The 272483-nt window shown below is 29.6% G+C and overlaps 12 protein-coding genes and 1 long non-coding RNA gene across 18 annotated transcripts; 7 read left to right on the top strand and 6 right to left on the bottom strand.

The window, feature by feature from the left end:
- Positions 1–16500: 16500 nt before the first annotated feature.
- LOC147814118 (uncharacterized) lies at positions 16501–30224 on the top strand. Its single transcript, XM_087159855.1, has 9 exons — positions 16501–16603; positions 17919–18033; positions 18476–18615; positions 19085–19217; positions 22412–22626; positions 23931–24057; positions 25289–25422; positions 27288–27456; positions 29788–30224. The coding sequence occupies exons 1-9, from the start codon at positions 16567–16569 to the stop codon at positions 30020–30022; spliced, it is 1305 nt and encodes a 434-aa protein (XP_087015981.1). The 5' UTR covers positions 16501–16566; the 3' UTR covers positions 30023–30224.
- A 7140-nt stretch (positions 30225–37364) lies between these two features.
- On the bottom strand, positions 37365–59314 carry LOC139426121 (uncharacterized). Its single transcript, XR_011637368.1, has 4 exons — positions 59110–59314; positions 57979–58084; positions 56924–57007; positions 37365–37569 (listed from the first exon to the last, which is right to left on the bottom strand). It is a non-coding gene; the product is annotated as an uncharacterized LOC139426121 (long non-coding RNA).
- On the top strand, positions 43786–53631 carry LOC147814117 (uncharacterized). The gene is made up of 5 exons (XM_087159856.1): positions 43786–43938; positions 46721–46835; positions 47286–47425; positions 51939–52071; positions 53498–53631. The coding sequence occupies exons 1-5, from the start codon at positions 43902–43904 to the stop codon at positions 53520–53522; spliced, it is 450 nt and encodes a 149-aa protein (XP_087015982.1). The 5' UTR covers positions 43786–43901; the 3' UTR covers positions 53523–53631.
- On the top strand, positions 53521–59824 carry LOC107454628 (uncharacterized). Its single transcript, XM_016071874.4, has 5 exons — positions 53521–53708; positions 55908–56034; positions 57293–57426; positions 58401–58563; positions 59442–59824. Exons 1-5 carry the CDS (start codon positions 53531–53533, stop codon positions 59611–59613), a joined length of 774 nt encoding a protein of 257 aa, XP_015927360.1. The 5' UTR covers positions 53521–53530; the 3' UTR covers positions 59614–59824.
- A 4972-nt stretch (positions 59825–64796) lies between these two features.
- Positions 64797–76774, top strand: LOC139426119 (uncharacterized). The gene is made up of 9 exons (XM_087159854.1): positions 64797–64926; positions 66158–66272; positions 66721–66860; positions 68879–69011; positions 70793–71007; positions 71921–72047; positions 73135–73268; positions 74263–74431; positions 76438–76774. The coding sequence occupies exons 1-9, from the start codon at positions 64890–64892 to the stop codon at positions 76670–76672; spliced, it is 1305 nt and encodes a 434-aa protein (XP_087015980.1). The 5' UTR covers positions 64797–64889; the 3' UTR covers positions 76673–76774.
- A 10480-nt stretch (positions 76775–87254) lies between these two features.
- Positions 87255–101417, top strand: LOC139426625 (uncharacterized). The gene is made up of 9 exons (XM_071186019.2): positions 87255–87326; positions 88653–88767; positions 89179–89318; positions 92276–92417; positions 94088–94302; positions 95438–95564; positions 97882–98015; positions 98974–99142; positions 101157–101417. The coding sequence occupies exons 1-9, from the start codon at positions 87290–87292 to the stop codon at positions 101389–101391; spliced, it is 1314 nt and encodes a 437-aa protein (XP_071042120.2). The 5' UTR covers positions 87255–87289; the 3' UTR covers positions 101392–101417.
- A 2340-nt stretch (positions 101418–103757) lies between these two features.
- LOC122269120 (uncharacterized) lies at positions 103758–119414 on the top strand. 3 transcript variants are annotated; one of them, XM_087159852.1, is made up of 9 exons: positions 103758–103895; positions 105078–105192; positions 107113–107273; positions 109185–109314; positions 112596–112810; positions 114335–114452; positions 115363–115496; positions 117080–117251; positions 119114–119414. In XM_087159852.1, the coding sequence occupies exons 1-9, from the start codon at positions 103859–103861 to the stop codon at positions 119340–119342; spliced, it is 1311 nt and encodes a 436-aa protein (XP_087015978.1). In that variant the 5' UTR covers positions 103758–103858; the 3' UTR covers positions 119343–119414. The 3 variants fall into 3 exon arrangements, with proteins under 3 accessions (XP_087015978.1, XP_042896705.2, XP_087015979.1); XM_043040771.3 differs by having other exon boundaries at positions 114326–114452; XM_087159853.1 differs by lacking the exon at positions 117080–117251 and having other exon boundaries at positions 114326–114452.
- Positions 119415–125187: 5773 nt separating this feature from the next.
- LOC107454634 (uncharacterized) lies at positions 125188–132688 on the top strand. 2 transcript variants are annotated; one of them, XM_043040770.2, is made up of 5 exons: positions 125188–125516; positions 127513–127642; positions 129178–129314; positions 129918–130077; positions 132329–132688. In XM_043040770.2, the coding sequence occupies exons 1-5, from the start codon at positions 125477–125479 to the stop codon at positions 132567–132569; spliced, it is 708 nt and encodes a 235-aa protein (XP_042896704.1). In that variant the 5' UTR covers positions 125188–125476; the 3' UTR covers positions 132570–132688. The 2 variants fall into 2 exon arrangements, with proteins under 2 accessions (XP_042896704.1, XP_071039914.1); XM_071183813.1 differs by lacking the exon at positions 125188–125516 and adding an exon at positions 127069–127387.
- Positions 132689–139019: 6331 nt separating this feature from the next.
- On the bottom strand, positions 139020–155938 carry LOC107454633 (uncharacterized). Its single transcript, XM_016071880.3, has 5 exons — positions 155779–155938; positions 150830–150956; positions 147861–148000; positions 142710–142866; positions 139020–139354 (listed from the first exon to the last, which is right to left on the bottom strand). The coding sequence occupies exons 1-5, from the start codon at positions 155882–155884 to the stop codon at positions 139171–139173; spliced, it is 714 nt and encodes a 237-aa protein (XP_015927366.1). The 5' UTR covers positions 155885–155938; the 3' UTR covers positions 139020–139170.
- A 2968-nt stretch (positions 155939–158906) lies between these two features.
- Positions 158907–166745, bottom strand: LOC107454635 (uncharacterized). The gene is made up of 5 exons (XM_016071883.4): positions 166566–166745; positions 163085–163205; positions 162443–162582; positions 160144–160315; positions 158907–159243 (listed from the first exon to the last, which is right to left on the bottom strand). The coding sequence occupies exons 1-5, from the start codon at positions 166603–166605 to the stop codon at positions 159060–159062; spliced, it is 657 nt and encodes a 218-aa protein (XP_015927369.1). The 5' UTR covers positions 166606–166745; the 3' UTR covers positions 158907–159059.
- Positions 166746–182404: 15659 nt separating this feature from the next.
- LOC107454620 (uncharacterized) lies at positions 182405–192616 on the bottom strand. The gene is made up of 5 exons (XM_016071866.4): positions 192482–192616; positions 189854–189977; positions 186494–186633; positions 183933–184107; positions 182405–182673 (listed from the first exon to the last, which is right to left on the bottom strand). Exons 1-5 carry the CDS (start codon positions 192519–192521, stop codon positions 182487–182489), a joined length of 666 nt encoding a protein of 221 aa, XP_015927352.1. The 5' UTR covers positions 192522–192616; the 3' UTR covers positions 182405–182486.
- A 6706-nt stretch (positions 192617–199322) lies between these two features.
- LOC107454661 (uncharacterized) lies at positions 199323–218747 on the bottom strand. Of its 3 annotated transcripts, none has more exons than XM_016071931.5 (5): positions 218592–218694; positions 206276–206402; positions 204264–204406; positions 202055–202229; positions 199323–199607 (listed from the first exon to the last, which is right to left on the bottom strand). In XM_016071931.5, the coding sequence occupies exons 1-5, from the start codon at positions 218629–218631 to the stop codon at positions 199424–199426; spliced, it is 669 nt and encodes a 222-aa protein (XP_015927417.1). In that variant the 5' UTR covers positions 218632–218694; the 3' UTR covers positions 199323–199423. The 3 variants fall into 3 exon arrangements, with proteins under 3 accessions (XP_015927417.1, XP_015927416.1, XP_015927415.1); XM_016071930.3 differs by lacking the exon at positions 218592–218694 and adding an exon at positions 208250–208406; XM_016071929.4 differs by lacking the exons at positions 199323–199607; positions 202055–202229; positions 204264–204406; positions 206276–206402 and adding exons at positions 209415–209749; positions 211934–212108; positions 213061–213203; positions 216135–216261 and having other exon boundaries at positions 218592–218747.
- A 1998-nt stretch (positions 218748–220745) lies between these two features.
- LOC107454636 (uncharacterized) lies at positions 220746–236722 on the bottom strand. The gene is made up of 5 exons (XM_087159850.1): positions 236579–236722; positions 233923–234049; positions 229081–229223; positions 227526–227694; positions 220746–221079 (listed from the first exon to the last, which is right to left on the bottom strand). Exons 1-5 carry the CDS (start codon positions 236616–236618, stop codon positions 220896–220898), a joined length of 663 nt encoding a protein of 220 aa, XP_087015976.1. The 5' UTR covers positions 236619–236722; the 3' UTR covers positions 220746–220895.
- Between the last annotated feature and the right edge of the window lie 35761 nt (positions 236723–272483).

The following is a 272483-nucleotide window of genomic DNA, read 5'->3' as shown; positions in this document are numbered from 1 at the left end:
TATATTTTTTCACAAACATTTCAATTCTCTCACCTTATATTTTTTACTTAACGTAAAGACAGGTAGAGCATGAACAAACTTATTATGCATCGAAGTAGCCAAGCGCACAAAACAAAAGTATAGCTAAACTGCAATAAAATACGTAAACAAATAATGAATATAAGTTTAAAAAAAAAGGCGCAGACGGGAAAAAAAATTATATTTAAGCAAATTCCACGTGTGATACGGAGCTCTATTCAACTACACGTTAATTATCATTCTAACTTAAGTGGAGATACTTAGCTCAACTTCAATCAGCCATTTTGTTTATAAACAATCAGCTGGCCCTGAGGTCATAGGACACGTGTATGGGTACTGTGGTCTTCTTCTTCTTGGTGCAAGTACCAAATTGCGAATATACAGCGTACGAAAATAAAGCAGCACTATAAAAGTTGCCAATTTTGCTATAAAAGTGTGATTTTCTCTCAGAAAATATAATAAAATGGCATGGTATATGTGATTCCACAATAGGCATTACATATATTTCCAAGCTCTTAAAATTTCTTTAACTTTTTAAATTTATTTTTTAATTATTCTTAATCGAATTTTAATTAAATTAAACCAATTATTAAATTCTTATTACATTTTATAAGAAGCTAATATAAATATTTTGCTCTCTATTTCACAATCAGTGTAATGGCGGACAGTTTTTATTTCCGTACAAATGTAAAGCTCACTAATTTACTGTGGCTACTAAATCGAAAGCAAAATCTATTTATAACTCTTCTTCTTTATTTCTTACCACTTACCTTTGTTTCAGTTACATGGTTAAACTAATTCTCATAGTATTTTTGGCAATTAGTTTTCGCCAAATTATTTTCCAATTTAATATTGATTACTGATAAATTGAAGGTATACTATTTTTGTTGGGTAATATATCTTTCGATAAATCTCGCCAACCATGGATCTATTCTCATCCTCCTAACTGTCCGTTGAGAACAATTTACTTTAATTTTAATTTCGAATTTTTGGTGATAGGTCGGACATAGTCGAAACCGTTGAATTTTTATATTGAATGATTTTTTCTTAAATTACAAAGAAACTACATCCTTTATACTGCAATTGCTATGGAAGAACTAAATTGCTATGAAAGTGGGCGTGATTTCAAGGGTATGACATTCCAATCTTTCATCGGGTTATTATTTTTCATATTTTAATTTGTTTTACATTTCCACTTAATTTTTCTGGTCGTCGTGTTAGTTAATAGCTTCCTCTGAACAGGCTTTCAGTCTAACTAGAACGGTCCACAATTGACATGCGTTAGAGAATACCCGTCTTTAAAGGAGGGGTGATAATATGGGTTGTAGGTTATTTTTCTTATAAGGGTTCTAATATGGGTTAATTTCTTTTTAATAAATGTGGAAAAGATCATTCCAATCTCCTTCCATTCGTCAGAAGATTCTCCTTTATTTTTGAGACATAATTATCCTTTTTTTCGTGGTCAGAACATTGTCAGAAAGCGCCGACATAAATTGTTTGTTAAATAAATGAAAAAAAAAACATGATATGTAGATGAAAGACAAAATATTTCGTTGCTGCTTAATAATTTTGATTTTCTTAATTTCATTTAATTAGCATTTTTTTTATAACCGCATTTTTTATAGGGATATCTGTTCAGCTTACCCATTTTACGTTATTTGATGCGCAGTGGAAAATGTCGAAGGTTGCAGAAAAGGTACATTAATGCATTAATATTTTTGATATGTATTTTGCCTAACAACAATTTCACCAATTCATAAAAAATTCAAAGTTTTCTAATTTCTACCTTTATTATGATGCTGAGAACTTTAACCCTTAAAATTTAATTTCCGGATGAAAACAATAATGATAATAACAACAATTTTTACTTGTAAAGTTAATTTCACAAGTTTTATTCCTAAATTACGTGACGTAGTTCCGTTTAGGTGTAAATTAAATTTGAGAGCTACTCTAGTTTATGACGATTATTTATAATTAAGTGAATACAAACGAGAATACCTTGCTCTATTAATGCTTTTCTTTCATAATATATTTTTCAATAAATGCTTGATGATACAATTTAATACAATAACAAAAGTTATATTTTTATTGATGACCTTGAGCGATATTTTACATACACAGCTATAATCTGAAAATTCAGATCAGTAATGTTAATAATCTTTTTTTTTTCAAAAAAAAGGGCAACAAATTCATGCAGATTCTATTCACAAGAATAATATTAATTATGAATTTTATAAACGTATATCATAAATTCATGTCATAAATTTAGATTAAAAAAAACCTATAGACTCCGCGTTGGTGAAAATAAAAATAAAAACCAGATTGACCCTCTTATTAGCATGCCTTAATTACGAACATATTTGTTGTAACCCTTTTCAGCAATCTTTTTCTCTTGCCCTCTTCAATATTCTCCTTTTTTTTTTCACTTGCCCTCTTCGATTTTCTATCTTTCAATTCATTCTAGATTCAGTAAAATGTTTCACTTATTTGAAAACTACGGAAAATTTCACCATCAATTTCATTTTACTGAAAATTTTGCATTTAAAACTTTTTTTCTTCCACAAATGGCTCGTTTCAGACTGTAAAGGAATGATTTTCATTAATATTATTTTTGGTTCGGTAAGTGATTGTCGGTATACGTTCCTATAAGTAAAACTTTCACTCGTGCTGTTTAAAACGATATGAGTTTTCTTTTTGACAATTTCAGTCTTAGCTTCATATTGATACAATTTTATTTTTTCTGTTATGGATGGTTATGGTACGGATTGTGATGGTAGTTTCATGTTTTTATTTCTAAATTTATTCTTCGTCCACCTGAAAAACCAATGAAAAGCAAAACTTTTTGTGAATCAAAATAAATATAAGCTGTAAGTATTGATTTATATTTTACTATTCCATTGTTAATGGGTCTTATTCTAATTCCAAAAGGAAATATTTTTATGGTAATAAGTCGCTAAATTAGGCGATAAAAAGCGTTATTCGGTAAAACCATTAAAGAATAAAATAAACAGATGACCACAGCTTTGGTAATGCTCAGAACTTAGCTTTTCCTCTATATAAATGATACATAGTTCATCCTACATTACAAACAAGCTGGATAAATAAAAAAATGGACGTGATGATTGAAAATAAAAATAATCTCCCCACAAGGAAAAAGAAAAAAAAACAAGTTTGGTTAATTTTATTGATGAAGGATTGAATTACACTAATCCTACTGTGTCATTAATAACCTTGTCCAACGCAATTTCCACTATCTTGTCAAATAACTCGCCACTCACAACCTAACAGCATGATACAGTATACACAACACACCTAAAAGTATGATAGTTGTAAAAATGATATTTCTTTTTTCTTTATATAGATATGTGGATTTAGAGTCTTATCCCATTGCTAAGCATTAATGAGCAATATATATTTTCTTACATGAATAAGAAAAATATATTTTATATGAATAAGTAAAAGCATATTATATTGCATGTTTAAATGTTCCTCGAAAGATATTTGACACCTTTTTTAGAAACTTAAGGCTATAAAATGAAAGAAATAATCTTGATCATAGGATAAAAATATTATAGTAGCTTGTAGAGGCTGTTGGTTGCGACAGCTGAGATAGTATGAAAAGCCGAGGTAGAAGGATCGAGTATTGGATCGAAGGTAGGAGAACGAACCGGAATAGTTCCTGCGCGGATGAATACCGGCGGAGGAGCATCAACCGGCGGCCAAGGCAGGGAGTGAAAAGACTGATGTCCAGTACTTAAGGAGATGGCAGTTTGCCTAACAACTTTTTAAATATTTTTTTACGAATAACCTGTTGATTGGAGTTTGTGAGTTTCTTGATGGTTTGTTACCTTATACTATTAAAGAAGATATTTCATTGCCAGATTTTTTCATTTGACGTCTTACATTCCCATCATCGAAACTTATACAATTGGTGACCTGTGAACGAATACGTATATTTCTGTTTCTGCAAACTGCGTATGGGAAATTCTACTAGTTGATGGATTACGGAGAAATGCTGGTATGTTTCAAGTTTTAAAATTTTTGGCAAGCCGTGAGTACAAATTGCTTATATTGCTGAACTTATACATTTCGGATTAATGCAAAAAATGCCCGAATCTACGGAAACTACTGATCAACAAATTGCTCGTGTCGCTGTAAAGCCACCACCTTTTTGGAGCGCTAATCCAGAATTGTGGTTCAGACAAATTGAAAGTCAGTTCACTCTTGCTGGAGTAACTACAAAGTCAACGAAATTTCACCACGTAGTTTCTGCTCTACAACAGGAGGAACTGGCGATTATCAGCGATATTGTTATCAGTCCACCTGTGGATGAGCCTTTCACTGCACTTAAAAAATATCGTGCGCTCAATATGCTGAATCTGAAGCTCAACGCTTAAGGGATTTGATTTCGGGGATGCAACTTGGTGACCGCCGTCCTTCAAGACTGCTTCTGGAAATGCGGAATAAAGCCGGCGCGAGAATTAACGAATTTTTGCAGAGGTTGCCTACTAATGTTCAACAGATTTTGGCGATTTCCAACGATAACCTGGACAAGCTGGCGGAGATGGCGGATGGTATTATGGCTACGACAACTAACGCACAGACAGTCAGCGTAGTTGCTGGTTTGACGGATCAGACGGATTTATGGTCGTTATTGACAGAGATCACAGCTCGTCTCTCACGGTTGGAAGCCCGTACAAGTGACCGGTCAAGAAGTACTAGTCAGAAACGCTCTACTAGCCGAAGCCGATAGTCTACAAATTCACAGTATTGCTGGTATCATAAAATATTCAAACAACGAGCGACAAAATGCCGACCTCCATGTTCGTTCCAACCGGAAAACAGCTGAGGCCGTCATCCAGTCAAAAGGGTGACGGCGAAACGATGATTCAGCGACTTTATCTGACGGACTAGTCTACATCCTTACGTTATCTCATCAATACGGGAGCTGACGTCTCTGTGATACCTCGTGTTGCTTATGCATCTAGTGACCATTCTTCACAGATGAAATTGTTCGCCGCAAACGGTACGACCATTCCAACGTTTGGCCAACGCCTGTTGAAATTAGACCTCGGACTCAGAAGAGAGTTCAGCTGACCTAGTATCATCGCTGCCGTGCCTCATCCAATTATCGTAGCTGACTTCTTACGCAATTTTGGTTTATTAGTAGACGTCAAAAATGCTGCAGTAATTGATCCTTTGACCAAGTTGCAAACAAGAGGCACCCGGTATGCTGGGAATGCTTCAACAGTAAAGGTAATTTCAGAGAACTCTGAATTCCTCAATTTGTTCTCAGAATTTCCTGATCTGATTAGGTCAGGTGTCACGCCAAGAAATGTTAAGCATGGAGTAGAACAATGGACAAAAGGACCTCCTGTTTTTTCGAAACCTCGACGTTTATCTACAGAGAAGTTGAAAGCTGCAAAACAAGAGTTTGAATTTCTGGTAGCATCAGGGGCTTGTCAGCCTTCCAAAAGTTGTTGGGCAAGTTCGTTACACATGGTTCTAAAAAACAATGGCGACTGACGACCGTGTGGTGATTTTCGTCGTCTTAATGGTGTGATCGTGCCAGATAGGTACCCTGTTCCCCACATGCAAGACTGTTTTCAGGTTTTGGAAGGTAAAAGAATATTTTCTACCTTGGACCTAGAAAAGAGTATTATCAGATTCCGGTACGCAGTGAAGACATGCCAAAGACTGCTGTAACAACCCCGTTTGGATTGTTCGAGTTTTTGTATATGCCGTTTGGATTATCAAATGCTGCCGCAACTTTCCAGCGCTTCATTCATCAAATTTTAGGTGAGTTCAAATTTTGCGTACCTTATTTTGATGATGTATTAGTAGCTTCAAAGAACGAAGAAGAACATTTAAGGCATTTAAAAAGAGTTTTTCGACGTTTTGCTCAGTATGGTGTAACGCTCAACGTAAGCAAATGTGTCCTGGGACAGTCTTCAGTAGAATTCCTAGGGTATTGTGTAACGGAAAAGGGTATTACTCCGCTTCCTGATAAAGTTTCTGCAATTGCTAATTTTCCTCAGTCAGTTACAATTAGAGAGCTGCGTCAATTTCTTGCGGTCTTGAATTTTTATAGAAGATTCATACCGAGAGCTGCCCACACTCAAGCAATTTTAAACGAATATTTAAAAGGCGCTAAGAAAAATGATAAAAGCGCGATCAAGTGGTCGGAGGAAGCAGTTGCTGCGTTTGAGGAGAGCAAGAAAGAATTGGCGAATTCAACCAATCCATTCTATCCTGTCATGAATGCACAGTTGGTGATGGTAGACGCTTCAGATACTGCGATGGGAGCTGCTTTTCATAAGCGTATAGAGAAAGAGTGGCAACCACTTGGTTTTTATTCAAAGAAGCTTGCACCATCTCAAAAAAAGTACAGTGCTTACGACAGAGAGCTCTTGGCTGCGTACATGGCAGTCAAATACTTTCGGGATATGGTAGAGGGTTAGCCGTTTACTATCTACACTGGCCACAAGCCACTTATATATGCCTTTAAACAGAGGAAAGATAAGTGTTCGCCAAGACAATCGCGTCATTTGGATTTTATTGGCCAATTCACTACGGATATTCAGCACGTGAAGGGAATAGATAACGTGTTGCAGATGCGCTGTCCAGAGTAAACATTGCTATCATAGAAACACCTTCCCACATCAATTTTCAAGAAATGGCTAACAGCCAAAAGGGTGACCAGGAACTATCCGAAATTTTAGCTCAAACCGGTAACTCATCTTTGGTACTTCAACCATTCGTAATAGGTGATCCTGGTGTGGAGCTGTTTTGTGATATATCTACCAAACGGATTCGACCATTCGCACCCGAAGTGGACAGAAAAAACGTTTTTTCCAAACTGTATTCTATTTCACATCCAGGTATTAAAGCTACTATAAGGTTGGTGGACGAGCGATATGTTTGGCCTGGTACAAAGAAAGATGTTAGGACATGGGCTCAGCAATGCCCGGCTGCGACTTTACACATTGTCGACTCCCGGGCACTTCTTTGGCACCGTATTTTGAAATTCGCCAAGTCGGCTTTCAAATTTTCTCGCGAAAATCTTCGAATATTAATTCACGCATGTTTCACTTGCGACATACGATTTAAAAAACGCATGAGTGAACATGAGGTGTGAATAAATTTAGCTGCTTTAAAAGTTTTTGTGTATTATCATTCTCTTTTTATTCGGACTTCCTGAAACACATATTTATTTCTTACTTTTTTATTTCCTTTTTAGGATAAAGTTTTGTTGTGGGTGTAGGATATATGAGTAGGGTATAGCTTTTTAATTATTTTCATAAATTTATTGCAAATAATTTATGGTGTCTTTGCCAAGTATGTGGACACAATATTCAATAATGCAGCAGGGTTTTGTACCTTATTGTTTAGTTTTTAAAACCTTTAATTTAAGTAACTACACAATTTATGAGTTTTAAGCATTTTCTTTTTATATACGTGTAATGAAGAGGAGATTGTTGCTGTCAGCTTTATGCATGAATTTATTCTTTTTTACTTTTCTGACATTGATATCTATGATTAAATTTGATGTCATGATTCCCATTTGCAGTGCCAATAATATTTGCGCCCAAACAATTGTACTTAGATTTGACACTTTTTTGTAAATGTTATGTCCCAAACGATAAATTCTTTCATATTCCACGTATTCCTTCATACGTCCACAGCTTTGGTAGCCAAGACTTAAAAATTTGTGGCAGTTAATGTATATTTATGAGGTGAACACAATTTTGATTAAAGAAAACTTTTTATGATTTGTAAAATAAGAATATAATGTAAACAGTAAGCATCAACTTTGACATTCTCATATCATAACTGTATAACAATTTAAGGACAATCTGTTTATTTATTTCTGATTCATTAAAGACAAGATATTGAGTCAAATAAGAGAATCTTAACAATTTTTAAATTTAATAATTTATTTTAAATAAAGAAAGTAGTTTTAAAGCAATTGGGTTGAAAGGCTGAAGACTTACACTTTTCTCAAAAAAAAAAATTAATCGATGTTATGATAATAAAACAAAACTCTTGCGATCAGTTATCTCAGCAAAAGTAAGATTTTTATTATCAAATAAGAAACAATTATTACCATTCTGCAAGGAACAAATAAAATAAAATATGCCATAAAGTTTTCAGACACACAGACTGCATGACAATCTGAGAATAAATATTTGAACTTTTAAAGCAAATTACATACAATAAAAGATATTGTGTAAAAAAAAATTAAAAAAACAAGTTGTTACAAATGAGACTATTATATGATTCCAGCAACTAAAAAATTCTTTTGGAATTTTAAAGACTAATGAATACTATTAAATAATAACAGAAAAGTTTTCTGTGTCTCTTTTGTCTCATTTTTGAAGCAGAATATAAATTAAAATACACATCTCACTTTTTCTGATCCTGCTTTTCTCTGAATCGTTCTTATTAAAATAGATGAATGGTGTTAAATTACGTTACCTTAAGTTAGTAAATGTGTTTTCGTATTTAGGAGGAAAAAAAGGCCTAATTTTAGATTGACAATAAATGTAATAATTTTAATAGTATTTTTTCAATATCTTATTTAGAAGCTAAAAAATTGAATAAAAAAATTATAAAATATATAGACCAATTGTTGAGTTATAGAATCTAATAAGCTAAAGTTGTTATAAAATTATGAATAAAAAGTTACAAGATGGATAAGTTATGAAATTAATGAAGCATAGAATGAAAGGATAAATATATATAGCAAAATATATGATAAAATTAATAAGGAAACAATTAAAACGAAGGTGAGTAATTTCAGATATATACAAATAGTGATAGAAGCAAGAAAAATGGAAAATATCGTAATTTTCCCTGACAAATTTAAGAAACATTAAAAAAAGTTAAGCAGCCACAACTTTAAGTTTTAATAAATATGATTTGATGTTATAAAAAATAAATTAACTATACGAAAATAGTAGTGAGTATGTCAGAGATTTGTTTCTTTATGTCATGGCTTTACTAAAAATATTTTTTCTCCTTGTTTTCATAGTAGCACGCATTTTACAGAAAATATTTGAACAAATTTGATGAAAATATTTTCAAATTTTTTTAAAGACTCTCTTATGAAGGAAATATTGTCAATCAAAAGTTGTTCAGTATAAAATATATGCAATTTTTTTAAGATATTGTAAGCATTTTGAAGAATACATATTTTTTCCAAAATAGAAACAATTGAAAAAACCTGGTAAAAATGAAGGAAAAGAAAATAATTATGTTTCAAACTGCGTAAAATATTTTTTAATAGTTTTATCTTTAAAAATATGTACACTTAATAATGTGATGATTCATATAGGGGATTATTTTTTTAAACTTTGTTTATTAATTAAGATATTTAAAAGAAATTGATTATTCTGAAGATATAAATATTTTATTACTCCAGATTTTTATTTAATTTACAAGAATAGTTTCTATTTGAAATTTTTTTTAACCGAAATATGTATGCAATTAACTGAAATAATTGTGTGTATGTAAATTTTTCTTCCTCTTTCTTTATAGAAGGACGAAGTATTTTGTTCTCGATATTTGAATTTTTCTAGTCTTAAACGAGGATAAAATTGTAACTTAATTCAGCAAGCAACTTTTAAAAATATCCATGAGCGCGAAGATTCGTTTATGACTTTTGCGAGTGCTGTATTGAGGTGAGCGTAGGGTTGCCTCTGAGTGAGGGTTACTAGATAAGGCGGTGAAACAGTTGACAAATAAAACCGCGGCGAGTGGAGGTGCCCGGGAGTCGACAATGTGTAAAGTCGCTGCCCGGCTTGCCAACGTTATAAGGTGACGCGTCACGCGCAGAGCAAGCTTGATACATTTGTTCCACAAAATGCCAGGTTCGAGCACGTGCACATCGACATTGCCGCCGTCGACATTGCCAGGTCCATTGCCGCCATCAGAAGGCTTTCGCTACTGTCTTACTTGTGTCGACCGTTTTCCCAAGTGACCGGAAGCTTACCCGCTTACAGATATAACAGCCAAATCTGTTGCTGAGATTTTCTATGCTGGATGGATTGCTACGTTTGGAATACCACTACGAATCACAACAGACCAGGGAATACAGTTCAAAGCCTCACTGTTTGATGCCCTGACTGAGTTCCTGGGTTCGTTCCTTATCATCCCGCAGGAAATGGTCAAGTGGAAAGATTTTACAGACAGATGAAGAGAGCGATTAGAGCCTACAGTACAAGTCAGTGGACCAGAGTTTTACCTACCATTCTTTTAGGTTTTAGAGCTGCATGGGAGGAGGACTTTCAAGCAACGGCAGCGGAAATGGTTTATGAAACTCCGATACGACTGCCTGAATAATTTTTATGTCCATTACTGGTGCAGCGCATCTCGCAAACTTTGTTGGAAAGCTAAAAGTGATCATGCAGGAGTTGCTGCCAGTAATGTCCAGACATCAGGGTTATAGAGCAGTTTTTGTAAGTAAAGACCTTTCGTCGAGCAGTCATGTTTTCCTGAGGTCCGATGTCCTGAAAAAAGGCCTGCAGCCACCATACGAGGGTCCATTCCTGGTGCTGAGTCGAGGGGAGAAGGTTTTTAGGATTCTTATTCATGGTCGAGAGAGTACGGTAAACGTGGATCATCTAAAACCTGCATATGTATCCCGAGATGAGCAGGACATATTTCCTAAAAGCGAATCAACAGCTATGAGCGAATCTACAGAGAAGGAATCTACTATCCCAGAGCCTGGTGACATGCCAAAAGAGGTTAAGAAACGACCAGGCCGTCGAGTTAAGTTTGAGGGAAAGTATCAGCAATGAGCTGGAAAAGCCTCGCTAGCGCTGGTAGGGGGCTACTGTAGAGGCTGTTGGTTGCGACAGCTGAGTTAGCATGAAAAGTCGAGGTTGAAGGATTTAGGAAGTTTAACGGCAACAAATCGTCTTGATTATTTAAATAAATATTTTGACAGTCACGTATTTAATTCATTTTCGTAACATTAATATATTTCATAAACATGCTTGAATTGTTTTTCCAAAAATGTTTTAATCATTTTTGGAAATATAATATTTTTGAAATGACAAAAATTGACATGATTATCTAATAAAAAATTTACAAATATGTTTTAATCAAGTAAGATCAGTAATTTTTAACCAGCATTTTTTTATAAAATAATGAAAGTAATTTTAACTAGCCCAATAATTGTAAAAAGTACTTAAAACATTGCTAAATTTTAATATAAAATTTGTAGTTCAACTAAGCTTTTTAGTCAGTAGCATCACACTTTGTCTAAAACTCCATTGGTGCATCTTTTCTTTAAAGTGAGATTTTTCTGATGTGCTATCTTTTTGTGGTTTCACTGATCTACTTGAGAGCTGTTGTTTTCCTGCTCGAATTATTACTGAAAAGAAATATATAAACTTTAAATTTATGACTTTAAATTATGCTATAAACATTATATGACACAGAAGCAAAATATTTAAGTTAAAAGTTGATGTTGTGAACGCTTTAAGAATTCATTCTTATTCACTTTTCATTTCATATAGATTCAAGTGCCATTTTCCTTCTTGTTTACCAGGATTCGGAAATAAGCAGAATTGCAAAACTAAATGCACTGGAACCATGTTTGTTTTACATTTCAAAGATCAGTTTACTAGCTGTTAGGCCATGCAACCAGAAATTCAATTAAACCTTTACCTGGCACGTCTCTAGCCCCAAATTTTGCAATGTCTTGTATCTCCTTGAGTTTTCAGGTTGCTTAAACTGAGGTTATTGCTTTCTAGCATTGACGTAAGGCGATGTCAAAATTTTCATTTTACTTCATGGAAAAAGATATTACGTTTTCAATTAAAAGTTTAAACTTTAACATAAATTTTTATTAATAAAATTATATTATTTGCACACTTAAAATTCAACATTATACTTTCCATTTTCTAGAAACTATCAGTGTAATGTTAAATTGGAACTGGAGATAACCAGAATCTTGAAACTAGAAGAACTAGATCCATATTGTCTTTTACAAATCAAAGCTCTTAGGCCATGCAACCCGAACTCCGGTGAAACCTTTACCTGACACGTCTCTAGTACAAATTTTTCGATGTCTGGTATCTCCGTGTGATTTTAATCTGTTTAAACTAAAGGAATTGCTTCTTTTGCCAACAACAACAGAATAGCTGTCTTTTATTTTAAAATATTAAAAAATTGAACTTCATTTACAGAAAATAACTAAAATTTGAATGAGCGCAATAATTAAGCAAGCATAGGATTGAAACAAATGAAAGGACGAATCTGAGAACTGCGCTAATTAAGTAAGCAAATGACTTTTAAGACACTGAAACTCTTTGATAAATATATTCCTGCACTATTTTAAGAGATTATTATACTGTTAACTTGATCATTATTTAAAAAAAAATTAAATTTTTTTTTTTAAAATTTAAATATAAATATTTAGTTCAACTTAGCTATTTAATCATTGTTGCGACACTTCGTCTTACACCTCCTACTACATTTGCTCGATCCTTGTCTACATTTGCTATTTTATAAACTTAACTATTCAGTTATTTTATAAACATTAATTGAGGCAAAACAAAAGTTTAAATTTTAAAGAAAATGCAAAGAAAATACAGAAAATTTACTATGAAACACAAAATTTTGTTTTACCATATGCAGTTCGCATACAATTTACTTCACCATTAATCGAGATGCAGAGATACTTGGAGCTTAAAAATTGATTTAAATAAAATAATAAAAATAAAATATGCACTAGAACCATTCTGTTTTTATAAATAGAAATTTAGATTGCTAGCTGTTAAACCAAGTTACTTATTGTTAGATCAAACCTTTGCCTGGCACGCATACCAATTATTACATACTTATTATGAATTTTGTTTTGCCCAATTATGTTTCGTAAGCCTACCCATGCTTAGCTTCAACTTTGCAGAGGGATTTAAAAAAAATATATTAAATAAAAATCGATAACCTTAAAATCCCTAGCTTTCTTTGAAATGCTTTAAAAACTTTCCAACTTGTTAGATTTCCCTTCTAATTATGTTGTATACTCTAGTGACGTGGTAAAAATTGAAGTTAACTGCTTGTAACCTTTCGCCTAATAAATAAAATAAAATAAATCAAATGTCTTTATCTACGGTTTTTTTCAACTCTTCATACAGAAAATATATTGCTTTCACGCAACGAAATGTTTTTGTTACCCGAACAATAAAGAATAGAGATACTAGTTAATGCATACATTTTAAATAAAAAAGAATTATTCCTTAATTAGAGTTAAAGCTATCAGAATAGGGTAAAATTTTGGTACTATGAGAGACCAACATGAGAACATCAAAAAGTTCAGTAAGTTTTATCGCAGTACTAGGTTCATGATTTCAGTGTGATTAGCAACAAAATATGGTTTTATAATATGCTTTAAAATTTGAAAAATGTGTTGCTTTGAATGCCTAGACAAAACACGCATAAAACTTCTCTATTAGTTTGAATTATCAAGGAATAAAAATATTTTCATAGTTTTTTTTTGTTTTGTCTTTCAATAAATGTTGTGGTGATTTTTCGGTACTCATCCGTTTGGGAGGGACAAAAAAAACTCGCCAAACTTTTGTTGACTTTGGTCACCTGCAAATAATAAGTATTAGTAGTATTGGGATAATCGCTAATAGATACTGTGGTAATAGGTAATACTGCTATCCAATATAGTAATACATGTACCAAAGATATATATTGTTGTAAAAGGTCTCACGTCTCTCCTAAACATGAAAGTAGCGATTTTTCGCATGTTTAAAGATTTTGTAACTTTACGATTAAAATATTTAAATTGTCCTCTATGTAGTTCAAATTTAATTTAAATATATTTTTATTTAATGTTTATTTTATATTTGGTGATAATATGCTTAGTTTTTATTTATTTATTATTATTATTTTAGTGTGAAACTTGCTTTAATCCAAGCAATAAATAGCTTTAATTAAGATATGGCACAATTAGTGTTGCATATTTAAAATGAGAAAATAAATTTTATTCATTTCGGGTCACTTATTGTATTGTAAGATGCGACTTATATAAAAGGACAATTATCGGTACTAAACATTTAATTACTAAACGTTTCATTTGCTGTGGTTGTTAATTTACGTCGCACTAGAGCTGCACAATGGCTATTGGCGACGGTCTGGGAAACATCCCGGAGGATGATCCGAAGACATGCCATCACAATTTTGATCCTCTGCGGAGGGGATGGCACCCCTGCTTCGGTAGCCCGACGACCTGCGCGCGAAGTCGAGCACTTTACGGTAGCACAGTTTAACGAGGACCAATACCGCACACCCTCGGTCCCTACGCAAACTGATCCAAGTGGTCACCCACCCGCACACTGACCGTAGCCAGTGATGCTTGACTTCGGTGATCTGCTGAGAACCGTGTCTTAACGATCAGTCCACTGCGGGACACGTTTCTTTTGCAAAAAATACATTATTTTAAAAGGCTTATTTTTTCTTTAAATTACGTCTTTTTAAAGAATTATAATATAGTGATTTTATAGGAAGAAAAGTAGGTCAAAGGGTATAAAAAATGCGCCAAATAAGAAATTTTTATCAAAGGCTGCAAGAAGATGTTACACGATATTTAGGGATTTTAAAGCAATTTCAACAAATGATGCTTCCTTTCAGATATTTTTAAAACTGCATCGCATTCAAACTTACAGTTTAGTTTTCGGAATATGATGAAAGAATGTCAAATTTGATCAGAAGCTTCAAGTATTGTTCTGTTGAAATGTCCATTTCTTGAAATACTTATTTAGAGAAATAAAGCTGTTTGAATAAATCCAGGCTTTCATCAAAAAATTTGGATAAAAAAAAACAAACAATTTTGTGTTTTTCTGAAGTAGAATAATAAGGTTTCTGTTAAAATTTTCTCAGTACGCTATGAATAATAATCTTTTTAATCCGAAAAGTTATTAAAAATTTAAAAATTAATTATAATATAGCTACTTACATTTTTCGTTCAAAATTCATTGTCAACCTACATCCAGAATTCTAAAGAATGACCAAAAAATCTTTTACACAATCGGAAGAAAAATTGTGTATTTAATTGTTGAGATAATCAATACCATTGTTTAAATAAGAAAACAATGCTACAGTTTGATTCTAATATTTATACAGAATTCTCGTTTGATGAAGAAACACTGACAGCAAGTCTCAAATATTTTTATCGCGTTCGAGTAACAGTTAATCTAATCTTCAAATTAGCTAGATGTTATCATAAAATAAATTAATCTGGAGGGAATTAAATTAGTATAAGCATCATTTTTAAACTTTAAATATTTGCTTTATAATAGTTAAATACTAGTAGGAAAATTTAATTTAAAAGAGTTCAATTTCATTCGAATAAATGTTTATCTAATTACATATCTATTTTCACCACCCTGAGGTATTCATACTATATGTTTTTCATGTTTGTTACTCTTCCCCTTTGGGTTCCACTTTTTTCCTAATAAACTTGTTTGTCTTGAGCTTTCTTCCGTCATTCTGTGTTTAGACACTGATGAAGGTTATTGGTAAAGTCAATCTATATTTAATTCTAGAGACAAAAAGTTTATAATTTTGTTTGGAATACATTCACTTTGAACTGCTATATTCATGCGAAGCGCAAAATATACCATACCTTCATTTCTGTATACATATATATATATATATATATATATATATATATATATATATATATATATATATATATATATATATATATATATATATATATATATATATATATATATATATATATATATATATATATATGAGATCTTTGCTCCTGATTTTCAAATTTCTGATTTCTAGAGCAAACTGTTTTAAAGTTATGAAAGAGGTAAATAGCGCGAAAAGAAATATTTTGTATTATTAGAATAGATATTACATTAAAGTCAATTTATATTTATTTCTAAGGATTAAAAATTCGGAATAACTTGTGGTTGTTAATCACGGTAGATAACTTACTCCATAAAAGTATGATTTTAAAATATTTGTCGAAAATTAAGTTTAAAAAATTATAAACAATAGAATTCTGAGTGAAATAAACTAAGGGGAATTAAAAACGTTTTCAAAATTCATCACTTCCTGGATCACGGTGAAGACCTCTATATAATAAAAAAAGTGAAATCAAAACCTTTTGATATTTCTCGAAAACGGAAATTCAAAATGTATTTGTTGCATTTTTATAATTGTAATACAACAACACGCAGTTTTTTGAACAAACGATTCTGGAAACCACATTGTCATCAGTTGGAAAGATTCAGCTTACTATACAAACAAGGAAAATAAATAAAAAATGTTGAAATGTTTTAATGTTTTTTGAAAATTCAAATAATCTTTTATTTTTTGATATGCAAAACGAAACAAATGGAAGCGTGTTTATTTAATATGTTTGGAGAAATAGTGCACCAGACTTTCCTTATTATGTCATCGTTGCCCTTTATTTACTATCATTACAAAAAGCTCTCCTTTTCATTATGAAATCAGTTTTGACAGGAAATAATTGTGATAGAGAAGGTTATTTCTTTTTGAGAACTAAATATGCGGTTGCAGCATCTTATTGTACTGTTAAGTTCTAGTGAGTAATAAATTTTTTTTCAGTCGTAAGTTGAACTATTTTTTGAAAGAAATATCATACTTTGTTTTAGAAAATTAACGTTTATAAATATCTAATCACACATAAATATATTCATGTGTGATATCAGTATTTGGTATATTTTTGTACCAATATATTTTTGTACAAATATGTACGGTATAAAATTTGTTCTACGCGAGTAAATGATTTCGTGTTTTTTACATTCTTTTATATTCATTCATAAATATGGACAGAATTTGTGGAGAAAGAAAGACGACGATTTGAAAGTATGCATAAAGATTTGCATTTATTATATTATAGATAATTAAATTATTTATAATTTTCGTTTGAAGTGCATTAAGTTTTTTAATATTTATGTAATAAAAATTTTAATATTTATATGATGAGCCGCGATGAGGTGAACGATAGATAGTGAAGATAGAACGTTCGCCTTTCAATGAGGTGAATCTGGTTCGAATCCCAAAGATGGGTGGTCGATACAAATCCGCATCTGGCTTGCACCGACCACAGTGCTGACGTGAAATATCCTCTGTGGCAGATAGATCATGGCTAAGAGTCCCTTTGCTTTCAGGCTCTCAGTGGGAAGTTCTCGTGGCCTTTCCCTCCACTTAACACAAGAACGGGTTAATTCCATCAAAAAGTCCTCCTCGAAATCAAATTTCTCACTATGTTTGATCCAGAAATTCTCTTGACTTCTGGATTGGATTCAAAATTGCAAGGTTACGGAGTTGAACATTAGCAGTCGTAGACCCAAAAATTGGGTCGGCTGTTCAACTACAGTTATATAAAATAATTATGTAATGACCACCGCCTTAATCATTGGACTCAAATTACAAATAACGCACGAGGGAAACTTCACGGCCTCTTCTGAAGTCCCTGATTCTCTTATCAGGGGGAAAAGTGCGTACTTATTACCCTTTCGAACCATTTTTTTTAAAAGATGACGATTTTCAATCTTCATAAAGTTTTTTAAATGTCCAAAAAATAGCGTCTGCAATTGCAGCATGTAGTCAAAAATCCTGATAGCACTGTTTCCCTTATCTTCAGACGAAGAGAAAATGAAAAAAATGCCCAAAAAGTCTAGCGAATCCTCACTGAAGAAACTGGTTCTAAAAACAAAGTTTCTATGTTTTTCTAACAATTGTTTTTTTCTTTTCTTCTTTGACAATCAAGTTGAATTTTAATACTCTTTATGGTACATTTTTAACTTAAATTTCGAATCTTTTTTAAGGTTGTTAAGAAATAACACGTGTATCTTCTTTCCTGTTTAGTTTATTTACTTTACATTATCTTACAGTTTTTCTGGTTGATGGACAAGACGAGTGTCCAGAAAATGTGGTAGAAGTTTGCGGAATCCCCATCCAAGAATTGAAATTCCCAACGAGTGACAGTGAACTGGAAGAACTATGCACGTAAGAAGCCTATAAAAAGAGAAAAAAAATTGTTCTCAATTTTTTTATTTAATTTCATTTTATTCCTAGTTTTATAAGGTGTTTTCTACAAACGGCGTAGTTTATACTGGAAGAATAATTATTAAAATAACATGCATATAAAGAATTGTAAATTAATAGTTAAGCAAGTTTAAAAAATAAAACTCTCTAAATTTATCATATCACTGATAAAAATAGCGAAATTAACATTATCAGGGATGTTCTTCCAAGCTAGTCTAGTTTAATTAGCAAACTCTTTCTTTTTTCTTCCTTTATTTGACAATTTCTAAAGATATACACTGAAGTAATCATAGAACATCCCGTATATTTAAAATTTTTTGTCAGTAAATATTTTTGATTGCTAGCGCAAGAAGTCCAAAAATTTCTTATTAATAAAAAGTAAATACTTTTTAATTTCCTATAGAAACTTGAAAACTTTTGCTGAATGTGTAATTAATAACAAAGAAATATGCCCAGACACCTATGGTCCGAGTTTAGAATTTGCGCAATCTCTTCTAAAAACAAGCAATACATTTTGCATGAGTGACTCTGTTTGGTTTAAAGGTAAGTTAATTTTTTAATAAAAATATTTGTCAAATTTAATATATATATATATATATATTGGTATAAAGGTATTTTGTGCAATTTTAGTCGATACCAAATATACCATTGAATACAAAATGTAAACGTGGAACCTATTAGAGCTGCATTAATACTGTGCAGCTTTAATATAGATAATGCAGAAATAGAGGTTCACTGGTCTTCGAAAATGATAAGTAACACTGAAAAGTAACGCTATTTTGAAAAGAGGAGCTATTAAAAACATGTTCTTCTTAATTTTTTAAAGTAAATTCTCCGACAAAGACTGAAAATAATGATAAATAATTTAAATCTAATTAATTTTGCTTTACTACTTGTTTTTCAATAATATGTGCTTTGCTTTATTAATATGTGTTTTAGTTTAATGCATGATATAAAAAAGCATGCATTTAGTGCATGATATATAAAAAACAATTTTTTATTTTATTTTAAGGAGCTGTAAAATATGGCAGTTGCTACGACAATTTCGCTCGTTTTTCCACATGGGAATGCTCACCTGATATGATTAGTAAGACTAATCTCATTTTATCAGATGTGCCTGAGGAACCGGGACTCTTTCAGTGCTAGTAAGTATTTCATGATTTCTGAATAAGGACTTGAGAGAGTTAAGTAAAAAACTGCATTCTCTCTAAAATCTAGATTTTAACATTGAATAGTGTTTTTGTGCTATTGTCTTGAAGCTTCCACCAGGCAACTGCACATTAGTTGGAAACATATCTTATCGCTTGTCTGATAACTTTTTATTTTTAGCTGAAGTCACTCTCTTTAACAAACTGAAAATGTGCCCTATTACTATGTTATCTCATATACTATAAATAAAATAGCTACATTCTTATATTTAATTCTTATATTAAAATTATGATTGATTGAAATATTAATTTTTGAGTTTTCTACACAGATATATATATATATATATATATATATATATATATATATATATATATATATATATATATATATATATATATATATATATATATATATATATATATATATATATATATATATATATATATATATATATATATATATATATATATATATATATATATATATATATATATATATATATATATATATATATATATATATATATATATATAAATATATATATATATATATATATATATATATATATATATAATTTCGAAACAATTAAGATAATATATTGTGCAATATTCATATTTAAGGAAAGTATAAAAATTAGAAAAAAAATAAGAACTAATTAAGCGGAGAGCAAATGAGATATAATGTTTTCAGACTTAATCTTTAAAAAAGGTCACAGTTCAATATGTGCATTTAAAAGGATGGCTGCGCACAAAATACACATTAACGAAGTGTGACAATTCACTAATCACTAATCTCTCATTTTCAATGTTAAGCAAGAAACCCGAATTTTTAATTGTTATTCTAAAAATAGCAACTATCCTTATCAGTATGAAAATTTGGTTAGTTGTTTTAATCTTGCTTCTTTCAAATATTACTAGTTAATTCAGTTCACATATTAAATACAGGCATTACAGTAGTTTTAAAACGGATTTAAATGATCATGTATTTTAAATTGCGCAATTTAAGCTATGACAGTTTTCTTAAACACCCATTCAGATCTACGTTTATTTTTTCAAACAGGCATTTCAAACTATGAATATTTCTTTTAATTTGCAGTTAGAGCAATGTTTAAAATAAAATAAATGCACTGTATTTTTTGAACTATAACAGAAAACATGTCAAAAAGTTGCAATCTTAATTTTTGAAAACATTTATAGTAATTAAGACTACAGTATGAAGCGAAATTATTAACATAATATTTTAACACACAGTATCAAAATATGTGCTAAATTCTAGCATATATTCTTCGTGTGACTTCGTTAATGCATTTTGTTAACGTATAAAACATGATTAGCAGGAAATAAATAGTCAGGTCAGTTTTTGAAATGAAATAAAGGCCGTTATTAATTCAGGATGATTCAAGTTTTACGTGTTTTTACAAGAGCTATGAAACATTATGTTTTTTCAAGACTTATGAAATTTAATTTCTTATACACAACCTGACGAATTCAAGAATTATGACTTCTTTATTAATAACCTGAAATGTTTTTTGAGTAATTGCAATGTAACCTCATCCCTATATTTCACATGGTTCTAATCACCTATTATTTTGTACTTGAATATTGGAGAATATAGTATTTAAGAAAAAAAATCAAATAATTCTAATTTTTCTTAAAATTTAAAAGCAATAAGGATGCTTTTGGTAGTGCAAGAACCAAGTATAAATGTAAAATTGAGATTATAGCACGACCCACCCTATTTGTTTAGGGTATACGTAATATTTCTGACCCGTCGCCGCGGCAGGCCCACCCAGAAGAGGGGGCGCAGGCTCAATCTGTGCAGGCCGGGGAACCCGGCGAAGCCCCAACATGGCATTCATTATGATCAATCAAAATTTACTTTTTACATGGCAACATCCCGACAATTTGATGACAACAGGACTAGAATTAATACACTTTAATATTGTAACACCAGATGCCACATTGGACAATGATTAGAAATCCAAAGCATTAAACAAACAAAAATCCTCTAATTTAAAATAGGTCAAAGGACCCACATGAAATTAGTATTAAAGGTCAACAGACCCTTATATCGCTATACAAACCCTTATACAAATAACACCAATTGGGTGGCTGCACGCAGCAGTGCAGTACAGGGTTGATTACAAACAGGTCTAAAAAGGAAACACAACATAGAACAGTACACAAACAGTTAAAAGTAAACCCAAAAGGTTGATAAAAATAGTAAAAAACATGAATGTTAAAAGTTGGCAGAACATTGCCTGAACTATAATGAAAATGACAGAATACAGTTGGGTCGCAGAACAGATTTACAAAATTTTAACCCAAGAGAAGGCCAACAAGCAGGACCATATACATTACCATATAAAATTACCATAAAAGTTAAAAGATGATGATAAAAACAGTGATAAGTGGTTCAAAAGAGCCACGGAAAAATAAAACTAAGAAAATACAATTTCTTAAAGTACAGCAAATGTGCAGTAACAAACATGCTAAAAAGATTTGTAAATAGAGAGGTACAGTATAAATAGTAAGTAGTAAAATGCAGTAGAATACAATAAAACAGTACTAGATAAAGCCAATAATTAAAACTAGAATATACAAAGGTGGATTTAAAAGGTTGAGACATCCAGGTTGGGGTGGGTAGGTTCCGGGACCTTATGGGCTATCCCCTAAGACATCCTCAAGTGTTTGTTTAATGATAGTCTTGGTAATTTTTAACATTGATGATGATTAAGGTTATTGAAGTGATCGTCACCATAATAGTTACATTAGCTTGTTTTATTAAACAATTTGTTTTGATGTTCTCCGAACACTCCATGACCCGTTAAGATAAAAGCTTGCCGGCAGTCTATTGAGTTTCGGGCCTTTAGAGAAATAGTACGTCTGTCTCCCCTTCCATTCCTGTCTCCAACGTATCATGCTATGAGTCTTGACCAAGGTTTTAATTTGCGCAGTAGAACTAATGTAAAATGATATATAAATGTAAAATGATGCCTCTTCAGTGTGGTATTTAAGTTGCAAGAGAAATTACATATAACTGTTCAGGTCTTATTGGGCTCACACAAACTATTTGAAAATCGTTCTTACAAAAAATACTTACACCCATCAATATTTATTTTAATTTGAGTTAATAAAACCAGTTTTTATTAACCAGTTTAATTTCAAACTACTTTTTTAATGCATTTTAGTATTGATATCACAACTACAGTCTGTGTAATTGATAGAATGTCGAGAATATGTGGAAAAATGGAGACAGAATTAGGTCTGCATTTTCTGAATGGAATTGGATTCTGGAAAGTCTTTTGTTTGAATAACAAAGAAACAGCTTTAAAGATGATGGAAGAACATGGATTCAATTTCACTTCAGAAACTTCAGAGGATGAATTTGAGACTCTCTTTCAAGGTATACGAAAAAAAAACATTGCTTTATTGATTTGTTTCTGAATATAATTTTTTTTTTAAAACTGCATTTAAATTAAAAGTATTTTCTTCTGTCAAAGCAACATTTTTGAAAACATCACCTTTTATCTGAGATGGAAGAATACCGAAACGTTTACCTGCAGCGATGATGAATTGTTTTTGTTGATTAGTAGTATTGCTCGAATAATTATAGGAATAAAGAAGAATAAGTCTTAATTTCAGTAGTATTAAACGTTATCGGTAATTGCATGCCATTTAATGTGCCTAGTTCCTTTCGTGCGAAATGACCAATTTTCAATTACGGCTGACGGATTTAAGCTTAAAAATTGCAACTCAAATGTGGCACTAAACGTGGCCAGAGGAATAAAAAAAAACTAGCTACTATTGTTGTATAAATCTTATTTAGTAACGGATTTCAGTATTATTTGAGGCTTATAAATCTTTTTCACTCTACTTTTCCGCCCTAAACGGCATCTCAGATATTTACGAAAATACTTCAGATGGTGATTAATTATAATTTTGTAATATTCCTGGTTATAAAATAGCATAAGCAGTTCACCATGTAAGAAAAAAAGACCATTCTGACATTTTACGTGTCCCGACATGTCGGCAATACCATTTTCATACTTTACATTTATTAGTAACATTTACATTTAAAAAAAAACTTGTCTAGAATGACGCTAAAAATAAAAACTTTAGGGATAAATTGTCGAGAATTAAATTAAAAAATAAAATCAATACTATTTAAGCTCAAAAAAATACTTTCAAATCATCACTAAAGAGAGTACACAACAAAAAGCATTAGAATATATATATATATATATATATATATATATATATATATATCCAGATTTTCTCGGTTGTGACTCGTTTTGATTTTGTGTTAACAACTTTATTTCTTACTTTATTATTCGACCATTTATGTGTAACTTTACCTTCGGTATAAATTATTTTTTAGTGTTCCCATTGAGCTATTTTTCCACAATCTGGTAGTTTTGACTATGCTTTTATTCTCTGTCTATAAATAAAATTTTAATACTGAATCCAAATTTAAAAAAATATAAATTACTTCTTCCCTGTCATAATTTTCTATAAAATCTCATATTTTACCCTTACTCGCATTAAATTATAAAAAATATATTAATATTGTCATATTGTTTAATATTGTCATACTCGGTAATAAATGAAGGATAATTTTAATTATTTCTCACAATATTAAAATTCGTAGATGACTTCCTTTGTTTTAGCAATATTCATATCCTTAATATTTTTATATTTATATTTTAGATAAATCGGCCAGTTACGGAACAAACAAAGATATGTGCTTAAGTAACTATAAAAATTTCTGTCAAAATCCAGGGGATTTCATAGAGGATTTTCCAGAAAATTCTGATGATCTGTCTGCAAGATGCGCGTAAGATAAAAGAGATCATTAGTAATTTATTGAACAGCAAAAGTAATCTAAGGGAGACATATGATATCGATCCCATTGTGCAAGTTTCAGGAAAAGTGCTATTTTAGATCCTTTAGTATCTTATTAAACTGCAGACTTTCTAAGAAATTCTGCACTTTTTATCTTATTTTTCCATGAACTGCAATAAAAAAACCAATGTATTTTTCCAACTGCTGCAGTAGAAAAAAATACTTACTCTGGTGAAAAATCTCTTATTTTGAACTATATATACCATCTTATCGCTCGTATTTATCTGGGCTTAAAACAGACGGATAGCTTAAAATTAATGATATAAAAGCACTTTTGTGGAAATCGCCATCGACTTGAATCAAAATTATCTAAATCGATGACTGATTCAAAATTTTTCCAAATTTTAATGAGCCTAGAGCATGTGATGGAGTGATTCATAAAAAAATAAGTCACACACATTTTTCTTCACAAAACCGCGGCGCTTCTTCTTCTTGACGTTTTGCAACATTTTCATATCTAACATAGCATGCGTTGGTAAAAACTAGCTAAATCTTAACATAATATAAATGAATTAATGTTACTAACTCAGACCAGTTTTGAAAATAGCATACATTCGAAGTAAAAAACAATTAATTTCTCAAATCTCGACAGGGTTTTTGATAGGCAATCTTAATAATCGACCCAGTATCTGAAAAGAAATCTATAAAATATGAACATTTGTGCTGTTGCGCCTCTAAGACGTATAGGGTCTAGTAACATTGTCCAACGTTCTCCCTTCGAGAAATTTCTATGTAATAGCGATATTATATATGATTTGTGCACGGATTCGGTTTGTAATATAGTCACCTTTTAAACTTTCCAAATTGGACGTTTGTTTATTTATAATTTCTCTTATAAATAAGACAAGATGTTTATTTATAATTCTTTCAACATTTGCCCTTCAATAGATTAGCTTGATCTCTAGGAAATAGGAAACAGCACAATGCGTAAGAGGCTTTAAGACAATAGGAAATATATCAGCATTGTTTATATTACATTTAATCAAAATTTTAAGAAATGGTTAAATAAAAGTGATTGCTCCTCGATTGGAGTGGTTAAACATGGATCTGCGATTTACTAAACTACTTTTGTAAAATGCTTAAAATCTACATTAATATGTGGTGGTTCCGTAAGCATCTGATCAAAAGGATATATACAGTTACAGAGTAGAATTTTTTTTCAGAGCTCATATAAAGTACAAAGAGTGTTTAATTGATTACGAGCAAAAATGTGGGGAGAAAATACATGGAATGTCACTCCATGAAGATTTAGAAACTCTGAATACCTTTTGTGACGAAAAGTCCGTTTTGTTCCATGGTAAGAATATTAATTTTCTCTTCTAATCACGATGTTTGACATATTGTCTTTTTATTTCTAAATTTTATATAATATATTTGGTATCGGAAAATGGTCCTATTTGTTTTTGTTCTTCACTTAGAACCCATAATATCAGCTATTACTTTTTAATTCAATCATTCTTCAATGTTAAATATACTCTGTCTTAATTTGATTTTGATTTCAGAATTTTATATGATATATTAGGTTTTGTAAATTGGTCTTCTTTTTTGTTCTTAACTTATAGCGCATAGTAAACGGATAAAAAGAGAAATTTTTTCTTAAAATTTACTTCCAAATAATAAGGGATTGAAATTATCTTACTAAATTCTAATACACAAAAGACTCCAAAGCTCCATATTGAATTTCTTAAAATTAAATTACAACTTACAAAGGACTCAAATGATCTGGAATGAGGTTTTTTAAATCAATAAATTCAATTCACTAGATTCATGAGACCTAAAATGGAATGTAAGGAGGCCCTTAAATTTATGAATAACTTTTTAAGTAAGCAAAAAATAAATAAACATTATTTTTTTAAGTTTACTTGAGAGTTCGCCTTCAAGCAAGGCAACCCAGGTTTGAATTCCAGTGACGGTTTGTTCTGCTCATATTTTACTGCATGTGAAGGGTTATAAGTTTAAGTATTATCAAATTCAAGATATTTATAAACATATTATGCCAGCGAATATAGATATAACGCCTAAATATTATATATTTAAATAAACATAAAGCAGCCTTGGCCTGTGAAAGGCTGTTGCGCTTATGAAGAAGAGGAAGAAGTAACGTAAATATTATATATTTAAATAAACACAAAGCAGGCTTTAACAATAATTATCTATTATTAGGTACCAGAATTTCATATTGTTGCACCTGTATGGGGTACTAGAAAAAATTACAACCATTTTATATAATTAACATATAAGAAATATAATCCATCCATATAAAAATGTTTGCATGCATTTGAAAACAAATTTTGTATTTGTTTTTGTTCTTCACTTAGAACCCATAATATTAGCTGTTACTTTTTAATTCAATCATTCTTCAATGTTAAATATACTCCGTCTTAATTTGATTTTGATTTCAGAATTTTATATGATATATTAAGTTTCGGAAAATGGTCTTCTTTTTCGTTCTTATAACCCATATTATATGTATGAAAAAAATTTTTTTTTTAAAATATTGATTAAAGAAATAAAGGATTGAAGTTATCTTTCTAAATTGTAACTCACAAACGACTCCAAAGTTCAAGAATGAATTTTTTAAAATTAAATTCCAACTTATAAAAGATTCAAATGATTGAGACTGAAATTTTCCAAATCAAAAAATTCAATTCACTAGATTCAAGAGACCTATAATAAAATGTAACGGGGCCCTAAAATTTATAAAAAAATTTTTAGTAAGCAAAACAGAAATAATCTTGATATTTTTAAATTTACTCAAGAGCTTGAGCGTTCGCTTTCCAGAGAGGAGATCCAGGTTCAAATTCTAGTGACGGCTTGCTCTGCTTAGATTTTACTCCTTGTTCGGGGTTACAAGCTTAGGCATTATCTAACTGAAGATATTTATAAACATATTATGCAAGCAAATATAGATATAACGCCTCCTAGAGATAAAAAATATATTTATGAATAAACAGAAAGCAGGCTTTAAGAATAATTATCTATTATTAAGTACTAGAATTTTATATTGTTGCACCTGCATATGGTCATAAGTTCAATTATCATGCTGGATAAAAATTGAAACTGTTTTAAATTTTCATGGATATAAAAAATATAATTTATCCAAATAAATGTTTTGCATGTACATGAAAACAAATTTTGTAACTTGATATTTTAATGTTGCAGCATTGTCAGATAAGGGCAAATGTTTCAATAAATGTTATCAAAATTATGAAAAAGATGCCGAAGATAGAGTTTACAGTTGCATTGATGAAATAAAAAACAAATACCCTGAGAAATATGAACTGGAACGCAATCAACGATATCGGAAATCTTATAATATTAGATCCTGTTTGTAAGTACCTTCCTTAAAAAATCATCTAAATCTTCCTAAAAATCCTAAGTACTCATCCTTAAAAAATCATAATATATCAAGGTAATAACATTAATTTTATGCTAATATAGTTAAAGTATACTTTGAGCTACGAGCGAATAAAGCAATTATAACACAAGCACACGCATGTAGTAGTTGCGACATTATAATAATCCTTACTCAGGGTCGGAACACAGAATGAGTCAACGACTCATGCTATGGAAAACACAGACTACTCCTTTTGGCTCTCTCTGTGACATTCTGGTTAAACACTAATTCATACGAATGAAATTAAGGTATACTCTGTGCGACGTGGGAATAAAGCTAAACAGCTTGAATAAAGCTTAATTAAAGACACAAAACGCGCATACTATAGTTTTGTCCCTGTTGTAGTTTTTGTTACTTATGCTACTTGTCTACCAGGAACCCTGCTTGAAATCAATCGAAATTTTTAAGACAGGGAGTGCATTTTTTTTTTTCAGTGGCACCATCTATGTTTAAGAATACGACTTAAGACAAACATGCCACAATCTGTTTTACTTAACCTATCATACTACATTCATTCATCCGCAGATCGTAAATGTGACCTGAATAAGAGAACGACCAATCTCTAATTCAGTACTCCCAGAGGCATTGATTTGGTATGGGAATTCAGAGGATTTGAGTCCCCAACAGATTTAACGTACACCAGTCACCATTTGAAAAGTGGGGCTTCCACGGCTGGTGGGATTGAAACTCCTATTCTCACGAACACGAGCCCATCGTCCTACCAACTAGGCTATCTCGACCAACATAGTCTCTAAAATCAAAAGCCTTTTTGAAATTGAGCCAACGCCTGTTAAATTATGAGTTAGCGTTCATTATTTTATGAAATAATACAGAATAATCATTTACTGTCTCTTTAATTTGATAAAATGAAATTGGGGCATAATTCGTGCTACGCTAGAAAGAAGCTTTTGTGGCACGAAAGGAGAGATACTTTAGTTTTTTTTTCTCCAAAAACAAAATTCTACCTCATCTTCGGAATACAAAATGAATTAATGTTTGTGATTTTATGAACCCATATATATTATTACCAAAACAGAATAGTAATTCAGGAAAGCATCAATTTTTCAAGTACAATTCCGGTTTACTTTCAAAAACTTGTGAATATGTCTAAACAGCTTGAATAAACCTGAAATGGAGGCACAAAAGCAGATATACTATAGTTTCGATTCTATTAACAAGAACCTTCCTTAGAGTCAGAACGAAGAATGAGCCAACGTCTATTATTATACGATACAAAGAGCAGTTATTATCGCATACTTTGATGAACTTTCGCATATGAAGTTAGGATGATTATGTTATATATTGAATTAGAATACAACGAATTAGGATATTGCTACACATGAATAAACCTTAGTAACACGAATAAAGCTCAAATAGGAGCACAAAATCAGAAATACTATAATTTCTTTTCTATAAGAAGGATCCTTTCTCAAAGTCAGAACAAATAATGAGCCAACATCTCCTACTATACGAAGCACAGAATAGACATTCTCGCATATTCTGGCACAACATTTATTTTTGCATATGAGATTAGGATAATTAGGACATATAGAGATCGAATTAGAGTATTAGAGTGAATTAGGATATTACTATACATGGATATATTTAAACTACGAATAAAGCTCAAATAGACGACAAAATCAGACGCACTATAGTTTTGTATCTATAAACAAGAACCTTCCTTCGTGTCGTATCATAGAATAAGCCAACGTCTATTATCTTATGAATCAATGTCTATTATGCTACGAGCCAACTTCTGTTTTTTTCTTCTTTTTTTTGCCGTATGCCTGCTTTAGGCAGTGGGGGTTCGATTGTTCCTGTTTTTCAGTGGCGCCATCTATGACCAGGAATTCGACTTCCGCCACGCTATTCACACAACCACTACCCATTTATAGGGCGGGTCACATTCACACACAAATGAGAAAGGACATAGAACACACACAGAGAGAAAGAAACCTCCATGCCTTGTCCGGGATTCGAACCCAGGACCTTTCTGATGCAAGGACAGTTCCCCGCCCCCTACACAGGCCGGTCGGCCCAACTTCTGTTATTGTACGAAATAGAAATTTATAATTTTGTGTTCGACACTGAGAAAAGTTCGTGTTCATAGAACCGGAACTTTAAAATGTATGTTTTCCATTACATAGTATGTCTGTTATTTTGTCATCATGATTTTTTATTTTCGTTATTTTTTTTTTATTTATTTACTTATGATGAAATTTTACAACTATTTCATTATTTTGTACTTTTTTTTTAATTTTTTAGTGATGATCTCTTAATGGCGAAGTGCCTAACTGAAGTAATATCAGAAGATTGTGGAGAGACAGCAAAAGAATTAATGTTGCAAGCCTTAAAAATCAACAAATTGAAGTACACCATGTGTAGAGATTTTCCAAAGGAAGCTGAGCTTTTTATGAATGAATTAGATTTCAGTTTGGAACCACAATGTCCACTTGAGGATTTAACTAATCGTCTTGAGAACGAATCTGAAATAGTTTAAGATGGAGAAAATTCCCTAAAAATTAATAAAAAAAAGTACTTTTTTTCTAAATCTTATAACTGCACTTTAGAAACAGTACAGTAAAAATCATTATACTGAAACAATAGTTTTTGTTTTATTGTATCGATAGAAATTTCTTTTTCATTATTCTAATGTTTGTCTAAGTGTCTTTAATTAAGCTTTATTAAATTTTTCTGTGTAACTTTTTAGTTTTATTCCTAAGATACTAATAAGGAAACGAAGTTGCCAGGTGCACAAAACAAAAGTATAGCTCTGTTGTAGAAGCGTGGATTTTGTTCACGTTAGCAACTACTCTTTTCATTTAATTTCGAATAAACCAAGCGTTTCAAGTATTAATTCTCTTAGGTGACACATTTTATATTCTTTCACAAAGATTTCAATTCTTTTAATATATATTTCTTACTTAACACAAAGAGAGGTAGAGCATAAACAAACTAATTATGCATCGAAGTTGTCAGGGACACGAAACAAAAGTATAGCACGGCTACACTAAAATACATAAACAAATCATAAATATAAGTTAAATAAAAGACGCAGACGAGAAAAAATTATATTTCAACAATTTCCATGTGTGATACGGAGCTGTATTAAACCTACTTCACGTTAATGAACATTCCAACTTCACGTTAATTAACATTAATAATTTATGGGGATTTACTTAGCTCAACTTTATTACGCCATTTTGCAAGCGATCAGCTGTCTCTGATGTCATAGGTCACATGTGTGGAGATTGGTGATCTTCTTTTTATTGAAATGCAAGTACCCAATTGCAAATATACAGCGTACGAAAATAAAGCAACTCTGTAAAATTTGCCAATAGAATAAAAAGCTAATATAAATATTTTGTTCTCTTTTTAGCAATCAGTGTAGTGGCGAACTGTTTTTATTTCTAATGTAAAACTCATTAATTCACTGTCGCGACTACATCGAAAACAAAATCTATTTATAACTCTTTATTCTTTATTTCTTAACACAGAATTGTTTCAGTTACATGGTTATACTAATTCTCACTTTATTTTTAGCTTTCACCAGTTTATTTTCCAATTTAATATTAATTACTGACATATTGAAGATATACGTATTATTGTTTTTGGCTATTTTATCTTTCGATTAATCGCCAACCATTGATCTATTCCCATCCTCTTAACAGTCCATTGGGAACAATGTATTTTACTTTTAATTTCGATCTCGCTAGTCCCTAGCTCAAATTTTACAATGTCTGGTATCTCCTTGTGATTTTAATGTGCTTAAACTAAAGGATTTGCTTCTTTATGCCAACAACAGGAGACTGGTTGTCTTTTAATGTAAAATATTGAAAAATCGAACTGTATTAAAAGCTAATACTAAAATTTGAGTGAAGCAATAATTATGCAAGGCAAAAAAAATTCTTTTCTAAAAGACATTGTTAAATTTTAACAAGCATTTTTTTTATAAAATAATTATAGTAATCTGAACTTGCTCATTAATTAAAAAAAGTATTAAAATGATTGCTTAATTTTAATATTAGATTTCAAGTTCAACTTAGCTTTTTATTCAGTTGTATCACAACTTTGTCTATAACTTCACTTGTTGCATATTTTCTTGAAAATAGGATTTTTCTTATGCACTATCTTTTTGTGGTTTCACTGATCTATGTGAGAGATGTTGTTTTCATGCGCATATTATTACTGAAAAGAAATATATAAACTTTAAATTATGCTATAAGCGCTTATTTTGCTTTCTAGCATAGACGGTGGCTAAATTTTTATTTTACATATTAGAAAATGATATTATGTTTTTCAGTGAGAGTTCAAACTTTAACACAAATTTGAATGAATGAAAATATATCATTTACCAACTTAAAATGCAATATTATTCTTATTATTTTCAATAAACTATCTGTGCAACGTAAAACAAGAAACGGCAGTCACCAGAATCCTGAAAATTAGAAGTAGTAGAACCATATTGCTTTTTACAGATAAAAGATGAGAATGTTATCTGTTAGTATGCGGACAACTTTTAATTACCACTTTTCATCAAGTGCTATTCATACATCTTAATTTACTTGCAAATATTTTACGTGACCAGATTTCACGTTAGCCTGTTTGAGAAAAACTCATAAATTATTGATAATAAAAATGGAAATTTATTACAAAATAGTGAAAAGTTTTTAATTTATTTGAAACAGTTAAAACGAATTTTGATTTTAGCTGTTCTTTTGCTTTTTTAGGACAAACATTTCTTGGCTTTTATCAAAAACCGTTTGCAAAAAATTTGTATAATTTTATGTAAAATGAACTGAATTCAGGGTTTTAAAGAGAATATAAATAAAGTAATCTTTGCATTTTAATTAATATTAAAGAACTTAATTTGGAAATGGATTCTAAACATTGGTTAATTATTGGAAATTGAGTGAGATGTATGTGTTTTAGCATTGTCTCAATATAAATTCTTTTTCATTACTCTAATGTTTGTCTTAGTGTCCTTCATTCAGTTTTATTTAAATTTTTAGTGTAACTTTTTAGTTTTATTCATCAGGCAATAAAAGTTGACGCACCGATATTTCAAACCATGAAAAAGACTTAAGAAATAAAAACTTTTTAGAGGAATAGAGAAAAAAACTGTAAAAAACGTGTACAGAATTGTAAAATTAGCATTGATTTCTGAGATGACTTTCACAGAATTTTTGTTTTTAACATTTGATAATATATAAAAAGATAAACTGGTTACTTTTTTTATTGGAATAAGTGCATTTAATTGTATACCTGCAAGTGACGTAGTGTGGGTATCTTGATCCTGATTGGTTGCTGAAATGCTGCTTTTGTTTACGTTAACAACTGTTCTTTCCATTCTATTTCGAGTAAATCCAGCGTTTAAAGTATCAATTCTCTAAGGTGACGCATTTTATATTCTTTCACAAAGATTTCAATTCATTCAATGTATATTTTTTACTTAACACAAAGACGGGTTGAACATAAACAAACTAATTATGCATCAAAGTTGCCAGGTACACAAAAGAAAAGTATAACAGGGTTACATTAAAATACACAAACAAATAAATCTAAGTTATATATGGACGTAGACGAGAAAAAATGATATTTCAGCAAATTTAATGTGTTATACGGAGCTGTACTTAATCAACTTCACGTTAATTAACATTCTCACTTTTGTGGAGATACTTAGCTCAATTTTAATCCGCCATTTTGCTTATAAACGCTCTGCTAGCACTGATGTCATAGGACACATGTGTGGGTATTGTGATCTTCTTCTTCTTGGGGCAAGTATCCAATTGCGAATATACAGCAAACGAAAATAAAGCAACACTATAAAATTTGCTAATTTGATAAAATTGTGAATTTCTCTCAGAAAATATAATGAGATGTCATGGTATATGTGATGCCCCAATAGGCATTACATATTTCCAGCCTTTAAAATTCCTTTGATGCTTTAAATTAATTTTTAATTATTCTTAATCGAATTTTAATTAAATTAAACCAGTTAGTCGATTCTTATTACATTTTATGAAAAGCTAATATAAATATTTTACTCTCTTTTTAGCAATCAGTGTAATGGCTAACTGTTTTTATTTCAAATATAAAACTCATTAATTCCCTGTCACGACTAAATTAAAAACAAATTCCATTTATAACTCTTAATTATTTATTTCTTACCACAAAAATATTTTGGTTACATAGTTATACTAATTCTCACAGTTTTTTGGCGCATAGCTTTCGCCAAATTATTTTTAAATTTAATATTGATAACTGATATATTGAAGATATACTATTGTTTTTGGCTAGTTTATCTTTCGATAAATCGCCAACCATGGATCTATTACCATCCTCCTAACTGTCCAATCAGAACAATTTACTTCACTTTTAATTTCGAATTATTGGTGATAGGATTGGGGGCTTCGACCATACAGTCGAAACCATTGAATTCTTATCTTTACAGAAATTTTTGATGAGAGAACAGGAATGATTCGTTTGATTGCCTTAAGAAACTTTCTTTTCATTATTTTAAAATTTTGGAATGTGGTCATGTTCATTATAATAAGACTTATATAATAAATAAATTTTTCTTTAACGATTTTTTTTTATTTTCCTGGGATCCCTTCTTCATAACCAAAACTAGGATGTATTTCACGCGGCTTAAAATTATTCTTGAATTACAGAGAAATTACACCCACTGTAGAGTAAAGAATTTGAACTAAATTGCTATGAAAGTGGGCGTGATTTAAAGACATGAAGTTCTAATTTTTCCTCGGAGAATTATTTTTTATATATTTATTTGTTTTACATTTCCACTTATTTTTTCTGTTCTTCGTGGTAGAGTCAGTTAATAGCTTCCTCTGAACAGATTTTCTGTTTAAGTAGAACGGTCCACAATTTGCATGTGTTAGAGAATATCATTCTTAAAAGGAGTGGTGATAATATGGGTAATAGGTTAATTTCTTCTTATAATGGTTTTAATATGGGCTAATTTCCTTTTAATAAATGTGGAAAGGATCATTCCAGTCTCCTTCAATTTGTCAGAAGATTTTCCTTTATTTTTGAGTCATAATTATCCTTTTTTTCTTGGAAATAACATTGTCTGAAAGCGCCGATATAAATTGCATGTTAAATAAGTGAAAGAAAACACGATATGCAAATGAGAGATAAAATATTTCGTTGCTGACCAATAATTTGGATTTTCTTAATTTCACTCAATTAGCATTTTTTTGGTAACCGGATTTTTTATAGGAATATCTGTTCAGCTTACCCATTTTACTTTATTTGACGCGTAGTAGAAAATGTCAAAGGTTGCGGAAAAGGTACCAATTTCAAATAATTTATATCATGCAATTGAAAAAATTGACAATGTACGAACATCAATGTTTTTGAAATGTATTTGGCTGACCAATAATTTCACTAATTCATAAAAAATTAAAATTTTCTAATTTCAATCTTTATCATGATGTTGAAAACTCCAGCCCTTAAAATTTATTTTCTGGATGAAAACCATATTGATAATATGAACAATGCTTACTTGTAAAGTTAATTTCACAAGTTTGATTCCTAAATTACGTGACGTAGTTCCATTTAGGTGTAAATTAAATTTGAGAACTACTTTAGTTTATGTCTATTATTCATAATTAAGTGAAAATAAACAAAAATACCTTGCTCTTTTAATGCTTTTTTTCATAATATATTTTTCAATAAATGCTTGATGATACAATTCAATACAATAACAAAAGCTATATTTTTATTGATGACCTTGGCTGATATTTTAAATACACAGCTATAATCTGAATAGTTCAGTTCAATCATGTTCATAAACTTTTTTTTTAAAATGGGGCAAAATCATGCAGACTCTATTCATAAGAATAATATTAATTATGATTTATATAAACTTACATCATAAATTCATGTCATAAATTTAGATTAAAAAAAAAACTCTTATGAACTCCACGTTGATGAAAATAAAAATAAAAACCAGTTTGATTCGCTTATTAGCATGCCTTAATTACGAACATTTTTGTTGTAACTCTTTTAAGTAATCTTTTTCACTTGCCCTCTTCAGTTTTCTCTTTTTTTTCACTTGCCCTCTTCAATTTTCTATCTTTCAATTCATTCTAGATTAAGTGAAATGCTTTGCTAATTTAAAAACTGCGGAAAATTTCACCATCAATTTCATTTTACAGAAAATACTTCATTTAAAGCTATTTTTCTTCCACAAATGGCTCGTTTTAGACTGTAAAGGAATGATTTTCTTTAATATTGTTTTTGGTACGATAAGTGTATGGTCGGTATACGAGCTTATAAGTAAAATTTTTATTCTTGCCGTTTAAAACTATGTAATTTTTTATTTTTTTAACAATTTCTGTATTAGCTTCATATTGACACTTTTTTATTTTTTCTATTATGGAAGGTTATGCTACGGATTGTGATGGTAGTTTCATGTTTTTATTTCTAAATTTATTCTTCGTCCATCTGAAAAACCGATGAAAAGCGAGGCCTTCGTGAATCGAAATAAATATAAGCTGTGAGTATTGATTTATATTTCAATAACTATAGTTAATGTGTCTTATTCTAATTCCATCAGGAATTATTTTTATTTCAATAAGTTGCTAAGTTGAGCAATAAAACGCGTTATTTGAAAATAATGTAATTTAAAAATAATGTAAGCAGACGACCACAGCTTTGGTAATGCTCCGAAATTAGCTTTTACGCGATATAAACATTACGTAATTCATCCTATATTACAAATAAGCTAGATAAAAAAAATGGACTCGATGATTGAAAATAAAAATTATATCTTCAAATTTATTTTGAAAAGAAGAAAAGAACCCGCTTTCGATTATGTTTATTGGTGAATGATTGAATTGCATTTAGCCTATTGTGTCATTAGGCTAAGTTGTCACCTTGACCAACGCAATTTCCCCTATCTTGTCTAATGACTCGCCACTCGAAACACCAGTTCACCTAAAAGTTTGATAGTTGCAAAAGAGATATTTTTTTCTTTTTATCTAAACATGTGGATTCAAAGTGTTGTTCTATTGCTAAGCATTAGTGAGTAATATATATTTCATTAAATGAATAAGTAAAAGTATATTTTATTACATGAATTAAAAAAGTATGTTTTTTTTACATGAATCAGAAAAAGTATATTTTATTACATGAATAAGTAAAAAATATGTTACTGCATGAATAAAGGAAAGTATGTTTCATTAAATGAATAAGTAAAATTATATTTTATTACATGAATAAGTAAAAGTGTATTTTATTACACGAATAAGTAAAAGTATATTTCCTTACATGAATAAGTAAAATATATTTTATAATAAGAATAAAAAAAAGCATATTTTATTACATATTTAAATGTTCCCCTAATGACATTTGACACCTTTTTTTAGAAACTTAATGAAAGAAATAATCTTGATCATATGATAAAAATGTTGAAGCTGCCATTCTTTTAAAATATCTTTTTTGCTAAGTATTAGTAAGTGGAACATTTATTTCATGACTAAGCATGTGTTGCTCCTCTAAAAATATTTGTCACTTTTTTTAAGAAGTTTAAAGAAATCAAATCGTCGTGATTATTTAATTAAATATTTTGGCAGTCAAATATTTAGTAGTTCATTTTCGTAACATTAATATGTTTCACATATATGCTTGAATTGCTTTTTTAAAAATGTTTTAATCATTTGTAGAAATTAATATTTTTAAAATGACAAAAATTGACATGATTATCTAATAAAAAATTTACAAATATGTTTTAATCAAGTAAGGTCAGTAATTTTCAACAAGAAATATTTTAATTATTTTATTAAAATAATCTTAATAATAATCTTAACTTGCCTATTAATTGTAAAAAGTACTTAAAACATTGTTAAATTTTAATATAAGATTTGAAGTTCGAATAAGCTTTTTATTCTGTAGTATCACACTTTGTCTAAAACTCCACTTGGTGCATTTTTTCTTTAAAATGAGATTTTTCTGATGTACTATCTTTTTGTGGTTTCTCTGGTCTACTTGAGAGCTGTTGTTTTCCTGCTCGAATTATTACTGATCGAATTATTACTATATATAAACTTTAAACTTGCGACTTTAAATTATGCTATAAACATTATATGACACAGAAGCAAAACATTTCAGTCAAACGATGATGCCATGAACACTTTGAGAATTCATTCTAATTCACTTTTTATTTCATATAGATTCAAGTACCATTTTTCTTCTTGTTAATCAAGATTCAGATATAACCAAAATTGCAAAACTAAATGCACGGGAACCATGTTTGTTTAACAAATCAAAGATCAGTTTACTAGCCGTAGGCCATGTAACCCACAATTCAATTGAACCTTTACCTTGCACGTCTCTAGCCCAAAATTTTGCAATATCTTGTATCTCCTTGAGTTTTCAGATTGCTTAAACTGAGGTTATTGCTTTATAGCATGGAAGGTAGACGATGGCAAAATTGTTATTTTACTTAATAGAAAATGATATTACGTTTTCAATTAATAGTTTAAACTTTGTCAAAAAAATTTGTTAATAAAATTATATCATTTACAAGTTTAAAATTCAACATTATGCTTTTTATTTTCCAGAAACTATCAGTGTAACGTTAAATAGGAAATGGGAATAGCAAGAATCCAAAAATTAGAAGAACTAGATCCATGTTGTCTTTTACAAATCAAAGATCAGTTTACTAGCCGTAGGCCATGTAACCCACAATTCAATTAAACCTTTACCTTGCACGTCTCTAGCCCAAAATTTTGCAATATCTTGTATCTCCTTGAGTTTTCAGATTGCTTAAACTGAGGTTATTGCTTTATAGCATGGAAGGTAGACGATGGCAAAATTGTTATTTTACTTAATAGAAAATGATATTACGTTTTCAATTAAGAGTTTAAACTTTATCATAAATTTTTATCAATAAAATTATATTATTTACAAGCTTGAAATTCAACATTATACTTTTTATTTTCCAGAAACTATCAGTGTAACATTAAATAGGAAATGTAGATAACCAGAATCCTAAAATTAGAAGAGCTAGATCCACGTTGTCTTTTACAAATCAAAGACTAGCATTTAGGCCATGCAACACGAACTCCGATTTAACCCTTACCCGGTACGTCTCTAGCACAAATCTTACGATGCCTGGTATCTCCGTGTGATTTGAATCTGTTTAAACTAAAGGAATTGCCTTTTTTCCCAACAACAACAGAATGACTGTCTTTTAATTTAAAATAATAATAAAAAAATTAGACTTAATTTACAGAAAATACTAAAATTTGAATGCACGCAATAATTAAGCAAGCATAGGATTGAAACAAATGAAAGGACGAATCAGAGCTCTAATTAAGCAAGGAAAAGACTTTTAAGACACTGAAACTCTTTGATAAATATATTCATGCACTATTTTAAGAAATCATTATACTGATATTTTGATCATCAATTAAAAAAATAGTTTAATTTAAATATAAATATTCAGTTCAACTTAGCTGTTTAATCATTGATGTGACACTTTGTCTACATCTCCTACAACATTTGCTTGATCCTTGTCTACGTTTGCTTGAACTATGGTGGAAATTTAAATAGAAAATTTAAATTATACCTTAAGATACCTTAGATTAAAGATACATTAGAAAATTTAAATTTGAAACTTTAAGTTATTTTATAAACATTAATATAGTTGACGATAATGCAAAGAAAATACAGAAAATTTACTATTAACCACTAAATTTTGTTTTTCCATATGCAGTTCGCGTACATTTTACTTCACCGCTGATCAAGAAGCAGAGATACTTGGAATTTAAAAATTGATCGAAATAAAATAATAAAATTACAATAAATTATAATAAAATATGCACTAGAAGCATTCTGTTTTTAAAAATCAAAGATAACCAGAATATATATATATATATATATATATATATATATATATATATATATATATATATATATATATATATATATATATATATATATATATATATATATATATATATATATATATATATATATATATATATATATATATATATATATATATATATAAATTTTTAGTTGACTTGGAAGGGATTTACAATATTCGAGTGATGAAGTGCTTAGAAATCAAATAGTCCTTCTATCCAATTAGCCACAAAGGGATTTAAATAATTAAATAATTGCTTCATGCACGTAAGGTGAATTTTGGGTTCTTATCTGTAAAAGTAGTATGGTAAACGTAAACGTAGTATGGTATGAGACGTAAAAGTAGTATGGTAAGAGCAGAATGTTTAATTGGCAACCGTAATAACTAATAGTTTTATTCTAGCAATGGACAATATATTTTGTAGTAATAAGCATATACAAATACAGCTATAGGTACCAAGGTACTAGATTTTTTAAGACCTCATATTAGCACCGAACGACGAATGGGTAGAATCATAATAATTTTTATCTCAAGAGTTTAATGGCCATATTGATAAAAATATAAAAAAATATTGGGGAAAATATCTATTTTGAACAAATTTCACTTTTTTAATAAGACTATTTGGTGATTGTGTGTTCTATTTTTATTTGAATGCTATTAATAATTATGTATGCAATGTCTTCTTACGGATTCAATAAGTTACTTTGCTTAAGGTATGGACTAAATATTGCTTCCTATTTGAATCGAGAATAAAATTTTTTAATTTATTTAGATAATTTATAACAGGCAAGTGATATAAAGAAGTCCCTTACTGGTACTTAATATTTGAATTCTACAAGCCTCGATTGTGTAAAGTGATTAATTTTAGAGCTTTTTCTATTCTACAATGTAACGAATTAATGTAATGAATAATCAGATATTTTGTTTTTCAAGGCAAAAATGAAGTTTGCTAAAAAAAATGTGTGAAATAAGAACTTTCAAACGATGACATAGAAGAATCAATAACATTTTAGGAGCCTTTCAAAATTATTCAAACAATTACAATTCTTGTTTTTCTGTCAGTTTTCGTACCTAAAAGACAACCGTTATGAACAGTTTTTAAAAGACAAAGAAACAATAAGAAACAGAATTTATAATTGAAAAAAATATCAATAGCTTAAAATTAGAGGTCCTTCTCATATTTGATGATTTAAGATTAAGGTCTATTTGAAAATAAACCCAGATCCCGTAAAATAAGTATAAACCAAAGTTGTGGCAATCTGAAGGAGACATCAAGAAAAGAAAAGACAGCAAAGATTATCATGGTTACCAGAAACGGAGTTTTAGCAAATCTGAACGAAAATTATCGTCGAAATTTGGTGGCATGATTCTTTGCCTTAACAAAAAAATTTGAATTTTTCTTAAATATAATACTTTTCCAATTAATATGTAAACTAAACTATGAGAAATACAGAAATTTGCGAAACAGTATCTCTTTTGTTTTATTCTTAGGACCTGTGTTTCTACTTATTCTAAAATTGCTAGCTTTGGGAAAAGTGAAAAATTTGTGGCAAGTCTTTAATTTATGAATTTTCTTTAAAGGCATTAGTCAAATTAGCTGGATGCTGTCATTAAATATATTAATCTGAAAGGAATTAAAATGGTGTAAGCATAATTTTTAAACTTTAAATATTTGCTTTGTAATACTTAAATAATACTAGTAAAATTTCTTTTAATGAGTTCAATTTTATTGGAGTATATGTTTAATTAATTACATATTTATTTTTACCACTCTGAGGTATTTTTTACTAAGCCCTTTTTTATATCACCGTAGCTTAGCAGATGCTGGAACTACTACATGAGTTATAGATCGTTAAATTTAAAACTACAACATTTTTTAATAAAACTGGAAATTTATTAAATAGTATTGACATTTTTCTAATGTATTTAAAACAGTTAAAACTAATTTTGATTTTAGCTGTGATTTTATTTTTGGCATTTATCAAAAACAATTTAGAAAATTTTTATGATTTTATGCAAAATGAACTGAACTCAATTTTTAAGAGAGAATATAAATGAACTAATATTGGCACTTGAAATAATATTAGAGAACTCATTCATTTCTAAACCTTGGTTAATTATTGAAAATTGAGTGACAAGTATGTTTATATTATTAAAATCAGCTCTAAAGGCAAATGGCTTTATCTGCTTTTGTTTCTTTTCCTATTCAAATTAGAACATTTCTAATCAATAAGTTTCACCTACTTTATTTACCATATATTCGACAGACTTCTAATTAGCTAGAGTCCTCTTCATTTTGTGTTGTACACATTTGAGGTTTGGTAATAAAAACATCATTTACTCGAAAAATTAAATAATAAAAGGGTAAAAAATTAAATTGGAAAAATCTTTAAAAAAATATCAGAAAATATGTATTGCAGTTTTTATAAATGTAAAGGTGTTCAGTAAATATGTTTAAAACAAATAAATTTACAATAATTGTTTTCATTTCTTTGATAATTTATATAATGTTCCTGAAAGTAGCTTCTTCGTAGTGTTCCAAAATCGTAAATATTTCTTGAATTACGGTTTGATTGAGTAGTAATATTCACAGATTCAACAAATTAACCTTTATCGTGTTTTAAAATATTTATATCTCAGTTACATGGAGTAAAAAAATTCTGGTAGAAGTACTGCACTGCATTTTAATGTCATATCTGGTAAAATGATCATAGTTCGGGCAATAAGAACCAATATATATATAAACCATTCATTTGGTTGTTCATATGGTAACAAGTTACCAGAAATTCAGATTTTCAAAATTATAGTTTTTTTTACTAAGCATTTACTATAAAATACAAAACTGAGAAGTAAATTTAACTGAATGAATGATTTTTATACCATAGTCTAAGATATCATGATAAAATTTCAAACTTTTACCGCATTTACTAAAACTTATCACATGTTATAAATGCATATTTTATTGCTAATACTGCCAAAATCATAATGCTTCGATGAAAATTACTTAGTGATATGTGTTCCCTGAGAGTCAGAAACATGATAAATTTTACCATATTGGGGAAGCTTAGTCTATACTTGCTTCTCCATGTAATAACACTCATTTTAATTAAGTAACCAAAGTTATTAAGAATACAAATTTGAATCTTTCATTAAGTTAGGTTTGAAAATTTCTAATGCTTTGTTCGATGGTTATACTTTTAAAATGGACAATAAGTCAAGTTTAAATCCACAAAAATTTCACACTGTCCAATTTAGACCAAGTAAACTAAGCATTTTTTTACCTCATCAGCTCAATTAGAGCTGTTACTTTTTTATTTATAATGAATAAAAAATAAATAACTCCTTGCTTAATGAATTCAAATTAATATAAAACTTTGTCTTTTTGTTTAAGCTATTTAAAAAAATTTATATCTGAATCACAGATTTTGCTTTTTAATATCAGATCTTAATATATTTACCTTGTTATTATTTATTTTCATTATTATGACATATTTTTCTGAGAATTACTTATTTTTATTATAATTACTTATTTTTATTATAACAACTAGTTTTTATTATAAAAGATTATTTTTATTATAACTACTTATTTTTAATATAAATACTTGTTTTTATTATCATTTGTTTAAATTGTCTGTTAGCATGACTGGAAAAGGGAGAATATACTTGCCCGGTAAATACGATCGAAGTGAATGAAATTCTATTAAGAGTTTTGAAATTTTCAAAATGCGACATTAAATTAGAATCACCTTCCTTCTTATTGATACACGAAGTGAGCAAAATAATTTTCATATATTAATTAATAGCAAAACAGTTTTCGTTTAATTAATCTCATTTATGGTTACACATTTAAATATGTATTATTGTCTATAAACAGATAGACTATTTGAAAAATCAATTTAACGAAATTTAAAAATAATAACAAAAATCACAGAATAACAGAAAGAAAATCAGAAAGAAAATCAGATAGGTCAAATTAGGAATCAGATTGGAAAGAAAATCAGGTAGGCTAACTATATAATAAAAAAGTGAACGCAAAACTTTTTGATATTTTTCAAAAACGAAAAATCAAAATGTATTTGTTGCATGCTGTATTTTTATAACTGCAATGAAACAACACGCAGTGTTTTGAACAAACAAATCTGGAAACCACGTTGTTATCAGAGTGCATCTTGATTTAATTTTAAATCTGAGAACATTCAGCTTACTATACAAACAAGGTATAAATAAATAAAAAGAAAGTTGAAATGTTATTTGAAAATAAAAATAATCTTTTTAGTTTTATCTTTTTTTAATAGGCAAAAGGAAAAAAGGAAGCAGGCTTATTTAATATGATCGGAGAAATATAATAGCAAACTTTCCTTATTATGTGAGCGTTGTCCTTCGTTTACTATCATTACAAAAAGCTCTCCTTTTTACTAAAGAATCAGTTTGACAGGAAATAATTGTGATAAAGGAGGTTATTTCTTTTTGGGAACCAAATATGCGGTTGCAGCATCTTATTGCACTATTAAGTTCTAGTGAGTAATACATATTTTTCTGTAATAAGTTGTATTGCTTTTCGAAAGAAATATTATACTTTGTTTTAGAAAATTAACTTTTATAAATATCTAATCACACATAAATATATTTATGAGTGATATCGGCATTTGGTATATTTTTGCATCAATATATTTCGATTTATAATTTGTTAGTTCTACGTGAGTAAATGTTTTTATGCATTTTACATTCTTTTATATTCACTCATAAATATGAACAGATTTTAAGGGGAGAGAAAAATGACGATTTGAAAGTATGCATAAAGATTTGAAATGATTTGTATTTATTGTATTATAGATAATTTAATTATTAATAATTTTCGTTTGAAGTGCATTAAGTTTTTTAATATCCATGTAATAAAGACTTTTATATTTATGCAATGAGCCGCGATGACACAGGAGATAGAACGTTCGCCTTTGAATCAGGTGAATCCGGCTGGAATCCTAGCGATGGTTGGTCGATACAAGTCAGTATTTAGCTAACACTGACCACAATGCTGACGTAAAATATCCTCAGTGATAGACAGCTCATGGGTTAGAGTCTCTTTCCCGTCAGGCTCACCGTGGGAGGTTCTCATGGTCTTTCCCTTAATTTTACGCAAAAGCGGGTTATTTCCATCAAAAAGTCCTCCACGAAATCAAATTTCTCCCAATCCAGGAATTCCCTTGTCTTCCGGATTGAATTCAAAATTACAAGGCTACGGAATTGAACATTTGTAGTCGTAAACCCAAAAATTGCGTCGGCTGTTCAACTACAGTTACAGAAAATAATTATGCAATAGTCATATCCTAAGTCGTTATACTTAAATTACAAATAAAGCACGAGGGAAATTTCCCTTCCTTTTTGGAAATCACTGATTCTCTTACGTTCAAAAATCAGGGGAAAAAATGCGCACTTACCCTTTTGTACTATTTTGCTAAAAGATGACGATTTTCAATGTTCGTAAAGTATTTTAAATATCCAATAAATACCGTCTGCATACGAAGCATGTAGTCAAAATTCGTGATAGCAATGTTTCCCTAATCTTTAAGCAAAGAGAAAACGAAAAAATATCTAAAAAGTCTAGCAAATCCTTACTGAAGAAGAAGGTACTAGAAAAAAAGTTTGAATGCTTTTCTAACAACTAGGAGGCTTCGCCCCCCGCTCGCTGGCGCTCGCCAACCCCCGGAACTGCTTTCATAGTTCATTTCGGATTGCTTCGCAATCCGATGCTCGCTTTGCTTTCTCACTGGATGCGTTCTTAACGTCTAGCTTTTGTATACTTTTTTGAACACTGAAGTTCCGAAAACTTTTCACTGCAGAAAATTCTAAACCTGTGCACCTCAATATTAATTTGAAATTGCAAACAGTTCGCATATTTTTCTTAATCACACTATTCTAAATTTCAGTTGTTGAGAAAAGTAACTGTTGTAAGTTTTGTTTTAAAGTCTTTTTCACCAGAGGGCTAAAACCATGTGTTATAAAACAATATGAAATAGTACTGAACGCCGGATGTAAAGCATTGGCTTCGATGAAGATAATTTTGTGAGAATTTTTTTGATAATTTGGTGAGAATTATCAAAGGAATTGATAATTCGGTGAGAATTATCAATTATTTCCACAACGCACTGAACTCTGCTGGCAGAGTTCAGTGCGTTGTGGAAAATGCTTAGTAAGCATAATGAAAAAGTCATCTTTTAACTAATCATAAATTTTATTAATTAAGAAACATCATAACTTAACTTAAACATCATAAAGGAGAAACAATCCTCTCCATAACATGAATTCAATACATACAGTCATGAAAATCAAAAGAAACAAAACTCCAAATCCAATCTTAATTTGTCATATATATACAATATAACAGTTGCATAATGAGGGTACTTACACACTCAAAATTAATGCTATGCAAATTCTGTCTTTAAACTATTTTTAAATGTTCGAACTCCCTCCTTCAGAGGTTTTTCGAACTCGTGATCTCTGACTCTTACTCGAACCTTGTTCATTGAAATTCATATTCTAACACTTTCATAGTTCATTTCGGATTGCTTCGCAATCCGATGCTCGCTTTGCTCGCTTATTGGATACGTTCTTAACGTCTAGCTTTTGTATACTTTTTTGAACACTGAAGTTCCGAAAACTTTTCACTGCAGAAAATTCTAAACATGTGCACCTCAATATTAATTTGAAATTGCAAACAGTTCGCATATTTTTCTTAATCACACTATTCTAAATTTCAGTTGTTGAGAAAAGTAACTGTTGTAAGTTTTGTTTTAAAGTCTTTTTCACCAGAGGGCTAAAACCATGTGTTATAAAACAATATGAAATAGTACTGAACGCCGGAAGTAAAGCATCGGCTTCGATGAAGGTAATTTTGTGAGAATTTTTTTGATAATTCGGTGAGAATTCACCCGATTAGACATATGATGCTCTTGCGTGCTTAAGCCTATCAATTAAAACGTATTAGCGTTTTATGTAATATAGATTAGCCATATGATGCTCACTACGTGCTCTTGCGCGCCGAATCCAATCAATTAAAAATGAAAACTGTTGCCAGCGCGAGAAAAGAAATATCATCGGTTTTATTGATACATAGTTACGTATTAGCGTTTTATATAATATAGATCGTTTTTTCTTCTTTAACGACCAAATTGAATCGTGATACTCTTTCCTTTTTATTTTTGATTTAAATTTTAAATGGGATTTTAGGTGGTTAAGAAATAACACGCATTGTTTCTTTCCTATTTAGTTTATTTAGTTTATTTACTTTGCATTATCTTACAGTTTTTCTGGTTGATGGACAAGACGAGTGCCCTGAAAATGTGGTAGAATTTTGTGGAATCCCCATCCAAGACTTGAAATTCCCAACGCGTAACAGTGAACTTGAAGAACTATGCACGTAAGAAGCCTATGAAAAGAGAAGAAAAAAAAACTCTTTCTTTTTAAAAAAAACTTCATTTAATTTTATTTTATTCTCAGTTTTATAAGGTGTTTTCAACGAACGGCGTAGTTTATATTGGTAGAATCATTTTTAAAATACCATGCATATAAAAAGTTGAAAATTAATATTTAAGCAAGTTTGATGAACAAAACTCACTAAATTTGGCATATCACTATTAAAAATAGCGATATTAACATTATCAAGGATGTTCTTCCAAGCTAGCCTAGTTTAATTAGCAAACTCTTTAATTTTTCTTCCTTTATTTGACAATTTCTGAGGATATACGCTGAAGTAATCATCATCCCGTATATTTAAAAGTTTTTGTCAGTAAACGTTTTTGATAGTAAACGCAAGAAGTCCAAAAATTTCTTATTAATAAAAAAATTTTTCTGTTTTTTTTTTCTGTAGAAAATTGAAGCATTTTGCTGAGTGTGTAATTAATAACAAAGAAATATGCCCAACAACATCTGGTCCGAGTTTAGAATTTGCGCAATCTCTTCTAAAAACCTGCAATACATTTTGCATGAAGGAGTCTGCTTGGTTTAAAGGTAAGTTAATTTTTTAATAAAAATATTTATCGAATTTATATATATATATATATATATATTCCCGAATAGCCAAATATTTAATTACCTAATTAATTTTGGTAGTAAGTACTGATTAAAATACGGAATAAGTTACGTACTGAAAAGCAAAATTGATGGAGTCATTCGTTTATGATATATATTTGCAAACCTATTAGAACTGCACTAATAATGTGCAGCTTTATTATAGATAATACAGAAATTTCACGGGTGTTTCACGGGTCTTTGAAAAATGATAAGTAACACTGAAAAGTAACCACTATTTTGATAAGAGGAACTATTAAAAGCGTGCTCATCTTAATTTTTTTAACTTAAATTCTCCGACGAAAAACAAGGAAAAATAATTTAACTGTATTTAATTTTGCTTTACTATTTGTTTTACCATAATATGTGTTTTGCTTTATTAATATGTGTTTCAGTTAAGTGCATAACTTCTTTTCATTATACAATATTGATTTATACTCCATAAGGAAACAGGGTATAAGTTAATTAATAAACAAAAATAATTTGCTGCATAGATGTGGTCTATCCTGGAGAGTTCTGTGTTTTATGTATATATATATATAGTTCAAAATGAAGATAAAACAAAGGAAAATTACAGACATATGAAAAAAGGGGAGAAAAGAAAAATAATAATAAAAAAATATCAAACATCTGGGGGAAAAAAGGATAAAATTTTTAAATATATTGTGGTCAAAATTATTTATTAAATAATTTCTTTGTTAATTAGTATAATTTTTCCACGTGCAAATCCATTTCGAGCCAATCCGTGGATAAAATTATTTACTAAAAATTTCTTTATTAATTTATACAATTTTTCAATGTGCAAATCCATTTCTTGCAAATCCGTGGCTAAAATTATCTACTGAAATTTTATTTGTTTGTTAATTTATATAATTTTTCCATGTGCAAATCCATTTCGGGCAAATCCGTTGCTAAAATTATTTACTAGAAAGATTTCTTTGTTAATTGGTATAATTTTTCTACGTGCAAATCCATTTCGGACAAATCCGTGGCTAAAATTATGTGCAAAACAGGTAATTCACATTTCTCTTTTCCATTTTATATTTGTTTCTTAAATGAATATATATTTTCTTAAATTATTTATGGTCAATTTCTATAAATTATTCAGTATAATATTGCGTTGCGCACATCCATTTTCGGGCCCATCCTTGGTGACTAACAAATCAAGCGCACTTCAGCAATGCTGTAAGAACGACACTTTAAAACAAAACTCCTCTAGTTACGTTCAATTTGCGCTTTTATTTTCAGATTTTGCAATCTGACAATCTTGTTAGGAAAATATTTTAAATCATTCTTGAAAAATTTCCTGTTCATGTAAGTGCATTTGAATTCACTACTCGCTTTATAGTTTATGTTTCATTCTCTTTTTTCTTTTTCTTTTATTTTATTTTCTGTTTTTACGTGTCATTTTTACTTATTGTGTTCTATTTTAGTTGTTGTAATTTTTGTAAAAATTTTTTTGAGTTCTCCTCACACTATTGTATTGATATATTTTGCTTTGGCTATATTGATACAATATCAGAAAGCACTCTTTTTTACGGATATAATCCTGTGGGTTGATGAAAAAATTATATATATTATTTTTAAATTTTGAATTTTAATTTTGAATTTCGGATTTTTTTTTTAAAAAAAAGACTTTATCCTTTTTTTTTCTTCTTTTTTTTCCCCAGTTGCTTGATATTTTCTTTAATTATTATTTTTCTTTTCGCTCCTTTTTTCATATGTCTATAATCCTTTGTTGTTGTTCTTAATTTACGTCGCACTAGAGCTGCACAATGGGCTATTTTATTTTATTTTATGACCGCCGTTGAACAGTCGACCCAATTTTTGGGTTTACGACTACTTATGTTCAACGCCGTAGCCTTGTAATTTTGAACCAATCTAGAAGACAAGGAAACTCCTGGCCGGAGAATGATCCGAAGACATGCCATCACAATTTTGATCCTCTGCGGAAGGGATGGCACTCCCGCTTCGGTAGCCCGACGACCTGCGCACGAAATCGAGCACTTTACGGTAGCACAGTTTAACGAGGACCAATACCGCACACCCTTCGTCCCTACGCAGACTGATCCAAGTGGTCACCCACCCGCACACTGACCGTAGCCAGTGATGCTTGACTTCGGTGATCTGATGGGAACCGTGTCTTAACGATCAGTCCACTGCGGGACTGTAATCCTTTGCATATATATATATATATATATATATATATATATATATATATATATATATATATATATATATATATATATATATATATATATATATATATATATATATATATATATATATATATATATATATATATATATATATATATATATATATATATATATATATATATACACAGTCAGTCATATATACGTGAAGTAGGTCACCCTAAGGGACATCGCAAAAGTGACCTTATAGGCGGGGTGACATGTTAGCCGATTCATTAGCAGTTCGTAACTAAGCCAATAAATAGTACACATTATGACTTTTTAAAAATGGTAATACAAACGAAAACGATCGGCCATTAATTAAATATTTAAGTTAATAAATTTTAACAGAATTAGTAAAGAATTAAAGAAAGTTAGATTTTCAAAAAAAAGTTTTAATTTAAAATAAAGCTGTTTACAAATTTCCTCAAAGTGTACATACATACATTACATCTTACCTTATTTAAAATAATCTTTTATGTAGGTCTGTCTCATTTTTGGTTTCATTTTTCGGACGTTTTCTGGATTTTGTAACTTTTCAAAATGCTCCTCATCTCCCTCATGGTTTGTAAAATAATTTCGCATGACATTTATTGCATTGAAGGCTTCTACTTGGGTTACAGCTACTGTCTCAAGATCATTGTCATTGTCCACAACTTGTGAAACAATTTCAGAAATTGTAGCTTGTTCGTTGACTGCAACATTTTCCTAGAACTCGAGAGGGGTAATTGCCTTGTAAGGAAGTTAAACAGGCTTTTGTTAGAAAGGAGCTTCCCTCGCCTCAGATAAAAATGACCTTATAAGCGGTAACGATTTTTGAAACTTGACCATATATCCGATAATCTGTAACAAAGATTTCCTATTCAGTGTGTATATATATATATATATATATATATATATATATATATATATATATATATATATATATATATATATATATATATATATATATATATATATATATATATATATATGGGTCATTCTCACTGAAAAGGTATATCTATTGACTAAAAAAATTTCTTAAATTAAAGTAATTAAAAAAATGATAAAAATTACATAAATGCCTTTATTTATTTTTCTTATATGTCCTTATAATAATGGTCAAGTTTTCTATTTTATTTTTTACAAGATTTAAAATATTTTAAATTCTGCCATTTGAAAATTTGCCAATATTTACTTCTCTGATAAGAAAAAGTTAAACTTAATTGATTTTCTTTAAAAATAGAAACAAATTAAAACATTTGTTCCATTTTAAAAAATATCAATTAAAAGAAAATAGTTTTTTAATTATTAAAATTGTATTATGGTTATCTAACACATTGACTGTGTCTTCTCCTCCGTGGAGGAGACAAAAACTAGTTCTTGAATTTTTCTGATTTTTAATTTTAAAGTTACAAAAATGGGGCAGTTCTTTTTGTTAAATATACTATTTTTGCAGACTAAAATTCATCTATCAAAAATAAAATAATTTTCTCTTACCGTCTTTATGATGTCCACGGAGTATACGGTGAGAACTTTGCCAAACCCCAGTTGAACACAACAATCCAAAACTGACACCAAAGAGAACAAAAACAACTGATATTTAACATTAGAAAATGGAATGGTTACCCCTCCCAGCAGCTGTCTTATAGGAATTTCGCCAATGCTGCCCTTTATTGCATATTTATATACATATTATATGCTGCCCTTTATTGCATTATATTAGGAGACATCATTTTTGAGGGACAAAGTTTACTAGTCATTTATTTTATAAAAATAATTTTTTTTTTAAAAATATTAAATAAAAAGTTACTATAAACATTTAACTAGGTAAAACTACAAAAATCTTTAAAATAACATTTAAATTGTTTAACAGGCATTAAAAATTATTTTGTGTAATTAATAATTATTATTAATACACAATAATGTGGCATTAATAATTATTATTTAATTCATGTTTATTAAAAAATAAGAATGAAATATTAAATACATTTAGCAGAAATGCATATGATTTGTTAGTTAAGGACTTCAGGAAAAATGATAAAGAAAAATATTAAGAAATCTGCTGTATTTCCTAATATTTATTACTCAGGGACTTAAAAAATCACCTTTTAGTGAGAATGACCCATATATATATATATATATATATATATATATATATATATATATATATATATATATATATATATATATATATATATATATATATATATATATATATATATATATATATATATATATATATATATATATGTGTATAACATTCCTTTGATTTTAAGGAGCCGTAAAATACGGCAGTTGCTACGACAATTTTGTTGGTATTGAAGAGACCAGAGAGAAATGCTCACCTGATAAAGTTAATAAGACTAATCGCCTTTTATCAAGTGGGCCTGATGAACTTTTTCAGTGCTAGTAAGTATTTCATGATTTCAAAAGAAGGACTTGAGAGAGTCAAGTAGAAAGTCTCATTCTTTCTAAAGTTTACACTTTAACATTGAATAGTTATTTGGTGATATTATCTTGAAGTTTCCGAAATTTCCCGCAGGAAATTGCACATCAGTTAGAAACCTACTGCTGGTGCAAAATTAAAACGACACATCTGCAAACATAATACGTTGCAGATGTGTCGCTTTAGTTTTGAACAAGCGATATCTTATCTCTTATTTGATAACTTTATAATTTTAACTGAAGCCGCTCCCTTTAACAAACTGAAAATGTGTTCGATCACAATGTTTTCTCATATTTAATAAAGAAAATTCCTATGTTCTTGCATTTATTTCATATATTAAAGTTCTTATTGATTTAATTATTAATTTTGAAGTTTTCTCAAACAAGTTGTTAGTTTATTGCTTAGTTATTTTAATTTTGCTTAATTTAAAAATTACTAAACTTAGTTCACATATTAAGTACAGGTATTATTGTTGTTTAGAAACGGATTTAAATTATCATGTATTTTATAAGGTGCAAGTTAAGCTATGACAGTTTTCTGATCTATATTTCTTTTTTCAAACAGTCATTTCAAACTATGTATATTTCTTTAATTTGCTGTTAGAGCAACGTTTAAAATGAAATAAATGTGCTGGCTTTTGTGAGCCATAACCAACAAATATAAAAAAGTTGCAATCCTAATTTTTGTAACCATTTATTGTAATTAACACTACAGTTAGAAGTGAAATTATTAACATAATATTTTAACACATAGTATCAAGTATCAAAACATATGCTTGACACTAGCCTGTATTCTAGCTTGCTACTTCGTCAGAAATTTTAAATTATTTTAAAGCATTTCGTTAACGTATAAAACATGATTTGCGGAAAATAAATAACGAGTTTTTGACAGGAAAAAAAAGGCGTAATCAATTTAAGATTCAATTTTGCACGTGTTTTTACACGAGCTATGAAACTTGATGTTTTATCAAGACTTAAGAAATCATGTTTTATACGTAACCTGAAATGTTTTTTTAGTAATTTAATGTAACCGCATCGTTATATTTCACATGGTTCTAATCAACTATTCTTTTGTACTTGAATATTGGAGAATATATTATTAAAGAAATAAAATCAGGTATTTCTAATTTGTTTTTATTTAAAAGCAATAAAGCAGCTTCATTAAATGCGAGAACCATGTATAAATGCAAAATCAAGCCTCTTCAGAGCGGTATTTAGTGCAAGAGAAATTACGTAAAACTGTTTCGGTTTTATCGGACTCACACGAACTATTTTTAAATCACTCTTTCATCGCATACTTACATCAATCAATATTTATTTTAATTTGAGTTAATAAAACCTGTTTTTATTAACCAGTTTAAATTCAAACTACTTTTTTATTGCATTTTAGTATTGATATCACAACTACTGTTTAATTGATAAAATGTCGAGAATATGTGGAAAAATGGCTACAGAATTAGGTCTGCATTTTCTGAATGGAATTGGATTCTGGAACGCTTTTTGTTTGGATAACAAAGAAACAGCTTTAAAAAAGATGAAAGATAACGAACTCGATTTCAGTCCTGAAACTACAGAGGACGAATTTGTGACTCTCTTTGAAGGTATGAGAACAAACATTACTTTATCTTGAATCTCGCTTTATTGTTTTGCTTCTAAAAAACCAAATTATTTTTAAATTTTTTTTTCTTTCAAAGCAATGTTTTTGAAAACATCACCTTTAATATGCGCTCACAGAGTCCCAAAATATTTACCTGCTGCGCTGATGAATTGTTTTTGCTGATTAGTTGTATTAATCGAATGATAATAAGGAATAAAGCAGAACATTATTAGCGAAAAAGTCCTGCTGCCAGTAGTAATAAGAGTTACCATGCCATTCAATGTGCCTTATTCCTTTCGGGTAAAATAACCAATTTTCAATTACGGCAGTCGCATTTAAGCTTAAAAATTGCGAATTGAATTTAGCAATAAGCGTGACCAGAGGAATAAAATAATTAGCTACTATCGTTTAGTACATCTTGTTTAGAGAATGATTTCAGCAACATTGGGGCTTCTAAATATTGTTTTTCCTCTGCGTTTCCACCTTATACAGCATATCTGACTTTTTCGGAAATACTTGAGTTGGTGATTAATTATAATTTTGTAATAATTCTGGTAATAAAGTAGAATGAGCAGCTGGCCATGTAAGAAAAAAACACTTGTCCGATTTGGCATTTTACATGTCTCCGCCATGTTGGTAGTACCATTTTCAAACCTGAATTTTACAATGCATATTTTTTTAAACTTTTTTTAATATTTTTTTTTTATTTTATAAAAAAGACATTGTTGAGAATTGAATTAAAAAATGAAAGAAATATTGATAAATTGTCGAGAATTAAATTAAAAATAAAAATATTAGGATAAATTATTGAGAAATAAGTTAAAAAAATAAAAACTTCAGTGATATATTTTTGAGAATTAGGTAAAAAAATAAAAACAATAGGGATAAATTGTCGAGAATTATGTTAAAAAAATAAAACTTCAGGGATTAATTAGCGAGAATTATATGAAAAAATAAATTCTTTAGGTATATATTATCGAAAATTGAGTTAAAAATAAAAACTTCAATAAATTGGAAAGAATTACGTTTAAAAAGAAAAACATTGGGGATAAATTGTGGAGAATTAAATTAAAGTACAAAAGCATTGGGGATGAATTGTCGAAAATTAGGTTAAAAAATAAAAACTTTAGCGATAAATTGTCGAAAGTTAAGTTAAGTTAAAAACAAAACTGACTCCCGTTGTCTAAGTGAAAGCGCTTCGCGCTCTGATGCCACAGGTCCTAGGTTTGATCCTCGAGCCGGGCAAGGTTGGTTCTTCCTTTCAGCCCTTCTGTGGGTCGAAAAATAAGTGACAAGCATGCTTGGGAACTAAACAACGGGGACTCCGCGTTCGGCTGACAGCCTGACCGGAACATCTGCTCCTGCACCCCAGAGCCCAAGGTCAAGAAAACTGAGATGGGCACAGTAGGCCTTGGCCCTCTATGGGCTGTCACGCCACTGAGTTTAGTTTAAAAACAAAACTAAATTACTTTTCACATCGTTGAAGTTAAAAACTTTTTTCTTACTTAAAAATTGTGATAATGTATTTATCATAATTCAAATAAAGTACGTAGATTAAAAAAAAAATCTAATATCCCTCACTTATTATTTGTTTACGAACATTTCTCTCTTAAAGTTTCCTGAAAAGCACGTAGAAGATATTAAAATACATCAATTTTACGAATAAAAAATGACTGATAAAATTACTGTATTGTATGATAAAGACATTTCTGGTAGAAAAAACCTTAATTTTGGTAATAAAACAAATATATACAATGTTTAAGCTATTTAACTGGTAACTTTTTCGTTCATATGGTAGCGAGTTTACCAGAAATCCTGTTTCGCAAAATTATAATTTTAATTACGACCACTTTAGAAAAAACCGCTCTAGTAAAAATTATATTAGATTTTCCCATTGAGCTATTTTACCATATTCTAGCAGTTTTGAAGATGCACTCCTTCACAGTTTTTTAAGGAAATTTTATTACTGAATCAAAATTAAAATTAAAAAGAATTACTTTCCCCCAGGTTCAAAATTATCCAATAAAATCTCATACTTTGCCCTTACTCATATTGAACAGAAATGCTCAATTGTTTAAATTTATCTTACTCAGTAATAAATGAAGGACAATTTCAATAGTTCACCACAATATTAAAATTCGCAAATGACTTTCATTGTTTTTGTAATATTCACACCCTTAATATTTTTATTTTTGTATTTCAGAAATTTCAGTCAGTTATGGATCAAACAAATATCTGTGCTTAAGTAACTATAAAAGTTTATGTCAGAATCCAGGGGATTTCTTTCATGATTTTCCAGAAAATTCTGCTAATCTGTCTACAAGATGCAAGTAAGATAAAAGATTTTTTAAATAATCATTAGTGATTTATTGAACTGCAAAAGTAATCTAAGAGAAGAGGAATGACATTGATTCCATTGTGCAATCTTAGATCATTTAGTATCTTAGAAGGCTGCAAGATTTCTGAGAAATTCTAAAATTTTCATTTTATTTTTCCAACAACTGCAATAAGAAAATAAAACGAAAAGAATTTTTTTAATTTGCTGCAGCAGAAAAAATATTCTAGAGAAAAAGCTCGTATTTTAAAGTATATATTCGATCTCACCGTTAGGAATTATCTGAGTTTTTAAGCGGAAATATAGCTTAAAATGTTTAAAACCATTGAACTTCTTTAAAACTTGCCCATTTGGCGAATTTTCAGTCTTAGAGTAAACTTACTTAAAAAAAATTTGAAAATTTTAATAAGCCCAGACAAGGTAATGTTGGAATAGTTTAGTAAAAGGCTAAATCGCAAGCATTTTTTTCTTCATAAAACCGTGGCGCATCTTCTTATTGACGTTTTGAAACATTTTCAGATCTAACATAGCGTGCGCTGGTTAAAACTAGGTAAATCTTTTAACATAATATAAATAAATTAATGTTACTAACTCAGATAAGTTATTGAAATGGCATATATTTGAAGTAAAAAAGAACTGAATTTTCAAATGGCGATAGAATTTTCAGTAAACAACCTTAATTACCGACTTTAATAACAATCATAATTACCGACCCAGGGAGTATCTGAAAAGAAATTTAGAAAATTAATTAAGAAAAATTTGTTGCTGTGTCTCTTATGGTGTAAAGGGTCTGGAACCTTTCCTTTCGAGGAATTCCTGGGGAATAGCTATACTGTATATGAGTGGTGCACGTAGTGTAAGGATATTGTTTGTAATATACTCACCTCTAAACTTTCCTAACAGGACGCTTAGACGAGATTTTTATTTCATAATTTCATTAACATTTGTTCTTCAATATATCTTGATCTCTAAGAAATAGGAAGCATTAGATGTAAGAGGCTTTAAAACAATTAAAAATATATCAGCATTGTGTTATTTTGTTCAATCAAAATTTTTAAAAATGGTTAAAAAAAAGTAATGATTTCTCGATTGGAGTAGTTAAACATGGATTTGAGACTTTATAAACAAATTTTGTAAAATGCTTCAAATCTAAATTAATATGTGGTGGTTCTGAAAGCATTTGAACAAAGGAAACATTTAGAGCAATACAATTGTAGAGTAGAATTTTTTTATATTTTTATTTTTATTTTCAGAGCTCATATAAAGTACAAAGAGTGTTTAATTGATTACGAAGAAAAATGCGGGGAGGAAATATGGGGATTGTATCCCCATGAAGATTTAGAAGCTCTGACTACATTTTGTGACGAAAATTCCGTTTTGTTCCATAGTAAGAATATTAACATTATATTCCAAGCACGATGTTTCACATATTGTCTTTTTATTTCATCTTTATTTCAGAATATTTTATAATATATTAGTTTTCCGAAAATGATCCCATCTTTTTTTGTTCCTCACTTAGAACCCATAATATTAGCTATTACTTTTTCATTCAGTCATACTTCAATGTTTAATATACTCTGTCTTAATTTCATTTTGATTTTAGAATTTTATATGATTTATTAGGTTTTGGAAAATGACCTCTTCTTTTTTTTGTTCTTATAACGCATAATATACGAATTAAAAATGAATTTTTTTCTTGAAATATTGATCCAAAAATTAAGGGATTAAAATTATCTGGCTAAGTTCTAATTCACGAAAAACTCCAAAGTTCAGTATTGAATTTTTTAAAAGTAAATTCCAGTTTACAGAAGACTCTAGACTGAAATTTTCTAAATCAATAAATTCAATTCACTAGATTCATGAGACCTAGAATGGAGTGTGACGAGGCCTTAAATTTATAAATAACTTTTTAAGTAAGCAAAAAAGAAATAAACATTACTTTTTTAATTTGCTGCAGAGATTGAGCGTTCGCCTTCCAGTGAGATGACCCTGGTTCGAATTCCAGTGACGACTTGTTCTGCTCATATTTTACTGTTTTTGCGGGGCTATAAGTTCAAGTATTATCTAATTAAAGATATTCATAAACATGTTATGCAAGCAAATGTAGATATAACTCCTCTTAGAGATAAAAAATATATATTTAAATAAACAGACAGCAGACTTAAAGAAAAATTATTTATTATTAAGCAATAGAATTTCATATTCATGAAACCTGTAAAGGGTCATGAGTTCAATTATCATGCAAGATAAAAATTAAAACAATTTTATCTTTACATGGATGTGAAAAATTGAATTTATCCAAATGAATGCTTTACATGCATTTGAATAAAAATTTTGTAACTTGATATTTTAATGTTGCAGCATTATCAGATAAAGGGAAATGTTTCAATAAATTTTATCAGAATTATGAAAAAGGTGCTAAAGACAGAGTTTTCAATTGTTTTGATGAAATAAAAAATAAAGAGATGTATGAACTGGAATACAATCAACGATATCCGGAAGATTATAATGTTAGGTCCTGTTTGTAAGTATATACTCACTCATTTTTAAAAAAATCATAATGCTTGTTAAATTATGAGTTAACGTTCATTATTTCATGAACTAATACAGAATAATCATTCACTGTTTCTTTAACATCTACTATTATACGAGACGCAGAGCAGTCATTCTCGCATATTCTGATTAACTTTTGCATGTGAAGTATGGATAATTTGGATACATATTGAATTAGAATACAATGAATTAGGATATTGCAACACATGAATGTACCTAAGTAACTCGAATAAAGCTCAAATAGGAGCAGAAAATCAGAAATACTGTAATTTCTTTTCTATAAACAGGATCCTTTCTCAAAATCAGAGGAAAGAATGAGCCAACATCTCCTACTATACGAAACACAGAATAGTCATTCTTGCATATTCTGGCATAACATTTATTTTTGCAAATGAAATTAGGATAATTAGGGTATATAGTGATTGAATTAGAGTATAATGGATTACGATATCACTATACATGGATATCTCTACACAATACGAATAAAACTCAAATAGACGCACAAAATCAGACTTACTTTAGTTTCGTTTCTAAAAAGAAGAACCTTCCTCCGTGGCGTATCACAGAATAAGTCAACGTCTTTTATCTTATGAATCAATGTCTATTATGCTATGAGCCAACTTCTCTTTTTGTACGAACTGAGATTTGTTCTTTTGTGTTCGACACTCAGAAAATTTCTTGTTTATAGAATCGGAACTTTATAATGTATATCATCCACTACTTAGTACGTCTGTTAGTGCGTCATTATGTCTGCTTTATTTTCGCTATTTTTTATTTACTTTTTCATGATGAATTTTTACTGCTAGTATCAAAATAGAACATTACTTTGTACGTCTTTTTATTTTTTAGTTATGATCTCCAGTTGGCGAAGTGCCTAACTGACGTAATATCAGAAGACTGTGGAGAAACAGCAAAAGAATTAACGTCGCAAGCCTTAAAAATCAACAAATTTAAGCACACATTGTGCAGAGATTTGCCAAAAGAAGCTGCTTTCTTTATGAATGAATTAGATTTCAGTTAGGAAACAGAATGTTCACTTGAGAATTTCATTAAAAGTCTTTAGAACGAAACCTAAATAGTTTAAGATGGAAAAAATTCCTTAACATCAAATTAATAAAAAATATTTTTTGTTCTAATTTTTATAACTGCAGTTTAGAAACTGTACAATAAAAATTAAGTTACTGAAACTATAGTTTTTGTTCTATTTTATCAATATAAATTTCTTTTTCTAATGTTTGTCTTAGCGTCCTTTATTAAGTTTCATTTAATTTTTTAGTGTAACTTTTTAGTTTTATCCCTCAGGTAATAAAAATTGTCACACCGATATTTTAAACCATGCAAAAAGACTAAGGAAATTAAAACTTTTTAGCTTGGTAGAGAACAAAATTTTAAAACCATGTACATAATTGTAAAATTAACATTGATTTCTGAGATAACTTTCACAGATAATTTTCTTTTAACATTTGATAAATATAAACAGAAGAACTGGTTATTCTTTTAATAGCAATTAATGCATTTAATGGGATATCTGCAAGTGATGTAGTGTGAGTATCTTGATCCTGATTGGTTGTTGAAACATGGATTTTCTTTGAGTTAGCAACTGTTCTTTCCATTCTATTTCGAATAAACCAAGCGTTTCAAGTATAAGTTCTCGTAGGTGACCTAGTATATATTTCGCACATTTACCAAAGGTCTAGTCATACTAGGTCTAGTTAAGTGCCACTGACCGGTATACCTTTGCCCGGTATCCCCCACACTGATATTTTTTTAAGGTCAAGTGCCATTGCCCGGTATACATTTGCCCGGTATACCCTATACTGATGTTTTTTTAAGGTCAAGTGCCACTGCCCTGTGTACATTTGCCTGATACTCCATACACTGATGTTTCTTCTAATCTATCGTCAGTAAGCATTAAAATATCGTATAAATGTAATTATATCCATGAATAAATTAATATCAAATCGGATGTAATAAATATTTTGGACATTCACCAAAGCGACTATAAGATTGTCAACATTCACCAGTGAAAGTCAACAACATCTGATTTTGGTCATTCACAGTAACATGCACATCATTTACATAATAACCTCATCAGGACGTTTATTTCATACTTTTCCTAAATAACATCCGGCATTATGTATAATGCCTAGGGAAAGCATGTAATACTTCTCATATTTCATACTTTGCATACAAACGTCAGGCATTATGTATAAGGCCTAGGCACTATATATAATGACGGCGTTTCATATTTTGCCGCTAACATATATACAATATATCTCAGTTACATGCAGTAAAAAATTCTGGTAGATGTGCTGAACTGCATGTTAATGACATATCTGGTAAAATGGCCATCGTTCGGGCAATAAGAACCGAAATATTTAAGCCATTCATTTGGCAATTTTTTCGTTCATATGGTAACAAGTTGCCAGAAATTCTAATTTTCAAAATTATAGTTCTTTTTACTAAGCATTTACTATAAAATACAATTCTGAAAAGTAAATTTAACTCAATGAATGGTTTTTAGACCATAGTCTAAGATATGATAAAGTTACCAAATTTTACTACATTTACTAATTTTTATCACATATTACAAGAGCATATTTTGTTTTCTAATTCTACCAAAATCATTAATTAAACGCTTCGATAAAAATTACTTAGTGATTTGTGTTCCTGAGAGTCAGAAACATGATAAATTTTACCATATTGGGGAAGCTTAGTTCATACGTGTTTCTCCATGTAGTAACACTCATTTTAATTAAGTAACCTAAACTATAAAGAATAAAATTTTGAATCTTTCATTAAGTTAGGTTTGAAAATTTCTAATGTTTTGTTCTAATGTAATGTATACTTTTAAAATGGACAATAATTCAAGTATTAATCCGCGAAAATTTCATGCTGCCTAATTTAGACTAAGTAAACTAAGTATTTTTTTATACCTTAGCAGCTCAGTTAGAGCTGTTATTTTTTAATGTACAATGAATTAAATATAGCTAACTCTTGCCAAATTAATGCAAATTAATATGAAACTTTGTCTTTTTTTCTAAGTTATTTAGAACAATTTATGTGTTTCGTTTTTTGCTTGATTGTTTCGATTACTTCAATAGTATGAGTCTAATTTCAGGAATTTAATTGCAGTTTGAGGTGACTATCATGCTCTTAATGCCAAGACGGCTACTAATAATTACCCATTAAAGGACATATATGATTGATTTCTTTGACAAAAATTAGTAAATGTGAATTCTCTGCACTGGATCCAAAAAAGCTTTTTATTTCCGGCCTATAAATAACAAAGATATCTGTAGAAAGCTGCCATTATAACGCTATTTAGTTTATTAGAATTCAATTACTTGATTTTCGGTTTAAGGAATTAGGCAAAGATTGCTAGACAGAATTTCGGAAATCTTGGATTACTGTTTTATAATATATAGATGACATTTGGATAGCTTCCTCTTCTATCCAAGAGCATCTAGAACACCTTCGAGAAGTTTTTGAACGCTTATGAAAGTATGACTTAAATCAATTTAACTAAATGTACTTTTTGAAATGGTAAAGTATTTTTTGAAAGGTCAGTTGAAAACGAAGGCGTAACATCTTTACCCGAAAAAATTGTAGCTTTAGAAAATCTTCTCAAACCATCTAGCGTGACTGAATTATGCCAATTTCTAGGAATACCTAGTTTTTATTGTCTAGTTTTTTTTTCCCGTTTGTACGCAAAGCTGCTGAAAAAGCATTAACTCTATATAATATGCTCGGCAGTGGAGTAAAAAACGATGAAACTCATTTTACTTGAACTGTAGGAGTATGACTAGGAGAGTATGCTTTCGGCCATGTTAACCATCGTGTATCAAGAGGTACTTCAAAAGAGAATCAAGTTAACATGTGTAATATACTAGGGGATTGGTATTTAATAATAGTATTAGTGGTAGTTACGCCACATTACTCCTCCACCAGAATTTTATCTATGACAGAATTCGATGAAACGAACACCTTTAGTTGGCTAAGGTTGTTCATTTTTTTCTATTTATTTTTCTTCTCTGATTATTTTTTTTCATTTTTTCCTTTTTTCTTGTTATTGACATAGAGAATTGTATTTACTTCACCGGAGTTTCATTATAGAATTTATCTTACTTCCACAACTGCTTTACACAGTATATAGTTATCCCATGAATTGTATAAGTACATTTTTTTGAATTTCTTAATTAGTTAGAATTGTAGGAAATAAAGTAGCTAATGTGATGTATCTACAGCCACTTGAAAAATTCAATCTACCAGCTATTTCACGACTCAACTAGTTATTCTAATTAGAAATTCAATTAATTTAATAGCTAGCGAATATAGGAAATTATTTAGTTTGAGAATTTCTATTAAAGAAAATTTCAAATAAGTATGTTTTCTAAGAATAGAAAAACTCAGAATGTTAAAAATATTAATTTATTACAAAATTCATTTAACTGTTTAAATATCTTGTGGTGTAAGTTGATGTTTTGTAAAACTAGATACGAGATTCCGCAGTTACTATTATAATTTATCTAATTTAATCAATTATTTTAGGAAATAACATATATTCTATGAAATAGTTGAATCACAGATTTTACTTTTTAATATCACCTCTTAATACACTTTTTTTGTTATTACTTATTTTCCTTATTATGACATATTTTTATTATTATTACTTATTTTTATTGTTACTTATTCTATTATAATTACTTATTTTTATTATAACTACATATTTTTATTATAACTACTTAGTTTTATTATCATTTGCTTACATATTTTTTTAGCATGACTGGCAAAGGGAATATATACCTGAAAATATGACCGAAGTGGATTAAATTCTATTAAGAGTTTTGAAATTTCAAAATGTGACACTAAATTAGAAACACCTTGCTTCTAATGAATACACGATGAAAGCTAAATAGTTTTCAAGACGGTTTTCGTTGAATTAAACTCCTTTATGGTTATATAGTTAAATATGTATTATTTTCAATAAACAGATGAAAAATTAATTTTAGGAAATAAGAAAGAATTACAGAAATTACAGAATAACAGAAAGAAAATCAGATAAGTGGTGCGTTCTGTTCAAGAAATAAGTAGTTTAATTCTCGCCGAATTTCAAAAACAGTTTCAAAGTTCGTTAACAGTTTTCACTGATGAGGGGGAAAATACTCGATCAATGTTTTTAAAACAACACCCCTATTTGCAACTACAACGTTTTGATGACCAGAGTTATGAGTCATGAAAAGTTCTGCCATCATCATTTCTAAAACAATATTTTATAGTTTTTCAGGAAGCCAGACAGATTTTGTTAATGAATTTTACAGTAAAAGAGTTTCTCTTCAGTTTGGGTTAAACAGCTTTTTTTTCCTACTTGTTTGTCTTGAGCTTTCTTCTGTCATTCTGTGCTTAGACTCTGATGAAGGTTACTGGTAAAGTATCTCTAGAGGTTCGTTTAAAAATATAATAACTGAAATTTTAAAAGAAATTTTAGGATCGGGAACTAAAATTTTCTTTGCACCTGCTTTTCAAATTTCTGATTCGCAGAGCAGACTGTTTTAAAGTTATGAAATAGGCAAATAGCGCAACCCGAAATCTTTTGCATTATTAGAATAGATATGACGTTAATGTCAATTAATATTTATTTCTAAGGATTAAAAATTCGGAATAACTTGTGGGAGTTAACTACGGTACATAACTTACTCCATAAAAGTATGATTTAAAATATTTGTCGAAAATTAAGTTTAAAAAAGTATAAACAATAGAATTCTGAATGGAATAAACTACAGGGAATTAAAAACGTTATCAGAATTCATCACTTCAGGGATCACCTTGAAGACTCCTACTATATAAAAGTGAAATCAATACCTTTTGATATTTTCAAAAATGAAAATTAAAAATGCATTTGTTGCATGCTGAATTTTTATAACTGTAATAAAACAACACGCAGTTTTTTGAACAAACAAATTTGGAAACCACGTTGTCACCATTGTGCATCCTGATTTAATTCTAATGCTGACAACATTCAGCTTACTATACAAATAAGGTAAATAAATAAAAAAAAAGGTGAAATGTCATTTGCAAATACAAATAATCTTTTCAATTTTTTTTTGATAAACAAAACGAAAAAAAGGAAGGGTGTTTATTTAATATTATCGGAGAAATATTGTATTAAATTTTCCTTATTATGTCATCGTTGTCCTTGATATACTATCATTACAAAAAGCTCCCCTTTTCATTGAAACATCAGTTTGACAAGAAATAATTGTGATAAAGAAGGTTATTTCTTTTTGAGAACTAAATATGCGGTTGCAGCATCTTATTGTACTATTAAGTTCTAGTGAGTAATGCATATTTTTTCTGTAATAAGTTGAACTGGTTTTCGAAAGAAATAATATATGTTGTTTTAGAAAATTAACGATTATAAATATCTAATCACTCATAAATATATTTATGTGTGATATCGGTATTTGGCATATTTTTGCACCAATATATTTTTTAGCCAATATATTTTGGTATATATATGTTAGTTCAAGTAAAATAAATATTTTCATGTTTTTCACACACTTATATTCATTCATAAATATGGACAGATTTCATGGAGAAAGAAAAATGAAGATTTGGAGGTCTGCATAAAGATATGAAATTATTTGTATTCATTGTATTGCAGATAATTTAATTATTTATAATTTTGTTTTGAAGTGCAATGAGATTATCAATATTTCTGTAATAAAAATTTTAATATTTATGTAATGAGCCACGATGGCTGAGGAGATAGAGCGTTTGCCTTTCAAGGAATTGAATCTGGTTCGCATCCCAGCTATGGATGGTCCAGAAGAATCCGCATCTGGCTTGCACCAACCACAGGGCTGACTCGAAATATCCTCAGTCTTAGGCAGATCATGGGTTAGAGTCCCTTTGCCGTCAGGCTAACCGTGGGAGGTTCCCGTGGTCTTTCCCTCCATTTTACGCAAAAGCGGGTTATTTCCATCAAAAAGTCCTCCACGAAATCAAATTTCTCCCAATGTTAGATCCAGGAACTCCCTTGCCTTATGGATTGGATTCGAAATTTCAAGGCTATGACGGAGTTGAACATTAGTAGTCATATCGGAGTGTCGGCTGTTCAACTACAGTTATAGAAAATAATTATGTAATGGCCACATCCTAAATCGTTGGACTTAACTTACAAATAAAGCACGAGGGAAATTTCCCTTCCTTTTTTGAAATCCCTGATTCTCTTAGGTTCAAAATTCAGGGGGAAAATTGCGCAATTATTCCATACTATTTAGGCATTTCCATAATAACATTTCCATAGCATTTAGGCGAAAAGAAAAGCGAAAAAATACCGTTGAAGTCTAGCGAATCTTTACAGAAGAAGTTGGGACAAAAAATAAAGTTTGATTGCTTTTGTAACAATTTTTTTTATCTTCCTCGACGAAATTGAATTTTAATGCTCTTTCCGGTTTATTTTTTACTTAAATTTTAAAGTGTTTTTTAAGGTAGTTAAGAAATAGCATGTATTTCTTCTTTCCCGATTAGCTTATTTACTTTACCTTTGCATTATCTTACAGTTTTCCTGGTTGATGGACAAGACGAGTGCCCTGAAAATGTGGTAGAAGTTTGCGGAATTCCCATCCAAGAATTGAAATTCCCAACGTGTAACAGTGAACTGGAAGAACTATGCAAGTAAGAAGCCGATGAAAGGAGAAAAAAAAATCTTTTTTCATTAAAAAAATTAATTTAATTTCACTTTATTCTTAGTTTTATAAGGTGTTTTCTACAAACTGCGTTGTGTATATTGGTAGAATCATTATTAAAATAATATGCATATCAAGAATTGCAAATTAGTTTTTAAGCAAGTTTTAAAAACAAAACTCTCTAAATTTGACATATCACTGATAAAAAGAGGGAAATTAACATTATCAAGGTTGGTCTTCCAAGCTAGCCTAGTTTAATTAGCAAATTCTCTCATTTTTCTCCCTTTACTTGACAAGTTCTAAAGATATACATTTAAATAATCTCAAAACATCCTGTATTTTTAAAAGTTTTTGTCAGTAAAAATTTTTGATAGCAAACGCAAGAAGTCCAAAAATTTCTTATTAATAAAAAAAAATGTTTTCTTAATTTCTTTTAGAAAATTGAAAACTTTTGCTCAATGTGTAATTAATAACAAAGAAATATGCCCAGATACCTATGGTCCGAGTTTAGAATTTGCGCAATCTCTTCTAAGCACAAGCAATACATTTTGCATGAGCGACTCTGCTTGGTTTAAAGGTAAGTTAATTTTTTAATAAAAATATTATCAAATTTAATATATATATGTACGCTGAAGATCCATTACATTATGACCACCCTCCACCTGTAACAATGGGCTAGCCCAGGTTTTCTTGGATTCTCGCCCAGGAACAATGTTTTCATGGGGCACATTAGGAGCCATAATCCTCATAGAACAATCACTGACGTCTGTAAGCTACTTGAACATAGTTGCAGACCAGGTTCACCCGTTCATAGCAACAGTTTTTCTGCGGGGAATGGTGTTTACCAACATGATAATGCACCATGTCATATGGGTCGAATCGTCGAGGAACATTCCAGTGACTTTCAAGCCTCCAAATTCACCTGACCTTTATCCAATAGAGCATTTGTGGTCCTACTTGGAAAACCAAATTCCTGCTGGCACGCTACCCCCTCGCAATGTGAGGGAATTGCAGGACCAGTTGGCGAGCGCTTGGTGCCAGGTACCTCAGACTACCCATCAGCACCTTGTGAAATCAATGCCACGGCGGGTGCTAACAGTTTTGAGGGCAAAGGTGGTCCTACATGTTATTAGCAGGGTGGTCATAATGCAATGACTCTTCGGTATATATATATATATATATATATATATATATATATATATATATATATATATATATATATATATATATATATATATATATATATATATATATATATATATATATATATATAACCTCTAAAATAATAGCTTAATAGAATTTTTAAAACTAAACTCAAAAAGAAATATATTTTGATTGTAGACTAGCCCTTCTAACAGATGAGAACTTTAAAATAATCTCTTTCTCATAATTAACTTAGCTCTTCGAGTATATATTAACTTATAGCAATGTAATAGCAATGTAATCTTTATTTATACAATGAGTCCATACTGCGAAGTAAAATATCTTAATGAAGCCGAATTCCCATTAAAATCAATAAATATTTCGTGATATTAATTCATCCTCATCCAGTCTTATGATCTTACAGTGTCAATTTTAACAAAGAAGTCTGGATATTATAGATCACATGACATGAAAATATATAGACGATACATGTGAAAAAAGCGCACTTATCTTCGGGAGATGCTCCAGTAAAGTGTCCAGGAGTTCTGGTCCATGTACATAATTTGTAAATGGATTTTTCTTAACTTCCTGAATAAATGATTCATAAAAAGTATAATGGATTCATCCTTGCAAAAACACAAAGCACGATTTCGAAAAGACAATCTGAGGGATAAGAATTAAGATTAGAACATTCATATATATATATATATATATATATATATATATATATATATATATATATATATATATATACTCGAATAGCCAGATACTTAATTGCTTAATTAATTTTGGTAGTAAGTACTGATAGTAGGAATTACTGAATATAGAAAAACTTACGTACTGAAAAGCAAAATTAATGAAGCAATTCACTCATGATATATATTTGCGACAATGATGCTTCATTAATTTTGTAATAGGCACTTTTGCTATTATGGTATTTTGTGCAATTTTAATCGATACAAAATATACTAATGAAGACAAAATGTAGGTAATGTGGAACATATTACAGCTGCATTAATACCCTGCAGTTTTAATATAGATAATGTAGAAATGGGTGTCTTACGGATCTTCGAAAATGATAAGTAACACTGAAAAGTAATGCTATTTTGATAAGAGGAACTATTAAAAACGTGTTCTTCTTAATTTTTTAACTTAAACTCTCCGTCAAAGACAGAAAATAATGATAAATAATTTAATTGCAATTATTTTTGCTTTACTATTTGTGTTGCTATAATATTTGCCTTGATTTATTAATATGTGTTAAGAGTTTAGTACATGATTTCTTTTCATTATATATAATATATATATATATATATATATATATATATATATATATATATATATATATATATATATATATATATATATATATATATATATATATATATATATATATATATATATATTATATATTTATATATATATATATTTATTCTTTTGATTTATTTTAAGGAGCTGTAAAATACGGCAGTTGCTACGACAATTTTGTAGGTAGCCGAGAGATCACAGAGAAATGCTCACCTGATTTAGTTGATAAGATTAATCTCATTTTATCGGATGTGCCTGATGGACTCTATCAGTGCTAGTAAGTATTTCATGATTTCTGAATGAGGGCTTGAGAAAGTTAAATAGAGAGCCACATTCTTTCTAAAGTTTACACTTTAACATTTAATAGTTTTTACTGCTTTAGTCTCGAAGTTTCCGAAATTTCCCCCAGGCAAATACACATTAGTCAGAAACGTATCTTATCACTTATCAGATAACTTTATATTTTTAGCTGAAGCCACTCTCTTTAACAAACTGAAAATGTTCTCGATCAGTATGTTATCTCATATACAGTAAAGAAAAGCTTTAGCTGTGAAAATAGCTATATTCTTATAGATATTTCATATATTAAAATTATTATATATATATATATATATATATATATATATATATATATATATACATATATATATATATACATATATATATATATATATATATATATATATATATATATATATATATATATATATATATATATATATATATATATATATATATATATATATATATATATATATATATATATATATATATATATATATATATATATATATATATATATATATATATATATATAGAAATTAGAAGAAAATAAGAAAAAGTTAAGCAAATATTTTTGGAAATAATGTTTTCAGACTTACTCTTTAAAAAAGGTCATAGCTCAATATGTGCATTTAAAAAGATGGCTGAGCTCAAAATACACGTTAACGAAGTGTGACATATCACAAATCGCTCATTTTCAATGTTAATCAAGAAACCCGTATTTTTAATTGTTATTCTTAAAATAGCAACTATCCATATCAGTATGAAAATTTGGTCAGTTGTTTTAGTTTTGCTTAATTTAAAAAACACTAGTTAATTGAGTTAACGTATTAAATACAGGCATGAAAGTAGATTAAAAAATGGATTTAAATGATAACGTTTTTTTTTAATTTCGCAATTTTAGCTATGACGGTTTTCTTAAACATCCATTCTGAACTATATTCCTCTTTTGAAGCACGCATTTCTAACTATGAATATTTTTTTATTTATTTGAATTTAGAACAATGTTTAAAATAAAATAAATTTACTGTATTTTTTGTACCATAACAGACAACACGTCAAAAAATTGAAACCTCAATTTTTGAAGCCATTTTTTGTAATTATATTACAGTATAATGCGAAATTATTAATATAATAATTTAACACACAGTATTAAAAGATATGCTAGACGCTAGCATATGTTCTAGCTTGCTACTTCGTCAGAAATTTTAAATTATTTTACTGCATTTTGTAAACGCATGAAACATGATTAGCAAGAAATAAATAATCAGTTTTTGACCTGAAATAAACAGCGTAATTAATTCAAGATTTAATTTTGTACGCGTTTTTGCACGAGCTATAAAACATAATGTTTTTTCAAGACTGAAGAAATCGTTTTTATACATAACCTGAAATGTTTTTTTTTAGTAATTGCAATGTTACCGCATCCCTATATTCACATGTTTCTAATCAACTATTATTTTATACTTGAATATTGGAGAATTTGGGGTAGAAGAAATAAAACCAGGTAATTCTAATTTGTTTTTACATAAAAGCAGAACAAGCTGCCTCAGGTAGTGCGAGAACCAAGTATAAATGTTAAATCAAGCCTGGTATTTATGGTGTGAGAGAAATTACATAAAACTTTTTTCCGGTTTTATCGGGCTCACACAAACTAATTTTAAATCACTCTTACAAGGAATACTTACACCAATCAATATTTATTTTAATTTGAGATAATAAAACCTGTTTTTATTAACCAGCTTGAATTCAGACTACTTTTTTAATGCATTTTAGTATTGATATCACAACTTCTGTCCGTATAATTGATATAATGTCGAGAATATGTGGTGAAATGGAGACAGAATTAGGTCTACATTTTCTGAATGGAATTGGATTCTGGAACGTCTTTTGTTTGAATCACAAAGAAAACGCTTCAAAGATGATGAATGAACATGGAATCGATTTCAATCCAAAATGTACAAAGGAAGAATTTGTGACTCAATTTGAAAGTATGAGAACAAACATTGCTATATCTTAAATCTTGCTTTTTTGTTTTGCTTCTGAAAAAGCAAAACTATTTTTTTAAAACTGCATTTAATTAAAACTATTTTTTTCTTTCAAAGCAATATTTTTGAAAACATCACCTTTTATCTGGAGTCGAAGAATCACAAAATGTTCACCTGCAGCGTTGATGAATTGTTTTTGCTGATTAGTTGTATTGCTCGAATGATAATAAGGAATATAGCAGAACATTATTGTTAGCAAAAAAATCTTATTGTCAATAGTATTAAACGTTATCGGTAATTGCATGCCATTCAATGTGCATAGATCCTTTCGTGCGAGTCAACCAATTTTCAATGGTACGTTTTGGTAACGTTTTCGTTCATATGGTAACGACTTTGCCAAAAATTCTGCTTTTCAAAATTATAATTTTTACTACGACCCTTTTAGAAAAAAAAAACAAATCTGGAAGATAAATTTAATAGAAAAAGGGTTTTTATGCCATACTCTAAGGTATCATAATAAAATTGCCAAATTTTATCACACTTAATACTTTTTTTTGCATTATAAAACCCTATTTTATTGTCATTGTTACCAAAAACCGTTTCGGTATAAATTAACTTTTATTGTTCCCATTGAGCTATTTTACCACTATCTGGTAGTTTTGACCATGCTTTTATTCTCAGTGTATCAATGAAATTTTAATACTGAATCCAAATTAAAATAAAATTAAACTCACTTTCCTCCGGTCACAATTAGCTATAAAATTTTATTTTTTACTCTTACTCATATTTAATTACAAAAACGCGTAATTGTTTAATTTTATCATTCTCGGTATAATATCGGTGATTAAAATTTGTATTTGATTATCATTGATTTTGTAATATTCATGTCATTGATATTTTAAGTTTTATATTTTAGATAAGTCAGCCAATTACGGATCAAACAAAGATGTGTGCTTAAGAAACTATAAAAATGTATGTCAGGATCCGGGGGATTTCCTACATGATTTTCCAGAAAATACTGCGGATCTGTCTGCAAGATGCAAGTGAGATAACTGATTTTTTTTTAATTAATCATGATTAATTTATTGAACTGCAAAAGTAATCTAAGGGAAGAGAAATGACATCGATCCCATTGTGCGATCTCTGATCATTTAGTATCTTAGAAAAACTGCAATTTTCATCTTATTTTCCAACAACTGCAATAGGAAAATAAATAAAAAACACCGCATTTTTTTAATTTGCTGCTGCAGAAAAAATACTCTATAGAAAAAGCTCTTATTTTAAACCATAATACCATCTTACCGTTAGGAATTATCTCTGCTTTAAAACGGACAAATAGCTTATATTTTTAAAAATGAATGCACTTTTTTAGAAATCGCTAAGAAAAGAGAGTTGCTCCGACTAGAATCAAAATTATTTAAATCAGTAAATAACTCAAAATCTTTGAAAATTTTCATGATCCCAGAGAATATGATGTTGGAGTAATTCATTAAAAAGTTAAGTCACAATCATTTTCCTTCACAGAATTTTTGCGCATCTTCATGTCGACGTTTTAAAACTTTATATAATCTAGCATAGCTTGCGCTGATTAATACTAGGTAACTCATAACATAATATAAATAAATAAATGTTAATAACTCAGATGATTTATGGAAATAGCATATATTCGAAGTAAAAAATAAACAATATTAATAACTTAACCAGTGAGAAACTGAAAAGTAATCAATAAAATATGAAAATTTCGTTGGTGTGTCTTATGGCGTGAAGGGTCAAGTAACATTGTTCAGCGGTTCTCTCTTTGAGGAATTCCTAATTGGAGGTTTAGACGAGATTTTTATTTTATAATTCTATTTAAAATTTGTTCTTCAATAGATTAGCTTGATCTCTAAGAAATAGGAAGCATCAAATGTAAGAGGCTTTAAAAGAATTAGAAATACATCAGCATTGTTTATATTACATTCAAACAGAGTTTTAAAAAATGGTTATATAAAAGTGATTGTTCCTCGATTGTAGTAGTTAAGCATGGATCTGAAGCTTTATAAACTACTTGTGTAAATTCCGCAAGCATCTGAGAATAGGATACATAACGAGCAATACATTTTCAGAGTAGAATTTTTATTTTATTTTCAGAGCTCATATAAAGTACAAAGAGTGTTTGATTGATTACAAAGAAAAATGTGGGGAGAAAATATATGGAATGTCACTTCATGAAGATTTAGAAACTCTGAATACCTTTTGTGACGAAAAGTCCGTTTTGTTCCGTGGTAAGAATATTAACATTATCTTCCAATAACGATGTTTGACGTATTGTCTTTTTATTTAATCTCTATTTAAAAAAAATATGTAATATAGTAGTTTTCGAAAAATGATCCCATCTTTTTTTGCTCCTTACTTAGAAGCCATAATATTAGTTATTACATTGGCATTCAGTCGTACTTCAATGTTTAATATACTCTGTTTTAATTTCATTTTGATTTTAGAATTTTATATGATATATTAGGTTTCGGAAAATGGTCTCTTCTTTTTTGTTCTTAACTTATAACGCATAATAAACTGATAAAAAAAAAGAATTTGTTTCTTAAAATTTACATCCAAAGAATAAGGGATTGAAATTATCTTACTAAATTCGAATTCACAAAGGATTCCAAAGCTCCAGGTTGAATTTTTTAAAATTAAATTACAACTTACAAAAGACTCAAATGATCTAGAATGAAATTTTCTAAATCAATAAATTCACTTCACTAGATTCATGAAATCTAGAATGGAATGTAAGGAGACCCTTAAATTTATGAATGACTTCTTAAATAAGCAAAAAGGAAACAAACATTATTTTTTTAAATCTACTCAAGAGCTTGAGAGTTCGTCTTCAAGCGAGGCAACCCAGGTTCGAATTCCAGTGACGGCTTGTTCTGCTCATATTTTACTGCTTGTGAGGGGCTATAAGTTTAAGTATTATCTAATTCAACATATTTATAAATATATTATGCTAGCGTAATAATATATATTTAAATAAACACAAAGCAGTAACGTAAATATTATATATTTAAATAAACACATAGCAGGTTTTAACAATAATTATCTATTATTAGGTACCAAAATTTCATATTGTTGCACCTGTATGGGATTATAAGTGCGGGATACTAGGAAAAATAAAAACTATTTTATATTTACATGGATATAAGAAATATAATTTATCCAAATTAATTGTTTGCATGCATTTGAAAACAAATTTTGTAACTTAATATTTTACTGTTTCAGCATTGGCAGTTACGGGAAAATGTTTCAATAAATGTAATCCAAATTCTAATGAACTTGTTGAAAAAAGAGTTTACAGTTGCTGTGATGAAATAAAAAATAAAGATATAGTGAAGTATGAACTGGAATACAATCTACGATATCCGGAAGATTATAATATTAGGTTCTGTTTGTAAGTATATACTCATAAAAAATTATAATGCTACAAGATAATAACAATAATTTTATGCTAATGAAATTAAAGTATACGTCGAACTACGTGCGAATAAAGCATCGTTGATAAAGCAATAATAGCACAAACACACGTATGTTACAGTTTCGACATTATAGTAATCCTTCCTCAGTGTCGGAACACAGAATGAGTCAACGACTATTGTTATAGAAAACACAGAATACTCATTTTGCCTCTTTCTGTGACATTCTGGTTTAGCACTAATTTAAGCGAATGGAATTAAGGCATACTCTATGAGACGCGTGAATAAAGCTGAGCAGCGTGAATAGTGCTTGATTAATGATGCAGAACGAGCATATAGTTTTGTCTCTGTTGTAGTTGTTGTTATTTAAGCTACTTGTAAACCACCAAGCCTGCTTGAAATCGATCGAAATTTTTTAGACAGAGGGTGCATTTTTTTGCTTTTTCTGTGACATAATCTATGTTCAAGAATACGACTTAAGCCACACATCTCACAGTCTGTTTTACTTACCCTATCATACTCCATCCATCCATTCATCCACAGATCGTAAATGTGACCTGAACCAGAGAACAACCAATCTCCTATTCAGTACCCCCAGAGCTATTGATTTGGTATGGGAACTTAGAGGATTTGAGACCCCAACAGATTTAACTTACACCAGTCACCATTTAATACGCGGGGCTTACTCGGAAGGTGGGATTCAAACGCTTTTTCTCACGAACACAAGCCTAACGTCCTACCAACTAGGCAATCTCGACCCACTTCGTTTCTATAATCAAAAGCCTTTTGGAAAGTTGGTACATTGATTGAGTCAACGTCTGTTAAATTATAAATTAACGTTCATTATTCTATGAAATGATACAGAATAATCATTCACTGTTTCTTTAATTTGTTCAAATCAAATTGGGGCATAATTCGTGCCAAAATAGTGGCACGAAAACAGAGATACTTTAGTTTTATTTCCGAAAACAAGATTCTACCTCATCGTCGAAATACAGAATGAGTCAATGTCTATGGTTTTATGAGCCCATGTATATTATTACCAAAACGGAATAGTAATTCTTGAAAAACATTAATTTTTCAAATGCAATTCTTCTTAACTTTCTTAAACAAGTGAATATGTCTTAACTGTGAAGCACAAACGCAGACATACCATAATGTGCCAGCATCTCCTAGTATACGAAACACTGAATAGCATATTCTGGAATAACATTTATTTTTGCATATGAGATTAGGATAATTAGGGTTTATAGAGATTGAATTAGAGAATAATGAATTAGTATAGTTTTTCTAAAGTAACAACTCCCCTAGCCATTTTTCTGAACCCGTGGCGGTGACTATGGTAACGAGGTATAACTATTTCAAGTAGGGGTGTGGGGTCACTGTTTAGGACAGGTTTTGGATCGGGTTGGCTAGAGAAAGGGTCTTCTTCGGTCTATTTTGCCAGCCCTAGGGTGAAGGTAAGCTACCACTCCCTGAAATCATCTTCTCAATCTTGAAAACCTCTCCCTGATTTCTCTAGCAGAAGACGGCCTCAGACTTTGTGGAGGGGGGAGCTCTTAGATTAGACAAGCTATAAATTACTACACATGGATATATCTAAACAATACGAATAAAGCTCAAATAGACGCACAAAATCAGACGTACTACAGTTTCGCTTCTTCTATAAACAAAAACCTTCCTCTGTGTCGTATCACAGAATAAACCAACGTCTTTTATCTTATGAATCAATGTCTATTATGCTGTGAGCCCACTTCTGCTATTGTATGAAATAGATATTTGCTATTTTGTGTTCGACACTGAGAAAAGTTCGTGTTTATAGAACCGGAACTTTAAAATATATGTCATCCACTAGCACATAGTATATCTGTTAATGTGTTATTATGTTTGCTTTATTTTTGCTATTTTTTTATTTTTTCATTTATGATGAATTTTTATTGCTAGTTTCAAAATAGAGCATTATTCATATCTTTTTATTTTTTAGTTATGATCTCCAGTTGACGAAGTGTCTGGCTGACGTAATATTAAAAGATTGTGGAGAGACAGCAAAAGAATTAATGTTGCATGCCTTAAAAATCAACAAATTGAAGTACACATTGTGCCGAGATTTTCCAAAGGAAGCTGCGTTTTTCATGAATGAATTAGATTTCAGTTTGGAACCACAATGTTCACTTGAGGATTTCCGTAATCATTGTGAGAACGAAACCGAAAACGATTAAGACTAAGAAAATTCCCTTCAAAATAATAAAAATATTATTTTGTTCTAAATCTTATAACTGCAATTTAGAAACTGTACAATAAAAATTAATGTACTGAAACAATAGTTTTCGTTTTATTGTCTCAATATAAATTTCTTTTTCATTATTCTAATAATTGTGTTATATAAAGAAGTCCTATAGTGGTTTTGAATGTTTGATTGCTTCACACCTCAGTTGTGAAAAGTAATTAATTTAAAATAATTTTTTATTCCACAAAATGATACATTTAGAAAAGTGAAATTAATGTAATAAATAATCAGATATTTGTTTTTCTAGATGAAAAGGAAGAGAATATTTAAGATTTTGCAAGGTTTTCAAAATTATTTGAAAATTATTTGAACAATTTTAAAATTCTTTTACAATTTTTTTTCTTTCAGTTTTTATACCTTATAAACTACTATTTTAAATAGTTTTTAAGGGACATTGCAACAATAAGAAGCAAAATTTCTAATTGAAAAAATGTCGATAGTTTAAAATTAGAGGTCCTTATTATATTTGACGATATGAAAATTAAAATCTATTTGAAAATAAACCCAAAACCCATAAAATAAATGTAAACCAAAGTTGCGGTAACCTGAAGGAGACATCAATGAAAGCAAAGACAGCTAAGAATATCATGGTTACCAGAAACAGGGTTTTAGCAAAACTGAACGAAATCTATCGTCTAACTGAGGCTGGCCAATTCTTTTGCCTTAACTAAAATTTTTTAATTCTTCTTAAATATAATACTTTTCCAATTAAGTATGCAAACTAAACTAGGAGAAATACATATATTGACGTTCAAAAACAGTAATTCTTTTGTTCGACGCTTCGGACCTTTGTTGCTATTAATTCTGAAATTGTTTACTTTGGAAAAAGTAAAAGAAACAAACAATTTTTGATGAGTTTTGATTCATGAATTTTCCTTAGAAGCATTAGTATGAGGTATTAATTGATACTAATATTAGTATATTTTAGGTACAGCTTTTAGAATATGATAAAAACTAGTGAAATTTAATCTAAATCTTCAAGTACTTTCTTGTAGAAATTTTCACTTTTTGAGAAATTTATTTAGAGTTTATCTATTTGGATAAATCCAGGAATTCAATGTTAAGTTACGATTTTCAGTTTCCAGAAGTATAATATTGAGAGATAATAAGTTTTTTTAAATTATAATAAAAATTTTTTATCAATACGCCGTGAATAAAAATCTTTTGACACAAATTATTGCTTAATAGGGGGCTAAGCCCCCTGTTCGCTGCCGCTCACCAACCCCGATTATTGCTTCGCAATAATTGTCCTTTCTTGACAGAAAACAATTTTTCTACTAAAGTTAAAATTATTCGCTTAACATCTATGTACTAAAAGGAATTCTGTTTACTTACTTTTGTGCCTCTACTTCCCACGTCTAAATATTAATCTCAAATATTACTTTACCCAAATATTAGATCTTTTGGTGAACGGAAGTGATATTTCGAAGTAATCATTTTTTAAAATAACATTTATATTCTTATAGCATTGTATTGTTCAAAAACATTTGATGAGTTCACAACCATAATTTAATACTCTCGCAAATAGTAGCAGTACTGGAAAATAAGTTTAAATTAGGGATACAAAAATATTTAAAGAAAAACAATACCTTTACGACTATTGTTAATTTTGTACTGATGACAACCAACACTATATGGAAATGAATGAGGGAAAACTGGATCCTACCACGTGATTTTCCGGCCTTTAAAAATGCACCGACAACAATGGAAAACTGCGACACCATCATTAGAATTTTATATATAGTAAGAAAACTTAAAGAAAATTAATTAAAATATAGCTACTTACATTTTTCTTAGAAATTTCCTTGTCTGTAATTTTAGAGAAAAACTGGCAAATCATTTAAATAAAAGAAAAGAAAATTGTGTCACTTCATTGTTAAAGTATTACATAGCATTGTTAAAATTAGAAAATTGAGCTAAGTTTTGATTTTAATACTTTTTAAAATGAATTCGCAATTATTGAAGAAATATAGACATCAATGGTCAGATATTTTTCACTGTTTTTAAGTGATAGTAAATTTAATATTTAAATTTACTAGATGATATCATTAGAGATATAAATGAGATGAGAATTTAACAAATATGAGTACACATCATTTTAAACACTTAATATTGGCATTATGATGCTTAAATAATAATATTTAAATTGATTTTTAAATCTTATATAAATAAACGTTACATTTTATTGAAATAAATTACAAATGTATTCTCACCTCCCTCAGGTATTCGAGTACAATTTTTTTTCCAATCACCTACCCCATGCTTAACGTCAGCTCAGTTTATCAGGAGCAGGAATTAACTACAAGAGCTATAGCTTATTAATTTTAAAATTCTAACAAATTTTTAATAAAAACTGTAATTTAGTTTGATATTTAAAGCTTTTGATAATTTCCAAGGTATTTAGCTAAAAAGATTTTAGCTTTTTGCTTTTTTAGTGTTAAAATGTTAAGTATTACAAAACAACGTTTACAGAAAAAAAAATTGTATGATTTATGTAAAATGCACTAATATTAATTTTAAATATAGTGAAATATTTTTTTACGTTTTAAATAATATTAAGGAAATTTTTAAATTTTGAAGGAATTATAAGCAAATGTTGCTTAAGAGAATGGAATTTATGTATTTATCACTAATAGTAGCCTTAAGGGAACGAAATATGATATTTTTGTCTGCCTATGTTTTTTTGTCCTACAAATGCAATTTTCTTTTCACATTTTACCTACATTTACCTGTTTCAATTGCATTTTGCCCACTTTATTTTTAACAATTAATTCGACAAAATTCAAGAGTTATCTCATTTTGAGTACTTTGATTTTAAAAACTTAAGCTATTTTCTTTTTAAATTAAGTGATATGAATGCTTAGACGAAACATGCATAAAATTTCTCTATTAGTTTGAATTATCTAGAAATAATATCATTTTCAAAGCTTATTTGCTTTGTCTCTCATCAAATGTGATGATGAGTTTTGGGTATTCACCTGTTTTGGAGAGAGAAAAAAAAATCGCGTAACTTTTGTTGACTTCGGTCGTCTTCAAATAATAAGCATCAGTAGTATTGGGATAATAACTAATAGATACTGTGGCAATAGTATGGCTTAATATTGTAATACAGCCACTTAATATAGTAATACAGGTACCTAAAATATATTATGTTGTAATAGGTTTTACGCCTTTCTCAAACATGGAAGTACTGATTTAAGTTATTCTAACTTTATGATGAAGATATTTAAATTTTTTTGTATGTGGAGCAAATTTAATTTAAATATATTTTCATTTAATGTTTATTTCATATTTGGTGATAATTTGCTCAGTTATTTATTATTATTAATTTAGTGTGAAACTTGCATTTATCCAAGTAATAAGTAACTTTAAATATAGCATAATGAGTGTTGCATATTAAAAATGGGAAAGTAAATTTGACTTATTTGGAGCATTTATTATTTTTTAAAATGCGACTTAAATAAAAAGGGCAGTCAAAGGCACTAAACGTTTGACTACTACACGTTTCATTTGTGAAAAATAAATAATTTTAAAACACTTATTTTTCTTTTAATTATGATCTTGCTGTCTGTGATTGAAGTAAATTTAAATAAATGAATTTTTTTTTAAGGAAATATAATATAATGATTTTCTAGGTACGAAAAAAATTGGTAACAAAAATGTGAGAAACAAGAAATTCTTATCAAACGTTACTAGAAGAATGTTACACAAGATTTAGGGATTTTCAAAGTAATTTTCCTATTAAAAAGTTGTTAAAACTTTTTTTATTTCGCTATCATTCAAAATATTCAACAAATTATGCTTCTTTTTAACTATTTTTAAAACTGCAACGCATTCAAACTAACAATTGACTTTCTAGAATTCTATAAAAGATATCCAAGTTTAATCAGGAGCTTCAAGCACTGTTTTGTTGAAATTTTAATTTTTTGAAATACCTATTTAGTGAACTAAAGCTGTTTAAATATATATAGGCATTCTATATTCGCTTTCAACAAAACGAAACGAGACAGTTTTGCTTTTTTCCGAAGTAGAATATTGATTGATAATAAGGTTTCCGCAAAATCATTACGCTATGAATAAAATTCTTTTTAATCCAAAGAACATTGAATGAAAAATTAATTAAAGTCTAGCTACTTACATTTTTCCTACGAAATTCAATTTCAACTTCCATCCAAAATTCCAAAGAGTGAATAACAAATAATTCACATAATCGGAAGAAAAATTGTGTATTTCATTGTTGAGAAATTAAATGGCATTGTTAAAATAAAAAATAATGCTACATTTTGATTTTAATATTTATACAAAATTCTCGTTTGTTGAAGAAATATTGACAACAATGATCAAATATATTTATCGCGTTTAAGTAATAGATAATTTATTAATGAAGTAGGCTGAATGGTATCATTAAAAAATGATGCGCAAACTTTTTTGAATTCCCCTCAGATCTTTGAACTTTAAATATTTGCTCTATAATACTTAAATAATAGTTGTAAAATTATTTAAATGCGTTGCATTTTATCAGAATAAATGTTTTATCAATTACACATTTATTTTGACCACCTTGAGGTATTCCATACTAAGCCTTTTTTAAATCACTGTAGCTTTGCAGATGCTGTAAATACTACAACAGTTATAGCTCATTAAATGTAAAACTGTAACATTCTCAAATAAAAGTGGAAATTGATAAAAAAATATTCACAGTTTTCTAATTCATTTGAAACAGTTGAAGCGAATTATGATTTTTGCTGTTCTTTTGTTTTTTTAAGACAAAATTTTTTTTTGAATTTATCACAAACCGATTACAAAAAATTTGTATAATTTCACCTAAAGTGAACTGAATTCAGGTTTTTAAAGAGAATATAAATAACTTAATATTTGTATTTTAATTAATATTGAAGAACTTATTAAATGTGGAAATGGATTCTAAACATTGGTTAGTTATTGGAAATTGAGTGAGATGTATGTTTTTATCATTAATTTCAGCCTTAAAGGCAAATGGCTTTATCCGCGTTTTTTTTTCCCTATACAAATTAGAAAACTTCTAGTCAATACATTTTACCTACTTTATATGCAATATATTCGAAAAACTTCTATTTAGCTAGAGTCCTCTTCATTTTGTGTTGTACACATTTGAGGTTTGGTAACAAAAGCATTATTTACTCTAAAAATTGAATTATAAAAATCTAAAATTTAAAATATAAAAAAATATTATATTTTTTTTTAAATGTAAAGGTGTTCAGTAAATTTGTTTCAAAATCGTTTAAAGCAAATAAATTTACAATAGGATTTTTGACAATTTATATTATGTTTCTAAGAGTAATTTCTTCGCACCATATTCTTCCCCTGTTCCAAAATCGCAAGTATTTTTTGAATTACGGTTTGCTCGAGTAGTAATATTCACATATTCAAAAAATTGATCTTTATCATGTTTTGAAATATCTCAGTTGCAGGGAGAAAAACATTCTGGTAAAATTACCGTACTATTATTACCGTATAATAACATATCTGATAAAATATATATTGGTAATAAGAACTAAAATATACGGTATTTAAATCATTCATTTAGTAATTTTTTCGGTCATAGGGTAGCAAGTTACCGGAAATTTTAATTTTCAAAATTACAGTTCTTTTTACCAGATATTTATTAAAAAAATGCAAAACTGAAAAGTAAATTTAACTGAATAAATGGTTTTCATACCATAGTCGAAAATTTCATGATAAAATTACCAAATTTTCCTACATTTGCTAATTTTTGTCAAATATTATAAGAGCATATTTTATTGGTAATTCTAACAAAATCATTAATAAAACGCTTTGAAAAACTACCGAGTGTTTCATGTTCGCTAAGAGTCAGAAATATGGTAAATGTTACTTTATTCTGGAAGCTTTGTCTATATTTTTTTCTACGTGTAGATAAGTCTCATTTTAGTTAAGTAATCAGACTCATAGAAAATAAAAATTGGGATCTTTCATGAAGTTAGTTTGGAAAATTTCCAATGCTTTGTTCGAGGATTATACTTTTGAAATGGACAATAATTTAAGTATTAATCAAAGTAAATTTCACACTGTGTAATTTAGATCAAGTAAAATAAATCTTTTTTTCCTAACAGCATGGTTAGCTGCTACTTTTTTATGTATACTGAATAAGAAATAGCCAACTTTTTATCGAATTAACATAAGTTAATATAAAACTTCGTCTTTCAATTTATTTAAGCTATTTAGAAAAAGCTATTTAAGCTATTTTTAGCTTTTCGTTTTTGTTTGATTGTTTTAATTGCTTTTATAGTATCAGTTTACTTTCAGAAATTTAATTGCAGCTTGTGACGACTAACGTATTCTTCACGGCAAGACGGCTTCTTTTAATTACCCATTAAGACACATATATGATCGATTTTTTTTAGAAAAATTGGTAAATGCGTAGTTTCTACACTACATCTAAAAAAGCTTTTTATCTCTGGTCTATGAATAACGAAGCCATCTGCAGAAAACTGCAATTGTGTATTCGAATTTTTGGTGTATTCGAATTCACTTACCTAACTTTCAGTTTAAGGACAGCTAAAACCAAAGATTGCTGTGCACAATTACTTTAAAACTCTTGGATTACTGTTTTATGTATATAGAGGAAATTTTGATAGCGTTCTCTTCTATCCAAGAGCATCTAGAACACCTCCGAGATGTTTTTAAACGTTTGCGAAAGAGTACGAACTTAACAATCAATTTACCTAAATGTACTTTCTGAGAGGGTAAAGTTTTTTTGGACAGTAGGTTGATAAAGAAGGCTTAACATCTTTACCCCAAGAAATAGCAGGTTTAGAACATTTTCTCAAACCAACTAGTGTGACTGAATTTCTGCAATTTCTTGAAATACCTCATTTAGTCATCAGTTTATGCTCAAAATCACTGAAAAATCATTACATTTACATAACATGCTCGGTACTGGTGTAAAAAACGATACAACTCCCTTGATTTAGACTGTGGGGAGAGTATGCTTCCGGTCAAGTCAACATTCATCCATCAAAAGGTACCTCATGACAGAATCAAGTTAGCATATCTTATACATTAGGGAACTGGTATTTAATAATCTCAGTAATAGTTACACAACAGGACAACCAAAATGAGCAAAGCGTTTAAGAATTGCAAGACGTCATTGAAAGATGTTAGATATTTAGGTCATCCATATCCTAAAGCAGCATTAGCTTTAATGAGTTATGCCTCCAAACTGGCTAGAGCAGTGTTTCCCAACCTTTTTTGTACCATGCCCCACCTAAGCCTTTCTAAAATTCTTATTGCCCCCCCCCCATGTAACATATACATAATTTTTAATATTAAAAAATCAAATTGTTCACTTAAAAAACTTAGGAAATTGTTAGCGAAACAAAGTAAGTAAATTTTCAGAACATATAATGAGAAACCAAAATTCAAACTCGAAATAATTTTAATAATAATTTTTGTATTATAATTTAATATTTTAACTTAGTGAGATTCTTGCCCTTGATGCTTGCTTAACGTAGATTTTATCTTAGGTTCCAATTTGGTCAGCTTCAGTCTCAAGTCTCCCCGTTGTGTTATATCCAGACGATTTGTTTTTTTTACCAGTAAAATTATTTACAGCACTAAATCCACATTCAGCTAAATATGAAGAGGGAATCGGTAACAATAGTTTTCTTGCACATTTGATTGAATTTGGGTATTTGTTTTCTGTTTCCTCACGAAGCCATGACATCACTCCTTTCATATTAAATAAAGTTTTAACTGACTCATCATTTTGCATTACTGCAAGTTCTTCTTGATATATTTGATATATCAGACAAATCCACTAATATGGACTGCAACATCCATGTTGGAAAATAAATTTGTTTTAAATCAGAATATCTTTCTTTTAAATCAGCCGATAGAATTTTCAGATGATGGACAATAACAAGTTAAGCGGTATCATTTACTTCACATTTTTGGAGCCAATTAAACTGTTCAAAGTTTTTGTTGTTAATCTATTTCTGACATAACTCAATAAGGGTAATGAAGCCAAATATCTTCGCTTTTGCACCAACAAGAATTTTATTTGTTCATTGAAGTTTCTTATTTAAAATATTCAGTTTTTCAAAGATATTGGCTAAAAAACTCACAAATGCTTTACCATCGACTGTAAACAGATACTTCATTTCAGGTTTGTCGCTTAAAAAATCCCTAAGTCACATAATATTTATTGACCGCAATTATTCAAGAATTAGCTTTTCTTCTTTCGATTTTGTCACCGAAATCTTGCATGGCATTTAAATGGCCCAGAGCAAGGGGTAAACTCATGTCGAGTCCATTTTTGAATTGCCCCCCTTTACAATCAAATTGCCCCCCGGTGGGGCGTGGGCCCCACGTTGGGAAACACTGGGCTAGAGGAACAGTGTATTAAGCAACTTGAAAATAACAACTGGTTAGGTTTACTACTCTTTAGGTTTCTTTTTTAAGAAAACCCAGTCCAGCTGAACAGAATTATATTACGTATGACCGTAAACTTTGGCGTTACCTTGAATATTTTATCTATATCTTAAAGGACAGTGATTTTATGATTTTTACGGACTTAAAACAACTAATTCATGCTTTAAATAAAAATTTTATAAGCTATCTCCAAGATAAATTAACCTATTAAATTTTATTACCCAATTTTTAACTAAAATACAGCTTGTAAGTGGTTCAGAAAATATTGTGGCGGATGTACTTTCTCGTATTCAAAACTTTCTACCCAAAATGATTCATATTATTCTCATCTGTGCTCAAACAAATGATCCTGAGTTAAAATAGTTGTTGGATTCTAGTAACAGCTTAAAACTCCAAAATCTTCAAGTACCAGGCCAAACATATCTTTAATGTGCCATTTCAACAAATCTTATTTGCTCTTACATACCAAAAGTTCATAGATTTTCAGTACTTCATTCTGTGTATGATTTGGCTCATCGACATTGGTTGTTAAAGCTATAGTCAAATTAGTATGCAACGGTTGAAATAACTAGAGTTGATTTTTTTTGTATAGCAGAGTTTGATTGAGAGGATATGTATTAACTTGCAGGTGACACTTTTAATCTGCTAATAATTTTTGATGCCAGTTGGTTACCAAAGAGTTTAAACTCACTATTTGTTCTCACAAATATATTAATTTTGGTTACTTCGACATCTGAACTGCTACTAAAAATCACCAAGCTATGTTTGTCATCAGTGAGGATTAATCCATAAGTTTGGGGTAAAACTGTTGTAACAGGTAATATGCACTGGGGAAATATTCGCAGTTTGTAATTATTCCATGCACTGGGGTAATTATTCCATGAATTCGTATATTAGTACTTAAACTATTAATATCAGTTCTTAATACAGATACTCTGGTAATAACTTCTTTGGAGTTCCAGTACAGATTTTTAACATATATTTAAGATATTAAGTCCATATTGATGAAAATATGAAAAAAAGTGATATCCTTATTATTTAAAATTAATTTTATTTATTGATTTATTTGACTCCAATTTTGCTTTTTCATTGATTATTATTAATTCTTTTATTTTTAATTTCTTCTAGTGTAGTGATTTAAGTGAGATAAAAAAGTATTGCAGTGAATTCAGAAATATAATTCGTTTTACTTATAGCCCCTGAAACTTTAAATATTGCAGTTGATATAATGATATAAGAAAATCGGCAAAAGGTACTACGCATTTGATTACTGCACACATCAAATCACTTATTATCCTATTAAATGATGCTTTTTCATTAGTTGACGAAAATAAAATTTGTGTTCAAAAAAATAAAATCCAAAATTATGAAGAAATAAATACCTAAAATTAAGAAACATTTGTTAAGTTTAAATCATGCTACGTAAAAAACCACACTGATTGTTCCACTTACTCCACATGCACAAGTCACAATGTAAATTTCTAAACGTGCTTAAATTTTGATTTCTGTCAATTTACTTAGAAATAAAATAACGTGTGCTTTTTTTTAAATTGTCAGCTAATTAGTAAATGTTTCTAGGTTATTTTACGGTAATAAGAGTCTTATAAATAATAAGACTAATGAATAAATTCGGCAGTTTTATTTAGTTCATTTGATTAGTTATCTTATGAAATTACTAAACATTCGGACAATCAAATTACTTGTTAATTTCTGGTAATGTCTTTGTTGCATGTTGTATTTTTATAACTGTGATAAAACAACACGCAGTTTTTTTACCAAAAAAATCTGAATACCAATCTGTCATCAGTGTGCGACCTTGACTTAATTGTAAAACTGGCAATATTCAGCAAACTGTACAAACAAACTAAATGAATAAAAAAGTTGAAATGTTGTGTGAAAATACAAATAATCTTTTCGAATTTTTTTTTTTGATAAACAAAGCGAGAAAAAAGAGAATCGTGTTTATTTGACAGGATCGAAGAAATATTGTATCAAACTTTCCTTATTATGTCATCGTTGTCCTTTATTTACTATCATAACAAAAGCTCTAATTTTCATTAAAAAATCAGTTTGATAGGAAATAATTGTTATAAAGAAGGTTATTTCTGGAGAACTAAATATGCAATTGCAGCATCTTATTGTTCTATTCTGTTCTAGTGAGTAATACATATTTTTTCTGTAATAAGTTAAACTGTTTTCAAAGGAAATATTATGCTTAGTTTTAGAAAACTAACGCTTATAAATATCTACCCACACATAAATATATTTATGTGTGATTTCGGTATTTGGTATATTTTTGCACCAATATATTTTTGAACCAATATATTTTGTTAGTTCAAGTTAGATAAATATTTTCATGTATTTTACACTCTTTTATATTCATTCATAAATATGGACAGATTTCATGGGGAAAGAAAACTGACGATTAGAAGGTCTGCATAAAGATATGAAATTATTTGTATTTATTGCATTATAGATGATTCAATTATTTATATTTTTCGTTTGAAGTGCATTAAGTTGTTTTATATTTATATAATAAAATTTTTTAAATTTATGCAATGCGCCGCGATCTAATCGCTTTCTAATCGCTGAATTTGGTGTGAATCCTAGCGATGGCTGGTCGATATGTATCTTCATCTGGCTTGCATAGACCACAGTGCTGACGTAAAATATCCCCAATGGTAGACAGATCATGGCTTAGACTCCCCATGCAGTCAGGCTAACAGTGGAGAGGTTCTCGTGGTCTTTATCTTTATGTAACGCAATTGTGGGTTAATTCCTTTAAAAAGTCCTCCACGAAAGAAAATTTCTCCCAATACTTAATCCAGGAGTTCCCTTGTCTCCTGGATTGGGTTCAAAATTACAAGGCTATTAGGTAGAAGATTGGGTTAAGTCGGCTGTTGAACATTAGGTCCCGAAAATTGAGTCGACTTTTCAACTACTGTTATAAAGAATTTTAATGTAATGATCACATCCTAAATCGTTGGACTCAAATTACAAATAGCACTTTTTTAAAAAGAAACCCTGATTGAATCCCTGACGGCCTTTATCAATACCTCTGATTCGTCTATGTTCAAAATCCATGTGGAAAAAAAACACACAATTATTACCATTTTGTTCCATTTTGCTGAAAAGCTGACGATTTTCAAACCTCATAAAGTATTTAAAATAGCCGATTAATAGTGTCTGCAATTAATTACAGCATGCAGTCAAAAAATCATGATAGCACTTATTCCAGAGAAAAACGAAGAAATGCAGTGGAAATCTAGCGAATCTTCACCGAAGAAGCAAGAACTAAAAATAAAGTTTGATTGCCTTTTTAACTATCCTTTTTTTTATTTGACGAAATTGAATTTTAATGCTCTTTCTGGTTCATTTTTAACTTAAATTTTAAAGTTTTTTTAAAGGTAGTTAAGATATAACACATGTATTTCTTCTTGCCCGTTTAGTTTATTTACTTTATCTTTTGCATTATATTACAGTTTTTCTGGTTGATGGACAAGACGAGTGCCCTGAAAATGTGATAGAAGTTTGCGGAACCCCCATCCAGGAATTGAAATTCCCAACGTGTAACAGTGAACTGGAGGAACTATGCTCGTAAGAAGTCTAGGAAAAGAGAAAAAAACTTTTTTTAGAAAAATTTTCATTTAATTTAATTTTATTTTTTGTTTTGTTTTATAGGATGTTTTCTACAAGCGGCATAGTGTATAATCAATATTAAAATAATATGCATATAAAGAATAATGAATTAATATTTAAACAAGTTAAAAAAACAAAGCTCAATAAATTTAACATATCACTGATAACAGTGGCGGATTTAAAATTATCAGTGTTGCTTCGGCCAAGCTACCCTAGTTTAATTGGAAAACTCCATTAAATATGCATTTAAATAACCGCAGAACATCCCGTATATTCAAAAGTTTTTTTCAGTAAACATTTTTGATTGCTAATCCAAGAAGTCCAAAAATCTCCTATTAATGAAAAATAAATACTTTTTATTTCTTATAGAAAATTAAAACAATTTGCTGAATGTGTAATTAATTACAAAGAAATATGCCCAACAATTGCTGGTATGCGTTTAAAAATTGCACAATCTCTACTGAAAACAAGCAATACATTTTGTATGAATGATTCTGCTTGGTTTAAAGGTAAGTTAAATCACTAATAAAATTAATTATCAAATTTAATATATATATATATATATATATATATATATATATATATATATATATATATATATATATATATATATATATATATATATATATATATATATTCATTAATGAATTAATGAATACATATTTTTTTATATATACTCCAATTAAAATATTAATTTTGAATTTAAAGTGTAATACTCCATTGAAATATTGAATTTTTACTCATTACGTAAATACTGAAAATTCCCAATAGTATGTATGGCGTCATTTGTTAAAATGAATCAAGATGGTCAAATTTTCTCCTTTGAATGACGTTTACTCTTGCATTCCTTTTAGAAACCTTAAATAAGAGACGGAATAAACCAATTTCGCATGACTTTTTTATGATGTAACTACTGGGATACTACGGCCCGAATAGCGAAATCCCGAGACCATGACTGGGTAAACCTTTTCTTTAAGAAGTCGCCATAAGATGTTAAATAAAACTTGAAAGAAACCAACTTGTGTGCTTCAATTTTTGTGCTCAAAATTTTTTTTAATTTTGCTTAATATTGAAATTTTCCTTATTATTGAATTATTAAATACTGGTCATTCTCACTGAAAAGGTGTAAATAGACTAAAAAAATTTCTCAAATTAAAGTAATTAAAAAAGTGATAAAAATTACATAAATGCCTTTGATTATTTTCGTTATATGTCCTTATAATAATGGTCAAGTTTTCTATTTTATTTTTTACAAGATTTAAAATATTTTAAATTCTGCCTTTTCCACGGAGGAGATGTAATAGTCAACGGAGGAGAAATTTTATGTTATAAAATATAAAACGTCAATGAAGACTAATTCATTAATTATTGGGCACAACTGATATGAGTTTAACATTAATAAGTAAATAATAAAATATTTCATTATTAGAGATAGAGCTACTTCCGATTAATCATGCTGCTATGAAAGGAAACATCCATTTTTAAACTAGGTGTACAATTCTTTTAAGTAACTCTTACTGAATATTAATAAATTAAAATGTAAAGACTATTGAAATAAAAATTCAGACTCCACATGAAAGTTGAGTGTTGAGGGTACTCTTTTATGAACATTTTATGCAAGTTAAACATACTGTCTTCCAAATAACGTATTTGTTTTTTCTCTTTTCTTCTTGTTATTGTTTCTTTTTTCCTGGGCACAAACGGCTTTGCTCTATCAATTTCTAGAAATTTAAGTACATTTAATCACGATTTTTCTGTTAAATCTTTTTCTGATGCAAATTTTAAAGTTTCTTGCTAATTTTTTTTTTTTTTTACTTTCTTCAAACAATATAGGGTTTTCTTTTAATTTCTGTCTAGCTTGTCTCATACTAAGTTTTTTCTGTTCCCTTCTCTTTTGCATTTGAACATTTGATTGCTTTCTTTTCTTAAATTTTGGTTTTGCAATTTTTTTCCTAAAATTTGAAAAAAAAAAAAATTTTAAACATCACAGAAATTATTTAGAAAAATTGCCAATATTTACTTCTCGATTTGAAAAAGTTAAACTTAATTGATTTTCTTCAAAAATAGAAGCAAATTAACACATTTGTTCCATTTTAAAAAATATCAATTAAAAGAAAATAGTTTTTTAATTATTAGAATAGTATTATGGTTATCTAACACATTGTCTCTTAAATTGACTGTGCCTTTTCCTCCATGGACTTGTTATGTCCACGGAGGAGACAAAAACTAGTTCTTGAATTTTTCTGATTTTTAATTTTAAAGTTGCAAAAATGGGGCAGTTCTTTTTGTTAAATATTATATTTTTGCAATCTAAAATTTATCTATCAAAAATAAAATAATTTTCTCTTACCTTCTTTATGATGCCCATGGAGTATACGGTGAGAACTTTGCCAAACCCCAGTTGAACACAACAATCCAAAACTGACACCAAAGAGAACAAAAACAACTGATAGTTAACATTAGAAAATGGAATGGTTACCTTTCCCAGCAGCTGTCTTACAGGGATTTCGCATATTCTGCCCTTTATTGCATATTTACAGAACTATATTAATTGTCCACGGAGGGAGACATCACTTTTGATGGACAAAGTTTACTAGTCATTTATTTTACAAAAATAAATATTTTTTTTAAAAATATTAAATAAAAAGTTACTATAAGCATTTAACTAGGTAAAACTACAAAAATCATTCAAATAACATTTAAATTGTTTAACAGGCATTAAAAATTATTTTGTGCCACAGATGTAGGGACGTCCACGGAGGGGATTTTGAAGTCATGTTTATTAAAAAATAAGAATGAAATACTAAATACATTTAGAAGAAATGCATATGATTTGTTAGTTAAGAACTTCACGAAAAATCATAAAGAAAAATATTAAGAAATCTGCTGTATTTCCTAATATTTATTACTCAGGGACTTGAAAAATCACCTTTTTGTGAGAATGACCCATACGTTGATATTTTCCTTATTATTCCTTATACATTTATTATTCCTTATTATTGAAAATATTATTTTTTTTAAATATTCCTTATTATTATTGAAAGTTTTTCAGCAATAATAAACAGCCTATTGCCATTCTGTTAACATACCTAAAGGTAAAGATGATGATGTTTATCAACAAAATCAAAATATTTATTACATTCATTATCAGATATATTGATCCTCCCTAAATTTTTGCTAATATCATTATAATTAAACATGATAACCATGAGATTTATTATATTTGAAGCCTTTAATTCTCTTAAAATCTTTCAATGGAAATTCTTTTTTAAAATGTAGTTTTCAAGAATATTACGAAATTCATATATATATATATATATATATATATATATATATATATATATATATATATATATATATATATATATATATATATATATATATATATATATATATATATATATATATATATATATATATATATATATATATATATATATATATATATATTCCTTTTGATTTTAAGGAGTTGTAAAATACGGCAGCTGCTACGACAATTTTCTTGGTATTCAAGATATCAAAGACATCAATGAGAAATGCTCACCTGATAAAGTTAATAAAATTAATCTGGTTTTATCAAATGTGCCTGATCAACTCTATAAGTGCTAGTAAGTACTTAATGGTTTTAGAGTGAGGGCTTGAGAAAAATAATTGGAATATCAAATTCTTTATAAGGTTTAAACTTTAACGTTGAATTATTTTTTAGTGCTGTCGCCCTGAAATTTCTGAAATTTTCACGAGGCAATTGCATATTAGACAAAAATATATCGCATAGCTATTTGTTATCACGATATTTTTAGCTGAAACCACTCTCTTTGACAAACTGAAAATGTACTCGATCCATAGGCTATCTCATTTCTTTTAAAGAAATTAGCTATATTCTTATATTTATTTAGTATATTAAAATTGTTATTGATTTAAAAATTCATTTTTGAGTTTCCTCAAATGTGTAAGAAATTTTTAAATTTATAAATAATTAAGATAATATATTGTGAAATTTATATTGAGGGAAAATATAGAAATTACGGAAAAAGAAGAAATTGAGTGGAGAGCAAATGATTTTAGACAAAAATTTTTTAGAATTACTATTTAAAAAAATTACAGCTCAATATGTGCATTTATAAAATGACCATTCTTAAAATGAACGTTGACGAAGTGTCACATATCACAAATCGCTCATTTTCAATGTTAAACAAGAAAATCAAATCTTTAATTATGTTTCTTACGATAGCAACTTTTCATATCAGTAGGAATTTGCTTTGTTGCTTTTATTTTGCTTAATTTAAAAATTACCAGTTAATTTAGTTCACATTTTAAATACAGGCATGACAGCAATTTACAAAACGGATTTAAATGATCAAGTTTTAATCGGATTTAAGTATTTCTGAATACACATTTTAAGCTATAAAGTTTTCTTAAACATGTATTCTGTACTACGCTTATTTTTTCAAACACGCACTTCAAACTAAGACTCTTTCTTTTAATTTGCACTTAGAGCAACGTTTTAAATAGAAAAATGTACTGTATTTACTGTACCTAAACAGAAACCATATCAAAAAGTTGCAAACCTAATTTTTGAAACCATTAATTGTAATTTGACTACAGTATAATGCGAAAGCAATTATATAATATTTAAACACACAATATAAAAACTCATGCCAGATGATAGTACATATTTTAGCATGCTACTTCGAGAAAAATTTTAATTATTTTAATGCATTTTGTTAAGGTATAAACATGATTAGCTTAAAATAAATAGCCAGGTTTTGACTTTGAAAAAACACGGCGTGTTTAATTCAAGATTCAAAGTAGCATGCGTTTTTACACGAGCTAAGAAACAATATTTTTTCGAGATTTATTAAATCTCTTTTTTTATGCATAACTGGAAGTGATTTTTTTAATCAATGCAGTGTAACCATATCCTAATACTTCACTTTCTAATGAATTATTATTTTGGATATGAATATTGGAGAATATAGGATTTTAGAAATAAAATCAGGTAATTCCGATTTGTTTTTAATTAAAGGCTATAAATCTGCCCCAGGTTGGCGAGAATAATAAATGTAAAATAAAGGCTCTTCAGTATGTTATTTATGGTGTAAGAGAAATTTCATAAAGTATTGCCCTTCCGGTTTTATTGGGCTCTAACAAGCTATATATAAGTCGCTCTTATATGGCATAATTACAACAATTAATCAATATTTATTCTAAATTAAGTTGATAAAACCTGTATTTATTAAGCAAATGAAATTCATACTACTTTTTTAATGCATTTTAGTATTGATATCGCAACTACAATCTGTGTAATTGATATAATGTCGAAAGTATGTGGAGAAATGGCTACAGAATTAGGTCTGCATTTTCTGAACGGAATTGGATTCTGGAATGGTTTTTGTTTGAATCACAAAGAAACAGCTTTAAAGATGATGAGAAAGCATGGCTTAGATATCAATCCGAAAACTACAGAGGAACAATTTGTGACTCGCTTTGAAAGTATAAGAACAAACATTGCTTTATCTTAAATCTTGCTTTGTTGTTTTGCTTCTGAAAAAACAAAACTTTTTTTTTATAGCTGCATTTGAGTTAAAAATATTTGTTTTCTTTCAAAACAAATTTCTTCGTTTAATTATCAGAGGTTTTTGAAAACATCACTTTTAATCTGGGCTGGAAGAATACCGAAATGTTTACTTGATAATCAAATTACCGGATCAAACAGATTTCGTGTGATCGAATCAAACAGATTTCGATGTTTTCAGTCCCGCTTTTTTCATAAGTAATTCGTCTTGATTTTGATAACTATTTTTTGTTCCTACCTTATCATTTGAATATTTATATGTTGTATAGTTGCATTTGTCTTCAGATTTCCCTTTTCGCATCTTTGAAATTAGAAACTTTTTTTTATTTAAAAATTGTGAGAATTTACTTATCATAATTCAAATAAAGTACATAGATTAAAAAAAAAATCTAATATCCATCACCTATCATTTGCTGATGAATATTTCTCTCTTAAAGCTTCTTTAAAAGCACGTAGAAGTTATTTAAATACTTCAATTTTACGAAGAAAAAAAGACTGGTAAAATTACAGTATTGTATGATAAACACATTTCTGGAAGAAAAAAAACATAATTTTGGTAATAAAACCATTATATACGGTATTTCAACTACTTATTTGGTAACTTTTTTATTCATATGGCAACGGCTTTACCAGAAATTCTACTTTCCAAAATTATAATTTTTATTATGACTCCTTTAGCAAATTCCGCTCCGGTAAAAATTAGATTTAATGTTTCCATTGAGCTATTTTACCATATTCTGGTAGTTTTGAAGATGCTTTCTTTCTCAGTGTTTTATTAAAATTTTAATACTGAATCCAAATTAAAATTAAAAATAATTACTTTAAAATATACTCATATTTTATTGCCAATAAAATCTCATATTTTGCCTCACTTAATCTCATTTAGTATGAGTAAATATTAAATTACAAAAAATGCGCAATTATTTAAATTTATCTTACTCAGTAATAAATGATGGATTATTTAAATAGTCCCTCTTACTATTAAAATTCGTAAATGACTTTCATATATTTAGTAATATTCATATCCATAATATTTTTATTTTTACATTTTAGATATTTCAGCCAGTTACGGATTAAACAAAGATTTGTGCTTAAGAAACTATAAAAGTTTATGTCAGAATCCAGGGGATTTCATACATGATTTTCCAGAAAATTTGGCTGATCTGTCTGCAAGATGCAAGTAAGATAAAAGTTTTCTTTTTTAAATAATCATTAGTAATTTAGTGAACTTCAAAAGCAATATGAGGGAAAGGAAATGAAATCGATCACCTTGTGCAAGTTTCAGGAAAAGTGCAATCTTAGATCCTTTAGTATCTTAAAAAACAGCAGGTTTTCTGAGGAATTCTGCAATTTTATTATTTATGCTTATTTTTTCAACAATTGCAATAGGAAAACAAAACAGCCACTGTAATTTTTCAACTGCAGTAGAAAAACGAAAAAAAGTTTTGCTCTCGAGAAAAAGCTTTTATTTCAAACTATATATACCATCTTACCTTAATGAATTATATGGGTTTTAAAGCGGAAGAATAGCTTAAATTTTTTAAAATCATTGCACTTCTTTAAAAATTGCCCATTTGGTGAGATTTTCTCACTTGGAGCAAAATTACTTAAATAAATAAATAATTCTAATTTTTGCAAACATTAATGGGCCCAGACAAAGCAATGTTGGACTAATTCTGTAAAAAGTTAAAGTCACAAACATTTTTTTCTTACAAAACCGTGACGCATCTCCATATGAACGTTTTGCAGTATTTTCAAATCTAACATAGCATGCGCTGTTTAAAACTAGATGAATCTTAATATAAACTGCTGTTTGTAGAAAATGCAACACCATGAAAGAATCATCAGAATCAAATGAAATTTAATGCAGAAACGACTTGTACTGATACAAATAAATGATGAAATTTTCAAAACAAAAGAAACAAATTAAGCGTCCGAAATCAGTATTTGGTGCAGCCACCACGCGCTGCAATAAGTGCTGCTATACGACGTGGCATGGAGTCAAACAGATGTTGAATATCTGCTTGAGGAAGAGAATTCCATATCGCTTGTATGCGCAACCAAAGTTCGTCTTTGGAAACTGCAGGACGCGGATCACGAGTGAGACGCCGACCAACCATATCCCACACGTGCTCAATAGGCGACATATCCGGCGAATAAGCAGGCCAAGGAAGAAGTTGCATGCGTTGTGCTGAACAGAAGTCTCTAACAGTCCGCGCAACATGTGGGCGTGCATTATCCTGCTGAAAGATAGCTCCAGGGATGCCTTGAAGGAAAGGAACGACTTCGGGCTGTAGCACTTCACGGACGTATCTGTTGCTATTGAGATTACCCTCAATTCGTATCAAATTGGATCGTCCATGATACGAAATCGCACCCCAGACCATAACTCCGGGTGTTCGACCACTATGTCGTTCAATAATACACTCAGGAAGGCAGCGTTGACCGGCATAACGTCTAACACGAACACGGCCATCATGGGTCCACAAATTGAAGCGTGATTCATCTGAAAAGACAACTTGGTGCCAATCAGCTCGCCAGTCTCTGTGCTCAAGAGCCCACTGCCGACGCAGCCGTCGATGATCCGCCGTGAGGGGAATCCTGTATAATGGCACCCTTGCACGCAATCCACGGCGCAGCAGACGACGACGAATTGACGAAGCCGACAATTGTACACCTGTAGCAGTAGACCAATGTGCTGCCAGCTGCCTGGAGGAAGCTGTGCGATCATTCACCGCCATGCGGAGCAGGTGTCGATCATCGCGCTCTGACGTCACCTTCTGTCGTCCAGTGCCTGTTTTTCGAGTTGTTCGGTGCTCGTCGGTCCACTGCTTCCAAACTCGCATCACTGTGGAACTGTTCCGCTGCATACGAGCTGCTATTGCGCGATAGGAAAATCCTCCTTCTCGAAGGCCGATTATCCTCCCTCGTTCAAACTCCGTAAGTTGCTTGAATTTCTTATTCTTCCGTCGTGGAGGCATACTCAGGTCTCACTAAACGTTTGCCACTAACAAATAATCATAGACTATTTTCAACGTCCCGCTACAGCACTTTATTTATACGCTTTCAGCATCAATTCAGAGGGCGCTGCGCGCGCCACACACGCGCGATGGCTCTGAAACTTTATTAATTTGCATAATATCCTATAATTGACATTTGCTGCGAATTTCATTTGATTCTGATGATTCCTTCATGGTGTTGCATTTTCTACAAACAGCAGTTTAATATAAATGAATGAATATTACTAACTCTAATCAGTTATGGAAATAGCATATATTCGAAATAAAAAAAAAATCGATTTTTCAAATGGCGATAGAGTTTTCGATAAACAACCTTAATTACCCACCCACAGATTATCCGGAAAGAAATCCATAAAATTAGTTATGACAATTTCGTAAATAAAATGCTTGAAATCTAAATAAATATTTGGGGGTTCCGCAAGCATCTGAACAAAGGATACATGCTGTTACAGAGTATAAAATTCTTTCTATTTTCAGAGCTCATATAAAGTACAAAGAGTGTTTGATTGATTACGAAGAAAACTGCGGTGAGAAAATATGGGGAATGTCACTCCATGAAGATTTAGAAACTCTGAATACATTTTGTGACAAAAATTCCGTTTTGTTCCGTGGTAAGAATATTAACATTATCTTCCAATCACGATGTTAGACATATTGTCTTTTTACTTCATCTTTATTTTATGTAATATATTAGTTTTCGGAAAATATATCATCTTTTTTATTTCTTCACTTAGATCCCATAATATTAGCTATTATTTTTACATTCAGTTATACTTCTATGTTTAATATACTCGGTCCTAATTTCATTTTGATTTTAGAATTTTATATGATATACTAGGCTTCGGAAAATGGTCTCTTCTTTTTTGTTCTTATAACCCATAATATACGTATAAAAAATAAAATATTTTCTTGAAATATCGATCCAAAAAATAAGGGATTGAAATTATCTAATTAAATTCTAATTCTCAAAAGACTCCAAAGTTCTAGAATGAATTTTTTAAAATTAAATTCCAACTTACAAAAGATTCTAGGCTTAAATTATCTAAATCAATAAATTCAATTCACTAGATTCATGAGACCTAGAATGGAATGTAACGAGACCTGAAATTTATAAAAAACTTTTTAAGTAAACAAAAAAGAAATAAACATTATTTTTTTAATTCACTCAAGAGATTGAGCGTACGCCTTACTGTGAGGTGACCCAGGTTCGAATTCCAGTGACGGCTTGTTCTGCTCATATTTTAAAGCTTGTGTGGGATTATGAGTTTAAGCATTATCTAATTAAAGATATTCGTAAACATATTAAGCAAGAAAATATAGATATAACGCCTGCTAGAGATATAAAATATATATTTTAATAAACAGAAAGCAGGCTTTAAGAATAATTATTATTAAGTACCAGAATTTCCTATTGTTGAAACTTGTAGAGCGTCATAAGTTCAATTATCACGATAGATGGAAATTAAACTATTTTATATTTACATGGATATAAAGAATATAATTTATCCTCATGAATGCTTTGCATGCGTTTGAAAACAAATTTTGTAATTTGATATTTTAATGTTGCAGCATTGTCAGATAAGGGAAAATGTTTCAATAAATGTTATCAAAATTATGAAAAAGATGCTGGAAATAGAGTTAATAATTGCTTTGATGAAATAAAAAATAAACACCCAGAGAAGTATGAACTGGAATACCATCAGCGATATCCGGAAGATTATAATATTAGGTCCTGTTTGTAAGTATATACTCATCTTTAAAAAAATATAATGTAACAAGGTAATAACATTAATTTTATGCTATTGAAATTAAAGTATACTTTGGACTACGCGCGAATAAATCACGTTGATAAAGCAATAATAGCACAAACACACGCATGTTATGGTTTTGACATTATAATAATCTTTCCTCAGTGTAGGAACTCAGAATGAGACAACGACTATTGCTATAGCAAACACAGAATACTCATTTTGCCTCTTTCTGTGACATTCTGGTTTAGCACTAATTTAGGAGAATGGAATTAAGGTATACTCTGTGCAACGTGTGAAAAAAGCTGATCAGCGTGAATAAAGCCTAATTAATGGGACAAAACGGGCATACTATAGTTTTGTCTCTGTTGTAGTTGTTGTTACTTTTGCTATTTTCCAACCAGCAAGCCTGCTTGAAATCAATCGAAATGTGTAAGACAGAGGGGGCATTTTTTGCTCTTTCAGTGGGCCCATCTATGTTAAAGAATACGACCTAAGCCACACAATTCACAGTTTGTGTTACTTTTCTTATCATATTCCATTCATTCATCCACAGATCGTAAAAGTGACCTGAACCAGAGAACGACCAATCTCCATTTCAGTACCCCCAGTGGTATTGATTTGGTATGGGAACTTAGAGGATTTGAGACCCCAACAGATTTAACTTACACCAGTCACCATTTAATACGCGGGGCTTACTCGGAAGGTAGGATTCAAACTCCTATTCTCATGAGCACAAGCCCAACGTCCTACCAACTAGTCTATCTCGACCAACTTCGTTTCTATAATCAAAAGCCTTTTTAAAAGTTGGAACATTGATTGAGTCAACACCTGTGAAATAATAAGATAACTTTCATTATTTTATGAAATAATACAGAATGATCATTCACTGCTTCTTTAATTTGTTAAAATGAAATTAGGGCATAATTCGTGCTACGCGAGAAGGACGCTTAAATAGTGGCACATAAAACAGAGATACTTTAGTTTTATTTCGTTAGCAAGATTCTACCTCATCATCGGAATACAGAATGAGACAATGTCTATGGTTTTATGAGCCCATGTATATTATTACCAAAACAGAATAGTTATTTTGGAGAAACATAAATTTTTTCAAATGCAATTCTTATTAGCTTTCTGAACCAAGTAAATATGTCTAAATTGCGTTAATAAACCTGAAATGGAGGCACGAATGCAGGCATACTATAATTTCGCTTCTATTAACAAGAACCTTCCTTAGAGTTAGAAAGAAAAATAACCACAATCTATTATCATACGAGGCACAGAGCAGTCATTCTCGCATATTCTGATTAACTTTTGCAAATGAAATTAGGATAATTAGGGTATGTATTGAATTAGAATACAACGAATTAGGATATTGCAACACATGAATATACCTAAGTGACACAAAAAAAGCTCAAATCGGAGCACAAAATCAGAAATACTATAATTTCATTTCTATAAACAGGATCCTTCTCCAAGTCAGAACAAAGAATAAACCAACTTCTTCTGGTATATTAAATACAGAATAGTCACACTCGCATATTGTGGCATAACATTTATTTTTGCATATGAAATTAGGATAATTAGGGTATATAGAGATTGGATTAGAGTATAATGAATTAGTATATTACTACACATGGATATATCTAATTAATACGGATAAAGCCCTAACAGACGCATAAAATCAGACGTACTACAGTTTCGTTAACCTTCCTCTGTGTCGCATCACAGAATAAGCCAATGTCTTTTATCTTATGAATCAATGTCTATTATGCGGTGAGTCAACTTCTATTATTGTACGAAATAGATATTTGCCATTTTGTGTTCGACACTGAGAAAAGTTCGTGTTTATAGTACCGGAACTTTAAAATGTATGTTATCAACTACATAGTATGTCCGCTAATGTGTCATTATGTGTGCTTTATTTTACTTATCTATTTATGATGAAATTCTATTGCTAGTTTCAAAATAGAGCATTATTTTGTACGTCTATTTATTTTTTAGTTATCATCTCTTATTGGTAAAGTGCCTAACTGATGTAATATCAGAAGATTGCGGAGAGACAGCAAAAGAATTAATGTTGCAAGCCTTAAAAATCAACAAATTGAAGTACACCATGTGTAGAGATTTTCCAAAGGAAGCTGCGTTTTTTATGAATGAATTAGATTTCAGTTTGGAACCACAATGTTCACTTGAGGATTTAACTAATCGTCTTGATAACGAATCTGAAGTAGTTTAAGATGGAGAAAATTCCCTTCAAAATAATAAAAATATTGTTTTGTTCAAAATCTTATAACTGCACTTTAAATACTGTACAATAATAATTAATGTACTGAAGCAATAGTTTCTGTTTTATTGCGTCATTATAATTTATTTTCTCATTATTCTAATGTTTGCCTTCTTGTCCTTCATTCAGTTTCATTTAATTTCTTAGTGTAACTTTTTAATTTTTATTTCTAATTTAATAAAATTTGCCACACCGATATCTCAAATGATGCAAAAAGACTAAAATTAAAACTCACAGAATTTTTTCTGATAATATATAAACAGATAAACTGGTTACTCTTTTTATTGGAATACGTGCATTTAATGGTATACCTGCAAGTGACGTAATGTGGGTACCTTAATCTTGATTAGTTGCTGAAACGTGGCTTTTGTTTACGTTAGTAACTGTTCTTTACATTCTATTTCGAGTAAGCCAAGCGTTTAAAGTATCAGTTCTCTTAGATGAAGCATTTTATATTCTTTCACGAGGATTTCAATTCTTTCATTATATATTTCTTACTTCACACAAAGACAGGTTGAACATATGCGAACTATTTATGTATCAAAGTTGCCACGTACGCAAAACAAAAGTATAGAACGGCTACAATAAAATGCATAAACAAATAATAAATATAAGTTAAATAAAAGACGTAGACGAGAAAAAATTACATTTCAACGAATTCCATGCGTGATACGGAGCTGTATTTAATCAACTTCACGTTAATTAACATTCTAACTTATGTGGAGATACTTAGCTCAACTTCAATCAGTCATTTTGCTTATAAACAATCAGCTGGCACTAAAGTCACATGACACATGTGTGGGTAGTGTGATCTTCTTCTTGAAGGGCAAAGACCCAATTGCGAATATACAGCGTAGGAAATTTGGCATAAGGGCATTTCTATAAAATTTGGCATGAGGGCAAAATTTGAAAATTTTCAAATTTTGATCTTTATCATGATGCTGAAAACTCTAGCCGTTAAAATTTATTTTCTGGATGAAAACAATAATGATAATAACAACAATGCTTACTTGCAAAGTTAATTTCACAAGTTTGATTCCTAAACGTGACGTAATTGCTTAACGTTGTAAATTTGAGAGATACTTTAATTTATGTCGATTATTCATAATTAAGTGTCATCCTTATTAAAAAAAGTGAAAATAAACGATAATACCTTGCTCTATTAATGCTTTGTTTTCATAATATATTTTTCAATAAATGCTTGATGATACGATGCAATACAATAGCGAAAGTTATATTTTTACTGATCAATAATATAATGATCAATAATGCTCATAATCTTTTTTTTTTTAAAAGGGGCAACAAATTTATGCAGATTCTATTCATAAGAATAATATTAATTATGAATTTCATAAGCTTACATCATAAATTCATGACATGGATTTAGATTTAAAAAAAAAAGTTCTATAGACTCCGCGTTGGTGAAAATGAAAATAAAAACCAGTTTGACCCGCTTATTAGCTTGCCTTAATTACGAATATTTTTGTTGTAACCCTTTTAAAAAATATCTTCTTTTTTCACTTGCCCTCTTCAATTTTCTATCTTTCAATTTATTCTAGATTCAATAAAATGGTTTACTAATTTAAAAACTACGGAAAATTTCACCATCAATTTGATTTTACTGAAAAATTTTCCTTTAAAACTTTCTTTTCTTCCACAAATGGCTCGTTGCGGACGGTAAAGGAATGATTTTCATTAATATTGTTTTTGGTACGGTAAGTGATTGTCGGTATACGTTCTTAAGTAAAACTTTTATTCTTGCGGTTTAAAATTATTAGCTTCATATTGATAAATTTTTATTCTTTCTATTATGGATGGCTATGCTACGGATAGTGATGGTAGTTATTCTAAATTACGGATAGAGATGTTTTATTTCTAAATTTATTCTTCGTTCATCTAAAAGACTAATGAAAAGTAAAGCCTTTTGTGAATCGAGATAAGTATAAGCTATTAAATATTGATAGTTAATGTGTCTTATGCTAATTCCAACATGATTTATTTTTTTTAAATAAGTCGCCAAAATTTGGCGATAAAAAGCGTTATTTGGTAAAACCATTAAAACATATTTTAAGCGGATGGCCTCAGCCACAGCTTTGGTAATGCTCAGAACTCAGCTTTTACGTGATATAAATGTTACATAATTCACCGCACATTACAAACAAGCTAGATAAATAAAAAAAATGGACGCGATGATTGAAAATAAAAATAATATCTTCAAATTTATTTTGAAAAGAGGAAAAAAAAACGAAGTTTGATTATTTTTATTGGTGAATGATTGAATTACACTTAGCCTATTGTGTCATTAATAACCTTGAGTAACTCAATTTCCACTATCTTGTCAAATAACTCGTCGCTCACAACACCAGTTCACCTAAAAGTATGATAGTTGCAAAAGATATATTTTTCTCTTATTGTAAATATGTGGACTCAAAGTCTTATTCTATTGCTAATCATTAGTGAGTAATATATATTTTATTACATGAATAAGTAAAAGTGTATTTTATTACATCAATAAGTAAAAGTATATTTTATAAGATGAATAATTAAAAGTATATTTCAGTACATTAATAAGTGAAAGAATATTTCATTACATGAATAAGTAGAAGTATATTTTCTTACATGAATAAGTAAAAGTATATTTTATTGTATGAATAAACAAAAGCATATTTTATTACATGTTTAAATGTTCTTCTAAAGATATTTGACACCCTTTCCTTAGAAACTTAAGGGTACAAAATGAAATAAATATTCTTGATCATATGATTAAAATATTATATTAGCCATTCTTTTAAAATATCTTTTTTGCTGAATGTTAGCGAGTAAAAGATTTATTTCATGACTAAGCATGTGTTGTTCCCCTAAAAATATTTGACACTCTTTTTTAGAGAAGTTTAATACTTTAAAAGAAAAAAAATCGTCGTGATTATTTCATTAAATATTTTGGCAGTCACGTATTTAATTCATTTTCGTAAAATTAATATATTTCATAAATATGCTTGAATTGTTTTTCTACAAATCTTTCAATCATTTTTAGAAAATTAATGTTTTAAAATGACAAAAATCGACATGATTATCTAATAAAAAATTTACAAATACGCTTTAATCAAGTAAATTCAGTATTTATAGAAATAAACTTACCAGGTTCCACAAATATTTGCAGTTCGTAGAAAACTGAACTTCGAAATAAGTGAAACTTTCGCCAATTGTACTATAACTTAAATCCTGGTAGATATTAGGTTTAGATGTATATTTTAGATGTACATTTTAAATGTATAGTACGGTTCCCCCTGATTAATTTTTAACCCTTTGCTTACGGCGTTCAGCATGATGAAGCCAATCTGGTTCACTTATTGTACCAGACGTAAGTAAAGGGTTAATCTATTCAATATAATCAATTTTAACGGTTTATAGGAGGGATCTCAAATAAGCTATTCAATTAGTGTAGTCGATAGTTTAAATAAGGAAATCAAAAATAAAATCGTACTTTTTTTGTATAAGCATATCCATTTTTCGACGCTACTTTTACTTTTCTTGAGCTGTATTCTAAAAAGTGAAATTCATTTCAAACAAACTTATTTTTCTTCGTTCTAATTTCTACTCTTTTGGGTTATTTATTTTTTCTTTGAACTTTCTTTTAGTTTGCCTGGGTAAAGGAGAAGATACTTGTGCGGAAAACGTGGTCGATGTTTGTGGAAATCCAATTCAAGATTTGAAATTTCCAAAAAATAACAGCGAGATGGAATCACTTTGCCTGTAAGGGATATAAAAAAAATCCAAAATACTTTTTTTATCAACAATTTTAGTTAATTTGCTTTAATTTTGAATTATATTAGGGGTTAGTAATAACCGCTGTAAATATATATATCTTTAAAATCTCAAACAAGTAAGCGATTCAGAGGCTCCAAGCTCATAATTTAACAAGAAAATAAGGAAATTAATATCAGTATATGACGAATAACTTTTGGGGCATTCGAGATTTAAGACCTAAATAAAAGGTGTTTTTCTAATAGTCGCCTTTGACAGCCTCTATTTTTTTCATCTAATAAACAGGTTTTAAATTTTTTTATCACGCACTTCTAGTTTAAAATTCGCTAGATATTTTAAAATGTTCTTAGTTTTAACATTGATTCATGATGATTAATTTGTGTAATCGTTTATTTCATTTTCGACAAGGATTTCATAAATACATACTAATGATTACAAATTTTCTTGTATTTCGAAGAATGTAAGTTTTTTTTATTTTCACTCATATTAAGTTGAGCAAATCTTTCTATTTACCTTTATAGTTTTTTTGGGCTCATTTGATACATTCGCTAACAAAATGAAATATGTCAAAAAGAATATACACATCAAGGACGTAAGTTTTGACTGCGTTTTTTTTCTTCTTTTTCTAACACACCACTACTGCACAAGGCAGTGGTGATTCCTTAATAGTAATTCGTTGGTTGTGATATAACAGTAGTGATTCGTTTAATCAAAATTTTGTACTTACCTGTATAGTGTTTTTTGGACTCATTTGATGCATTCGCTAACAAAATGAAATGTGTCTAAAAAGTATACACATCAAGGACGTAAGTTTTGACTGCGTTTTTTTTTCTTTTTCTAACACACCACTACTGCACAAGGCAGTGGTGATTCCTTAATAGTAATTCGTTGGTTGTGATATATCAGTAGTGATCCATTTGATCAAAATTTTGTACTTACCTGTATAGTGTGTTTTGGACTCATTTGATGCATTCGCTAGCAAAATGAAATGTGTCTAAAAAGTATACACATCAAGGACGTAAGTTTTGACTGCGTTTTTTTTTCTTTTTCTAACACACCACTACTGCACAAGGCAGTGGTGATTCCTTAATAGTAATTCGTTGGTTGTGATATAACAGTAGTGATTCGTTTAATCAAAATTTTGTACTTACCTGTATAGTGTTTTTTGGACTCATTTGATGCATTCGCTAACAAAATGAAATGTGTCTAAAAAGTATACACATCAAGGACGTAAGTTTTGACTGCGTTTTTTTTTTTCTTTTTCTAACACACCACTACTGCACAAGGCAGTGGTGATTCCTTAATAGTAATTCGTCAGTAGTGATCCAGTTGATCAAAATTTTGTACTTACCTGTATAGTGTTTTTTGAACTCATTTGATGCATTCGCTAGCAAAATGAAATGTGTCAAAAAAGTAAACACATCAAGGACGTAAGTTTTGACTGCGTTTCTTTTTTCTTTTTCTAACACACCACTACTGCACAAGGCAGTGGTGATTCCTTAATAGTAATTCGTTGGTTGTGATATATCAGTAGTGATCCATTTGATCAAAATTTTGTACTTACCTGTATAGTGTTTTTTGGACTCATTTGATGCATTCGCTAACAAAATGAAATCTGTCAAAAAAGTATACACAGCAAGGACATAAGTTTTGACAGCGTTTTTCTTTCGTTTTCCAACAGACCACTACTGTACATGCCAGAGGTGATTCTTTTCTAGTAATCCATCAAAAGTAATTCTTTAGTAGTAATCCATAAATAGTGATCCAGCAGAAGTGATCCAGTTGTAGTGATCCGGTAGTAGACTGAAAGAGCATTTGTGATCCGGATCACTACTTCACTTACTGAACCGTCTTTAAAATTTACTAGATATAATTAATAAATTATAAATCTTTGCCTTTTCATTTTAGAAAATTAAGAACATTTGCTGAATGCGTAATTAATTATAAAGAAGTATGTCCTAAGGCTGATGAATCGTCTTTGCGAGTTGCTGGACAATCTTTGGAATTCGCCCATTCCTTACTAAAAACGAGCAATACATTTTGCTCGAAAGATTCTGCCTGGTTCAAAGGTGATTTTTCTTTTTAAAAATATAAATTTCAAAAAACTATATTTCAATAAGTACATAAATGACTTTTTAGTATCATCGGCATAAATTTATCTTACCAATGTCACAAAAAATCCCAAGTATAGAACAAAATCGCGTTGGCTTTAAAATAGTGAGACTCACTTTAATACAAATACGTGACTTGACTATCTTGAATGAAAGTTTCACACAGTGGTATGTATGTATGTATGTGTGTGTGCGTGCGTGTGTGCATGTATGTATGTATGTATGTATGTATGTATGTATGTATGTATGTATGTATGTATGTATGTATGTATGTATGTATGTATGTATGTATGTATGTATGTATGTATGTATGTATGTATGTATGAGTGTATGAATGTATGTGTGTATGAATGTATGTATGTATGAATGCATGTATGAATGTATGTATGTATGAATGAATGAATGTATGTATGTATGAATGTATGTATGAATGAATGTATGTATGTAGTATGAATGTATGAATGAATGAATGAATGAATTTTTACTTTAAATTCTAAAGTTTCAACTTTAGAAACAATTTGGATTGGAAATCATTTTTTTTTTACAGAAAATGGATAAAATACTATATACATTTTAATAAACCGTGCAAGAAATTGAAAATTTAGTTATCATGTATTATAAGTTAAACTCCCAAGTAATGTTACTTTAGTTGTATATATTTAAAAATTAATTCCATTTCTTTAATTTATAGCATAAACAAAAATAGGCTCCAATCTCTTTAGTCCCTTAAGAATATTTTTCTGAAATCAAGTTTTCCATTTAAACTGCTGAACGAGAATCAAAATTTACCATGTATATTGGATAACATTGGATTGAATTCTGATTACAAGTTTTTTTTAAAAATTTTTCAATCTGGAATTCGCCTTTCAAAAAGTTAGGAATTGAATCAATCGATCAACGAACATGAGAAAAGCATTTTTGTTTACGAAAATATTAAAGTTTTCTTCATTTTTTTGCAAGGAAGGGTTGCAATTTTGCATTATTGAAAAAAATGTGTATTTCTTCCTCCCTCCTAGATTAACTTTTAAAGCTATTACTTTCTATTACCTTCAAAATCAAATATTTTTGTAAAAGAATAATACAACAAATATTTTTGTAAAAACTCTATACCTCTCTGTTTCTAAATACATATAAGATTCACCGTCACAATTGAAATACTCGAGTCAAACGCATGGAAATATATTTTTAAATTTTCATTATTTTCAATATTTTCTGCTTATAAATATGCGCTGTAAAGTTTTTTTTTATTGTCTTTAAAAACGCAATTTTATTACTGTCAAAAGTGACCAAATATTTTGAGTCAAACGAAGTATCGAAAAAAAAATATCAGAAGTTGAAAAACATGCTTTTTATGTGTGGAAAAATTTATTTATTCTACTAACATGATATTTTAACAAGGTAAAAAAGTTTTCGTTGTCAAAAATGAATTTTCAAAAAAGTAAATGTCTGTTTTTAACCCTAGTTCCTGATAATTAAAAAAAACCTAAAATCAGAAACCCCCCGCAGAAAAAAAAGCTAAAGAAACAAAACAAAAATTAACAGAAAAGAAATAATATTTTTTTTCTCTGTGATGGACTTAGATTATATGTCTCACCGCGTAAGAGTTTCAGTATAGCTAAAGGCAATGAGTTGTCATAGTGTTGGACTGGTGTCCGTTCCCTACCTTCAGATTGATCAGTATTTGTTTGTCTTAAATGTGGCATTAGAAGCTATTTCAGACCTGATAGTCACTATTGCAAAATCGTGGAGTCATGACCTCAATGTTCACAATGGGTTGTTGTGGGAATTTTTTTCATTAGCTTTAAAATACCCTGTGTTTCAAAGTTTTTTTTTATTACTGCAGTAAATCTTTCTTTCTATCTTTTTTAGGAGTTATTAAATATGGCAGCTGCTACGACAATTTTCTTGGTACTCGAGAAATCTTGGAGAAATGCTCAGCAGATAAAGTGAACAAGTTTCATCTCTTCTATTCCGATCAACCCAATGAATGGCAATGCTAGTAAGTATCTAAGGATATTATCGGAGAACTTGGGACAATATAATGACTGTTCCTCAGCATTGTACCCAGATAGTTATTTCACGTTGTTTGGAAATTACAACTAGTACAAAACATGTTTTATTGCCAATATATAAAACTGATGCTTCTTTATTTAAAAACGCTTTTCTGAGCAATATGAAAATGTTTTTTTTTAAATTTTTATCGTTTATTTGCCAAACCCTCTTCAATTGAATTAATTAACCTTATAATTATATTTCTGTTACTAGTTATTGTTTACTGAAGAGCGTTGGGAGTTAGGATGCATTTCAATGGTGCATTTTTAGCTTAAACAATTAAAGTCAAATGTAAAATCTAAAGGCATCATTTAATTGTTTACCTTCGAAAGGTATATTTTCTGACTCAAAAGAATTTAAATCCTCCTCCATTCAAAGTAAAATTTGCTAAACCTCCCAAGCAATAAGGCAATTTTCTACCTTGGGAAAGATTCAATTGAACCAATTTCCTGACAAAAATAAACATTTTGTTTCTGAATTCACAGCAAATTAAGGAAATGGATATTGCAGATATTTATTATGCTAAGAATAGAGTTTTAAGTTTAAACCTGACACAAACAGCCAATATATAATTGAGTTAAATGAAATAAACACAAGCATGTAGAACACATAATTTCCAATCGAAATTTATTGCTCCAAATATTGTGGATATTATTATTGTATTCTTCTTGAAATTATATTTCAAATTTAACAATAAGGTTTAATTATTTTTGAAGGAGGAGGGAAGAATACTGAAAACCGCAATTTTTTTAAAAAATATTTTGAACAAATTAGAAGCTTTATCAAAAAATATTTAAAGTAAGGAATGGAATTGAATAAAGAATTTATCAGTTTTAGAAGCAAAAAGTATTACTTTGTACCAAATTACGCTCATTGAAAGTTTCACAACTCGAACAAAGTTCATTATATCTAAATTCTTCGTATGTAAATTAAAAATTTTAATAAAACATAGATATAGTACATTAAGTAATTCTGTAAGCGTATTAAGTATATTAAATTACATATGCATATGAAATTCAATGATATAACTATCTTTATTGTTTAATAGTTTCACTAATATACTTAAATTTTTTTTTATACTTTCGAAATTTTTGATCGATGCTGAGTCAGCATGGCTTAGTATTTCTCCATGAAGACTTGTAAAGTCTTCATGGAGATATGTCATGTCAGGATACTTCATTTCACTCGATGACATCATAACTTTCTGCTCTCCATTGTTCATTACCACGTGTTTTAGCACGCTATTTGACTAACAGCTTAAATTATCATAGTATAAGATGAAAAATGTCCTTCAGTTGAAAATATGTGATTCTGGTACATTTTTCACTGAAAATATATTTTCATTGACATTGGTGCCTTCATTAACTTGGTGACCATTTTGATGACATGTTAGTAACAGTGTTAACATTTTCACGATGAAAACTTTACTTATTTTTCCGAAATTTAGAGATTCTGGATGTATTATTAAGCAAAATATCTGAAAATTCATTCAAAAAATAGGCGCCTTTTTTCTGTTAAAGCGGTACCTGATATACCATTTTGTTTTTGACAAATGAATCAAGCACTTTTTTCATATAGTTGTCATGGAAACATTGGGAATACTATTAGTTGGAATTACTGTTTATTGAAGAAGTTGCATGCAGTTCCCTTTAGTTGTAGAGGATGTTGATTGACGTATTTTCAATTTGTTCATTATTTTATTTCAGAGTCATACAGATTGATCATCATATACTCATCATTGATCATCATATCAAATATAAATAATAAAAATACTTTAATTTTGAAATCTGTAGAGCTCTTAAGTAAAGATTAATATTCATTCTTAATATAAATATACATTATCAAATAAATAAACTTAGAAAAATGGCTCGGAGGGTGTCGCTTCAAGGTTAAGCCCCGCAGGACACCTCGGTCTACCAAGAAATCAAAAAATACGAGTGCCGTGCATACTTTGGAATAGTTTTCGCAAAGAAAAGTTAAGGAATCCTTGTATTTACGATTAATTGATTTTATTCACTGCCAAGCCTTTTTTTTTAGCCTTACGTGTTCAAACGCGCTGGCGGAAAAGGAAGTGTGAGAAATAACAGCGAATTTTAATGATTTTAAAAATATTAGCAACCATATAACGGTTTTAACTTTCTATGCTAAGGTTTTAGGCAGATGTAATGATAATCTCTAAAAATAAAATTTTATTCTGCTCTCAATTCAAGGTTGTGGCATTAAAAGATTACCAATTATATTAAGGATTTTTATTCATCGAGAAAAGGATTTTATAAAACAATAATTTAGTTTTTGAATGTTAGGAAATATGCTATGCATATTTCGGCATGACAATTGTATCGCGTAAATTCCATACAAGGGACAGAAAAAATATATTAAAATTTGTCGCACAGTGTTATTTAAGCGTGTTGTTATAACTTACTAGCAGCAATGGTTGTAGAGGTTCGCCGTCCATTGAGGTGAACCGGGTTCGAATCCCAACGATGGCTGGTAAATACAGATTCCGCAGCCGATTAGCACTGATCCTGAAGCAAAATATTCTCAGTGGTGGACGGATCATGGGTCCCCTTGCCGTCAGGTGAACCATGGAAAATTTTCGTGGCTTTCCTCTCCATGTAACGCAAATTCGGGTTAGTTCATCAAAAAGTCCTCCACAAATTCAAATTTCTCCAAATACTTGATTCAGGAGTATTCTTGTCTTCCGGATTGAATTCAAAATTACGAAGTTACGGAGTTGAACTGTAGTAGTCGTAAACCCAAAAAATTGGATCTGCTGTTCACAACGACTGTTACAAAATAAAATATAACTCGCTTGGAATACGATTGGTTTGAATTTATTAGACAATTTATGACTTTAAAAAACTTATGTTAGATTGAAGATTGCATTTTAACAGTCTATTTAATTTATACCTTAAAATTGTTATTTTAAAACATGTTTCAATAGTGTGAGCAGATTGAGTTATTTTATTGTAACTACACGCTTAAACGTTAACAAACTTCAAGTGAATTAGCATTTGACATAGATTTCAAGTGAATAAACAATATTTTAAAGCTGAAATTTTTAGTTACTTCAAAGAAAACAAAATAAAAACAGGAAGGGACATTTTTGTAAGTGTTAATTTTGTAAAGAAACCATTTCTTTCTTTATTTTTTTCATTAAAGGATTAAAAACTTTCTTATTAGCCAAGCGATAATTTACATAATATTTTACTTTTTAATGCATTTTAGCTATGACATTACAAATACAATTTGCGTAATTGATAAAATATCGAGAATGTGTGGAAAAATGGCTACGGAAATGGCACTGCATTTCATCAATGGGGTGGGATTCTGGAAAACATTTTGTTTGAATCAAACAGAAGAGGCTATGGAGAAAATGGAAAATTTAGAATTTACATTTGAGCCAGAAACGTCAAAGGAAGAATTTGTTGCTCTCTTTGAAAGTGAGTACAAACATTTTTACTTCTTTAACGTCCCCCCTTTTTATAGTTTTTTGTTTTGTTTTGTTTTCGCTATTTTTCTTTTTTGTTTTTTCTTAAGAAGGACCAAGCTGCAAAAACTAAGAAGTCATAGAACCAGAATATATACTCAAAATATATAATAAATAATAGGAAACATCTCGCATGATCGTATTTTCGATATGATTCTATTAAGGTATATTAGTGTAGTCAAATAGTTTTGCTTAGTTATAATTTGTTTTAAATAACACTTAAAATTTAAGATATGAAGTTACAACAAATTTGGTGAGTAATAATCGAAATATAATATTTTCGCCAATCAACCAGGCTGATATATTAATTTGTGCATGCATAACATTGTATAACGCAGTTTTCCCTGATACGTATGAACGTACTGATAGCAAAGTTATAGCAGTGTATATAGCAGTCTCTCCTGATACGTACGTCCAAAATTTTCGCCAGCTGCAATATGCAGAGATATCTTGCCTACATGTAAAGAGCAATGCTTTCCATAAAATTCGCATATTTTATCCACATTACCCTAAGTCGATCCATTACCCTATCAATACATTACCCTAAGTCGTTCAATTATATAAAAAATTATATTATTTTCAATCATATTCTGCTTCAATTAAAACACTGTTTTAGGTCCTATGTTACAACTTAGGTTAGGCTACAATAGCTTCCTTGAAGAATCAAATTAAAGTGAAAAGTAAGCAGGAATTTCTTAATTTTATCATGATATGTTATACTGGGCGTTTTATTCATTTATTTTTTCACATTACACAAAAATTTGATGCGGTTTTCATTAATCTCTCTCTTCATATATATATATATATATATATATATATATATATATATATATATATATATATATATATATATATATATATATATATATATATATATATATATATATATATATATATATATATATATATATATATATATATATATATATATATATATATATATATATATATATATATATATATATATATATATATATATATAACGTCATTGCCGAGTGGAAGTATTAAAACAGGTCTTAGGTCGGGAAGGAGGGTACAAAATTTATTTATTAATTATTAGACAACAGCAGTCATGAGAGTGAGTAAAAGTGAACACGAAAAGCTGCGCTCCTTGGTTATATGTTAGGAAAAATCTTGCAAAGTAAAATCCGTAAAATGTCTTAATTTAGGGAAAGAGGGAAATCTTAGTAGTTGCTATTGGTTTATGAAATAGATCTAATGTTTCCCACACAGAGCAAATGGAAATATGTCCTGCTTTTAATTAAATGCATACTTGAGCCAAAAATAGATTTAAGAACAGGATGTGGCTTTTAAAAGTGTGAGAAAGTATTTCGATAAGAATAATTAATTAGGATGAAGTTTTATAAAAGAAACTAACATAAAAAGATTAATTGAAGCTTTCTATGTTATATATATATATATATATATATATATATATATATATATATATATATATATATATATTTAGATGTCTCAGATAGTTATGGAATAAACAAAGCTATGTGCTTAAGTAACTATAGAGCTTTATGTCAAGATCCTGGTGATTTCTTCCATGATGTTCTAGAAAATTCTGCTAATTTGAGTGCAAAATGCAAGTAAGAAAATTGAATCATTTACTAACTAGTAATATTTTATTTAACTATTCTAAAAGTAAATTATAATAGATGCAAAATATTTTCTTTTAGATGTTGATCCATTTCGATTTTTGATTCCTCACGAATAAACTATATTTCCTCTAAGTGAAGACTATTAAAATCGAATGAATCCTTATAAGTTGGGCTAAATTAAAACGTGAAACATTATTTGATTGCTAGAAAAAACAAAAAGATGTTGTAAGGAGATTTTTGGAAATTTAAGTCTAAGTCTAGTAATCACAAAAAAAAACAGGTTTTGATGTTTTAAATGTTAAACTCCATATTTCTCTAAATGTTAATTTTATAGAGTCTTTTTTTTATTCATCTCTAATTTAAGATCCGTCGTTTGAAAAAAGTTGCAACATCATATTCTGAAACGCTGCCATACTCATTTTATTGGACATTCTGAATTGCAACAATTAAAATAGTTTAAATGTTAGATATTTTTGAGCGTTTTTTCAATTCATTTATCGAGAGGACTTATTAAATTGCTTTTAAACTTTTTTGTGACATTCTGAACTAATTTCGTAACATTGTAAACATTTTTAAGTTCAATTAATTTGCTACGTTTCTTCCATCATTAATTAATAGTTGCAGACTTTCTGAATTTGTTTTGCCATTTTTATATGAGTCATTTTAAATTATTTTTGTTGAATTGCATTAGTTTTAAGTTTTTAATAATCTAGATTAATTAATTTGAAACATTTCAGCTATTATTTAAAATACTTGTCCTTTTTATTATTTCTGGTAATTTAAAAATGCTTCAAATGTTATATAATTAGCAAAAGTTTCTGCATATACCACGTGTGCTACATTGAGTAGTATGTTGATAAAGTAGAACAAACATAATATTATTATTCTAAAATTTCAGGGAACATATAAAGTACAGAGAGTGTTCAATTGATTACGAAAAAAAATGTAATGAGAAAATTGGGGGAATGTCACTCCCTGAAGACCTTGAAACTCTGAATACATTTTGCAACGAAAATTCTGTTTTGTTCCAGGGTAAGAATTTTAACTATTGCATTCTTTTCCATTTGTTTTTCATTTGCTTTTTATTCATTTTCAGTTTATTTAGTTGAGTTAAATGTTTTTTTTTCTTCACTTTCATGCTTTAGTAATTCAAGGCATAGAGATAGGCGACGCGTATTTTTTATTTTCACTTTGTGACACTGAAAAGTAACACAGATAACATTGTAGGGTTTATTTTAATGAAGCAGTAACCTTTATCATCAAATCCTGACAAGGCGAATAAATTATTAGCAAATGTACCATGGAAATTTGAAACAATGTCAAATTTAACTATGCTTGCTACAGCTCAAAGAGGTTTGAATTAAGCTTTCAAAAACTAACTTTTATATCTAGATTGAATCTAAAAATATTGCACTTCATCATCAATAAAATGTTGTTTGAGAAACTTAACATACAAAGGGGAAAAGAGTTTTAAAAAAAGCGTTGTCTATGTCTTTCTGACCGATTCCTACAATGACCTTTAAAGGATAAAAAACACAAAAAAGGAACTGTGATCTTGTTGTTGAGTGAAGATTTTATAATTAGACGTAATATAGCAGCACCATAACTTCGTATCTGCTTTAAGTTATAAGCTTATGTCATGAAAGAATAATACTTATGGTTGATTTAGTGAGATAATTTTTTTTACTTATCTACTTATTTTCTATCAATTCTTGCAGTACTATTTGCAATTTTAAAGTTGAGTTTTTTATTTGCTTGATTTCCATAAAAAATAGTGAATTGAGATTCAGATACGCCAATTAAAATATTTTGAAAACTCTACGCAATTGTGTAAAAACATTAAGCTTTCTAATGAACTTAAATTTTCCTAGTTTTTTTTGTATTATTCAAAAATAGTTTCATTGAAATGATATTATTTAATCCTTTTTATTTAATTATACTAAATGAGGCCTTCTAAACTGATAAAGAAAGAAAAGAAAAACCATAATTCATTAAAAAGCAAGTTATTTGATATTTGATTATCTGATAATTATATGGAATAACGCATGTTCTATTTATTCTTTTTTTATTTTATTAAGAATATTAAAGGTGCACATCAATCATATAAACGTGAATTTCATTTAACATAGAAATAAATTTTAGCACACGAATTACGGAGCGAAATGAAAAACATTTAAATCAAATCGTAATTTACTAAAGGTACTTTGAGAAAACGAGACTAACAGTCTTCACTAACACATGACATCCTCAAAGAAAACTATCCAAGTATGAAAAATGAAAAAAACTTAAATTAAAGAGAATTATTAAAGATAATTTAATAAATGCAATCAAAAATAATAGTAAACAAGAAAACCTCATCTAAAACCAGTAGTTTAGCGTAATAATTCCACATCAGATCACTAAAACGGAAAGTGTTGCCATTTTTCCTCGCTTTGAATAAAAATACGGCAATTTACATTAAAATAGAACATCCTCATATATTTTGCTGTGGCTCAAGTATCATGCAATGACAAAACTTAAATCAATTTTTTATTTTCATAAATATCGAAAATATAATTTTTATAAGGAAAATTGTTTGCGCGTTTAATAACTTAAGTAAACAATTAATATTGCAGCATTGGCAGATAGAATGAAATGTTTCAATGAATTTTATCAATTTTATGGAAGGGAGACAGAGAATCGGATTGATAAATGCCGAGATGATGAAATTATTTTTAAAGACAGAGAAAAGTATGTACAGGTATACAGTCGACCATATCCGGAAGATTATGGAATAGAATTCTGCTTGTAAGCATGCAAAATTTTAATATGATATATTTATAATTAAACGTAATTGCTAGTTTCTTTATAAAGTTTTAATTCGGAAAAATAAATTTATCTAATAAATGTAGGCCGGGATTACCGGGTTGGAAGCAGAATTTCGAATCGAGCCGGCAAAAGACCCCTCGTGTAATAAATGATGACTGGCGCGCCAAATCTGTAGGGTCACAAAGTCCTCCATGTCTCTATAACAAATCAATTCCTCTGGCGGTACTGAATTGGAGATTGATTGTTCTTTGGTTCAGGTCAAAACTACGATGTGTGGACGAATGAATGGATGTTTGAATGGGTCCGCCCTTTGAACGGTTGTGACGTATCTGTGTGGCAGAAGTTGAATTCTTGTCCGATAATATAACTAGTAATATAACGATCAATATAACTGGAAAACTAGAACAATCACACCCCTCTGCCTTAATGGCTGACGACAACAACATCTAATAAATGTATCTGTCTGAAATGTTCTTGCCATGATCTTGAAATTAAGAAGGGTAATTTTAGACCACGATTCAAGAATCTTTAGTTTCTAATAAAACTATCAAACCTATTTTTTATTACTTTTTTTGTATATTTTCACTTTCAAACCGATTTCATTTATCAGATTTGTCCTAGGTTTTCTTCCATATTGAAGTTTAAATGCTTTTCTTCAAAACGATACTTATCAAGTTTTCTTAAGACGAAGCTTTCGACTGTTGGCAAAATATTTTGGGGATCACGAATCTTCTTTTTGTACAAATTTGAAAATTAGATGAAAATATTTACTGTACTAAAAGAAAACAATTTTTTTAAATTCTAAATAGATAAAACTTCTTTGAAATAAACGCGGTAAAAGCAGCAGAAATTTCAAAAAAAGTAGCAATAAAGGAAACGAAGGAAATAAAAATAAAAATATGACCACCGAAGCCGACGTCTTCAGGGGGTACCGGCCCCGGTAGCTATGAAACAAAACCACTTCTAATTGAGGGAGAAGCAAATGCCTAAATTAACTCCCTCAGTACCCCGATGATTTTGTATAGAAGTCCAGGAAAAAACAAATAGTAGGAAATACGCATAACCAATTTAGAAAAGAAACTCAAACAAAATCATCAGAAAATAAAAACTCACTTAACCAGGTCAAACATCGATTTCACAAACAAGCCGAATGAAAAGGAAACACTAAAAACTAGAGAACAAACGCCCTCTATTACAATGCGCAGATAGAAAATAAAATAAAAGAAGTCAAGAGAAAGAAATACGTAACAAATTAATAGAATGCTTAACTGGGGCTGCTCAGTTAAGACTTGAATTGCACCCTGTTGAAAGAAAAAATATATATAAAAACCTAGAATACTTCAATCATTTTCTCAATTAAAAAATTAACTTTACAAAAATTAAAAGGAAAATCATTATTACTTAAATTATTCAAAAAATTATTCACAACTTCCCTAAAACTTTCAACTTCAAACTCAAACTTTCAACTTTCAATTTGCAATAATGCAAATATTTTTGATCCTAACCAACTGTAAAAAAACTAAATTTTTAAAAATTAAACTAATTTTTTAAATTTTTAATTTTATTTCCTTCGTTTCCTTTAATGGAAAATATTTAATAATTCTTCCTTTTATCATTCCAAATGTAAGCGGTTGTAAAAATATTGATTGCAGTAACTCTCTAATCTGCATCAAAAGCAGTTTGAAACACACTTTTGAGCTTCGCAAATTAATATTAAAGTAAAGACAAGAAATATGTTTTTCACTTTATTATTGACATGAATTTAGTAAAGCCATATTAAGGGTAGTCATACACCCTGTTTCAGCAAATAAATCACCATTAATTTCAACCCTTTTTTTCAGCTATGATCTCGAGTACATGAAATGCCTAGCTGATGTAATATCAGAAGACTGTGGAGAGACTGCTAAAGAATTAATGTTGCAAGCCTTGAAACTCAACAAAATGCAATATTATACGGTGTGCAAGCATTTTCCGAAAAAAGCCGAACTTTTCATGGAAGAATTAGATTTCAACTTGAATCCAAAATATTCACTTGAGGATTTCATAAGTCTTCTTGAGAACGGAGTCTGAGGAAACTTCCAGAAACCTACTTTTAATACTACCTCAATTTCAGCACAAATAAAACATAAAAAACTAAAAAAATTGTCACACGTGTAAAATCTGTAAAAAAAAAGCAGAAATTTTGTACATAATTACTTACCATACACAAATTCACATTTCCTAGCCAATCAATACCTAATATACATTCCAATATTCTTTACTGGCCAAGAGCATAAATATGTTCGAAGACACGGCGGACTTATCTGTCTATTTTAATACTCTGACTACTATTTCACGCAGTACATTCAATAGAAAGAGTTTTCTGTAGGATTTGTATAACAATTTTATAATATGAGTAATGAATAATTAATAAAAACTTCGTTATAAGTTATTGAATTTTAGATGAATTAATTATGGTTGGTTTTCTATACTAGGAGATCAGAATTGAAATCAACCATGGTGGCTCATGGGATAGAGCACTCACCTCCCAATGAGGTGAACCGGGTTCGAATCTCGGCAATGGCTGACTGATTCGAATTGCCATCCGGCTAGCACCGACCTCAGTGCTGACGTAAAATATCCTCAGTGGTAGACGGATCATGAGTTAGAGTCCTCTTCCCGTCAGGCTAACCGTAGGAAGCTCTAGTGATTTTCCTCTCCATGTAGCGCAAATGCGGTTTAGTTCCATTAAAAAGACCTCCATTTATCCTCTGGATTGGGTTCAAAATTAGAAGGCTTAGTAAAGTGGAGTATTGGTAGCCGTAAGCGGAAAATTCTGAAATAACTGTTCAACGGCGGTTATAAAATAAAAAATAAAAATAAATAAATAAAATCAACGTTAATAATTTCGTGGCGAGTGGTCACCGAATTTGTATTTTAAAAAGGTATATGAAGCCACATGTTTTTCAAATGTATATTTACGCTTTAAAACTTGCCTCTATAATTTAAGTAATGGAAACTCAGTAAGAACTAATAAAATAAAATTGAAGTTATGTAATAAGGCAAGAAAAAGTTTTGGTAAGTTCTGGTTATCACAATTTAATTGATACTATATCCAATTTTTTTGAACTGAACTTCCAACTCATGTTATTGTAATTTGAATTTTGTGAACCTGCATTGCAATATGTAACAAATAATAAAGCATCTGTGTTAGGAATGTGTATCATGGTGATATTAGGGAACTTAAGAAACCTATTACTATAGTGTCTATATTAGGCACCTACATTGATTAAAAAATGTTCTCATTGCCACAGCACTCATAACGGCAATACCAGTAGTATTTAATACCAAATTTAATCAAGCATATCTGGAATAAAAGTTTGACGATTTTTTACGGCCTTCGAAATATGTACCTATAATACTTCGTTTGCCAAAAAAAGCTTATAAAAATATTCGCGTCCTTGTTAGTTATATTCGAGAATTCTATTTAATTAATTTTGGTAATAGGTAGGGGAGAGTCGGGTAGCCCCGCTCACTTAAGGAGTATTGCTTATATTTCTGTATAATACTGAGTAATAATCAACATTTTTGTATGTTTCTATTGTTTTATCATCTAATTAAATAATGTAAAAAGAATAAACCAAAAAAAGAATAGTTAAACTTAAAAAAATAGAAATTTAAAAAAACATATTTTTCAGTTCCTTTCAAAATGTGTCGGGTATCCCCGCCCAGTTACAAAAATTGTGTTTTTTGGCTATTTTTTCAGGTGTAAATGAGAATGACCAATGTATTGACAATAGATAAACCTCATTTATCATTTTTATCACAAAATTATTTTATTTATTGCATATTTATATACTTTTGGTGAATTCTATCATTTAATAACAACAAATGTTATACTTTTTATCATTATTAATGTATATTAATATATTATAATATTAATATATATTTATATTAAATATTTAACGAAAGTAATTTAATGTAAGCAACAATAATTAATAACAATAGTTGTTTTTCAATATAAACTTATTTGGTTGATCTCTTCTTATAAACTTAATATAAAATACTTCTTATAAAATTACACATTCACTTTGTATTTTGATTGCATTCAAATGCCTCTGTAGATTGATTCGTTCACAAATAAGTGAAAATAAATAAGTAAGCAAATAGCTTATCATAATATTTATGATTTCTTGATATTAAATTTAATTTGGATATATCAATTACATTTTAAAAATATTTAATTTTTCGTTTTTAAATATATAAATTTAAGCTTCATATAATATTAAAACATATATTTGTTGTTAAAAATGCATATAACAATCAAATTTGAAGCATAAAAATAATAATCTTTGCAACCGTACATTTATCGACGAAATAAAATTGGGCGGTGATACCTGACATGTATGCGAGCGGGGCCACCCGAAATCCAATTGTTTTGTAAATTTGTAATTACTCGAACAATTTTTTACATACAAACTTCTTTCTCTGTGCAAATTAAACATAAGACTACATACTTTAATGCTCTATGTATAGAAAAAATTATTTTTTTAAATTAAAATGAAGTTTATTCGAAACATTCAACCAATTTTTCTTAATTTCATGACTACTGTATTCAACATATTTTCAAAACTATTGTTTACCATGTTACCAGCTGCATAAATACTTGAAAATTTGAAAATAATCTTTCTTTAATATAACAATTAATGCCCGATGGCCCATTGACCTGAAAAAATATTCTGTACATAAGAAATTGGCTGTGGGCGGGGCTACCCGACTCTCCCCTACGATTTGAAATAAAATTAAGTTTTATATTAAATAGCTAAACTAATGTAGAAAAGTATTTATATATGAGAACCTTACAAAATATGTCATTTTCTTGTTGACGCTAATGATGCTTAATTAATTTTAGTAACAGTTACTAATGATATTGTGCTAATTAGTGATTTAATAGGTACTAAATATGAATAATAATGTCGGTATTAAGATGCCTACTATAAATACAGTGGAGATAGGTTTCAACGACCTACCCATTGAAAGGAATAAATAACGGAAAAAATTGTTGTTTATTATAAATTTTTATTATTGGGCGTTGACCTCGAGCAATAGCATTATAACAAATGATATTGAATATAATTAATCTTTATTTTATGGAATAAAGTTTTAAATGTATCTTTTGCTCAATTTAATAATTTGAATTCCCCGGGAAGGGCAACAAATAGCTGCAGAACAGAAAATTGGAATTCGTCCAGTACATAGTTAGTTTTGTCGGAATATGTCTTTTAGTTCTGCGAATGATTTAATAGTGTTAATTAATACCGATTTATTTATTTCTAACTGAATACCCGTCCTTTGTACGGGGCGAAAGCAAAAGTAAATAATTAATAAATCAGCACTGAACAACCCTAACGTTCTGTTGTTTTTAAACTTTCCTTATTTTTTGGTCATATCAGTTACAGAAATTAAATTTGTTTTGTCTATTTTATTATATGTTTACTAAAGATTCATGCTATGACAAACAATAAGAATTTAATTTAATAGCACTGTTCTATGGAGTTTCGATATGCTCTGCTCCTGGGGTAACACCGGGTACTATCCAGACTTGTCCCCACCTCCTTGACGTGAGTCGGTGCAGGACCCACAAAAGCTGCAGTGCAGCGGAGGAAGAAGATAACTACTCCCAAAGTTGAACAAAGGTTTTAGAGGCTCCGGGACAAAATTTATTGCGGTTGCCTTTCGTAAAGCACAAATGCTCTTAGCATTCATATTTAGCGAATACTCTTTATTCAAAACTATGGTTTTTATATGGGTATAAAGAAATTTTCTGCAAGGTTCAATTAAAAACTGCCTTTTTCTTTTAAAACTAGCTAATAAACACCATATGTCTTATAAGAAATTTCGTTAGAGCACAATGGAAACAATGAAAATATTTCAATTCTCAACGTCTCTCCCGAATGATACAACTGAAATTTCCGAACGATTTTCAGGATCGTGGGCTAATATCGAACGCACTGTTAAAATTTCAGGATGCTAGAATAATTGGTTATGAAGCCTATAGGACCGAGAAACACACACTGATAGGCAAAATCACAAACTACTACGCTAGAGATGTGATGACTCAGGGAATAGAACTTTCGCTTTCGAATGAGATGATCCGGGTTTGAATCCCAGGGCTGGCTGGTCGATAGGAATCCGCATCCGGTCTGCATCGACTACGAAATGTCCTCAATGGTAGACAGATCATGAGTTAGAGTCGCTTTGTCGTCAGGCTAACCGTGGGAGACTCTCGGGGTCTTACTCTCTATTGTAACGCAAATGTGGGTTAGTTCCATCAAGAAGTCCGCCACGAAGGCAGATTTCTCTCAATACTTGATCCAGGAGTTCCCTTCTCTTCTGGATTAGGTTCATAATTACAAGGCTACAGAGTTGAACATTAGTAGTCGTAACCCAAAATTGGGTCGGCTGTTCAACAGCGAATGTAAAGAAATAAAACTATTCCACTGATTTCTTCAGAAAATATAAAACAAAATATGTACCAAAGAAAGGGGATTTTTTAAATCAAATGTTAGTGACAGTAAAGGTCAGCATTTTGTCAAAAATGGAGGCCAAGAGTGGGGAATTATTTTCTTTCGTGCGTCATGTGTTCGTTTATTTTATCGTTTGTATTTTTTAAGGCATACTTTATAAATTTGGCTATTTATAAGCACAGAACTTCAAATTTATGGCAAATACTTTACATTAAAAACACTTTTGAAACTACTAACCTCCTTCACTCGAAAAACAAAGGGTCTAAGAAATCATATTATTTTTAGGTAACAATTGAAATGGATTTCGTTTTATAAAATCTCACTTCCAAAAACATTTAAACATATTATTACTAGAAACAATGACACTGTAAAGAGTTAAATATGGACTAAAATAATTCGTACTATTGGTATATTCAGATGGATAAACAATGTTTCGCTAGGGGAACACCGTTACATCTAGCGGTCCGTATTCCAGCTGCTAACTACCGAAGGCTGAAGTAACTCGGTACAAACGGCTGCTTATATACCAAACGGCTGCTTATATTCATAATTACTGTTCTTAAAATAAATGCTTGTAATTCTTATCAAAAAAGAGTTGGAAATTCTGTATATAACACTGATAGCTAGTTAACCCTTTGTATCACCGCGTTACATATCTGCAACATACATGAAAATTCAATCCTATAATGAGGTGGATTTACCTATAAAATCGAACTAAATTCAGGTAAAGAAACTATTGCAAACTCGGGGGAACCAAGTCTTGGTGCAGCTGCCAATATTATAATGCGTTTAGTAAGAATTGTTCCACGATATAATTGCAGGATATACAATTTTTTTTGCAACAATCCCCTTGATTGTATATTTGGCTGGAGAGATTGAAAAATGTGGTGTGAGACCTTGTTACAATAAAAACAACAATTTCAAAATTTTTCACATGAAGTTTTAAATATATTGGAATTTTTGTGCTATTTTTCACGATATTGGAGATGTTCAACAAATGCTTTTTATCAATAAATTTTTAATTTTAGGGTTTTAATTTTTTCATTATTTTTAACACGCTTAATATGATGTATTCTATCACCCACGTAAATATTTCTTAAATCAGAGTTGTTGAGTTACAAAGGGTTAATGTTTAGCAGGGGGAAAAACAAAAACGTAATAGAGATTACAGACTGATAAGAGATAAAAGACAACTATTAGAAGAATTTTTAAATTTTCCTTAGATCATAAGTTATGTAAGTATTCTATTTTTCACTAATGCGCATTTCCGCGCTGTCAATCGCGTTTATTTACACTCATATGAAAAAAGATTCTCTCTAAAAATGAACAACTGAACTTTGTATGTTGAAACTCAACAAACAAGGATATACGTTGTGTATATATTTTGTCAGCCATGACCTTCTGCTTTCAACCCTATCAAAAAACATCTTGACAGTTTGACTGAAGAGTTAGTCCAGCATGTAAACGTCATTTTGATGTCACGTAATAAAATGTAACAAGGAAAGTGTCATGCACAGAAAATTATGGTATATCACGCAAAACATGGAAGGTCAACTCAAAATTATCTGGTTTGTCAAGTGAGAAAATACTAAGAATCTAACCGTTTTTAAATATCATCTAAATTCAATTTAGTATTGATATTACGTGCTTCCTAATTGAAAGAAAAACAAACGCCTTCAATTTTGACAACTAAAGAAGATGTTCGGAAATAATGCTTTCATCACATTTTTATGCTTTGGTAAGCTTTTATATATGTGTCCTCCTTGTAGCATAAGTTCATACTTTTCTTAGTGCTTAAAAAAGAAAGCATTTGTAGTGCTTTTTAATTTTTTTGCTGGCTTGCTGTGACTGACTATTTAAAAAGACAAATTTTTTCAATTGTATCTATGAAAATTTTTTAAAAAAAATATTGAAACTATTTCATTTAAGGGAAATGTATAAGGGAATTTTTTTAGACCAGATTAGATTTGATTTAAATTGTTATAGTTTTTAAATATTTTATTTTAAGACTTGGTATATCAAGGTATTTTCTGTATGCATATATAGCTCGCATGCAAAAATCTAGACTTCTTGCATCAGAAACAAAAAGACCAATTCCAAAGATCCACTATATTATTAGGTTATAGGTATAGAAATATTGCCCTATTTCATCCTTTTAAGACTTCTTTTTTCATTTTTTAAAATTCTTGTGCTATTCTATATATATATATATATATATATATATATATATATATATATATATATATATATATATATATATATATATATATATATATATATATATATATATATATATATATATATATATATATTTCATTTTATAATGACTGGACAATTGTAAAGTGCGAGTGCAAAGTAGAAATTGTAATTTTTGAATTTTTGCATCATTTTAAGTAATGTAATTTTAAATGACAAATCTGATATTTCAAAAGTGGTCAAATTGTTCTTTAGTTATTAAATTTCAAAAGTGTCGAATTTAAAATTTTTTATTTCTAACTAAAATATTGCAACCATATGTACTAGATTGCGACTGACCTAAGTTTCCATGATCATCGTTTATATATGTCGCAAAATTGTTTGTTTGTAGAAAAAAAGGTACATGTTCGTGTCTAAATTCGCCATTTAGTTCATAGTTAGCACATATTTGTTAGCATATTTGATATCAACCCTTTGAATCACTGAGATTCGGAAAATGTGATCATTAAATTGTTATAGTTATTCAGAGTGATAATTTTTTTTCCGGTTCACTTTTCCTCATAGTAGGTTATTCAGAATGATAACAACTTTTCCTCGTGATTCAATTTACCCGATTCAATGAAACTGTTATTTGAATGAGTAGCACTATAAATATGGTATAGTGGATAACATAAATACCAACAGATTCCTAAATTGTTGATGATTGTTTAAAAAGTTTCATGAATTTTACTCTCTGCTGCTCTCCCTCTTTTTTTAATTTTATATTTCGTTTTATGCTTATCTCCTATTTTTTATTAAATATTTGTTAGTAAAATAAAAATTTGCAACAGCTTTAGCACTTATTGTATTTTAAAATTAGTTGAACAGTTTGCAACTAGCTTCTACAGTTTCCTAACATTAGCAGAAATTCTGAATTTATAATAAAAATAAATAAAAACAATTCACCATTCTAACACCATTTAAGCATTTTAAACCAGCAGATTGCGGCATAAAAACTGTTCTTCTCACTCTTAAGAAGTTCAACTGAAAATATTGTTTGCTAAACCTAGATTGAATTTTTTATTTTATTGCAGCATCTTATTACTGAATTGCAGGTCCCACAGTAGACTGAATTGATTCGTAAGACACGGTTTTCAGAAGATAACGACATCCCGCATTGGATTGATCATAAACACTGGGTTCTGGAACACTGAAGTCAAGCATCGCTGGCTGTGGTTAGTAAGCGGGTGGGTGACCACTTTGATCAGCCTACGTCGAAACCGAGGGTGCGCTGTATCGGTCCTCGTTAAACTGTTCTACCGTAAAGTGCTAGACTTCATGCACAGGTCATCGTTCTACCAAAGCAGGGGAGCGATCCCTTCTGCAGAAGCTGGTTTTTATTTTTCCGCTCCATCCAACTTAGTAGTTATTTTGGTAGTGTTTTTCTCCTCTATTTTATTTCAAAATTTCTTTTGTAGTTCCTAATATGTATTTTTTGACCACATTTATCTATCAAGAATTGTCATAAATGAACCATAAAAAGCATTTTTTTCTTTTAGCTGTAATATGCTGCAAGTTTGGCATGCCAGAAGATTTCTGTTCTCTCAGTTTTAATGAAAGATGTCGACGACCTGATTATTTATATGATCCATTTCCAGTAACTTCTAACCAGCTACTGACACGATGCTCGTAAGGAAATAAATGATATTTCGATTTGCTTTTATAAATGAATATTTTAATAAGGAAATAAATTATGCTTAGTTTTTCATAGTTTAACTAAAAAACTATGAGTTTAACTTCTCTCTATCAAATGCACTGTCAAACGCAAAATTTCAAAATTTCAGGGAAAAATTCGTGTTCTGTTTTGTTAGTAGGAGATAGAAAGTTAATTTCTGAGCTAAGAGTAGCACCATGTTATATTGTAAAACAAATTCCCGTTCTTTTCACAGACTTTTTGTGATCATTTGATGGTTTTAAGCAGTTTCGTTTTTTTCTGCTTTTTAATCTTTATCATAAAAGATCTGAAAATGTTCTTTCAGATACTGGTTCTTACCCTGCATTTTTACTTACTGTACGATAACTCAAGTTTTCTTTTTCAAATTTCACTATTTTACTCTGATTTTGCGACAGTTATTTTATGGTTTTGAACATCGTACCAATAAAACTGTAATTCGATTTTATTGTCAAATTAAAACTTATCTTATTATTATAATTTTTATATATAATTTTTTATAAGCTGACAGACAATTTTATACAGGTGGGCAACTATAGTCTTAAACGTTTTTAGATTTAAATAATATTTAAATAAGTAAGACTTCTAAAATAAAAATAGCTGAAAACTTTTCTCCATACTGAGCTAGCTGAGCTGCGGTTGCTCTGAGGAAAGAGCTCTCGCGCCTGTACATGAGGCGACCTGGTTCGAATAACAGGGTCGACTGGTCGTGCGAATGCTGCTCTCAGCTCGCACTGACTGTAATGCCGACATAGTTGTTTTATAGAATTTATTAATAAAATAACGGAATTTATATGTTTAAATAACAGTACTTATCTGCTAAATTGCAACCCTTTTTTGTGAAGTGAACGGTTTATACTAGCACACCAGCTGGCAGATTTTTTTTATCTGCCAATACAACAGATTTTTTATTACCATGTTGTGTTGATTTATAGCCTTTTAAAACGTTGTCTTTGCTCTTTGCTTTACTACGGGGTAATTCAAAATAAATATAGCGATTATGAATGGTTATAACCATTTAATGAAAAATAATTTATCTATAAAATTTACACAGAATGTAGAAGGAACTTCAAAATTACGTATACACGTGTCACAAATCTTCTATGTGACATCCTTTGGTCTCACGAACAACATCTAGCGGTATCTCTTTCATGCCATACATTCTGAATCATTTGTGTAGTCGCGGACGCAAACGCATTTCAAATGCGTTTTTTTGAGTTCTTCAAACGAATCGAATTGTTGAAGTTCAAAATTTTCCTTTTTCTTTGAAATAATATTCTAATTTAAATCTCATAATTTCCCTTGAATTGCAGTAATTGTTCAAACCGTGTGTTCCTTTGTGTCATTTCATGATTATAGTTATTTAATAGATTGATAATTGATTCAATCAACTGATTTGTTGATTACTTTATTGTATTAACTTGATTCTTTAGGCCTCGATAAATAAATAAAATTATAATAATTTGAGTGTACAATAAGTGTTCATTTTCAGAGAACACCTTGTGCATCGCCAGTGCTTGATTGATTACGAAAACGAATGTGGAAAGGAAACTTGGAATATCTATGGACTCCATGCAGACATGAGAACTCTTAATAAATTCTGTGAAGAAGGTTCAGTTTTGTTTAACTGTAAGAAATTAACAATTTAATTGCTTCTTATTTTCGCATTTTTTAGCTTACTGCCATGACCATTCTTAATATAAATTTTTTACAATCCTCTAACAAATTCCACAAAAAATTTCATTACGCTTTAAAGTTAATGTTTTCAAAAAGAAAATACAAAAATAATAATGAAATATAACGAATTATGCGAAATTAAAAGTATAAAAACCAGCTTGATTGCGAGAAAAAATAAGAGAGGAGTAAAGAAACATCGCCGTGTTTCAACTGGCAAAACATGCAGACTTTAATATTCTCCCCCTCCCCTAAGAAGGGCACAAAATTATGTTGTTAGAGTAAAAACTTTTATAACCTCTAACTTCGAATAGAATGGAATTTATTTTTAACTATAAGCAAAATATGATACTTAATTTAATTTTTTCATTTAATCGTTTTTTTAATGTAAGCATTTCTTATAGTAACACATGGATCAAATTACCTTAGACAACAATGTAGTATTTAATTCAAAATGTAGTATGCAATTATTGTATACAATGTTTTTCTTTCTTAAATAATTTTTATTTTATTTTTACAAAGCAGTTTTTATAATCAAGAATTTGTTTATAATTGTAGCTCTTGTCGAAAATGGGGAATGCTTTAGCACATTTCCCTCAGCCTTGATTGATGCTCGCCTTGATAAATGCCAAAGCAATATACGCAGTAGAGACCCAGAGAAATACGACGAAATATTTTTTGTGTCAAATGGAAATGATGATAAGAAGAAACAGTGTTTGTAAGTATACATTTGTGGCAGCAAAAAGATCTAGATAGCGTTATAAGCGAAAGCAAATCGAGAGATTTTGCATAGCACTTTATCATACGTTTAGAACAGAGCTAAACTTGTTTTCCTAAGTGATTCTGTGCTTTGTTGAGAAATTTTGGCGCATGAACTGTGAAGCTCAAATTGCGATAGCGTTAAAATTAGGGGAAACCGTAACGCTTGGAAAAACCTTTCTAACAATTAAATATTATTAAAGTGACGCTACCGAGTAGGAAATTAATTATGGTTTTTGTGATTATTAACTTAAAGAATAATAATTTTTCCGAATTAAGTTAAACTATTGAAAATTAGTGAAAAACAAAATATATGCAAATAATTTTCAAGAGATTTGTTTAAATATAAACACTTTGTTAATGACATCAAAATTTCCCTCCAAAAATATCTGTTACAAAATTGAAATTTTTTTTATTTTATAAAACTAAAAGTATCTTAATATAACTTTTTCTGGATAACTTCAATTACCTGATCAATAACGAAATTTTCAAACAAAGTTTAAAGAATTTTGTCCCATTCATCCAAGTCTAGCCAAGTAGCCCTAGAAGTTTTCTTTTGGATTAAAACCAGGACTATGGCTTGGCTAGCTTAGGACCTCAATTGTTTCATTCTGAAACCAATTTTTGGTTGATTGGGACACATGGCATACACATTGTCTTGCTTAAATTTCCTGTCAGGCTATCCTGGATGTGAACAAAGGGGTATAGGGTGCCGTTAAAATAGTTGTTGAGGACAACTAGAGTTCGTTTTTTCCACAAATTCTCTGCAGTTTACATATATCATCATACGCTAAACCTTTCCACACCAATACCAAGCTACCATTCGTCTTCTTATCGAAGAAATTGAAAGGTTCTGTTCATAAATAGTGCCAGTAGTAATTATTACCACCCAAGACATTCAAACTAAGCTTCTTTTTGACTGAAAAAACAGGAATTTTCCAAACAGCCTCTCAAGTTATGACCTCATTTGCCCACTTCAGCTTCTGTTCTTTATGATGTTTTAACGATCTTAATTTTATTTTTAATTTTTGGAGAACTGTATTCATTTGAATTTGATCGAGAGAACTGTATTCATTTGAATTCGTCAGATGATCATAGTGACGTCATTTGTACAATGTGTGTTTTATCATATTTCCCAAGAAAAGAATAAGACTGAGGGACAATTGACAGTTCAGGGTTAGAGTGAGACAGTTTTTTTAATGCTATTAATTCGTTTTTAAGGCTATATTTTTATCATTTACTCTTTGGGTTTGGTGAACGGAATCGATTGCCTATAGATCATTCAAGTAGATCATTCAATTCAATTCTTCTATAGGATCTTTTTTTTAAGAAGAAAAAAAATCTGAAGTGCGCAGTAATGTAAAAATTGCCAGCAATTATTAAATAATTAGCAGTATAATAAATAACTTTATAAAACTAAATATTAAATAACTGTATAAAAATTACTAGCAGCTAGTAATTTTTACAATGTAAAAGTTACTAGCTGCTACAGCCTGTAGACAAAGTCTATCTACTCTGAAGCGCAATAGGAGGATTAACGTGTTTCAAAATTGTGGTTTTTTATGAGCCTTGCTATTTTGTATTATAAGCTACCTATCGCAAACTTTGGTTTACACTTGTGTTGTTTTCAGAATTACGTGGAACTTGACAGTATTACAGGCATGTATTTTAAATGAAAAATGCTTGCTCAGAATAAAAGTAAGAAACGAGATAAATTTCTGTTGTCTTTTTTAATCTTATTTATTGCTCTTTTAACATTAAATATTATTATTTTCTTATAACGACAGGGTTGCTATAAGAATTGGCTCTGTTACGGTTTTTTACTGAATATACTAACAAGCCCGAAATCACACAAGTTTCGAAGTAGGATATTGAGTACTAAATTATTATTGTATCAGGCACAATTGTGCAAAACGATTATTGAAAATCTCTACAAAATAGTGCTGCGTATGTGTCAATAGAAAAAAAGGAGGCCACTTTACCTCATTTGTAATTCCATTAACATTTGTGCTATATGCTTTTTCAATCAATTTAAAAAAATCACAAAATTAAATTAAAATAACGTTTTTATCATTAATACTACACCTTACGCACATTTAAGGATATCCTCTGCAAGTTTTTGATGTAGAAAATTTCGAAACATTTGCGTTGATTTCTATTTTAAAAATAAGTCCTTCGACTGATCAGTTACTTTTTTTTTCTTTTTACAGCCTTGATATCATGTACGTAACCTGTTTTATTGAAGCAGTATCTGAAGATTGTGGAAATACAGCTAAGGAACTCGTTCTGCAAGCATTGAATGATAACGGTATGAATAACACTATGTGTACGAATTACGAAGATGAAGCTAAGATATTCATGAAGGATATGAACTTAAGCTTTGCTCCAAAAATTTCACTTCAGGATTTTATACTACTACAAAGTAAACTGAATGCGACTGAGAACTTCTAAGTCACGAAATTTTCCAAGCCTTGATACAATAATTTCAATTGAAATGTTTGGGAAAAACAATGGCACCCAATTTTTTTTCTGAGGATGGCAATCTTACATTAAACATTATTTTTAATACAGTTGTTTGTCTGTTTTAATCCAAATTTCCAGGATATTCACCCGAAAACTTCTCAATGCGATTAAAAAACTCATTAACAACATTGCAGGAATCATGCTCCAGAAAAACTATTAAATATAGCTTATCTATATATTCTTAAAAGCGCATTCCATTATCAATTTCTTAAATACATCTCCTAAGTAAAGGATACTGTACTAAAGCACACTATTCTTAAAATACTTAAAAAATAAAGCACTTTAAAATTTGTAATTTTATAGTTTTTAGCATTTTTTGCTTTAAATTTTAATCATTTTTTTTCACGTTTCCTATTTAAAAAAGACTTTGTAAGAATCCCAAAAACAGATAAATGAAAATTGTTTTTATTTTCATTTTTTAATCGATAAACATTAAGAAAAGAAAAAATGTAAGAGTTAAACCCTGCCTATGGTTTTCAAATGTACTCTGTAAAATAAACTTTTCTTTAATAAAAAGTCTGAAATGGTTATAAGTTTATTACAGTTTAACTATTAGGCAATACTAAAAAGGCTGCATCAATATTAAAATATAGTATAAAATATAAAGCCTTTATTTTCTTATTATTAATAATTTTCTTATTAAGATGTATTATTTTTTTTTCTTATCTAATAATTAAGAATTTTTATAATTTAAGAGACTCCGCGAAAAAAAATTTGCTCCCATTTTCATATCTATACATCTATACATCTATACATCTATACATCTATACATAATAATAAATGCGGCTGTGTGTGTGTCTGTCTGTCTGTAATCACAATATATCGCCCCAGAAGCTTCGCCCAGGCACGAAACTCGGCACATAATTGTGTTTTGACATAATGAAGAAGTACTTTTTTTCTTTTTCAAAAATTTTGATTAGTTATTTAGTTATCAGTCATTTTGTAAGTCTATGCTTTTCGTCTGCTTTTTCGTCTTCAAAGAGCCATATTCAAAAAACTATTAAAAATGCATATACTTTTCCCCACTCTTATAAATGTATGCTAATGCGAACCTCACAATTGAAATATTAATTTTCGACAACTTAAACCAATAATATACGAAGGAATTAATAATTTAATTGTAAAGTTCGCATTAGTTTACATTTATTAAAGTGGAGAAAAGTTTAACTTCTGTATTAAAAATGTGGCAACATATTCGATACGTAAATAGAACGCTTCGCTTTGATATATTTGTCGCTGCTCATAATTGTTATAATAAGTTTTTCTTCTTCTTTCCACGCTCTATTTTTTTTTTCTTAAGCGAAGACGATAATTTTTATAGCGATATTGTAGTACTTTGTACAACTAAAAATTCTTTTCACAACACTTTAAAAATATTTACTTTATTTTCTTTATATATACAGAGAACAGTCGGCAAAGAATTCGATTAGGTTGAAAAACATTTCGCTAAAAAGGAACGAATTCCAAAAGAAAAAATAAACAACTTAAAGAATAAAAATGCTGATGCCAGCCAATTTTTTGAAAGTTAACTTAGAAATAACAAACCAAACGATGTTAAATAACAAACCAAACGATGTTAACAAAATGACGTAGAAAGCGCAACTAGATCAAAATTATACAAGCACAACTAGATCAAATTATAATACCTGAGTGCTTGACGTAACAGATATAGAAATAGAATTTGATACTATAAAAAATTATATAGAAATAGAAATTGATACCATAAAAAATTTATTCGTTTTCGTGTTCTTTTCATGTATTTAGCATTTTAGTTTTTTTTTCTTAAGCGTTGTAGCTATATAATTTCAAACATCCTCAAGAGCTATAACACATCTGCAGCAGAACTGGATATGAAGACAAAATTGCTGGACAGGAACACTTTAATTGTCCACTAATCTTCAGATTTCCGGCTATGTTTTAAAAAACTTTATTTGTGAAAACCTTTAGCTTGGCGAACAGCTGGGCGCCTTTGGCGGCTAGTCTATAATAAAATAGATCTTTCAGCACCAAAAATAAAGATTATTTAACGGGAAGAAAAACTTTATTTTGGAGATAAAGATTTTTTTTGAAGGAAAATTATAAGAACAGGTTGTATATAGAAATAATATAATAATATATCGAATAATATTTTAGTTCTGTAGTACATAGAATTAATGGAAAATAAAAATATTATTCAGCTGAAATACTCATTTATAACGACGAATTAATATTATGACCAATCCTGAATATACAGAAGTTCTAAAACTAAAGAACACATATTTGGATTTTATCACAAATTAATTGAGTTGAGTAGAGTTAATAGGGAAAAAAATTTCAAGTGCCAGTCGTTTGCTATTGGATTCTCTTTCAGGAATTTTAATTAGGAGTACTTTGAACAACATTCATGGCAACTAAAAAGGTCTATATTTTATCTGGCAGTGCCGAACGGATGCCTCCAGCACGTCACACGTGGGTAAATTGGGGTATTTGCTTATGGCACGTATCAGTAATGCCAATCAGATTCAACATATGCGAGTGACGTCACTTGCAGGTATCGAATTGAAGATAATAATAAAATTAATCCGGCGGTATAATAAAACGAGATTAATAGCTGTAAAGGTAACACGCCCTGCACAACCACGTAATTAGACACAATCATTTGATCTCATCAGTATTTTCTTCTAGGATTGCAAGTACTCCATTAAAAGAAAAGAAAAAGGCTTGACATTTTTTTAAAGTGTTTTAAAACCTATTTTTACAATTGAAATCAATGAAAAAGACTTAATCAAAGAGACTATAAAGAGGCTTAATCAAAGGTATTAAACTCATCTAAAGTAAATCTTCAGGAAATTTAAACTACAGAATTAAATTGTGTTCTTAAAAATCATAATTTTACTAATCGAATTTTTAAAAACTCCCTCCATAGACAACCAAATAGGCTTCTCCCTTTTTTATTCGTTTCCAAATAGCAAGTCAACTATATTTTGATGTGTTTTCTAATAAGTGGCAGTATAAATTTAGTCAAAAATGCCTGATTCCGGGTTTATTTAATCTACCAGATATTTTCCCTTACAGTGTTTTTTATTGAATATCTAATACAATTTATTGAATTTCTAAATACAATTTATTAAGATTTCATAATAAATTGTAATGGAATCTATTTTAAATCAACCGAAAGGAGCTTTGTAATTATACAAATAATAGCAACTTTTTCCAGTTTGAAAATTCTTTAAAACCTATTTCATAAAAAAATAAATATCGATGAATAACACATTTACGAAAAATATCCATGTATCTAAAAAAATAAGCATAAAAAATTTTGCATGTCAAAATTAATATTGTTTAAATCTAGTAAAAAAAAATTGATTTAAAAGGAGTGTTAAATTGCAAATTGCACAATTTTATTTTCAAAAATTTGAAAAGACTATGTTACTTTTCATTTTAAGTGAAATACGTCATACTTCTTAATGCGCATTACCTTGTCTAGCTTGCTTACTTTGTAAATATTTGAGTATTAACGGACTTAAACCAATGATTAAATGTAAATTTTTTTTGTTCAGAGCCAGCAATAAGTTAAACAAATTAAAGATCCAGTATTTTTTAATTTTCTTTTTAAGATTGAAATTTATTTATTTAATTAATTGAAACTCTCTTGAGATATCGTTTGACTTTTTCCTGTATGATACATGATTCTTCCTACTGTATTTTTTATCGCATCCCATTTTTTTAATCTTTTGATTGCGAGTATAAAAAAATAACCAGACCGCTTTCACTGATATTAAATGCAAATAAAACCAGGCGAAAACTATTTTTTTCTTCTTCTCTCGAAGAGAAGAGAAGTGAATTGATTCTTCACATTACGTCTGCTGTGGTATAGTTGTTTACGAATTTTCATAAGTTTGTTGGTTCTAGTATAAGGCATTATGAATGAAAGCATTATAATACTAATCAATAAGCTTTAAGTTTCATTTGTAGTTCGATTTCTAAAAATCGTTGTTCAAAATGGTTGTCTCCCAAAAGTCAATTGGTTATTAGTTAATTCGAAATATAGCTAAATTTTTATTCCTGATTCTCTATTAGAATATGATGGCTCTAAAGTCATGATTATCAAGTGGAACAAAATTCAATTCATAAAGTGAGATTTGTTGACATTTTTTTAAAATTATTTCTCGTGATGTATTTTTTCTGGTACTAAAGAGAAGTAAAATGGAATTTCAGAAATCGTCTGCCATCAGAAATCGTCTGTTGTGGAATTTTTAACAAAATAATTCAAAATCTTGTGAGGCAGATATAAACTGGAAGATTAGTAAGTAATCAATAAGTTTTTAATTTAATTAATTTATGTATTTTTTGTGAATTGGTGAATTGTCATAAGTTGTTGACACATGACCTGATTTTCTATTATTTCTTTTCTATGAAAATGATTGTGCTATAGTAGCTGTTTAGGTACTTAAGTTGAAAAACTATTACTTTGATATTCACTATCAAAGTCATAGTCTTTGATATTCATTATCACATAGTATATTACATTTAAATGTTATATGCTATTGATTATAAAAATTGGTACACTCAAATTAAGAATATTCAATCCAGGCTAAATTTTATACCATCTTTTCTTTTTTTCTAGTATGCTAGATATTTTCTTTTAGTTAAAAAATTCTAAAATTATTGTTTAGTTTTCTGTAATGTAAGCCGAGATTAAAAGTTGATGTTCCATCTGTTACTCTTCCCTGGTGATCGGCCAGAGGATTGGGGTTCCTAATGTTCATTTCTCATTTTACCCATTTCACCATAAAGTTTCGAAGCCGTGGTGGCTCAGGGGATAGAGCGCTCACCTCTCAATGAGATAAACCGGGTTCGAATCTCAGCGATAGTTGGTTGAAACGAGTTCCACACACACAGCTCGTACCGACCACAGTGCTAACGTAAAATATTCTCAGTGGTAGACGGGTAGTGGGTTAAAATTTTCGTGCCGTCAGGTTAACCACAGAAGGTTTTCGTGTTTTTCTTCTCCATGTAACGCAAATATAGGTTATCAAAAAAGTCCGTCACGAAAGCAAACGTTGGTCGTCATGAACCGAAAATTAGGTCGGTTGTTCAGCGACGATCATGAAACAGAAATAAAAATAACGAATGGAAATCAGCGATTTTTGAGAAAGTTAAATATTCATTAATTCTAAGAACGTAAGTTTTTGCATTTGACTAAGTAACTTCAGATATCAAATGCAGTAGTTTATAATAAATTAAGATTAGGCTTTCAAACCGTCAAGATCGAATCCCAGGATTAGAAAATCCGATCATTTGATCAAGATTTTAAGGCTCTGCAACTTTTTTTATTTGTAGGAGATGCAACTGCCAAATTTGACAAAGAATATTAAATCAGGCACGTTTTAAAAAAGTGAGACCACGCCTTTCTTGAAGTTAAGTTTTTAATATAATGAACTAACTAGTCCTTGTTTTAGCATTTTACAAACGAGAAATCTGTATGTCAATACAATAAATTAAAATATTATATCTTACAGCACTTTAAATCACACTGCGATCCCATAACTTATACAGGTTGATCAGTTATTGTCAGCTAAAAGAAAGAAAAGCAAAAAATAGAAATGAAAAAGAAAGAAGTAAACTGACTAGGAGTGAGTAACAGTAAGCATAACAAAATATTACGAATATTACGCCTGCGAACTTAAAACGCACATAACTGAGTTAAAAAAATCATACAGTCCTATTATTTTTTTAGATAACATTAAGTGTTATTTACACTTGCTCCAGTTTATTTTTTTTCTGACCCTAATTGTTAAGCAAATCTTTAAAAATTGGTGTTATGGACACAAAGTGATATATTAGGTCAGTGGCAGCCAGTTTTTAATTTTTAAAAAATATTATGAATTTCTAAAAAATAAAATAAATAAAAATTTGAGAAAATGAAACAAATAGTTATTTAAATTTAAATTATTAATCCTGTTGGATTTTTTTAACTGCGTTTTTAATAGAAAAGTCTACAAATATGGCACACGTATATTTTAGAATTTCCGCACAGAGCACGACGGGATTAAAAAGATCTCAGAATTTTTTAAACATTGGTATAACTTAGAGGATTTGAAAGTTAATTTAAAAGCTTCCTGGCAATCAAATTGGTCTTGATAATATCAACACTGCCTTTTGATTCATCAGATTCTGATGATTCTTCAACATTTAGTATTAGCTGATGACACCTAATGTATGACACTTCTTTTTAACTTTAATTTTTTTAAATGCATTGAAGATTGCTAAGTAAATACTAAAAGGTTAAATAAATTAAAGGAAGATAAAGTATAGTAAGGGAGAACAACTTGCATGGTTAGTACTCATCATATTTTTAAACACAATGTGAACTATGGCCAATGAAATTACTACGAATTCGACAATAATGTAGCATTTTTAATATCAATACAAAATGCTGATATGCACGTAAAGATGCCAAAAATGATGATTTAAAATATCATTTCAGAAATTTAAAAAAATATATATGTATTTACGAAAAAAAACTGTTAAACTTTAAAAGAAATATTTAATGCTTCAGGTCAAACTTCATAAGCTCCACAAATTCATCAATTTTTGCTTCATATTCCTCGGAACACACACTTTTTGACACTCTGCTTAAGTCTACGAACCATATAAACAGATGCTTTGCTTCAGGAGTACATGATTCAGATAGTTCAGTAGCTATACATCCAATTTCAAATACCATTTCCCTAAAAAGCATTAAAAATACTTAAAGAGAAATTTATAAATACTGCACATTGTAAGAAAACACTTATGGTCTGTATGAAATATTACCGCATGTTGTAATGCTAATTTTTAAATCTTTGTTGTTGTTGTCACCCGCCATTAAGACTAAAGGGTATGTGATAGTTTTTGTTTTCCAATGGCACCATCAATGGCCAAGAATTCGATTTCTGCCACACCCATACGTCACACCCGCTTAACTCATTCACACATCCATTGATTCATCCACAGATCGTAATTTTGAACTGAACTAAAGAACGACCAATCTCCAATGCAGTACCCGCAGAGGTTTAATTTGTTATGGAAACATAGACCCGACAAATTTAACATGCACCACTGACCATTTTTAACACGAGGAATCTTTGACCGGCTTAGTTCGAACTCCCTTTCTCACGAACGGGTGTCCAGCGTCCTTAGCGAAGGCTATAAATTCAAAGCATAAAATGTAAATCTATTAAGTTATGTATTTGAACATAAGATAAGGAAGAGTGGGATAAAACCGAGTACTTCGATTTTGGCGAACTTAATTTTTTTTTTACTAGCGAACAAACTTTGAATTACACTTAACTAATCAAAAAGAAGGACTTTCCATATTGATGTGTTATTGTTGATTAATTCATAGCATCTATGTGAATATGTTTGTTTTACTATGTCAAATCTCTAATTTTCTGTTTCAGTTGCAAAATTTTTTTAAGTCCAGCTTATTTTACATTTACTCAAGATTCATAGTCTAACATACAATAAGGATTGAGTCTGAAAAGTACAATGTTCTGTTTCGTTTCGATAACCTCTGCTCGCGGAGAAAAACTGGATACTAACCGGTCAGGCGCTCCCTACCTTGATGTGTGCGTTTTTGCTGGGTATCATGAAGATAGCTGGGTAGCTGAAGATATCGCAGACAGAAGAAAGGTTTAACGGGCGTCACGATAAAATTTACTGCGTGCCCTATTCTCAAAGCACAAAAAGCCTTATTTTCATTTTTTCTACATTTTTTGAAAGACCTTTTTGCACAATTGTGAATTAAAATTTTCTCGGTCAGTTTCGTTTAAAGAAACATTACTGAGCACTATATATTTTTTGTATATGTCCTCAGTCGTTCCGGGCTGACAATTGTCTCTGCCCTCTCCCTTGAGTACAGCCTTTATTGTATTATTTGTAAATTACATACATAATTTAATTAAGTTGTCATATAAAATAGATAAGTCTGCTTCTTTTTCACTGAAATTCTGGTATTTATAAATTTCACACTGAGTTAACATGTATACCCGGTTTGTAGTGGTTTGACTTTTTTTAAGAAAAGAAAAAGTCGTTTTTAAAAAAATGCAGTACATCTGACTTTTCCGGAAGGATATATTATTCAAACCATGTGGATTAAAAAATTCATTTATAAAAACAAATGTACATCTTAGACTTTTCAAGAAGGACATATTGATTGAAACTAAACAATAAATATCTTATTTAAACCAGACAGTTGCTTGGTAGAATAGAACAACTTCAACAGGCCTTCGAATCTTAGAAACCTAGTATTACTCCCTACCATTCTTTATATAAATAGGCCAGTGTAAATGTAAATGTATTGTAAAGCGTAATTTCTTTTATTTTTATATAAGATGAAATATCTATCAAAAGGAAGTCAATTACTAAAAAGGAAAGCCATCAAAATCAGACGAATCACTGTTGAGATAGGTAAATGTACAAAACACCAAACCTGTTTGCTCGCCGATGAAAACTAAAAGGAGTTGAAAGGGGGTTCCAGGATACTATTCTGCAAGTTTTGTTTCTTCGTAGGGGAGAGTTGGATAAAACGGGATAGTCGGACAAAACGGGATACGTCGCCTAGGGACCAGACTATTGCAGCTATATAGTGGATAAGGACAGAAGCGTGTTATTCGACCGTGATTATAACATTCTCGGTGCGTCCCATCTCGAAATCACTATTTGATAGAAAGTTGTAGGTCTCAGAATTTTTTTATTCTATTTTCTTGCCATTTTCTACATTTACGTGCCTTGTTTTTTACATTGTACTGCCTACATATATGGGAATAAAATTCCGCTGCGTATTAAATTTGATTAACCATTCATTTACCAATATTTTTATGTGCAGTCTAACTAATTTTCGTTTCACATTTAGGCAGCAGCCATGTTTGTTTCAAGAAGTGTCGGAGTCGGACAAAACGGGACACTTATGAGTTGGATAAAACGGGATAGAGTTTTTTATGTCCCTTTTTATCCACCTATTTATTTGTTGGATTATTACCTTTTAAAATTGCCATATATTAATGTAGGCCTAGACTTATTTATATTAGCTATATATATTTTAGAAACATTTAGTCTCTTTATATAGTAATGCAAAACTTGTTTATTAACGTTTATTATTAAGAATTTTATTTTCGACTCTAGGATTTCACATCTTTCTTTAGAACTAATTGTAATGAATTTCTCTGATGAAGACTTGAGCTTTTTTACATATAAACTTCTTAATTTTCTGGATTGCTCAATTCAATCTACATTCAATTCTAAAAAGAATTCTTCTCATTGTTTACTGAAGAATTTAAATACTAGATTATTAAAGAGTCTTTCAGGAATGTTGCGACATCAATGGCGTGAATTAGAAATGGAAGAAAGGGAAAACATGATTAAACTACAAGAAAGAACCAAGAGAATTGAAGAAAAGGCTGCTAAGAAATTTCTCTTAAGAGCACAAGGCACATAACGAAAATTGCGGAAATAAGCCTTAATGTTTGAAAACTCATAGTCTTTAAAAACAAATGTAGCATCATATTTTTTGTGTACTTACTTATAAAACAACAATCATATAAAAGTGTTAGAACGGTAAAATCCCATTAATATAATTTATAGAAATATTGCTTTGCAGTTCTCTGTCAGTTAATTATACTTCTCACTTAGTTTTGTGCAAAAAATTTAACATTGTAAACCCTATCCCGTCTTATCCAACCCAGGTATGCTAAAACGGGATATGTAAGAGTTTGCAAATAAAATTTTTTTTCTATTTCATAGTCATTAAAATTAGTTTAAAATATGTTTTTTATGTGCTTCAATAAATGTTGTAGTTACAGAAAAAATAATGCATGGTTTTCCTTAACAGATATTCCGCAGTAAATAAAAACAATAATGGCATCCCGTTTTGTCCAACTCACCCCTACTTGTGTTTTGTACTTTTTTCGTGAATTGTCAGCTATTGATTTGACAAAGTGATTGATAGCGTTTTTCTATTTCTTCAGTATAATAATAATTTGCATTGGCATCAATGTGTTGGATCTTTGCCTACAGTTTTAACAAGTAGTTTTAATTGTAACTTACAAACACTTCCCCATGTGCTCGTCTGTGACGAAACTCATTACTTTATCTTGGATATCTGGAGTTTCTTCAGCTAGAGCAGTGAGATGATTTCTGCAGAAACCATTTTCACCCATTTTCTTGACAGTATTGCTAATGCACTTCGCATTGTCAGTAAAAGCTAAGGAAAGTTAAACAGTACATTTAGTTGTGTTGTTTCAAAAGCGGTGAAGCACAGTTCAGTCAACACCATTTATTGATAAAAAAAGTTCCGAAAAGAATGCAAAATTAGTGTCTAAAGCTCAAACAATACAAGGCTTAAACGAGAAAAAAATAGAGTCTTTTTGAATAAATTTTGATCTAATGATCGGATTGTTTCTCATACTTTCCCCAGGAGGCATTTTTGGAGGTTCGAGGGAGTTACAACAATTTTGATAATGAGTAAGGGAAAATGATGTTTTAAGTTGCGAACTTACTTCCTGTGAATAAATATAAAATTTTAAAATAGTCGAAATTTTTGATTTGTAATGTATATAAAATTTAAATCATTTTCAAATTTAATTTTACAAGGCGAAATACTAAATTTGAACAAAATTGGTCGAATAGTATTGCCTTGTATCCTGAGAAATTAAATTTCAGTACCTGATTTTTTTAATCGAATTTTCAGATCGAGATTTAAATGTTTTTGTCGTAGTTGCTAAAACCAGATTATAAATACTTATCAAAAACATATTAATGATTTATTGATATTAATGATATCATTTTGGATGAATTTATAACTTTTCAAAATTTTATTTAAACAAGAAATGAATATTCAATTTATATGTATAGAGAGCTAGATATGTACATTAGATATTGAACTATATATATATATATATATATATATATATATATATATATATATATATATATATATATATATATATATATATATATATATATATATATATATATATATATATATATATATATATATATATATATATATATATATATATATATATATATATATATATATATATATATATATATATATATATATATATATATATATATATATATATATATATATATATATATATATATATATATATATATATATATATATATATATATATATATATATATATATATTTGTGAGGAAACTTTGTTGCTTCCTTCAGTAGCCGTCAAGGGTTGTATAGTGTAGTACATGAATGTTCATTTAGGCCATTAATGAATGAATATAACAGTTGAGTTTCCAGGAAATAATGTACAAATCGTTGAATGTAAATTTAGATTTTATTAAGCATAATTTGATTTTGATAATGGCCACATCATCAAAAAATAAGAAATCCCTTAAAGGGATGGAATAATAATACTCTTTATTGAGAGATCATAAAGCCAGAACAACATTTCCGACGGTTAGAAAATTGAGACCCAAAGGGCTCCCAGCCTCCACAAATTTTGAATTAAAAGTGAATATAATTATTCTCAACGGACAGAGAATGTATGGGGTAGGAGATCCAAGATTTGGCGATTTATCATAATATATCATAGCCAAAAACAAAGTCAACTAGCATATCCACATGGGTTTAAAAGAACACCTTGGCGATCACGAGTCGCCAACAAATTTATGTGAATTATTATAACCATGCAACCGAAACATTTAGCCGTTGGAAAATTAGAATAAAAAGTTATAAATAGATTTTTGTTTTCGATTAGAGGCGACAGTGAATTAATATGTCTGAATAATAATGAAATAAAAAGAAAGTATCCCTTACATTGATCTGGAAGAGAAGAAATAAATATTTTATGTTCGTTTAAAAAGATTAAGTTTTTGATTTATTTTAAAAATAATTCTATTAATAAAAATAAGCTTAAGTAATGAAGGATATTTTAAAAAGATAGGAAATAAATATGTAATTCCAAATTCTGGCATCACAATATATATGGAAATATTTCTTTCGTATACTACGGGAATATTTATTTCAATATTATTTTCCGTAATTAATTTAAACCGAAGTAAAAAAAAGTTAACACATTTTTTATTTATTAATTCTATTTAACCTTTATTTTGTTTCAACACATATATGACTATTGTAGAGATAATTATTTTAATACTGGGTCAAATGAACTCTTTGCTGGAGCACACCTTGATCAGATATTTTTCTACTGCATTACTACTGTATCTACTGTATTTAATACACTTTATATATGAAACCTTACATAGTTAACTGTAGCAAAACGATTAAATTAAAGTGAACTGGTAGAAAACTGCCTATTTGTGACAAACTTAGATTTTGTAAAAAAAATAATTTGTAAAGAATAATATCACTTATTATGAATAAACCATTATCATAGCCATATAATTTCTTAACATGAGAATGATTACAATTAATTAGAATAATTTACTCAATTATTCGCAAATATTGTTTAAATATATATGTAGTCAAAATAGCTCATTTTATAGATATATGCTTAATTTAAAAAATAATAAAAAGTTGGAGGGAACCTAATATGGTATTTTTCTAAATTACACTGTATTTTATGCACTTTATATATGAAATCTTACTTAGTCAACTGTAGCAAAATGATTAAATTAAAGTGAACTGGTTGAAAACTGCCTATTTGTGACAAATTGAGATTTTGTAAAGAAAAATAATAATTTGTAGAGAATAATATCACTTATTATGAATAAACCATTATCATAGCTAAATAATTTCTTAACATGATAATGATTACAATTAATTAGAATAATTTACTCAATTATTCACAAATATTGATTAAATAGCTCAAAATAGCTCATTTTATACATATATGCTCAATTTTAAAAAAAGTAACAAGTTGGAGGGAACATGATATGATATTTTTATAACGTAATTACTAATGCTAGTTTTATACAAATTCTTACTTTTCTAATAGAAATTTTTCGGTTAAAACGTTTGCATAGTCGAATAATTTGTATTTTTCTATATCAGTGTTTGCAATATATCATGGTTATCGATCAAAACACCACCATCAATGCATTAAATATTCTACAATTAGGTACCCTTCTATGTTTAAAAATCAAAAATCTAGTTCCGTTTCACTATTATAATTACTCTGGCCTTTAAGGTAGGGCTAGGAGAACGGAACTGGACTACACTATGCAGTCCAATAAGGTATAGAGTATTTAGAAATAATTCGATTATATCCGGAATTACGCTTTTTTTTCTAATTTTGGTTTGGTTCCAATATGAATATCTTAAGTTTCTTCTCTTAGGGGGTGTGATGCCAGAATTGGCATACACATATTTATTTTCTTTTCTTTTTGTTCTTTTTTTCCTTCTTTTTTTTTTTTTTTTTTTTGAATGTAAATTTAGGTTTTATTAATCATAACTTAAGATTTCGATAGTGGCCACTTCATCAATAAAATAAGAAATCCCTTAAAGGGATGAAATTAATAATACTCTCTATTGAGAGATCATAAAGGCAGAACAACATTTCTGACGGTTATAAAATAAAGACTGGGGAGGACCCCCAGAAGGGGTCCCAGTCTCACCAATTTAGAAATTCAAAGTGAATATATTTATTCTCAACGGACAGAGAAAGAGTATGGGTAGGAGATCCAAAATTTGGCGATTTATCATAATATATCATAGCCAAAAACAAAGCCAACTAGCATATCCACATGGGTTAAAAAGAACACCTTGGCGATCACGAGTCGCCAACAAATTTAAGTGAATTATTATAACCATGCAACCGAAACATTTAGCCGTTGGAAAATTAGAATAAAAAGTTATAAATAGATTTTTGTTTTCGATTAGAGGCGACATTGAATTAATATGTCTGCTTAATAATGAAATAAAAAGAAAGTATCCGTTACATTGATCTGGAAGAGAAGAAATAAATATTTTATGTTCGTCTAAAAAGATTAAGTTTTTGATTTATTTTAAAAGTAATTCTATTAATAAAAATAAGCTTAAGTAATGAAGGATATTTTAAAAGATAGAAAATAAATATGTGTATGCCAATTCTGGCATCACAGGGGGGCTTAAGCTGTCCTGTTAAATTTATTCAGAAAGAGAGAGTCATAAGAGAAGTTTAAACTTTGCTGTCTAGATAAATAAAGTAATATTTTTAATGATTTTTCTTAATCGAAATCAAATGAATCCCGAAAAACGCGAGGAAGAATAGTTTAAAAGTAGTTTTCATTCATGGAAAATGCGGTTTAACATTGCTAGGTAGACAAACAATCTAACGGGATCACATTTATTGTTTACGTTAAATGGCATGAAACCAAAACCAAGTAAATAGTACTAATAGTTCGGAAGTTATGAGAAATTCGTTGCAGAAACGAGTATAAGAAAAATATATATTCCTCTTGATGAGAATACAAAGAATATATATTCCTCTTGACGAGAATACAAAGAAAATATATTCTTCTTGACGAAAATACAAAGAATATATATTCCTCTTGACGAGAATACAAAGAATATATATTCCTCTTGACGCAAATATATATTCTTTGTATTTATGTTTTTGCTTTTTTTCCCAATAAAGTTATATTATATTAGTTAAAAAAATAGCAACATACTTTTTTATGCGCAAAACACTTATAACTTACGTACATTTATTTCCATCAAAGTAGAAAAAAATAAATATGGAAAAATTCCTTCTCTTCTATACATTGAGGTACCAGATGCGTTTGTATATGTATAAGTACAAACCTGTGCTTGTACACCTGTATGTAACTGTGATAACACCTAAGCGATCCATTCGATTTACACAGGTTTTGTTTAATTCGATTCAATATACATATATATATATATATATATATATATATATATATATATATATATATATATATATATATATATATATATATATATATATATATACTTGTCAAGATGTAAAGAAAAATTGATTTGCAGTGTTTATACTTTATGACCTTTTTACCCCTTAATTAATTCAATTTTGAAGCTTTGACTCACCTCTGAGTAGATAGAAAACACTTCAAATATTCATATTATACAATTTCTATCTTTTCTTTAGTCACTTCAGTATTCAAATTTTCAGACCCTGGCTATTAATACTTTGATTTATTATTGGAAAGTCAGATTTTTTTATTTATTGTTGGATCGAAGTTACTTCCTAATTTGAAGTTCTTTGAAATATTAAAATAATTTTTTTTTCTATTCTAATTAGAATTACTTTTGTGAATGGCAGAATTATTCTTGCAAACCATCAGAATCATTCCTGAATCGAAAACTGATCGGAATGGAACTTGGTTTTTATCAGTATCGCAGCTTTCAAAGAAATTCGACATGCAGTGATGAAGATTAACCAATTCACTGCAACAAAAAGATTTATTTTACAATGCATACAAATATCAAATGGTGTATTATTTACAATTAATATATAACTAGACAAAAGCCAAATGTATGTGCGAGAACTGCAATGCAGTTGCTGGTGTGACAAAAAAAATAGCTAGCTTCTCCCTCGCTGGGAGAAAATACTTGCCATTAATCAAAGAATAACATAACAGCTGCTAGGCCATTCATCCCATTTTTAAAAGGAAAGCCTAATAGTGGAACGTTCTAAAAGGTTCGCTTGTTGTTGGTGGGTTGTAGCTATGGAGCTGGAATCATATCAGGGGTAAACAATGTTCACAAAGATAAAAGTGAATGTACACTTAAAGTTATGCATTAAATCATATTGATACTTCTGAAAAACACTAAAGGAAAGTTTTTACTCACCCATTGGTCTAGATTTGTTTCAATGTGGCCTTTCATCATCAATGAGTTCAAAAAAGCATAGCAGGAGCACACCAGTTTGAAACGGAAAACAAATCCAAGGTGTGCGTGTATGCACGCAATAGGCCCAAACAGGGCCACAATAGCTCTAAAGCATAAATGTTTCCTGGCAATACTTTTGAGTTTCACTCATTATAATTCAGCATTTGTTTTCGATAATTATGCGAAATTTGTTTTTAAAGTTCAAAATAATAATCTCAAGTAACTTAACACTATTCTAAATTATTCTGCTGCATTAAGTTTTTTTTTTCTAATTGCAATTTTATTTTGGGAGAAATTCTGCTCCAAAAATGTAAAAATTTCTGCTCCAAAATACCATTAAAAAAACATAAATGAAATTAAAGAAGATTTTTGTGTCGGACGAATTTAACAATTTTTATCACAAAAAAAAAATCATGAAGTATATTGAATACTGTTTCACCTTTATTTGATTGTGAATATAGCTTTCCTCATAGCATAATTTAAGGATATGACTCCCCAAAAAGTTTTAATATAATTAACATTAAATAAACGATACTTTCTTTGCGATTTTAATGAGTTGCGAAGTTGTTTCGGAAATCTACTTCGTGGCATGTAGGCCTAAGTTGAAATCTGCGCCATGAAACTCTGCATTCAATTGAATTCAAATCGTGGCAGGTATTTTTCAGATTCTATTCCTGTTGAAGAAGAATTTTTTTTCTCTAAATTGAATAATCTAAATTTTATTTAAAGAATTTCTTTAATTTAAGAAATTGCTTATTCTCATATTTTGAATATGGGGGTGGGTGAATGGTATGATTGGGTGGTTGAATGGGGAATGGTTGAAGCGATTGGATTATTTGAGAAAATTCATTTCTAAATTTAAATGTTCAACCAAAAAATAATGTTTTCACTTAAATAATGAAATTTTTTTTAAAACAATTAATGAAAAAAAAACTAATCATGAGAATTTTTTCTTGAAATTTTTTTTTTCTTTATTAATATTTTTTTTTCTTTCGTAATGATTTCGTAAAAATTTTAGAACAGTTTTATGCAATTTAGTATTATTATAATTAAAATATAATTTTGCTTAAAGTTCATTTTAATTAAATCAGCTTCTCTCACTTTTATTTGAAAAATAAATTATTCAAGTTATTTTTTAAATTAGAATTTAAAACAATTAAAAAGGCTCTTTATTTTCACAAGATTATTTTTACTTAATTAGAATTTTAATTTTTTAAGCTCATATTTATCAAACAAAAGAACTCAAAATTTGTAATTTTTGAGCGCAAATTAATTGAATAATTTTAATGTAAATATTTTTAAAATGAAAAAAAATTATATTTTTAAGATGAAAAAAATGAATAGAAATTGTCTGTTTCCAGCAGCAATAAATCGCGGGTCCAATCAGTTAAAAAAGATTGAGACCCTAACCACTGTGTCACTCACATACATTCTTAAATAAGCTAAAATTAAAGGAATATGGAAACTATCTTTTTCTAAGGGCACACAAGTTTATACTTTCAACTTATGTTTTTGTCTATCTTTTCAATTTATTTTTGGTTTTATTTCAATTGAAAATTTACTAGTTCTTATTTTGCTCGTTAAAGACAATACCATTGGTAAGTGTTGAGAGAATTCAATTGTCAAAGAGGTGGAGATAGGATGGGGATTCTAAATGTGCTATTACTCCTCTATTTCATTTTCAAAAACAAACTGATAGTTGATTTTTAGTGTAGGCCGTCATCCAATCAGAAATTGAAATACAAAATATGCAATCTTACATATTTTCTTTTATTTTTTTCTGGCATACTTTTAACAATGCATTTCTGCAATCGGCAGTTTTTGAAAGGTAGTAAAATAGTATACATTTATCGGTTGTAGTATTTTCCATCAAATTTTTTGTTTTTGTGCAGATTTTGTCAGTAGAATTTTTTTTCTTCATCCAAATATGTTTTCCTAAGCTTCAACTGCCGAAAAATTAAATTTTTAAAAAATATTAAAACTGACAAATATACAATTTTCGATGAATTTTTGTGAATTTTGATGTCTCAAAACAATAAATATCATATTTTTACTGCTTTAGAGTTCTGAAAAAAATACCATGTAAGTCCTAAAAGTTCTCAAGTGATATTTCTCCTAATCTCACATGGCGATCTTTTATTTTTCATCGTTTTGAAAGGTACTCTGTGGAATCACAAAGTACTGTACATCTGCTGAATTACAAGGTACTCTGCGTCTATATTGGGCGGATATTGATTCTATTCTGTGTATATATTTTTGGGGTGTTGAATCTATTGTGTGTCAATATCATCAAAATGTATGCTAAGCACAGAAAAATATCAAAATAACGTAAATCAAAAATGTAACCAATTAAAATTAAAATGTTTCTTCAGTGCAAACACTTACTTGCATAGATCGTCTACACTAACAGATGTTTCTGTAAATTTCTTAATAGTGTTCTGGAACATGCATGCTTCTGAAGGAGCCTTGCTACACACGCTGTTCCCATTTTCTTCTAATGGAATATGTGCTCCTAAAACCAAAGAAATAAATGCTCACATGGAAGAAAATAGTAGTAACCTTACTGATGTGGGACATTTTTTAAGGTAGCGCAATGTTGAATTCCTCGTAAATCGGTAAAATACACAAGACATTGAAGTGGGCTGAGATTAGTACCTAGTTTGATAATTTCACATGCGAGTAATCTGAGTAAACCATTTCTTTTTTGCTGTACACAACTTTCAGATTTTTTATCAATTTGTGACCATGTGATCAAAATTTTCATGCTCATGGCGCAATATCTATATATATAAAAGAAAGTCGTGTTAGTTACTTCACTTATAACTCAAGAACGGCTGAACCGATTTAGCTGAAAATTGGCAGGGAGGTAGTTTAGAGCCAGGAGAAGGACATAGGATACTTTTTATCCCGTGCGATAAACCGTTCCAGCGATATCAGTGAAAGTCGAAATGGAATTTTCTGATTGGTTAAAAGCTAGCCATTGTTTTAAATTTTGCTATAAACGATTCAATTTTCAAATATCTTGAAGATAACAACAGTGATATTTTCTATCTTATAACTCTATTCAGTTAGAAAAGTAAATTAAAGTAAATTGCATATACTTTAATTTTTAATTCGCGCTTTTCTTTATGTCAGGTGAGCACAAGCAAGTAAAATCAACGAGAATAGATTTCTTAATTGTTGGTCGTATCACGGATTCAGTACTGTGAAAACTGTTTAATAAATATAAAGACAAAAGCAAATTTCATTCAAATTGCACGTTTTCAGAAATATTTATATTTAGTACGTAATTTTAGGTTAGCAAAATTAAATATACTTTTCGAAGATTTCAGTGCTGTGACAGTTGTCATTTGAAAACTATTAGTTTGTTTGTTTATTTATGCAAAGTTTTCGAATTCATCCATTTTATTTCTTTCATTTATAAAATTGATTTTTGTTTTAAATCTTATAATTTTCATATTTCTTATTCATCTCATTTTTATTGCTCTTTTTATTATTTAAAATATGTATGTGATATTTCGATTTAGCAAATTTGCGACCACTGCCAACTTTTACATTTCTTTTTCGTTGTCAGAAAGAATATTTGCAAAAATATGCCGCCTAAGCAAATCGCTCTTAGTCGGTCGACATCTCAAGCGCGCAAAAAGAGAACTACCCGTGTTTCAGAAACATCGGAGCAACGGGAAAAAGACTTGAAACTAATCGAGAACAGAATGCTTTTGCCCGTTCCTTAGAAACGTCTGAGCAACAGGAAAGAAGACTGTCAACAAATCAACTACGAACTACACAAGCCCGTTCGTCGGAAACATCAGAGCAACGGGAAGCAAGAATGAAAACCGACCGAGAACGCATTTCGCTATTCAGACGCTGCCAATACTCTGATTTGAATTTCAGTGCATTTCACTATGATCCGACAACAAACTATAGTCTTCCCCCAAGTGTCATCATCGGAGAAATATATCAATTATGTATGTTTTGTAATGCTCTCAAATTTAAAAATGAAACAGCTGAAATTTGCTGTTCTAGAAGCATACAGAAACTACAAGATTTTACGTCGCCTGCCGAGACATTATCAACCTTCGTATCAGGTCAAACAAACCAATCGAAACATTTTTTGGCGCATATACGCCGGTACAATTCGTGTTTCTAAATGACTTTATTCGGTGCTACACGTATCCTGAACGAGAATTACATCCCAACATTCAAAGTGCAAGGCCAAATTTATCATCGTGCAAGGATCACTTCTTTCAATGCCTAACGCAGATCATAAATTTCTACAAATTTATTTCATGGATAACACAAATGATCAAGTCAATCAACGTTGTCAGGTAAACAATGGCACTAAACGAAAAATTGTTACCGTATTACAAAAGTTTTTCGATCAACATAATCAGTTAATTAGGCTGTTCACAATTGCCCTAGACTAAATGTCATCCGATATTTACAAAGTTGTTATTAGAGCTGAAAAAACACCTGTAGGCCACCACAAAGAAAAATACAATGCGCCAACATTGGATGAAGTGGCTATTGTTATAGTTGGCGAAGAATTTACCTCCCGCGATACAGTTCTTCATCGCAGAAATCGTGACGTTCAAAGAGTTCTCAGAAACGTATCGATCATATGATGCATTGCAATATCCTATTTTATTTTGGTGAGGAGAGGAGGGATATTATTTTAACATAAAATTAAGAAGTCCGCAAACAGGCGAGAAAACCAATAAGAAAGCAAGTGCAATAAGTTTTTATGCATATAGATTAATGATTGCCAAAACGCTGATAATCATACTTTAAAATGTCGACAATTAGTTCATCAATACATTGTCGATATGTATGCGAAAATTGAAACTGAACGCCTACTGTATATTAAATTAAATCAAACCAAATTACATTCAGAAGAATGCATTCATTTACGGGATGCAATAATTAATGATGGTAACGTTAATCCTAATGATGTGGGGAAAATGATTATATTGCCGACTACATTTGCAGGGAGAAAAACTTGGACTCCCTGCAAATGTAGTATTCATACATGTCTGAGTATTCATACATGTGCCTTGGACTCCAAGGCACATGTATGTATACTCACAGGATGCAATGACATATGTTCTCGCATATGGGCTCCTAGATTTATTTATTACATTTACGTGCAATTCTGCTTGGGTTGAAATTAGAGATATTTTGTTACCAGGACAATCATCATCGGATCGTCATGATATTACAGCACGTGTGTTCAAACAAAAATGATAATCTTTACTTGATTTCATTGTGAAGCGTCATGTTTTTAGAGAGACACAGTGTTGGGTGTACTCTATTGAATGGCAAAAACGAGGATTGCCTCAGGCACACATTCTAATTTGGCTTATTGAAAAAAAACCACCTTCTAAAACTGATCAGATATCAGCAGAAATTCTTGATGTCACCATAGATCCAGTCTTATTTCAGATCATTGTCCAAAATATGTTTCATGCTCCGTGTGCATCACCATACATGTCTGTTTGAAAATGCACTAATGATATCCTAGAGAATTAACTGCTTTTTTTCACCATTAAATAAAATTTGCATTTCAAATCATAATCGCAAATGTCATTTACACACTTAAATACAAAATTCAAATTCAAATTGAAAGCGTTGCAACGCACGCAGGGTACAGCTAGTTCAGTATAAAAAAAAGTTTTTATCTGCTCGTTCAAAATTTATTCATTTAACCATTTACGTTTTGACGCCTTGTTTATTGTAAATGAATAGTTCCAAGAAGCTTGAAAGGAACAATATAATTATTCACTGCTGCAAAATAAGAAAAAGCCATTATCCCTATGGAGATAGACAGATTGTATCTAAGTGCACGCCAAATGGATGCCAAGATTCCAGCGAGAATGTATAAAGGCCAACTACAGAAACAATGTTGCACAACTTCTTTTTTGTTTGATTTCTTGTCTATAGTAATAACAGTTAGTGACAACAATAATCAATTAACAAGTTAAAAGAAATAATAAAAATGACTGATAAAGTTCGTAACAAATATACGTCTTTCTGTTCCTATTTAAAGAAACTCGTGAAGGAATAATAAATATTGTTTCTTGCAGAAGATTTTCTTTTACAGCGAAGCAAAATTTAAAATTTTCTAACTCGCATTTGATTTGTTAAGAGTTGTTTCATTTTAGGAACGAATTTTCTCCTTTTTCATCGAATTATGTCTCAAAGTCTAGCATTGCAGTAAGACTACGAAACTATAACCTTTTTTCAATAATTCTATGATATATATCGTAAGAGATAGCGCGAATTTAATTTATGACTGGCGTTATTAACTTTTAAAAGCTTTTACATTATTTTGAAAGCATATTTGTGTAATTTGATAACGAAATAAAACGAAGCTATATGCAGTTGCGGATGGTTACTTAAATCCTATACAGCAATGGTCTTTTCTTAACTTGCAACGGTGTATTATATATTTTTTTCTTCGTAATAGAATCAGAAAACAGATGAGCATTTTTCATTAAAAAAAGAAAACGCACATAACATATCTCGAAATCTCTCTAATATAATAGAAGTTAGTCATTTATGCTGTTATTTTATTACTTTTAACTAACTTATTTACGTTAGATAAACAAGTGAGGTCACATTAAAAAAATATTTTTTAAATAGTTATATTCATTCAAAGTTAAACTGTAGGTTTTTTAACTTTTAGAATATTTTGCAATTTTATAAATTAAACTTATCTTCATAAATTAAAATGAAATAAATTAGCAATAGTTGCTCATAAACTACTAATTCACCGTAGGAGGAAAAAAAATATTTTGTTACATTTTATAACATTTTGTAAGGTTCAGCTTCGAATTTCGTATCGAATTTTAGAACAGCTTAAAGTTTGTTTTGATTTGGAACTATAGGGGATTATCTGAATTTTTTAAGACAAACTTTTGTTTATCTATTACATAAAAAACAATGTAATATGCTATTACATAAAAAACAAACACCTATAAAGAAAAAATTATGTTGAAAGAGATCAATTTGTATAAAAATTAATTTCAATGTGGCTAAGAATGTTTTTAAGAAAAAAAAAAGGGAATTAGGATTTTAGAAATAAAATCAATTTTTAATGTTTGAGCGTTTAATGTATAGCATCTAAGTCAAGAATATTATTTTATTAGTAATCTTTTCTTCAAAAAAGATTTTTTTTTTCTTTTTAAACTTTTTTTAGACAGTTTTATGTAGTAAAGCTGTTTTATTTCCCAAATCACTTTAAGTTACAGTTTATTTTCATTCACTTAGCTTTTAAAATTTTGGAAATGAAGATACGTTTTAGAAACTAAAAAAAATATATATATAATTCTCACCATAAACTGTTGTGAAAAGAAATGTGATAAAAATCCACATATTATTTCTTAAGTTACGCTTTGATTTATCCTGAAAGTAATAGTAAAAACGAAGCTTCAAATCCATCTGTAAGAAGAATGATACTTTTTTTCACCATGAGGATCTTGGATTAGAATGTAACAATAGAGAAAATCCTTGAGGCATTACTTGAATTTGAATAACAGGTGCCATATTTTGACTGACATATTTGACTGAATAATAGAATGACTTCTAAGTCATTCTAGTATCTATTTATTTTTACTATTAAATGTCAATTCTAATTGACATTTAAAAATTCCAGACAGTATTATCTTCATTGCGCTGTCCCTAGATGTTTTTAATCTTTTTTTTTTAAAAAAATTAGAGAAATTAAAGATTAAAATAGATATTTTCTATGTAAACTACGGCTAAAGAAGCGAATATTTAATTTTTTAGACCTATGTCTAAAGAAATGAAAATTTCGAGTGATGTTAAAAAAGTAAAAAAAAAAATTCTCGTAATTTTTAAGAAACTGTAATTACTTGCATTGGCGTCAGGTGCAAATTTGCAGTTGAAAGTTTAATCCTCTAATATCGGGAAACTTCGATTAAACTTCGAACTAGTTGAATCCCATACCCCAATACTTCGAAAAACTAGTTAAAACCTCGATTGCGAGTAAAAATTTTTTTGCGACGTCACGCTCGTGTGCCGAACTTGATTGGTTTCTGAATCGACAAATGCTTCGATATAACTACGATGATGTCACTTTTATTATTTTCAAAACTGGAATTTACAGTAAACCATTACCATATGAACAAACAAATTAAGAAATGAATGAATTGAGCTTCATATATTTCAATTTCTAAAATCAAAATTATGTTTTTTTTAATTTTATTTTTTATTTTTAAAATAAGGAATGCCATTACTATACATTACGGTACTACATTAAAATTACATTACATTACATTTAACCAGGATTTCCTTCTCCATGTATGCACTCCGTAATCACGGACCTTAATATAAATAATAGGTAACTTTGAATTATTTGTTAAAAATAAAATAAAAAATGGACGTTTTTTGCTCGAAAATTATTATTTATTCACGCAATTGGAATTTCAATCGCCACTACTGAGGAAGATGGCATTAGAAGATCAAAACTTGTTAAATAGCCAAATAAATTTTAAAGATGTTTCACCATTGTGATTCGTTTATTTCAGTTCTTTAGTGATTTGAACCCCACCTGCTTCAATCATAATTAATTAAATTTTGATAGTTTATTTATTTTTTCCTGCTTAAAATTCAATCTCACTATGCATATTATTTCTATTTCAATTTTCGTCTGGGACTTTATATATTAAGGGTTGTAAATAAAGAACACATTCTATATTCAACAATGTATTCAATAATATTTATGTTTAATTTTGCTTAACCTTAATATGAATATATATTGGCTACATTTTTCCACATACTTATTACATTATAAGTTTTCCACATTATTTAAAATTTATTATCAACCTCAATATGTATGTTATATTGGTTTAATTTTTTGCCCAAGATTTAGTATATATTAAGAAAAATATATATTAAAATTAGAAAGTAAGGAATGCAATGCATATTTACTGATGTATTCAACTTTATCTATGTTTAATTAAGACAGTAAAAGTAAAAAGTAAAGCACATTTTGTTTCATCACACGAATACATCAACTTCAAAGCATCATATAGTACAGATCTATACTTAAAGAAAGGGCTAATTGGCTTTTTTCAGGAGTTTAAAATAACTCATAAATATAGAAACATCAGGAAGCGTTTAACAAAAAGAAAAAAAAACTTTTTTACATTGAAAAACTTATTCTTCTAGAAATGAATAAAAATAATAATAAAATACTTTGTTTTTGCAGTTGTCTGTAACTCATTGTTAAAAAAAATAATATAGTGTATTCAAAATTACTCTTTCTACTAAATTTCTACCAAACTTTATGAATTGCTTGTTTTCCAATGCGAAGGGGATGGTATCACAAATCTAGACTTTAAGCTCTAATAATAAACTCGTTATAAGTTATTGAGAGTAAATATATTATCCGTCTTGGAGATTTAATCACATCTAGTACCGGTAATTAACATAAATCATGCAAACGTCTTTTGGTACGATAAAATTTATTTTTAAAAATCAAAGAGCCAATTCAACATCAAGTTTCCAGATGTTTAAAAAAAGACAGCAGTTTCAAACGGGTGAAAATTTGTTAACATCTTTAACAAATGGCAACATTATATAAGCTTTATTCTACTGTGTGCAAGTGTTTTGGAAAAAAATAATCTATACTCCTTTTCAAGTTTAGAAAAGATCATTGCAGTATAGGATCATTCGCGTAATAGTAATCATAGATAGTAACCATTTGCGATTGCTTAGTGTTTCGTTTTATTTCGTAATAAAATTATAAATTGTTTTTTTTTTCAAGGCAATATAAAAGCTTTCAAAGCTTAAACATGTCAGGCATAAATTTAATTCGTGTTATATTTATGACATATAACATAGAATTATTAAAAAAAAGTTTACAGTTTCGTAGACTTCTGGAAAGAAGTATATTTATTACAATTTTTAGGTATAATTTTTATCAATTCTTATTGCTTGTTAATTGATTATTGTTGATGGTAAAGAAGCAAACAAAAAAAAAAGCTGTGCAACATAGTTTCAAGTGTTAGCGCTGTTGGTATTTGTTTACGCTGGGAGCTTGTCATCCGTTTGGCGTGCATTTAATGCAAACAGGCTCTCTCCCTTGGAATAATGGTTTTTTTTTAAACTTGCAACAGAGTTTAGTGTGTTTTTGCGTATCCAAGTGCTACGAACGAAGCAGTGCCATTACTTTCAAAATAAATAGATTAAGTAAGTACTTTAAATATCTGAAATAAATTTTAAATATTTTAAAGTATTTTTCAATGTTATTCTGAAATATTTCCGAAAATGTAATTCAATTTTCTTAAATATTACCAGTGAATGGTCAAAACGACCATAACGCTTATAATTTTCCCCATCAATTAACTGTTTCAGCTAATTGAAAGTTTTAAAATTCTATGAAAAAATTTCAATTTTTAAAATAGAAATACGGTTATCATAAGTAGGGAATATATAGTACACATAAAAATAGTTTTAATAAAATTCCAAACTATCTCTTGCTACCATAATTTCTTCCATAATTTTGAGAAGTATGTATTTTTAATGCAGTTTAAAAATAAAACAAAAAAACAATAGATAATAATATTTTAGTTGATTCCTTTTGGACCACTCATTTTCGCATATCCAATTCCATAATATCCACAAATTTTTTTACAGTTGTTTCATATTCTTCTTTGCAGTCAACTTTCAGAATTCCACTTTTCTCTACAGCCCACAACATCAGGTTCTGGGCCATTCTTCCACAGTTATTTTTTAGCGATATGCCTAAACACCCAACTTGAAATACACTGCTCCTGTGAAGTATATAAGTTAAATATATTACACTTAGAGATGAAAAGATTAAATTAAACTAAATAATGCGTAAAAACGAATTATGGGAGGTTTGGCCCGCTTTTAATCAAGATTGTATTTTTTTGTGTTATATTTATTACAATAAAATTTCCAAGTTGACAATATTTGTTAGCTTTTGAGTTTTATTGTTCATTAATAATTTAATTTCATTAGTAAAAGCATATTAATTTTCCTTAAGAGCTTTTTAAGCACTTACAAACTGGGTCAAATATCACATGTTCCCTTTATGACTAATAATAATAATAATAAAATGTGGTAAGTTACTCTCGTACCATGGTTTCAAGCATAATACATTTTCTCTATTCACAAACTGATTCAGGCTTTCAATGATTTAACATTTACTAATATGCCCATTCACTATTTGTTTATTTATTGCTTTGCTTAAATGCTTTTTATGCTGATTAAATGCTCTATGCTTAATGCTTTATGCTTAATGCCTTATTCTTAATGGTTTATTCTTAATGCTATATGCTTAATCTTGTATGCTTAATGCTTTATACTTTGGTTAATGCTTTGTGCTTAATGCTTTATGCTTAATGCTTTATGCTTAATGCTTTATGCTTAATGCTTAATGCTTTATGCTTAATGCTTTATGCTTAATGCTTTACGCTTAATGCTTTACGCTTAATGTTGTATGCTTAATCTTGCATGATTAATGCTTTATTCTTAATGCTTAATGTTTAAAGCTTTATGCTTGATGCTTTTTGCCTAATTCTTTATGCTTAATGCTATTTACTTAATGCTTTATGATTAATGCTTTATGCGTTAAGAATAAAGCATTGAGCTTTATTCTTTTAATTATATGACCCGGTTTGTGTCAAAAAAGAAATATTTAAACTTACACGCAATTTCCCAACTGCATCCTTGATTCTCCTTCGTATCCTGCGTGTAAATCTTCTATTTTGCTTCGAAATTCTGGTTTTTGTTCAAGGGCATCAATATGATTCAAGCAGAACCCATTTTTCTTTAAATGATCTATAGTATCTGCAATGCATTTTGCATTATCCGCTAGAACTGAAAGGAAAAATAAATAATCAACTCTAATTAAGGGTAAGTAGAAATACAAGCATAGTATAAAGATGTTTCGTAAGGTATACCTTTATTGTGTACTTTTAAAATTCATGCCGAAGTGAACTAAAAAAAATTAAGGAAATCAGGATTTGTAAATTAATGTTCATGTGAGAAAACATCAAAACAATGTTTTAAAGTTCTGTCTAATCATTTTTTGGATCAAAAACAGTAAATTAGAGAGTAAAATGATCAAATACAAGTTGGTTGGTTTAGTAGAACTGGAATGCATCCGCAATTTGCAGAAAATTGGATTTAAGTACCATTTTCAGATAAACGGGATTTAAGTACCATTTGTTAGTATAACTGGTTTTAGATTACTTTAAAGCCTTATCTTTTATTTCAAACTGAAAATGAGATTGCTTAGTGTATGATAAATCGTTCCTATTTTAATACTGATTTGCGACGGATTTTTCAATCATTTAATATTGATTGCGACTGATTTTTTATTATTTACTTGCAACCCTTGCATTTTCAGTTTGTTTCATTTTTAGCATGAAATCTAAAAATTTACATGAAGAGCAATTAAAACAAAACACACTGTATCTAACTGTATTTAGCTGATTAATTTGTAGAGTAGTTTAAGCTGTAATTAAAACAATATTGTAATTTAAATTGAAGTGGTAATAAATTTTGATAAAACATAATTTTTGTTTTTAATTTGTATTTTTTTTCAATTTAAAGAAATTAACGAACTATTACACTTAAAGCAATTGAAATAAAGTTATCGGATAAAAGTAAGATAAAATTGGATAAATCACAGTTTTTAATCTCGCTAAGTGTAAAACACTTTCATTGATTATCAAAGAAATAATAAACATTATTAATAAATTCATTTTTTCCATAAAAGAAGCGCGTTTATTTTTCTGTTTTACATCTGATTGATTTCTTGTCTGCATTTAACTGTTGTTTCAAATATATTTTAAAGTTAAGAGAAATGTACTCGTTTCATAAATTAAAGTGAAGAAATATCAGCATTTTTCTTTCTTCTGGTATCTTTACACAATCCTAATTCTTCTCCGTTCTTAAATTTCAAATGAAACACATTCTCATTTAAAGGGTTGGGTACGACTTCGAGTGGAAACTTCATGGAACTAGTAAAAACTAGTTCTTAGCGCACTTTTAGAAGTAGCTACTGCATAGTAACAAATACTAACTAGTAGCATGTGACTACTAGTAGTAGCATATATACTATTCGACTAGCATATATACTAGTTGTATATATATTTACTAGTAGCATAAAAGTATACTACTAACTACTAAAGTAGTTAGCATACTTTTAGCGTAATCAACTCTTAAAGTAATAGAATTACGAGGAAATAATAATTTTAATATCTAATCACAGCTTATACAGGCTATTCCGTAATATCAATGGCCTATATATATATTTGCGGATATAATCGTGTGAGCTGACGATGAGATATATTTCTGCAATTTTGTTATCTGAATTTTAAATTTTTTCTTAGAATAACTTCTTTACATTTTTTTATTACTTCTTTAAAAATGTTTTTCCCTTTTATTTTCTTTCTTTTTCTTGCATTTTGTATGCTATCTGTATATAAGGGTGCTAACTAATGTAAACTATGGAAATCTGCTGAATCTGTGTATTTTTTTTCATCTTTTTTTTCAAGGATGCAAAATTAACCATAACCATAGCCTTGCAGACATCGCCATATATGAAGAGAAGGTATCCATTATTATATATATATATATATATATATATATATATATATATATATATATATATATATATATATATATATATATATATATATATATATATATATATATATATATATATATATATATATATATATATATATATATATATATATATATATATATATATATATATATATATATATATATATATATATATATATATATATATATATATATATATATATATATATATATATATATATATATATATTTGAGGATGAAACATCTGTCATCCAATGCTTCGTTGATATCTGTCATAGTATCCATTATTGGTTACCAAAAAAATATATCTTCGACTTTTGCTTTAATTTACTAATAAAATTACTGGTATAAGCTATGTACTATCATTACCATTATATAGAGGGTATTTCTTATTACAAAGATCTATAAATACACCCGAATCATAGACTTCTCGAAAGGATGGAGCTCTGTCACCAAGATCACAGACTCGAAGAACATTTGACCAACAATTGGAGTGATCGACCAACGCTCTGAAATATAAATTATATTTACATGTTATTAACAGCAAATTTATTTAAAGAATATACAAATATAAATGTTTTATATTTTGTTTTAGTAAATAAAGAAGCGAAAATATGACTGCAGTGCCTCACCTTGACATTTATCTGAATTTAGGTACACGCATTTAACAACTTGACTAAATCGCACAAGTACATGCGATAAATTAATTAATGATAAAAAATATAAATTAATGATACTATGTATAGATTATTATAAATAAAAATTCAGACATGCATTTGGAAGGGTTAAATTCGAAGATTCTTCTTACTAAATTATTATTTACATCTCAAATTATTTTAGAAGAATTTTTTTCAAACTAACATAAAGTTTCAGTAGCAAAGAAGATTAACGCGCTTGGTTCAATAATCGAGTCTCAGGTTCAAACTAATTTTTTTAGAAATTACTAATCAAAAGTCTGATATATTCTAGTTTTAATTCATTTTATTTGAAAGACATGACCTAAACTTTTACCTGCAATATTCGATAACCTCTCTCTCAGTTTCAGGAAAATTTTCACTACCTCGGAACTTGCATGTTTGATATGGAAAATCCTTGCACAGGGCATTTTCACTATCATATTGAAACTGAGTCTCTACAGATAAATGTACAAATAAATAAGTAAAATAGTGTATTGGAATAAAACTGATGAAGATAAAGAAGCAAAAGCAAGCTCGTTTGAACACAGTTGAATAGCAATATGAAATGGACAGATCTAAATAATCATTTCCATAAATTGTAAATTTAAATCTAAATCAGAACATAAGTGATCTAATAAGTAAAATAATAGTATCGAGAAGTCCTTACAGTGAATGCAATGAGTGAAATCTGCATTCCATGGGATACAATGACCTCACTTGACGGGGACATGTCGCTCAATTACTTTATGACGAGTATTTACTTTAAAAATAACAATCGTATTCTTCATAAATACTGCACACCTAAATATTTCTCGATTTAATGGTTATAGAAACATGGTTCTTATTTAAGAAATTGTTTATATTCTTATCAATCATTCTCTTCATGGTAGTTTTCGTAATTTTAAAGTAAATTTGAGTTCACTATAAGCATTCCTTATGAAATAAGAGTATACTAGGAGGCTACGCCCCCTGCTCGCTGCCGCTCGCCAACCCCCGGAACTGCTTTTGCAGTTCATTTCGGATTGCTTCGCAATTCGATGCTCGCTTTGCTCGCTCATTGGATACGTTCTTAACGTCTAGCTTTTGTACACTTTTTTGAACACTGAAGTTCCGAAAACTTTTCGCTGTAGAAAATTCTAAACCTGTGCATTTCAATATTAATTTGAAATCGCAAACAGTTCACATATTTTTCTTAATCACACTATTCTAAATTTCAGTTGTTGAGAAAAGTAACTGTTGTAAGTTTTGTTTTAAAGTCTTACCCACCAGAGGGCTAAAACCATGTGTTGTAAAACAATATGAAATAGTACTGAACGCCGGATGTAAAGCATCGGCTTCGATGAAGAGAATTTTGGGAGAATATTTTTGATAATTCGGTGAGAATTCACCCGATTAGACATATGATGCTCACTACGTGCTCTTGCGCGCCGAAGCCTATCAATTAAAACGTATTAGCGTTTTATAGAATATAGATTAGCCATATGATGCTCACTACGTGCTCTTGCGCGCCGAAGCCCATCAATTAAAAATTAAAACTGTTGCCAACGCGAGAAAAGAAATATCATCGGTTTTATTGATACATACGTATTAGCGTTTTATGTAATATAGATTGTTAGGGCATTTGAATATGATATAACGTTAGTTAAATAGCAACTCGTATGAGACCACTTAAATAGTTAACTGCAACCAAGCGTTTATTACATTCCGAGTGTATCATAGCGGAGTTTGACTGGATATTGAGTTATAATAAAAATGCTTGCTTTAAGGACAAATACTGTGACACTCAAAAAATAGGAATTAATTCTAATCGTTTAGTAAAACAATTTGTGTCTCTCTATTCCAGTGAGTGGCTCTTTATATAAGTTTTAGCGATCTTTTAACAAACTTTTGCTTAAAGCAAAACATTTAGATAACATTTAAAAGCGGAATCAAAAAATTTGATGGTTAAACAGATTTTCGATTGCGTATTTTCTGCAGGTAGAATCTTTAAGCAATTAAAATTTCTTAGGTTTAATAGAACATTTATATATAGAACTTTGATTTGATTATTGGATGTTAATAACTGTAAAGATCGACCCATAAAGGATGGTGGAAGTTCGTACAAAAGTGCGTATTAAAGGAATTCGTGAAAAGATACAACGAAATCCACAACGCTCTGCTAATAAAATGGCTGCTGAAAAGAACGTGAGTCGGAGAATCGCCTTTATCTTAAAAGAAAATTTTAAAGTTTGACAAACTGCACAAAAATTAAAAAGGTGACAAAAATGTGAAAAATTGCTGAACCAGAATCCAAATATTTTGACAGAGTACTCTTTTCTGACAAGAAAATATTTTGATTAGAACAAAGATATAATGCTAAAAATAATGTTGTATATTCAGCAACCTTTGATGATACACCTGAAATGGTACGAACTGTGCAACGCTTTAAAAACAAGAATTCTATAATGGTTTAGGCTACAGTGTCAACTAACGGAGAATTATTTCCTCTGAAATTCATCGATAAAGGGTTAAAAAACAATGTTGAATATTACAAAAAGGAAGTATTAGATACACATTTATTGCCACATGCTGACAGATTGTATCTCAAAATCGATTGCATATTTTAGCAAGATTCTGCACTTCAACACCGAGCCACAACAGCACAGGCTTAGCTCCAGGTCTATTTTTCGAAATTTATTAAGCCAGAAGGGTGACCTCCTTCTTCATCGGATCTAAATCCTTTAGACTATTGTGTTTGGGGGATTCTAGTTGCCAATATATAGTCAATGCTAAGCAACACAGAAGTTTGGACACCCTCAGAGCTTCTTGATTACGTAAACGGGACAAATTACCTCTTAAAATGATTCGTAAAACGATTCGTGCCGGCATCGGACAATGACGTAAATGATTATCTTTAGTAAACAACAAGGAAAGTGGTGGATTCGAATTAATTTTTTCAAAAATAAACTTCCATTTATAGTGTTCATCATAGTTGTGTATTTATAATTCTCTATTTAAGATCAGTGCAATAAAATGATTCGATATTTGTAACAGAATTTTGTAGCTACCCTGTATTTTCCAGCAAAATTTTTAGTGTAATATCTGTCATTTGATCGAAAATTATTTCAAACTTTTATTCTACAATCTTCTACTCTTAGCGGATAATTGATAAAATATATACAGGTTGTTATCAAAATAATGAAAACACGTCATTGCAAAATATATGTAAGCACTTTTTCTTAAGTATCAAATATTTAAGAATATTTTACGTGGCATAATAGTTGGCAGCATTTACAAGATCATCATTAAAGCTCTTAGAAATGTTGTCCATCTTACCCATCCATAATTTTTTTCATCGACTAATGAGCGTATAAGTTAAACGTTCCTTTCCTTTTTCATTACTCAATATAGCTGAAGAAAAACATAATGATTTCAAAAGTGCTGATATTAAAACGAGAAAGAAGTTACTAAATTCTTTTCCTTATTTTGGTCAATCCGATTTATTTACAAGTAAAAATTGCATCATTTATAAACGCTACTATGGTCTTTCAAATTGTTAGAACAGTTTTGCCATGAAACATTTGCTGCTGAAAGAAAAACAGTTTACTTCGGGAGTGAGTATAGAATTGTTTCCATTATCTTGTTAACCACATCTAATAGTTTTAACCTTGAAATTGCTACGTCAAAAAATAATTAGAAATGATGCTGGATTAATCATTGGTTTATGTAATGCTATTTATAACAAAATATTTTAAATTTTGCTACGCATTTAGTACAGTTGATAAATAGTGTGCGCTATTTTCATATAATTTTTAATATTTTTAAGCATCTCTTACCTTGAGCGTATGCTGTTGCAAAAAGTAAGATGAAAAACATCTTATGATACGAATCAAGTTTGTTCCTGGGTTTGCACAGAAATAAGTAGAAGAAATAATCTTTAAATCATTGACTAACTTAAATGAACACATACAACGGAAATGTTTTCAGTTTCTTAATTAATGAGTTCCGGCATTATTGCTACTGAAAACTTTATTAGTTTCAAGGAGTCATTTTTATCAAGGCGGAAGCTCTCTCTCTCTCTCTGCCAGACCTTCATCTAAAAAAAAAAAAAAATGGAAGGAAAAAACCTTAATTGTTTTCAAACAGATATGAAACTAGATTACTTGCATAAGTCAATGTAACAGTTTTTATAAAAAATCACTACAGACGAAATTTTGATAAAAAGAACGGTAGTTTAAAAAAAAATATGAATATGTTGTTCATTCGTGAAATGTACAGCATAGAGTTATGCATCAAATAGCATATAGATTGAATGTCCTTGTCAATTTTGGCGATACATGCACATTAGTTGGAGTTTTTCAAGAACAATTCTGCATGGCTCTTGAAAAATAGCTCTAAATTTATCTCTAATAGCTCTAAATTTATTTTTTTAAAGCTTGGGATGCTGTTGACCAGTTGACGCAAACCTAGGATTTGGCTTCAAAAAGAGGTGTGCTATTTAGATGGTCAGTTTTAAGCACCAAATCCAGAAAATATTCCAGGATTGACTAACCATTGTTCATCACAGATACCAAGTAACTCAACTTGAGTAGCGCACCAATTTTAATACACTGGACTTAAAGTTATTCCACTGTCTTTCATTTTCCTGGTACATTCCGTTGCTTAAATTGTATAAAATCTTTTTATCACTATGCATGCAACTAATTCAAAATGCTAACATTGTTTGGCCTTAGCTTCCCTCCAACGATGTTACTATTTACATGAATCCTTAAAAATGCCCCTTTAATTGCGTAATTGAAGTTTAGGTGAAGTCTTAATTAAAAAGAATGAGCCAAAAATGAGAAAAAGATGCTGCTTTCATGTTCTTAAAATATCATTATTCTTGAAAATGGAATTTACATTCTTATTGACTCAAAAATAATATTGAAATCAACAAAAACAAATCATTTTTTCAATTCTCGTATTCAACTGTAATTATAACAAAAAACAAGGCATTCGTGTACCATTAAAGTTGCACTATGGAATATATTATTCCATCTGACAAAATTCTCGAAGTTCAGTTATAAATTCTTCCTTGCAGTTTATTAAAAACCCGACATTCTCCATGGTCCACTTCAATAGGCCGAGGACGTTTTTTCTCTGCATTTATCTGTGCAATGTTTAATGTCCAAGCAAAACATTTGACTGGATGCACTCTATACGCAAAATAACTATGAAACATTAATCTTGTGGAAGGGGAATTTTTTTAAATAAATTTCAGCAGAAATTATGTAAAATCTATGTAAATAAAGTAGAATGTTTGTGCATATACTGTATACAAATCTGCAATTCTTTATCGATCCACATCATGGTTGGTGTACAGTGAGCAAAGAAAAACGGAGAACCCCGAATAACTTTTCATTTAATGTTAATCGTCATTCAATCCCTTTCTTCACGTTGTAGGACTTATTCTTAATAGTTCGAGGCGAAATTCTCGAATATGCTGACTAATTATTACAGATGATATTTTAAAACACGAAGTAAGACACAAAAAGTATTTTCTCTGAAAAATAACATGCATTTTTCTTAACGGTTCCATACTTCTGGCACCCAAAATATAAGTGGTCTTGGAAACCTGGTCCTCATAATTTGGTCATGAGAGCGATCCAAAGTTTGGATCCCTTTTAATGTTAATTTTACTTTTTGCGTATTCAAGTTATTACCTTATATTATCTGGAGATCTTTTTATGCGAATTTAAAAATTAATGCACACAATTATTAAATTCGTTTATCCAAAGATAATTCCAAGCGAAAAATAACTTTTGGTAAATATTTATCATTTTATTTAATAATTGTCGAAAAACTTTTGAATTGTAAGGCATTAAATTTTTACATCATTTTAAATTACGTAGTTTTACCTGGCAAAATACAAAATTTGACCGAAAACGGTTACAGAGAAATCGAATTTTAAATATACGACTTCCTAAAATTTCGAATCTCAGGAACTACTCAAATGATGTCGCTTTAATTTTGTATTTTGCCATGCATTATTACATATTTTCAAATAACGAAACAAAATTTTATAACTAACAATTCAAAATTTTTCGATTATCATATCTTTTGCTGTTGTTCATTTACGTAGCACTAGAGCTGCACAATGGGCTTTTGGCGACTGTCTGGGAAACATCCCTGAAGATGATCCGAAGACATGCCATCACAATTTTAATCCTCTGCAGAGAGGATGGCACCCTCGCTTCGGTAGCCCGACGACCTGTACACGAAGTCGAGCGCTTCCGGTTCACCCTATATTTACATATTACCCTATCTACCTATATTACCCTATATTATCCTATATTTTGAATGATAAGATCCGATTGATCAAAAGTTATTCAGGGTTAGCCTTTTTTTTTTGATTCGCTGTACAAAAGTTAACTCGGCATAAACGATTGTTGACTAGCCAGCATTGGCCCGATTGTCTTCTTAATCTGAATTTCTATGCTTTAATCGAAACTTGTGTTGTCTGCAGAATATTAGGCAGTTCTTTATTAAAGTATATTCCCCATTACCTTATGACCTCCTTGAATGCATCCAATATACACTTCGTATTGTTGAAAAAAACTAAAAAATAGTTTAGGTAAAGTAACAAAGTATACAATGAATAGATAAATTTTGTGCAGCTCTCAATACTGCAGGCCTAAAAATGACTTTTTTTGTTTGGTGTCAGATTTTTAAACTGATATTGACTCTCTACATACAGTGCGGGTACCAAAGTTTGAACCTCATAATGTTATTTTTACTTTTGGCGTATTTCGCAATATCTAAAAAATTTCGGAAGTGAATTGAAAAATTTTTGCGTTTAATTAATGAAATTTGTTTATACAAAGATAATTCTATGCAAAAGAAAATTTTTAAAAATATTTATAGCTTTTTTTTTTATTTATTTTTACTTTATAATTGCCAAAAAACTTAGAATTGTAAGGTATACAAGTTTTCAAACTACTTTAAAGTCTGCAATTACCTGGTAAAATACTAAATATGAGCGAAATCAGTTAAACAGTTCCCGAGAAATCGAATTTTAAATATATGAGTTTTTTAAACTTTGATTTCTCAGGAACCGCTATCACTCATATTTTGTATTTTACCATGTAAGATTACATATCTTAGAATGATGCAAAAAATTTGTACACCTTACAACGCAACATTTGTTTCGACTGCTATTCAATAAAATTATACGAATAATAAAAATAATAAATATATACAAAAGATTTTTACAATTATCTTTGAACAGACGAACTTCATAATTGTGTGCCAAAAGTTTCCAATTCACTTAAAAAAGTTCTCAAGATAATACGAAAGACGCAAAAATGAATGACATTATGGGGGTATAAATTTTGGATTTTACAATTATCTTTGAACAGACGAACTTCATAATTGTGTGCCAAAAGTTTCCAATTCACTTAAAAAAGTTCTCAAGATAATACGAAAGACGCAAAAATGAATGACATTATGGGGGTATAAATTTTGGATTTTACAATTATCTTTGAACAGACGAACTTCATAATTGTGTGCCAAAAGTTTCCAATTCACTTAAAAAAGTTCTCAAGATAATACGAAAGACGCAAAAATGAATGACATTATGGGGGTATAAATTTTGGATTTTACAATTATCTTTGAACAGACGAACTTCATAATTGTGTGCCAAAAGTTTCCAATTCACTTAAAAAAGTTCTCAAGATAATACGAAAGACGCAAAAATGAATGACATTATGGGGGTATAAATTTTGGATTTTACAATTATCTTTGAACAGACGAACTTCATAATTGTGTGCCAAAAGTTTCCAATTCACTTAAAAAAGTTCTCAAGATAATACGAAAGACGCAAAAATGAATGACATTATGGAGGTATAAATTTTGGATTTTACAATTATCTTTGAACAGACGAACTTCATAATTGTGTGCCAAAAGTTTCCAATTCACTTAAAAAAGTTCTCAAGATAATACGAAATACGCAAAAATGAATGACATTATGGAGGTATAAATTTTGGATTTTACAATTATCTTTGAACAGACGAACTTCATAATTGTGTGCCAAAAGTTTCCAATTCACTTAAAAAAGTTCTCAAGATAATACGAAAGACGCAAAAATGAATGACATTATGGGGGTATAAATTTTGGATTTTACAATTATCTTTGAACAGACGAACTTCATAATTGTGTGCCAAAAGTTTCCAATTCACTTAAAAAAGTTCTCAAGATAATACGAAAGACGCAAAAATGAATGACATTATGGGGGTATAAATTTTGGATTTTACAATTATCTTTGAACAGACGAACTTCATAATTGTGTGCCAAAAGTTTCCAATTCACTTAAAAAAGTTCTCAAGATAATACGAAAGACGCAAAAATGAATGACATTATGGGGGTATAAATTTTGGATTTTACAATTATCTTTGAACAGACGAACTTCATAATTGTGTGCCAAAAGTTTCCAATTCACTTAAAAAAGTTCTCAAGATAATACGAAAGACGCAAAAATGAATGACATTATGGGGGTATAAATTTAGGATTTTACAATTATCTTTGAACAGACGAACTTCATAATTGTGTGCCAAAAGTTTCCAATTCACTTAAAAAAGTTCTCAAGATAATACGAAAGACGCAAAAATGAATGACATTATGGGGGTATAAATTTTGGATTTTACAATTATCTTTGAACAGACGAACTTCATAATTGTGTGCCAAAAGTTTCCAATTCACTTAAAAAAGTTCTCAAGATAATACGAAAGACGCAAAAATGAATGACATTATGGGGGTATAAATTTTGGATTTTACAATTATCTTTGAACAGACGAACTTCATAATTGTGTGCCAAAAGTTTCCAATTCACTTAAAAAAGTTCTCAAGATAATACGACAGACGCAAAAATGAATGACATTATGGGGGTATAAATTTAGGATTTTACAATTATCTTTGAACAGACGAACTTCATAATTGTGTGCCAAAAGTTTCCAATTCACTTAAAAAAAGTTCTCAAGATAATACGAAATACGCAAAAATGAATGACATTATGGGGGTATAAATTTTGGATTTTACAATTATCTTTGAACAGACGAACTTCATAATTGTGTGCCAAAAGTTTCCAATTCACTTAAAAAAAGTTCTCAAGATAATACGAAATACGCAAAAATGAATGACATTATGGGGGTATAAATTTTGGATTTTACAATTATCTTTGAACAGACGAACTTCATAATTGTGTGCCAAAAGTTTCCAATTCACTTAAAAAAGTTCTCAAGATAATACGAAATACGCAAAAATGAATGACATTATGGGGGTATAAATTTTGGATTTTACAATTATCTTTGAACAGACGAACTTCATAATTGTGTGCCAAAAGTTTCCAATTCACTTAAAAAAGTTCTCAAGATAATACGAAAGACGCAAAAATGAATGACATTATGGGGGTATAAATTTTGGATTTTACAATTATCTTTGAACAGACGAACTTCATAATTGTGTGCCAAAAGTTTCCAATTCACTTAAAAAAGTTCTCAAGATAATACGAAAGACGCAAAAATGAATGACATTATGGGGGTATAAATTTTGGATTTTACAATTATCTTTGAACAGACGAACTTCATAATTGTGTGCCAAAAGTTTCCAATTCACTTAAAAAAGTTCTCAAGATAATACGAAAGACGCAAAAATGAATGACATTATGGGGGTATAAATTTTGGATTTTACAATTATCTTTGAACAGACGAACTTCATAATTGTGTGCCAAAAGTTTCCAATTCACTTAAAAAAGTTCTCAAGATAATACGAAAGACGCAAAAATGAATGACATTATGGGGGTATAAATTTTGGATTTTACAATTATCTTTGAACAGACGAACTTCATAATTGTGTGCCAAAAGTTTCCAATTCACTTAAAAAAGTTCTCAAGATAATACGAAAGACGCAAAAATGAATGACATTATGGGGGTATAAATTTTGGATTTTACAATTATCTTTGAACAGACGAACTTCATAATTGTGTGCCAAAAGTTTCCAATTCACTTAAAAAAGTTCTCAAGATAATACGAAATACGCAAAAATGAATGACATTATGGAGGTATAAATTTTGGATTTTACAATTATCTTTGAACAGACGAACTTCATAATTGTGTGCCAAAAGTTTCCAATTCACTTAAAAAAGTTCTCAAGATAATACGAAAGACGCAAAAATGAATGACATTATGGGGGTATAAATTTTGGATTTTACAATTATCTTTGAACAGACGAACTTCATAATTGTGTGCCAAAAGTTTCCAATTCACTTAAAAAAGTTCTCAAGATAATACGAAATACGCAAAAATGAATGACATTATGGGGGTATAAATTTTGGATTTTACAATTATCTTTGAACAGACGAACTTCATAATTGTGTGCCAAAAGTTTCCAATTCACTTAAAAAAGTTCTCAAGATAATACGAAATACGCAAAAATGAATGACATTATGGGGGTATAAATTTTGGATTTTACAATTATCTTTGAACAGACGAACTTCATAATTGTGTGCCAAAAGTTTCCAATTCACTTAAAAAAGTTCTCAAGATAATACGAAAGACGCAAAAATGAATGACATTATGGGGGTATAAATTTTGGATTTTACAATTATCTTTGAACAGACGAACTTCATAATTGTGTGCCAAAAGTTTCCAATTCACTTAAAAAAGTTCTCAAGATAATACGAAATACGCAAAAATGAATGACATTATGGAGGTATAAATTTTGGATTTTACAATTATCTTTGAACAGACGAACTTCATAATTGTGTGCCAAAAGTTTCCAATTCACTTAAAAAAGTTCTCAAGATAATACGAAATACGCAAAAATGAATGACATTATGGGGGTATAAATTTTGGATTTTACAATTATCTTTGAACAGACGAACTTCATAATTGTGTGCCAAAAGTTTCCAATTCACTTAAAAAAGTTCTCAAGATAATACGAAATACGCAAAAATGAATGACATTATGGGGGTATAAATTTTGGATTTTACAATTATCTTTGAACAGACGAACTTCATAATTGTGTGCCAAAAGTTTCCAATTCACTTAAAAAAGTTCTCAAGATAATACGAAATACGCAAAAATGAATGACATTATGGGGGTATAAATTTTGGATTTTACAATTATCTTTGAACAGACGAACTTCATAATTGTGTGCCAAAAGTTTCCAATTCACTTAAAAAAGTTCTCAAGATAATACGAAATACGCAAAAATGAATGACATTATGGGGGTATAAATTTTGGATTTTACAATTATCTTTGAACAGACGAACTTCATAATTGTGTGCCAAAAGTTTCCAATTCACTTAAAAAAGTTCTCAAGATAATACGAAAGACGCAAAAATGAATGACATTATGGGGGTATAAATTTTGGATTTTACAATTATCTTTGAACAGACGAACTTCATAATTGTGTGCCAAAAGTTTCCAATTCACTTAAAAAAGTTCTCAAGATAATACGAAATACGCAAAAATGAATGACATTATGGAGGTATAAATTTTGGATTTTACAATTATCTTTGAACAGACGAACTTCATAATTGTGTGCCAAAAGTTTCCAATTCACTTAAAAAAGTTCTCAAGATAATACGAAAGACGCAAAAATGAATGACATTATGGGGGTATAAATTTTGGATTTTACAATTATCTTTGAACAGACGAACTTCATAATTGTGTGCCAAAAGTTTCCAATTCACTTAAAAAAGTTCTCAAGATAATACGAAATACGCAAAAATGAATGACATTATGGAGGTATAAATTTTGGATTTTACAATTATCTTTGAACAGACGAACTTCATAATTGTGTGCCAAAAGTTTCCAATTCACTTAAAAAAGTTCTCAAGATAATACGAAATACGCAAAAATGAATGACATTATGGGGGTATAAATTTTGGATTTTACAATTATCTTTGAACAGACGAACTTCATAATTGTGTGCCAAAAGTTTCCAATTCACTTAAAAAAGTTCTCAAGATAATACGAAATACGCAAAAATGAATGACATTATGGGGGTATAAATTTTGGATTTTACAATTATCTTTGAACAGACGAACTTCATAATTGTGTGCCAAAAGTTTCCAATTCACTTAAAAAAAGTTCTCAAGATAATACGAAATACGCAAAAATGAATGACATTATGGGGGTATAAATTTTGGATTTTACAATTATCTTTGAACAGACGAACTTCATAATTGTGTGCCAAAAGTTTCCAATTCACTTAAAAAAGTTCTCAAGATAATACGAAATACGCAAAAATGAATGACATTATGGGGGTATAAATTTTGGATTTTACAATTATCTTTGAACAGACGAACTTCATAATTGTGTGCCAAAAGTTTCCAATTCACTTAAAAAAGTTCTCAAGATAATACGAAATACGCAAAAATGAATGACATTATGGGGGTATAAATTTTGGATTTTACAATTATCTTTGAACAGACGAACTTCATAATTGTGTGCCAAAAGTTTCCAATTCACTTAAAAAAAGTTCTCAAGATAATACGAAATACGCAAAAATGAATGACATTATGGGGGTATAAATTTTGGATTTTACAATTATCTTTGAACAGACGAACTTCATAATTGTGTGCCAAAAGTTTCCAATTCACTTAAAAAAGTTCTCAAGATAATACGAAATACGCAAAAATGAATGACATTATGGGGGTATAAATTTTGGATTTTACAATTATCTTTGAACAGACGAACTTCATAATTGTGTGCCAAAAGTTTCCAATTCACTTAAAAAAAGTTCTCAAGATAATACGAAATACGCAAAAATGAATGACATTATGGGGGTATAAATTTTGGATTTTACAATTATCTTTGAACAGACGAACTTCATAATTGTGTGCCAAAAGTTTCCAATTCACTTAAAAAAGTTCTCAAGATAATACGAAATACGCAAAAATGAATGACATTATGGGGGTATAAATTTTGGATTTTACAATTATCTTTGAACAGACGAACTTCATAATTGTGTGCCAAAAGTTTCCAATTCACTTAAAAAAGTTCTCAAGATAATACGAAATACGCAAAAATGAATGACATTATGGGGGTATAAATTTTGGATTTTACAATTATCTTTGAACAGACGAACTTCATAATTGTGTGCCAAAAGTTTCCAATTCACTTAAAAAAAGTTCTCAAGATAATACGAAATACGCAAAAATGAATGACATTATGGGGGTATAAATTTTGGATTTTACAATTATCTTTGAACAGACGAACTTCATAATTGTGTGCCAAAAGTTTCCAATTCACTTAAAAAAGTTCTCAAGATAATACGAAATACGCAAAAATGAATGACATTATGGGGGTATAAATTTTGGATTTTACAATTATCTTTGAACAGACGAACTTCATAATTGTGTGCCAAAAGTTTCCAATTCACTTAAAAAAAGTTCTCAAGATAATACGAAATACGCAAAAATGAATGACATTATGGGGGTATAAATTTTGGATTTTACAATTATCTTTGAACAGACGAACTTCATAATTGTGTGCCAAAAGTTTCCAATTCACTTAAAAAAGTTCTCAAGATAATACGAAATACGCAAAAATGAATGACATTATGGGGGTATAAATTTTGGATTTTACAATTATCTTTGAACAGACGAACTTCATAATTGTGTGCCAAAAGTTTCCAATTCACTTAAAAAAAGTTCTCAAGATAATACGAAATACGCAAAAATGAATGACATTATGGGGGTATAAATTTTGGATTTTACAATTATCTTTGAACAGACGAACTTCATAATTGTGTGCCAAAAGTTTCCAATTCACTTAAAAAAGTTCTCAAGATAATACGAAATACGCAAAAATGAATGACATTATGGGGGTATAAATTTTGGATTTTACAATTATCTTTGAACAGACGAACTTCATAATTGTGTGCCAAAAGTTTCCAATTCACTTAAAAAAGTTCTCAAGATAATACGAAATACGCAAAAATGAATGACATTATGGGGGTATAAATTTTGGATTTTACAATTATCTTTGAACAGACGAACTTCATAATTGTGTGCCAAAAGTTTCCAATTCACTTAAAAAAAGTTCTCAAGATAATACGAAATACGCAAAAATGAATGACATTATGGGGGTATAAATTTTGGATTTTACAATTATCTTTGAACAGACGAACTTCATAATTGTGTGCCAAAAGTTTCCAATTCACTTAAAAAAGTTCTCAAGATAATACGAAATACGCAAAAATGAATGACATTATGGGGGTATAAATTTTGGATTTTACAATTATCTTTGAACAGACGAACTTCATAATTGTGTGCCAAAAGTTTCCAATTCACTTAAAAAAGTTCTCAAGATAATACGAAAGACGCAAAAATGAATGACATTATGGGGGTATAAATTTTGGATTTTACAATTATCTTTGAACAGACGAACTTCATAATTGTGTGCCAAAAGTTTCCAATTCACTTAAAAAAGTTCTCAAGATAATACGAAATACGCAAAAATGAATGACATTATGGAGGTATAAATTTTGGATTTTACAATTATCTTTGAACAGACGAACTTCATAATTGTGTGCCAAAAGTTTCCAATTCACTTAAAAAAGTTCTCAAGATAATACGAAATACGCAAAAATGAATGACATTATGGGGGTATAAATTTTGGATTTTACAATTATCTTTGAACAGACGAACTTCATAATTGTGTGCCAAAAGTTTCCAATTCACTTAAAAAAGTTCTCAAGATAATACGAAATACGCAAAAATGAATGACATTATGGGGGTATAAATTTTGGATTTTACAATTATCTTTGAACAGACGAACTTCATAATTGTGTGCCAAAAGTTTCCAATTCACTTAAAAAAGTTCTCAAGATAATACGAAATACGCAAAAATGAATGACATTATGGGGGTATAAATTTTGGATTTTACAATTATCTTTGAACAGACGAACTTCATAATTGTGTGCCAAAAGTTTCCAATTCACTTAAAAAAGTTCTCAAGATAATACGAAATACGCAAAAATGAATGACATTATGGGGGTATAAATTTTGGATTTTACAATTATCTTTGAACAGACGAACTTCATAATTGTGTGCCAAAAGTTTCCAATTCACTTAAAAAAGTTCTCAAGATAATACGAAAGACGCAAAAATGAATGACATTATGGGGGTATAAATTTTGGATTTTACAATTATCTTTGAACAGACGAACTTCATAATTGTGTGCCAAAAGTTTCCAATTCACTTAAAAAAGTTCTCAAGATAATACGAAATACGCAAAAATGAATGACATTATGGAGGTATAAATTTTGGATTTTACAATTATCTTTGAACAGACGAACTTCATAATTGTGTGCCAAAAGTTTCCAATTCACTTAAAAAAGTTCTCAAGATAATACGAAAGACGCAAAAATGAATGACATTATGGGGGTATAAATTTTGGATTTTACAATTATCTTTGAACAGACGAACTTCATAATTGTGTGCCAAAAGTTTCCAATTCACTTAAAAAAGTTCTCAAGATAATACGAAATACGCAAAAATGAATGACATTATGGAGGTATAAATTTTGGATTTTACAATTATCTTTGAACAGACGAACTTCATAATTGTGTGCCAAAAGTTTCCAATTCACTTAAAAAAGTTCTCAAGATAATACGAAATACGCAAAAATGAATGACATTATGGGGGTATAAATTTTGGATTTTACAATTATCTTTGAACAGACGAACTTCATAATTGTGTGCCAAAAGTTTCCAATTCACTTAAAAAAGTTCTCAAGATAATACGAAATACGCAAAAATGAATGACATTATGGGGGTATAAATTTTGGATTTTACAATTATCTTTGAACAGACGAACTTCATAATTGTGTGCCAAAAGTTTCCAATTCACTTAAAAAAGTTCTCAAGATAATACGAAATACGCAAAAATGAATGACATTATGGGGGTATAAATTTTGGATTTTACAATTATCTTTGAACAGACGAACTTCATAATTGTGTGCCAAAAGTTTCCAATTCACTTAAAAAAGTTCTCAAGATAATACGAAATACGCAAAAATGAATGACATTATGGGGGTATAAATTTTGGATTTTACAATTATCTTTGAACAGACGAACTTCATAATTGTGTGCCAAAAGTTTCCAATTCACTTAAAAAAGTTCTCAAGATAATACGAAAGACGCAAAAATGAATGACATTATGGGGGTATAAATTTTGGATTTTACAATTATCTTTGAACAGACGAACTTCATAATTGTGTGCCAAAAGTTTCCAATTCACTTAAAAAAGTTCTCAAGATAATACGAAATACGCAAAAATGAATGACATTATGGGGGTATAAATTTTGGATATCTCTCCTGGCCAAACTCCGTTGGACTGATACAGAGAAAGTAAGTTTTTGTGTCTGATTTTATAGCTGAAAATATCGTCTGCACTAATTAATTAGCAAATTGGAATTCCTCCTTTCTTAACCATTAAGATTGAGTGCTTGAACATAAATCAGGATGCTTTTTACCATGTAAGATTACATATTTTAAAATGATGTAAAATATTGTGGACTTAAAAATTCAAAATTTTTTTGACTACTATTGGAACGCTGCATGGGACCATATTTCTCCGATTGCGGCTACCCCTTATATTTTAGGAGGCAGAGTTCCAAATCCATCGAAAAAACGTATATTTATTCTGAGAAAGTATATTTTTGTGTCTCATTTCGTAACTTAAAATATCGTCTGCATTCATTAACTAGCCGATTTAAGGTCACCTCCTCCAATCATTACTTTGCATCACAGAAAGTGAAAAGCCGATCACTACATCAGAAGTTATTCAGAGTGGTCCATTGTTTGGTATATTGTACATGCTGCTTTTGTATCAAGAAAGAAGATAGATTTTAATTGCCAGCTCATAACACTAAGAATCAGAGTAATTTCTTCATAAGTTATCTTGTCTTCTATAGCAGTATTTAAAACAAGGGTTTTTGAGAACAATTTATCATAATATAGTTTAAAAAAACCTTGTCATGCTTTGTCTAGCAAAATAGTTTACTTATGATAGTCAACCATTAATAACTTTTTTTTCTGCAAAAATCGTTTTGTAACTTTCAATAAGTAGAATATTTGAGTGTAATATCCTCCTTAGAGAAAAATTATAAAAGCTTTAAAAATATATTGCTTTAATAAATATGTGACTTAGAGGAAATTAAACTCTGACGTGCAATAATTTTTTTAAATAATTCCAAGCAATTAGTCTTTTTATTTATTTCATAAAAAATTACATAAATTTTAATTTTCATATTAAGGGATATTTATACAGTGTACTTCGTAATATTTTGTTATGAAACGAAATCCAGTTTCAAAGTAATTTTCGTGTCATAAATTTGTTCTCAAGAATAATTGAATAAATGTTTTTAAATTTCTTATACTTTACTGTTTAATTCATATTTTTATAAATTCATAAATTTTAATTTTCTGAATTTTTTATATCTATATCATGCATTTAAAAAGCCTTTTATTATGAAAAAAAAATCTTCTAGACGCAAAGTTATTCATAGGTCATAAATTTTCCAAAATTATTAATTTAATCCATTTTTGAAATATTTCATTTAATTTTCCGTTGTTATCTATAATTCCGACCAATGAGCATGAGACCAGTTTTATTTTAAAATAGACAACTTGCTTTGTGGAAATGTATAGTTGAAAAAATAAGTGTTAAAATATTTGTTAAATATTAAAATTATATAAAATGTTAAGCAACATTTTGCAAGATGGATCTCTGTATAATTAAAAAAAATACTTTTGCAATTAGAGAAAGCATTTTTTAGAGGAAAAATAAACTCAGAAAATGCTTTTAATTAAAAAAAACGAAGTAAATAATTTTTCAAGGTTATGTTATTCTTCTTTTTATTTCCTTCTTGAAAAATAATTTTATATTTTAAGATACAGAAACTGTTTTCATAAGTTTTACTTCCAGCTAATTCAAAGCGTTTCTACAAGGAACTAATTTTTTTTAACAAGAATAGCTCAAAATCAAAATTATTGTTAAGGAAACGATTATTTTTTCTTAAATATTTATTTTCATTTTCAAACTTTCAATATGCATATTCTTTAAAATTACACCTATCATTAATTTAGCATTTAAGTAAAAAACTTTAAATAATAAAAAAATCTCTTTTGAAGAAAAGATTAAATTTGAAATAAAACGAAAATAATTATCCTGCTCTTAAGCAAAAATTGAAAACATTTTGAATAAGTTTTTTAGAATAAAACCTTCCGAATTACAAATAATAAAGTGGTCACTATTACAATTTATAAAGTTTTAGTTTCAACAATCAAGTTAGTACTTGCTTAAAGTTCCCTTTTTTATTTTTTTGAGTTCTTGCACAATGTTTCGAATGCTGAGCTACTAGTGAGAATTTTTTTAAAACAAGCTCTGTAAACAAAAATAAAATAATGTATTCAAAGCTAACTACTTCGATGATAACTATTGCAACTTTTAATTAATATAACTTTTATAAATGTAGTACTTATTATTGAAATGATCTAAGGAAAGACTAGAGTCAAATTTAACTAACAAAGATGCAACTTTATTCTTACATTTGAATCCATGAAGAATATTGAACCAACAGTTATGATATTCAACTGAAGCTTTGAAACAAAACAAGAAAAAAATTTAATTACTACTGAACAAAGTACATTCAAAATTTTTGAACTTTGAGTTGTATCTAAGCAACAAGAGTTATGAATATGAAGTCGTTGAGGAATTTTTAAATCCTGATACGGCACAAAATACGTGTTTAAGAAAAATAAGACAGTTCGACCTTTCGTATTTTCAAAAATAGATAGTACACCTTGAAACGCTTCTATTTGAAAATGAACATAGCCATGTCTGAAAATGGAAAAAAAAAACATTTGATCCATTTTTCATATTAATTTTATGAGTATAGTTCTTTTTTTCTTCAAAGAATAAACTAATGAATCAAAATAAATTCGCAATGTGATATCGTCTATTCGTTATAAATCACTTGGTACATTATTTTCCATAATTTCCATTAAGGGTTTTTCATAAATTTCATTTTGAATCATACAACAAAATTTAATAACAAATAGTAACCTACAGTGATGTTTCAAACAACAAAATGTGATGGTTTAAAGAAAAAAATGAAATTAAGCATATTGTATTAGAGGATGGTTCTATTTAATGACAATGTCATTTTTAATTACTCTAAATAAATAGAAAATATAATTCGCGGATAACCCCTTACCATTCAATGATTTCATTCAAAATTTACAAAAACTACGTAGGAAATCTCCAAATACGAATACAGAACAGAATTATGAAAGATATATATATACAGAGAGAGAGAGAGTATCTATAATGGACCAATATTTTATGTACGATACAAGGTTTTTTCTAAAAACCTATCTTATTATATATTTCTTTAATCCCTGTACGAAAATGAGATAAAAAGCCATAAAACTCTACAATTAATATTTAAAACGGAGAATAAATCTAACCAGTATCAAAATATAAGGAATCACAAATTCGAAATGCAGGTCTAGGAATATTCAGAACAAGTGTGTGAGTGCGTGGATATGTATATGTCAGCATAAAAGGTGGTTGGTACATTCTTATAAATAAAATACTCACTTTTTAATGAAAACTAAACAAAAAGCTAAATAAAGTAATTTTTTATTACGGTTAATTTATTCAAAGCGTTTGAATTTCGATCTTTATCTCTGCAAGAACAATGAATTCATTTTTTCAACTCAAACTTCAATAGTTCCACGAATTCTCTGATAATAGGTTCGTGCTCTTCTCTGCAATATCTTTTCGAGATCTCACTCTTTTCAAAAAACCAGAGAACCAGTTGAAAAGCGCTTTCATCACATTTATTCTGATTTAATTCTGTTCCAAAGCATCCGACTCCATAAAAAGTATCCCTGTAATAAAACTCAAATATCAGTGGAATGAAACATATTTTATTTCAAACTGTCAATGAAAAATGTGATAACAGACATAGGTGGGGATTTCTTTTATTTTAAATGCATGGATATCTACACAGATTTCGGGAATAAATAAGAGTTTCTAAAATGTAAAACGGTTTTGGACTGAGCTTTGAGCGTGTTTAATTTCATGAAGTTGTGACCTAGGGGGTTGATCAACTTTAAGCAAATAAGAGTCGAACAAATGGCCGAAACTGTGTGGATATGTCTACTTAAAAATTGTCGTCAAAATACTCATTGGATCGAAAATATTAAATTAGACGAGTGAAATATTTTCAAAGATGAATCCAATGATACCTAACTCGACCCCCAATCTCAGAACCTAAGAGAGGGGGTTGAGGAAACTTGAAAATCCTAAGTAGAAATCTCAATTTTTTGTTGCAAGATTTGTATTTTCCAGAAAGGAAACCCGATTTCACTTTCAGAAAATTAACCCAATGTCACTACCATTTCAGTTCATAGATGGCACTGTAATTGTAAAATGAAGATGTCTTAAGAATAGTATTAGAAATATTTCAAAAAATATAATTCAGAACGTAAAATTTCTTTTCTTGCATATGCTTATTTTTATTTACCTATCTATTAATAGTACAATGTATTAGTTTATATTTTTATGTGTGTTACAGTTTCTTCCTGTCCAAATGGTTGGGGAATTCAGTTGAAGTTTCCAGAGTAGAAATGCTAATTACAGAACAGTAAGGAACAGTCTGACAAAATTTCATTATCACAATTACCATTAACGCTTATCGAAAGGATAACTTAAATTAATTTTTGCTCAGTTTTTTACTCTGTGTCACTCTTTTAATTTCATGGGTGGTTGGCGTTGTTTTATTTTGGGAGGATAATTAAGATAGTTTTTAGCCCTTTCTATAAAGAGCGGATAATTGAACATTAACAAAACTGACATATATTCTGACACATTGGATTTCGATTGTATTTCTTTTTACGCTATTTCTATGTTTTGTTTTCTTTTCATAAATGGAGTATTTTCCAGCATACATGAGGGGAAGGATTTCTTAGTTTCAGGTTCCTAGAACAAGTGTGTAGAAAGGCAGATAGACGAAAAAATTGCTAAACTAGGTCATATTAAAAATTACTTTTTCCTCAAATGTTAAAGTTTGCTTGAAGACTTTTTAATGAAGTTGTTTTATTTTTGTTTTCAATAATTTAGATCTTAAATTTATAAATAAACTTACAAGCAACGGGATAACTGCGTATATGGTTCTTCTTCGCCTCTGCTTATGATAGCATCAATTTGATCGTGGATATCTGGCTGTTCTAACTCCAAAACATCAAGATGTCTTCTACAGAAACCCACCTTTTGCAAATCGTCCACCGTATTGGCTATGCAGTCTGCGTTGTTAACTAAATCTGGAAAGAAAGCAAGTGTTAGTTTTTAGGTGTGTTCCACTTGATTTTGTGATATAACTGATAACAAATATATCATGGAGTGCCATTATTTTATATTAAAACTAAAATTGTATGAATTTATCATTTTCTTTCAAATAATTTGTAATGTAAGAAAAATGAAACAGTTTTCCATGATAACGGCTGTATACAGGCTAAGAAGACTAGATAGGGTCAAAAATCATCAATCCTGGAAATATCAGTTATATCCTTAGAGATTTTAACGTGAGAAAAAAATTTGTTGCCTTCCTATACAACATATAAACAGCCTTGTTTCTAATTGACACGGAGTGAGAAAAGAAGAGAAGATCTTCTAAATTAGACAGTAAAGTGGAGGCTCATTAATTGTGTGGGATTGCTTCGGCTATCCTGGGACTTTCACCAGGCTGCATGATGGCTTTTTGATCGTCAGGAAATGCTAGAAATTTAATTATTATAACATGTTAATAGAATTTGCTGCTCACCTTGGATTTTTCGACAGGAAGGCATTTTCATTTGACATTGTAAAAGCGTACTAAGTTGTGGTTTTTCGATAATGGAGTGCATGTGAAGAGATATCAGGTTTATTTTCCGTAATTTAAATTCCCAAGAAAACAACAGTTTCAGTTTAGGGCAGAGGTGATATCATTGCAAGTTAGAATGCTATTGATGGTACTGTCTTCCAGGAATTAATAGATCGTACATTTTTGTCTTATAAAAGCATGCCGAATATGTGTGCTATTAAAAGTTGTAGCTTTAACTCTCATTCGATTTTTTTCTCTACTCTGTTTAGAAACATTGTTAGTTATTCCTTGTAAATACACATTTGTATACGTCTTTTTTTTTAAAAATGTATTTTGTTTTTATTGGGTCGCTTCATGTCCGTTAATGGAACACAATCAAGTCGGTTTATTTCATTCAGTTAATTGCTCCAGAAAAAGATAATTCATCTGGAATATTTTCAAAGTTTGGGGTAAAAGATATAGATTTGAATTTCTTGAAATAAACGTTTACCTTAATCCAAGAACTAGACATAAAAATTATCCCTATAAATAAAAACGCAAAACTGTGCTTTTGACAATTTAAATACTCTAAGAAATAAATAAGGGTATAATAAAACTTTATTAACGCACGTCATTTGCTTGACTTATTTTATCCGGAATAAACGTGGCAGCTTGAAAACAGAAAATGTTTTATTGCCTTATATTTTATTTTCATTTATATACCACAAAATAGGGCCCACGCTGGACCCCGAATTACATTAAAATTTTCTATTTATATCTCCTTGAATTTTCTTTTTCATAATATGCTTATTTTTCACTCATTGACTTTCCTAGTCCGGTGTTACTAACTGTATTTTTCTATTATTCTAAGAAATAAGAAAGTAGTAAAAACATTTACAAAATTTAGAGCTTTATTTTTACGAGAGTTCCATAAGGTATCCCGCTTCGCCATTTTTAATGATGACAAAAATTTCATCTTCTCTTCTCCTTGTTTCCGACTTTTTACTCGTCAGCGGATTTATGGATCTGGTCTGACATCGTCAGACCTTTGGAGATAAGTAACAATAACACCAAAAATTTAATACAGTAAAATATTTATTGATTAATAGCATCTCTGAATTAAAGTCATGTTTCTCATTTTTTACTTTAGAATTTTATTGGATTTAGTGAATTTTTACTGAAACTTTTTATTTATAGCTGCAGTTTGGCATAACGATTGCATTGATAGCATACACTATCTAGCCGAAAGTACCCAAACACACATCCAAATTCTCAGAGATTAAGTATGTTTTTTTTACAGTATGGCTTTGGTCCTTTAAATATAAATGAGGGTCGGTAGGGCTCTGGGCCCATATCCGAGAGTTCGTGAGTTTGAACCCCGCCGGCCGAAAACTCCTCGTGTAGTAAAGTAACTGATGCACGTTAAATCTTTCGAGTCGCAAAAGTCTTTCATGTTCCCATAAAAAATCAAAACCTCTGGAGGTACTGGATTGGAGATCGATAGTTCTCTGATTCAGGTCAAAATTACGATCTGCGGATGAATGAATGGATGTATGAATGGGTTCACCCTATAAACGGATGCGACGTATGGTGTGGCAGAAGTCGAATTCTTGGCCATAGATGGCGCCACTGAAAAATAAAAAGCGCACACTCTGACTTAAATCTGCTCGGTTTCACCAAGTAGGCTTGCCGTGTGGCAAATGACATTAGAAACAACAACATATATAAATGGTGTAATAACACAACGTATATATATATATATATATATATATATATATATATATATATATATATATATATATATATATATATGTAACAAATAATCAAACTAGCAAACAAGTAATCTAATAATCAAAAATAGGTTTTACTTCCGTAAATTGGAGAATCTTTATCACAAAGGTTTAACAATACACCATTTTTAAATACTGGCTTGGAAGGCAATTCCTCTTCATCAAGGTCACAACTTTCAATAAATTCGGAAGCACAATTGTGGTAAGAGATCAAATTTCTGAATGAAAAATACAAAAATGAGTCAGGTAGAAAAAAGCAGTTTTTGATCAAATAAAAAACCATACTTTTTTCAACTTTACATACTTTTTAAAACTTTTATTACATATAGATGAAAAGCTGATACAATCTTTTGCAAAAGTTTACCGAATGAAAAGCAAAAATGTTTAATCAAAAGTTAAGAAAGTAATCAACATGCTAAATTTTTATGCTTAATTTGTGGTTTAAAAATGGGAAACTTAAATATGGAAAACATTAAATGGGAAACATTATTATTCATTCAAGGCACATATATTGCTCAGTGTGTTTAAGAATCAGGAATTACGACAATGTCTTTAATTTTTCGCCAATTACCGTCATGGGTAATAGATCGCCATATTAGATAACCTCGGGAAAAGATATCGTTTCTCTCTGTAGCTTTATCTTCTTTAAGGTTGGCTCTTACAGTCTTTAAAATAAAATAATAAAATTAAAATGATAAGCAAATGCGTCATAAGGCATTTTAATGAATTGATTTCTTTTAATTTCAGGTTTTTAGCTTCAGAGTAGTGTCACCCTAATCATTGTATATTACTTTTAAATTGGTCTTTTTTAGCTAATTCGGAACTACTTAAAATTGTGTGATTCCTTTAACTTTTTCTACCATGTCTTAAAAAATTTGCTAGACTGATGCAAACCTGGCTTACTCTTGTTTTATGAATTAGCAATGAAGTGTGATTCATAAATTTGATATTTCGTTCCCACTTTCCCCTCTTAGCAATGGGAGTCAATACACAACAACAATTTAATGAGCCGAAACATATTAATTATGCGGCAGGTTTTTGAATGCCTCATAGTTGAGCCCCGAAAGATTTTTCTTTAGCTAATTGAGAAACTGATTAAGGAAGACTCAAAAGTAAAACTCAGCTTTTAAACACTCCCACCTTTTGCTTGCATAAATCTTTGTCTCTATCACTAATTGTAAGAATTCGTACGAATTCTGATAAATAGTTACTAGTTGAACAATTCTGAAATTAGACACCGTAGAGATAGATGTTTGCTGTACAAGGAATATGGCCGGGATAGCCTAGTTGGTAGGACGTTGGGCCCATGTCCAAGACGTCGTGATGTTATATATGCTGCACGTTAAATCTGTCGGGTGAAAGACTGGTTGACCTGGTTGGTAGAGAGCTGGACTCGTGTTCGTGAGAGCGAGAGTTCGAATCCAGTCGGCCGAAGAATCCCTATGAATTAAAGCGTGAATGGTGCATGTTAAATCTTTTCGAGTTCTAAGGACCTCGAAGTTCCCATGACACATCAATAACTCTGGGGGAACCATGGTGGCTCAGAGGAACTGGGTTCGAACCAGCGACGGCAGGTTGATACGAATTCCCCACCCTGCTCGCACCGATCACAGTGTTGAAATAAAGTATCCTCAGTGGTAGACGGATCATGTCAAGCTAACCATGGGAAGTTTTCATGCTTTTCCTCTCCATGTAATGCAAATGCGTGTTAGTTCCCTCAAAAACTCCTCCACGAACGTAAATTTCTTCCTATACTTGATCCAGGAGTTCCCTTGTCTTCTGCATTGGGTTCAAAATTACAAGGTTACGGAGTAGAACTAAGGTAGCAACTTAAATTTGGGTCAGCTTCTCAACGATGGTTATTGAAAAAATATCTGTCATTTCACAAAATCCTCCATATTCTCCTAACAAATCATATCTCTGGGGGGTACTGAATTGGAGATTGATCATTCTCTGGTTCAGGTCAAAATTACGGTGATTGACCGAATGTATGACGGAGTCCATCTTATAAACGGGCAGTGACGTGTGTGTTGGCTGAAGTCGTATTCTTGGTGTTGCCATCGAAACTGCCTTAAACTCGCTTGCATTTCACCAAACAGGCATGCTAGTATTGGCAAGGACCATTAAATACAAAAACAATTACAAGGAGTATATTTTTTTCTACTCTGGTATACCAGCTTCGTTAGAAAAAATTTTGGTTTGTAATTTTTTCAAACTATAATTAAAAACAAGAAATAAAAAGTCGTATTTCGGTAATTTGCACAGAAAAAAAAAATTGGAGGCACAGTTGTGGAACATTCTAAACCCTCTCTAATAATTATTTTATATGGAGTCTGAAAAGTTACGGCGGGAAAAGGCAAAAACGTGAGAAAAGAAAGTTAGTTTTGTTAGTGTTGAAACCGGTATGCATTAAAATAAAAATATATCAACTTATTTTACTTTTTCAAACAATAAAATAAGCATAAGCTTATGGCTCTTCTAGATGAATAAACACCTTTACTTCATCGCGTTTGCTCTCAAGTGCGTAGTTTATTTCTTTTACTTCAAAAAGTATATATTACCTAAATTTATTAATTATCATTAGCATCAATAATAATATGTCAATTTTTCAATTTTCTCTTAAACAAAATAAGAGTCACTTTCCCATTAATTTTGACTTTAAATATATAAATATTTTTTCTATTCAATTACCGTTTATTTTAAGTAATTATTTGTTTTAGAAAAAAGTTTAAAAATAATTAATATAAATAAAAGAAGACGTGATATTAGATTTAAAAGTATGAATTTTGTGACGCAGTCCACGAGTGATACCACTGAATGAAATTCATTGTTAAAGTTACGTGGCATAGCTAATATAAAAAAATTAAATATTTACTTTGAATACATGCAATAAACTCTTTTTTCTTTCAAATAAGCTAGCAAATATGACTGGTGTTATCTTTAGAATATGGGATAAGTTGAATCGTTATAGTTAAATTTAAGACAATGACTAACCCTTAGTCTATTAGAACATCCCGTTTCGTTTTTTGCTCATCCCGCTTGAACGGTTCATCGTAGAATGTTCTAACGTCGAAGGTGCCTTTTTCTCGTGTTTTAAATTATCTATTATGCAAAATTTCATCGATTTCGGTTGGATGGTTTAGGAGTGTATGAATGATACACACACGCACAGACATTCATTTTTATATATGTAGATAATCAAATATATATATCGAATTATTATCGATTTTATCATCAGTAAAGTGGAAAAAGCATAAAAAAACATGAAAACCAGTTCGATTGGTGGGAGAAAATGACATTTGGTTTGCGACTTTTTCTGAAAATTTAAAGTTTACATTAATAATCAAACTGGTTTTGATCCATTTATTCCGTTTGTCAATGCGGTAATTAACGTACTGTGGCAATTGCGCACGGGTCTACCGAAGATAGTACTTTTACCTGCAAAGCAAGTCAACTTCATCAGGCGTTCTGGGAAAATGCTCATTTAGTGGGACATCACATACTCTATAAAGAGGCTTGTCACAGTGGCTGATTTCACTTTCCTCCCCAGGAATCAGTATCCCTGTAAATAATAATTAAAATTTAGAAATACTATTATTAAGTAAATATTATAAGAGATAAATGTTTCAAGGAAAATGGGATATCCAAAAAATATCAGATGTATAAAATGCCTTACTTTGAATCTGTCACCTTCTTATTGATATCTGCCACCTAAAATGTATTCTATTTTCTCGCATTACTATTGAACTTCAAACCACTTTTAAAACTTTATTCTTTTGTGTTCACCTTAGCTTTTTTCTGATGTTCTAACTTATTAATACATTTATAGCAAGTAGAAAATCAATCTTAAAAGATAGTGCTCGTAAAAGTCATAGTCTCCTGTAAATTTTCATAAATTTTAAGGAAATTAAGTATTTTTATTGGTATTTTAAAGGATAGTGTTCGTTACAATTATAATATTTTTCGCAATTGCGTATATTTTGCGAAGTAACCGACAATATTTGCTTCAATTTCGGTTTGTGAACCACTGTGAAAGTCTCTATAAAAATAGTTAAGGTACTTTTTTGGAATGCTATTCAATTCATGATGTCTTCGACATTCTTAAAAAATTTACATTTTATCAATTTTTTCTGTATTGTAGGCATCATGTATTGATTGGGAATATGAATCATTCGCCATATTCAAATCAATGGAAATCATTTGCGGCATTCCTAAAGATACTGTTTAGGTCTATACTGATGGTAGTCGTAGTATGGTCCATACTGATCGTACTGGCAGTGCCATTTACATTAGAACCCCTCTCCTTGAGACCATACTTAAACGACACAGCTCTGATTATTGTTCTGTCTTTAGAAGGGAACTAATTGCGATCAATGTAGGGTTTGATGCTATCTTGTTCCACGAAAGTGATTTTAGAGAATTATGGATATTATTTGACAGCCGCAACTCACAACAATATCTAAGTGGTTGGTCCTCTGCAAGTGACAAACTTAGTGGTAACTCTTTACTTAGAGGTAACTCTGTTCCATTAAAAGATCATCTATCGTGGTGTATACCACTTACACATCACTGGTATCATAGGACATCGCCTGGTAACCTGTTGGACATAAAAAGGGACCGCAGAATCCCGACTGGTTTGGCCAAAATTGCAAGTCGCCATTTTAAGTGCCATACTTTTGGGGGAGGCAGAAAGATCTTCTCTACTTGCAAAAAATGCTGTGTTCAACCAGCTTAACCAAAAACAAATGTACTAATTCTAGGTTACTGTAATTATAAATTTTAATGTGTTTGAAAAACACAAGTTCCAAGAACTAGATCTAAAAGCACTAGATCTAAGATTTATGTACGACATTTGACTACAGCACATAGGTGTAAAGTAGTTGCAATCGTTTTTGGAGTTGGGATAAACTAAAATGTTTTGCAGTGTGTGTCCTTTACAAAATATTTTCATGAATTATTATATCAGACCTGCAAATCATTCTCTTATTTCAGTCATTCAACCTAAATTTAGAATTTACTATTTGAAATCATGTAATTTAACCACTTACGCTTACAAGAAATTCATAGATATGTTTACAAATTCAACTCGCTGAAAGACCAAATCAGCTGTACTTCAACTCACTGAAGGACGCAATGCGTGTTATACTTTACAAAAATCGGAACAATCTTGGTTTATCTATTATATGCGTAAAAACGTCTTGCTTACTAATGCAATAATTGTTCGTCGACTTGTGGCATTAGCGAATTTGTGGCAAATATATCTTAATGTGGGGACAACGCATTTCTCGTTAAAAAAATTGCTTAGCTTTTATTATTTTTCTACGAACATATTTTTAATAATTGATAAATTAAAAAGAACGAATACAATAAACAATTATTAAAAATTACTGTTGTGAATTAATATAATATATATATATATATATATATATATATATATATATATATATATATATATATATATATATATATATATATATATATATATATATATATATATATATATATATATATATATATATATATATATATATATATATATATATATATATATATATATATATATATATATATATATATATATATATATATATATATATACATATATATATATATATATATAGTCGCTCATTTCGTTCAATTATTGGGGTCATTCCTTTTATTTTAGACGTAACATCAAAAAATAATTAAAATAAGGAAAATATGGCTTTATATTCGATTTCTAAACTATAATTATATCTGCACTAATTTATTAGAATATTTTATATGAACCCTTTAAATTCGTGATGATTGTATCTTATGTTAAAATAGAATTATTAGGTAAACATTATTAGTCATTTTTGTCACTATTCACAGAAATAAAGAAAGTAAAAAATTATTTTACTGGATAAAAATTTTATTAACATTCATGATATCTATTTCACGAAAGTGAGTTGCCTCAGAAAGACAGTTATGTATATTTTAAAAATATTAAAATCAATAACTTCTTAAATCCTGATTAATTAAAAAAAATTCATTTGTTTTATGTAATGCGCAGAATATATTTATTCAAATAATAAATCTTCATACCTTTGGCAAATGCTGCGAGGAAAATTAAGAACCACCACATTTTCTGAGGAGAATGATTTAAATGATTTTAAATAACTATCACGGGTAGCAAATTGTTTCAATAACTTCTACATATCCGGTCCGAAAGGAAACATGTTTAATGTGATAATTGTGTGTACATATCCGTTTTTTTACCTTACGTCATAAAACAATATTATATCTAATGAAATAAGTATTATTAATCAGAAAACAGTTATTAAACATAATGAGTACGAAAATGAGAATGTGAATAAAATTAAAAAAGTTTTATTTAAAAGCTATTTAAGGTACCGAAGTTGTTGTTTTATACAATTGAAGTAAGTAAACTTTAAACAAAGCCATCACATATGCACGATGATGAAAAGAATGTGACCAAAATGAAAGGGAAAAATATGTATACTAAAAAAACCCATATAGAGTTATTTCGTCGTTTTATAGTGCCGCTAGATGGGGTTACAAAGCAAAGTAATATACAAAGACAATATCCAAATATCATTCTAAATTATCTTATTTTAGCTGTATTTCCAAAGATGTTTCAATAATACCACGGGAGGTGCTCGGAAAGTATGCTTTTCTGTTGCAGCGGCAGAATAAGTTTAAAATACACCTTACATGTCTGAGAAATAAAACTATTTCTGAAAGTCTGGCTAAGACTTATGAGTATTTCCAGTCGTACTATTGATCATAAATAGGTAACATGAAAAATGTTGCCTTTTTTGTATATTTCGCATAATTTTGGACTCCATCTAGTCTCTGGATAACGTTTAAGACTTGATGCATCTATGTAATTTCTCATATTTTTTGTATGCAAATTTTGCCCTTTAAGTCTTGTAACTTTTTTTAAAAAAATAGCTGTATATACTTTAAACAATGCATATGAAAAATGCAGTTAAATTATAGTCCCGACAGCGATGATTTCACAATTTAGCAGTCTGCAGAATATTCAGAGAGGTCTAATAACGAAAATACTATGATTCAGGTCGTGACATCACACAATAAACATCATATTTTATTCACTGTTTCCAGTCAACATTTTGAATTGTTTTAATGAATCCTCTACATCCTTATCTATGTTTTATTCTTGACTACCATAATCTTATAATTTATGTTTTTTTTCAATATATATATATACATATAAATCAGGTAAAATCCGTCAGTTCATGGAGGAAATATTCTCAAATCAAATAAAGCCCAATCCTAATTGTTAACCCTATAATTCGAAGCCCTGAATGAAAACTTTAAAGTGCATCTTATCATGTAGAAGCGTAGAATAATTTTTGTAAATACGACTTCTTTGTACTCGTTTCAGTCGTTAGGAAACTATAACAACACCATTTCACAACCCCTTATACGTGTTTTTGAAAATAACTGCGTTTAAAACAAAAATTTTCTTAATTTGCTCATGCTTTGTTACTGGCCAGTTGGAAAAATGAAAGGAGGTAAAAAAAAGGCATTATCAAAAAAACATTCAAGTAACATTCGTCTGTTAAACTGTAGTTTGATGTCTTATATCGCACATTTTCAATAGTTATTCGTCACATTTTTTTGTCACTCGCAGATGTCACCAAAGTATTTGTTCCAAAGATTCAAAAAATATATTGGTGATTCTTTTTAAACATTACAATTCGGACCAAAAAATTTCTTCAAATTTAAAGTCTTCGAAATAATCTAAAATTTTTTGCATACTTCTTTAGTTACATTTATTAATATCTTAGATAGCAGTGTAGTTTATTGACATTTACTCGAGGAAAAAAAATAGAAATTCACCAAATCTTGAATGCCAGGAAGATGGCATATTAGGCTAGAAGTTTAAAAAACTGTCATTTTAAGTTAATAGTAAGTAACTCAACTTAAGCCTTTATGTTAGATGGACCATAAATTGCTTAAATTAATTCTTTTTATCTACTGTAGAAATAATATTTTTTTTGTTGTTGCTGATATGTACAGAAAGGAATTGTGTATAATAATCAATCATTAAATAAATAAATAACTTTTATTGCATCCAACCATATTACAATCATGCTTAAACTTGGTATTTGGTTAATATTTGTTTTTCCTCCTTACAGTATTAGCAGTTAAAAAAAGTTTTTTGTAACACTTCAATGTCCTGGAATTCATAAGCCAGGAAACAGACAGCCAGGTTAATGATACTGAAAGAAATTCAAATTCACCATTTTATAGCATATAACTTTACTTTAATTTAATATTTTGGACTAAGACGTTTACATTCTGCAGAAAACAACGGGGTTTCTTAAAATAACTCAGATAAATCTATGCAGTTGATGTTATTAATGATTTCAAGAAGCCAGGAAAATGACAACACAAAAACCTACTCATCTTGAAAAATGTTTTGAAATAGATTTTGAACCAGAAAATTGGTTCTTTATTCATTCAACAAGACATGTTCATATAGGAGGGTATCTAATCAATCTATTAGCATAAGATATTGATTGCTGGCTCTTTCTATTTTGGTTATAAACCACTAAGTAAAAGTAGCCAGAAAAATGACAGATTTACTTGGGACAAACAAATTATTGACAGAAAATATTATTTTAAACGAATTTTTTTTAAATAATACCCTCTGCGTATATTCTAGAAATGCTTACATCGGTTGAGATAAAAAAAAATTAGATATTGAGAAATTTATGGGAAGTTTTGAAGCTAGTTATTATTTGAAACATTGCTTGGGACATGCTAGGAAAAGGACATTTTGAAGTTCAATTAAATTTTTTAAATATACAAAACAGTCAATGCTAGTGCAAAGTCATTTTAAAATGCTAACAGTAATGCAATTTATTAATTTTTTAAAAAAACGTTCTTTTAGTATTATAGTATTAGATCTTGGAGCAAGGGACAGTGAAATGCCATACTTCGTGAGAATCACCGATATGTCAAAGACGGTGATTACGCAGCACTGATTTATCACTGCCCATGGTATCAAATTTTTATAGGAATTATTTTGAAATACAAAATCAAGTAAGGTCTCCATATTGCGATGGGATTTATTTATCGCGATTTAAAATACCTTAACGTTAAGCGAAAAATTCGAAGTAAATTTTATGAAACTATGCAATAAAGATTTATTATTGTGAAAATAAGTGAATCATAAGATTAAAATACTAAAATTATATATTTTTTTAAAAACTACATGCATTAGCCAGGTATTTATTAGTAAAAATGATTGATCAGAAATATGAATTTTCATTAGTTCTAAGTACTATAAATTTAAGTAACTCAATTTTACGATTAGTGATATGTTCCAACAAGCAGAAAAAGAAGAAAAGTATTGAAAGAAAGATTTATAAGAGAATTAATTAGGAAAAAATATAATTTTCTTTCGTAATTGACTCTCTTCAAAACTGAGTAAATTGCTCTTATTTCAAGAGAACAGTTGTTTTCCACGCATTCATTGTAATAAATGAAATTAATAAACTATCTACTGTATTAACCACTAAAAATATGATCATCCAATGTAATATATTAACCACTCATATAATTACCAACACATTTCTTTCATTGTTTGTCATAATACAGTCTCCCTTTTTCTACTCCTCTCCTTTTAGATTCTACCTATTTTCATCGACTGTGTGAAGCGAAGATCCTTCAATGTACACTTTTTGGCGGTTTGCTACAATTACTTTAAACAAATCGTAGAGTTGTAGAAATGTTTGAAAAAGGTTTTTTTTCTACCTGATGATTTTTTTACCTTAATTCCATTATAAATACCCTTTTAAATACCTCTTTCAATCTGTTTGAATAGTGAAGAATATATCTATAGATATAAAAATGAATGTCTGTCTGACGGTGTGTCTTTCACAAACTTCTAAACTATACGACCGAAAGCATTAAAATTTGGCCTACAGATAGTTTGAAGCACGACGTCACTGTCGACGTTAAAGCATTCTACGACTAACAGTTTGAGCGGGATGAGCGAAATATGAAATGGAATTTTCTGATTGGTTATGCATTAGTCATTGTTCTAAATTTTACTAGAGACTATTCAATTTTCAAATATTTTAAAGATAACATCAGTGATATTTGCTAGCTCATAACTCTATTTCATCAAAAAAAGTTTCTTGCACGCACTTTAATATTTATTTTTTATTCACTATGTCAGTATTCGCGATCGCAACGAACTATAGGGGGCGTTGTTGTATGAGACTAATACCTGCGATTTCTATATGAACAGTCATTCAGTTACTCTAGAGACGTCGTTAATGTAGCACGTAGCATTGCAACGTTCCTTCTTCATTGTGGCTAATTAAATTTAAAAAAGAAAAATGCTTGATATTCTTTCTTATGCAAACGAAAACAAAATGGTATCTCTTTTTATTAGAGAAGGAATATCCAAAACTCATCGGAAAAATATTTGTACATTAACAGAAGAAAATATGTATATTCTTATAAGAGTTAAAACCTAATGCCCGAGAAATAGTTTTACTAAATTTAATGATATAACATGGAAGGCCCATTTAAACTTTACATTCTATAGTTTAAAGAATCATATTACTTCAAAAATTAAAATGAACAAAAAGTATACATAAGCCTCATAATTTAATGAAATTTAATTTTGTAAACAAAGTTTTCTGACAACAATTTTTATCAAAAAATTTCAAGTTTCAATAAAAATCATTATTTAGAAACTAAGAAACGTAAAATAAAGAATGCTGACGAAACAAAAACAAAAAAACAATTCTTTTTTGTCGCCATTTTTAGTGCTACAAAAATTCGTCCTTGGGATTTGCCAAAAACAAAACAAGATGCAATTTTATTTTTTCAGGAGGAAAATATTTTACCGAAAAAACGAAAATGTACCAATTCCCACAACATAAAACTTTATCTTGGTAAACGTACGTTTTGGAAATGTTATTTCATTTGGAATCTTATTTATCAGAGTTCATATGGCGATATGATTGCTTTGAATCTATGCTAAACTCTATATCGGCTCATTTTCCACCGAAATCCGATTGACTATTTTGATTTTAAATAAAGTGTTTTATTTTATGAATTGTCGCAAAAATTTTAAGTGTAGATTAGCGGCACTTAAAAACCGCCAAATCTGTAGCGGCGGTGGCGTTAATACGTAAGTACCGAATTTTCATTCCATACTTTTCTGAATCATATTACTTCAAACATTGGAATATACAAGAAGTATACATAAACACATAATGTTATACCATTTAATTTTTCAAAAAAAGTATTTTGAGAACAATTTTTATCAAAAAATTATAAACTAAAAAACGGAAAATAAAGAATTCTTAGGATAAAAAAACGATTTTAAGAATTCTTTACATTTAAATAAAAACTTTTATATTGTTTCTTTTTTTATTATTCTTATAGTTCTTAATCAAACGTAAAAAGCCATTCTGTAGAGAACCATCATCAACTGAAAAAAAAATATTTACAAGCAAATTTTTTATCGTAAAAATCATTGCACTTACCTGATTTATAATTCCCGGAGAATTCCAAAATGATAAGTTCCTTGTTTGAAAACTTTATTCTCAAATAATAGATACATAGTTTATCCCTTCATTACTTTTAGATAACATACTACACAGCAAAATTTTATAATTGATATTAATTTGAATATGTAGCTAAAAACAGAATAGCTGAATTCTAGTTGAACTTATTCTTTCAAAACTAAAAAATACTTACCAAGAAAACGATTAAAATTAATTAAGAATCAGCACAAATGGCACTATTTCAAGTAACTTGGATAATTTTTTATTGTTGTTTTCCGAATTATATGGATACAGAAATATATACTATTCTATAACGAAGAAGAATATGCTATAACTATTACAATTCTGTATGTTCTGAATTCATATTTATTCACTGGAATGACGAAAGCAATGTTGACTTCACTTTAATTCGTAATGAATTGAAGACAGAAGAAATGCATTTTACCTTAATACACACATCTGTAACAGTATCCGAAATCGGAAGTCATCAGTTGCAAGTTTGTTGATAATAGAAATTAAAAATTATTGAGGAATTTTTCTTCAAATGTTTGGCGTGTTCTGTTCCTGAAAGATTTACTAATATTCTGGAGATTTTTTTCAAGTTCTTTCTAAAAAATGGCGTCTGATTCTGTCAATGATTTCGATGGAACTAAATGAAAACGTGATAAATTAATGTCTGTTATTTACAGGTTCCCGCTAGACGGCGTACTCGAGCGTTGAGATTGCGAATTGACATGTAAGGCTACTAAAATAGGATTCATTCATGCTATAATAGGTCTAATTCAGGGGCTCTATTAACATGGTAGCATTCTTAAATGACGTCACAAAATGTATATTTCTAAATTTATCTGATAACACGTGTTTATTTTGTTTGTAGTAATTCTTTTAAAATGCATTTCTAAAAAAGTAAATAGCTTAAAATCAACGAGAATTGAGCTTAAAAAAATAGTTATGTCATGTATTTAAAAGCAAAATGAATGGAAAAATGTTACTGATTCGCTTAGGAGAACCGTAAAAAATTTTCATACTATTATTCACACCAATGATTATTAATTAATGTTGATAATTATGCATCAATTGAAATAAAAAAAATTACCTTTCCATTGAAAAGTGAAGTTAATGTCAAAAAAGATACTTATTCGTTTTGGGAAAACATAAGAAACTTAAACCTTATGCTTAAACAATGCTGGTAATATGTAATTATTGAAATTTAAAAAAAAGCTTTTAATGAATAAACAAGTTTGTGGGAAATTCATTTAGGAGAATTATTCGTAGATAACGCTAATTAATTTTTATTATATGTACTTCTGGTACCTAAAATAATTTCAGTTACACAAATCTTTGAATAATGATAAAAAAGGTAAAGAAAAAAAACGTGAAATTTTATTGTGAAAAAAAAAAAGAATGGAAAATAACAACAACGATAAACAAAATTCAATCACTGAAATCTGTATTCACTCTCTTATTTTCTAAATTCAAACTTCATAAGTTGCACAAATTCTTCAATGACAGTCTCGTGTTCCTCATGGCATACGTCCTTTGCCAGTCTGCTTTTTTCGACTAACCACAGGTATAAACTCAAGGCATCCTGACCGCATGAATTGGATAATGCCGTAGCTATGCACCCAACTTCAAATACAGTTTCCCTGCAAAAACATTTTAATTTAATTATAAACTGTAGGATTTTTATTGTTTTATCAAACTATGTTACTTGGTCATCTTAATACTATTTTTAAAATGCTCTAAAGACTTAATAATTGAAAAAAATCTAGTTGCAGAATCACTTGGCAATCGCTGGTAGGGTTGCAATTCGAATGTTGTTGTTTTTTTAAAAAATTAAAATTTATCGTTGATTTAAGACCCATTTCTAACTAAGCCTTTTAATTAAGTCTGATAAATTATACCTTAAATGACGTATTGATTCCGTTAAGGCTGCATTTTTTATACGGTTAAGTGCTATCAGATCAAACAAATGCTAAATTAGTCTTTAAATTATTTAATTTTAAATTAATAAACGATACGAAATGAATAAGATTATTTTTTTTAAATATGACTTTGGGCAATTTTAAGACTTGCACAGACCACAGTGCTGACATTAAATATCCTCAGTAGTAGACAGATCATGAGCTTGAATGCCCTAGCGGACTGGTTACCCATGGGAGATTTCCGGGTTTCGTGGTTTTCTCCTCCATTTAAAGCAAATGTGGTTCAGTTCCTACAAAAAGTCCTCTTGAAAGGCAAGTTTTTCTCCAATGCTTGACGCATGAGTTCTCTAGTCTTGTGGGTTGAGTTCGTAATTACAAAGCTATGGAGTTGCGCATCGATGGTCGAAAACTCAGAACTGGATCCATTGCTCACCGCCGGGTAAAAAATATTCAATTAATTTGAAATCAGCAATACAATGCTACGTATTACCTCTTTTTTTTAATAAAAAAAACACAATTTTGTGCAATTTTAAGTGCTAATTAGAGTGGATGTCTCTTCAGAAATTAATTAAAACATAATCCTTGCATTACAACTTAATTACTATTTTTACTCCACTTATGGATACGAAGTTTATCAATAGTTTTTAATTTGTTGGTTTATTTTACTTGATGAGTTTGTAAAGGACAAAACAGTGTTTTATCTTTTCCAATATCTTAGAAATTATAGAAAAATATAAAACACACATGGCAACAGAACATTTTTGAAACAATCCGTGGATCATTTAAGAACTGAGGCATGGAACTGAGTTAATCTCTAAACTACAGCTTGTTTTGCGTTACTTATTTTGGTAACTTTTTGTTGTACTTGACGCGTTGATAGGTAAAGTGATACTACAGTTTTCGATTAACCTATTTGCATTAGTTTCCTTTAAACTATTTTCAGTATTAGCTTAAATTAACTATTGGCGTCATTAATATTACTTTCTTACATTAAATTGTACTTATACAAACTGAAAGTCTCAGATACATGATCAATTTTGCTTATTTCTTATTTGCTCGTGTCTATCCTCTCACTCAAGTGATTTTCCAGAAAAAAACTGTATTTCGTGAGCATACGTAAGAATTCTTCCGTCACAAAAAAATATTAATATGACTTAAAAATAGCACAGAAATGATATAAGCATAAAAGTACTATCATTCAAATAGTTGTTCACGTGAATACGAATCTAAAGCATGATTTAAACCAGAGTTGCTTAATCTGTGTGTTGTGACCACAATTGGGGTCACAGAATCTGTAGCAGAGGTCACCAAAAATTTCAGTATTTTTAAAATTTCCCTAACTTAATTTTACATCGACTAAATATTTTTTACGAAATGTATCTGAAAATAGATGTGGTAGAGATATTTATGTGAGACGACATTTTCGTCTAAAACCACCAAAAAATCAAAGTGACGATATCAAATTGAAACGATCTTGAAGAAATGTTTCGTTCTGTGATAATATAGTATACTTAATAATATAGAATAATAATAATAATAAGTTACATTAACTTGGTAAACTCAAGCGTATGATTTACAACTAAGTATCAATGGAATTTTTTAATAATTTAAAAATTTAACATTGTTCTTTGTCTTAAAAATAAAAGTTAAAGTTAATGATCAAAAACTACAACTTCCTTCTATTACAGTATAAATGAAGAAACTGAGAGTTTCTCTCATGCGCGAACGGAATTGCTCCATGCTTATGGGAACCCACAATTGTTTTATAAATAAAGGGGTTCCCGCACTAAAAAGTTTCAAACTCCTGATTTAACTACAACTCACATATTTGTTGGTATTTTTTTTATCACGTGAAAAAGGCTATCCTAGAAAAGTGATCAACTAATGACAGTATTTATTTTTCCATTTAAAACTATATAACTACAGAAGCGAAAATTTTAAAATTCAAACATTTCTTTGCCGCAATTACACAGATAAATGAATAAAAAATACTGCTGAAATACGGAAGCCTTGCAACGCCACACGATTGGAAGATACAGTTTTTGTTTTGATAATGTCCATGAAAGTTATACAGAAATATACATTAAGTGAATACAATAGTGTCCCAATTAACTACAAAGATGCGACGGACCCAATTAACAACTATTATAAATCATTTAGATACTTACAAACAATTTTCTAGTTCTCTACTTATTTCAGCTGTGTCCCCTGTAACGAGTAACTGCATTTTCTCAATGATATCTGGAGTTTCTTCCATTAGAGTTGCGAGATGAGTTGAGCAGAAATGTTGACCTTCGGTTCTCTGTATGGCTCCACCCATGCATTTTATGTTGTCGACAACAACTGTTAACAAAAATAATCAAAGACAAATAATTATTAATTAAAAAATTTTTTCAAAAATTAAATTAACAGGATTAATTAATAATGATTGCCCAAATGAAAGAATAACACACGCCAGGTAAACTAACTTTGGATGTGACGAAAAACAATAGATTAATCTTTGAAACAAAATGAATCAAATTAAAGATAATAAATTTATGAAAAAGGGTGCAAAATTTATAGAAACGGTCAAGAAGTACACATCGGATCAAACATAGATAACTTCACGTGTGAAACATTTTTAAACTATGCATTCAGCAGTACCAAACTCTATCCCCAATCTCAACCCTGTGGAGTGAGGTTGGAACGAATGTGGTTGGAACAAATTCAAAACTTCCTATAGTATTTTTATTGCCTTCCTCTACTTTCCTTTATTTTTATTGCTGATTAGGATTTTCCACAAAAAAATCACCAATTTGATATACAAGTTGTATTTTGGTGTTCATGTATAATGCCACAATTGCAAAATAAGTTGGGCAAAAAACTGTTTATGTATAAAAGGCGGTACACACTATCTCTTCGAAAATTAATTCCAAAATTAATAATGTTAGATATTTGACCGAAATAGCTCTATTTATTGAACTTATATCAGGAAAACACAGTGCTCTGTTGAAATAATTAAGTGCAAAATGTTAGCAAAATATCATTTGAGTTCTTACGAGCAGTTAGACGACTGGAAGCAGTTCAAAATATCACCACTGTTACCCAAGTAGTGGGAGTGTCATCTCGAGAATAAAAAAGACCACTGAATGTGGATATACCATGCGATAGTATACGGGTGGTTGTTGTAGAAGCACCACACCTCAATAGTAACTATATGTTTCTCCAGTAGCGAAAAGGAACAGAAATGTAGATTCTTGGCAGATAGCTGCGAACATTGCCACCACCACTGCATGTATACATGCGTTTTCCAGAACCATCTCACAGCATTGTTCCAGAGTGATGAACTATGACGAATCCCGATTCACCATGACAAATGATTCTGGCTACCAGATAGTATAGAGAAAGATGAACATTGTGCATAATATTAAGTTCATGAGCGTGATCAGTAAGCCCCAAGCATGCCGGCATAAAGCGCGCACACCTCTTCACATCTTTGAGCGAGGTAACTTTAACATCGCAGTGGCATTGTAGGGAGATTATTCTGAACCATGCCTGACCTATTAGGTCCATGCTCCGACTGTTTACGGACGACAATGGGTGGTTACGTTGGTGAGCTGAGGTATTGGACACACTTGAAAGTAAAGATATTGAACGTATGCTATGATGATTTGTTTATTCCTAGGTCCTAAATCCTATAGAGTATATCTAGGATATCCTTGGCAGACGTGTTTTACAAAGAACACACCCTTTCCAAACTGCGCAATAGCTGAAAACCACTTTGCGAGAGGAGTGGGACAATATCCCACAAAGACTCTTCATTCTGTGCATTAGTATCCGAGGTAATGACAAATTTTACTGAGGTACTTATTTCTGTTTCATTCAGGCAAAAAGACCCATTTTTCAGGGCTGCTTTGAAATCGTCCAATGAGTATCTTTTTTATTTTTAATATTATTATTTTTCGATGGGTCGATATTTGAACTATTTTGCTTTATAATAAATGCTCATTGTTTCTACTAAATAGGAACTTATATTCATTTCATCAATCAGCATTTATTATTAATTATTCAGAAAAATGCAACTGTTTCTTAGCAATTGTCTAGCTGTGTAAAAGTCGTTATTAATTTTTTTTTATTTATATCTTTTAGTTATAATGAATAATATATATATCTGTCTCCTTCTGGTGTGGTGTTAGATTGATTCCTGGAAGATTGGCAGAAAGCTGATTGCTAAACATTATATTTGAAAATATTTCACTCATGTAATCTAAAATTGTTGCTCTGATGTGCATTTTTTAAGAGTTTTGATAATTGACATACATTTTAGCACCTGTAATTGATAATAGATAAGGATTGATAATTGATAATAGATCATAAGGTAATAGATTTAACTTTTACCTCGGTAAAGTGGTGACTCCTTGTTGCACATCAATAAAATTACACCAAAATCGAAAATTCCTCGATAGGGAATAGCATTTGCTTCGTCCGTGTCGCAGTTTCTTAGAAATTCTGAAATGCAATGATGGAAAGGAACCAGATCTCTAAAATACAAAAAAACTTATTATACGCAAGATAAAATCTACAAAAGATTTATTGTATAGTTCGCAAAATAAAAAATCGGACTATCCCAAAAAACTTTTGGTCTGCTTACTGATCGGAATTTCACGGTCGAGGACTCAATCTTTATAGTTTGAGAGGTGACTTCAAATACATGCTAACTAAATACTGGAAATTATATTCTAAGTTACGGAATCAGACACAAAACCGTTCTCCAAACAAAAACAAATTTTTTTTCGACGGATTTAGGTTTATGACCCTCATAATAGTAGTAATCTGAGAATTCTGAAAAAGTCATATTTTTAAAATCTGATTACTCAGGAACACTTCGACCGATTTTACACAAATTTTATGATTTGCCATTTGAAATTGCGTTTTTTAAAATGATGTTAAAACTTGTATATCTTCCAGTTCAAAATTTCTTCGATCCTTATTAAATAAAATAATAAAAAAATAATAAATATCTACTAAAAGTTGTATTTTTCAATCTCTGGATAAACCGATTTTATAATTTAGTGCAAATATTTTTCAATTAACTTAAGAAATTCGTGAGATACGTAAAAAGTAAAATCAACATTAAGAAGTTGCTGCTTTGGACAGGTCTCCTGACCAAACTATTGGAACCTAACATCCTAATCTGTAAAATCCTAACACTATTATACTGTCAGTAACATTCTAAAATCCTTGTTTTTTTTAAAGATTGAATAAAGGCATGCAAGGAACGTCACAAAAATTGGAATTTTTAAGCTTTTACTTACATGTATTATAAACCTTCCTTTTGCATTTTTGGCAGGCTTTGTCCAGCCTCTCAAATCCAACATTTTGCTCGTGTTGCTAACTTAATGATCAGACCAACCTGCATTTTTAAAGTGCTACAGAAAGTTAATGAAAATCTGCGCAAATAAACCTTATTTCAGTTATGGTCTTAAGGTATAAAATAAACCTTGAGAAGGTGAATTTATTTCCGTTTTGAATAAGCCTTTTTGCTCTTGATTTGCGAATGATGATTGATCTTCGAATTCAGTGTTTTTAGCCTTGTTTTGTAAAGGTAGATTCAATCTTAATAAAGGGCATAGCTAAATATAACATTGCTTCTAGCTCGCATGGTTTATTTGCTAATCAAATCTTGTTGGGGTTTGTGATAAAAGTTGTTACTTTTATTAAAATAAACTTTACACTGCTTTGCAGGACAAATAGTCCCTAACTACTGTTTGTGCTATATTTATCTCTTTGACTCACATTGGAGAAAATGAACAAAAAGGCTTAAAAATAAAGATATTCGTGTGGATTGATATTCGTTCCATACGCGTAAAATTAAAATTTTAATATAGGGAAGTTCTTGAAGATTTAATTGTTAATAATTGATTATGTGGTTTGAGGTTTGTATTTTTACCGTTTTTAGAATATATCACAAAAACGACCAATAAATTGTGCTCAAATGTTAAACATGCTAAAAGTTCAAAATCAAAATATTTCAGATAAGCCCTCAGCTAAATTTTCACTAAAGGGAATAATAAATTTTCAGTTAAATCGACTTCAAAATGAATGCACTCACCTCAGAAAATTTTCATGTATCTGAACACTAAAAATGGTGGCAACTACTTAACACCATAGTGATGTTTCAATAAGTGTTACACTTCGCCAAAGAATAGCTCCTAGCGTATTGAAGCGTATTTATTATCTTATACACTACTTGCAGTAAAGTAGCCACCATTATGCTTATTATTCAGTTACCCTAAATTTACAATTACAGTAAGATATGATACACGTACGAATCAGTAAAATTGCGTTTAGCATGCATTAAAAGAAAAGCAGTGTTATATTTCATCAAAGATCAGTTTTCAATTACTTACTCGCATAAGTCGTCCACATCTTCAGCTGATTCTGGAAACTTATCTTTACTTTCAAACTTACATGTTACGAACGGGTCCTTCTCACAAAGATTGCTCTCACTTTCTTTCAAAGTACTGGTGATAATACCTATAAGCAAGTAATCAACATTCGTCAAATTTCAACTTTGTAACCATATTCCGCTGGCTTTGCATTTTCCCAATATTAATTAGTGATGCAGTAAGTTTCTAACACTGTATAATGAACCGGGCAAATGACCGTTTAAGATATTTTGCATCAAATTGCGCTTATCATCTTATCATTTTTGACTTCATGACTTCTTCTAACAATCATATGCAGTTAATATTCTATTATTATTATTTTTTGTATTTCGTTTCTGTCGAATAATACTCGTCGTATACCTATTTCTATAACAACCGGTCATTTGATCGAGAGAGCAATGTATAGCTTTATAGGGTTATCGAATCAGAAATTACGATGTAATGCGTGTTCAACGTATTGCATTCGATTAGTTGCACATTTCTGCGAAGACTGTTGCGTAGTTAGTTCAGTAATTAGTTCAGTTGCGTAAATTTCAGTTAGTTCAGTTGCGTAAATTTCAAGAAAGTACCAAACATTTTAGATTGGGGTTTTTGTACAAGAAAAATTATTATTGGGTTCAATAATTGCGTTCATAGTTTTAGACAGCGTGAGTGATAAACTTAGATTTATAAAACAATTTTTTCAAATGTCTGATTTTAAAACTGAATTTATCTAAAACTGTTATACATGATACTTATAAGAAAGGTCCTGAAAACAGGTAGTTTGTGTTATATAACGTGTTTGATTATGTTGCGTTGCATGATGAGTATTTTTTTATCTTTATGTAATCCAATGAACATTGGATTAGTTGTTACGTGTACGACGTTTTCTGTACCAACTGTTATATTTTATCATAAGTTTTTCATGAAAATTCATCTACGATATGAATGAAATTTAAAATCGTATTAAATGCGAAAAAAATGAAAATTCGTACTAAATTTGCATCCTAGTTTACGTAATGCTTTTTTGGTTTTCTTACAAAATCAAGCAAACCATCTTAAACATGTTTAAGCAATGAACACGACCGTAAGAAATATTTCATTTGCTCTGAGCACAAACGCTATACTTTCCGCAAAAATAATGTTATTAATAATAAATAAATTAATAAATAAAAACGGAGCACATTGAGACACTTTTGATCGAATGATCGGGTCTTTACTCTTGGGATTCAATCATAATGTTTTGAAATGCTGGTCATAAATATGCTAATTATGTAGTGCAGACCTTATTTTAGGTTAAGAAATGTGACACAAAACATACTTTCTCTGTATAAAAATACCTTTTTTTAAGGTATTCGGATATCAGATCCACTTAATAGAGGGGGCAGCCGCATTAGGAGAAATATGGTTCTAATAGTTTCGTAGGAGAGATGTCCAAAGTTTGATTCCCTTAATGGTAATTTTACTTTAAGCGTATTTTGAAATGTCTCTGGAACTTTTTGAAGGAATTGAAAAATTTTTGTTACACAATTATAAAATTAGTTTATTCAATACAAATCTGACGTAAAATATATTATTATAATATTACAAGTTAATTATCTCAATAACTAGAATAGAATTTACTGCAACCTGTTTCTCTCTATAAGCTGTGATTTCTTAATTGAAATTTTTAGTCTATTTTGAGTCAAGATACACAAATTTATAAACGCTACATGTAACAGGAAGTTACGTAAAAGTGGCAACAAATATCCTCATACGCCACTGGGGGTTAATAATTAAAGATTAACTATTTCCAGTAAAATTTAAGTTATATTGCTCAACAAGTTTATATCGCTCAACAAGTTTATATTGCTCAACAAGTTTACATTGCTCAACAAGTTTAATTAAACAAGTTCATATTGCTCAATAAAAAAAAAAGTTACTGTATTTCTTAAAAAAATGAAAAAGTGATGTTACCTTGAAAGAATGCTGTAGTAAGCAGTATCAAAAATAACATTTTGGGCCTGAAGTCAATTGGGCGTTACATGAAACAACGAACCAAATCGAAAGAGTTGAATAAAATGACCTTTAAATGTATATTTCAGGAAGCACTTTAAAGGAAGTCTTAGAATTGATAAATAACAATATCCGCTAATTAATTCAGCTGATTATAATTTACACATTTGTTATTTTATCAACCGGAACAGATATTGAATTAAAAGATTTCAAAAGAGTTTTTATATATATATATATATATATATATATATATATATATATATATATATATATATATATATATATATATATATATATATATATATATATATATATATATATATATATATATATATATATATGTGTGTGTGTGTGTGTGTGTGTGCTTTAGAACAGACAAATAACTTAAATATTTTAAAGGTTGTAATATCTTCCTTCAAAAAAGCCTTTTTCCGAAAAAAATAAAAATGAAATGAAAATCAGTGCCTTCAGTGTTGGCAAATTTTTATGAGCCTAGAGAATACATATATTGGAGAAAGTCTTTAAACATTAAAAAATTAGACCACAAACGATTTTCATTTTAACAAAACTGTTGTTTTTCTCCATATTGAACTTTTGCTTTATTTTCATAATAAGGGTAGACAACGCTGATTTTAGATAAGCTAAATTTAACTAACAGTCATGATCAACAGTTGCAAACTAACAGTAGTCATAAAAATAGCATATAATTAAAGAAGCCTCAGGGGTTAGAGATTTTCATCTAATGAAGCAATGAAAATTTTGTGCCTAACTGGTTCAATACACGGCCTACTTCTTTCTATGTCACAGGGATTAAAAAACTTCCAAAACATTGGAAATTTTTTTAAAATGTTCACGGAAACTATAAAATAACTATGTAGATAATATAAGATGCAAGTAAGTAGATGTAGGTATTAAAAAATATTATCTCAACTGCTTCTGCCTGCTGAGAACAAGGGCCGGACTCCCCGATTTTGAGACTAATGACTTGGTTGCAGCAGTTTATACGCAATTCGCCTAATACACGAAGTAAAATGGAAAATGATTCGATTTAAGGAATTTTCAGGTAAGACAATGAACGTCAATAAAATAATTTTAGTTACATAAATGTTTGAATAACGACAAATAGGAAGATATAAGTTTAGAACTTTATTGTGAACAAACATCCAACGAAAGGAGTTGCAATTATATTTTAGGTTTTAGATGAGAGAACAATAAAAATAGCTTATATTTTAGTACATGTAATTATAAAAAAAACTCTGAAATCTGTATTGATTTTCTTATTTTCTCAATTCAAACTTCATCAGTTGCACTAATTCTTCAATCACCGTCTCGTGTTCTTCATGGCATACTACTTTTGTCAGTCTACTTTTTTCGACTAACCACAGGAATAAACTCAAGGCATCGTGACCGCATGAATTGGATAATGACGTAGCTACACACCCAACTTCAAGTACATTTTCCCTGTAAAAAGATTTTATTTTAATTACATTGACTAACTGTTGAATTTTTATTGTCGAATTAAACTATGTTACTTGGTCATATTTATACTGCATTTGAATTTCTCAATGAGACCTAATAATTTTAAAGAATATCAAGTTGCAAAATTACCAGGCATTCGATGGTAGGCTTACAATTTGAAGAAATTTTTTTAAATAAAAATTTAAAATGTACCGATGGATTCAAGATCCACTTCTAATTAGGCCTTTTAATATAGTAAGTTTTATGTCAGCTATGTTATATCTTAAATGACCCATTAAATTCGCTAAGGTTGCATTTTGTGTACTGTTAAGTACTATCAGATCATGAGATGCTAAATGAACTAAAGTAAGTAAAGTCCATTAGATGCTAATTTTTTTAAATTCTTTAATTTTAAATTAATAAATGCTACGAAATGATTTTTCGTTGTTTTTTTTTATTGATTTTGCTTTATTTTTTATAATATATCATAGGGCAATTTTAAGGCTTACACCGACCACAGTGCTGCCATAAGAAATCCTCAATAGTTGACGGATCATGGGCTTGAATCAACACCTCCTATATAAGAGCAGGCCTCAGCACGGGTTACCATAAATATCCTTTAGTAGTCCAAACTTAATGACATATTTCGTATTCTCAACCAATGCGCAGCTTAGTACCCTTAACGAAATGACATCTTTCTTATTTTTCATCTACAGCGCAGTTAGATCGGACTAGGAGGTGTTGCTTGAATGTCCTGGAGGACGGGTAAACCATGGGGGAATTTTGTGATTCGAGGTTTTCCTTTCCATGTAACACAAATGTGGTTCTGTTCCTTTAAAATGTCCTCAGGAAGGCTAGTTTGTCAAAATGCTTGATGCGTTCTATTGTTTTTTGATTGGGTTCAATATTACAAAGCTATGTAATTGCACGTTGATAGTCGAAAACTCAGAACTGGGTCGATTGTTCAACGGCGGTAAAAAAATATTCAATTAATTTGAAATCAGCAATATCATGCTACGTATTACCTCTTTTCTTTTCAAATGTGCAATTTTAAGTACTAATTAGAGAGGATGTTTCTCAGGAAAATAATTAAAATGTAATTTTCGCATTACAAATTTACTATTTTTTCTCCACTTATGGTTACGAAGTTCATCAACAGTTTATAATTTTACGGAACGGTTTGGTTTTATTTTACTTGATTAATTTGTTAAGGCTAGAACCATGTTTTGTATTTTTCAATATCTTAGAAATTTAAGAAACACAAATCGCAACAGAACATTGTTGAAACAATCCATGAATTATTTGAAAACTGAGGCCATAGAATTGAGTTTGTCTTTAAACTTCAGCTTGTTTTGCGTCATTTATTTTGTTTATTTTTTGTTGTGCTTCATGATGCGATGTGATATGGTGAAGTGATGATACAGTTTTAGTTCAGCTATTGGAGTCATTAATAATACTTTCTTACATTAAAATATACTTATACACACTGAAAGTCTCAGATACATGATAAATTTCATTTATTTCTTATTTACTTTCGTCTAGCCCCTCATTCGAGTGATTTTCCAGAAAAAGCTGCATTCCCTGCGCATGCACAGGAATTCTTCCGTGGCCAAGAAAATAATTCAAATGACTTAAAAATAGCACAGAAATGATATAAGCAATAAAGTACTAACATTCAAATAATTCTTCATGTGAATACGAATCTCGATAAAGCATGATTTAAACCAGAGTTTCTAAAACTGTGCACTACGACCCCAATAGGGGTCCCAAAACCAGTAGCAGAAAACTCTCCAAACATTACAGTATTTTTAAAATTACTCAAACTTAATTTTACAATGACTAAATATTTTTACGAAATTTATCAGAAAACAGATAAAGATATTTATGTGAGACTTCATTTTCATCTTGAATCACCATAAAATCAAAGTGTCGATCAGATCTAAACGATATTGAAGAAATGCTTCGTTCAGCAGTGTCGGCTATTTTGGCAAGATTTAATAATATAGTACAAGAATAAAAATAAGTTACATTCATTTGGTAAATTCAAGCGTATAATTTATTAGGATGTATTATTTATTAGCACGTATTAGGATAATCTTATTTTTAACTATGTTTTTAAGTTTTCAATTAATAACAAACAAGCAATGGATCCCATTAACAGCAATTATAGACAAGTTAGTTACTTACAAACAGTTTTCTAATTCTCTCCTTTTTTCATCTGTATCCCCTGTAACGAGTTCACGCATTTTCTCAATGATATCTGGAGTTTCTTCCATTAGAGTTGCAAGATGAGTTGAACAGAAATGATAAGGTTCGGTAGGCTCAAAGACTCCAGCAATGCATTTTATGTTGTCGACAAGAACTGTGAACAAAAACAATCAAGACATATGACTGGTGATTTAGAAAAAATTTTCTTCAAAAAGTAAATTAGCAGGATTAATTGATGAAGATTGCCCAAAGGAAACAAGGACACGCGAAAGGTAAACTAATTTTTTATGTTTAATTGAAACAAAGAATTATTCCTTGAAACAAAATGAATCACATTAAAAATAATAAATAACGATATGATATCGACCGTATACAATGACCTGTGTATTCCTCGAACCTGAATCCAATAGAGTATGTGTAGGATGCCCTTGGAGGACGTATTTTAAAAAGAACATACCCTTTCTAAATCGTTCAAGAGTGCAAAACTACCTTGCGAGAGGAGTGGGACAATATCCCGCAAATACTCTTCGATAGGTTAGAGGACATTATGAGTACGTTGCCTCTCGCCTCAAGCCTTGCGAGAGGAATGGGACAATATTCCGCAAAGACTCTTCCATAGTTTAGAGGACAGTATGAATAACAAATAAAACCTCTGCATTAGCGTTCTAGATAATCACACATCTTATTGAGATACACATTTCTGTTTCATTCTGGCAAGACCCCTTTTCGATGGCTGTTTGGAAATCGTCCAATGAGCAACTTTTTTATTTCTATATTATTTAATTTTATTTTTCGATACATCGATATCTAAACTATATTTTGCATAATAATATATGCACATTGCCTTTACTAAATAAGTATTTAATTAAATTTTTTTAATCAACCCGTATTATTAATTATTCCAAAAAATGTAATTTTTCCTTAGCAATTGTCAGGCAATCCCGTTAATATATATATATTTTTATTTTATTATTTTTTATTATTCTATCTGATATACTGACGCGTAGAGGACTAGTATTGACGGAAGGATAAAAGCTAATAATATATTTCAAAAAATTTTCACACGGGTACTTGAAAATTCATAAGATAATGTATTTAGCTTTTACCTCGGTAAATTGGTGACTCCTTGTTGCACAGCATTAAAATTGCACCGAAATCGAAAATTCCTCGATACGGGATATCATCTCCTTCATCCGTGTCGCAGTTTCTTAGGAACTCTGAAATGCAATGATGAAAGGGTACCAAATCTCTAAAAAAAAAAGATATTTGTGTTACGAATGATAAAATCTATAAACGATTTATTGTACAGGGCACAAATTAAAATACGGACCACCCCGAATAAATTTTGATCTAATGATCTTCATTTTCTATGACTAAATCTTTATGGCTTGAGGGGGTACTTCAAGTACGCTGATTAATTGGAGCATATGATATTTTAAGTTAAGAAATCAGTCACAAAAACGTACCCTCTCTGTCTAAAGGTACATTTTTTCGAAGGATTTAGATTTATGACCCCCTCAACAGATTCGGATTTTTGACGACCAAAATAAAGAGGGCAGCCGCACTTCTGAAATTATGGTTCCGATAGTTTTGTCAGGAGAGCTGTCAAAAGTTTGGCCCCCTTAATGTTAATTTTAGTTTTCGCGTATTCCGTCATATCTCTAGAGCTTTTCAAGCGAATTGAAAAATTTTCGCATTAAGTAATATAATTCGTTTATTCAAAAATAACTCAATGAAATATATAAAAAGCATTCCCTCAACAATCCGTTGTGGACTAGAGGGATCATGGAGGTTTAGGCTCAACAATTTCTTGACCAACAGCATGATTGTGTCAATGTGGTCAGCACTGTGCACAGTCCGCCTTTACTTTCCATACAGTGATGGTATTCATTGATCTGAAGCAGGATGAACTTCAAGCTCAAACTGGGAACCAAACTCTAGTTTTAACAATGACAGCCCAGTGTCTTAACTGCTGAGCCATCGCGACTCGACATGCAAAATATGACTTTTAGTAAATATTTATTATTTTAAATTATTTTATTAAATAATGGGCAAAAAAAGTTTTAAATTGAAAGGTATAAAAATTTTGGCATCATATTACAGAAAGCAGTTTTAAATTGTAAATTATAAAATTTGTGAAAAATCGGTCGAATAATTAAAAAAAATTGAATTTTGAAAAATTCGTGTGTTTTAAATTTTATTTTTCCTGAGATATTCGACTAATTTTGCACAAATCTTGTAATTACATTCTTTGAAATGATGCAAAAATTTTTATACCTGACAATTCAAATTTTTTTAGACTATTATTAAATAAAATAAAAAATTATAATTATGATTGAGTTTGAGAACGTGAAAATCCGATCAGTAGATCAAAAGTCACGATGATCCATTTTTTTAACGCACCGTACAACAATTTATTCATTTTTTTCCTGATTTTAAATAATTGAAAGTAGATTCAATTCCACCCAATACTATATTCGCATTTATCGATATCGCTCTAGTTAAAGAGGTTTCGAAAAAAAAACGAAAAAAAAAAAAGCTCACGGGTATAATTTTTAGTAAAAAAATTTTATAAAATGTAAAGTAGTTAGAGGAGCTCTTTTATTTTACCTTGGTCTCAAAGTTTGCAGAAAGACCTTAAAATTTTATTAAAAGAATTGTCAGAATTAGCCCAATTATCAATACTTATATATAATTTGCAAAAACCTCTTTAATTTTATTATGAAAAATGTATGTTTCAAGAAGCCAGTTTTCTGACTTTTGATTACAAAAATTTGAAAATAATACCAAAAAAAATTAAAATTAGGCTATCAGTGAAATCCTAACACTATTAAATTTTGTAAAGCCACTGGAAATCCTTGCATAATTAATTAATGCCAGACATTATTAATTAAATATATTTTTTACAATATTTTAAGTTTTGCAGGGGGTCAGCCATTAGGTTTTGTCACTTTCCAAGTTTAGAACTATTTGAGTATTTTTCTTTTGCTTCAGATTGCTTTAGTTTCTTATTATGAGTTATTCTTGTTTAATACTTAGTTTTCAAACTTCAATTTTCATACTTTAATGGTGACTACACATATTGTTGGATACTGGTCCCCAACCCTGAATAGTGACACTAGTTTATTCACTGTCGTGTTTTCGAGAGATCGGAACAGCTCTGTATTAAGGTCACCGGGCTTTCAGTGCAGATCCTGAGAGCTGTATTAAGATCATGGTTGGGGCGCAGTCGCTTCTGTATTGCAATTAGCCGTCAATCATGAACAGGCTCTCGTTGGGTGTGATTGAGACTGAGTAGCAACAGCGCGAGGTGGTGGATAATGTCACAGTCACAAGTAGATAGTCAACTGGTCAATGTAGACAATCCCTCCAAGTAAGCGTGTTCAAATAGACGTCAAGATTGGCGTGTTCATATTGAAGTCGGAGTTCTGTCAAGGTAGGCATGTTCGCATCACGTCCGAAGGTCACCATTGTGGGGAGAGTAGGTGCCGATAATGTCAACCTTCATCTATGAAAAGGTATCCTTAGATATAATCGAGTTAACATGACTTATATTCTAGGGAATTAGAATTGTAATTTTCTAATGGTAGACACACTACACTAGCTTTGCTCAGGCACTCAAATCCAAAATTTTCTTTGCATTGAAAACTTAATGACCAGGCCAACCTACTCTTTTAAAGTTTTAAATCAAGTAAATAAAAGTCTGCGCAAATAAACCTTATTTCAGTGATGCTTCGAAAGATATAAAATAAACCTTAAGAGGGTGAATTTATTTTCGTTTTGAACCGTTTTCTACCCATGATTTGTGAATGAATATTTATCCTCTAATTTAGTAAGTTTTTTTAGCCTTGTTTTGTAAAGGCAGATTTAGTCTCAATTTAAAAGGTTTATCATGCAGCTTTATCATGCAGCTTATTTCAAATTTCATATTATAAAAACTGGCATAATTAATTTTAAAATTGCTTCAAGTGTGCCTGGTTTATTGTCTTATCATTTGTAAAACTTTTTGGGTTTTGTGATTAAAGTTGTTACTGACAGTAACTCAACATTTCAAATTACAGTAAGATGTAAGAATGAGCAAAGTTACTTTAAGCATGCATATACAAACTACAAAAAAAATAAATAAATAATTTAAAAATAGAAATAAAAAAATTTAAAAAAGCAGTTTTTCATTACTTACTCGCATAAGTCGTCAACATCTGCAGCTGATTCTGGAAATTTACCTTTTTTTTCAAACCTGCATGTTTCGAAAGGGTCTTTCTCACAAAGATTACTCTCAATTCCTTCTAAAGCACCGCTGACAATACCTGTAAGCAGATAATCAGCATTTTTTTCCATAACTGTAGATTTGTAATTTTGAACCTAATCCAAAAGACAAGAAGCCTCTTGGATCAAGTACCGGGAGCAATTTGGTTTCATGATGGAAACCCGCTTTTGTGTTACATGGAGAGGAAAACAACGAAACCCTCCCATGGCTAACCTGACTGTAAAGCAACTCTAACCCATGTTCCGTTCACTACTAATCATACTTTACGTCTGCACTGTGGTCGGCGCAAGCTGGATACAAAAATTCGCATCGACCTACCATTAATGCCCAGATAGCAAAATAAGATTTAATTTCACTCAGAAAATCCTTTTAATGTAAACCTAAATAGGCTTTTAAGCTCTTTAAGTGTTAAAATCTTAAAACGTTATCTGTGATAATCTGCTCTATTCTACTCACATTACCCAAATCCAAAACCTTGGAAAACAGCCTTCTGTATAAAAACCTTAAATCGAGGTTGTCTTAGGGTTTCCAAGCCTGAAAAACCCTTGCTAGTCTTAAGGTTAAAATAATCTTAAATCTAGATAATTATAAGGTTTCTTTTTGCAACGTTTTGTATGCTCAGCTAAAATACACCTTGTCATGAAATTTTAATGGCTAATGCAATTTGATCCTATCGCTAACGTGAAGTCAGCTAAAACGTCAATATGGACCTAAGAGACAATGCTTTAAAAAAAAAAAAGCTCTAAATATAATTTTGAACTATTTTAGGATGAAAGGTTTAAAACTGCAATATTTTTGCGCCATTGAAAAAAGTTTTCTAGTGCAAACGTTTTAGTGACAATAAAAAGAAAATTCCGACGCGAGGATGCCGTAAGGTTCCATGCTTTCTGGGATGGGACCGAACCCAGTTCAACTCCTTGAAAGAGCAGCGTTCTATCCCCGAGCCACGACGGCTCAAAGTAGGAATCATCATTCGTCAATTTTCAGTTTTGTAACCGTTTTTCACTAGCTTTTCCTTTTCTAAATTATAAATAGTCATGTAATAAGTACCTTCATCAAACCAATTGATTTACTTTGATTACTAATTATACCGCACAGTTTAGCACTAAAAAATACTGATGCATAATTTCAGATAAAACTATGAGTGCTTAAATTATTAATTTATTTTGAAAAATACGAAAATTTTTGCTGCACTGAAATCAATTTTAAAAAGTAATATATTTGAATTGTCTATTGTTGTATTTTTGAAAAATACAAAAGTACACAAGAGAGTTTTAGCGGTTGAATTTTAATTTTTGACTCCAAGCATGTACATTATTTATGAATGCATTTTGTAAGTATATAGTATGAGTAATCTGTCAGGAACACTCCATAGTTTGACAATATTTATATTCTAGAAGTTTCTCTTAGTGGCATGAGTCACATATGGAAAAAACAAGACTTGAATATTTTTAGGAGATTCTTTTTGAAAACTAGGAAAATTCATATTAACCTTGCATCCTAGTTTACATAATGCTTTTTTGGTTTTTATACAAAATCAAGCAAACCCTCTGATATCTTAGACTTGTTTAAACAATGAAAACGACCACAAGAAATATTTCATTTGCTCTGAGCACAAACGCTATACTTTCCGCAATAATGATGTTATTAATAATAAATAAATTAATAAATAAAAACGGATCACATTGAGAAACTTTCGATCGAATGATCGGGCCATTACTCTTGGGATTCAATCTTAATAGTTTGAAATGCTGGCCATAAATAGTAGCGCAGACCCTATTTTAGGTTAAGAAGTGTGACACAAGACATACTTTCTCTGTATAAAAATACCTTTTTTTAAGGTATCCGGATATCAGATCCGCATTAGGAGAAATATGGTTCTAATAGTTTGGTAGGAGAGAGGTCCAAAGCTTAATTCCCTTAATGGTAATTTTACTTTACGTGTATTTTGAAATGTCTCTGGAACTTTTTGAAGGAATTTCAACACATTAACGCAATTATAAAATTAGTTTATTCAATACAAATCTGACGCAAAATATACATTATAATATTACAAGTTAATTATCTCTATAACTAGAATAAAATTAACTGCAACCACGTTTCTCTCTATAAGCTGCGATTTCTTAATTGATATTTTTAGTCTATTTTGAGTCAAGATACACAAATTTATAAACGCTACATGCAACAGGAAGTTACGTAAAAGTGGCAACACATATCCTCATACGCCACTGGGGATTAATAATTAAAGATTAACTATTTCCAGTAAAATTTAAGTTATATTGCTCAACAAGTTAAATTAAACAAGTTTATATTGCTCAATAAGGAAAAAAAGTTAGTGTATTTTTTAAAAAAATGAAAAAGTGAAATTACCTTGAAAGAATGCTGTAGTAAGCAGTATCAAAAATAACATTTTGGGACTGAAGTCAATTGGGCGTTACATGAAAAAACGAACCAAATCGAAAGAGTTGAATAAAATGACCTTTAATTGTATTTTTCAGGAAGCACTTTAAAGGAAGTCTCAGATTTGATAAATAACAATATCCGCTAATTAATTCAGCTGATTTTAATTTACACATTTGTTATTTTATCAACCGGAATAGATATTGAACTAAAAGATTTCAAAAGAATTTTTATTACCATTTAGGCAACGCATTTTTAATTATGTGTATTTTCAAATTGGTATTTTATTAACAATTATACTATATATATATATATATATATATATATATATATATATATATATATATATATATATATATATATATATATATATCTGTGCTTTAGAACAGACAAATAATTTAAATATTTTAAAGGTTGTAATATCTTCTTTTTAAAAAAACATTTTTCCGCAAAAATTGAAAATGAAAATTCCGATGAAAATTATCAAGGGCAATTCCATATGTGACGGAATGACATTTTGACTTGCAAAATAACAATTAATTGAAGTTTCTATGTATCTAATTTCAAATAAAAAAAATTTTCTCATGCATATCATTATTATTGGCATAATGCGCTTCATAAACTAAAAAAACAGGATTTTCTATCTTTTTTACTTTTAATTTTACGAACTTTTTATTTGCGTGACGGAATGACATTTTGACAACCAAGCTTTTGGCATGCCGCTTAGAACTGGTAGTTTCTGCGAATTTTGCAGCTATTATTTTTCTGAACTATTTTATACTTTTAGTATAATGTGTAAGCAATGTAAAATGTGAATTTGGAAAATTAACTTCAGGTTGGCTAGCAGCTATTCGCTGTGACGGAATGACCGTGACGGAATGACAAAAAGTTTAGTAGAAGAAAGCCTTCATTTAAAAAATGTTTTATTAATATGTAAATGATAAACAGAATGTAACAGACAAACAGGATTAATATTTATGTATGAATTAGTAAAAATTTCAACAATTTGAAAATTAGGTTGTCTCTGAAGAGGTTTTATATCTAACTTGCCAGTGTCACATTTTATCTTCGTTCTCAGGAAATTCATGCATTATTAAGACATGTGACCGAATGACGTAAAAGAAGTTACTTTTATTTTATATATTAAACTTAAAATGTTTACATTTTGTTCTATATGCATATTTTTATCAAAATATTGCAAAAGGAAGATACATTTCTTTTATTTTATAAGTATTTTTCAAGAAAACAATTTGAGCACAAATGTGAACAATTCACTTGTCAGCCATGTGATTACTTTAGAATGCTGCCAGATTCAAAAAATTTAAAATTATCAAAAATGAAACGGCAATATGTAGACTTTGGCTATTTTTGAACATATTTTTAAAATTAAAATATGCAATTCATAAACAAAAAAAATTTCACTTAAAAGTTGACACTTCCGTGGAATTGCCCTCAAAATAAGGGAATTATTCTCAGCGTTTGAAAAATTTTATGAGCCTAGTAAATACGTATATTGGAGAAAGTCTTTAAACATTAAAAAATTAGACCACAAGCGATTTTCATTTTAACAAAACTGTTGTTTTTCTCCATATTGAACTTTTGCTTTATTTTCATAATAAGGGCAGAGAACGCTAATTTTAGATAAGCTAAATTTAACTAACAGTCATGATCAACAGTTGCAAACTAACAGTAGTCATAAAAATAGCATATAATTAAAGAAGCCTCAGGGGTTAGAGATTTTCATCCAATGAAGCAATGAAAATTTTGTGCCTAACTGGTTCAATACACGGCCAACTTCTTTCTATGTCACAGGGATTAAAAAACTTCCAAAACATTGGAAATTTTTTTAAAAAGTTCACGGAAAGTATAAAGTAAGTATGTAGATAATATAAGATGCAAGCAAGTAGATGTAAGTATTAAAAAATATTATCTCAACTGCTTCTACCTGGTGAGAACAAGGGTCGGATTTTGAGACTAATGACTTGGTTGCAGCAGTTTATATGCAATTCGCCTAATACACGAATTAAAATGGAAAATGATACGATTTAAAGAATTTTCAGGTAAGACAATGAACGTAAATAAATTAATTTTACTTACATAAATGTTTGAATAACGACAAAAAGGAAGAAAAAAATGTAGAACTTTATTGTGAGCAAACATCCAACGAAAGGAGTGGCAATTATATTTCTGGTTTTACATGAGCGAACAATAAAAATAGCTTATATTTGAGTGTATGTAATAATGAAAAAACCTCTGAAATCTGTATTCATTTTCTTATTTTCTCGATTCAAACTTCATGAGTTGCCTTAACTCTTCAATCACAGTCTCATGTTCTTCATGGCATACTTCTTTCGCCAGTCTGCTTTTTTCGACTATCCACTCGAATAAATTCTTGGCATTGTGACCGCATGAATTGGATAATGACGCAGCTACACACCCAACTTCAAGTACAGTTTTCCTGCAAAAAAAATTATATTTTAATTAAATGGATTAACTGTTGAATTTTTATTGTTGAATTAAACTACGTTACTTGGACACATTTATACTGCATTTGAATTTCTCAACAAGACCTAATAATTGACAAAAAAAATCAAGTTGCAATATTACCAGGCATTCGCTGGTAGGCTTACAATTTGAAGGAATTTTTTAAAATAAAAATTTAAAATTTATCGATAATTCAAGATCCACTTCTAATCAAGCCTTTTTATATAATAAATTTTAATTCAGCTATGTTATACCTTGAATAACGCATTGATTTCGTTAAGGTTGCGTTTTGTGTACTGTTAAGTACTATCAGATCATCAGATGCTAAATGAACTCGAGTAAGTAAAGTACTATCAGATGGTAAATAGTTTATATTCTCTAATTAAAATTAATAGATGTTACAAAAAGATTTTTGATTGATTCTTTTATAATAATACTTTGGGCAATTTTAAGGCATGCACCGACAGCAGTGCTGGCATAAAATATCCTCAATAGTAGACGGATCATAGGCTTGAATGCTCAAGCGGACGGGTTAAGCGTGGAAGAATTTCGTGTTTAGAGGTTTTCCTCTCCATGTAACGCAAATGCGGTTCAGTTCCTTCAAAACGTACTCCAGTTTGCCCTAATACTTGATGCGTTCACTTGTCTTCTGGTTGGGTTAAAAATTACAAAGCTATGGAGTTGCATATTGATAGTGGAAAACTCAGAACTGGGTCTATTGTTCCACGCTGGAAATATTTAATTAATTTTGAATCTGCAATGTCATACTACGTATTACGCCTTTCTTGCAATTTTAAGTTCTAATTAGAGAGGATGTTTTTCCAGAAATTAATTAAAAATTAATTTTTGCAGTAAAACTTATTTACTATTTTTAGTCCACTTACAGTTACGAAGTTTATAAATAGTTTTTAATTTTTACAGTACTATTTGGTTTTATTTTACATAAATATATATATCATAATTTATTAATTATTGTATTCACTATAACTAATATATTTTATAATTAATCATAATTTATAAAGGATAGAACCGTGTTTTGCATTTTCAAATATCTTAGAAATTATAGAAAAATATGAAACACATATGGCAACAGAACATTGTTCAAAAAATCCTAGGATCATTTGAGAACTGAAGCTTTTGAACTGAGTTCGTCTCAAAACTACAGTTTGGTTCGCGTTATTTATTGTGTTTATCTTTTGTTGTACTTCATGACACGTTGAGAAATGGCGAAGTGATGCTGCAAATTTAGGTTAACTTATTCGCATTAGTTCTCGTTGTAAATTATTTTCAGTATTAGCTTAAGTTAAGTATTGGTGTCATTAATATTACTTTCTTATATTTAAATGTCCTCGCAGGGAATTCTTCCGTTGTTAAAAAAATATATTAAAATGACTTAAAAATAGCACAGAAATGATATAATCATAAAAGTTCTATCATTCACATAATTCTTCGTGTGAATACGGACCTCTTTAAAGCATAATTTAAACTAGAGTTTCTTAAACTGTGCGTTGCGACCACAATTGGGGTCGCAGATCTTGCAGCAGAAGTCTCCAAAAATTTCAGTATTTTTAAAATTTCTCAAACTTATTTTTACAATGACTAAATATTTTTACAATATATATCAGAAAATAGATAAAGATATTTATGTGAGACTGCATTGTCATCTTTATCCACCATAAAATCAAAGTGTCTATCAGATATAAACGATATTGAAGAAATACTTCGTTCTGCAGTACCGACTATTTTGACAAGATTTAATAATATAGTACAATAATAAAAATAAGTTACATTAATTTTGTAAATTCAAACATACGATTTATTAGGATGTATGATTTACTATCACGTATTAGGATGTGCCTATTTCTATATATGTTTTAAGATATGTTAATAATTTAAAATTTCAACAATGTTCTACGTCTTAAAAATAATTGAAGTTAATGCTCTAAAACTACAATAGTTTAATGCGGTAAAAGTGAAGAAACTGAGAGCTTCACTAACTGGTGGACGGATATGCGCTATGCTTATGGGAACCCAAAATTATTTTCGTAAGTATTGTGGGGTCCCCACACTAAAAAATTTCAAACCCCTGATGTAAACTATAACTGACATAAGTGTTAGTATTTTTTTATTGCATGAATAAGGCTCTCATGAATAATAACCTAGAAAAGTGATCAACTTAATAACATTATTCACTTTTACATTTAAAATTATATAACTACAAAAACGAACATTTTCAAATTCAATCATCTCTTTGCTACACTGTAAAAAATCTCGGTTAATGTTTATCCAATACTTGGTGCAAAGTTTGCTAATTGCACCATAAATAGGATAAATCAAAAATTATTTTATCTAGGTTGCACCATAAATTGGAAAATATGATCAAGAAATGCGTTTATGGCGCAATCGATTGCACCAAACTTTCGTACTATGACAGGCACGTGACCGATGACTTATTACGTAGTTGACTTATTACGACTTTGTTGTTGAATCTTGATATCATCTCATGCAAGTTGTCTTTGAAATTGTCCATTTCTTTTGAAGGTAAGTAAACTTTTCTTAATTATTTGCATTAATTACAGTTCATTTCTTTAATATCAACTTTAAAAATTTTGTTGTCTGTTCCGAAAGTGTTAGCTTCAAATTTCTTATAGGAAACTGTTTCGATGTATGAATAATTAAATATTTTAAAATCTATATTAGCTCTTTTTCAGTAAATAAGGAGATATAACGATTTTATGTGCACAGAAAGTGCATTTACAGTTTATTTGGCTAAAGGAGCATAGTTTTCCGCCAAATTCACTGCCGGTGAAAATTTTCTAGGTGCGTGATTTTATTTCATTCCACCGATCAAAAAAATTCGTATGTGCTTTCTGTTAGGATTAAAACTTTTTATCAATATCTCTGCTTTTGTTTTGATTTTCATGTTCTATTTTGCTCTTTTTCGTTTGTAATATCACATAATTACACGAATTTTGGTCTATACATTCTAAAGTGCTTCGGTTGTAAAATTTTCAATGCGAATTATTCACCTCAAATTAATACTAACCGTTGTCATGGAAACTAGATTTCTCTTTACGTTCTCTGAGAGCACGAGGTAGGAGAAAAACTTAGTGGGTAATATTGGCGCTAAAGAAAACAAAGCGATATTTTTTTTTTAATTCACCAATAATACCTTACTGAAATTTAAAACAAAACACCGACAAGAATAAGATTTGTTTTAGAACATTTAGAAATTAACTGATTTCTTATTAGAATTTTTTCTTAAAATATATTTTATTATTAATATTTTTTAACTAAGAGAAAATTTTTTTCAATGAAACAAAGTATTGTATTTAAAAAGATCATAAATATATCTTTTTTATTAAATACATATAAAAAAATACTTTGATACTCATAGATACTCTGCTTTAGATACTTATTTTTCGATGTTTTTTTAATTTTTACTTATTTATTTTATTTTTTGTAGCTTTAAATATATTAATTTAGCCCACATTTGTGTTTTGTGGGTGAGGGGAAGGATAATATAACCATAAAATTGAACGTTTTCATTGATCCTCAAAAATGTCATACGTATTCTTTATAATATTTACAGTTGTTTTTGTTTTTTTAAATAATTTTTTTTTTGAAAAGTTTCATTTTAATTACAAAAGTGAAATTTTTTTATTCTGAAATATATGTGCTTCTATGAAACAAAAGACCTTTAGTTAAAAAGGCAACCCTCACAAACAGTATACATGTGGAGTTTCAATACTATCCACATGACTACTGCTTGTGTGTTAATCGTCAGCCAGATTCCACCCTCTTAGACTCAACACGAACTCTTTTATCTATACAAGTGATGATCAATTTGTTCATTTATTATTTTAACTGTTTGCAGTTCCTTCAGTAATTTTTTTACTGTGCCGCTCTGCATAAAATTCAATTCACAATTTCTCAAGTGGAGAAATTCTATTTTGGTGTTTTAGCGCATTTTAACAAAAATAATAATAATAATATTTTAAAATATCAATATCTTTCATTCCTTTCCGGAATCTTTGTGGGTAAAAGGAGGCTTAAGATAAAAATCCCCCCCCCCTGTATAAATAGTTGGTCTCGAAATTTTTGTTTTTTAAGGTAGTGAAATGTTTTAAAATTTTTTTACACGAGAACTACAATTTCTCAATTTTCTTTATATTGTATTTTAAAAATAGTAATTAAAATATGACTTTCTTTGATTTATCTTTCTATGTTTTAAAAAAGTAAGGATTCAAATTTTGTTTCTTCTGTACATTTTATTAGCATAAATTACATTATTTTTAATCTTCTTTCATTAGCATAAAGATACCAACAACATCAATGATTTTAATTGAGAAAGAGACACAGGAAAAAATATTGTTATACCCAGTGCCGAACCAACTGATTCTGCCAAAATCACCAGAATTCCAGAAGGTTATAAACAGTTTTTTCACACTTGAAAGTGCTAGTTTCAAGAACAGCTTACAAACAAGGAATGTGTATAGTTTCAAGTTTTGAGAATGAAGAACCTGTGCTTGGAAAAACAATTATTCTTTTGTAAATAGGCTCCAAAATTTTATTTGTGTGTAATCTTTTTAAAACTTGTTGTGTTTTTTACAATCAACTAAAAAATGTTATATAGTTAAAGTAATAACACCAGAAAATCTATAATCATGAATATGTAATAAAAATATTGTTTTTTCTCAAATACTCACCATTATTTACTAATTTATAAAAAAAAATTACAGTATTTTTTTTCAAGCTGTGGGAAATTTTACTCTTTTTATCAAGTGGTAAATTATGCTTGTAAAAAAGTAATTTAGCTATATTGTAGATTTTAATTCAGATGAGGCAGAATATGCCAAGAAATTTAGTATCTAATTAAAATATAGAAAATTATTTTCAGATGATCCCAAATTTCAAAACTCTAAACATTGAGGCATAACATAATTTTTATTTTAAATTACTGTAAATTTAAAATAAGTTTGAATTGAATGCACTCTCTTAGTAACAAAAACATACTATCGATCATATTTCTGAGTGAATATTTTGTTTTTTTGTGAATGCTGTGATATGTATAAAAAGTATAATATATTTAAATTTTAAGATTTTGCTTAAAAATTATTACATTCTGTCTATGTATACAAATATCAAAGTGATTGTAAATGAATAAATTATGTTTAAATATTGATCTGTATATTTTTTGCTAATATTTCCAAGTTATTTCATTATTTTTACATTTCTTAATTTACTTCAAATTTAATATTTCCATACTCCAATGTAATTAATATTGGAATGTTTCCTTAATTAGAGATTGGGATTTGACCAATACAATATTCGTCTACTTTTTTATATAAATTTTTACTTGTGAAAGTAATATTTTCATTTTTAAATAATAAAATAATTTCAAAATACATAGTAATAAGAATTTGATTCAGCCTAAAATTAAAATTCTTTTTATTTACATGCGGTATTAACTCTATAGCATAGGTTCGTGCTTTAAATGAAATGTAAAAAATTATTAAATTTTACATAGATCAATTTGAAGAAAGAAAAAGTTTTTATATGAACGAAAATATTTTTAAAGCGCCAAAAGGCAGATAAAGTTAGCATCATTAATAAATATTTATAAAAAAAAGAGAAGATAATTTAAATCAAATTATAATTTAATTATTTAAATATATAAAAATTCAAGAAGCTATTTTTATTTTAGATGTATTATTTAATATATATATATATATATATATATATATATATATATATATATATATATATATATATATATATATATATATATATATATATATATATATACATATATATATATATATTAATATTACATAACACATCTAAAATAAAAATAGTTTTATTAATTTTTATAGATTTAAATAATTTAATTATAATTTGATTTAAATTATATCCTCTTTTTTCAATAAATATTTATTAATGATGCTAACTTTATCTGCTTTTCGCCGCTTTAAAAATATTTAATAATGGTGCAACCTTCCTCGCTTTTTAGTTCCCTTCAAAACACTTATTTTTGGTGCAACCTTTCGCCGCTTTTAGGCTCTTTCAAAATTCCGATTTTTGGTGCAACCTTCTCTCGTTGTTTGGAACTAGTGAAAGCACCAATATATAGTAAAACTGAGCACGACTTTATGTAGCCAGCAAATGAATACCAATATTTGGTGCCGCATAGCTCGAAATTTTTTACAGTTCACATTTATAGATATAAATGAATAAAAAGTACTTCAGAAATCCCGATGCCTTGCATTATTCCACGATTGGAGGATGCAATTTTGCTTTCGATAATGTCCACGAAAGTTACGTAGGAATATGCATTAAACGAATACAATAGTGTCTCAATGAATAACAAACAAGCAACGGACCAAGTTAACAACAATTATAGACCTTTTAGTTACTTACAAACAGTTTTCTAGTTCCATTCTTTTTTCATCTGTGTCCCCTGTAACGAGTTCACGCATTCTCTCAATGATATCTGGAGTTTCTTCCATTAGAGTTGCAAGATAAGTTGAACAGAAATGTTGGGTATGCTTTAAGGCTCCAGCAATGCATTTTATGCTGTCGACAAGAACTGCGAATTAAAACAATCAAGACAAATAACTTGTGATTTTAAAAAAATTATTAAAGTAAATTAAGAGGATTAATTAATGAAAATTGCCCAAAGGAAACAAGGACAAACGAAAGGTAAACTGTATCAAATATATAAAACTTCCCACATGAGAAATTTTAAAACGATGCATTCAGCAGTACCAAACTCTACCTTCAATCCCAAACCTTGGGGGTGGAGAGAGGAACAACTTTGAATAGTTACTTATATATTTTTATTGCCTTCCTCTATTTTTTCATTGCAGATTTGGATTTCCCATAAAAAAAGTTCCCCAATATGATATATAAGTTGTATTTGCGTGTTTATGGGTGATGCCGCAATTATACAGTAAGTTGGGAGAAACATTTTATATATATATATATATATATATATATATATATATATATATATATATATATATATATATATATATATATATATATATATATATATATATATATATATATATATAACGTGCCAGTAATTGCAGGCATCAAGCTCAATGGCTGAACACCGCTTCAAGCAGAATGACTAACACCGCACCAAGCACAATGGCTAACACATCTTTGAGAAATATAACGTTATATCTTAGTGGTATTGCAGAGTGATTATTCTAGATCATGTTCAATTTTTTAGAGTTAGGATAGTTCCAGACTTTCTCTTTGTGGACTACAATATGCACTGAAGTGTCGAACACACTAAAAAATAAAGATATTGACCGTATACAATGACCTGTGTATTCCTCGAAACTGAATCCTAAAGAGTATGTCTAGAATGCCCTTGAAGGACATGCTTCAAAAAGAAAGCACTCTTTCTAAATCGTACAAGAGTTGAAAACCGCCTTGCGAGAGGAGTGGGACAATATACCGCAAAAGACTCTTCGATAGTTTAGAGGACAGCATGAATAGCAGATGAAAACTTCGCATTAGCGTCCTTGCTAATTACACATCTTATTGAAGTACACATTTCTGTTTCATTCTCGCAAAGACTCCTTTGCGATGGCTAGCTGGAAATCGTCCAATGAGCAACGTTTTCTTAAAAATATTTTTTAATTTTACTTTTCGATACATCGATATCTGAATTATTTTGCTCAATAATCAATGCACATTGCCTCTACTAAAAATGTACTTAGTTTCATTTTATCAATCAACCCCTATTATTAATTGTTCCAAAAAAATGTAACTGTTCCTTAGCAATTATCAAGCCGTGTCTAAACCGTTATTATATTTTTTTTTATTATTTATAATTTTTTGTTATAAAGTATGATATATATATATATATATATATATATATATATATATATATATATATATCACACGAATACTTGAAAATTCATAAGATAATGCATATAGTACCTTGGCGGTACATTACCTTGGTAAACTCGTGACTGATTGTTGCAGAGTATTAAAATTGCACCGAAATTGAAAAATCCTCGATGCGGGATATCATCTCCTTCATCCGTATCGCAATTTCTTAAGAACTCTGAAATGCAATGATGAAAGGGTACCAAATCTCTAAAAAAAAAAGACATTTTTTTTTTACGCAAGATAAAATCTGTAAAAGATTTATTGTATAGAGCACAAATTAAAAAACGGACCATCCGGAATAACTTTTGATCTAATGATCTTCACTAGGACTCAATCTTTATGGTTTGAGGGGGACGACTTCAAATACGCTATATAATTAGAGCAGATTATATTTTAAGTTGCGAAATCAGTCACTGAATACCCTTTTTGAACAAAGGTGCATTTTTTTGAAGGATTCAGAGTTATGACAACCTTAATAGATTCTCAATTTTAACCTTCAAAACATAGAGGGCAGTCGCAATCTGGGAATTATGATCCCAATAGTTTGGTCAGGAGAGCGGTCAAAAATTTGGAGCCCTTTATGTTAATTTTAGTTTTTGCGTATTCAGTCATATCTCGATAGGCTTTCAAGCAAATTGAAAAATTTTCGCACTAAATTATATAGTTCGTTTATCCAAAACTAACTCAATGAAATATATAAAAAGCATTCCCTCAACTATCCGCTGTGGTCCAGAGGGATCATGGTTTTTTAGGCTCCCCATTTTCTTGACCAACAGCATGATTGTGGCAATGTGGTCAGCACACTGCACAGCCCGCCTTTACTTCCCAGAAAGAGTGGTATCCACTGATCTGAAACTGGATGAACTTCAAGCTCAAACTAGGAACAGCTTTTAACTTTACCCAGTGCCTTAACCACGCAGCTATCGCGACTCGCCATGCAAAATATGACTTTTAGTAAATATTCATTATTTTAAATTATTATATTAAAGAATGGTCAAAAAATTTTTGAATTGTTAGGTATGCAAGTTTTTGCCTCATGTTGCAGAATGCAATTTTGAATAGTAAAATATAAAATTTGTAAAAAATCGATCGAATAGTTAAAAAAAAAATCGAATTTAGAAAAAGTCGTAATTTTAAAATTTTATTTTTCCTGAGCAATTCGGTCAATTTTACACAAATCTTGTAATTGCAATATTTGAAATGATGCAAAAATTTTGATACCTTACAAATAAATATTTTTTTGACTATCATTACATAAAATAAAACAATTAGGATCATGATTGAGTCTCAGAGCGTGAACATCCAATCAGTAGATCAAAAGTTATTCTCGATAATCCATTTTTTCACGAACCTTACAACAATTTATTCTATTTTTCCTGATTTTAAATAATTGAAAGTAGATTCAATTCCGTTCAATACTATATTCGCATTTATCGATATATCTCTAGTTAAAGAGTTACTTCCCAGACTAGTTACTTCCCAGACAGAGTGGTATTCATTGATATGAAGTTGGATGAACTTCAACCTTGAACTGGGAATCAAACTGCTGCTTTTAACAATGACAGCCCATTGCCTTAAGCACTGGGCCATTGCGACTCGCCATGCAAAATATAACTTTTAGTAAATATTTATTTTTTTAAATTATTATATTAATTAATGGTCAAAAAATTTTGAATTGCAAGGTATACAAAATTTAGCATCATATTACAAAATGCAATTTTAAATAGTAAAATGTAAATTTTTTGAAAATCGGTTGAAAAGTTAAAAAAAAGCGAATTTTGAAAAAGTCGTATTCTTAAAATTTTATTTTTCCTGAGAGATTCAGCCAATTTTGCAAATTTTGTAATTGGATTCTTTAAAATGATGCAAGTGTTTTATACCCTACAATTCAATTTTTTTAGACTATTAATAAATAAAAAAAAATTATGATTATGATTGAGTCTCAGAACGTGAGCATCTGATCAGTAGATCAAAAGTTAGTCACGATATTCATTTTTTTAACACACCGTTCAACAATTTATTCATTCCCCCTACACTGATTTTAAGTAATTGAAAGTATATTCAATTCTGTTCAATACTATATTCGCATTTATTGATATCTCTCTAGTTAAAGAGATTTCTAAAAATAATAACAAAATAACAACAAAAAAAAGAAAAAAGCTCACAGGAATAATTTTTAATTAAAAAATTTAATAAAATGTAAAGTAGTTAGAGGAGCTCGCTCATTTTACCTTGGTTTCGAAGTTTGCAGAAAGACCATAATATTTATTTAAAGAATTGACAGGATTAAACCAATTATCAATACTTATATATAATTTGTAAAAACCTCTATTAATTTTATTATGAAAAATGTATGTTTCAAGGAGCCAGTTTTCTGACTTTTGTTTACGAGAATTTGAAAATAATACCAAAAAAAAAATGAAATTTAGGCTATCAGTGAAATCCTAGCACTATTAAATTTTGTAAAGCCACTGGAAATCCTTGCATAATTAATTAATGCCAGACATTATTAATTAAATATATTTTTTACAATATTTTAAGTTTTGCAGGGGGTCAGCCATTAGGTTTGTGTCTCTTTCCAAGTTCAGAACTATTTGAGTATTTTTCTTTGCTTTCAGATTGCTTTAGTTACTTATTATGAGTTATTCTTGTTTAATACCAAGTTCTTAAACTTCAATTTTCGTTCTTTAATAGAGGCTACACACATTGTTGGATACTGGTCCCCAACCCAGAATAGTAATCTAGTTAAGACGCACCCCAGAGAGTAAGCAACCTTGCATAAAACGTTGTATTTTCATATTCATCATTTATGCATAGAAAGGTTGACTAATTAATATTTTTTTAAACTTAGCAGTAATACTAATACGCGAAAAATCTTTCATTGAAAATTGAATAAAGTATTGCAGAAACCTTCACAAAAAAATCTCTTTTTTTTTCGCTTTTACTGTAAATCTTTCCCTCCTTTTTTTTCATGCTAGTGTGGGGAGAGTAGATACCTACAATGTAAACTTCATCTCGATCGAGTTAACATGTCTTATTATATACAAGTGATTTGAATTGTATTTTTGCAGTGGTAAACATTCTACAGCATTCCCATATCAGAATTATAGCTGTGGTAGAATTCAATGAATGGATAGCATTAGTTGATTTATTGCTGTTTTGTTAGAAGCTGGGAGAGCTGTAATAAGATTACCGTAGTTTTGCTGATGGTGAGAGCTGTATTAAGTTCACGGTCGTGGTTGCTCCTGTGTTGCCATTAGCAGTCGAGTGTAAGCAGGCCGACATTGTTTGTGATCGAGACTGAGTAGCAACAATGCGAGGAGGTGGATAATGTCACAGTCACAAGTAGAAAGTCAACTGTTCAATGTGGACAATCCATCGAAGTAAGCGTGTTCAAATATAGTAACGCCCGGTTCGGAAGATGGGCGTGGTCATATCGAAGTGGGAGTTTCTGTCAAGGTAGGCATGTTCACATCACGTCCGAAAGTCACCAATGTGGGGAGAGTAGATATCGATAATGTCAACCATCATCTATGAAAAGGTACCCCAAGATAGAATCGAGTTAACATGTCTTATATACTAGTGAATTGGAATTGTATTTTTGTAGCGGTAAACAAACTACATTAGCTTGAGCAGACACTCAAATCTAACATTTTTTTTCCGCGTTGCTTAATGATGAGGCCAACATGCTCTTTTAAAGTTTTAAATAAAGTATATAAGAGTCTGCGCAAATAAACCATATTTTATTGATGCTTCATAAGGTATAAAATAAACTTTGAGGAGGTGAATTTATACTCGTTTTGAGTCCATTTTCTACTCTTGATTTGCGAATGAATATTCATCCTCTAATTTAGAAGTTTTTTTAGCCATGTTTTGTAAAAGCAGATGTGATCTCAATTTAAAAGGGTTGTTCATGCAAGCTTATTTCAAATTTCATATTATACAAACTGGCATAGTTAAATTTAAAATTGCTTCAAGCGTACATGGTTTATTTGCTTATCATTTGAAAAGCTTTTTGGGTTTTGTGATAAAAGTTGTTACTGACATTAAAATAAAAGCAGATGTAATCTCAATTTGAAATGGTTGTTCATGCAAGCTTATTTCAAATTTCATATTATACAAACTGGCATAGTTAAATTTAAAATTGCTTCAAGCGTACATGGTTTATTTGCTTATCATTTGTAAAGCTTTTTGGGTTTTGTGATAAAAGTTGTTACTGACATTAAAATAAAAGCAGATGTAATCTCAATTTGAAATGGTTGTTCATGCAAGCTTATTTCAAATTTCATATTATACAAACTGGCATAGTTAAACTTAAAATTGCTTCAAGCGTACATGGTTTATTTGCTTATCATTTGTAAAGCTTTTTGGGTTTTGTGATAAAAGTTGTTACTGACATTAAAATAAAAGCAGATGTAATCTCAATTTGAAATGGTTGTTCATGCAAGCTTATTTCAAATTTCATATTATACAAACTGGCATAGTTAAATTTAAAATTGCTTCAAGCATGCATGGTTTATTTGCTTATCATTTGTAAAGCTTTTTGGGTTTTGTGATAAAAGTTGTTACTGACATTAAAATAAAAGCAGATGTAATCTCAATTTGAAATGGTTGTTCATGCAAGCTTATTTTAAATTTTATATTATACAAACTGGCATCGTTAAATTTAAAACTGCTTCAAGCGTGCATGGTTTATTTGCTTATCATTTGTAAAGCTTTTTGGGTTTTGTGATAAAAGTTGTTACTGACATTAACTCAACATGAAAAATTACAGTTGGATATGATACACGTAAGAATCAGTAATGTTATTTTTAGCATGCATACAAAGTACAAAAAAAAGTAGAAATTTAAAAAAGAAAAAAAAAATGCATTATCGTTGATTAAAAATCAGTTTTCAATTACTTACTTACACAAGGCGTCCACATCTTCAGCTGATTCTGGAAATGTACCATTTTTTTTAAACCTGCATGCTTCGAAAGGGTCTTTTTCACAAAGATTACTCTCAATTTCTTCTAAGGAACCACTGGTAATACCTATAAGCAGATAATCAATATTTTATTTATAACTGTAGCCTTGTAATTTTGAACCCAATCCAGAAGACGACAAATCTCTTGGATCAAGTATCGGGAGAAATTTGCCTTCATGGATGAATTTTTGGTGGAACTAACCGTTACATGGAGAAGAAAATAACTAAAACCTCCCCCGATTAACCTGACTGTGAAGCGACTCTAACCCATGATCCGTCTACTACTGAGGATATTTTACGTCAGCACTGTGTTCGGTGCAAGCCAGATACGAAAATTCGTATCGACCAGCCATCAATGCCCAGATAGAAAAGTAAGGTTGATTTTCACTCAGCAGAGACCTTTTAATGGAAACCTAAAAGTTATGCGGTTTACGTGTAAACCTTCTAATCTTAAAACGAGTTATGTGACAATGTGTTCTATTCTACGCACAATACCCTAATCCAAAACCTTGAAAATTAACCTTCTATATAAAAACCTTACATCGAGGTTGTCGTAGGGTTTTCAAGCCTGAAAAAATCCTTGAATAAAGCTAGTCTCAAGTTTAAAATAATCTTAAATCTAGGTAATTATAAGGTTTCTTTTCGCACTATTTTGTATGCTCAGCTAAAATACACCTTGTCATGAAATTTTAATGGCTAATGCAATTTGATCCTATCGCTAACGTGAAGTCAGCTAAAACGTCATTATGGACCTAAGAGACAATGCTTTAAAAAAAAAAGCTCTAAATATAATTTTCAACTATTTTAGGAAGAAAGGTTTAAAACTGCAATATTTTTGCGCTTTTGAAAAATATTTTCTAGTGCAAACGTTTTAGTGACAATAAAAGGAAAATTCTCACACAAGGCTGCCGTATGGTTACATGCTTTCTAGGATGGAATCGAACCCGGTTCACCTTTTTGAAAAAGGAACGTTCTATCCCCTGAACCACGACTGCTCAAGGTAAGAATCATCATTTGTCTATTTCGAGCTTTGTAACCGTTTTTCACTAGCGTTGCATTTTCTAAATTATAAGTAGTCATGTAATAAGTACCTTCATCAAACCAATTGGTTTACTTTCTAATCTAATTATAACGGCCAGTTCAACCTTAAAAAAATACTGATGCATAATTTCAGATAAAACTATGAATGCTTAAACTATTAATTTATTTCGAAAAATACGAACGTTTTTGCTACACTGAAATACATTTTAAAATGTAATATACTTGAATTTTCCATTGCTATATTTTTGAAAAATGCATAAGTAAACAAAGGGAGTTTTAGTGGTTGAATTTTAATTTTTGACTCCAAGCATGTACATTATTTATGAATGCATTCTGAAAGTATATTGTATGAGTAATCTGCCAAGGACACTCCATAATTCGACAATATTTACATTCTAGAAGTTTCTTTTAGTGGTATGAGTCGCATATGGAAAAATCAAGACTTGACAGGTTTGAGGAGATTCTTTCTCAAAATAATAATTTTCTTACTCACAAACAATAGTCATAATAAAGAAAATAAGAAACTTTTTTTCGATTTTATTCTGGTTAAGACTAAAACTTATAGCAACAAACATTTTACTTAGGTAATTTCCATCTTCCATGGGGATATAATGATTGCGTTTATTGTTTTAGACTGCGTAAATGGTAAACTCAGATTCAAGCAAGCTATCTGATGTCTTTTAGACTTGTTTAAGCAAGGAAAACGACAGTAAGAAATCTATCACTTGCTCTAAACTTAATCGCTAATCAAAAATAATGTTAGTATTAATAATAAATAAATAAATAAAAACGGACCACCTTGAGAAACTTTTGATCGAATGATCGGGTTCTTACTCTTAGTGTTCAATCTTAATGGTTTGAAATGCTGGTCACAAATATGCTAATTAAGTAGTACAGACCATATTTTATGTCAAGAAATTTGACACAAAAACGTTCTTTTTCTCTGAATAAACATACCGTTTTTTTAACTTATTGGGATTTCTGATGCACTTACTAGACGGGACAGTCGCACTATGAAAAGTTTGGTAGGAAAGTGTGGAAGGAGAGCGGTCCAAAGTTTGGTCCTTTTGATCCATTTTACTATCGGCGCATTTTGCCATGTCTCGGGAAATTTTTGAACGAATTGAAAATTTTTTGTACATAATTATAAAATTCGTTTATCTAATACAAATCCCACGCAAAATATATATTATAGTATTATAAGTTAATTATCTTAATAACCATAATATAAATAACTGCAATCAGTTTCTCTCTACAAGCTACAATTTTTTAAACGACATTTTTAGTCCATTTTGCGACAAAATACACAAATTTGAAAACTTAACATATAACAGGAAGTTACGTAAGCGCAGCAACAAACTTCGAGGTGAGTTGGAAAGAATCATTCATATTAAAATTGCACATGAAGTCATGCTCGGAAATATCCTCATACGCTGCTGGGGGTTAATAGTTTAAAATTAGTTTTTTCGGGTACAAACTTCGGAAAAAGTTTCTATCACGCAAAAAGAAAAAAAAGCTACAGTTATTTTTTTTAAAAAATATAAAGTTTTATTACCTTGAAAAAAGGCTGCAGAAAGCAGTATTAAAAATAACATTTTAAGACTGAAGTCGATTGAGTGTTATGTGAAGAAATAAATCACTTCGAAAGGATTGTATAAAATGCCTTAATTGTAATTTTCAGGAAACACTTTAAAGGAAATCTTAGAAGTGATAAATAACAATATCCGTTAATTAATTTAGTTGATTTTAATTTACACTTTTGTTTTTCTTTATCAACCGGGAGAGATATTGAATTAAATGACTTTTAAAAAACAAAACAAAAAAGATTTTTTCTACCATTTAGGCAACGCGCAAAATTTAGAGACCTGAAATACCAAAAATAGTTCGCAAGTCTTAAATTATATGATATTTAAAGAAAGGAATTTTTATACTTAGTTTTTTAAGAATTTCGGCGGAACTCGAAAAGTTAATTAATATATTTTTAAACTATATAATATATTTTTGACACAATGAAAAACTACTTTTAATTCATATGCTTTTAAGGCATCGAATCGCTCCTTAGTACATTTTCCAGTTAAGTGCTTCACAAGTTTTCGAAATTACTACTAGATAAGAGCAAAACACGAAGAACCGTTTTGTTGCCTAAGTGGAAATCGCATGCTTTTTCTCCAAAAATTCTCTTTTGAAAAAGTCAAAATTATGGTATTTTATTATATTGCCCTATACCCTATATTTCTACAAAAGAGTGTCCTATGCAGCTTTAATATTTAAAAAAATAAGTACTTAATACTTGTTTAAATAAAAACTCCCTTTCTTATAAAAAAAAAACTTGAATATGGTAAAATTTGGGAGTGAAACAAATAAGAGTAAAGTAGTAAACGAAAAAAGAATAATAATTAAAGATGAAAAATAAAAACTATGAAAACCGTTGTGGTTGTGAGATGCAAATCAGGGCAGAATATATTTCTACGCCCTATGAAAAGGTGGCTAGGAACTTATGTCGTTAATAAGGAAAAATGCATTCATATGACTGAAACAAGATTCCAGTATATAAATAATTAATAATTTATTAATGTCTTAATAGCCATTTTTTTAAGTTCCCTAGAGAAGAATACAAAGAATCAAGATGCCCTGTATTCTAGGTAAAAGTAAATTTATCGTTACTTAATGTAAAAATTAAAAATCACTGAAATAAGTTTAATTTAATTAAATTCCTTAAAAAATATTTTATTGCATTTTTGAATTTATCTTGTTTTATGCAACATATTTCTCATTAAATATAGCATCATTTGCCATTATTTAAATCTTGAATCACCAGAGGTTTTGTTAGAAAATAATACTATTTCATTCAATTATTTCGAAAAATATTATATTATTTCATTCATAAATCTTACATTAAAAGCAGAAGTGAAAGTTAACACCCACCATTCTACATTTATGAATAGTTTAACCTTTTATATTCACAACGTTTCACCAAATTAATGAATAAATTTGCTCTAACAAAAGTTAATTATTCTAAGGAGCCCATGAAAATGTTGCTTAAGTCATTAATAAATTATTAATTACTTATATTAATGTAGTCATAATGCCTATAAAAGACCATATGTTTAACGAATTTCGGTGATCGTTAGAGTGTTAAATGAGGTTTCAGTAATTAGCTACTTTAAAAGGATAGATGGAAAGCGCATAAAAGAGAGGGATTATTATTTATCCTTCTTGATGGGGAACTAATAAATTGTCTGTCTGAAAGTTTTTGTTAATAGCTTGTTGAATCACTTTAAAAGAATTGTGCATCTTGGAAATTGAAGATTTGTAAAATTACTCTCGAATTGTTGTATAATAGTCTCAAATGAATATTTAGAAATAAAAATTAGTATTTATTACATTATTTAAAATTTAGAAGAAAAAAAAACAATTCGACCGATTTCTTCCAACTTTATTTTTCTTAATTTAAAATAACATGCTTTAAATGTTGTAAGAAATGTATGCTGAATGAATCAAAAACTTTTGATTATTATTAAGTATAACAATAAATTGTTAGTCAACCAATGGAAAACTGTAACCGATGGAAGAAATTTTGGAGACAGTATTGGCCTGCAATTGGCTGTATATATATATATATATATATATATGTTACAAAATCAGATCATTATCAGAATAAACGTCATGCCTTTATTTTAGAACTAATTTTAGGACTCTCTGAATAAGGGACAAAGGGAATGAGCTGCAATTTGAAAAGTATATTCTTATGTTGTTCTAATATTTGAAGCAAAGGAAAAGTCTTAAGTCTTGTCTTAAGTCTTTAAATAAGCAACAAAAAACAAGAAAAAAAAGATTTTTTCTACCATTTAGGGAACGCGTGTTTAATTATTTATAATTTTACATTGTAAGTACTTTACTAACAATTCTCTCTTGTCGAAGTAAACAAGACATTTTCCGGTCGGATTTGAATTTTTGTCCAACAAAATATGGGGATAACCACAATTAGTAAACTATTGATTCGATAGCTTAATTAGAGGAAATAAAAGTGTGAAAAAGACAATATAAAAAACTATGGCTGTTGCGAAATTTTAATATTTAGAAACTATTTAGCCGATTTCGGGAATTTTTTATTTTGCCATTTAAAATTACGTACTTCAAACTGAAGTAAAAACTAGTATGTCTTACAATTCGTAAGACTTGACCTCGTTTAAATGAAATAAATATAAAACAGCAAATAATGACTGAATTTTTCTTTGAGTAATCGAATGTTATTTTATTTTATAACCGATGTTAAACAGTTGACCCAAATCTGAGTTTACGACTATCAATGTTCCACTCCATAGCCTTGTAAGTTTGAACACAGCCCAGAAAACAAGGAAACTCCTGGATATAGCATTAGAACAAACTAGCCGTCGTGGAGAACTTTTTGATGGAACTAACCCGTCTTTGCGTTGCACGGGGAGGAAAACCACAGAAACCTCTCTTGGTCAGCGCCATCTTAAAAGTAGGGAGAAGGGAGTAGGCCCAAATTCTGTAATACTTCTGTAACAGTAATCACATTAGTTTATTCGTTTTAATATTTTCAGAGAGTCACGATGACTCAGGGGATAGAGCGTTCGCCTTCTAATGAGGCGAACCGGGTTCGAATCCTAGTCGATACGAATTCCGCATCCGGCTTGGATCGGCCACAGTGCTAACGTGAAATATCCTCAGTGGTAGACGGGTCATAGGTTAGAGTCCCCTTACCGTCAGGCTAACCGTGGGAGGTACTCGTGGTCTTCCTCTCCTTGCAGCGCAAATGCGGGTTAACTCTATCAAAAAATCCTCCACGAATTCAAATTTCTCCCTATACTAGATCCAGGAGTTCCCTTGTCTTCTGGATTAGGTTCAAAATTACAAGGCTACGAAGTTGAATATTAGTAGTCGTAAACCCACAAAATTATGTCGGCTGTTCAACGACGGTTATAAAATAAAATAAAATAATATATTTTCCGAGATGCGTCAAAATTTACAAAAAAATGAATTTATCTTTAATTGGCTTAATTTTTTTTTACCACTCATCTTTACAAATTATTCGGCAGTATGTTTTGAAGTGTGGTTATTCTTATTCCACTCAAAAAAATTACCAGTGGCCACGCACTAGTGCAAAGTAGTGTATAGTGTACAGGGACAGACGGTTTGTAGTGTTTTCACAAAGTATACGACTGCTCATGCATCACCCACGCATATCTTAAAATAGATTGACTTTAAGATGGACGAGTTTTTCCTAAACCCTAATCCGTTTCAAGGTTTTCTGGAAGCTTACGGACTTATGGAATTGACATATTTATATAACTGACCTAGTTGGATTAGACCACTTGGGGATTAGAAACAAAAAAAACAAAGATCAAAAATACAGTTACAGTTGCGAAAGTTACAGTTAAGAAAGAAATCGCAATTCATTTATGTATATTTAGTTGATTCTTGTCATATTTCTATAAAATGGTATTTTGATATTTTAAGTAATTGATAAGATAAATCATGGAATATGAGGCTGGTGAATTTATCAAACTTTACAACGCATTTTTTAGTTTTCTTAAAGCAGATCAAATGTGATATAAGCTAGCTATTACTATAGTTTTTGAACTAACGTATGTCTGGGAAAAAAAGAATATGAAGTTAAGTTTTTATAATTTAAAAATAATTATATGTAACTAGCGAGTTGTTCTAGCATTCTCTATTAGGAAATAATCTTAATGAACTGAATGAACGATAAAAATAAATATTGAGAGTCGAAAGTAAATTGTTAAAAGAATTTGCGAATCTATAAATTAAGGAATAGATATGTTAGATTGTCAGCAAATATATAAATAAAATGAATAAAAATACTTGTGTGAGTCAGTGATTTAAAGAATCGGTGAAAAAGTGAATGTCCCAATTGGTAAATTTGAGTAGATGGTCATAATTATTTTTATTTTACTATTTTATTTATTTTTCCATTTATTAATTTTTTTCCATTTTAACAAATCTATAAGAATTGATCTCAAGGCAAAAAATATAAAATACAGAAATAAACAAAATAAATGATGATAAAACTAAACTTCAACTTAATAAATAAGATAATGAATCTAAAGTAGAGAAGGAAAACATAATTTTACATATAAAAAAAAATAGGAAAAATAATTTTTTTTAATAATAATGAATTAAATGCATGAATAACACTCAATAACAATTTCACTATGCGCTCGCCAAGATTGATGAATAATCATACATTTTGAAATATCGCAAATACAAGAATTTATCGTTTTCTTAAATATTTCCTTAGCAAACGATTCTGAAGTGAGAACATAAAAGTGTTCAACAAGCGTATAAACCAGGCAAATTAGGTGTAAAACACAAACTAATTTGCTGAACACCCAGGAGGCCCGAGGAACTCCTTTGTTTGAGAATGTTCGGAAAAGAACAAAAGCTTCCTATTGTTTTATAAGAGTAGGTGTTACTTCGCACTCAATGTTCCAAAATGAGTTCTCATACAGGAGGTGAAGAGGAAGATGTTGAAGGGAAAAAATTGTTCCCTCAACCCCAGTTCCTGTAGGGTGTAAACTTCCAATTAATCAGCAACTCTCATTTTGTAGCTGTTTTGTTTGCTTTTGAATTAGGGTTGTTTGAAAGAATAAGAAAAAGAGTAGAAAACGAGACAAAGCAGACTCGCGTGTTGTTTTAACGGAGCCCTCTCGCGAGTTTTCCAGTGAACAACAGTTTTAATTTATCTCCGAAGAGTTTCTTTAGTTACAAAAGCCGTCGTTATCCATGTAACGTTTCTTAGGAAAAAGGATTTTATTAGTCACTTTACGAACGTACTTGGCACGTTAAGAGTTGTTTTCTATAAGCTTTAGACTTAATTACAGACACATGCTACTTTATAGAAAGACGACAAGAAGAGAAAATATGAACTTCTTTTTTTTTCTTTAAGTTTTCTTAAAAGGGAAGTTTTAATCAGTGGGCTATATTGTTTATTTAAGCTTTATTTCTGTAAAAATGAACAAATAAATAATATTGCTTAAATCAATCTACTTTAATTTTAAAAATCGTCTGATACTTTTTCAATTTCGAACATTTTATTTTGTTTACTTTTAAACGTGCTACCTCCGAAACGAGCATACTATTTGAGAGAATGGAATAAAATTTTGTATAAATGTAGTAGGAATGTAAAATAATATTACAAATAATGCATGTTATCCACCTTTCGACGCTTGAGCTATAGTCTCATAATTTTAATTTTTTTCTTTATTAAAACGTTATCCTTCGAAACGTAAAATAGGGGTGAAACCATATGTTCAGAATGAAAAACTGCGGCACTAGGCAAATGTGAGAAAAGTATATATTAATAACCTTTGACGCGTCAGGAATTCAGTTCTATGGAAGTCCTTTTACCACAGCAGGCTAGAAGAAAAAGAGTGATGATTCATTTTTTTTTCTCTATATATCTATTTCTAGCGTTGCCACTATTCGTATTTAAAATTTCATCCCTACCCCATTTTGAGTTTATTTATTTATTCTGTTAGGGATTTATAAGATCGGGGGATAAAATTTCATCTCTCATTTTCTATTCAAATTTCAGGACTCTAACATAAACCGGATCGGGGTCATGAGAAGAGCACATGCCCACCTATACGCACACATACTCTGCCTTTTAATATAATGAATTAAGTATACAATCTTAAAAATAATATCTTTCTTTCAATATTTCCCCAAATACAAGAAAATTTCAAAATTAAATCTTTCGATTTTTTTGAAAGATTTAAAAAGGGCCATTATAATCTCGCCAATCTGCAGTAATTATCGCGCTATAAAATATAAACTACGATTTTGCTTGAGATTTGGTAATCCGAGAATAACTTGAAGAGAAAAAAGATAATGTATCACTGCTATTAGTTTTATTTGGATCCATTTCATGTTTCAAAAACTGAAATATGATTTGAGGAAATTCATGGTACTTATCATTAGTATTTTTTCCCTCACATATATATGTGTGTCGCTCGAATTAAAAAACCGTTGCCTGGTTATTTGTTTAATTTCCTATTTATTCTTAATTTATTTTCCTATTTAAGTCTAGGTAAGTTCTTAGTTCGTTATTCTTTTCGAAGATTTATAGATTCTGGTTTGTTTTTAAATGTTTAAACAATTTATATAGCACGCATAAAAATATTTAGCTCTTATAATTAATTGTTTGATTTCATTTATTTATTTTTTATTTATTTCAGTTTTTGATTTTTTTTAAAGTATTTTTTATAAAAAGGAAAGTTAAGTTAAGCTAAATAAGCTTTTCTCAACAATTCACTACATGTTCCGATGTTCCTAACCATGTGTAATGATGGCAATGCAATGAATTAATAATGAATAATGAATTTCGCATTTACTGTTGTATTGAATCTGAAAAAATCAACAAAAATGGCAAGAATCTCAACTATAACTCTAAAAAAAAAAAAAAAAAGAAATAACGTTCCGTATTATGCCCAAAAGAACAATTTTTCTGTGATTACGGCTGCATTTATTCGTGAATCAGAAAGTCATGTATAGTCCGCAATATAAAAAACGGACCACCCAGAATAACTTTTGATCTAATTATCGGATCTTCAGGTTCTGGGACTCAATCTTACTAGTTTGAGAGGGTGACATCAAATAATCAAACTAATTAGCATAGCTGATATTTATTAAGAAAAGAAGTCAGTTATAAAAACGTATTTTCTCTGAATAAACATATTTTTTCCCGACTTCTTACCTTACTCTTACCTTCTTTTCTTATATTTTTTACCTTAAAAGCGTTGACCGAATTTTTTCTTTACATCTGCCAATGCTTAACTCCTTAGACTTGTTATTTTGTACCCAAACTAGAAGACAAGGAGACTTCTGAATCATGCACTGTTAGAAAATTGCTTTTGTGGAAGACTTTTTGATGGAACTAAGCCTCATTTGCGTTACGTGAAAAAATAAGCCATGTAAACCTCCCACAGTTAGTTCGATGCCACGGGGAATTTTTACCCATGATCCATTTACCACTAGGGATATTATACGTCAACACTGTGGTTGGTGCGGCCCGGGAGCAGACCTGTCATATCAAACCTGTGTCACCTTATTGAGAGGCGCGCGCTCTATCCCCTGGACCACCGCGGCTTTTACTTTCTTCTTTTAATTAAAACAATCTATCTTTACTTTCTGATTTAACCAACTTTTAAATCTTCTTTTCCTTAAAGACAAACAAAACAGTAAAAAACGCCAAAAATGGGAAATTTTTAAAAATATTTGATAGTAATTTGATTTAGGAATTTTGATTTAAAAATGACGCATCATGTCTGACGCGTTTATATTACAATATGTTAATTATCATTTTTGAAAAAAAAATTTCAGCTGTAGAAGAAAAAATTAGCAATGCTAAGTGTGCAGTATAATTGTTTTACCGAGGACTTTTAATGTTCTAACGGCAATTTATAAATGTTAAAATTATCTAAAAATATCTATCCCAATCATCCCAAAATATCTATCCCAAAGATCTATCAGATCTTTCCAAATAAAAAAAAAGTAATTGTTTTTTTTTAAAGATGAATAGATACCATTTCTGTCCAGGTCTATTACATTAGATGTATAGCGCTGTTGTAAAAACTTTGAGACAATGGAATACTCAATTTTGTTAGCATTGAAATACCTCTAAACAAAGTTCATAAATTATGAAGCAAGCACTATTTCCAGTTATTCATTTCAACAGCTATGTTTGGCCTTTTAACCTTATAGCTGGCTATATTGTCTTTATTTACACGTTCATGGCACTTAATGCAAATTATAGTTCAAAATCGCTTGTTTTGATTGGTTTGCAGTAGGCAAAATATAAACACTTAGTATTGATGGGACAAAACTCAATTTGAAATTGATCATTAACAAAATAACCAGGTTTAAATATAAATTATTAAGTTAAATTTGAGTTTAGATTTTAAAAAAAAAACTGCACTTTACCGTTAAAAAACATGTTTCAAGTGAAATGCATTCAAAATCTTCGTAATCTTAATTTAAGCACATAAGTAACGATAGTGTTGCATTTTTGATTTTTAAATCTCAATGCAGCCTGAGAAAAACTATTATCAAGTGCATAGAAAAATAAATAATCCTTATTCTTAAAAAAATGTGGCAACATTGTAAGAATAATTTAAATTGTTAGATTTCAGCTAAAATTAAGTTTAAAACTAAAAATTAAGTAAACAATTTCAAGCATCGTCGATCCAATAAATAATGTTTAGATGATTAGTTAAAGAATGTAAATGCATAATAAATTGTTTTCATGCTTATTCTACTTATGAAAATCTTGTTACAAATAAAAGGTATCTTAAAATTCGCATTTTAACACAAGTACGTAATCCTCTATAGAATAGGCGCTGTTTTTAATTTTGGAATCTCGACTTACTCTGCGAAGAAATATATAATTAAATTATCCGTAAATAAAGCCAAACAAAAATTCTTACAGTGTCACTTGCTGCTATGATGTCCAATTTTATACAACTTTGTGATATTGTGGCTATATGTTAATTTTTTATTAATAAACTTATGAAATAATTTCCCCACATGATATTTTATTCACAGACAAAATTTAAAACTGAAAATTTGGAGAACGATGTCTCAAAAATCATCCATGTAGTAAAATGTATTATAACATTTAGTTATAAATTTAAAATGCATATTAATCAAACTCGTTTCTAAATCTAGTTTTTAGTTAGATAAAAATTGCGCAAATTTAATCAATAGATTTTGTCTACTTTTCTTTTATTGTTATTACCAAAATTCAAGGGAGTAAACAGCAGATCAGAAAAGTAATAGTGCAAGAATTTTGGTTGCTCTGTGCTTCCTCCCCCCCCCCATTCCACTAATTCAAGATCTGTCTACCACAAAGCATATTTTAAGTCCAAATTGCGGCCGGTGTGACTCAGAAGCAGAATTCGTATCAATCTGCCATTACTGGGATTCGAACTCGTGTTACTCTTTTGGGAGGCGAAAACTCAATCCCCTGAGCCAACACGACCCTGGATCGATTTTAAAAAATGTAACCATTGCCGAAATTACAACTTCAAAATGTTACCAAAACTTAAATGACTCTTTTACAATTATCGCCAATAATTGACGTGATGGCTAAGGGAAATGAGTGTTCGTTTTCCTACGAGGTGGTTTTCCTCTCCATGTAACGCAAATGCTGGTTAGTTCCATCAAAAAGTCTCCCACGAAGGCAAATTTCTCCCAATACCTGTTCTAAGAGTTCCCTTGTCTTCTGGAATGGGATCAAAAATTACAAAGTTAAGTAACTGAACATTAGTAGTTATAAATGCAAAATTAGATTGGCTGTTCAACGTCGGTTATAAAATTAAAAAAAAAGAAAAAAAGAATAGGCGTAGACAAAGACAGAGAAAAATCATAACCTGAAAATGGCAAATACATAAGCACACCATAAAAAAGCAAGAAAAAAATACATGAATCTATTTCTTCACGAATTTACAAGTCTCAAGCTCAACAGCAAAACAGCACCATGAATTGCAATGCTAAATAGCTAAGTAATAACCCATCTAATCTCATCAAATCTACACTTATATATGGCATACTTTATCGACCCTACAAACACCACCAATATCTTTATATCTACTGTGTAACGTATGCTAGGATTAAGCCAACTAATGTTAGTCCTCTTGTCCAATGGGATGGATTGGTTTTTAATTCCAGCCAATATACGTTTTTTTAGACGTCAAAAAAATTCTTTTCCCACTTCGACATTCATATTTATTCTAAAATTTTCTGCCAAGACAGTAATTATGAATAAGTTTATCATAAAAAGAACATAAAAAGTAATTTAAATTAATGTTGTGCAAAAACAGGAAAATTTTCGCCGGTGAAAATAAAAGGAAAAGGCTTAGTTACAATAATCTCCAAGAAGTTCCAAATTTTTCTTCTTACTTTTTTTAGTTGATTTTGTTGAGCTGTTTTTTATTCATGCTCATGTTAGTTTGATTTTTTTATGACACAACTTTTTATTTGAGATTATGATATTGAAGTTGATCTAGTCAATGAATTAAATCTAGTCGAAAAGAATGCGACCATAAAAGACCCCAGGGCATAAAACATTTATTGTTGATTTATACTCGAATAAAATAATCATTATAATTGGGTCTCAAAGGGCATTATTTCCCATAACAAACCTGTGAACAACGTCTCTATCGACCCAATTGCAACAGTAATATAACATGATTAATACCTAGGAAGAGAGACATTAAATAATTAAGAGACAATTAAAAAGACTATTGCTTGAGCGAGGAATAAAACTAAAGAATAGAGATTAATTTTTGGAAATTTACAGTAATGAAGATTTTGAAATTTACAGCAATTTAAAGTTATTAATTATTATTTGAAATGGTGATAATATTAAATTTTCTAACTAATAATTTGGTTTATATAATTGAAATTTAATTTACTAATAAAAATAACACGAATTATACTTCCTATACACAAAAAATACAATAGAACTTATTTTTGTCTCTTAGCGTAATTTTTTGCCTAAATTGCAAAAAACTATAACTATTTAAGCTATTGCAAAATATCGTACAAAATTTCAAAGCTTGTTTACCCAAATAAAATTTCATTTCGAAGGTAATTTATATTTAAAAATATTTTATAAATTCTTACTATTTAATTTAACAATTGTTGAAAAAAAACTAGAGTACAAACAAGTATTTTGGTTCAAAGATAAAGGGAAAACATTATCAATTATTTATAAACGATAAGAAAAAAAAAATACAAAATTACACTTTCTTAAGAAATGTTTTTTGTCTTTATTTTTACTACCTAGCATGCGTTTCTCTGTTACTGATTCAACAATAAATATAATGAGAAATAATCAATACTTTATTTTAGATATTTCATAAAGCAATCAGCATAAAAATTTTAATCTCGAACACAGTGCTGCAGCTAACCTATAAAACTTTATCGTGGTTATAAATATATAAATAAGCTTGCAACTCAGCAATATCGGCGATAAAGTACAACCTCATATATCATTCAAAAAATCGAAGAATGTCTCAGAGCGGGAAGGTATCGCATAAAATATGTATCTCCGCCTAGCTTTCTTGTATCCACTCCGTTTATTGTGTATGAAAGCCAAGATACTGGCAGTTCTTTACCTTCGTTGACGCGTTTCCATTTCAGCCATCTGCAACAAGTAAACGATTTTGAATGAGAGGAACTTAGAAAGGTGTTTGTCGAGTCCAACCTTCGCCTGCACAAAGTAGAAGGTTTATGATTTGCAACATTTATCAAGCCATTCGTTATTCATAACCTGAAAAGTGGTGGTTAAAGGCAAGCGATGCTAAAACAAGTTTTAAAGACGCTGTTGCCATAAAGTGTTATTTTATAGATAGTGCAAGATAGGGATTGAAAAGAAAATTATTATTTTCACTAAGGAAACGCTGTAATCTATGAAAATGTATAGATTTAAGAAGAAGAAAAAAAATTTCATTTTGTTTGCAAAATAGGAATTGAGAGAAAAACTATTGTTTACTTAAAACACATGGGAATCTAAGGATTTATGAATTTTTTTAATCGCAAAATTGGAGTTGAATGGAAAGATATAATTTTTGAATAAAACAGTAGTAGTATGCTGAGTAGTAGTAGTAGTAGTAGTCGTCCAGAAAGGCAGTTTTAAAATTGGAAAAGAAGTATTGCCCACCATAAGACTTAAGAATTGCACTGCATCTTACGGCTGGAAATGTCATCGTACGCCATTAGGGGTACGTCCTTATTAGGAACTGGCAGTTTCTACATCCTTGAAACAGAGTGCTGTCTAACATTATGTTGATTATGGATTATTGTCGTCTACTTTAATATGAATGTTACAGTTTCTATTACCTATTGTCTACATGCAAATGGGTCCTTTAATGCTATTTTATAGTTTTTTTTAATGATTCGGTGATTAAGTTGGAGAGCATTCCAAGGACGTTGCCAAATCATTAAACTAGGAGAAAAAATAATTGAAAGCCAATAATACCTCAATTCGAAATCAATAATTACCAGGAATTGAAAAAAAAAACCTTTATAAAATTTACATTTTGGAAAGAGAAAAAAAGATGATAATTCATTTTTTGAAGAATGCCACTTCATGACAGATGACACTTCAAAATTGGTAAATTAGTTTTACACGTTCACAAAGACTGATGGTCTATAGCAAAAATATACCAAATCTATATTAATTTTAGATTAAAAAAATTATGAGCGCAATTTTCCAAAATTCACAAAAACGAGACTAAAGAAAACCTTACAGCCTAGTGGTTTTTGTGAATTTTCGCAAAAAAGAGACCATCAAACTCTATTTTAACCAGGACAGTCAATAAAACATTATGTAAAATTTTTATTTTTATTTTCAGAGGAATTTTTCTTTCCTGAGTAGATAATTGGCGGCACTATCAACACATCCGCAATATTATTAATAAATATGCTGCTATATTTGGTTTTTTATTTGGATCGTCATTTTGTGATTTTTCTAGCCTAACACAAGCCTCTTCTTTTAATGCAGTCGTATATTAAATAACATAAAGGCAAATTATTTTATTTATTACAGTTTTTCTCTTAAGAGTACATTTCAACATATAATGCTGAATAAATTTGTTTTTTTACAGTTTCTTTTCTTTTTATGTAACATTATATTTTACTGTCCTCAATTGAGGACACTGGGCGTTACAGGCAAATTTTAAAGAATTTTCCAGAATTTGCTTTTATTTATTTCATTATGCATACGTGTTTGTATTTTGATAGAGTAAGTGAATTATAGAATTCGCAGACATTTTTTTAAATATTATTTCCTTCAATTTAGGAAACGTTGTACGTGTTTTTCAAATCTTCGTATTCCTCTTCAAAAATTCAATGCAATTCTATATCCCATAAATTTCTTACAATAGGATAGGACTTCTTACAATAGCTCTGGAATATTTGTTCTCAACAAATTTAGGCAGTTATTATTTCAATTCCTCCTGAGTCTGATGAGTAGGATTCAGATGGAATGACAATAAATTAATTGCAATTGTATCGAATTTCGAATAAATAAATTCTGTGGACGCAAACAATGTGGTGGTGCAAAATACAAAAGGAAAGACTACCTGAGCCACAATAAAAATCATACTTGAGTACAACACTTTCATGGGGGGTGGGGATCCACATGCCTGTTTCTTAGAAAAGCACACTAAAAAGCACACTTAGAAAAGCACACTAAATCAATAAGGGGCAAAAATGGAATTAGTGTTTATTTACAAGGATGATACACATGTAGGTAGTGAATGCTTACATTTTACATAACCTCTTAACAAAAAAAAAGATTATGAAGCAGATATAAGTATGTTCGAGGTGAGATTGTCGCAGCATATTTGAATAAGAGACAGTTCGATCGAGTAGACGGCAAATGATACAAATGATAAAATCAACCTGTACTGCAACAGTGAAGTAGGATCCTATTGGACATACAATAGCGGAGAGGCAAAAACGTTGTCAGATGGAAAATTATACTTCAAAACCACGAATAAGAAATGCAACGCAACTTTATGCATACTTTGTTTTCCAAAGTATCAAAGTAAATTGAGCAATTATTTAGTATATACTTCAGTGAATATTTTAAATGCTTTCATATACTAAATACTTTATGTATTTTTAATTATTTTATGTACTTAAGCATTTATATACGTTTTAATAAATATACTAAATATCTATCGCTCTTTCTATCTATATTTATGTACATATAATGAAATTACATGATATTATTTATTTACTTGCATCAGTTATCTTCCTATTGTTCCTTTTTTTTTAATTAAAAAATTAAGAAAAATAATATTAATAATAGTGTTTCCAAACATTATCAAGTGTAAAATTATATTTAGTCTTAAGGAGTGATACAAGTTATACCTATTATATGCCAAAAAATTAACTATACATTTAAAATAAGAACTAACCATAATGTTTGCATGCTTATCCAAGAGAGATTATTTTATCACTGGAATGCCCAGTGTCCTCAAATGAGGACGGGCTGTAATTTAAAAGTAAATACAAAATATGCTAAATTTTTAGGTTTTAAACTCTTATTAGGTCATAATAAAATAGATTTGAAAGATTCATTAAGTATAAATAATTTGGGCGTTAATGGGGTAACCTTCAAAATCAGAAAATTATTAATGTTTAATTTGAAACACAGTTTACAAATTGAAGGAGAACTAAATGAAACTTACGCAATTTGCTTTCAAATGCCTGTCTAAAAGCAGATTCGAACAGTTAAAGAACTAAGGCAAATACTTGCTTTAAATACAGGCGATACAGGGTGAATACAAAATAACGTATATTGCATAAACGTATTACAGGTGCGCTCTTCTAGAGAATGATGATATTAAACTTTCTATAAAGTATTCTTAAGTTTGCGCTCGAGAACCATTCACAAAATTGCATAATTTTCAAATGGCAGTACTCGTATTTGTCATGGAAACCTGATTCTCACAGTATACTTAAAATGTAATACTAGCAACATTGCGATCTTACGGTGGTGACGATAGCCAGTTATGATTATTGAAAATTTCAAAATTTTGCTTTCTTCTAGTTTCAAGTTGTTGTCAGACCACTTTTAGTACAGATGTGTCCTTCTAGTACAGATGTGTAACTTCTGTGTCCAAAGTGAATAAAACAATGTTCTCTTGATGTATGTCTAGCACCGCCGTTTTAATAATAAACTCACTATATCTCGATTGAAAAGATTTTTATTATGAGATTTTGGCCATGATTAAAAGTGTAAGTGTTTCTATTTGAAAATATGAAATTGATATTTGTTTTCAACACTTATATTTTTTAGCGAATGTCTTAAAATTCTCTTATAAATGCTTTCTTTTTCCGTCCTCTTGGATAGGGATATATAATCAAGAAGATATAATTTCGCAAAGGCATCCTACCCAGTATATTAAGTATATCTATATATATATTTCTCTTACAAGCCGACAAAAAAAAGCCTCATTTCAATTCTCCGAGTGGCAACGCTAGAAAATCGACCAATGATTACCGCTAAAAATGTCACATGCCAAATCCAGACGAGGTGGCTCAACATATAGCGCTTATAAAAACGGAAACTGAAATAACCAAAGAGAGCATTCTCACCAAATGTGATCTCTTCCGAAATTCACCCTATCAGGTTGTTCAATTCAGCCTGCGGCAATCTCATACAATTAAGCTAGGCAGAAGTGAGTAGACTTTGTCGATAGATCTCTATTTTAGTATTTTGTCGAAAGCGCTTTTTTTCACGAATTTATATATTACGAATTTATTTGACGATTTTTGATTTATATCACGAATATATTTGTTTTATTATTGTTATTAGTTATTCATTGAAAAATAAGTCTCAGTCGTGCTGTTACGCTTTTGAAGTATAATCAAAAGAAGCGTGCTCGATGATTGGAAGACAGCATTGATGACAGCTATGAAAGACGTAGTGATGAAAGAATGCGTAGACGACGTGCTGTCATTTTAATAGACTTAATTATAGCCAAAATTTGAACCTTTTTAATGAGATATCAGTTTTAGAAATTTTATCTTAAGATTTAATACTATAGCACATTTCTAATAGGTTTAACGAATTACATGTCCTTTATTTGAATTCAAATTTATTTTAATGACTTAGTATTTACTAAAAAGATGTAATTTTTTTTTTAAAAAAAAGCTGTTATATGAATTTGAATGATTGTTTTGAATTCTTAGAATTTTGTGCATTTGCAATGTCCTTAAGTTAGCAGCGAGCGAAGCGAGCTTTGTTTGCGAAGCAAACCACATAAGATTGCGTAGCAATTTTCGGGGGTTGGCGAGCGTTAGTGAGCAGGGGGCGCAGCCCACTAGTTAATAAAATTAGTGTCAATGCAATTGAATTTCTCCTAAGTTTTGGAATAATTATAGAATTTGATGTAATGAATTGAAATGAAACAAACTTTATAAAAGACTATTTTAATTTCAACATTATAATTATACATGCATACCTTCAACATTTTTTATAAAATTGCTGAATTAAATTTTGAGTTGAAACTGTGACTATGTCAGAATTGTTCTTCAAGACCATAGTCCTTTAAAATAGAATAGAGAAAAAATCTTTTTGTCGTTAAATAGGAAATGATGGAGAGATGTCCATTTTATAGAACTGCTATCATTTGAATTCTTGCGTCATGTTGTATGCCTCAAGGAAAAAAAGGGAATTTTAGCTTACAAAAGAAAAAAAGGTAAAAGGACTGAAGCACACTATCGAATACGATTCAGGAATAGAAATGCGATAAGTAAGTCGTAAAAAAATAGTCCGGAATCTTCGGACTACATAAAAGGCCGAATGTTTTAGACTTTCTTCTTTACTTTGAAATTCAAGCAACTTTTATTTTTCTTTAGAAACTACAATATGCCATTATCAGTGTTCATTTCCTATGATTTTCTGAGGCATTTTATGGTTTTTTTAAGAACAATTTTATTTTAGCATTTTAAAACGTAATGACAGATGTTATAAATAAGAAATTTGAAAGTATTTTAGATGGTTAATTTTTTGTCACAAAGATACCAATTATTAAGTTAAAAAATATAAAGAATTTAAAATTATTACTATTTGGCTAATACTGTTTAAAAACTTCTTAAAAAAGCTCAGGGCCTCCACAAATTCTGGTGGCATATTCTGCTTCTAATAACGAATTTATATATTTATGAGTTTTATATAGTTATGAGTTTTATATATTTATCAGCTGTCGATTTTCTTTTTCTCAGTTTCAAATTTTTATTTATTTATCAGTTTATAGAGTTTTTGTAATGTTTTTCTCCGTATTGATAGTTGGTATATATGGTTGCACGTATTTTATGGATAATGAAATTTCGAATTCAATGCAGTAAAACCAGTCAAAACATTAATGTGGCATGGTTGAGAAACGGTGGTTCAGGAGATAGAACGTTCGCATCATGAGGTGAAAAAGATTCGAATCTCAGAGGTGGATGTTTGATACGACTTTTGCTCCGTGATAGCCCAGACTATAGTGCTGACGCAATGGGTAGTCCTCAGTGGTAGATGGATCATGGGTAAGAATCCCCTTGTCATTGGGTTAACCGTTCAGATTTTCCTCTTCATGTGATTCAAATATTGATTAGTTCAAAGCAATAATCCTCCGCGAAGGTTTTTTGTCCCAATGATTGATCCAGGAGCTTCCATGTTTTCTGGGTTGTTTTCAAAAAAATTCTCACAAAATTCTCTTCATCGAAGCCGATGCTTTACATCCGGCGTTCAGTACTATTTCATATTGTTTTACAACACATGGTTATAGCCCTCAGGTGGGAAAGACTTTAAAACAAAACTTACAACAGTTACTTTTCTCAACAACTGAAATTTTGAATAGTGTGATTAAAAAAAATATGTGAAAAAATATGTATATATATATATATATATATATATATATATATATATATATATATATATATAATATATAGATGGATAAATAGAGAGATAATAAAAATTCAGAACAATAATAATAAATTTCATTTACTGCGCATAAGCTGCAAGTGCATAGAACTCATAAAATAATTTTAAAATATTGAGAAATCATGAAAAAATATATAAATACTAGGAGGCTTCGCCCCCTGCTCGCTGGTGCTTGCCAACCCCCGGAAATGCTATCGCAGTTCATTTCGGATTGCTTCGCAATCCGATGCTCGCTTTGCTCGCTCATTGGATACGTTCTTAACGTCTAGCTTTTGTATACTTTTTTGAACACTGAAGTTCCGACCACTTTTCACTGTAGAAAGTTATAAACCTGTGCATTTCAGTATTAATTTGAAATTGCCAACAGTTCACATATTTTTTTTAATCACACTATTCAAAATTTCAGTTGTTGAGAAAAGTAACTGTTGTAAGTTTTGTTTTAAAGTCTTTCCCACCTGAGGGCTATAACCATGTGTTGTAAAACAATATGAAATAGTACTGAACGCCGGATGTAAAGCATCGGCTTCGATGAAGAGAATTTTGTGAGAATTTTTTTGATAATTCGGTGAGAATTCACCCGATTAGACATATGATGCTCACTACGTGCTCTTGCTCGCCGAAGCCTATCAATTAAAACGTATTAACGTTTTATATAATATAGATTAGCCATATGATGCTCACTACGTGCTCTTGCGCACCGAAGCCTATAAATTAAAAATAAAAATCGTTGCCAACGCGAGAAACGAAATATCATCGGTTTTATTGATACATACGTACGTATTAGCGTTTTATATAATATAGATTCCAAAATTTAAAAAAGTTTTTTCAAAATTTAACAAAAAATATGAATAAAAGCCGAAAATCAGAATAAGGAAAAGATAAAATCTCGTCGTCACACTATTGTATTAATACATTTTGCTTTGGCTATATTAAGACAATATTAGCAAGCACTCTTTTGTCGGATGTAATCGTGTGAGCTGATGACGAGATTATATCTATTCCTTTTTTCCGGCTCTTACTTATATTTTTTTTAATAAATTTTAAAATCTTTTTTGTAACTTTTAATTTTTTTATTATTTTTCAGAAAAAAAATTTAATTCTTTTTCTCTTCTTCTTATATTTTTTATCCTTTCTATCTTTATATCTTTTTCAACGTCTTTTTGTATATTTCTAACGCACACTTAGCACACTCACATTCTAACACACATACATATATTTCTAATATCTCTATATTTCTAACACACACACACACACTATATAAAGTGGACACCGGTTTCTCAACTGCGTCAAAGGTTTAAAAGCTCTTTCTACTGAATTCTGAATTAAATTTTTCAAAAGAATAAACATTTTTTTCATCAATTGACTGGCAAAATCCACGGTAAAAATAATTCAAATAAAATAACCCATCGAGACTGTGTTGTTTAAAATCAACTCTAGATTTGTAATAATTACTAAGGAATTTATATACGCTAAAAGATTCTTATATAATTCAAAATGCATATAATTTTTGATTAAGTTTTCACGAAATAGTTAATGCAATTTTATTGATAAAATACTACTCATGCATGTACAAACAATAATTTTACATCACAGAACTTTATTAATCCATGTCGTGAGGTCCTAAACAAAACAGCATTGTCGAATACGTGACACAAAGCTCTTAAGAAGTGCTTGCAAATGGAATTATGAAAATGAATTTTCGATATATCTGATCCAGTGGGCGCCAAAGCGGCTAAAATTCGATAAACGCACACAAATGCCATTATCACCTCAATAAACCAGGAAGCCCCCTACCCAATAAGGCACTTCCTTCTACCTATTAAGAACGCTTCAAAGAGCATTGCTTTTCGAGCAGCCGAGTTCCATTCATTTCAAAGCGTTTGTCGCCATTTTCATACATACAGTCACGGAGAGAAAATGCCTTTTCTGAAATGCCCCCCAACATCGGAATGGCTTTTAAACAGCTTCATTATAAACTTTATAACCTTGGTAAGGAGGGGAAAAGTTCTCGGACCCCCTTCTAAAACTTAGACAAATGCCTCTGTAGATATCAGTCGTAAAATATTTACATAAATAGGGAATTTAGCGGCAGCAGATCACATGCATAGAACTTTCAGAAAAGGACCACAAAAAAACAAAGGGATCATTTATTTATTTCTTCATAAAGGAATTATATTATATAATTTTTTATTTGTATTTTAATCATTAATTAAGTTTGATATAAATAATATATTAATAGTTAAAAAAATATATTGATAGCTAAATATATAAACCTTGAATTATTAATATTTTTTTTCTCCAATGCCCACCTGTGTTGACATTCGTCAATTCAGGCTTACTTAAGGCAGGTTTGTTGACCACTCCTTGAGGGGCGCTATATGAGGTGGGATAACGTTTCTTCCACAATAAGGACGGTGACGTAGTACCGATCCACATGCCGTTCACGTTGTGACTGAATTTTAAAAAAAATCGGTAAAATTTAAAGAGCGAGCATTAAAATTTTAAACAGAATCTTTTGTATTTTTATTCATAACAATGGCTAATGCGAGAAAATAATTTTGCAAACCGTTATTTCGAATGGAATAATTATAAATTTTAAATTATTTATTTTTTGGATAGTGATTCCAGCGCCAATGGTTCTGAAGTTATAAGGGATTAAAAATAGGACACACAAAATATTGATTAAAGACAATTTAAAAAATGATTCCTATTTGAATTGTAATAGATCTCGTCAACAAGTAAAATTACTTTTCATTCATTCCTTTATATTGTGTACTGTAATTATATTGTGTATTCTTTAGGTTAATTGTTTTTCAAGTACTGATTATTATTTTTAAATCATTTAAGTAATTGTCTATTTCGTTGCAAATAACATATGAACAAAATTTTCATGCATAAAGCTGGATTAGTTGCATATTTTGAGAGCAATGTTTTCTGCGTTTTTGTGTAAAATATTGACGTTTAAAGAAAAAAAAAGCAATGATGAATGAGAAGCTATTTCGTAGATTGACGATTGGAGTGAGCTTAAGACAGAGCCTCCTAGATGGTATAAATATTATTCAAAATGAGCGCTTAAGCACAGAGAGAAAATTGTATTCATTTGGTACGAAAAAGAGTACATCGAATCATCAATGCATATGTTTAACGCCCTTAGTTAAAATTTTGAGATATTCTAAAATAACAAGATTGTAAAATTTGTTCGATGAAATTATATTGATTGTCGGAAACATACTAATAGGATATATAAATACGTGATGAATATTTTTCTCTTATCAAAATGTTTGTAATGTGCCTGCAAACATAAACAAATAAATAAATACAAAATAAAAGAAATAAAAAATAAAATTAATAAGATAAAAAATTCTCAGATTTGTTTCGGCTTACGAATAGTAACTTGTTTGCTTTGGTAAATAATATTTGAGAATACGAGAGTGGTTCTTGAGTGAATAATCACTAAGGAAATCTACGCTCCCATAATTTACTAAGTTTTACTAAGAGTTTTTTTTATGTGCGTTAATACAAACAAAGTTTCTTAATTAAAATGTATCTGCGATACAGAAATTAAAATTGCTCACTTTATTCTATATAAATTCATTAAAAAATATATTGTTTCTTCCTTGAAAACTAATACTCTGATAGTAAAAGTTCGTTTTAAAATATATCACTGCATGATAAGTTATTAAATTACTTTTAAAATTATAGTATTTTTACTGTACACTGATGGCTTTATAAAATATATCTTGATTTACTAATAACTGGGTGATAATGGATAATTTTACTTTATGTATAAAAATATGCTAAAGTATAAGGTTATGCATATTCAAAAAGATAACTTTATTTAACTGCTAAATGATATTTTTTTCTTGTAACAAATCATGATAAAGAAATAAACACTATTTGTCTTTAGTTATAAATTATGTTTCTTCATATTGAATGACTATTCTTTATGTTTATATTCATCTTAAGGTATGCAATTGTCTTATAACTTATTAATAATTTCAAAAATTGTGAAATTGTTGATAAAGAGTATTGTAAAACATTGTTAATATCTCATATTGCACCTTTACTTATTCACAGTAAGTTTGAGTTTTATATTTTATCACTGAGTAACCACAAACTGTTCCTTAGTTATTTTTCCAGTTAGGTATTTTATAAATTTTCCTATCGATTGCTGTGCTATATACATAAACATATTATTCCTTTATTTAGACACCATATTTATCAAAAGTCATTCTTGATCAACTTGAAAATCTGGCTATCATTAAATTTACTCATACCCTTCGATTATTAGTAATAAATTAATAAATTATTTAATAAATTATTAATAAATTATTAATAATTAATTATTAATAATAAATACCTTAATAAATTATTGCAAAGCTGATGCAATATTGTACTTTCTTTTAATTTTTAAGAAACAAGACATAGCTTTGATTTTTTTTTCTTTAAATGATCTCAATTTTCCAAAAAAAAATTAAGCCATAACTTTTCAAAAATAAAAATTAAAAAATACATGGACATTTATAAAATCAATATTTTTATTAATTAGTGAGATATGACCATTAATCGCTGATGCTCCCTAACTCCTGAAGACTATTATGCAATGTTATATAGTTTGCTTTCCGAAACAAGCTCTAACATATATGGTTTGCTTTTCAAACCATACATTTCGAATTCATTTTAAATGTGTCACTAAATCTTAAAAAATGAAATCAATTGTTTAAATCTTTAAAACTAATCTCTCTTTACCAATAAACCAATAAACACTTTAGATAAATAAATTTTTTGTAAATAATTATTTATTGAATAAAACAATTGCTAACAACACTTGCCAGCAAGTCATGAAACGCAACAAACCATGACGCCGAGTCATATGCTTGCAGAAGTAAAGCTATAATAATGCAAAACAAAAAATAATTACTCATAAGCATTCACAAGCTTCGTAAAAACACAACTATAGTACAATTAGTATAAATTATTGTAACTTCTATTGTAGTTTGACTAAGACATAATATGGAACACTTTGTTTGTTGATATGGTATGTTTCGCTTTTAACTTCTATTAACCTCTATTTTTCATTAAATCTTCCCACTTTATAACTCAGTTATTTCAGCTTTTCGTTGTCTTTGCGAGTAAGGAGTTTTCATTCAGAAAATTGTAATTATGTAAGTTTACGCTCCTGCTAGTGACAGCTCTCGCTCTTGATATTTCAATTCTTTGTTTTCGACACGAAGAAAAATCATATATACATATATATAATTTCGTCAAAGAAAATTTTGCTTCTTAATTTTACTTGAAATTTATTATTTTATAAACTTGTATGGGGGATCACAAAAAAACTTTGAAGTTGCTCGAAATAATAATAGTTGCAAATTAGTGGAACAATTACAGTCTTAATTATTTTTAATTTATCTATACATTTTCAATTGCTTTAAGAAAAACTTTCATTCCGGTACATTCCTTACAATTATTAGAATAGGTCAATAACATATAATCTTTCCCAAGAACAAAGACAAATAAAACATTGAAAAATATTTAGGACTAAAAATGTTGAGAAAGAATCAGCAATCCATTTCCAAAAATCTGTAAGAAAATCCTTCCAGACCTGAAAACAGGGACGAAGAAAAATTTGCATAAAAGCAATATAAAACTCCCTCACAACAAAGTCTCAGGAAAGAATTGATGTTGTCTGCAAACTTTGTAACCATGAAGAAGTTTTGCTAAAACGAACCACTTTCAATTTTGTTTTCTTAGTGAAACGTTGCAAAAGGGGATAAAAAAACACGTAAAATAGAATAATAAATGAGTAATGTTGTAGTTTGTCGACTAAAATATAGATTATTGCGCAGAACTGAAAAGTAAATCAAATACGTATTTTAAAATTTTCTAATTTTGGTAATTTTATGTCAATCCTCATTTTGAATTAAATTGGGTACCTGCAACTCGAGAAGAACTGGAATAAGCAGGTTGTATATAAAACTTTCAATACGATGAATGAACGTTTCAATGAATTTTCAAATCAGATATAATTGGATCCCTGTAAGCGATTTTGTAACGTTGATTGGCTTGATTGAGTAACGTTTAACGAATTGTTTAATCAGGTCATTACCCATCCGCTCAATGCGTTCTCGTAACATTTTTAATACATTCGTGTAACGTTAAATCTGCTAGGCTGCTTAATCGATGCATGAATGGATTCTACGATTCGGTAGCTAATCAGCTTGTAGGTAACAAATTAGAAAAGCAAAAATGTTATTTCAATTATCAATGCCATGTATGTCAGTCATATTTTGCCATCGATATTTTACGTGATTTTTGACATACGTTTTAGATTAAGACATTATCTTTTAAGTTCAGAACATCATCACCTTTTCATCAACTTTTGATGTCTCATTTGATCAATAAATTCCTTTGCATATTGCTTATTGCATATTCGTTTGCTTTTCGACATTGTGTCTAGATGTCTTCATTCTACATATGAGTTTTTTTTTTTTGATTTTAGTTCTAACTTTAATTGTCGATATTAATGTCTCGTAAGTCGAGAACGTCCATGACCTAAACATCTTGAAATGTCATATATCCAAGTAATTACGCAAATGATGCTACCTGGTCCTCGAACTTAGTTGATTAATGTGACAAAATACTTTTGAGTATCCTTGAAATTTAGAGACCACGCTTCTACATTTCACGTTTATACTTACATCCATGTAGGTCTTAAATATGTAACGAATTTATGTAGACTATTCTATAATCAAGTACATTTTGATTGTCGGTTGATATGTATAAGGTATTTCCAATAACCTTTTATTCACTTGTTTCTGATGTTTTAAGCTTTCTGACAATTTTTGATGTCCTATTTGTATTTAACCCTTTGCCTACTTTGGTACATCTGATGGACTAAGGTGTTATTATTCTAGGTGCTATAAGTAAAACATTTATGTTGACATTGCTGTTGAAGATGATATGATGCTTTACATGTTGAAAAGCCAGTGTAAGCCCTTCTTTTTCACTGAGAAATTTATGTATCGTTAAAAGAATTTTATTCAAACCTATGCAGATGGGAAAAGCTTGGTTGCTAAGGGGTGGTGATTACGGATCACCGTCTGCAAAATGTTTCGTAAAAAATACCTTCAATTATAATAACAGGCATTTGTAAGACTTTTTAAAGTTTAATAAAAGTCCTTAAATACCCATTATAGATCCATTAATGAGAGGTAAAGTCACTTAATATAAATTAGTTTACTAAAACAAAATAAAAAAGCAACTGTTAATATTTCACTTTAGTGAATTTCGTATTTATAAGTTTTGAGAAATACTCTATTAGTATACTCATATATACTCTATTCATATTATACATACAGTAAAACATAATTAGAGCTATAGAGCAAGATAAATAAGTTATATTTTACATGAGCCATAATAGCTTGGAATGTTTTCATTTCGTCTCGGCGTTGAATTTATTTCTGGGCCATCCAACCAATCTCAAAGATTATGTTTCAATTTTTCCAAGATGGAACGAAAAGGAAATTAGCTCATCATGGCGACATAGTTCTCAGCCAAAAGTGGCACACATTTACGCCAATCAATATACATCCCGGCTTGATTTCACAGTCATGAAAGAGCAAGCCCGGTCATAAACTGCAATCACCTGTCTTGTTGGAGCCCTAATTCGAAGGAGACAGTGTCCAATGTATCAGCGGGGAGCTTGATTTAAGTGCATGCAGAAATGAGAAATCTTGCTGACAGGCATCAGGGAGTCAAAGAGAGGACCCCTATCCGTGTGATTTATGGCAATTAATAAAGTCCGGGCGAGAGAAGGAGGGATCCGGCTCCGAAGCGTTAACCGTTATTAAGATGTCTGGATAGCTGGACTTAACGGCGCCATTAGTATTCAAGCATAGTTCATAAATACGCTTCATTTTCTTGGAGGGGTTCAACATTTAGTTAGAGATCCGGCGACACAATTAGATTTCGGGATATCATTTTCAAGTTCTTTTTCCTCCTCTTAATCTATTTATTATTTGTTGACCCGTCTTTTGAATAATATTATTAAAATATGACGATTGGAGGAAGTTGATAAATTGAATTACTTCAGATGAAAAAGAAATGTCAAGTGTACTTAATTTTGGGAAAGATGATCATAAACTTTACAGCAAAGACAAAATTAAAAAAAAATATATTCTAGATTTTGTTTTTGTGATAACCAAAGTACTATGAGATATTGATTTTAAAAAAAGAATGGGAATTACTTCATTGTTGAGTCCCGTTGTGGACTGATTGTAAAGACACGGTTCCCAGTAGAACACCGAAGTCAAGTATCACTGGCTGCGGTCAGTAAGCGTGTGGGTGACCACTTTGATCAGTCTGCGTAGGGACCGAAGGTGCGCGGTATTGATCCTCGTTAAACTGTGCTACCGAAAAGTGCTCGATTTCGTGCACAGTTCGTGGGTCTACTAAGGCGGAGAAGAGATCTCCTCTGCAAAGGATCAAAACTGTGATGTTATGTCTTCGGATCATCCTCTCGGATGTTTCCCAGACCGTCACCAATAGCCCATTGTGCAGCTCCATTATTCTCTCGTTGCAATCCTGACAAGAAGAGTCTTGTTTGGTAGCTGTCAATGAAATCTTATTATAAATTTCTTTTGGAAGTGAATGCTTATTTTTTCTTATCAACTGTAAGTTAATCAGAGAAATTGAAGTCTGGTCTAAATAGCAACCATTTAATAATACGAACTGGTCCAGTAATTTGAAGCTGTCAAAAAATATACTTGTTATCCGGGGTTGGAATTCAGCTGGTGCACAATCGGACCAGTTCTGAAAATATCCAAAAACTTATGTACTTATTCTAAAGATTTCGGGAATTTAAATTAGATACTTAAAAAGTTTAAAAAATAAATGATCTTATGTTAAACTAGAAAAACCTCAGAATAAGTAGTTTTATTTTGTGATTATTTCTTCTTTTTTAAATCGATTTAAATCTTTTTTAATGTATATAGAACATGTTTCTAGATTTTTCATCTTTAACGCATTGAGTACCACGCGTAGTTCTTAGAAAATCCCTATTTCAGGCTAAACGTGCTGCTTAGAAGCATTAGAAGACTGAAATAAATTTGATTTGTAATAAATAAAATTTATGTAAATTTCAAATAAATTTTTAGTGCTCACTTAAAGCAATGAATGCTATTTTCTGTTTTGTTTTGTATCATATTTTACTTTGTTTATCACCGGTGACTGACTCCTAACTGGTGACTGATACATAACAGTGACTGACGCTTGTCAACCAAACAACAGTAACAATAATTTTAGAAAAAAATGTGAACATATATCCGTTAACTAGAGGAATATTTTAACTACCACAAAATCATTGTTGGCAAATGAAATGGAGCTACATTAAATTAATTAATACTTAAATTTTAATTATTATTTTTTAAGTGTACCACTTACGGTATATTCACGAACAGATTTTTAAGCATATCAAATACCGGTTCCTGAGCGGTTTTAATTTGTGTACCGATATTTATCTATTAATACTTTTTACCTTCAACCTTAGAACTTTTTTCAAAATTACTACTATTCAAGCAACAAACAAGCTAAAATATTTCCAGCTCACCTTAATTTGGTGAAATCTCCAACACCTCGAAATAATTTTGGAGTATAGTTGCCACCGCTTTTGGTACTGAGATAAAATGAAATTTTTTACTATTCTCATGTGCATTAAAATCAATTTATAGCTTTATTGCTGAAACATTCCGGTTCAAAAACAAACTTAGTTATATATCCGAACTAATTTTTTCTAACATTTGTTATTTTTATTGTTTAATTAATTAATTAATATTTTAATTCTTTTTTCATAATCATTTGCACGATTACTACAGTTCTGTACGTAAAAATAAATTTAGTTTACCGGAATAAAAATAATGGCCTTTTTACATCAAATTTTTTTATTGTGTATGAATACAGGCGTAATCATTTAAGAAAACTTAAAATGACTTGCAGTTATTGTTGCAGGGGAGATAAAGGAAAAAATCATGTTATCATAGAGATATCTTAAATATTAATAGAAAATAATATAAGATGTATCACAGAAATACTGCCCAACAATTCTCTAAAATAACAACATGAGTTTACACCATTTTATCTCTGCATATTTCACCATTTTGCAACCTCGAATGAACGTCTCAATCCATAAATCGTGAAATGCTCCCAAGTGCCACATAAAACCGAGGAAAAATTGTTGTCCTTTTTTGCAAGGAAAAAATACGGAAGAAGTAAAAGAAGTTGAGATTATATCCACAAACGTGTCAAGAAAAAGGGAAGGGGTAAAGGGAACGTAGTATGCCAACTTGTGATTAACGAACCCTCTCCTCCCGGAAGCATATATCCTGGCGTCCGTCTGGACTTCCGCCTCTCTACTTCTGCCCCTGCGATTCTATAAATATTATACTGACTCCATCAGGGATGGATTATTTCAGCCTTTTTTTTCCATTTTATGAATTTCATTCGGAACAAGTATTTCCTTGTCCTTTTATCCCGAGGACTATATTTTCAGAATTATTTTTATGTATCCATTCTTGTAGCTATTAAATAGCGCTTGATGAAAATGCGATGCTAGGAAAATAAAGGAAAAGCTGTTTTTTTATTCTTTTTTTTTCGACCGAATTGCGCCCGAATTAATTGGCTTTATAGTGTGGCAAGTTAAAGTAACATAATTTTTATAGTAATATAACAGGGCGTGTGCACAGTTTGAAAGAATAATAGTTTAATTTCTATCTATGAATGCTCTCAAATATAAGGAAAAAAAAGTGTCTGTGAGGTAATTGCACGCATAACGTTGAAATATATTTTTTCCCTTTATTATTATTTATATTTTAATCCTAATTTTTTTGACGATATAATTATTTTTCAGACCTACAGTGGATATAAAAAGGATATTAATCTCAATAGTTTGTGTTCTCATGAATTATTTTTTAGACATACAGTGTATATAAAAAGAATGCTAATCTTAATAGTTTGTGTTCTAATGAATTTTTTTTTTATGAACTATAAGTGCTGTTCATAATAGTTCAAAAGTGCAACCTCAAATATACTAATGTATCAGTTTTGACTATTAAGTTAGGGAAACAGACACAAAAACGTACTTTTTTCTAAATATACACATACCATTTTATGAAGAGGAATTCTGTACAGCAAAGTAAGAGGAGTACTTACATTCTGCAAAATATGAACCTGATAGTTTAGTCAGAAGAGTGGTCAAATATTTGAGGCCGAATAGTTTTTGAGAATGGAATTTCAAAAAATATGGCGATCTTATAACTTAGATACTATCAAACCGGATTCACACAATCTTTAAAATGAAGTTTCGATGTACGTAAAAATTTGTAAGCCTTAAAGTACAATTTTATTTTATCCTTAAAATGAAATAATAAAATTTGATCAAAAACTAATAAAATTATTTTTTACGTAAAGCTATTAATGGAAAAAAAAATTTTAAACTTGTTTATAAATATGTTTTGATTTGCTTAAAAAAATCCTAAGATATGGCTAAACATCTAATTAGTGAAAGTAACGCAACTATTGAGGTAACGCGTGATGAACTGTCAAAACTATACATGAATCTCATATTTAGCACTTCAAAATTCGAGAAGAAAATAGATATGCTTATTCGAAGAAAGTACGTTTTTGTGTCTATTTCTGTAACTAAGTTAATATATAATATAAATTAATTAGCCTGTTTGATGTTTTCCTTTTGAACTTTTAGAGAAATTCAAGTGTTAGCTAAAAAGTTATGCAAAACATTATCTGGCTAAGCCGGCCAGGTGGCCGAGCTGTTAACGCGCCTGACTGCAAAGCCAATGGCTGCGGGTTCGAATCCCGCTCTGGGCATCGATGTTTCTCTTTCTATGTGTTGTCCTCTGTTGTGTGATGTGTGAATGTGTCCCAGTCTATAAACGGGTTTGTGGCAGTGTGGCGTGGGTAATGTTGCTCGCCTCCGTGACTTTGGTTCACATGTGCCCACTGGGTAACGCGAAATGAGTAACAATTCCGGCATCTTCTAAGGCGAAGAATAATGTTCAGTGCCTGCCATTTGAAAAAACAATATCTGGCTAAATAATGTGTTAAGTCAGTTTCTTACCAACCCTTGTATTTTGCCTTGATTTGCCGTATTAGGCCACCATCGTTTTTTTCAGGTGCCGTGGTTTTTCTCGTTTTTATTTTGAACTTTTATTTTCTACTAGCCGCCTAAGGCGGCCAGCTGTCCGCCACGCTGAAGGTTTTCACAAATAAAGTTTTTTAAAACATAGTGGACAAAGATTAGAAGATTTTAAAGATTAGTGGACAATTAAAGTGTTCTTGTCCAGCAATTTTGTCTTCATATCCAGTTCTGCTGCAGATGTGTTATAGTTCTTGAGGATGTTTGAAATTACATAGCTACAACGCTTAAGAAAAAAAAACTAAAATGCTAAATACATGAAAAGAACACGAAAACGAATAAATTTTTTATGGTATCAATTTCTATTTCTATATAATTTTTTATGGTATCAAATTCTATTTCTATATCTGTTACGTCAAGCACTCAGGTATTATAATTTGATCTAGTTGTGCTTGTATAATTTTGATCTAGTTGCGCTTTCTACGTCATTTTGTTAACATCGTTTGGTTTGTTATTTAACATCGTTTGGTTTGTTATTTCTAAGCTAACTTTCAAAAAATTGGCTGGCATCAGCATTTTTATTCTTTAAGTTGTTTATTTTTTCTTTTGGAATTGGGTATAATATAGCCTACGTCACAGGTTGTGTTGTTCCTACTAAATTTAACCCATGAACGTCATTTTCTGCGAGCCTAACTTCAAGTCACAAATAAACAAACGAAGTGTTCGATAGTTTAAATAGCTGCTCGCCAGATTTTATTGCATTATAAAGAAAAGTTATTGAAACTAAATAAACAACAACAACTAAAGCAAATAACAACAACTACTAATAACAATAACTAAATAAACAACAACTAAATTCCATTCGTTTAGCATTGCGTCATATGTTGTTCCTACTAAATCGAAGTAGTTGTGTTTTTTTCATATTATACCCAATTCGTTCCTTTTTAGCGAAATGTTTTTCAACCTAATCAAATTCTTTGCCGACTGTTCTCTGTATAAATAAAGAAAATAAAGTAAATATTTTTAAAGTGTTGTGAAAAGAATTTTTAGTTGTGCAAAGTACTACAATATCGCTATAAAAATTATCGTCTTTGCTTAAGGAAAAAAAAATAGAGCGTGGAAAGAAGAAGAAAAACTTATTATAACAATTATGAACAGCGACAAATATATCAAAGCGAAGCGTTCTATTTACGTATCGAATATGTTGCCACATTTTTAATACAAAAGTTAAACTTTTCTCCACTTTAATAAATGAAAACTAATGCGAACTTTACAATTAAATTATTAATTCCTTCGTATATTATTGGTTTAAGTTGTCGAAAATTAATATTACAATTGTGAGGTTCGCATTAGCATACATTTATAAGAGTGGGGAAAAGTATATGCATTTTTTAATAGTTTTTTGAATATGGCTCTTTGAAGACGAAAAAGCAGACGAAAAGCATAGACTTACAAAATGACTGATAACTAAATAACTAATCAAAATTTTTGAAAAAGAAAAAAAATACTTCTTCATTATGTCAAAACACAATTATGGGCCGAGTTTCGTGCCCGGGCGAGGCTTCTGGGGCGATATATTGTGATTACAGACACACACACACACAGCCGCGTTTATTATTATGTATAGATTAATTTTTTGGAACTACGTTGCGTATCTTTTTTTTAAATCCATTTTGTTTTCATCATTCACGTGTTCGTGATTTTAAGAACGTGGGCCTTGTTTTGAACCCTCTCGATACTAGCCGATGTTTTCCTATTTAATATTTGTAACTTTTGAAATTTTTGTTGCTGTTGATAAATATAAACAATATGTAATTTCTATGTATGTTTATTTATTTTATTTCTCATTTAGTGATTTTAACACACTATTTTACTTAGCAACTATAAAATAAAATTGCAAAGAGGATAAGTTTTAGATCTTTTAATGCTTAACACATAATTGCCTTCAAAAGAATATTTTTAGAAAACCATGTTTTTTAGATTCACTGAGTCACTATAATCACCCCTCTAAACATGTACTTTCAGAATTATTGTCAAAGCTAAAGAGGAAAATACGCTACATTATGCTCGCAAATTAATATTTAAGCATGCTAGAAGTGAAAACGCTGTCTAATCTAATCTATTGAGCTAGGCGGAATATTAGAAGAAAATAAAAACCTGTTTCGCTGCCTTGTTTAATTTATTTTCAGCTAAGCATTTGCGACCTGTTATGTGTAGGTTTTTTTAAAAAAAAGGCTCTAAAAAGATGTTTTAGAAAATTTGATAGTGGAGCACTCTGTGAAAGTCCTGTAAATTTTATAATTATATACATAATTAATTAATAATTGTAATATTATACGTAAAATTTATTTACTGAAAAACTTGCCGGGAAACTAGACACTTAAGGCATGCTGATTTTAATAAGGCCTAAGTAAGTGACAAAAGTGCTGCCATTTAATCTCACTAAACTTCATTTTGTCCTCAAAAAATTCTGCAGCATAAAGCAAGTTCATAATCTAAAGAGAAGACAGATTAGATCTCTATAGTGAAGAGAACGGAGAAAAGATAAAACGTAGGAGTTTTTGTAATCTAAAAGACAACAGCACCGTCAAACAAAGCCCTAATTTACTCCCCCATTTTTTTAAAGTGTTTATCAAGAATAAAGGATGAGTACTTTTCCTTCCGGCTCTTTCAATAACTAAAAAGCTTAGGCATAAAGCTTATTCTTATATTAAGAATTCTTGAAAATTTTAACGAGTACTTATTGCTTTCTTTAGAATATGTCTTTTTACTTTTTTCGAAAACTTGGCGCGAAATAAAGTGAGTTTTTTTTTACTTCTTGTCGTGTGAAAATAATCTGAAATAATAACCTTCTTAGATAGAATATGCCTCATTAATATATTGAGCTTCTTGGCAAAAATATACAATTTTAATGGAATTTTTGCATTTTCGATCAATTAATTTTTTTAAGAAACATTTTAGGCAATGGTATTAGACATTTTTATTTACATATAGAATTCCTTCCTCTAATAAAGAGGCTTTGGTTTGATTTACAAAAAATAAACTATAGCTTTCTGAATTTATCGTATTGTTTTATAGTACAGACTACGTCATTAATAAAGCACCACAATCTCTGTTTTCAATTTATTTACGTGTATGTATTTATTAACACGCGTAAAAAACATTAGGTGAAACAATTTACAGAAAAACATGCTGTAATTTTCTGAAATTTGTTGTGATATTTTATTTGAAAGTACAATCTAAGTCATTGTTATAATCTCTGCTTCCAGCTTTTTTAGCATTTATTTATTAATTTATATATTTATTTTAAAGAAATTTTCCATTATATTTTCTTGTTATTATGTTTCTTCTACATTTCGCTCATACTCCAATTTTTCTTTTATTAAGAAACATTTTAGGTGATCATGTTAAACATTTTTATTCACATAAATTTAGAATATGTAAAAGAGACACCGACAAAGAGTCAGTAGGATTAACCCTTAAGCCCTTTACATATTTTTCCGCGTCTGTGCTAAAGGGTCATTCGTATTTCGAAATCCCAAAAGTAAACACACCACTTGAAGCAATATATAATTTTCTTAATAAAACAATCACACACAGCATTCAATTAAATTGTCTTATAATATTAACTAAACTTACATAAAAACAGATTTGAATGAATTATACTTTATATTTGGCAGCAAAAACACTCTTCAATATACGATTTCAATGATAAAATAATCGAAGAACTTTTAGATTTATCTAAAATTAATAATTATTAATAATAATAAAAATATTCTTAAAGTTTATTTAAATTTTTATAATACATCCGAATAAATTTTTTTTAATCAAGACATTATTGCATTATTCACTCAATTAACCACTATAAATTTTTTGTAATAGATGCTATTATGTAATATTTGCCCTTTGGATCCGAAACAAATAAAGCATTTGATAGTCTAATAAAATCTGAAATATCATCTCTCTGACAATATAAGACATAAATCAGATTTTTAAAAGGTTCTGAAACATAAAAATATAAATGATCTTAATTAAAAAAGAAGTATTGAAATTAAGCATCTTTAAAATAATGAAAAATGTATGTTTCCACTTCAACTAGAATACGGAGTAAGACTACGGTATACTTTTTTCCATATTATACTGTTAGAAATTTTTCGGTTAAAATGGTTAACTAACAATTTATTTAATTGTTATTTTACCACATTCAAACAAAACAGTCAAATAAACCTAAATAAGATGGTATTCAAACCGTGAGAAAAATCGTTTATTAACTGATTTCACCTAATACGGTTAAACAACCAGAATTTAATCCCCCACCTAATAAAGCTACTTTAGTTGTAGATGGGTACATATTATAGCCGATATGGCTAATCTGTCAATCTCAGGACCGAAAGAACAGGGGTTCGAGTCCCAGTGTCGATACTACTATATCTTCTACATTACTATCAAGAATGAAGAGTATCTAGTATCCTCCACTCCCCAATTTGTTACTCTGGTCTATTAGAGCACGATACTCTCTTTTACGCATAGATGGCAGCACTATAAAGCTGCTAAACTATCTCCAAGTCCAGTTAAATTACTTTTTTTCTGGTTTTGAAACCATGCTAGCTGTAAATGGTTTCAAAACCATAAAGATAAAAAAATGCTATTTGCCGTAATCTTTACGGTTAACTGGATGAACAGACTGTTGCCGGTTATTTTACCATAATTTTCGAATGAAAATTCTAGCAGTGTAGGATTCTGATACCTAGGTGTTTTTCCTCGAGATCATCTTTTTCCTGTTTATTCCAAGTTTAAAATAACCTCATTACCTGTTAGTAATAATCGCAAGAACCGTTGCACATTTATATTTCAGTTGTCTTACTGTTATCTCTAAAAAAGTTATGAAGCGTTATTTCTTGTATTTAATACTTCTTTGTATAAATATAATAATAAATATAAAATTTTATTTTCATATTTTTTTTTCAATTTTCTTGAGCACTAACAGTGAAAAAAAATTTCAAGTATATATATTTTTGTATAAATAATCTATAAATCTAATTTAATAAACTATTTTATGGCTAATATCTAATCTAATAAACTATTTTATGGCTTATTTCTTTTAGTTACATCTAAAATTATATTGGGTTGTTCGGAAATTAATTTCGTTCGTAATCCCAACAAAGAAATTGTATTTTTACGTAACCAACTTTACACTTGAGTCGTGTAATCATTATAAATTTTGAATACTGATATAGGAAAGCTTACTTATGAAAAAATTTAGCTGATTAGACGTAGTAGTTCTTTTTTTCTTTGGTGCCCTTTCAAATACAGAAAATGAAAAGCAGAATTTTTGACATATTTTACTTTTTTACTAATGGAAAGGTAAAATGTTCAAGGAAGCAAAAAAAATATTGGATGTGTATGGATTGATTTATTGAAATTACATACATTTGCTGACTTGTGTGCTCAATATAGGCTTATAAGTCATTGTCAAGTAGAGAATACAGATAGAACAAGGTGTATGGAGAATATGTATTGAGAATATGTATTGACAATACACCAGTGCCAAAACTGGTTTGCAAAAATTCTATTCAAATGTACGAAGCTGCACATTAAAGTCAATTTAAGCTGATGAAGACACAATAAAGGCATTAATTGATGCAAACTGGATCACTGAGAGATTAAATTTGCCAAATTTGAGCTTTCATAAACATTTGAAACACGTAGGTTTATTCTCAAAGCTCTTCTTATTGGTTCCTCATGTTCTCGGAGAAAAAAATTTATTCGGCTGCATTAAATGTCTGTGATTTACCTTTTAAACGTCGAGGAAAT

The sequence above is a fragment of the Parasteatoda tepidariorum genome, chromosome 3 (assembly GCF_982258835.1).
Source record: "Parasteatoda tepidariorum strain Cologne lab strain chromosome 3, Ptep-v5.0, whole genome shotgun sequence".
NCBI classification, from domain to species: domain Eukaryota; kingdom Metazoa; phylum Arthropoda; class Arachnida; order Araneae; family Theridiidae; genus Parasteatoda; species Parasteatoda tepidariorum.
The sequence above is the reverse complement of the archived record's forward strand: the minus strand, read 5'-3'. Positions and strand labels throughout refer to the sequence as shown.

What these genes read in the sequence shown, in the direction of transcription:
- LOC107454633 (XM_016071880.3), bottom strand. Translation starts at nt 155,884, where the DNA reads ATGGATTTGAAGCTTCGTTTTTACTATTACTTTCAGGATAAATCAAAG. An exon ending in TCTTTTCACAACAGTTTATG is followed by an intron (nt 150,957 to 155,778) that starts GTGAGAATTATA and finishes CTTTGGTTTTAG; the next exon opens with GAGCACATATTCCATTAGAA. An exon ending in TAATTCTGCCATTCACAAAA is followed by an intron (nt 142,867 to 147,860) that starts GTAATTCTAATT and finishes AACTTTCCTTAG; the next exon opens with CTTTTACTGACAATGCGAAG.
- LOC139426625 (XM_071186019.2), top strand. Translation starts at nt 87,290, where the DNA reads ATGCAATTGCAGCATCTTATTGTTCTATTCTGTTCTA. An exon ending in GATCAACTCTATAAGTGCTA is followed by an intron (nt 92,418 to 94,087) that starts GTAAGTACTTAA and finishes AATGCATTTTAG; the next exon opens with TATTGATATCGCAACTACAA. An exon ending in TATAATATTAGGTCCTGTTT is followed by an intron (nt 99,143 to 101,156) that starts GTAAGTATATAC and finishes TTTATTTTTTAG; the next exon opens with TTATCATCTCTTATTGGTAA.
- LOC107454635 (XM_016071883.4), bottom strand. Translation starts at nt 166,605, where the DNA reads ATGTTTTTCATCTTACTTTTTGCAACAGCATACGCTCAAG. An exon ending in TGCAACAGCATACGCTCAAG is followed by an intron (nt 163,206 to 166,565) that starts GTAAGAGATGCT and finishes ATTTATCTGTAG; the next exon opens with AGACTCAGTTTCAATATGAT. An exon ending in GAAATACCCTCTATATAATG is followed by an intron (nt 160,316 to 162,442) that starts GTAATGATAGTA and finishes TTTTCCTTTCAG; the next exon opens with TTCTAGCGGATAATGCAAAA.
- LOC107454661 (XM_016071929.4), bottom strand. Translation starts at nt 218,631, where the DNA reads ATGTTATTTTTGATACTGCTTACTACAGCATTCTTTCAAG. An exon ending in GATGTTGACGACTTATGCGA is followed by an intron (nt 213,204 to 216,134) that starts GTAAGTAATGAA and finishes TTTTTTTTTTAG; the next exon opens with AGATTTGGTACCCTTTCATC. An exon ending in GGAGTCACCAATTTACCGAG is followed by an intron (nt 212,109 to 213,060) that starts GTAAAAGCTAAA and finishes TTTTGTTCACAG; the next exon opens with TTCTTGTCGACAACATAAAA.
- LOC107454628 (XM_016071874.4), top strand. Translation starts at nt 53,531, where the DNA reads ATGTCGAGAATATGTGGAAAAATGGCTACAGAATTAGGTCTGCATTTT. An exon ending in AAATTCCGTTTTGTTCCATA is followed by an intron (nt 57,427 to 58,400) that starts GTAAGAATATTA and finishes TTAATGTTGCAG; the next exon opens with CATTATCAGATAAAGGGAAA. An exon ending in TATAATGTTAGGTCCTGTTT is followed by an intron (nt 58,564 to 59,441) that starts GTAAGTATATAC and finishes TTTATTTTTTAG; the next exon opens with TTATGATCTCCAGTTGGCGA.
- LOC107454634 (XM_043040770.2), top strand. Translation starts at nt 125,477, where the DNA reads ATGTTCGGAAATAATGCTTTCATCACATTTTTATGCTTTG. An exon ending in CATCACATTTTTATGCTTTG is followed by an intron (nt 125,517 to 127,512) that starts GTAAGCTTTTAT and finishes TTTTTCTTTTAG; the next exon opens with CTGTAATATGCTGCAAGTTT. An exon ending in GATAAGAAGAAACAGTGTTT is followed by an intron (nt 130,078 to 132,328) that starts GTAAGTATACAT and finishes TTCTTTTTACAG; the next exon opens with CCTTGATATCATGTACGTAA.
- LOC147814117 (XM_087159856.1), top strand. Translation starts at nt 43,902, where the DNA reads ATGCGGTTGCAGCATCTTATTGCACTATTAAGTTCTA. An exon ending in GAACTTGAAGAACTATGCAC is followed by an intron (nt 46,836 to 47,285) that starts GTAAGAAGCCTA and finishes TTTTTTCTGTAG; the next exon opens with AAAATTGAAGCATTTTGCTG. An exon ending in GATGAACTTTTTCAGTGCTA is followed by an intron (nt 52,072 to 53,497) that starts GTAAGTATTTCA and finishes ATTGCATTTTAG; the next exon opens with TATTGATATCACAACTACTG.
- LOC147814118 (XM_087159855.1), top strand. Translation starts at nt 16,567, where the DNA reads ATGCGGTTGCAGCATCTTATTGTACTGTTAAGTTCTA. An exon ending in GATCTGTCTGCAAGATGCGC is followed by an intron (nt 24,058 to 25,288) that starts GTAAGATAAAAG and finishes ATTTTTTTTCAG; the next exon opens with AGCTCATATAAAGTACAAAG. An exon ending in TATAATATTAGATCCTGTTT is followed by an intron (nt 27,457 to 29,787) that starts GTAAGTACCTTC and finishes TTAATTTTTTAG; the next exon opens with TGATGATCTCTTAATGGCGA.
- LOC107454620 (XM_016071866.4), bottom strand. Translation starts at nt 192,521, where the DNA reads ATGTGGTGGTTCTTAATTTTCCTCGCAGCATTTGCCAAAG. An exon ending in CCTCGCAGCATTTGCCAAAG is followed by an intron (nt 189,978 to 192,481) that starts GTATGAAGATTT and finishes TATTATTTACAG; the next exon opens with GGATACTGATTCCTGGGGAG. An exon ending in AGATTCTCCAATTTACGGAA is followed by an intron (nt 184,108 to 186,493) that starts GTAAAACCTATT and finishes CTTTCTTTCCAG; the next exon opens with ATTTAGTTAACAACGCAGAC.
- LOC107454636 (XM_087159850.1), bottom strand. Translation starts at nt 236,618, where the DNA reads ATGTTATTTTTAATACTGCTTTCTGCAGCCTTTTTTCAAG. An exon ending in GATGTGGACGCCTTGTGTAA is followed by an intron (nt 229,224 to 233,922) that starts GTAAGTAATTGA and finishes TTTTTTTTTTAG; the next exon opens with AGATTTGGTACCCTTTCATC. An exon ending in ATGGAACTAGAAAACTGTTT is followed by an intron (nt 221,080 to 227,525) that starts GTAAGTAACTAA and finishes TTTTTTTTGCAG; the next exon opens with GAAAACTGTACTTGAAGTTG.
- LOC139426119 (XM_087159854.1), top strand. Translation starts at nt 64,890, where the DNA reads ATGCGGTTGCAGCATCTTATTGTACTATTAAGTTCTA. An exon ending in AAAGTCCGTTTTGTTCCGTG is followed by an intron (nt 73,269 to 74,262) that starts GTAAGAATATTA and finishes TTACTGTTTCAG; the next exon opens with CATTGGCAGTTACGGGAAAA. An exon ending in TATAATATTAGGTTCTGTTT is followed by an intron (nt 74,432 to 76,437) that starts GTAAGTATATAC and finishes TTTATTTTTTAG; the next exon opens with TTATGATCTCCAGTTGACGA.
- LOC122269120 (XM_043040771.3), top strand. Translation starts at nt 103,859, where the DNA reads ATGTGGACTCAAAGTCTTATTCTATTGCTAATCATTA. An exon ending in CCCAATGAATGGCAATGCTA is followed by an intron (nt 109,315 to 112,595) that starts GTAAGTATCTAA and finishes AATGCATTTTAG; the next exon opens with CTATGACATTACAAATACAA. An exon ending in AATTTGAGTGCAAAATGCAA is followed by an intron (nt 114,453 to 115,362) that starts GTAAGAAAATTG and finishes CTAAAATTTCAG; the next exon opens with GGAACATATAAAGTACAGAG.